This window comes from Salvelinus fontinalis, chromosome 20, assembly GCF_029448725.1.
Source record: "Salvelinus fontinalis isolate EN_2023a chromosome 20, ASM2944872v1, whole genome shotgun sequence".
NCBI lineage: Eukaryota > Metazoa > Chordata > Actinopteri > Salmoniformes > Salmonidae > Salvelinus > Salvelinus fontinalis.
This window is the reverse complement of record NC_074684.1, coordinates 29087975-29376332: the sequence shown is the minus strand read 5'-3', so window position 1 is coordinate 29376332 and position 288358 is coordinate 29087975. Positions and strand designations below refer to the sequence as shown.

Sequence of the window (288358 nt, the reverse complement as noted above, 5' to 3'; positions counted from 1 at the left end):
TATATCCACAGTAAAACGAGTCCTATATCGACATAACCTGAAAGGCCGCTCAGCAAGGAAGAAGCCACTGCTCAAAAACCGCCATACAAAAGCCAGACTACGATTTGCAACTGCACATGGGGGACAAAGATTGTACTTTGGTCTGATGAAACAAAAATAGAACTGTTTGGCCATAATGACCATTATGTTCGGAGGAAAAAGGGGGAAGCTTGCATACCAAAGAACACCATCCCAACCATCACAACAGCATCATGTTGTAGGGGTACTTTGCTGCAGGAGGGACTGGTGCACTTCACAAAATAGATGGCATCATGAGGGGAAATTATGTGGATATATTGAAGCAACATTTCAAGACATCAGTCAGGAAGTTAAAGCTTAGATGCAAATGGGTCTTCTAAATAGACAATGACTCCAAGCATACTTCCAAAATTGTGGAAAAATAGCTTAAGGACAGGTTGTCTTCCCTGTAATGCACAGTGTTGAGATTCCCTGCAATGACAACAAGCTCAGTCCGATGATGCTGTGACACATCGCCCCAGACCATGGCGGACCCTCCACCTCCAAATCGATCCCGCTCCAGAGTACAGGCCTCGACGTAACGCTCATTCCTTCGATGATAAATGCGAATCAAACCAAGAGCACTTTTTGCCAGTCTTTTTGCCAGTCCTGTCTGGTCCAGCGACGGTGGGTTTGTCCCCATAGGCGACATTGTTGCCGGTGATGTCTGGTGAGGACCCGCCTTACAACAGGCCTACAAGCCCTCAGTTCAGCCTCTCAGCCTATTGTGGACAGTCTGAGCACTGATGGAGGGATTGTGCATTCCTGGTGTAACTCGGGCAGTTGTTGTTGCCATCCTGTACCTGTCCCGCAGGTGTGATGTTCAGATGTACCGATCCTGTGCAGGTGTTGTTACACGTGGTCTGCCACTGCGAGGACGATCAGCTGTCCGTCCTGTCTCCCTGTAGTGCTGTCTTAGGCGTCTCACAGTACGGACATTGCAATTTATTGCCCTGGCCACATCTGCAGTCCTCATGCCTCCTTGCAGTATGCCTAACAGGCTGACTACACGCGTCACGTGCGTTGCAAAATACATTTAGAAATGTATGTTATTCAATTATTGCGCCAATGAGCGTCTGCATTGCCACGGGCTAAAATAGAAGTCCGTTCTATTTCTGACGCAGATCGCTCTGCAAGTCCTGCCTCTCCCATCTCCTCATTGGTTTATGGAAGCAGGTACCCACATGCCATCACCTCATTGGTTATACCCACGTGTGACTAAAAGATGAACGAGGTCAGTGGCGGTAATGCACCTAATTTATGAAAGTTGCCAATCGCAATATAAAGTCAAGAGAAGAAAAGGCCTGGAAGGAGGAGAGATGACAAGGAACGATTCGGTTGACCGTTTTATGTGTGGATTAATTGTCGGAGTAGAGGACCTTGTGAATTTCAGGTAAAATAACAACTCAATGTTTGTATCCCAGGACAAATTAGCTAGTAAATCAAGCTAGCTAAATAGGACAAATTAGCTAGCAAGTGCAAGCTAAATTGCCATAAATGTTTAATGCTTTTCGACCTGTTCCCAAATTAATGTCATTGGTTTAGAGTTTGTTTTGATATTTTATTTTGTACTGTTCATTTCTCTAGTTCATTTTTTAAGATGAACTTTTTTGACATAAATAGTATTGAATTGCATGGCCTCTTAAGGCACATGTGACATACAATAAGGAATTAATCTGTTGTACCTATGTAGGAAAGAAAAACAATCTAAATTATTTTGTCTTGGTTATAAAAAAAAAAGTCATCCGGTAGACTCTCATTAAATTTCCAATATTCTCGCCCTGTAAGAGTAATGTGTTTACCAATTATTTGATGGTCTGACCGCATTCTGTCCTCTATCAACACTATTTAAACGTTTGGTGCCAGCGAAGACGACTAGCTTGATTGATCCTCCTCCATGTATATCTCACTAGGTCAAGGTATTTAAGCCTCCATATGTAATGTCCACTAGTTCCAATATATCCATAATATTCGTAATTTCCTTAAGCACGTGAGGATGATAGTTTGTAGTGTGATTTACTTTACGGTCCATTGAGGTACTTGAAACCGTGTTATAATCTCCCACCATAATAATTGAGTCATGTATTGCCTGTAAGCTCGATAAATTATTATATGTATTTCTAAAGAAGCGTGGATCATCATTATTTGGAACATGTAGATAAATGAGCAAAATATCTTTATTGTCCAATAGCATATTTAAAAGGATCCGCCTTCCTTTTGTAACTTTGTCAGGTAACTCATCTATTGACAATTTTGGTAAGAGGGCCTGGGTATGGCTTTGCTTTAGGTGCCTTTGCACCGCGCCTGTAAAATAGAATCGAGTTGAAACACCACTGTTACCATAGAGAGAGACACAGCCCAGTCAGAAACAAAACTTTAGATTCTAGGTTTGAAATGACACTGGGAAGCTAGGAAATAACTTTTTGCTCTCTCTTCCTCTTCCCCCCTCTTCTTTGACCTTGGCAGCTCCTGGAACTGTTTGACAGCGAGGACCCCCGAGAGAGGGACTTCCTGAAGACGGTCCTGCATCGGATCTACGGGAAGTTCCTGGGGTTGCGGGCTTTCATCAGGAAGCAGATCAACAACATCTTCTTGCGGTGAGTGACTAGTGAAGCGGCCCTCTCTCTTGTTCACAGGAGCAAACAGTGGGGCCTCCTTCGAAGACACACAGAACCACACAGGAATCCGTCAAACTGAGTTCAACCCCCCCCCGCAGCTCGGCACCTAAAAAGTCCATGGTCGTATTCATTAGGGCTTATCGTAGCAAAACGTTTTGAACTGGAATAGGAAAGTAGCGTTTCTCGTTGGACGAGATCATGAATACCGCAACCTCCCCTGTGTTCCTGGGAGCCCACTCCTGTCAATTGACTTCCCCTCTTCTTTCTGTCTATGCCCTGGCTGAGAAGGGGAACTGTCCAGCGTTCTGTCTATTCCCTGGTTGAGAAGGGGAACTGTCCAGCTTTCTGTCTATGCCCTGGCTGAGAAGGGGAACTGTCCAGCTTTCTGTCTATGCCCTGGTTGAGAAGGGGAACTGTCCTACTTTCTGTCAATGCCCTGGTTGAGAAGGGAAACTGTCCTGCTGTGATCGTTTCCCTGGCAGGCTTTCCCAACTAGGTTCTTTCAGGCAGCAGCAGCTTGGGGACAACTGGTAGATAGATGGGACATGATCAAGCCTACGTCAGACCCACAGCACAACTGGTGTCAGTGGCTGAGCACATTTCACAGGTTTTACACATGCTATGATTCGACTCTGAACATCGATGTTAGCAGAGGGGGCCATCCTCATGCACTGTCTCTATCCCTCTCTCTCTGCTCCGTTGTGTCCTATCAGAGCCATATGCTCCGCTACTCAGTGTGTAGTCATTTGTAGTTTGATTGTGATGGTGTGTTTGTGTTCTGGTAGGTTCATCTACGAGACTGATCACTTCAACGGAGTGGCCGAACTCCTGGAGATACTGGGGAGGTGAGTCCAGAGGTGGTGTGGTGGGACGCTGGGGAGGTGAGTGCAGAGGTGGTGTGGTGGGACGCTGGGGAGGTGAGTGCAGAGGTGGTGTGGTGGGACGCTGGGGAGGTGAGTGCAGAGGTGTTGTGGTGGGACGCTGGGGAGGTGAGTGCAGAGGTGGTGTGGTGGGACGCTGGGGAGGTGAGTGCAGAGGTGGTGTGGTGGGGCGCTGGGGAGGTGAGTGCAGAGGTGGTGTGGTGGGACACTGGGGAGGTGAGTGCAGAGGTGGTGTGGTGGGACGCTGGGGAGGTGAGTCCAGAGGTGTTGTGGTGGGTGCAGAGGTGTTGTGCCGGGACGCTGGGGAGGTGAGTCCAGAGGTGGTGTGGTGGGACGCTGGGGAGGTGAGTGCAGAGGTGGTGTGGTGGGACGCTGGGGAGGTGAGTGCAGAGGTGGTGTGGTGGGACGCTGGGGAGGTGAGTGCAGAGGGGTTGTGGTGGGACGCTGGGGAGGTGAGTGCAGAGGTGGTGTGGTGGGACGCTGGGGAGGTGAGTGCAGAGGTGGTGTGGTGGGACGCTGGGGAGGTGAGTGCAGAGGTGGTGTGGTGGGGCGCTGGGGAGGTGAGTGCAGAGGTGGTGTGGTGGGACGCTGGGGAGGTGAGTGCAGAGGTGGTGTGGTGGGACGCTGGGGAGGTGAGTGCAGAGGGGTTGTGGTGGGACGCTGGGGAGGTGAGTGCAGAGGTGGTGTGGTGGGACGCTGGGGAGGTGAGTGCAGAGGTGGTGTGGTGGGACGCTGGGGAGGTGAGTGCAGAGGTGGTGTGGTGGGGCGCTGGGGAGGTGAGTGCAGAGGTGGTGTGGTGGGACGCTGGGGAGGTGAGTGCAGAGGTGGTGTGGTGGGACGCTGGGGAGGTGAGTACAGAGGTGGTGGGACGCTGGGGAGGTGAGTGCAGAGGTGGTGGGACGCTGGGGAGGTGAGTGCAGAGGTGGTGGGACGCTGGGGAGGTGAGTCCAGAGGTGGTGGGACGCTGGGGAGGTGAGTGCAGAGGTGGTGTGGTGGGGCGCTGGGGAGGTGAGTGCAGAGGTGGTGTGGTGGGACGCTGGGGAGGTGAGTGCAGAGGTGGTGTGGTGGGACGCTGGGGAGGTGAGTACAGAGGTGGTGGGACGCTGGGGAGGTGAGTGCAGAGGTGGTGGGACGCTGGGGAGGTGAGTGCAGAGGTGGTGGGACGCTGGGGAGGTGAGTCCAGAGGTGGTGTGGTGGGACGCTGGGGAGGTGAGTGCAGAGGTGGTGTGGTGGGACGCTGGGGAGGTGAGTGCAGAGGTGGTGTGGTGGGACGCTGGGGAGGTGAGTGCAGAGGTGGTGTGGTGGGACGCTGGGGAGGTGAGTACAGAGGTGGTGGGACGCTGGGGAGGTGAGTGCAGAGGTGGTGGGACGCTGGGGAGGTGAGTGCAGAGGTGGTGGGACGCTGGGGAGGTGAGTCCAGAGGTGGTGTGGTGGGACGCTGGGGAGGTGAGTGCAGAGGTGGTGTGGTGGGACGCTGGGGAGGTGAGTGCAGAGGTGGTGTGGTGGGGCGCTGGGGAGGTGAGTGCAGAGGTGGTGTGGTGGGGCCCTGGGGAGGTGAGTCCAGAGGTGGTGTGGTGGGGCGCTGGGGAGGTGAGTGCAGAGGTGTTGTGGTGGGACGCTGGGGAGGTGAGTGCAGAGGTGGTGTGGTGGGACGCTGGGGAGGTGAGTGCAGAGGTGGTGTGGTGGGGCGCTGGGGAGGTGAGTCCAGAGGTGGTGTGGTGGGACGCTGGGGAGGTGAGTGCAGAGGTGTTGTGGTGGGACGCTGGGGAGGTGAGTGCAGAGGTGGTGTGGTGGGATGCTGGGGAGGTGAGTGCAGAGGTGGTGTGGTGGGGCGCTGGGGAGGTGAGTCCAGAGGTGGTGTGGTGGGACGCTGGGGAGGTGAGTGCAGAGGTGGTGTGGTGGGACGCTGGGGAGGTGAGTGCAGAGGTGTTGTGGTGGGACGCTGGGGAGGTGAGTACAGAGGTGGTGTGGTGGGACGCTGGGGAGGTGAGTGCAGAGGTGGTGTGGTGGGACGCTGGGGAGGTGAGTGCAGAGGTGGTGTGGTGGGACGCTGGGGAGGTGAGTGCAGAGGTGGTGGGACGCTGGGGAGGTGAGCGCAGAGGTGGTGGGACGCTGGGGAGGTGAGTGCAGAGGTGGTGGGACGCTGGGGAGGTGAGTGCAGAGGTGGTGGGACGCTGGGGAGGTGAGTGCAGAGGTGGTGGGACGCTGGGGAGGTGAGTGCAGAGGTGGTGGGACGCTGGGGAGGTGAGTGCAGAGGTGGTGGGACGCTGGGGAGGTGAGTGCAGAGGTGGTGTGGTGGGAGTTCAAGCATGCATCAACTGCATCAACATATATCAATGTTATCAAGCACCTTTGACTCTAGCAGCAGTGGCACAGCGAGCTCATGGAACTAGGACATGCAACCATTTACACTCGTATGCCAGAATATCTCCATTTGAGCTAATATACTCACCACTACATCAGTAGGTCCCTTTAGTGTTGCTACAGGCTTTTCTGCTGTTAGCTCCCCATCCCCACAGAATTCTGGGAAACCCAGTCACACTGCTGACCTCTGCCTTTTCCACTTTTTGAGCTAAAAGACACTAGTGGCTCTTCCTGTTTAGTTTTATTTGTAGAAAGCGTTCTTTTTTTCCAGCAGTGAAATGTCTCTCTGGCTCTAGCTATGAATAATCTCTGCTTCTCAGACCGCCCACCCTGCTCTCTGTGTCCTCAGCTATTCTGGATATGGGGGGGGGGGGAGTTCTGATGGCTGCATCGTGTGTGTGTCTCATGCATGTGTGTTTGCTAATGCTTGCTTCTCGAGGCGATGATTGATTGAAGTGTTGTTTTTGTCTATCTGCAGCATCATCAATGGCTTTGCACTGCCATTGAAGGCGGAACACAAGCAGTTCCTGATGAAGGTGCTCATCCCCATGCATACCGCCAAAGGACTGGCCCTGTTCCACGCACAGGTAACCAAATGTGTAACTGATGCTCAATTAAGTTATGAATCCATACGTGTTAAGAGAAGAGGTAGAACTAGGATTGGAACTGGAATGAACATCTCCACACTCTTTTTGAAAACTACGTGCCGAATGTCCCCTCCACTTCCAAAATTCTAAATATGCTAAATCGTGATTTGTCCAAAGCACCGGAACTAATGCTATTGGTTCTCACACGGCCCGTCATATCACGACAGATCTACGGTACCATTTATGTTTACGTGGTCTGTGTACGAGAGATGACCAAATTCCTAATACCAGATGAATAAATAACCCATTTTAAAGGGGTTGATTTGAAATACTCACTTTCACTAGACAGCAACTCTTCTCTTTTTAGCAGCTATCTAAATCTGAGAAATGTACCTGGCATAATGTGGGTTTTAAAAGGAATTCTAGGTAGAAGTTCATACAATATTATGATATGGTAATTAGCCTAGCTACCCATTTTGTTCTGTCAGATCAGGCTTTGTGAACAGTAGATGACCTAGATGCCTAGTTAAGCATAGTTCTCATGAGCTGAAGTGAACTGTGCTCTGAAAAAAAGCCTTGGATAACAGTGCCATCTAGTGGCCGTAGAATGAACTTGAAAGCTCTGATAGTATTGTGTACAGAACATACCACATGGGAACGTTTCTGTTAACAGTAAGTAAATAATATCACTACCTGTTCTGTTTCCTTTTAGCTGGCCTACTGTGTCGTCCAGTTCCTGGAGAAGGACCCCACCCTCACAGAGCCGGTACTCTAACCAACTAACATTCGTCACGTTGTTCTACCGTCGGGACACTAGGTTCTGCTCTCCCTTGGAGCTGTAGAAATGTTGTTGTGTGCTAGGAATCTATCTGTGCACCTTTCATGTAGGGGACAAACAATGTTAGCTTTCTCAAACAAGTTTGAGTCCAAAATCATGAATAGTTCATATGGTATCTAGCTAAATGGCATGTAAAATGCTGCAGCACTATCGACCTATGTGTACAGTACTGTAGGTTTGTTGACTAAAGACAGACACAAAAAACTAAAGGTATTTCCTTGGAAATTAGTGTCATTTGTTCAATCCTCAGGTGATTCGGGGGCTGTTGAAGTTTTGGCCCAAAACCTGTAGCCAGAAGGAGGTATGTCTGTCTGTCATGACTGGTAGATGACACCGAACACGCTAACAGATGCTGTACCTTGTATACCATAAGTGTGGTTCTGAACAGTTTACCTGCTTCTCTTGAACATATGACTTCCTCATGTGTCTGTTGTTTCCCCCCTGTCCTAGGTGATGTACCTTGGGGAAATGGAGGAGATCCTGGATGTCATTGAGCCCACCCAGTTCAAGAAGATCCAAGAGCCCCTGTTCAAGCAGATCTCCAGATGTGTGGCCAACCCCCACTTCCAGGTACAGTCTTGATTTCCTTGACCTTCAACTTACTTTTAGCTCCTAGTGGAGCAAATGGCATCAATTAAAGTGCGTCTCCAGCGAACCCTGATCTGGGACGTTTTCTTGAGTTTGTTTCAGGTGGTTCCTCATACAGTACATTAAGGCTATTCCTGCTCCTCCTCCATTTACTGCTACATGTACTTTTTTCCCTTTCATTTTTCATAATGACCTCCTCAAGGAGCTTTCCAGCACTTCTCTAAATGGGTTTTCAATCTGGCAGTGGAGCTGTGAAAATGGCTGTCCTATACGTAACAGGGTTCTTGTCATTTACTGCCAGCCCGTCTCATTTCTTGTTGATTCCTACAGGTAGCGGAGAGAGCCCTCTACTTCTGGAACAACGAGTACATCCTGAGCCTGATTGAGGAGAACATCGACAAGATTCTGCCTATCATGTTTGGTAGCCTGTACAGAATCTCCAAAGAACACTGGAACCCGTACGTATGCCACTCTCCAGTTCTCAACAAATGTTTTATTTGATTTTTTTATTTAACCTTTTATTTAACTTGGCAAGTCAGTTAAGAACAAATGATTTGCCCCTCAGGGTAAAGCATTAACAAGCAACGCCATGCTTAATACTAAACTCTCATACCTATAGTTGGTGTAGAGGTTGGGGTCTTATGTAATCCCTCTCTAACTAACTATGTACGTATGACAAAATGGTCATGTCTCCAGATATCAATGTCATGTTTCCTCCAACATCCTCTCACTGAAATACCAAAGGAATGTATTTCCAGTTATTTAATCTCAGCATTGCTACTGTAGGATTGACTGAGAGACGGTAAATATCCTCTGGATGTATTTAAGTCAGATGCCATTGTCCCCTGTGTGTTTCCAGGACGATTGTAGCTCTGGTCTACAACGTGCTGAAGACCCTGATGGAGATGAACAGCACACTATTTGACGAGCTGACAGCCTCCTACAAATCAGACAGACAGCGGTAAGTGAGCTCCCTCCAGCTCTTATATTCATTCTTGTTCTTCAGTCCAAACAAACAGTGTTCACAAACTATTACAATAACTAGTCAGGTATAATTTATGAAGCGTGGAAACAAAGCTGCATGGTACAACACAACACACTGGATTACATAACCTCTGTTAGCTACCCTTTTTCAAGGACAGTCAGGTCTGACAGCTTCTTGTATGTGTCCGTGCGTGTGTGGTGTCCGTGCGCCCGTAACGTGCTTGTGTCTCTCCAGGGAGAAGAAGAAGGAGCAGGAGAGGGAGGAGCTTTGGAAGAAGCTGGATGAGCTGAAGCTGAGCGACGCAGCGGCTCTGGTGCAGAACAACAGCCACGGGCTCCAGAACGCTGCCCAGAACAACAACAGCAACAACAACAATCACCAAGAAAACCAGGAGAAGGGCACCGCTGTCATCGCAACGGACCATGAAGACCCTGTCGTCGCCATGGATACCGCAGAGAATGTCAAGGGCGTCAAGAGTGCCAAATGACACAGGACTCCCATTTTGTACTCTGTAACGGTTTCCAGGACGTCTGAGAACTGTCAGGGAGGGGCTCGGGGGTGACAGGGAGGAGGGGCTTGAGAAAATAGCCACACAAAAAAAAAAGAGATAAACCTCATCAGTATGTTAAATCTATATACATTAAAACTACTTCAAATGCCAGAAATTCTCCTTTGGCAGAAAACGTATATTTCAACTTAAGACTATTTTGGGATGTTACAGTGTGACCACAGTATATTGGTAAACTTTTTTTTGTCTGATCAAAGAATTTATCCTTTCACATTTAGTTTCTTAACTGAGAAAAGTTTTTTTGGGGGGGGGTGATATTCAATGTATGAAAATATAGGAGGGGGAGAAAATGACTTGAAAATAACCTTTCTGATTGTGCTGCACTTCGAGAAGCTAAATGGCTATTTTAAGATTTGTCTATTTTGTATGTGCTTTCATCACTGCTGCCAACATAGGGGTGCAAACTGTAAGGAAGAGGGGGTCGGGGGCGAGCTTTGGAGGGTGGGTGGGTGGGGGTCTATGGAGGAAGGACTGTGTTAATAGTCTCTACATAGGAGACCTGAGTGAATGTCACTATCATGAGGTCTTGTGTTTTCGGGTGTTTGATATATGTATCTGAATACATGAAGCTTAATGTTATAGGCGTTATTATAGCACATTCAAGACCTGCAGCCATACAACCTATTTACAGTAAGTATTTGAAATGAGTTTAGTTTAGAGAAACGAACGATGAAACGGGCACAGATTTAAGTAAGTATAACATATTTTTCCAGTCTGAATAGAGAATTGATTAATAGATAATGCCGATGTAGAAAAAGGTAATGAAATGAGCCATATATTTTTTTCCAGAGTATTGTTAAAGGCAGAGATGTGGATTTTTGAAGCCAGATGGTGTCAGATTGCCGATAGTCTGGTTTCTGCAGATTTAAACGTGGCTGGATGAAGTGTGTGCGTATGGGGGTCAGGGGTGTTTGCTTTAACGTGTCTGTTCTCTATTGTAGGTCCAGTCTTTTCTGATGCCTTTTCTGTCAGAGTGTACCATTCCAATCTCTGTGACATGCAACTGTGTGGGGAACCTGTTTTGTAATAACTGACCTTATCTAGGTTTTAAATAAAAAATAAAGTCTACCATATGTTTCTACTCTAAAACCACAGGACTATGGCTCTTTCTTTCGTATTGAGTAGCAGCGACACGTTGTCACCAGATGGCGCCAGAATTTAATATTAATCTTCTGTGGGAATTTTAGTACGCTTATTTGAAAACCTATCTATCAAAAGTTAAATATAAGCCTTGATTCAATCAGATCAAGCATTGATCCTCATTGGCAGACATCCACATAGCAGATGTTTTGGAGGTGTAACTGGTATGAGCTGACCAATAGGTGAGTGGCTGCCCTTCCTTATTGGTCCGTGCTATCCGGACCGGGATCCTTGGGACATCCATACCCTAACCTTAACCCCTACCCTAACGATTGTACATTTCAACTTTAATGCGGTAGGGACGTCCCAAGGATTCCAGATAGCATTTCCATATTATCCCTACAGCGTTAGAAGTTCAAAGCGACAATAGAAAGTGTAGGCTAATGCATGTTTTCATGTTAATTTGGATGGGGGATTTATTGCTTCAGTCTAATTGAGGCGTAGACACTACACAAGTATACATTCAAGTGATTGAACTTGTAACATGGCTGAACGGGATTTGTCAGATTATAAAGTCGGGTGGTTTCGTTGTATCCAATGGCAGTGCATAGAGCTAGATAGAGGAATTTGTATCTGTTTCATTACAGCAGTGGTTCCCAACTCCGGGCCTCAAGTACCCCCAACAATACACATTTTTATTGTAGTTCTGGAACAGCACACCTGATTAAACTTGTCAACTAATCATCAGGCCCTCAATGATTCAAATCAGGCACGTTTGTCTGGGGCTACAACAGAAATGTGTGCTGTTGGGGGTACTTGAGGCCCGGAATTTGGAACCACTGCATTATAGCATCTGTGACAGCATGGGCAGCGCCATTTAGGCTATGCCATTTTGAAGTACTACATTTTCTTGACGATTGGCTGATCCATCCTGATGACCCGGTTGGACATGACACCAAAAGGGTCACCAGGAGGGATCAGCCAATGAAGTTGGAAATCTCATCCAGTTGACTACATTAAAATGGTGGAAGCCCTCAATGTTGCTGCCCATGCTAATATAGCTTTTTGTCCAATAGAGGCCTCTATCATTCTCTATGCGTGGATCTGATAGAATCTTGCCATTATTTGTTTTCAAAGTATTCAAACCCAGCACAGGTTTAACATTTTATTGCCTTAAAGTTTCCTTTAAAAATCTATTAACTTTGGATTTTTCCCCACTGATCTTCTACATAACTGCCACATTTAAAATGAAAACATTTTTTAAATGTATTGGGGCATTCAAGTTTTATTTAGGAAAAGTTGAGGCGAGCAAGCAAATATTTTTTTTAAATGTAGTATACCCTCTTATTAAAATACTATTATTAAAATACTATAGCAACCTTAGTTCAACACTCTTTACTGGAAGCTTGAAGGCATTATTTTTGCTATAATTGTGCAATCTGTTGGTACAACATTTACATTTTTAAGATTTATTGTTATTTTTTATGAAACGTGTAAAGGGGAGTTTCCTTAAATGTATACTGTATGGCCTTACAAATTGAAAACGGGGATGTCTTGATGGCAACAGTATCCTCAGTGGTTGGGATGTAATCTATAACAATTCATTTTTTTTTTTGTTTTTAGAGTGAAGATTTAAAGTGGCAATCCAGAGTTTAAACAATAACAAAGCACTCTCCAGCCACTTGTTTTTGGTAAAAAGCAGAGGGTTCAAATCAATATCAAATCAAATTGTATTAGTCACATGTGCTGAATACAGGTGTAGACCTTACAGGGAAATGCTTACTTACGAGCCCCTAGCCAACAATGCAGTAAAAAAAAAAATATATATATATATATATATATATAATAGAATAAGAAATAAAAGTAACAAGTAATTAAAGAGCAGGTTGCGTCTGGAGAAATGTAACCACTCTCAAATTCATAGACGGAGCTATGGATGCAAGAACTGACCATCAAAATTATAGTTTTATCCATGTTTAGAGGCTATACTGTGTTTTATTTACAAACATTGGAGATGAATAAGCTTATATTTTGGGTTCTGATGGGATTCGACACTTGAACTAAGCTCATGAGGCAAAACCTCTTCAGGATTTAACCCTTTTTTTCCCCCATTTTCAGCTAAAATGACACACCTAAATCTAACTGCCTGTAGCTCAGGACCTGAAGCAAGGATATGCATATTCTTGATACCATTTTAAAGGAAACACTTTGATGTTTGTGGAAATGTTACGTTAATGTAGGAGAATATAACACATCAGATCTGGTAAAATATAATACAAAGAAATAACATGTGTTTTCTATTTATTTTTTTGTTCCATCTTTGAAATGCAAGAGAAAGGCCATTATATGACTTAGGAGTCTAGGCGCAATTTAGATTTTGGCCACTACATGGCAACAGTGTATGTGCAACGTTTTAGACTGATCTAATAAACCATTGCATTACTGTTCAAAATGTTCTATCAAGCTTTGCCCGAAATGTGCCTAATTGGTTTATTGGTACATTTAAGTACATAACTGCACTCTCCTCAAACAATAGCATGGTATTATTTCACTGTAATAGCTACTGTAAATTGGAGAGTGCAGTTAGATTAACAAGAATTTAAGCTTTCTGCCCATATATTCCTGGGAAATGTTCTTGTTACTTACAACGTCATGCTAATCACATTAGCGCACTTTAGCTCAATAACATACATTTTATACAGTGCCTTCAAAAAGTATTCACACCCTTTCAATTTGTCCATATCTTTTTGTTACAGCTTGAATGGAAATTTATTAAATTTAGATTTTTTTTGTAACTGGCCTACACACAATACCCCATAATGTCAAAGTGGAATTATGTTTTTCAAAAATTAAATAAAAAATGAACGTTGCCTGTCAGCGCTAGTTGTATAGCTTCACGTTTCGTTTGTTCGTTTTGTTGTTTTTGTTCGGTGTTCATTTATTAAAGTAAAAATGTACGCTACACCATGGGGAAATGGCTACCTAAATATGATCCCCAATCAGAGACAACGATAAACAGCTGCCTCTGATCAGGAACCATATCAGGCCACCATAGACATACAAATTCACCCAGATGACCCACCCAAGTCACTATCACGCCCCAACCAACACAGAGAATAAACAGCTTACACCTTACGATCGTGACAAAGATGTCTGTGGGGTTTGGGGAAATTGGCTGTTTTGTGTTTTGAGTAGGGAAAAACTGTAATCACGTCAGACCAACAAATATTTGTAACATCATCCACAAAAGAGTCACAGCAAAATCTTTTGTATGATCTCTTATCCACTATTTTAGGCCCAGCCGTTGGGACTTTCACTTTCCTGGATATAGACACTATATTGTGATCACTGCATTCAATGGGTACGGATACAACTTTAGAACACAGCTCTACAGTATTAGTCAAAATGTGATCGATACATGTGGATGATCTTGTTCCTGTAGTGTTTGTAAACACCCTGGTAGGTTGATTAATAACCTGAACCAGATTACAGGCATTGGTTACAGTAAGAAGCTTCCTCTTGAGCAGACAGCTTGATGAAAACCAGTCAATATTCAGGTCCCCAAGAAAGTAGTCTGTTAATAAATCGTTTACTGTTGACAGGAGAACAAGAGGAGACAATAGGACGAGGTGGATAATTTTATAATAAGGCCGTTTAATCACATGTAAAGATATCTTAGTAAAATCTTGCAGCAAGGCTCTTTCTGTCTGATTCTTATTGAACCGTCCGGAAAAGAGGTAGTTTCAACAATTGTACAGTATTATATAGACAACAAGCAAAGTAGGTAGATCTGCGAGTCTGGCCTTCCGATTGGTCGATCTGGGTCTTGGGTAGTCCTGAACAGGCCTGGTGTCCACGTTCCATTGGTTCCTGAGATAGTTCTTTGTCTTGAGCTCCAACCATGTGTTGGGTGTGTTCTGTGGTTATTATGGGGGAGGGGAATTATGTGTGTCTGTAGTTGGTGTCTTAATAAGTCCAGCATATGTCCAAGAGAAATGAGGAGTATGTGTATTTTGTATAAAATATGGCTTATGTTAAAATGTAGTTATTACTAGTTTCCAGTCTCTATTACAATTTCTTACAAGACCTATCTGTTAACATCACATACATTATCAAGCATTTCACACATATTATTTAGATACTGACTGTTCGCAGTTGGTGGCCTATCGCAACACCGCAAAAGTCTTTCGATCTCGGGGCGACAGGTAGCCTAGTGGTTAGAGCGTTGGACTAGTTACCGAAAGGTTGCTCGATTGAATCTCCGAGCTGACAAGGTAAAACTATGTTGTTCTGCCCCTGAACAAGGCAGTTAACCCACTGTAATTGTAAATAAGAATTTGTTCTTAACTGACTTGCCTACTTAAATAAAGGTTAAAATAAAATAAAGTTGTGCCAAGTGAACCTGCAACCACAACACTTCAATAACACTTGACATAAGATCTTCTCTAAACATTACAGGGATATGGCATTTCTGTCTTTTCTATAGATGTTATATCCTTGTATTGCTACTGCTGTATCATCAAATTAATTATCTAAGTGAGTCTCATAATAGTTTTAACATGTTTTTATAATGACTATCTCATCTGTGTACCCCACACATACAATTATCTGTAAGGTCCCTCAGTCGATCAGTGAATTTTAAACACAAATTTAACCACAAAGACCAAGGAGGTTTTCCAAAGCCTTACAAAGAAGGGTACCTATTGGTAGGTGGGTTAAACAAAAAAACAGACATTGAATATCCCTTTGAGCATGGTAAAGTTTACAATTACACTCTGGATGATGTATCAATAAACCTAGTCACTACAAAGATACAAGCGTCCTTCCTAACTCAGTTGCCGGAGAGGAAGGAAACCGCTCAGGGATTTCACTGAGGCCAATGGCGACTTTAAAACATTTACAGCGTTTAATGGCTGTGATAGGAAAAAACTGAGGATGGATCAACAACATTGTAGTACCTCCACAATACTAACCTTATTGACAGAGTGAAAAGAAGGAAGCCTGTACAGAATAAAATATTCCAAAACATGCATCCTGTTTTCAACAAGGCACTAAAGTAATACTGCAAAAAATGTGGTAAAGAAATTAACTTTTCATCCTGAATACAAAGCAAATGCAATACAACACATTACTGAGTACCACTCTCCATATTTTCAAGCATAGTGGTGGCTTCATCATGTTATTGGTATGCTTGTAATCATTAAGGACTTGAGGGTTTTTCAGGATAAAAAAAACAAATGGAGCTAAGCACAGGCAAAATCCTAGAGGAAATCCTGGTTCTGCCTGCTATCCATCTGACACTGGGTGATAAATTCACCTTTCAGCAGGACAATACACTGGACTTGCTTACCAAGAAGACAGTGAATGTTCCTACAGTAAGTGGCCAAGTTTCAGTTTTGACTTAAATCTGCTGAAAATCTATGGTAAAACCTGAAAAGGGTTTCTAGCAATGATCAACAACCAATTTGACAGAGCTTGAAGAATTTTGAAAAGAATAGTGGGCAAATGTTGCACAATCCAGGTGTGGAAAGCTCCTAGATTTTCCCAGAAATTAAGCTCCTAGACTTTCCCAGAAATGGAGTGAATCCTTACCATTGCTACACCTGGCTATCAGCAGCACCTTGTCTGGCAGCGAAACAGTTCATTCAACCTCATTTACTGACTTTTAAAAAACATACAGTTGAAGTCGGAAGTTTACATACACTTAGGTCGTTTTCCAACCACTCCACAAATTTATTGTGAACAAATTACAGTTTTGGCAAGTCAATTAGGACATCTACTTTGTGCATGACACAAGTAATTTTTCCAACATTTGTTTACAGACATATTATTTCACTTATAATTCACTGTATCACAATTCCAGTGGGTCAGAAGTTTACATACACTAAGGTGACTGTGCCTTTAAACAGCTTGGAAAATTCCAGAAAATGATCTCATGGCTTTAGAAGATTCTGATAGCCTGTGGATGTATTTCAAGGCCTACCTTCAAACACAGTGCCTCTTTGCTTGAAATCATGGGAAAATCTAAAGAAATCAGCCAAGACCTCCACAACAAAAAAATTGCAGACCTCCACAAGTCTTGTTCATCCTTGGGAGCAATTTCCAAATGCCTGAAGGTACCACATTCTTCTGTACAAACAATAATACACAAGTAAAACACCATGGGACCACGCATACTACTCAGGAAGGAGACGCATTCTGTCTCCTAGAAATGAACCTACTTTGGTGCGAAAAGTGCAAATCAATCTCAGAACAACAGCAAAGGACCTTATGAATATGCTGGAGGAAACAGGTCACAAAAGTATCTATATCCACAGTAAAACGAGTCCTATATCAACATAACTTGAAAGGCCACTCAGCAAGGAAGAAGCCACTGCTCCAAAACCGCCATAAAAAAGCCAGACTACGGTTTGCAACTGCACATGGAGACAAAGATGGTAGTTTTTGGAGAAATGTCCTCTGGTCTGATGAAACTAAAATAGAACTGTAATGACGATAGTTATGTTTGGAGGAAAAAGGGGGAGGCTTGCAAGCCGAAGAACATAATTCCAACCGTGAAGTACAGGGGTGGCAGCATCATGTTGTGGGGGTGCTTTGCTGCAGGAGGGACTGATGCACTTCACAAAATCGATGGCTTCATGAGGATGGAAAATTATGTGGATATATTGAAGCAACATCTCAAGACATCAGTCAGGAAGTTAAAGCTTGGTCTTCCAAATGGACAATGACCCCAAGCATACTTCCAAAGTTGTGGCAAAATGGCTTAAGGACAACAAAGTCAAGTTATTGGAGTGGCCATCACAAAGCCCTGACCTCAATCCTATAGAAAATGTCTGGGCAGAACTGAAAAAAGCGTGTGCGAGCAAGGAGGCCTACCAACCAGACTCATTTACACCAGCTCTGTCAGGAGGAATGGGCCAAAATTCACCCAACTTATTGTGGGAAGCTTGTGGAAGGCTACCCAAAACGTTTGACCCAAGTTTAACAATTTAAAGGCAATACTACCAAATACTAATTGAGTGTATGTAAACGTTTGACCCACTGGGAATGTGATGAAAGAAATAAAAGCTGAAATAAATCATTATCTGTACTATTATTCTGACATTTCACATTCTTAAAATAAAGTGGTGATCCTAACTGACCTAAAACAGGGAATTTTAACTCGGATTAAATATCAGGAATTGGGAAAAACTGAGTTTAAATGTATTTGGCTAAGGTGTATGTAAACTTCCGACTTCAACTGTAGCTGATATGGCTGACTTGCTTAAACAAATACGTTTTCTATTGACATTTGAGATGTACAAAACTATGGCAAAAAGGGACGACGAGCGGATATGAGGCAATCCGTAATTTTAATTAAGACATTAATGAGCGAGCTAGGATGGACATAGTCAATATAACTATTTGTTCAGCACTTTTGAAATGTACTGCAACAGGATTCAGAACATGAGCAGTTCTTACAGTATTCTCCTTGCACACCAAGTCAGAGCCGTAGGATAAATAAAGGGGACATATGAGCAGACAATGAAAGCTCTTTTATTTTAATTTTACAAATGTTAGAATTTGTCTAGATCGTTGACAAAACATTAAAATTAAACCTTCTGAAGGGACTGTATGTCCAAAAATTGATGTCGCAACTCCAGATTTACCCTTTATTACACCCCAAAATGCTTACTATAAAGTGTAAAAGGGGTAAAGGAGCTAATTTATTGTGGTAGAATGCTTATCAATTACATTTCTTACCAAAAAGTGAAATAAAGTAGAGTCTGAATCTGAACATGATTGTTAAGCACACAGCAATTATGTATATACACTGGAAAAGTTTTGAAGTCTTCATATCAAGATAATTGGATAAAGTGCACCTGAGTAATGGGTCTACCATTCCAGTGTTTAATTGCTATATTGTAATTACTTTGCCACCATGGCCTATTTATTGCCTTACCTCCCTTATATTACCTAATTTGCACACACTGTATATAGACATTTTCTACTGTATTACTGACTGTATGTTTGTTTATTCCATGTGTAACTCTGTGTTGTTGTATGTGTCGAACTGCTTTGCTTTATCTTGGCCAGGTCGCAATGAGAGCTTGTTCTCAACTAGCCTAGCTGGATAAATAAAGGTGGGGGAAAAAATAATAATAATAATGAGTCACACACACAAAATAGTCTGTCTTTAGCTAGAAGGTACAGTGTATCTATAGCTGTATGTTTCAACACAGAGAATAAAGGGACCATATAGATCAGTCCAAGGTATATGGTCAGTCTGCTGCAACCTGCTCTCAGCGCATTTTGTATTATTCTGTATGTAAATCCGAGGACCTCCATTTAGTATGATATGTTACATTTCGTATGATATGTATTAATTTGTAGATATCCATCATCCATTCCATATGATATGTTACGAATTACAATTTGTATGATATTTTGCAAAACATACAATATGTAACAATTCCAATTTGTTGTGACTAACGTTAGCTAGGTGGCTAGCTGGTTACGGTTAGGGGAAGGGTTAGCTAAAAGGGTAAGGGTTAGGGGAAGGGTTAGCTAACATGCTAAGTAGTTACAAAGTAGCTACAAAGTAAGTGAAAAATTGCTAATGCGCTAAAATGCTAAAGTTTCACTGATGAGATTCAAACACTTAAGGCTGGGGTGGATGGGTGGGCGTATAACACGAAAGGTTGCGTTTTTGAATCTCATCAGTGACTTTAGCACTTTAGCATTTTAGCTCATTAGCAACTTTTCACTTACTTTATCACACTAATTTGATGGTCCCGGTTTTACATTTACTATGAGACCAGGCTGCAACTCCACAAGCTTCAGAGAAAACATCTGTCTGAGTTTGACCAAATAATCCCATCATTATTGGTCTCTTCAGAGATAGCGACTAGAAGAGAGTACACATGATAATTGATGGCGCGAGCGTAGGACATTTCACTTTATGCTAAACATGAGATGACTGACACGAACATGTGATCCAATGCCACGAATATTTGCTTTTGCTGGCTTTTAAATGTTGAGTCGGATTCAAAAGTGAGGTGATCTACCCTTTCTTGAATTTGTATCCAAAATGATCTCACTGAACTCGTCAGAACGCACAGATGTGTGTGGGAACCGGACTGTCTCTATTTTCTCCTCCAAACTCGCACCTGGTGCTGATATAGGTGTGGGAATTACAATCCTGTCAATCGGTGAGTCGGACTTCGTTATTATCACTTTCATATCTGATCATCTAGAAAATGTATCCTAGAATATAGACACGCTGATGTTGATGCCTAGTTGATTGAGATTTATAGCACATGTTATTATTATTTTTATTTTAGTGGTCAGGTTCTTCCTACAAATTACACTTTAGAATGAACCGTGCGCTATACATGATATTAACGACTTTGTGGGCAATAGTAAATCATACAGATGTATGTGTAAAATATTTGAAATGTTTGTTTCACAGACTTTATTAATATTTTAAAGTATTTCATGTAGCTTATTTGTGGTAAGTTATACACAGTACTATGCATAGCCACCTACATACAGTATACTGCATTCGGGAAGGATTCAGACCCCTTGACTTTTTAAACATTTTGTTACGTTACAGCCTTACTCTAAAATGTATTAAATATTTTTTTTCCTTATCAATCTACACACAATACCCCATAATGACAAAACAAAAACAGGTTGAATTTTTTTGTGCAAATGCATACAAAAAAACTGAAATATCACATTTATTCAGACCCTTTATTCAGTACTTTGTTGAAGTACCTTTGGCAGCGATTACAGCCTTGAGTCGCCTTGGGTATGAAGCTACAACTTGGCACACCTGTATTTGGGGAGTTTCTCCAATTCTTCTCTGCAGATCCTCTCAAGCTCTGTCAGGTTGGATAGGGAGGGTTGCTGCACAGCTATTTTCAGGTCTCTCCAGGGATGTTAGATCGGGTTCAAGTCCGGGCTCTGGCTGGGCCACTCAAGGACATTCAGAGACTTGTCCGGAAGCCATGCCTGTGTTGTCTTGGCTGTGTGCTTAGGCTCGTTGTCCTGTTGGAAGCTAAACCTTCACCCCAGTCTGAAGTCCTGAGTGCTCTGGAGCAGGATCTCATCAAAGATCTTTCTGTACTTTGCTCAGTTCATCATCCCTCGATCCTGATTATTTATGTATTTCTTAATTCAATTATTTCACTTTTAGATTAGTGTGTATTGTGAATTGTTAGATACTACTGCGCTATTGGAGCCCGGAACACAGGCAGTTAGCTACACTCTCAATAGCATCTGCTAAATATGTGTATGTGACCAATAAAATATGATTTGATTTGATTTTGGCTAGACTCCCAGTCCCTGCCGCTGAAAAACATCCCCACAACGTGATGCTGCCACCACCATGTTTCGCCGTAGGGATGGTGCAAGGGTTTCCTCCAGACGTCACGCTTGGCATTCAGGCCAAAGAGTTCAATCTTGGTTTCATTAGACCAGAGAATCTTGTTTCTCATGGTCTGAGAGTCCATTTTCTTAATCTTTTCATCATCCTTTCATTTGTCTCTGTGTCAGGCCAGGAGGTTGGTGGCACCTTATTTGGGGAGGACGGGCTCATGGCAATGGCTGGAGCGGAATAAGTGGTTTCCATGTGTTTGATGCTATTCCATTCGCTCTGTTCCAGCCATTATTATGAGCTGTCCTCCCCTCAGCAGCCTCCACTGGTGTCAGGGGTGTTATTTGTACATCTATTGGAATATCTGACAGTCTTATTGTAGAAACAGAAATCACACACTATCAAAGTCTTCTTCCTTTAGGGTTCAGTAGTTCATGTGTTTGTTGTACGAGCCTACTTCATTTCAGTATTGCGGACACATGTTATTGCAGACATGGGTTATTATTTTGAGTCACCTGAATGCCTTATTGCCTGGAACAGCTACTATTTCAGGAAATCCATCACTCTCTATCCACGGTGACTTATGGCTCAGTGGTTCCTTAGTGGTGTATTCCCTCTGTGTCCAGCAGAGTTATTTCTCACACCTCCTCTGTGATGTTTACATAGTGAGTGAACACACTACAGGGGGTTAGCTGTGATTGCCAGCCAAAAACCTTAACAGTAGAAAGGTCATCCGGTGACTGGTATCTGTCTTACAGGAACATGATACTGTAGGTCTTATATAATGTCAGGTGTAATACATGGAAGCGTTGGTTTAATATTTCAGACAGGTTATATTCAGGATCCATTCTGATCACTGCTTGAGGAAACTTTCTTTCTGAAGATACCTGTGGTTATTGCACCAGATCTTACTGTATATATTCAGACTACCATGAGAAATTACATGTCAGAATGTACGGTGCCCTATATTTTGACATGATCAAACCATATCAATATAACATTTCCAACATCCCATACACTCTTATCCCTAATTGAGAGAAAACTTTTATTTATTTCACCTTTATTTTAGCAGGTCTCATTGAGATTAAGGTATCTTGTTCAAGGGAGCCCTGCATCACACAATTACACAACAAATGACACAATAGGAAATACACAAGAAAATAGAAAAACCATTCATGAAAAACAATCCAACGATAGACCATATCAATCATCACTCTCTTCTCCCATCTCTATAGAGATTCTTTGTATCCCCTTTCTTGTCTCTCTTCCAACCAGTGCTTCTGTCCGTCCTCGGCAACGGCCTGGTGCTGGTCATCTCCTACCGACGGAGGAAGAAGATGGTGGGTTCAGAGCTCCTCTGCGTCAACCTGGCCGTGGTAGATTTCCTATGTTGCATCTGTTTCTACCCGCTGTCCATTCTGTCATCGTTTAACCATGCCTGGCTGGGGCACCACGTCACGTGCGTCTACTACGGTCTGGGCTGCTACATATTCGGCCTGTGCGGCATGTTCACCATCGCCGCCATCAGCGTGACCCGGTATCTGAAAACATTCTATAACCTGGTCTATGGTGAGTAGAGCCTAGTCTATTTGGAGGGGGGGGGGGGGGGGCAGCCTGGTCTATGGTGAGTAGAGCCTAGTCTATTTGGAGGGGGGGGGGCAGCCTGGTCTATGGTGAGTAGAGCCTAGTCTATTTGGAGGGGGGGGGCAGCCTGGTCTATGGTGAGTAGAGCCTAGTCTATTTGGAGGGGGGGCAGCCTGGTCTATGGTGAGTAGAGCCTAGTCTATTTGGGTGGGGGGGGGGGGGGCAGCCTGGTCTATGGTGAGTAGAGCCTAGTCTATTTGGGTGGGTGGGGGGGGGGGTGCAGCCTGGTCTATGGTGAGTAGAGCCTAGTCTATTTGGGTGGGGGGGCAGCCTGGTCTATGGTGAGTAGAGCCTAGTCTATTTGGATGGGGGGGGGGGGCATCCTGGAGTACCAACCAGTTAGTTGGGTTTGCATGTTTGGGACTATTCTATTGGTTTTGTTGTACCAGGCAAGGTCAATATTACATTTACATTTTAGTATTTTAGCAGATGCTCTTATCCAGAGCGACTTATAGGAGTAATTAGGGTCAAGTGCCTTGCACAAGGGCACATCGGCAGATTTTCACTTAGTCCTGTCAGTGTTTTCGAACCAGCGACCAACATATTTCATCCGGCTAAGTGAATGCTAGACTCCCTACAAGCTTACCCAACATAGCTGCTGCACACTACACAAAGTACAGATACCCCCCAAAACGACTTAATAGTACTTTAAAGTATTTTTACTTAAGTCATTTACACAACTGCTCACAGCTGCTGCACAATGCACAAAAAAAGTACAGATACCCCCAAAAATTACTTAAGTAGTACTTTAAAGTATTTTTTACTTAAGTAATTTATAGAACTGCTCCCAGCTGCTGCATACTACACAAACAACCACTGACTCAGTGTGACGTTAAGTGAACAACAACATGAATCGAAATAGCTGATATAAAAATCACACTCAGGACCATGAAGCCAATAGAGAGTGTCTGTGTTGTTCTGTGTTGTTTTATCTGTAAGGGGTGTGTGTGTGTATGGTGTGTGTGTGTGCGCATGGTGTGTGTGTGTGTGTGTGTGCGCATGTGTAGTGTATTTGTGTAGTGTGTATGTGTGTGTGTGTGTATGGTGTGTGTGTAGTGTGTGTGTGCACGTGTGTAGTGTGTGTGTGTGTGTGTGTGTGTGTGTGTGTGTGTGTGTGTGTGTGTGTGTGTGTGTGTGTGTGTGTGTGTGTGTGTGTGTGTGTGTCATCCTGCTCCCGAGTGGCGCAGCGGTCTAAGGCACTGCATCTCAGCGTCACTACAGACCCTGGTTCGATTCCAGGCTGTATCACAACTGGCCGTGATTGGGAGTCCCATAGGGCGGCGCAAAATTGGCCCAGCGTTGTCCGGGTTAGGGTTTGGGGGTAGGCTGTCGTTGTAAATAAGAATTTGTTCTTAACTGACTTGCCTAGTTAAATAAATGTTATGTAAAATATAAATCCTGTTTGTGTTCATTGGGGTCTTTCCAGGAAGTCTCCAGGGACTAATATACAGTACCTTCAGACAGTATCCATACCACTTGACTTTTTCCACATTTTGTTCTGTTACAATGTGGGATTCAAATGGATTTGTCATTTTTTGTCAACCATCTACAAAAAATACTCTGTAATGTCAAAGTGGAAAGAAAAATTTGTTAAACAAAAAATATAAAAAATAAAACACTAATATATCTTAATTTATATTCAACCTCCTGAGTCAATGTTACAGTCACCTTTGACAGTGATTACAGCTGTGTCTTTCTGGGTAAGTCTCTAAGAGCTTTCCACACCTGGATTGTGAAACATTTGCCCATTATTATTTAACAAATTCTTCAAGCTCTGTCAAATTGGTTGTTGATCATTGCTAGAGAACCATTTTCAGGCCTTGCCATAGATTTTCAAGTAGATTTAAGTCAAACTGTAACTCGCCACTCAGGAACATTCACTGTCTTCTTGGTAAGCAAATCCAGTGTAGATTTGGCCTTGTGTTTTAGGTTATTGTCCTGCTGAAAGGTGAATTCATCTTCCAGTGTCTGATGGAAAGCAGACTGAACCAGGTTATGTCAGCTATTATGCCATATTATGACCGTGTCATAACGTGTTATGATGCTGGATGTCAAGTAAAGTGTAACCATATTATAATATATGACAATATGACATGATCATACAAAGCGGGCAACGTCCCGCTTACAGACATCAACAACGACAAACTTCAAATCTGCGAAGACTACCACTACTACCACTACTGTTGTTGATGATGATATCAGTAAACAGGAAATCACCACTCTGTATGATGATGTCATGCCTTCAAAGCTCTAAGGTTTAAGAGCCCAGTTTTTTCTCTGTGGTATATTTATAGGCTGTATTTATAATGTATTGCATACACATTTATAGGTAGTTATACAGGCTTGATCTCTCTTTTGTTGTAGCACCATCCCTAGGGTGGCTATAACAGAATGCTTGCTGGCCTGTTCTGTACCTAGGGTGGCTATAACAGAACGCTTGCTGCCCTGTTCTGTCCCTAGGGTGGCTATAACAGAACGCTTGCTGCCCTGTTCTGTTCCTAGGGTGGCTATAACAGAACGCTTGCTGCCCTGTTCTGTCCCTAGGGTGGCTATAACAGAACGCTTGCTGCCCTGTTCTGTACCTAGGGTGGCTATAACAGAACGCTTGCTGCCCTGTTCTGTACCTAGGGTAGCTATAACAGAACGCTTGCTGCCCTGTTCTGTCCCTAGGGTGGCTATAACAGAACGCTTGCTGCCCTGTTCTGTCCCTAGGGTAGCTATAACAGAACGCTTGCTGCCCTGTTCTGTCCCTAGGGTGGCTATAACAGAACGCTTGCTGCCCTGTTCTGTCCCTAGGGTGGCTATAACAGAACGCTTGCTGCCCTGTTCTGTCCCCAGGGTGGCTATAACAGAACGCTTGCTGCCCTGTTCTGTCCCTAGGGTGGCTATAACAGAACGCTTGCTGCCCTGTTCTGTCCCTAGGGTGGCTATAACAGAACGCTTGCTGCCCTGTTCTGTCCCCAGGGTGGCTATAACAGAACGCTTGCTGCCCTGTTCTGTAACTAGGGTGGCTATAACAGAATGCTTGCTGGCCTGTTCTGTCCCTAGGGTGGCTATAACAGAACGCTTGCTGCCCTGTTCTGTACCTAGGGTGGCTATAACAGAACGCTTGCTGCCCTGTTCTGTACCTAGGGTGGCTATAACAGAACGCTTGCTGCCCTGTTCTGTCCCTAGGGTAGCTATAACAGAACGCTTGCTGCCCTGTTCTGTACCTAGGGTGGCTATAACAGAACGCTTGCTGCCCTGTTCTGTCCCTGGGGTGGCTATAACAGAACGCTTGCTGCCCTGTTCTGTCCCTAGGGTAGCTATAACAGAACGCTTGCTGCCCTGTTCTGTCCCTAGGGTGGGTATAACAGAATGCTTGCTGCCCTGTTCTGTCCCTAGGGTGGCTATAACAGAACGCTTGCTGCCCTGTTCTGTCCCTAGGGTAGCTATAACAGAACGCTTGCTGCCCTGTTCTGTCCCTAGGGTGGCTATAACAGAACGCTTGCTGCCCTGTTCTGTCCCTAGGGTGGCTATAACAGAACGCTTGCTGCCCTGTTCTGTCCCTAGGGTGGCTATAACAGAACGCTTGCTGCCCTGTTCTGTCCCCAGGGTGGCTATAACAGAACGCTTGCTGCCCTGTTCTGTAACTAGGGTGGCTATAACAGAATGCTTGCTGGCCTGTTCTGTCCCTAGGGTGGCTATAACAGAACGCTTGCTGCCCTGTTCTGTACCTAGGGTGGCTATAACAGAACGCTTGCTGCCCTGTTCTGTACCTAGGGTGGCTATAACAGAACGCTTGCTGCCCTGTTCTGTCCCTAGGGTAGCTATAACAGAACGCTTGCTGCCCTGTTCTGTACCTAGGGTGGCTATAACAGAACGCTTGCTGCCCTGTTCTGTCCCTGGGGTGGCTATAACAGAACGCTTGCTGCCCTGTTCTGTCCCTAGGGTGGCTATAACAGAACACTTGCTGCCCTGTTCTGTACCTTGCTCTGATCTGAAAGACATTAAAGACAATATGGGCACAATTCCACCTAGCCTATCACAGGGTAAGGTGGAGGTGCTGTAATACTACAATACCTTGGAAAACTAAATTAAGTGCCTATGAGAGGGGGCTAAGGATCGATTTGGATTTGAGCGTCTCCTGTCTCGCTCTCACTTTGTGTTTCAAAATCAAATCAAATTTTATTTGTCACATACACATGGTTAGCAGATGTTAATGCGAGTGTAGTGAAATACTTGTGCTTCTAGCTCCGACAATGCAGTAATAACCAACGAGTAATCTAACCTAACAATTCCACAACTACTATCTTATACACACAAGTGTAAAGGGATAAAGAATATGTACATAAAGATATATGAATGAGTGATGGTACAGAACGGCATGATGCAGTAGATGGTATGCAGTAGATGGTATCGAGTACAGTATATACATATGAGATGAGTCATGTAGGGTATGTAAACATAAAAGTGCATAGTTTAAAGTGGCTAGTGATACATGTATTACATAAAGATGGCACGATGCAGTAGATGATATAGAGTACAGTATATACATATACATTATATTAAGTGGCATTGTTTAAAGTGGCTAGTGATACATTTTTTATCAATTTCCATAAATTTCCATTATTAAAGTGAGCTTGAGTTGAGTCAGTATGTTGGCAGCAGCCACTCGAGTAGTGGTGGCTGTTTAACAGTCTGATGGCCTTGAGATAGAAGATGTTTTGCAGTCTCTCGGTCCCTGCTTTGATGCACCTGTACTGACCTCGCCTTCTGGATGATAGGACCGTCTGGTCCTCCTTCCCCTTGTTCGGCTGGGGCGAGTACAGGCAGTGGCTCGGGTGGTTAACAGGCAGTGGCTCGGGTGGTTGTTGTCCTTGATGATCTTTATGGCCTTCCTGTGACATCAGGTGGTGTAGGTGTCCTGGAGGGCAGGTAGTTTGCCCCCAGTGATGCGTTGTGCAGACCTCACTATTCTCTGGAGAGCCTTTTGGTTGTGGGCGGAGCAGTTGCCGTACCAGGCGGTGATACAGCCCGACAGGATGTTCTCGATTGTGCATCTGTAGAAGTTTGTGAGTGTATGTGTGCGTGTCTGTCTCTGTCTGTCTGTCTGTCTGTCTGTCTGTCTGTCTGTCTGTCTGTCAGTAGCAGGGCTTTCCGCTGTCCTGTGTTAATTGTAAGAGACGAGTAGGGTGCTCAGCCCTGAGTACTGGGATCAGGTGTGGATTAGGACAGGAGATGAGGGGAATAATACCACGGGACAGGTTAGTCATCAGTCAGTCTTCTTATCTCAGTCGGGAGCCTGTGAGATCGATTGGTGCTCTCTAAATACCATCTATGTGTCAGATCAATGGGGACCACATAGCATTTCTTTTGGAGAAATGGCCTTATTTGCCCATGGACTTTACATTTATGTGCCATAACTGCAATATTTTTAAGCCAATATTTTATAAGACAGGTATTCAAGGTATTCAAGCAGTAGAGAATTTGAGGTGCGGTACTCAGTACTGGTGTGTTCTGGCCCAAATCAAGCACTGATTAATCACTGAATCATCCAAACACAATGACAATCCCAGATGTCACCCTCCCTTTAAGAATATAACCAGGCGATGGATGTCTCTTTCCTTGCAGCAGTCTGGCTGGATGGCGCCAACATCCGGCTGGTGTGCTGTGCCTCGTGGCTAATCGCCGCCGTCTGGTCCTCCTTCCCCTTGTTCGGCTGGGGCGAGTACGTCCCCGAGCCCTACGGCCTGTCCTGTACCATCGCCTGGCACAGCTACCACACCTCCTTTAAAGACGCCTTCTACGTCATCTGTTCCTTCTCTTGTTTCATGCTGGTGCCCGTCCTGCTCATCGTGATGTCCCAGATCCAGATCCTCTATAAAGTCTATCATTTCACCTACGCCTTGTCAGCCCGGGGGATCCGGACCAACCTGCGCCATGCCGAAAAACGTCTCTCCATGGTGAGAAGGGTTTTATGTCCTGCTTAAAGAGGAACCACGGCAATGTGCCTGAACCTCTCTGACTCAGTGGAGTCAGATGTCACAGTGCATGCATCTTTCACTCAGGGAGAGCGGATGTAGAGCTTACTGCAGCGCTAGATACAACTTTTACCTTCTGTCACAGTGAACATAGTATCTTTATATTTGATTACAAGACCAATCGATTGTCAGATATTCCATACAAGGTTTTCACATACAGTACCACCCCAGTCAAAAGTTAGGACACATCTACTCATTCTAAGGGTTTTTCTTTATTTTTACTATTTTCTACATTGTAGAATAATAGTGAAGACATTAAAACTATGAAATAACACATATGGAATCATGTTGAAACCAAAAAAGTGTTAAACAGATCTGTTCATCCTGTCGTATGCTCTGGCATTATACAGTCTGGATGACATCTTATGTCATATGTTATTACATGCTACGTAAGAGTCTACATACCAGATGTTATAACAGGGTGTTATGTCATTTATTAACCTCTGTGTCACATTATTACATTGAATGGAATGATGTGCGTCATAACCATGTAATATGCCCTTATAGAGTGTGCACATACACCTTAAGTAAAGTGACATTCATTTGAGGTGGTATAAAAGTTATGAATGTGCTTATACCACGGAATGAGTTGAAAGTATCACAAAAAAAGGACACGTTATAATAACCAATAACACAAAATAGAAATAGAATTATAAAGGGCTCGATTTTGTCGTTCTAAGCATATGCAATGTGTCTGCTTCTGACATAAAATAAACGTTTGACTTCCACACAAAATTACTTTACTTATTTTAGGTTTAAGGAAGTGTGAAGGCCGCATTCTTTATTGTAGAGTTATGTATTTATATCCGCCTGCTCAAGACAAATTCAGCCATTGCTTTGCCAAATACACGTTCATACGACAGAGGACGTTGACATGGTCCTAGTAAGGTCTGGGTGGCTGTCTTCTGACTTATAAAATGGTGGGAAATCAATAAAATCAGTCATGTAAATATATGCATATTTTTTCAAAGTAATTCTAGTACCCAATTTTGGGGACTGTCAGCTTAAGAGGCTAGTTTGCTAGCTACGGGAGGAATTAGCTGAGGGATGGGGCTGGAGAAATGTAAACACTCCAATGTATAGACAGAGCTATGGATGCAAGGATTGACCATCCATGATATCAAAATTATAGTGGAACAATGTTTTGAGGCTATTTTTTGTGTTTACTTTTATTTTGTTAACAAACTTTTGAGTAAAACAAGCTTATATTTTGGGTTCTGATGGGTTACTACAGTTGAACTAAACTCATGAGGCATTTATTCAGTTATATTCTTCAAGGATTAATGGGTACTTATCATTCATTTATAAAGAGATGTCGGCTCATCATGTGGCAAACCTAGTTACAGTAGCTACAGCAAATAGCATGGATAATAAAAAACAATAGTTAGCTTGAGTTAAATAACGTGTATTATGATGAAAAGGTAATTTTGTTTAAAGTGTACGTGAAAGAGGATGTTAATGTGCAATGTGCTACAGAGTACTTTTTTTCATTCCAAAGGGTGGCTACTTTGAAGAATCATAAATCTAAAATATATTTTGATAGGTTTAACACTTCTTTGGTTACTACATGATTCCACTATTTCATAGTTTTGATGTCTTTTGACTGGTGCTGTATGTTCTTTGAGAAGTTTAAAAGATTTATCAGGCTTGTGACTATTTCTCTACTACGGATGTCCTTTGTCGTTTCCAATCCAATTCAGTCCAATTCTGACATTTTGCCCAATTATTGTCAAAAGAGCAGATAAAAAAAATCTGAATTGGGCTGCCTGTGTCAATGCAGCCCAAGGCACGTATGCCATTTTTGGGCTGCATTTTGCTCAGTAAAGTCACTACAGAAGTCAGTACTAGTGGTGTCATTAGGTAGGCTTGAATTAGCTGCATATACAGAAGCCAACTCTAACGTTGAAAGAGTTGGCTTTAGTACATACTGTATATTTAAATCTACCCAATGATACCAGTTATTGTATGAGAGCTTACGAGATAGAGTTGGATTTAGGCCTCCCGAGTGGCGCAGCGGTGTAAGGTACTGCATCGCAGCGCTAGAGGCGTCACTACAGACCTGGGTTCGATCCCAGGCTGTGTCGTACAATTGGCCCAGTATCGCACAATTGGCCCAGTATCGTCTGGGTTAGGGGAGGGTTTGGCCGGCTGGGATGTCCTTGTCCCATCGTGCTCAAGTGACTCCTTGTGGCAGGCCGGGAGCATGCACACTGACTTTGGTCGCCAGCTGTACAGTGTTTCCTCCAACACATTGGTGCGGCTGGCTTCTGGGTTAAGTGAGCAGTGTGTCAAGAAGCAGTGTTGCTTGGCGAGGTCGTGTTTCGGAGGACGCATGGCTCTCGACCTTCACCTCTCCCAAGTTTGTATGGGAGTTGCAATGATGGGACAAGACTGTAACTACCAATTGGGGGTAAAAAGTTAAATTTAGCAAATAATGTATGGATTTGGGTCTAGATATTGGACACAACATAATGTCTCTGTCGTCCCTCTCAGATGTTCTTCTGCATCAGCCTTGGCTTTGTGACGGCCTGGGCTCCCTACGCCGTTGTCTCCTTCCTCTTCATCTTCCACAAGGACAACAGGTACATGGCTCCTGGGGGCTTCGTGTTCCCCGCACTGTTCGCCAAGAGCTCCCACGTCTACAACCCCTTCATCTACTTCTACTTCAACAAGGCCTTCCGTCAGGAGCTGCGCTGCCTGTTGCGCTCCTTCTGCCCCTGGTTAGCCGGGAACCGTGTGGGGGTCCGCTCTGCCACGGGCCAGGAGGGACTCCCCGGGGGGCCACATCCCATCCAGATCCAGCTCCGGGAGCTGGGGATGTCTGGAGGGGGAGTCCTAGGGGAGGAATAGCAGTAAGGACACGGGGAGCACACTTTGGGGCGATCTCCTGCTGAGTGTCCAAGATCAGAGTGACCCCCTCGGGTGTGGACCATAGACCTGTCCAGTGCTTGACTTGGGCAGGAGCTCACCGGAGCTGAGCACCAGCACCTCAAATGTTCTACTGCTTGAGCTCCTGTTCCTCTTATAGAATATGAACTCAAAAGTATTGTGGAGTTCTTGCACCTAAATATGAACAGTATTGGCACCCAAAATGAGTACCGGCACCTATTTCAATCCAAGTCAAGCACTGGCATCTGTCTAATAGTTCCTTCCCATCCCCACCTGAACACTGATTGGATGATGAGAAAGAGAGGGGAGTGGACTTTGCAATAGGTTTGCTATAAGTTGAAAAGTGAATCGGGGTTGGTGCTCCTGAGACTGAGGCTGAATCACAAATCAGTCCCTTCCCCTCATCCCTCAGCCCTCCATTTGCGTGTTCACACATGCCTCCACAATATGCACAAGTGTCTGACAGCTAAGGGAGTGAAAATGATCGAAGGTGTAAGGGCTTATTAGCCACTTTAACTGAGCCAGCAAGTTACATGTTGCGTTTATGTTTGTTCAGTATATATGCCATGTGCATTTTGTTCGTGTCTGATTTTGAGATTTGACACATGTAACAAATGAAATATCTCCCAAATTAAATGTTTGACTGTTACTGTAAAATGACAAGGGGAATTTGTTCATTTGAATTTCATGCTTGTTTTATTATTTAAATGTGGAACATGAATCACATAATTTAAGTCACGAGTGTGTCCTGAAGTTGATGGGTTTATTTGATCCCCTTGCCACTCTTAAAGTCACCCTCAAAGTTTTGTCAGTAGCACGTGACATTGGAGGCCCTCCCAGTGAGTTGGTAGGGGGGAAGGGGCTTGTTTGGGATTCCCAGTGAGACTTCTGAGAGCAGTACAGGAAGTACACAGGAAGTACATTGATCCTTCTGCAGAAGCAGTGACAGGGTGCTACCATAGGAGGGCCAGTGAGACCAGAGACAAAGAGCTGAGGCCACAGAACCAGGAAGAGGCCAGCAAAGACTCCCAGCCAATAGGAAGAGCTCAGCATAATGGTATGGTAACACACAGACAGCACTGGACTAGAGTACAAGATGAGAACAAGGAGTAAAAACATTATTGTCTTGTAAAAACTAAAATTCGCCAATTATTAATAGCATTTCAGTCCTAAGTGGATTTATAAGAATACCTAAATTGTAATGAAAACAACATGAAATCAGTGGTTTATGTATTAATCTTGTCCACCAACTAGCTCGCTTTCTCTGTCTATATGGGGTAGCAATTGAGTTGGGGGACGAGGTTATGTACTGTTTGTATAGTCAGTCGTGTAATGTAGGGTAAACACAAATAAATGCAGTTTACACACTTTTGGGGGGGTGGACAGTTTACCCACCTTTTGAGAAAAATGCTTTGAAAGTTTAGGGAGCGTAACCTTTTTTCACTGCCACCGGTAATAAAAGCTTACCCACCATTTTGTTTTGACCACTAGGCTACATCACTGGTATAGGTGATGACACTTTTAAATGACTGGGCTAAATTATGCATAAAAAACTCATGTATTTTGTTTTATTGTTACACTAGTGTTCCCCATGGATTTAAATTGTCTGTTAATACCTTCATCTTCTGATTGAGATTCCATAAGATTTGTACCTGTGCTTGAATGCACACAGTACATGGAGCTACAGTGCCTTCAGGAAGTATTCACACCCCTTGACTTTTTCCACATTTTGTTGCTACAGCCTGAATTTAAAATGACTAAAATGTAGATTTTGTGTCACTGGTCTACACATAATACTGCATAATGTCAAAGTGGAATAATGTTTTAGTCATTTTTACAAATTAATAAAACATCTAAAGCTGAAATAATTATTTTGTTATAGCAAGACTAAATAATTTCAGAAGTAAAAATGTGCTAAACAAGTCAGATAATAAGTTGCATGGACTGATAATTTTTGAACGACTACCCAATCTCTGTACTCCATTCAATGATCTGTCAGGTTCCTCACTTGAGTAGTGAATTTCCAGCACAGATTCGACGAGAATGAAGAGGGAGGTTTTCCAATGCCTTGCAAAGAAGGGCACCTATTGGTAGACAAAGAGAGATGGCGTCCTTCCTAACTCAGTTGACGGAGAGAAAGGACACCGCTCAGGGATTTCACCATGAGGCCAATGGTAACTTTAAAACAGTTTTTAGGATAAAAAGAAAAGGAATAGAGCTAAGCACAGGCAAAATCCCAGAGGAAAACCTGGTTCAGTCTGCTTTCGACAGAAACCGGGAGACAAATCCACCTTTTAGCAGGACAATAACCTAAAATGCAAAGCCAATTATACACTGGAGTTACTTACTAAGATGACATTGAGTGGCCTAATATACAGTTTTGACTTAAATCTGCTTGATTTAATCTATGGCAAGACCTGAAAATGGCTGTCTAGCAATGATCAACAAACAACTTGACAGAGCTTGAATAATTTTTAAAATAATAATGGGCAAATATTGTACAATCCAGGTTTGCAAAGCGCTTAGCGCTTATCCAGAAACACTTGCAGCTGTAATTGCTACCGAAGGTGATTCTAACATGTATTGACTCAGGGGGTTGAACACATTACAGAGTATTTTGTGTAGATCGTTGACAGAAAATTAAAACTAAATCCATTTTAATCCCACTTTGTAACAGAACAAAATGTGGAATAAGTCACATTTTGAATACTGTCTGAAGACATTGTACATGTTATGCTTATCTACATGATTGTACCTATCTACATGTTGTACCTATCTACATGTTGTACCTATCTACATGTTGTACCTATCTACATGTTGTACCTATCTACATGATTGTACTGACAGGATCAATTGGAAGGATGATTTTCACACATTGTGGTTATGGGTCAAAATCAATCTTCTCTTCATTTGATTGATTTGACCATCATTTCACCGTATTATCCAGACGAGCGGTGCTTTCAAATCTGTTGCCTTGTTCTATCCGTATCATCTATTGAGTTATCATAGGGGTTTTTACAATGTGATGCTTGACTGCTTTGTCAATTTCTTCAGTTAAAAAAAGCATGGTTTGAAAGCATTGACTGTAGGCATCTTGTTTGGATGTTGACATACATTTATATATATATATAAAAACTTTATAAGGTATGTTTGTGTCACACGTTCTTAGATGTCCAAGCGCTTATATAACATTATTAAAATAGGCTTTTACACATGATTTGCTGTATGTTTCAGTACAATATTCAATAGTTGCTGTTAGTTACTGTTAATGGTCATTTTCAATTGATAATATACAGCTATTGATTGTTAAATTATATAATTTATAAATGCTTTATGAGCTTAGTAGTAGCTTGGTAGAACTGTCCTATCAGAACTCAGAAATCTAAGTTTGTATTACTCTACTGTTTATGTTGTTGTCATTTGAGTGTAAACCTACCATGTAGCCTACAGCTTCCTGTTTGAAACATATCATGTCGATCTCATGGACGGTGTTGTCCTTGGATACATTGCATAAATTAGCGCCAGGTGTCAGATGTTTGTTGTTTGGATGTTTATGTTTCAGAATTTTTATTGGATTCTGGTTTGTTCCGCTACTATGTATGATGTTTCTGAATACATTAGGAAATCTGTCACTCAGTCCACTGATTATTATCATTTGTAATGAATGAAATGATATCATACCAAAGTTGCAGTCTATCTCTTTTAGAATGTGTTCTGCATTAAATGACTTATGACATTATAAATGCTTATACATGATTATCACATGCCATAATGAATGATACCTTTCAGATTTAAGTACAGTGCAACCAATATATATATATATTTAATGTGCTGTGAATGTCCAAAAAAGAACACACTGAATTCACCCTAACAGCAATATTCATAGTTAAAAAATAATAATTAAAGGCAATTAGTTAAGGCAATTTTCTCTCTTAACAGGTATTCTGTAGGTATTCTGATATGACTTCAATGTTTAAATACCATAAATGTTCTCTTCCCTTCTTATTATACAGCCCAAGCGAGGGACTGATTCCATTAGAGATACTGGACCACTAATGGACACTGGAAAAAATGAAAACAATTATGAGATATGGGTAGAATAGTTGCATTTAATCCGTCTTAATAACCCTTCTACTAACCCTCTGAGACTGCCTCATCTCATGGATTTTAATGAACGGGCAAGAGACATACAGTACATACTCTATCTGTGATTATACCCTCCTCAATCAATGCTCTCTCCGACATGGTGCTCTAACATGCAGTGCTCTCCCCGACACGTGCTCTAACATGCATTGCTCTCCCCGACACGTGCTCTAACATGCATTGCTCTCCCCGACACCGTGCTCTAACATGCAGTGCTCTCTCCGACACCGTGCTCTAACATGCAGTGCTCTCTCCGACACCGTGCTCTAACATGCAGTGCTCTCTCCGACACCGTGCTCTAACATACAGTGCTCTCTCCGACACCGTGCTCTAACATGCAGTGCTCTCTCCGACACCGTGCTCTGACATACAGTGCTCTCCCCGACACCGTGCTCTAACATACAGTGCTCTCTCCGACACCGTGCTCTAACATACAGTGCTCTCTCCGACACCGTGTTCTAACATGCAGTGCTCTCCCCGACACTGTGCTCTAACATGCAGTGCTCTCTCCGACACCGTGCTCTAACATACAGTGCTCTCTCCGACACCGTGCTCTAACATGCAGTGCTCTCTCCGACACCGTGCTCTAACATGCAGTGCTCTCTCCGACACCGTGTTCTAACATGCAGTGCTCTCTCCGACACCGTGCTCTAACATGCAGTGCTCTCTCCGACACCGTGCTCTAACATACAGTGCTCTCTCCGACACCGTGCTCTAACATACAGTGCTCTCTCCGACACCGTGTTCTAACATACAGTGCTCTCTCCGACACCGTGTTCTAACATGCAGTGCTCTCTCCGACACCGTGCTCTAACATACAGTGCTCTCTCCGACACCGTGTTCTAACATGCAGTGCTCTCTCCGACACCGTGCTCTAACATGCAGCGCTCTCTCTGACACCGTGCTCTAACATGCAGTGCTCTCTCTGACACTGTGCTCTAACATACAGTGCTCTCTCTGACACCGTGCTCTAACATGCAGCGCTCTCTCCGACACCGTGCTCTAACATGCAGTGCTCTCTCCGACACCGTGCTCTAACATGCAGTGCTTTCTCCGACACCGTGCTCTAACATGCAGTGCTCTCCCCGACACGTGCTCTAACATGCAGTGCTCTCTCCGACACCGTGCTCTAACATACAGTGCTCTCTCCGACACCGTGTTCTAACATACAGTGCTCTCCCCGACACCGTGCTCTGACATGCAGTGCTCTCTCCGACACCGTGCTCTAACATGCAGTGCTCTCTCCGACACCGTGCTCTAACATGCAGTGCTCTCTCCGACACTGTGCTCTAACATGAGTCAGATATATGTGACCAACTGATGAATATTTTTCTGGAGGATGAGATGTCCCACAAACTGGTGTGCACACACACGCACACACACACACACGCACATTATCCCCCCACCCATTTCATCCCATTCACTGTGAAATTGTAATGCATCAAAGACCATTTCTCAGTAGCCACTTAAAACGGATTCAAGTGAACCTGTAGGGTTACTTTTCAGCTTTAAACACATTGATATTGGACAGAGGATGCATTAAAAGCTTCTCATGAAATAATTGTAATAGTCAAGCTGAGAACCACAGGAAGTTTCTCAGGGCATTCTTGTCTTGTTGATTTGAGTGACCTGGGCCAGAAAAGGCTCATGTTGTTTACACAAAACAAGCATTGTCCGAAAAGCAAGTCACATGCCCAACATGCAAATATATATATATGACAAAGAAGTCATATGCACAATGCGCAAAAGACAAGAGGCGGACATTTTAGGGGACACAATGCTCTCAGGACATCGCTGTTCAGGACAGTTAGGGGCCGCTGGAGAAGTTCATTAAGGCAGATGATTGCCTGTGAGTGGACAGTATGGTGTCTCTACTCTGTCACAGACGGACGGTGCTGCTGAAATATGGCCATTCTCTTACGACAATAGAACGACTGTTGGTTTGTTGTTGTTTTCTAATCCCGCCAATGGCCAGTTTTCTGTATTTTTAGGGAAGCTTGTGAGGGGTATTGCCAGAGGCTCAGGATACACTATAAAACACCAAGAAAAATTTGATGAAACCCAATCTCTTCTCTCTTCATATTAATATGATGGCACCTCTTTCGCCGTAGTAAAATGATGGCACCTCTCTCTTCATATTAATATGATGGCACCTCTTTCGCCGTAGTAAAATGATGGCACCTCTCTCTTCATATTAATATGATGGCACCTCTTTCGCCGTAGTAAAATGATGGCACCTCTCTCCTCATATATATATGATGGCACCTCTTTCTCCGTAGTAAAATGATGGCACCTCTCTCCTCATATATATATGATGGCACCTCTTTCTCCGTAGTAAAATGATGGCACCTCTCTCCTCAAATATATATGATGGCACCTCTTTCTCCGTAGTAAAATGATGGCACCTCTCTCCTCATATATATATGATGGCACCTCTTTCTCCGCAGTAAAATGATGGCACCTCTCTTTTCATATATATATGATGGCACCTCTTTCTCTGCAGTAAAAAGATGGCACCTCTCTTTTCATATATATATGATGGCACCTCTTTCTCCGCAGTAAAATGATGGCACCTCTCTTTTCATATATATATGATGGCACCTCTTTCTCCGTAGTAAAATGATGGCACCTCTCTTTTCATATATATATGATGGCACCTCTTTCTCCGTAGTAAAATGATGGCACATCTCTCTTCATATACACTGCTCAAAAAAATTAAGCGAACACTTAAACAACACAATGTAACTCCAAGTCAATCACACTTCTGTGAAATCAAACTGTCCACTTAGGAAGCAACACTGATTGACAATAAATTTCACATGCTGTTGTGCAAATGGAATAGACAAAAGGTGGAAATTATAGGCAATTAGCAAGACACCCCCAAAAAAGTAGTGATTCTGCAGGTGGTGATCACAGACAACTTCTCAGCTCCTATGCTTCTTCCTGGCTGATGTTTTGGTCACTTTTGAATGCTGGCAGTGCTCTCACTCTAGTGGTAGCATGGGACAGAGTCTACAACCCACACAAGTGGCTCAGGTAGTGCAGTTCATCCAGGATGGCACATCAATGCGAGCTGTGGCAAAAAGGTTTGCTGTGTCTATCAGCGTAGTGTCCAGAGCATGGAGGCGCTACCAGGAGACAGGCCAGTACATCAGGAGACGTTGCAGTGATAAAACAGTGCAGTGATAATAATAATAATATAGATAATAATATAATATAAAATATAAAATAAATATAAACACAACACAAATTAGGATGTGAGTTAGAAACACGAGAATGCAAGTATATACAGGTCAGTGCCAGGACCTTATTCAATGTTCAGGTGTACTGGAGTGGTTGAGAGGGACTTATAAGGTGACTGGTAGTAGGATATACACTGAGTGTACAAAACAGTAAGAACACCTTCCTAATATTGAGTTTCAACCCTGCCTTTTGCCCTCAGAACAGCCTCAATCCATTGGGGCATGGACTCTACAAGGTGTTGAAAGCGGTCCACAGGGATATTGGCCCATATTGACTCCAATGCATCCAACAGTTGTATCAAGTTGGCTGGATGTCCTTTGGGTGATGGACCATTCTTGATACACACAGGAAACTGTTGAGCACGAAAAACCCAGCAGCGTTGCAGTTCTTGACACAAACTGGTGCACCTGGCACCTACTACCATATCCCGTTCAAAGGCAGTAAAATATTTTTTCTTGCACATTCACCCTCTGAATGGCAGACATTCACAATACATGTCTTAATTGTCTGAAGGCTTAAAAATCCTTCTTTAACCTGTCTCCTCCTCTTCATCTACACTGATTGACGTGGATTTAACAAGTCACATCAATAAGGGATCACAGCTTGCACCTGGACTCACCTGGTCAGTCTATGTCATGGAAAGAGCAGGATTCCTTACTGTTTTGTACACTCTGTGTACATGTAAACAGAGCTGAAATGTGACTTATTGCAGAATACTTATGGTCGTGTAGACAGACTGCATCTACACAACCCCGGTGAGAGTCAGTGACAGTGGGATAGAGGGAATTGTTTATGACTGTTAATGACTTTCTGTTCTGTGTTCTGCTGGCTGTGCCCCTAATAGGTTTTGATGGCAGAAGGTCATATCCTCCCTGACAGATGCATTCCTATTTCTTGAATGATCTGTTTGCTTCAGTTTGGCAAAGGTGACTTTACTGTGAAAAGACACAGTTCTATGGAGTGAATTGAAACTGATGTGAATAATCATTACCAGTTCTGTTGAGTACAGGCTTAACTGAATGAACAACAGAGACAGAATGCAATATGGAATTTTATTAAATAGTTATGGCCTCATCTCAGAGGAATGTTCCTCAGAGCCAGATGCAGATGATATGTAGCCCTTTGCTGGGCAGCTGGCATCGAAACCAATGACGGGCCTTAAAGTTATTGTAGCTGGTGGTGGTGGAGATGTGGATGGTTGTTGAAAACTGTTGCTGAAACACAGTAAGTGAGAGAACATGGGTAAGTTGAGATAAATATATCCCAAGATTTACGTTGTGGAGCCCCTGGTGGTGTGGCCGGGGAAAGCCACTGTTTGGAGCATCAGTCACAACCAGCATTGTAGGCTACAGCAAGCTAGGCTGCAGGGCTACGCCCACACCTGAGGCCACTCTGCCTCATTAGGCTGCAAAACATCTTGGAAAATTTAAGAGGCGGCTTAAGTTCAGCTCAGGGGAGGTCCTGGCTGGACGCCACAGACATTTGTTTGAAGTCTTGGACATTGTGTTCGCCACAGGAAGAAGTGACCGGCCTACAAGTGAAGTTGGGTAGCAGCCCAGCTAGTTTTCTTTAAAGTTAAGGCTAACTCTAGGTTCAGTTAAGTAGAGTGGGAGAGTGTTTTGTTTTCAGTTCATGTTTGAGAACCAGCTTTGTGAACCTTCTATTTTTAATAAATATGCCAGCCTAGCCTGGTTTAAGCTGTGCCCCTGTGTGTTGGACTTCTGTCATTGTTCCTCCTCGATGCCTTCCTACCAGCCACATCTAGCAAGTTGTTACAATTCCCATTGGTTGAGAGAGAGGTAAGTGATAAATGCAAGTATGAGCCCATATGTTAAATGGCAGACATGCAGAATGTGCATTATTGTGCCGTGTTTATAGGCTAAAGGCAAATAGGTGAATGACATTATGCACATGGCTAATTTGGTATTTTATTAGGATCCCTATTAGCTGTTGCAAAAGCAGCAGCTACTCTTTCTGGGGTCCACACAAACCATGAAACATAATACTGTCACGCCCTGACCATAGAGAGCTTTTATTCTCTATGTTGGTTAAGTCGGGGTGTGATTTAGGGTGGGTCATCTAGGTGTTTATATGTCGATGTTGGCCTGCTATGGTGCCCAATCAGAGGCAGCTGTTTATCGTTGGATCTGATTGGGGATCATATTTAGGCAGCTATTTCCCCTTTGTGCTTTGTGGGATCTTGTGTTTGTGTAGCTGCCTGTGAGTAGTCCAGAACGTCACATTTCGTTTGTGCTTGTTTGTTTTGTTTGGTGAGTTTCTATTTATTAAAATATGTGGAACTCTACGCACACTGTGCCTTGGTTCATTCCTTATGACGAACGTGACAAATACAGAATGATGTAATACAGAACATCAATAGACAAGAACAGCTCAAGGACAGAACTACATACATTTTTTTTAAAGGCACACAAACTATCTAGGTCAAATAGGGGAGAGGCGTTGTGCCGCGAGGTGCTGCTTTATCTATTTTTTGAAACCAGGTTTGCTGTTTATTTGAGCAATATGAGATGGAAGGGAGTTCCATGCAGTAAGGGCTCTATATAATATTGGTGGCTTTCTTGAATTTGGTCTGGATTTGGGAACTGAAAAGACCGCTGGTGGCATGTCTGGTTGGATAAGTGTGTGTGTCAGAGCTGTGTGTAAGTTGACTATGCAAACAATTTGGAATTTTCAACACATTAATGTTTCTTATAAACAGAAGTGATGCAATCAGTCTCTCCTCAACTCTTAGCCAAGAGAGACTGGCATGCATAGTATTTATATCAGCTTTCTGATTACAGTTAAGAGCAAAACGTGCTGCTCTGTTCTGGGCCAGATGCAGCTTAACTAGGTCTCTCCTTGCAGCAATGGACCACACGACTGGACAATAATCAAGATTAGACAAAACTAGAGCCTGCATGACTTGCTTTTTGGAGTGTGGTGTCAAAAAAGCAGAGCACCTCTTTATTACAGCTAGACATCTCCCCATCTTTATGTAACAGTTTAACTTTAGTCCGTCCCCTCGCCCCGACCCGGGCGCGAACCAGGGAACCTCTGCACACATCAACAACAGTCACCCACGAAGCATCGTTACCCATCGCTCCACAAAAGCCACGGCCCTTGCAGAGCAAGGGGAACCACTACTTCAAGGTCTCAAAGCGAGTGACGTCACCGATTGAAGCGCTATTAGCACCACCGGCACCACCGCTACCACCGCTAACTAGCTAGCCATTTCACATTGGTTACACTTACAACCATTGAATCTATATTTTAAAAAATTATTTCACCTTTATTTAACCAGGTATGCAAGTTGAGAACAAGTTCTCATTTACAATTGCGACCTGGCCAAGATGAAGCAAAGCAGTTACACACATACAACAACACAGAGTTACACATGGAATAAACAAACATACAGTCAGTAATACAGTAGAAAAATAAGTCTATATACAATGTGAGCAAATAAGGTGAGATAAGGGTGGTAAGGCAAAAAAAGGCCATAGTGGCGAAGTAAATATGTTTTGACCATGACAGTTTACAATATATGGTAACGCCAAGTAATTTAGTCTCCTTAACTTGTTAAACAGCCACACCATTTATTACCAGATTCAGCTGAGGTCTAGCACTTAAGGAATGATATGTACAAAATGCAATGCTCTTAGTTTTAGAGATGTTCAGGACCAGTTTATTACTGGCCACCCATTCCAAAACAGACTGCAACACTTTAAGGGTTTCAGTGACTTCATTAGCTGTGGTTGCTGATGCGGACATGGTTGAAGCATCAGCATACATGGGGACAGATGCTTTGTTTAATGCCAGTGGCAGGTAATTGGTAAAAATAGAAAAGAGTAGAGAGCCTAGAGAGCTGCCCTACGGTACACCACACTTTACATTTTTGACATTAGAGAAGCTTCCATTCAAAAAAAACCTTTGAGTTCTATTAGATAGATACCTCTGAATCCACGATATGGCAGAAGTTGAAAAGCCATAGCACAAGTTTTTTTAACAACAGGTTATGGTCAATAATATCAAAGGCTGCACTGAAATCTTACAGTCCAGCCCCCACAATCTTCTTATTATCAATTTCTTTCAACCAATCAGTCGTGTGTCAGTGCAGTACATGTTGAGTGCCCTTCTCAATAAGCATGCTGAAAGTCTGTTCATTTGTTTACAGAGAAATAGCATTGTATTTGGTCAAACACCATTTTTTCCCAACAGTTTGCTAAGAATTGGCAGCAAGCTGATCGGTCTGCTGTTAGAACCAGTAAAGGCCGCTTTACCACTCTTGGGTTGCAGAATGACTTTGGCTTCCCTCCAGGCCTGAGGACAAAGACTTTCCTCTAGGCTCAGATTAAAGATATGACAGGAGTGGCTATAGAGTCAGCTACCATCCTCAGTAGCTTTCCATCTAAGTTGTCAATGCCAGGAGGTTTGTCATTATTGATCGATGACAATCATTTTTCCACCTGTCCTACACTAACTTTACAAAATTCAAACTTGCACTGCTTTTATTTCATTATTAGTTGTTTTATCAAAGGGGCCTGAGACCCCAAGGACTGTCATATACTGTAAGAGAAATTAAGAATGTTCTTTGCTGTACAACAAGGTTTTTCAGTATTTCCTTGGGAAAAAAATGTGGCTGTGGCTGTCGCTGGGGCTGTGGCTGTGGCTGGGGCTGTGGCTGGGGATGTGGCTGTGGCTGTCGCTAGAGCTGTCGCTGGGGCTGTCGCTGGGGCTGTCGCTGTGGCTATCGCTGGAGCTGTCGCTGTGGCTATCGCTGGAGCTGTCGCTGGGGCTGCGGCTGGGGCTGTCGCTGCGGCTGGGGCTGTTGCTGGGGCTGTGGCTGTCGCTGGGACTGTCGCTGGGGCTGGGGCTGTGGCTGGGGCTGTCGTTGGGGCTGGGGCTGGGGCTGTCGCTGGGGCTGTGGCTGGGGCTGGGGCTGTCGCTGGGGCTGTGGCTGGGGCTGTCGCTGGGGCTGGGGCTGGGGCTGTCACTGGGGCTGGGGCTGTCGCTGGGGCTGGGGCTCTCGCTGGGGCTGTCGCTGGGGCTGGGGCTGTCACTGGGGCTGGGGCTGTCGCTGGGGCTGGGGCTGTCGCTGTCGCTGGGGCTGTCGCTGGGGCTGGGGCTGTCGCTGGGGCTGGGGCCCTGAATAGGCCTCGTCTCACCGGACTCTCTTTCCTGAAAGCACTCTTTTGGTAGATCTGGGGGTTGAGACAGCCGCGGCACAATGAAATGCTGACTGATTGGCCCCGGGCAGCATTTCAATGGACTATGAAGCCTTCACCACGTCCAACCTGTACATATGACAATAACATTTGTTTGTATTGATTTGGCAGGAACGATAGTCGCTACAATGAAGGCTATATTATATTGACTATGCATTGTGTGCAGAACTGAAGAATGAAGTGACAATGAGTAATATCGTCAGATAAATATAGGCTAATCATGGATTATACTTGTGTCATGACGTCGCCTGCTTGGGTATTGCAAACCTCACCACTCCCTCTCCCTGCCTTTCCCTGCCTCTTCAACCCATGCTGTGGTCACAGAGAGGTCGTAAATTCCTGAGAATCTCCTCATGGCCCAACAGTATTAGACAGAGGGTAAACTTTCAGGACAAAGGAATTCTCTTCCACCTCACTGAACTTGAGGTACGAACATATTTCATATTCCTGCAAAAGTATGAAAGCTCGGTGGAGAGTCCAGCTATGAACCGGTCCATTTGTCACCACGTGGGAAACTCATGTGAGACTGTGGAACTACATACCATACCGCTGTTTATATAATAACCTCAGATATGAGGTTTACATCTGTTTGTTGTATAAAATGAATGAGTGAGTATGATACTGTTTGTATAATTGTGTAATATGATTTTGGACTGTTTAATTAAGAAAAATACAAATACCTTTTTGATTTGAACTAAATCCAAGGACCGCCCTGAGCCCAGTACGGGTCAGAGACCATGGGACAGCCCCTCTCTGCTATCTGAATAAAAGCCAACTCTAAGAAATTACCATTAGACCATGTTTATCTTCCAAGGAGGAGAACGAAGGTTGAGTATAATTGCTGAATCTTTAACCATACCACGTGGTTAAAAATCTTATACCAATAATAACAAGTCTTTGATATTGACTACTAGTCTGCAGCTAGGAATTCGGTATCATTGAACGCGAAGAAAGACAACCGCCGAAACATCCATTCTATAACGAATGTCACTCTGAACTCCCCACAATAACTACGACAGAAGGAACTACAACAAAAACAAACTTCTCTCCAACGATCAAGACGACACACCATGAGCGTAAATATATATATATATATATTTCAATTGTTCCCGAATGAGTGAGCGTTCATGTGTAAGGATTAGCATGTCAATTGTTATAATTATGGACTGTCACGTTCCTGACCTATTTCTGTTAGTTTGTTATATGTGTTAGTTGGTCAGGACGTGAGTTTGGGTGGGCATTCTATGTTTTCTGTTTCTATGTTGGTTTTTGGGTTGCCTGGTATGGCTCTTAATTAGAGGCAGGTGTTTGGCGTTCCTCTAATTAAGAGTCATATTTAGGTAGGCGTTGTCACAGGTTTCTTTGTTCGTGATTGTCTTCCGTGTCTGTGTCTGTACACCACGCGGGACTGTTTACGGTTTGTTCGGTTTGTGTAGCCTATGTTTCCTTTTCGTGCGTTCTTCTTGTTTTATGTAAGTTCGTCTTCTAGGTCTGTCTACACCGTTTGTTGTTTTTGTTAGTTTAGTCAAGTTCGTGTTTTCGTTAATAAAATATGTCATTTCACTACGCTGCGCCTTGGTTCCCTCAATACTCAGGACTGCCGTTACAGAATCACCCACCAATCCAGAACCAAGCAGCGGAATTTCGAGCAACGGGAGAGTATACAGGACTTGTGGAGTTGGGAGCAAATATTTAACGGAGAAGGACCATGGGCTAAAGTGAATCACCGTCCATGGGAACAGCTGGAGGCAGCTCGGAGAGTGGAGGAAAAGAGAGAGAGGAACCGGAGTTATGAGGGAACGCGTCTTGCACGCAAGCCCAAAAAGCCCGTGAGTAACACCCAAAAATTTCTTGGGGGGGGGCTAAGAGGTAGTGGGCCAAGGGCAGGTAGGAGACCTGCGCCCACTTCCCAGGCTTACCGTGGAGAGCGGGAGTACGGGCAGGCGCCGTGTTACGCAGTAGAGCGCACGGTGTCTCCTGTACGAGTGCATAGCCCAGTGCGGGTTATTCCACCTCCCCGCACTGGTAGGGCTAGATTGGGTATTGAGCCAGGTGTCATGAGGCCGGCTCAACGCGTCTGGTCTCCAGTGCGTCTCCTCGGGCCGGCATACATGGCACCTGCCTTACGCATGGTTTCCCCGGTTCGCCTACATAGCCCGGTGCGGGTTATTCCACCTCCCCGCACTGGTCGGGCAACCGGGAGCATTCAACCAGGTAAGGTTGGGCAGGCTCAATGCTCAAGAGAGCCAGTACGCCTGCACGGTCCGGTATTTCCGGCGCCACCTCCCCGCCCCAGCCTAGTACCTACAGTGCCTACACTACGCACTAGGCTACCAGTGCGTCTCCTGAGCCCTGTTCCTCCTCCACGCACTCTCCCTGTAGTGCGTGTATCCAGTTCGGTGCCTCCAGTTCCGGCACCACGCACTAAGCCTCCTGTGCGTCTCCAGAGCCCTGTACACACTGTTTCTTCTCCCCCTACTAATCCTGATGTGCTTGTCCTCAGCCCGGTGCCACCAGTGCCGGTACCACGCACCAGGTATAGAGTAGGCTTTGAGAGTCCAGTGTGCCCTGTCCCTGCTCCCCGCACTAGTATGAAGGTGCGTGTCCTTAGCCCGGTGCCTCCAGTTCCGGCACCACGCACCAGGTCTACAGTGCGCCTTATCCGGCCAGAGCCATCCGTCTCCCCAGCGCCATCTGAGCCATCCGTCTCCCCAGCGCCATCTGAGCCATCCGTCTCCCCAGCGCCATCTGAGCCATCCGTCTCCCCAGCGCCGTCTGAGCCATCCGTCTGCAATGACCCTGCAAAGCCGCCCGTCTGCCATGAGCCTACAGAGCCGCCCGCCAGACAGGAGCCGCTAGAGCCGCCCGCCAGACAGGAGCCGCTAGAGCCGTCCGTCAGACAGGATCTGCCAGAGCCGCCAACCAGACAGGATCTGCCAGAGCCGCCAACCAGACAGGATCTGCCAGAGCCGCCAACCAGACAGGATCTGCCAGAGCCGCCAGCGAGCCATGAGCGGCCAGAGCCGTCAGAGAGCCATGAGCGTCCAGAGCCGTCAGCCTGCCATGAGCGTCGAGAGCCGTCAGCCAGCCATGAGCGTCGAGAGCCGTCAGCCAGCCATGAGCGTCGAGAGCCGTCAGCCAGCCATGAGCGTCGAGAGCCGTCAGCCAGCCATGAGCGTCGAGAGCCGTCAGCCAGCCATGAGCGTCGAGAGCCGTCAGCCAGCCATGAGCGTCGAGAGCCGTCAGCCAGCCATGAGCGTCGAGAGCCGTCAGCCAGCCATGAGCGTCGAGAGCCGTCAGCCAGCCATGAGCGCCGAGAGCCGTCAGCCAGCCATGAGCGTCGAGAGCCGTCAGCCTGCCATGAGCGTCCAGATTCGTCAGTCAGCCATGAGCTGCCCTTCAGCCAGAAACGGCTATATACCCAGAACTGCCCCTCAGTCCAGAGCTGTCTCTCTGTCCCGGAGCTGCCTTTCAGTCCGGAGTTGCCCCTCTATCATGATCTCCCTCTCTATCTTGATCTACCTCTTTATTCTGATCTATCCCTCTGTCTTGTGCTATCCCTCTGTCTTGATCTATCTCTCTGTCCCGGTGCTGTCCCTGTCATTGATGTTACTAAGAGGATTTTGTGGGGGTAAAATGAGGGTGGACATTCTTAGGGGGAGATGGAGGCTAGGATTGATTATGGTGGGGTGGGGACCTCGCCCGGAGCCTGAGCCACCACCGTGGTCAGATGCCCACCCAGACCCTCCCCTAGACTTTGTGCTGGTGCGCCCGGAGTTCGCACCTTATGGGGGGGGTTATGTCACGTTCCTGACCTATTTCTGTTAGTTTGCTATATGTGTTAGTTGGTCAGGACATGAGTTTGGGTGGGCATTCTATGTTTTCTGTTTCTATGTTGGTTTTTGGGTTGCCTGGTATGGCTCTTAATTAGAGGCAGGTGTTTGGCGTTCCTCTAATTAAGAGTCATATTTAGGTAGGCGTTGTCACAGTGTTCGTTGTGGGTGATTGTCTTCTGTGTCTGTACACCACACGGGACTGTTTACGGTTTGTTCGGTTTGTGTAGCCGATGTTTCCTATTCGTGCGTTCTTCTTGTTTTATGTAAGTTCGTCTTCTAGGTCTGTCTACACCGTTTGTTGTTTTTGTTAGTTTAGTCAAGTTCGTGTTTTCGTTAATAAAATATGTCATTTCACTACGCTGCGCCTTGGTTCCCTCAATACTCCTCCTCTTCAGATGAAGAGGAGGAGGACTGCCGTTACATGGACTCTGTAGTGAATTCTTAATCGAACGCCATTTTCCCTTTGTCTAACAGCCACCATGGCGGTTCAGCCCACTAGGGCATATTTTCTCCTATCATTTCATGTAACTATTTTAAGTTTGTTTGTTTGTTTGTTTATGCATTTCTGTGAATTAATTAGTTAGTAATAAATAAATGATTTAAGACAATTAATGTATGGATGACTCATAGTGAAGACTGGGTTCGTGCAGATAATCAACAATTTACGACGTTTGGAATGAGACTAACGTGAGGTAAAAATAAAGAAATCATTAATCAGAAGACTATTGATCAGATATGAAAATATCTGAAAGGTTATATTGGGAAATTATAACTTTGTAATCTAATAACTTTCCCTGGTGCCCTTGAATTCATAGTTAATTAGTTACGTTATTACTCAAGTGATAGCGTAATCCCTAATTACAGGAATCTTTGATAAAAACTATAAGTCTTCAATTTAACGATAGCAAAGACATGACACTTGCGAGCCACCACCAGCTGTATTTATGCGGCCTTGTCCCTGCAGAGCATAGCTAATGTATATTTGCAAATAACTGTGCACTCCCTACAAAATAATGTGTTGTTTAGAAAGCTTATAGGTTGAGTGTTTCCAATGAATAGCCTCGAAAGATTGCGTAAAATGAGCAACAATAAATCCAACCGGATCTGATAGCTGAAGTGAATGATATTATATATCAACGTGGAATGACTGCTAACCACGCCCACAGTTCTTAGAGATGTAATTATCAAGCTCCCTTCTCCTGGGATTAAGCATGGAGCAAAACAACGCAGCGAATTCTGTAAATGCTACCACAAACTCTGCAATGATAAGGAAACACTGTAGCCTGGGATCAGAGGTTTTAAAGACAGCTGGATAGATGCCATCGCCGGGACACTTGGGCCCAGAGAGTGTTCCGGGTGGATGAGGCCGCAACAGCGGCATAGGGAGCGGAGGAAGAAGGATCAGCCTAGTCGGAGACTACCATAACCTCACAACTTGGAATATTCCCCCTTCGCTGGTGAAGCCGTATATATTGGAGCCTGTTCTTCCCTCTCGGAGAAACGACCTCTTTTCCCGAGAAAGGAATACTGTCATCTAGGAGTGCAGAGATGAGCCGAGTACATTCGCAGCCAGGTGTAAATAGCTCATGGCTGGAAATGCCTGGAACCACATTCCCATCTCAACCAGGAATCCCAGAAATTGATTGTCATAAATGGCCCACTTGCCTAATGGTGATTCTTTTACTTCTTCTCGGGAAACCTAGTCATAGAGGAATCACCTGGATCGCCTGGGAGTGGGTGTAGATCGATCGCTGGAACAAGGGACGTATCCTCTTCCTCAGCGGTGTTTTCAGTATCTGACTTAAACATGACTTAAACAGCACAGAAAGCAGACCGTCATTCGGAAACCTTTGCTGAAAAATAGCAAGTGAGAGAACATGGGTAAATTGAAATATAAACACCTCCCAGATCTACGCCTATCGGTTGAGAGAGAGACGGAAGTGATAATTGCAAGACTGAGCCCATAGGTTAAACAGCAAGCGTGTGGAATGTGCGTTATTGTGCCGTGCTTATATGCTAAAGGTAAATAGGTGAATGACATTCCACATGTGGCTAATAGGAAAGAGGAGAGGAACGAGACGCTATGCTGATGATGATATATTTGTAATAATTCCCACAATGCCCGTAGAATAGGAAACGGAGTGAATTATGTTATGTTTATTGGATGAAGTTAAATGAGCATTCAGACCAGCCTTCCTGATTGAACTTTCATAAACAACATTTCTTATCTTGGGGTGTATGACAAAAACAGCAACCATCACAGAAGTATTTTGATCTGTCATGACACTTATAACTTGGCTATTGGTACAGTAATATTATGGCACCAATAATGCCATGATTTAAATCCATACAAATATTTCCTGCCTCTATGAATCCATCCTTATGTAACAGAATGGGTTTAACTTGTCTGAGACCTGAGGACCTGGCGTTGGCTCCCCGACGTAATGCCTAGGCCAGGGATACTCAATTAGATTAGATCTAGGGCCCCTTTAAGACAATAACAAGAGGTTATTCACAGGTGTTCACATGCCACCACTTGAGTTTTCTGGGCTAGCACTGTCCTCTGACAAACAGGATACCCGGGTTCAAACCCCGCTAGTCACACTTACACAATTGACTCACAAGAGCCAAGGACATTCCGCACCCGAGATGTTTTGCTAATACACATCGACTCTCGTGTGCCGACATTGTCTGAGGATGGATACACGAAGCCCGAAAGTATACACATAGATTTGGATAATTGTGTAACAACTGCGACTCGGCCGACACCCCAACCCCAGTCTTTTGAATCGACAGACTAATTGACATACGATATTTTTAGATTCAATGTTCTGTTCTTTCATTTGAAAGACCAAACTGTCTTCTCAAGCTGATCCAGTGAGGGACCGTTGTTGTTAGGCATTGTAAACGTTTGGAAGGGATTCAAGAGAACCAGTGCATCACGGTATTGTTACATAACTCATATATCACTGCCAGTCTCCAAGGCAGATTTGATCCAGCCAGCCATGAAAACTAGTGTGTATAACAATAACTTTTACTTGGTTTAAGTCTGAAATGTGTCAACGGCATTTCACACCCGATCATTGTTTGATATGACGCTGTTGTGTCTGTGGAAACATTTCTTCAGTGAATATCAAAGAGATGAACGAATCTTGTAGATTAAATACATTTTAAATTGAGCCACTTTTCTCCAAAATCTTGATAGCTCGTAACTGAAGGATACACTTCTATGTATTCCATACACCTCCATATTAGAGATATCAGACTCAAGTCGTCCACATGCTTTTAGGTGATTGGTGTTCAGTATTGTATCTCCTCTCATCTTCATATTCTCCTCATTGAATACCTGTTTGTGTAGTGAGTAGACTACACATTCATATTTAAAGGGGAAATCTGCAGTTGCTACATCCATTTTTGGACTTACTCAATTAATAATGTGTGCCCATTGACTCTTGAAGAATATAACTTATAAATGCCTCATGAGTTTAGTTCAACTGTCATACCCCGTTAGAACCCTAATATAAGCTTGTTTTACTCCAATGTTTGTAAACAAAGTAAATGTGAACAAATACTGTAGAGCCTCAAAACCAGTGGCAGTCAGCGCTGTTTAGTGCTTCTTTTATGACCATGGCCTTACTTCTATTACAGCATATTGGATGACTCTCATTCATATTTCATTCGCCCAACTCAATGTAACATCAATAGGTTTAGGCTACTACATGATTCTCACATTTTCCCTATACCCATCATGAGGTTGCTACAACCTAGCCTATGAATGAAAGTTTACAATGTAGGTGCACAGGTCGAGAGACAAATAGAAGTAATCAAGGTGATAGACAGTGACAGATTCAATACCGCCTTACACACTCTTGCCTGCATCTAGCTGATGTAGGGTGTAATCTTTAGTCCAACCGCTGCAAATGAGAATTTCTATTGGACAAATTCAGGTATGTTTATTCCAGTTTCATTCCGTTTGCTTCTGTTTAAGAACCGTTTTTCAACAAAATCGGTGGAATGAACACACCCCTGATCACACGCACACATTGTTCACTTTCATAGCAGCCACATAAAAACAGCATGATTACTTTGATTGTTGTGTAATTCCTTCTCGCATCTACGCTCTCTCCTCCTCTCACCTTTTTCCTTTGCTTGTGGACTTCACTGCACAACACATCAGCTGTCTGTGACCTGGCAAAAAAAGTCAAACCTTCAAACCAAAGCCACTACATACAGCCTACATCGTTTTCACCACATTAGCTAACATCATAGTCAACATACTATAGCTACTAGAACTAACGAGTTAGTAAAACTGCTACAATTGTGCAGTACAGTGTACAGTCAGCAGGCAGTTTAGCAGTTACACTGGTGGGCCCTGGTTGCCGAAATTAATACAACCTAAAGCTTGACTTGGAAGAGTTCCAGTGTTGAATAGCCATAGCCAGCTAGCTAACATAGCATCCCTCTCTGTTTGAGCTGGGTGTTTGAGTAGGCTAAACTAGTTAGCTGCATTTGCTAACTAACAAAGTCAATGCAAAAGTGAAAAAAATACAACGAAACATAGCTAGCTCTCGCTTTCTCTTGCTTCCCCTTCTTTTTTAAAGAAATTAATTTTTTCTAAACGATTCAACTATTGTTTTTCTCTCTCTTTGAGTCAATTACTCACCATGTTTTATGCACTGCATTGCTAGCTAGCTGTAGTTTATGCTTTCAGGACTAGATTAATTCTCTAATCCTTTGATTGGGTGGACAACATGTCAATTCATGCTGCAAGAGCTCTAACAGGTTGGAGGACATCCTCTGGAAGTTGTCATAATTAATGTGTAAGTCTATGGAAGGGGTGAGGACCATGAGCCTCCTGGGTTTGTGTTGAAGTCAATGTACCCAGAGGAGAACGGAAACTACCTGTCCTCCGGCTACACCATGGTGCTACCCTGCAGAGTGCTGTTGAGGCTACAGTATACCTTTATTGCAAAACAGTGTATTTTAATCAATTATTTGGTTACGTTAATATATTTAATATAGTTTTATCTATAAAGGATAACTTTTAAAATATTTCCTCTCTGTCTATGAATTTGAGATTGGTTACATTTCTCCAGCCCCATCCCTCAGCGTTTTAACAGCTGATTGACCCTTTAAATACCTTTTGATATTCTCAACATTATATGCTATTTCCATTGATCACTGGAAGGAAAATTACTTTGGTTGCCTAGCTGGAAATAAATTGTCTGTGCAACCCAAGTCCATCTCCATGGAATCAACCTCAAGACTCTTCAAAACAACAGCCAATATCCTCTTCAAACTGACAATTGAGGTAATGAATGACTAGTCAGACATATTAGATTGAAATCAATCAAGTCAAGAGTATGCAATTTATTATACCCCAGGTCTTGGAATCGGAGTGCAACAAGTCCAGGAACAGAGAATAATGAGATGTAGGTTAGAGGTGAGGATATTTACCTCTTGTTTTACAAACCTAACAATATCCCCATAGTCGGTGTGAGGGCTTGAGAATGATGTGAGGGTGCAGGTGGGAGGATACTTAATTCATACCCCTTCATATACTTTTAAATCACTGTCACACTCCAAACACATCCAGACCTGAGAGAGTTGAGGTGTGCGTGTGCATGCATGTATTTGTTCATGTGTGTGTGTGATCCCCCTCTTTTCTATGGTATTGTTGGGTCTGGTTGTCACGGCGGTGCCCTGCTCGTTAGCCTCAAAACGGGGGAGAGTGCTTTGGTGGGATGCCTGGCGATCTCATTACTGCAGGAAGCCTGTCTGAGTGGAGCCGGAGGGATGGAGAGATGGAGGGATGGAGGAGGGGGACAGTGGGGCAAGCGGGCCCAGATCAAGCAGAACCCCAATTCCTATTTTGTCCAGAGGGCCTCCTTGTTCTAAACCTTCATTAGCACCAGCTGAAGAAGCCGGTCAGAAGGACCTGGCGCCCCATTCTGTTCCTGCACTCCTACTGTGTACTGTAGAGCCTCTGTGGTATGCTCCTGCAAGTCCCTCCACTGTTCGCCTGCACTCCGCTCCACATACAGACCGGACACGGACAGGGATACAGAGAAACGGACAGGGATACAGGGAGACGGACAGGGATACAGGGAGACGGACAGGGATGCAGGGAGACGGACAGGGATGCAGGGAGAAGGACAGGGATACAGGGAGACGGACAGGGATACAGGGAGACGGACAGGGATGCAGGGAGACGGACAGGGATGCAGGGAGAAGGACAGGGATACAGAGACACGGACAGGGATACAGGGAGACGGACAAGGATACAGGGAGACGGACAGGGATGCAGGGAGAAGGACAGGGATACAGGGAGACGGACAGGGATACAGGGAGACGGACAGGGATACAGGGAGACGGACAGGGATGCAGGGAGAAGGACAGGGATACAGGGAGACGGACAGGGATACAGGGAGACGGACAGGGATACAGGGAGACGGACAGGGATACAGGGAGACGGACAGGGATACAGGGAGACGGACAGGGATGCAGGGAGACGGACAGGGATACAGGGAGACGGACAGGGATACAGGGAGATGGACAGGGATACATGGACATGGAAGCTCCAAAAACACGAACGCTGGAAGATCTTGGGATCGCACCAATGAGGAGGGGAAGCTATGATGAAGCTGAGGCTTTAAGACTACGTCCTGTGAGTATTAACCAACTATAGTAAGCCTTTATGGTAACATTTTTGAGTTGTGCAGACTGAGGGTATTGCCATGGCAAGGGTCAAATCATAATGGTTTCAGTGGTGTTGCCATGTGATTAGGTCTGCAAAGCTACCGGTATTTTACCAAAGTTACCTAAATCTTCAGTAATCTATGGCAATCTATGGTAACTTTGATCATTTATACACCAATAACTTGTAAAAAAAATAATACTATATATTAAAATAGATTTTTTATCTTTGTTAATACTGCCCTACCAAGCAAAAAGGCAGTAACTGCTCATTTGGTCAAAAATGAGTTAACCTGTCTAGGATGAGAGTGCCGCTAGCGGCACTCCCCCCCCCACCCCCACTGAAAAGGCAGAGCCGCGAAATTCAAAAAAAAAATATTTTTTTAAATATTTAACTTTCACACATTAAAGTCCAATACAGCTAATGAAAGACACAGATCTTGTGAATCCAGCCAACATGTCCGATTTTTAAAATGTTTTACAGGGAAGACACAATATGTAAAGATGTAAATCTATTAGCTAAAAACACATTAGCATAATCCACCATTTTTCTTTGTCCACCAACAACAGTAGCTATCACTAATTCGGCTAAACTAAGATATTTATAGCCCCTAACCAAGAAAAAAACTCATCAGATGACAGTCTGATAACATATTTATGGTATGGGATAGGTTTTGTTAGAAAAATGTGCATATTTCAGGTAGATGGCATAGGTTACAATTGCACCCACCGTCACAAATGGACTAGAATAACTACATAGAGCAACGTGTTTACCTACTTACTAATCATCAAACATTTCGTAAAAATACACAGCATACACTAATCGAAAGACACAGATCCTGTGAATACAGACAATATTTCAGATTTTCTAAGTGTCTTACAGCGAAAACACAATAAATCGTTATATTAGCATAGCACATGTGCAAACATTACCCCAGCATTAATTCTAGCCAAAGTGAGCGATAACGTAAACATCGCCAAAATATATTATTTTTTTCACTAACCTTCTCAGAATTCTTCAGATGACACCCCTGTAACATCACATTACAACATGCATATACAGTTTGTTCGAAAATGTGCATATTTAGCCACCAAAATCATGGTTAGACAATGGGGAAAGTAGCCCAGCTGGTGAGAAAATGTCCGTGCGCCATATTAGACAGTGATCTACTCGTATACATAAATACTCATAAACGTGACTAAAAAATATAGGGTGGACAGCGATTGATAGACAATTTAATTCTTAATACAATCGCGGAATTACATTTTTTAAATTATCCTTACTTTTCAATACAGTTTGCGCCAAGCGAAGCTACGTCAAAAACATGGCGTCCTAAGCCACTAACATTTTTCGACAGAAACACGATTTATCATAATAAAAATGTCCTACTTTGAGCTGTTCTTCCATCAGTATCTTGGGCAAAGGATCCTTTCTTGGGTCTAATCGTCTTTTGGTGGAAAGCTGTCCTCTTGCCATGTGGAAATGCCAACTGCGTTCAGCATGAACTGGAAGCGTGCCCAGCGATTCACAGCGTTTCAGAAATAAATGTCCCAAAATCGCACTAAACGGATATAAATTGCTATAAAACGCTTTAAATTAACTACCTTATGATGTTTTTAACTCCTATAACGAGTCTTAACATGACCGGAGAAAGATTACTCCCAACACTAATGCTTGGAACAGGTGCGGATCGGTGTCCTCCAGGCGCATGACGCAGCTCCAAAAGAGTGACTAGCTACAGGGTTTTTTAATTTATAGTGCCTGTGAACGCGCAATCGACCCCATTCAAATCGTCATCACGTAAAGGCATCCAGGGGAAGACGTAAGCAGTGTCCGTATACTCATAGAAATAACATTGGCTTTAAAACTGACTCCAGAACAGTGGCCAAAATTTCTGAAATCTGACTCCATGTCAGGGAAATTGCTGTAGAATGGGTTCTGTTCCACTTAGAGACAAAATTTCAACTCCTATAGAAACTATAGACTGTTTTCTATCCAATAATAATAATAATATGCATATTGTACGATCAAGAATTTTGTAGGAAGCCGTTTCAAAAATTGCACGATTACCATAAATAGTGACAACAGCGCCCCCAGCCCCAACAGGTTAATGTCATTTTTGCTACATTAAATACGTGCTTAATCATGTGTGCAGATACAGCATCCTTTTGCATCTGCACACATTGACAACAGACACCCTCGAAGCATCGTTACCTATCGCTCCACAAAAGCTGCAGCCCTTGCAGAGCAACTTCAAGGTGTCGAAGCGAGTGACGTCACTGATTTGAAATACCATTAGCATGCACCGCTAATTAGCCAGACATTTCACACCGGTTACAGGGGCATTACAATGTTTTAGGCAATAAAAACCTGGGTTTTGGACACAAAAAACAAATCAATGTTTCTAATTTAAAAAATTCTAAACCTTTTCTCCTTACTGAACATGACCCTGGACTGAGTTTGGACACATTCCTATCACAAGACCGAGAGAATCCTACACTATAGTTCACTCATACGGACAAACACTTTACATTGGTCATGTAAGAGCTGGAAGGAGATCACATTTGACCTTCAATTAACTTCATTCACAAACCACTGGTTCCTAATTAACTTCCCGATTGAAATATCGTGAAGACAGGATGCACTGAATAAACAGCAGCAATCAGGAGTGGGCAGAATCACAGCACGACTTTGACCTTTGATCCAATCAATATACAGTTGAAATTGGAAGTTTACATACACTTAGGTTGTAGTCATTAAAACTCATTTTTCAACCACTCCACAACTTTCTTGTTAACAAACTATAGTTTTGGGAAGTCGGTTAGGACATCTACTTTGTGCATGACACAAGTAATTTTCCAACAATTGTTTACAGACAGATTATTTCACTTATAATTCATTGTATAACAATTCCAGTGGGTCAGAAGTGTACATACAGTGAGGGAAAAAAGTATTTGATCCCCTGCTGATTTTGTACGTTTGCCCACTGACAAAGAAATGATCAGTCTATAATGTTAATGGTAGGTTTATTTGAACAGTGAGAGACAGAATAACAACAAAAAGAATCCAGAAAAACTTATGTAATTTTTTTTATAAATTGGCCCCTTGCAATTCAGTGTTGTGATGCAAAAATTCTAGCAACATGCATAGCTCACAGAATTATGAAAGTATTGTCAGATATTATTCAACCCTAATCAGACAGGTTTTTTCCATGGACAATGCATTGGAGATAATATAAGACAAGTGATGGAAATATAACACTGAACAATCTGGGAAACCGGGCCTAGTATTCATAGCTGATTTTGAAAGTACGACTAGAATTTATATATAAATGTCTGGATTATTTAAATTTGAGAATCTCTTATAAAATGGGTTAAAGTTATGTATAGCAACCCCAGGTGTAACATAATAAATAATGGCTACTTCTCAGAACGTTTTAAACTGTCAAGAGGAGTAAAACAAGGTTGCCCACTATCGGCGTATCTATTTATTACGTCCATCGAAATGTTAGCTGTTAAAATCAGATCCAACAAAAATATGAAGGGGCTAGAAATCCAGGGCTTAAAAACAAAGAGGTCATTGTACGCTGATGACTCATGTGTTCTTTTAAATCCATCATCTGGATCCCTGCACAGCCTCATAGAGGATCAAGATAATTTATCTAACCTCTCTGGATTACAACCAATCTATGATAAGTGTACCATATTACATATTGGACCACAAAAAAATACTACTTTTACATTACCGTGTAGTTTACCAATAAAATGGTTTGACAGTGAAGTGGACATACTCCTATTCATAACCAAGAAAGAAACGATCTCACTACAATATATTTTAATAAAAAAGTTAGCAAAAATAGATAAGATCTGGCTACCGGTCTATCTGTGGAAAAATCACCCTGATTAATTCATTAGTCATATCCCATTGTATCTAATTACTTATGGCCCTGCCTACACCGAACTAGTTGTTTTATAATTATATGAGCAAAACAAAATCCACTTTATTTGGAATGGCAAGCCAGACAAAATTTAAATGGGCCTATTTATATAATGAATATGAATTCCGAGGGCTAAAATGACTAAATATGAAAGAATTGAACCTCACTTTCATACAAAAGTTTTACTTAAATCCAAACAGTTTTCCCAACAGAATTAGTAAGAATGGCTCACCCCATGTTCAAAAATGATATCTGAGGTCCTGAGTGCTCTGGAGCAGGTTTTCTGAAAAACAGCCCCACAGCATGATGACTGAACTCTTTGGCCTGAATGCCAAGCGTCACGTCTGAATACTTTCCGAATGTACTGTATAATGAATTTCTGAAATCTAATTGAAAATGTCACAGCAATTCAGTTTGTAGTTTACTGTATCTTTGAAAAATATAGCCCAAAAATTACTAGTCATTCTATTTCTATGCCTTTTACCCTGAAGGGATTTATTTGATTCACTTGTAGGGGGGGGGGGGGTGTGTGGTGTGTGGTGTGTGTGGTGTGTGTGTGTGTGTGTGTGTGTGTGTGTGTGTGTGTGTGTGTGTGTGTGTGTGTGTGTGTGTGTGTGTGTGTGTGTGTGTGTGTGTGTGTGTGTGTGTGTGTGTGTGTGTGTGTGTGTGCACCTCTGTAAAACGTTTTTCTGTGTACGTCAGCTTATGTCTTTTACTTAACAATACACTTGCTAACATTAGGCTCAAACCTTCTGTTTCCCTTCAGCACCTTTGGCTCAGAGTTTCAGCACAGTTTGGCTCAGAGGCGACGTTCTGCCCCGTGCCTGGCTTTTGAGAAGGCTCTGGGTAGCATGCCATGGTCTTCCATCAGGTGAGTCTGCTCTGCTCCTCTCCACTCTGTTCTCACTGTAGTACCAACCAGTGGAGGCTGCTGAGGGGAGGACGGCTCATAATAATGGCTGGAATGGAGTCAATTGAATGGTATCAAACACATCAAACACGTGGTTGATACCATTCCATTGACACTTTCCAGACATTATTTTGAGCCGTCCTCCCCTCAGCAGCCTCCACTGGTACAACACTAACAGTCAGTTGCCACTTTGTGAGGTTTTAAAGGATAGAAATTGGACAGCTTTACTTAGCCACTGTGCTTGACGTCTGCATCTGCATTGCTTGCTCTTTTGTGCTTTTAGGCTGGGTATCTGTGAAGCACTTTGTGATAACTGCTGATGTAAAAAGGGCTTTATAAAATACGTTTGATTTCGATTTGATAGAAAGGGGTTTCAATGGAGATAAATATATACTTTTTGACAGTGGTGGAAAAAGTACTCAATTGTCATACTTGAGTAAAAGTAAAGATAGAAAATTAGAAAATGACTCAAGTAAAAGTGAAAGTCACCCAGTAAAATACTACTTGAGTAAAAGTCTAAAAGTATTTGGTTTTAAATATACTTAAGTATCAAAGTAAATGGAATTGCTAAAATGTACTTAAGTATCAAAAGTAACAGTATAAACAATTTCAAATTCCTTATACACTGCTCAAAAAAATAAAGGGAACACTTAAACAACACAATGTAACTCCAAGTCAATCACACTTCTGTGAAATCAAACTGTCCACTTAGGAAGCAACACTGATTGACAATAAATTTCACATGCTGTTGTGCAAATGGAATAGACAAAAGGTGGAAATTATAGGCAATTAGCAAGACACCCCACAAAACAGGAGTGATTCTGCAGGTGGTGACCACAGACCACTTCTCAGTTCCTATGCTTCCTGGCTGATGTTTTGGTCACTTTTGAATGCTGGCGGGGCTCTCACTCTAGTGGTAGCATGAGACGGAGTCTACAACCCACACAAGTGGCTCAGGTAGTGCAGTTCATCCAGGATGGCACATCAATGCGAACTGTGGCAAAAAGGTTTGCTGTGTCTGTCAGCGTAGTGTCCAGAGCATGCAGGCGCTACCAGGAGACAGGCCAGTACATCAGGAGACGTGGAGGAGGCCGTAGGAGGGCAACAACCCAGCAGCAGGACCGGTACCTCCGCCTTAGTGCAAGGAGGTGCACTGCCAGAGCCCTGCAAAATGTCCTCCAGCAGGCCTCCAGCAGGCCTCTTGATAAGTGTGTGAATTGGACCATTTTCCTGTCAAAATGTAACAAGTACTTTTGGGTGTCAGGGAAAATGTATGGAGTAAAAAGTATATATTTTTCTTTAGGAACGTAGTGAAGTAAAAGTAAAAGTTGGCAAAATATAAATTGTAAAGTAAAAAAAAAAGTATTTAAAGTACTTTTACTTAAGTACTTTACACCACTGTTTTTTGGGGTTGTAACGATCCTCTTCCTGTGAATGACTGGACCAAAGCACCGCGTGAGACGTGTTCATGATATTTTATTAAAATCAGAACACTAGAACAAAAAATAACAAAGATGAAAACGAACAGTTCTGTTAGGAAACTAACAATACAGAAAACAACTACCCACAAAACTACCCACAAAACAACTACCCATGTGGGCAAGAGCTACCTAAATATGGTTCTCAATCAGAGACAACGATAGACAGCTGTCCCTGATTGAGAACCGTACCTGGCCAAAAACAAAGAAATACAAAAACATAGAAAAAATAACATAGAATGCCCACCCTAGTCACACCTTGGCCTAACCAAAATAGAGAATAAAAGCCTCTCTATGGCCAGGGCATGACAGGGGTACAATTATTTGACCTTTTGTTTCAGTTTTATCACTTTCAAATTTCAGGATTATGTAATAAACATACGCAACTAAGTCAACCTCATTCACCTGTGAAAAGACACGTTGCTTATTCAATATTGTTATTTCTTCAGAAGCAAACTTTCAGAACTATGTCATAAACATATGCTTCTAAATCACCTCATTGACGTGTGAAAAAACTCATTGCTTATTCTATATTCAATACCATCAAATTATTTCTTCACAAGCAAACAAGCACAAAGCCTAATTCAAAGGGACTTGTCATTTACCCAATAATTGCTCATTTGCAACTGTTCACATCATTTCACAGCCTACATTCAGTACATGACATAAAAATAAACAGAGATCAGCCTTCCCCCTGCTCTGAACACTATGACTCACAATGACACCTCAGTAGCTGTAAAGGGGGCTGCAATGCCCACTCTCTATGGTAACTGTGGACACAGATGTCATGTAGGGGGATTTTCCACAAGCTCTGGCAAACATTTTCTGAACCCACTCAAAACTCCCTCATCAGCCCATCAAAATTAGTGTGACTGGGGACACATAGACAGTGGAGGGGTGATTGACATTTAAACAAGAAAACAGACAAACAAATGGCGAAGATGGTAAATGTGATATTTACTTGATTGATTTTATTTGTTTTAATCAACCACAGTAAATATCAAAAGGACAGAGGGGGATAATCTAACAGATAACCCCAATATTAACTGACTGTCCATCCGGCAACACTCAATATCAAATCCTTGAACAAAATGTTATCTTCCCAGCATGTGGTTCAAGGGATTACTGATAAAAGTCAATATGGCTCCATTTACACAGGCAGTCCAATTCTGATCTTTTTCCACTTATAGGTATTTTGACCAATCAGATCAGCTTTCTACAATAATTGGGGGAAAAGATCAGAATTTGGCTGCCTATGCAAATGCAGCCTGTAGGGTTTATCAGGCTCACATTATTGCAGTACTATTGGGTGAGAACTCATCTATGATGTCTCATATTGAATGATACTGCATGTCTTAGGTGATACTGTATCAGGAACAAATTCAACCAATGTATTTTAAGTCTTTACTACAGATTTTGTGAACATCTTTAAACTAAAAATGATCAGTTTATAAAATACGTATAAACCTTTTTATAAATCATTTAACGAATAGTGTTATGAAGATTTACATGGTTTCATCCAGTGGATTAAATTACGGCATTTTCTATATTGTTGAATGAAGTAGCTGATCCATAGACTTAGATAGACAACCCAACTTTACATCTGTCCCATTATGGAGTCTGTGAGAGTACAGGCAGCACCATTAATTAATTAAGGCTATTTCCATTTGGAAGTAGTACATTTTCTTCTTCTACTTATTTTGAGTTGGTAAACAAACTGAAATGTTGCACTGCCACCTGGAGTGTGTTGTTTGAACAGGTATAAAGCCAAGTTTGGCGATTTACTGCCACATGCAGTTATGGAATGTTCGCTCACGAGTATCCAGTGTATGTAACAAAAAACATATATTTATTTATTTTATTCATTGGCTGATCCCTCCTTATGACCTGGATGGAATTATGTGATAATTCCTTAACCAATACGAAGTCCCACCCAGTTTACTACTTAAAAATTATGAAAGTCCTTAATGGTGCTGCCCATGCTAAAACAGGCTTTTGGGCACTAGAGTTGTCTATCTAAGTCTATGGTCTGATCGTTATTCCAGACTTTGATCAGCCCATGCAGTAGTTGATACACAGACCACCCAGTCACAGACAGAGAGGTGGGGGAGTCCACTCCAACCACACAATATAACTTCCATCAGAGACGTCACACCGCTCACTCCCACACGTTCAACACACAACAAGCAAGCAAACACTGAGCTACAGTGAGGGGGCGGAGGGTTCTAGTTTCACTACAGGGGGTGGGTGTCTTTGAAGTAGAACATTTTATAAATGGCCATTTGATCTTTAAAGTAACTGTCCAGTTAAAATCACCCTTTTAAAAAGTTCATATTCGGTTAACTAATACCCAAATAATGTTGATGGTTCATCCTATACTCTTATTTTTTGGCCAAAGAATAAATTGAAGAAAAAACACTTCAAAAACCCCACCTCAAACTTGTATCTCAAACAGACCTTTTCGAAAATGCTTGATATTTCCTCAGAGGATGATGTCATCCTCCTGAGTAGAATGAGCTGGTCAATCAGCGGTGTACAGAGTATACTCAAGGTGTACTCACATTAATATTTTCAATGACAGGTTCTGCCATTCTGTTATTGGGGTATGCCAACACCATTTCAACTCCCAAAAATTGCTTTTTAACATATTTCTATAAAATAACATTTGGGAAGGAAAACTATTTCACTCGTATTGTAATTATGTATAGGTCATATTTCATTGAAATTTGGAAACACTGGACAGTTACTTTAAGCATATAGTCTACTGATAATGTTGAAATATGAACTGTAGTTAAGTCGTGTAGGCACTGTGTTTAGTGGTAAGGCCAAGTAGGTCAGAGATGATAAGGTAACATGGGAGAGTCCCTCTGTGATATCAATTTGAATAGCAGTCCAAAACACACACGTTGAAAGAGGGAAATAGTCAAATGACATAAGTTCCACATAGAATACAACGTAAAGTCTCATAACTATGTCCCTAATGTTATTTATTTAATGTTTATAAGAATATCACAATAACGAAGTCAGGGCTTAAACAGCCAAAGGTTTGTCTTCATAGACACTCAAAGCATAGGAATGACACAATGAATTGTGAATGTTTCTGTTTATACAGGGAAACATGTACTAAATTAGAAGATATTTTAGGTCTCTAAAAAAGACGAGAAACAAAACAAAACATGAAAATTGCATGTAACATCCTCTTACTTATTCACAACTGTGGGAGGCAAGAAAAAGTCCTGAAGGTCAGAGGGAAACTGAGGGTGTTAGTGTGTGAGAGAGAGCGTGAGAGAGTGAGAGTGAGCGAGCTAGAGTGAGAGTGAGAGTGAGCTAGAGAGAGTGAGCTAGAGAGAGAGTGAGCTAGAGAGAGAGGGAGATAGCGAGAGGGGAGATAGTGGGAGAGGGAGAGATTCAATTCTACAACCACCTAAAAGGAAGCAATTCCCAAGCCATCAAACACAGAGGTATTAACCTAGAGAATAGTCCCCTAAGCAAGCTGGTCCTGGGGCTCTGTTCACAAACACAAACAGGGCCCCAGAACAGCAACACAATTAGACCCAAATCATGAGAAAAAAAAACGTTGGAAAGAATGAACTAAAAACAGAGCAAACTGGAACGCTATATGGCCCTAAACAGAGAGTACACAGTGGCAGAATACCTGACCACTGTGACTGACCCAAAAGCTTTGACTGTGTACAGACTCAGTGAGCATAGCCTTGCTATTGCGAGAGGTTGCCATAGGCAGACCTGGATCTCAAGAGAAGATCTCAAGAGAAGACAGGCTATGTGCACACTGCCAACAAAATATGGTGGAAACTGAGCTGCACTTCCTAACCTTCTGTCAAATGTATGACCATACTAGAGACACATATTTCCCCCAGATTAAACAAACCCACAAAGAATTAGAAAACAAATCCAATTTTGATTAATTCCCATATCTATTGGCTGAAATACCACAGTTTGCCATCACAGCAGCAAGATGTGTGACCTGTTGCCACAAGAAAAGGGCAACCAGTGAAGAACAAACACCACTGTAAATACAACCTATATTTATGTTTATTTATTTTCTCTTTTGTACTTTAACTATTTGCACATCATTACAACACTATATAGACCTGTGACATTTGACATGTCTTTATTCTTTTGGAACTTTTGTGAGTGTATGTTTACTGTTAATTCTCTATTGTTTATTTCACTTTTTTTTTTAATCTATTTCACTTGCTTTGGCAATATAAAGATATTTTCCCCATGCCAATAAAGCCCCTTAAATTGAAATTGAATTGAATTGAGAGAGTTCTAACCTCATGTGTAATATGAAATAGGAGAACAAACTTGTGAAAACTGTCATTCAACAGTCACAAACCACACCATTTCACAGACTCCATAAATGCACTTCAACTCCTTTTCATAGATACATTATGTCCTAGTGAGAGTCATAGCAACTGGCTAGACGCCATTATGTATTTGCTTTGCGTTCTGCATACAGGCTCATCTCATACTGCCTCCCTTTAAAAGTAACCATGCATGATCATTTCATTTGTTGCTGCCCCCAAAACAACTCAATGGTAAAAATTAAGAAAAAGTGGTTGAAGTGACATCATAATTACCAGTTTTGCCCACTGAGAACTATCTGATACATGCTCTGGGTATACACTGAGTGTATAAAATATGAGGAACAGCTTCCTAATATTGAGATGCCCTCAGAACAGCCTCAATTCATCGGGTCATGGACTCTACAAGGTGTCGAAAGCGCTCCACAGGGATGCTGGCCCATGTTGACTCCAATGCTTCCCACAGTTGTGTCCTGTTGGCTGGATGTCCTTTGGGTGGTGAACCATTCTTGATACACACAGGAAACTGTCAAGTGTGAAAAACCCAGCAGCGTTGCAATTCTCGACACACTCAAACCTGCTACCATACACTTAGATCTTTTGTCTTACCCAATCACCCTCTGAATGGCACATACACACAATACATGTCTAAATTGTCTCTAGGCTTGAAAACCTTAACCTGTTTCCTCCCCTTCATCTACACTGATTGAAGTGGATTTAACAAGCGACATCAATAAAGGATCATAGCTTTCACCTGGATTCACTTGGTCAGTCTATGTCATGGAAAGAGCAGGTTTTCCTAATGTTTTGTACAGAGTGTACATTACAAGGCCTCTCAATGAAATGCTGTGCACAGCCCTGTGGTAACATACCATGTGCCTTCCCTTTTCGTCTATAACCCAATCTGTCTAAATAAAGCATTAAAATACTGTCTTTGTACTTTAATAAAAATATAAAATAATAAAACCGTTATGAAAAGCTTATCTAGCATTGATCCAAGGGTAGCGTAGGCCCTGAGTGTTGGAATGACTGACCTTCTACTTTGAAATAAAGGCTTTACTGTAACACCCCCCACAAACTATAATCTCCTACTTTGAAAGTGTAACATGTTCGCTGGGAGTCGGGAAGCAAGTCCAGGGAGTGTATTTAATAAATAAATGAACATAGAACAAGAGACACAGGTAGTGTACAGACCTGAACACTGGAACAGAAACAATAACGCCTGGGGAAAGAACCAAAGGGAGTGACATCAGGCAGGTGATGGAGTCCAGGTGAGTTTGATGAGTGGCCGGTACGCGTAACGATGGGGATAGGTGTGCGTAATAATGAGCAGCCTGGTGACCTCGAGCGCTGGAGAGGGAGTATATGTGACAGAAATTAAGGCTTTACTGTAATACCCCTACAAACCAAACTATGACATTTCATGAAAATATTATGAAGAAAGAATGACAAAATGATTTGAAATGTTCATGAGGCAAGATGTTCATGAGGCAAGATGTTCATGAGGCAAGATGTTCATGAGGCAAGATGTTCATGAGGCAAAATGTTCATGAGGCAAAATGTTCATGAGACAAAGTTGAAAACGGGCCCTCAGTTATGTCCAAGACTGATCTGTGTCTTGATGAATGGGTACACGTGGGATGGAAGGCTGATCACACACACAGGTACGCGCGGTTCCGCCATGGTTTTAACCCCCCACTCTCTCCGCCCTCTTTACCCTAGGGAGGAGACTCAGTGCTTTGTGTCGGTGGAGCAGTGCCCCTTCGTCCTTGGTCTCAGCAGTGAGAATGCAGAGCTGGTCTTGGATGCCTATGTTCAGATCACAGAGGGAATGAAGACCAGAGAGAGACAACTCTTCCTCTTCAGCGACGTGATCGTCATCTCTAAGCTGAAGTAAGATATAGAACATAATAAGCACTCACACACCGACACAGATACACTCACACACACCGACACAGATACACTCACACACACCGACACAGATACACTCACACACACCGACACAGATACACTCACACACACCGACACAGATACACTCAAACACACCGACACAGATGGACCCAGACACACCGACACAGATGGACCCAGACACACCGACACAGATACACACACTAATACGTACACATACAGTCCACAGAGCAGCACACAGACACACACCACATACTATAGATTGTCTTATTCTTTTAGTTTTCTCTTTAAAGTTTTATCTTCAGAGAACAGAACTAATTAACTGCCCAATAACACTCTGTCAATATTGAAATTATGCTCATTCTTGTTGATACAGCACTTCTTCTCTTGTCGGTAAACTTTCCAAATGTTGACAAAACAAAATGTGCTAGACAAGGTGGGATCTTTATGCGTAGATCAAATTAATTATGCGAGAAATGTCATTGGAAAGCTTTTATGTGCAAATATTAATATAATAACCATCACATTGAAGTAAACTTGGAGTCACGTGATGACGTGGTGTGTGGTCCTCCCACTACGACTCGTCAGGAAAGCATGCAGTTTACTAGGCTACAGATGAAATAAGTTATGATGAACTTCACAGAGTGGTGAAAGTGCACGGTGATGAACTTCACAGGGTGGTGAAAGAGCCCGGTGATGAACTTCACAGGGTGGTGAAAGTGCACGGTGATGAACTTTACAGGGTGGTGAAAGTGCACGGTGATGAACTTCACAGGGTGGTGAAAGTGCACGGTGATGAACTTCACAGGGTGGTGAAAGTGCACGGTGATGAACTTCACAGGATGGTGAAAGTGCACGGTGATGAACTTCACAGGGTGGTGAAAGTGCACGGTGATGAACTTCACAGGGTGGTGAAAGTGCACGGTGATGAACTTCACAGGGTGGTGAAAGTGCACGGTGATGAGCTTGATGCTCCTTTCTAATAAATATCCAGGGTCTTATTCTGGTGACATGATGATCGATGCTTGGCTGCTGTTTGACAACTAAAAACAATCTTGCTGTTCTGTCTATAATAGTCGCATCATGTAGGCTATACCAGCACTGTATATGTGAGCTGTTAGCTAGAGCCAACGTGCCAAGACCAGAGTGGGCACACTTACTATATACAGTTTTTTTGTGAGAAAACCATCAGAGTTAAATGTGATGGAAACCCAGTTAACTTGTATTTTTTATTCGGTACATCAGAATTTAACTGGACAAAATGTATTTTTATGTGCACTATTTCTTCACGCACAGCCTTTTACCCGCTGTAAATCTGAGTCCAACTCACACTCCCAAACACTTAGATCCCGGAACGCAGCCCACTTCCCAGCTCACTCCCCAGATCCCAATCACCGGAATTCTAATCACCTGTTCACACACCTGCATGTCATCATCCCACACTATTTAGTTCAGGTCCTTGCACCCCATCACTGTGAGGTATTGTTTGTTTTGAGACACACTTTTTTGGAGCGCTGGTTTCCCCCCCCATCCTTCTCTCCTCCTGTGTATGATAGTTTTTGCCTGCCTCACCCACGACGCCTTTTGCCTATTCCCTGCCTGTACTGTTGCCATTTTTGGACCTACCGTGTATGACCTTCTGCCTGCCCCTGGACCCAGTTACCTGCCTCCTCCTATGGTCCCTTTTATTAAACACCTGCTGCGCTTGAAACCAGCTCTCTGTCTCCCTCGTGTTCATTATACCCGCAACAAGGAAACATCTCTTGTAGGAAAATGCACATATTGTTTTTATGCGGATTTTAGCATATTCGCATGAAAATCTGTCGCCAATTGGATGAAAACATACATAGTGATTTGTATTTTCCTTCACATTTAGAGGCAACGGCAGAAACTGTCTGTGTGTGCTTTGTCTACCACTTTGTGTAGCGTTTAGTGATGATTCTAATGGAATGGTCGATGGAAAGGCTTTCCCAAAAACCTTCTCAATTACATTTTTGAATACAAAGTAGCCTATACCTAAAGTATCTGGCGGAATTATATCACGAATAACTGCAAAAAAATTGGGAAAAACTGAAACCTGGAATAACAGTATTTTGGGAAAAAAACAAAACTGAATCAGGCAAAAAATGGGTCCTGAGTCTGAAAGGTGAAGTTAGTGTAACAGCATAGCAGGACGGTTTACAATAGGGGAGTCTGAAAGGTGAAGTTAGTGTAACAGTGTAGTAGGAGGGCTTACAGTAGGGGAGTCTGAAAGGTGAAGTTAGTGTAACAGTGTAGTAGGAGGGTTTACAGTAGGGGAGTCTGAAAGGTGAAGTTATTGTAACAGCATAGCAGGACGGTTTACAATAGGGGAGTCTGAAAGGTGAAGTTAGTGTAACAGTGTAGTAGGAGGGTTTACAGTAGGGGAGTCTGAAAGGTGAAGTTAGTGTAACAGTGCAGCAGGAGGGTTTACAGTAGGGGAGTCTGAAAGGTGAAGTTAGTGTAACAGTGCAGCAGGAGGGTTTACAGTAGGGGAGTCTGAAAGGTGAAGTTAGTGTAACAGTGCAGCAGGAGGGTTTACAGTAGGGGAGTCTGAAAGGTGAAGTTATTGTAACAGCATAGCAGGAGGGTTTACAGTAGGGGAGTCTGAAAGGTGAAGTTGGTGTAACAGTGCAGCAGGAGGGTTTACAGTAGGGGAGTCTGAAAGGTGAAGTTGGTGTAACAGTGCAGCAGGAGGGTTTACAGTAGGGGAATCTGAAAGGTTAAGTTGGTGTAACAGCGCAGCAGGAGGGTATATGGTCGGGGAGTCCGGGGAATTCTCTTTCCTAGCAGCTTCTCTATTATAGTAAACAGTAAAGTCATTGTTGGCTGTCTAAATACAAAGCAGAAAGCAGGGTGATTTCCTCTAAGAGTGATATTAGCCCAAACAGGAAATGGATATGACTGGAGGAACTTTCATTTTCTCTTCATCTGTCTTCTCCTTTTTCAATGTGATATAAATATCTAAGATAATGTTTGACATCTCTACCTCTGAAGTTTTACCCCACTACATTTAAAGAAAAATAGACAGTGCACATTTAAGTCAGAGTTTCTCTTATAAGATATTGACAGTAGTAAGCTCGTAGGTTAAACAATACATTATGAAAGTAGATGAGTGTAATCTAAATTTAGATTCAGCTAATGTAAAACTTGATGCTAACCAAGATAAAATATTCAGAATGTTCTCTGTTTCAACGGAAAAAGTGAAGGCATTTTTCGGGTCTCAAGTGGGAGTTGAATCAATCGCTCTGGTCCATTGTGTAGGCAGGTCTTCATGTCACTCTACTGTACTTTGCTACCCTCTTTTCCAGCAGAGGCACCACGAGAGGCTCAGTACATTTGTGACTAATGCAGATGTCTTCTTCTGAATACAGTGCCTTCAGAAAGTATTCTGTTACAGCCAGGAATTTAAAATGTATTAAATTGAGATTTTGTGTCACTGATCTACAAACAATAACCCATAATGTCAATGTGGAATTATGTTTTTAGAAAGTGTTACTAGTTAATTAAAATTAAAAGCTGAAATGTCTTCAGTCAAGTATTCAAACCCTTTGTTATGGCAAGCCTAAATAAGTTCAGGAGTAAAAATGTGCTTAAAAAGTCACATAGTAAGTTGCATGGAACTCACTCTGTGTGCAACAATAGCATTGAACATTCTTTTTGAATGACTAGCTCAGCTCTGTACCCCACACATACAATTATCTGCAAGGGCCCTCAGTTGAGCAGTGAATTTCCATGTCACGTTCGTCGTTGGAATGAGGAGACCAAGGTGCAGCGTGGTAGGCGAACATCTTTCTTTTATTCAAATGAACACTGAAAAAACAACAAAATACAACACGAACATAAAGTTCTGCAGGCTACACAGCAACTATACAAAATCAAGATCCCACAAACTAAAGGTGGAAAAAAGTCTGCCTAAGTATGATCCCCAATCAGAGACAACGATAGACAGCTGCCTCTGATTTGGAACCATACCAGGCCAAACAAAGAAATAGGAAAACTAGATTGCCCACCCTAGTCACAACCTGACCTAACCAAAATAGAGAATTAAAAGGATCTCTAAGGTCAGGGCGTGACAATCCAACAGATTCAACCGCAAAGACCATGGAGGTTTTCCAATGCCTTGCAAAGAAGGGCTCTGATTGGTAGAATTTTTTTTTATTTTTAAAACTGACATTGAATGTTGTGTCAATACACCCAGTCACTACAAAGATATAGGCGTCTCTCCTAACTCAGTTGCTGGAGAGGAAGGAAACTGCTCAGGGATTTCACCATGAGGCCAATGGTGACTTTAAAACAGTTAAAGAGTTTAATGGCTGTGATAGGAGAAAACAGAGGATGGATCAACAACATTGTAGTTACTCCACAATACTTATCTAAATGACAAAGTGAAAGCAAGAAGCCAGTTCAGAATAAAAATATTCCAAAACATGCATCCTGTTTGCAATAAGGAACTAAAGTAAAACTGCAAAAAATGTGGCAAAGAAATTACATTTATGGAGGTGTATAGTAGCAGAGTCTGAAAGGTGAAGTTAGTGTAGCAGCATAGCAGGACGGTTTACAGTAGGGGAGTCTGAAAGGTGAAGTTAGTGTAACAGCGTAGCAGGACGGTTTACAGTAGGGGAGTCTGAAAGGTGAAGTTAGTGTAACAGCACAGAAATATTCTAAAACATACGTCTTGTTTGCAACAAGGCACTGAAGTAAAACTGCAAACAATGTGGCAAAGCAATGAACTTTATGTCCTGAAATTTGAAGAAAACATTAAGTATGCGTGCCCTACACAGGGTCAATTCCAATACCATATGTACAATGTGCAGGGATACTGGAGTGATAGAGGTAGATATGTATAGGAGTAAAGTGACTAGGAATCGGGATATGAGATAAACATAGCAGCAGCTTGTATGTAAGTGGGTGTGCGTGGAGTCAGTATAAATGTATGTGCGTGTTAGGTGTGAGTGAGCAGATGATAGTGTGAGTGTGTAGGGCCCTGTGAGTGTGTAGGGCCCTGTGAGTGTGTAGGGCCCTGTGAGTGTGTAGGGCCCTGTGAGTGTGTAGGGCCCTGTGAGTGTGTAGGACCCTGTGAGTGTGTAGGGCCCTGTGAGTGTGTATGGCCCTGGGAGTGTGTAGGGCCCTGTGAGTGTGTAGGGCCCTGTGAGTGTGTAGGGCCCTGTGAGTGTGTAGGACCCTGTGAGTGTGTAGGGCCCTGTGAGTGTGTAGGGCCCTGTGAGTGTGTGGGGCCCTGTGAGTGTGAAAAAATAAAAGGTCAATAAGGATACAAGGTTAACTCGGATAGTCCGTATAGCTATTAAGTCAGCTATTTAGCAGTCTTATTGCTTGGTTTTAGAAGCTGTTCAAAAGCCTGTTGGTGCCAGACTTGATGCACCGGTACCACTTGCCGTTCGGAAGCAGAGAGAAGTCTTTAACAATTTTCCGGGCCTTCCTATCACACCGTCTGATATAGAGGTCCTGGATGGCAGGGAGCTTGGCCCTAGTGATGTACTGGGCTATCCGCACCACCCTCTCTAGCGCCATGCGATTGAGGGCGGTTCTATTGCCATACCAGGCAGTGATGCAGCCAGTCAAAATGCTCTCAATAGTACAGTTGTAGAACTTTTTGTAAGATTTGAGGGCCCATGCCTAACTTTTTCAACCTCTTGAGGGGGAAGAGGCACTGTCGAGCCTTCGGCTGTGCGTGTGTTAGGACCATTTTAAGTCTTTAGTGATTTTGACACTGAGGAACTTGAAGCTGTCTACCTCCTCCGCTGCATCCTGTCAATGTAGATGGAGGTGTGCTCGTCCCCCTGTTTCATCTAGTCCACGATCAGCTCCTTGGTCTTACTGAAGTTGAGGGAGAGGTTGTTGTTCCGGCATCACACTCCAGGTCACTGACCTCCTCCCTGACATCTAATGTTCCTGAGTGGCTACTTACAGTTTTGACTTAAATCAGCTTGAAAATCTATGGCAAGACCTGAAAATGGCTGTCTAGCAATTATCAACAACCAACTTGACAGAGCTTGAAGAATTTTAAAAATAACCATGTGCAAATATTGTAAAATCCAGGTGTGGAAAGCTCTTAGAGACTTACCCAGAAAGACTCACAGCTGTAATTGCTTCCAAAGGTGATTCTAACATGTATTTACTCAGGAGTGTGAATACTTATGTAAATTAGATTTTTCTGCATTTCATTTTCAATACATTTTTCTAAAATGTATAAAAACACATTTTCACTTTGTCATTATGAGGTATTGTGTGTAGATTTCCTCACTAACCAGTATAATTATGCAACCTCAATTTCCTTCCTCTCTTCCTCCCATCTCTCTCTCCCCCTTCCCACCTTCCATCGATTCTGCTTCCCAAATGGCACCTTTTTTCTCTCTATAGTGCACTACAGTACTTTGACCAGAGCTAAGCTCATAGGGAGGAACTAGGGTGCCATTTTGGATGCGGACATTTTTCATTCTATTTCCGTTGCCTGAATGGACCCTGATTACTGGAACACTTTGATTTTAGGCTCTACACGAAATCACAAAATGTTCCCACGACCAGTCTTACAGTAAATGCGTGGGTCTGTGGATCCACACGTGACAAGGTGACAATTTTAATGTCGTAGCAAATAAAACATGGTGACCTAGGCCATGAGAGCGTGCCTTCCTCCTCACGAGCAGACAGACAGACAGACAGACAGACAGACAGACAGACAGACAGACAGACAGACGACTAGATGAAAATAATGAGGTATACATTAGTACCTATAGAAACCATTGGATAGAGAAGTGGAGTTATCTAGTCCTGATGAGCAGAGATGCAGTCCTAGTCAGGCCTACTAGCCTTCATATACCACCATGGCCACCTAAGCTTCCCCTTCTGTCTCTCTCTCTGTCTCTCTCTCTCTCATTTAGATCCAGTGCTAGCTACCGTCTGAAGCACAGGGTGAGTCTGGAGGATCTGTGGCTTTATGGCTTTGAGGACGAGCCCGAGGAGGAAGAGGGAGGACGGGGAGAGATCGACCTCAAGACCTCCCTCGTTTTGGCCTGGACACTCGCTGTTTGTGTGGTGTCCTTCTGGTGAGCAGCAGCCATCCTCCGTGTCCATACATGAGTGCCAACTCATACTCATACATGTGCATACACACACAGACGCATATGCAGACAGGCACACACACACACACACACACACACCACACACACCACACACACCACACACACACACACACACACACGCAGGCACATTCTCAGATGGAAACACGTCTCTTTTAAAAGATTTCTCACTCATCGTTCTCAACATAGACATAACAAATAACAAGTGATGTTTCTCTGTTTTTTCTCACTACTGACATTACATGATGACTAACAATGACTAATTCTCTGAACTCCCAAAGTTTTAAGGTTAGAAAACTACACAATGAGCCACTACTGAGCAGTACATTCAGCTTGATGGCATTTCAAAGTACAACTATTACAATATGAGGATAATGGAATCAACTCTATCATCCATAAGTTCAAATTCAAGAATCATATGAACAGTTCCTTTAAGTTAAGTTTGACCCATTTGGTTTTCCTGGAAGATATACTGTGCACAAACAGCACAAAAATCCAGTATCCTTGGATTGACCTAAAAACATATTGAGTTTCTTCAGAGATGCTTTCCATAAGGTCTGGAATGAAACAGGGAAGTTAGACAAATCTACACCAACACAAGATAATGGCTGGTGAAACAGGAAGTGTGAAGCTGACCATCAGACCTCGGGTCACATGTCAGAGGCTTTACAGCAATGGACTTTATCAGGAAACCTGGGTCTTTCAAATAAACATAGAGCTTGGAAATTGCATAGTCACAAATGGAGACAAACAGACATAACATTGAATGGAACAAAATTGAAGGGGATTGAAAAGTTATTAAATAACAATCAGAGCCTGTTTTGATCAGGAATGATAGCTATCCCTTGTTGGTGTAGATATGGGTAATTTAGTCATGTTATTTTAGTCTGAGTCATACACTCCCACAGTTTCTTGTCATACAAACTAGTCAAATAAGTGTGACCGTTGTTGACTAGAGTCTGGGGTTCACCAGTTCATCAGCCTACTGTTTACCAGTAAGCACCAACTGTACATGAGCTGGTCTTTTGGGAAAGTGTATGTAAAAGCCTCTTTTACAGTAATCCAAAAGTATGGTCCCTACTGTAGCCCTGATGTAGGCCCTAGTGTGGGCCCTAGTGTAGGCCCTGATGTGGGCCCTAGTGTAGGCCCTGATGTAGGCCCTAGTGTGGGCCCTAGTGTGGGCCCTGATGTAGGCCCTAGTGTGGGCCCTAGTGTAGGCCCTAATGTAGGCCCTAATGTAGGCCCTGATGTGAGCCCTGATGTGGGCCCTAGTGTGGGCCCTAGTGTGGGCCCTAGTGTAGGCCCTAATGTGGGCCCTAGTGTGGGCCCTAGTGTGGGCCCTAGTGTAGGCCCTAATGTGGGCCCTAATGTACTCCCTAGTGTAGGCCCTAATGTGGGCCCTAATGTACTCCCTAGTGTAGGCCAAAGGTGAAGGAAAACAAAGACACCAAAAGAAAACAGAACTTCTAAAGGCCTCACTCAGACATCCAGGCTTCCCCAGAGTGAAGTGATCCCCTTTTACAAATAAAGGTATTCCTATCATCTATACAGGTGATTGAGGGTTAGTCTCCACGTGTGTCTCTTTCCACATGGCGATGACAGCAGCAGCCCCAACCCAAGAGGAAGTGGTGTCTTTGGTCGGGGGCCGCCATGACGCTGCTTCCTGTCCCCATGACTGAGTTAGAGTTTCCAACGGGCTGTAGTTAAAAGAGCCAGAGGGCGTGCTGTGTCTCTTCAGTCTGTTAGTCTGTCTGTCCGTGTGTTTGGTTTGTTCCTCTTCCACTGTGGATTAGTAACTCACGCCACGCTGTTATTTTGCCTGCAGCTTGCCTGAGGTGAAAGAACGCTGGTTGGATACTCTTCACAGGTAAGCACTACTAATTTGTTAGTTTTTATTGGACCTTTATTTAAACAGGGAGTCACCATTGAGACCAAGGTCTCTTTCGCAAGGGAGCCCTGCACATACAATTCATAGACAAAAAACACATAAATAATTAAATAACTAACTAAAATACAACACTATTAACTCTATAGATACTGTAAATGTCACTTGATTGTGCCGTAAATGGCTAACCTGGATACTGGGTTATACTATACAATTATTTATAATAACTCTTTTATTTTTTGGGGTCTCTGCTTACGTATTATAGAAAGATTTTGGGATCTATCAATGTATTTGTAGTTACTTGTAGTATCAATGGGACTGTACTGTCTATGTCATTCAATTACAGTATAAGATGTAAAATGTATGCACGCTTGACTGTAAGTCTCTTTAGATAAAAGCGTCTCCTAAATGGCATATATTATTATATTAATTACTATTGGGCTATGTGTAGAATTAATATTGAAAGGTATTATAAAGACATATGTGATGGAGATAGGAACTGTATTTTAGTTAATATTACCATTCTTCATGATATCACAACTTATAGTATATGGTTAAAAATAATCTGTCATCCAATTATTAGTGGTAATCATCCTTTTCACTCATAATCACTCAGAAATGTTTACTCATAAATAATAATAAAGATTTTTATCATATTGACAATATCCATTTGACCATCTTTTTGACCCCCCCCACCCCCCCCCCACCCCTCTAAACAGGGACTAGTCTCTATCCATCTTTCTCCATTATGGCTCACCAGAATAACTAGGGATTTACTTGAGATCAATCAAATATTAATATTTGTATGTATGTCTTTTAATGTGTCCAGGAAAATAAAAGCAGCAACAGAGAGGGCAGGTTCTATCACACCCCTCCCAGGTGTTCTGATGAAGGTGCTGAGCAACAGTATCACAGTAAGTTTCTCACTTAGGGTCCCGTCCCAAATGGAACCCTATTCGGTATACAGTACACTGCAAAAACTATAGGGAACAGGGTGCCCTATATGCCCTATAAGTGGTGAAGCTTTAGCTTACTCTCCAGTGTGCTAAATATACAGCAACAGCAATTAGAACAGCTGAAACAGAGAAGAGCTGTGTGATTTATTACCATAGCACATACTGTGTCGTATGTAGACCTATTCCCTGATACCTTACTCAGATTCTCCTTACTAAAGGGGGTGATGGCAGATACTGTAGAAAAGATGGATCTGCATTTTCCTGTCTGCAGTCGGTCATTGATATCGAGATTCCGTTGTATTGCTCGGCTATTGAGTTCAAGATATCAGTGTGTTGCCAATTCATAATATTCACTCTTATTCCATCTATTGCTCTCATGTTGATGGGCTTTGATGGCTCTGAAGAGGAATATACTGTAACCTCTAGAAAGGGTCATTATCAGTAAGGATATAACCTCTAGAAAGGGCCATTATCAGTAAGGATATAACCTCTAGAAAGGGCCATTATCAGTAAGGATATAACCTCTAGAAATGGCCATTATCAGTAAGGATATAACCTCTAGAAATGGCCATTATCAGTAAGGATATAACCTCTAGAAATGGCCATTATCATTAAGGATATAACCTCTAGAAAGGGCCATTATCATTAAGAATATAACCTCTAGAAATGGCCATTATCATTAAGGACGGAGTATCGGACATTCTTAGAAAGGCACTCAATGCAGACACACATTGCATCACGTCAAAAAATGATCTATGGTCATTCAGACATATATAGGCCTTTGTTTGACACCATGTACATATAGAATTAGAATGAGCATACATTGATCTTTACCGAAATAGTATAATTGCTTCTGGAAGGAGTCGACTTTATCTTCAACAACTTTAATCTGCATTATAGATAATTCTCTCTCTCTCTCTCTCTCTCTCTCTGTGTTTAAGGCTAAAACTCTAACAGGAAGTGGCATGGACCCGTTTATCGAGTTTCCCCTTGATGTAAGTACCGTACAGACCCCACTTCTGCTTCTCATCCATGTGTCAATTGTTCTGGAAACACCTTTGGTTTCCCTAGACCTCAGGGGGAAAATATAAAGTTTATTTTTAGGTTTGATGGGGGAATTTGAACTACTGCAATCTGTAGCTCAGATAATAAGCACTTACATAACACAAGTGTATTCATTGTAACAGTTGATTGATACTGTGATGATGCTTTTTGGAGGGTTTGTGTTGTTTCGTTCAAATGGAGAACCTTGTGTTGATCTTGAGTACATATTGGTGTGAAAGTGGTGGGTGTTTTTGAGGGGGGTTTCTGGGGGGGTAAATTCTGAGGGGTAAATTGTTTGTGATGGAGGGAGTGTGGGCGAGTAACACTCTTACAACCCTGCACCCTCACCTGTAAACGGGCGTGCAGACACAGGGGGTGTGGTTTAGGGGCATAGAGCAGAGGCTCCTCCCCTCCCTCCCCTGCCACACGTTCCTCACACATTCTCATGACAACATCTCCTGTTTTGTGTTTCCAGGGCGGCACAAAGATCCCCACACTGCCCAGGGAGTTGTGTAATGCAAAAGCAACGCAGCCCATTGGTGAGTTTGAACATCGCTGAAAAACAATGTCATGGTATCAGTTAGCATTACTGTATACTGTGCCCAATACTGCACACTACATCTATACCTACTCAAGTTCTCTAATCCTTTGGCTTCTTTCATAACAGAAAAGTGCAGCAACAGTAAGAGAAGCATCAGCATCTTGAGGAAATTGAAGAGGAGTTCCACCCTCAACAGCATGTCCTCCTGTCCAGACACAGACTCCAAGAGCCAACTGTTTGGACAGCCTCTCTCCAAGATCTGCCCAGAGGATGGGATGCTTCCCAAGCCCATCACAGTACGTCACTTTACCATAACTATCTTGGTTCTGTAATATCTTTGTATGTTAGATTGTCATCATTTGGACAAGGTGTGTGGCTCTGGGCATTGAGTGAGAAAGATTTTATTGATTGTGCGATATAACATAACACTTTCAATTCATGAACTGAACTGCCATAATGAACTGCCATAATGAGTTGTAGTGAGAGCAGTTGATTTGACCCGCACCTCATTCTACCAAGTGTCCACTAGGTAGCGTCCGCTAAAATAAATAAATCCTTTTAACTAAACACCTTGGTAGAATGAGGTGCATGTCAATTCAAAAGTTAGGAATCACTAGGAATCATTATGGTAGTTCAGTTTATGAAGTGATTTATTGATTAGGGCACTTGATTAATCGGGTCATTAAATTGTCACTAATAAGTGCAGTTAACAAAGCATTTGATAATGGTTGCTAAGAACCTGCCTGTCTGCAACCCAACCATTGATTTGATTTACATGTGATGTTCCAGCTGATGAACACGCACAATGCACCAACCTCCTGTCTCACTCTGACCCTGCCGTCCCCCCCACAGAACACACACACACACACACACACACACACACACACACACACACACACACACACACACACACACACCAGGTTGTTTGATTTGTTCATGCCTTTTCTCAGCCTGGTCTGACCTCTGCTTGTTCTTCTCTCTCCCCACCAGGAGATATTGGTGCTTCTGTGGAAGAAAGGCCCCTCCACAGAGGGGGTGTTCAGGACGACATGCAACAGTAAGACCCTGAAGGTCATCAGGGAGCAGCTCAACAGTGGGACGGAGGTGGAGATGGATGCCCTGCCCGTGGTTCTCCTGGTGGGTCTACTCAAGGTAAAGAGTCATCCATCTGTTCACTCATCTGTCCCTCCATCCGTCCGTTGGACACTCTCACTACTTATCAGCAGTCTTCCATTGTGTTATAACCTCCAACACCTTCCCTCCTAATTACAGTGTTTTCTGAACGAGCTCCCGGGACGCCTGCTAGTGTCGGAGCTGTTTGAGACCTGGATGAAGACCCTGGAGATTGAGGATGTCCACCAGAGCGGCTTGCGGCTCAAGAGGTAAGCTACCAAACACTAACGAGCTGATGCTAGGCTAAAAGTAGCATTAGCTAGCCACTACTAGGACCAACTTAATTCTATGCTAAATGTGGCATTAGCACTAGCTACTATAGCTACTATACCACCTGTCCAGTCACCCCCATTGGTGACCTACAAAACTGTAAGCTATGCTAATTTAAGACTAATATAGGCGTTCGGTTGAATACAAAAATCCCTGAACTTTTCCATTGCTGCTGTAGGTGTGGCAAAGCATATATTCAGGGGATTTTGAATGGAGTTTTTCAGAGATTCAGATAAAGAGGAAGTAGTGTCTCTCCCCTCAATGTGTATATTTCAGACAAGGCACTTCTCTTTTTTCGTTGAATTCCCCTCTCAAAAAGAGAAGCTTAAAATAATAGTTTTTAAAAAGAGCGGCAAACTGATCTACATTTTCTTCCTGTTCTTTCTCTCCTCCCTTCTCTCTTCCCTCCTCCTCTCAGGGTGGTTGACAAGCTACCAGGGCCTAACATCCTGCTGCTGCGGAACCTTCTGTGTGTGTTCCACCACATCACAAAGAGCAGGCACAACATGATGGACGCCAATAATTTGGCGGTGTGCATCGCTCCCACTCTGCTGCGGAAGGACGACATGTCCTTAGACGTGCAGACCGTGGACAAGGTGAGAATACGGTTCTGACTGGACTCTTGAAGCTGCCAATGTGGTTTTCATGCACTGAAAACCACAGTGTGTGTGTATGTGTTTTGTGTGTCTGTGTATAGGCCTGTGGTTTCGCAAGAACTTTACCCTACAGTAGTCTGCACTGATTAAGGACTGAGTTGTTCAGTGAAAGGAGATGCCAACCCTCTTTCTAAGTAATGTTGACCTTTTATGTTTTTTGTGATGTTTCCTTTAGGTGGTAAAGCTGACAAGGTTCCTGATAGAGCATTGCAGTGAGATCTTTGGACAAGACATCCTGAGCCTTTTGGGGGATCCCGATGAAGATAGCTCAGGTAAGAGAACTGGGCTGCTTTAGGCACCACTCTTTGCAGTGCTACACATTGTTTCACAGAAAATTAGAACATTCTGTGAACACAGATTTCTGGGAACACATTTCAAAGTAGAACAATGGGAATAGGAATCATACACCGCAACTGATCAACGTTCTGCCTCTTTCTCCTCAGAATCTGTGTCTTCACAGCGGCACGACTCTGCGTATGACAGCACCGACCCGGACTCTGAGGGGGACAGCATGGGGTCCATGCAGGGAGAGGGGGAAAGTGGCAGCTCGTCCTCATCTCTCCTCTCCGCGTGCGGGATGGAACGTGGCACTGTCCCCTCCTGCCCTACCAACGCCAGCTTCCACACCTTCACCAACAAGACGCCCTTTAACCGCCGCTGCTCAGAGCCAATCATCTTCCCCTCTAATGAGAAAAGGAACCTGGCCCGTAGCCATGATGACTTCTCCGTGGAGGCCCGGGACTTTGAGGAGCAGCCACTCAAAAAGCAGATCTCTAATGACTCCTTCCTGCTCCCGGGGCATGGTGCCGCTACCAGGCCTGCTGCTACGCTGTCCCTTCTCAAACTCGGTGGCAGCCATCCGTCATGCTCGTCCACCTGTTCCCTGGAGAGCACCACCTCCAACGCATCGGAGGGCTCTGTGTTTACCAGCTCGCCGCTGGCCTCCCCGGGCTGCCCACGCAGGGCCCAGTCAAAACATCCGAGGGCAGACACGGTGGAAGTGGCCAAGCGACGCACCCAGTCCATGAAGATGAACAGCAAAGCCCCGATGACGACCAAGAGCCTGGGAACCTTCGCCCGAATCAGTCTGAAGAAAGGCCACATCCAGAAGGAGAAACCTTTCCCCTGTGGAACCCTCCAGGAGGACTCCCAGAGTGAGGCCGAGGCCCCTCTCAGACAGAAGTATCCCCTGTCTGCCATGGAGCCCTTCCAGCAGGTGGATAGCAGACTCCCATCGCAGCCCCCCTCGTACGAGCAGGCAGTCCAGAGTGTGGCTCAGCTCACCCTGTCACATTACGGCTCCATGACTGTCAAAGCCGCAGCCGCCACTCTTAGCAGGAATTCCCGCCCAGCCTCTATGAACGCAAACTTCATGTACTCCTGTACCGTCAATCAATACACAGACTGCTTCTCTCAGGGGACAGACAGTGATGATGTCACAGCAGTCCAACAACATTCCGGCGGGTTCCGCCAGCGAGCGATGTCTGAGTCTGTGTCGAGAGCACGCCATGAGACCATGTCACACCATGAGGCTGTGTCACGGAGGTGCAGCCAGCCCGTGTTCCAGGAGTATTCTTACGCCAAGGAGTCCTACGTTTAAGGACCTTTTTCTGACATGATATCTCACTTTTCACTTTGAATGTACACAAACTATAATGTACAACTGCTAGGTTGAGTAGTACTGTTTAGAGTACAGAAGGAAAGATATTTTACCTGAAAAGCTATTAATGAAGGTAGATACTCCTCTAGTGTATCTACATAAAAGCTATGTAAATAATCACAATCTGAATCTGCAGGTATTTTGGATATATCTCCTCCAGTTTTACTTTTGTTAATATACTGATATGTACTGTACATAAATGTGTAACTTTGTGAAAATGTGTGTATTTTTGTGTCTTGACTCTACAACATATTTCCTTCCACTACAATAAAGCACCTTTGTTACATTGTGACTTTGTTCTCCAGTTATTAAAGTCTGTACACTTTTGGGGGGATATTTTTTTTGGGGGGGGGGGAGCCCTAGGAGCACTCACGTCCTGTGACTTTGCAGCTGGCTAGAATCGATTGGTCATTGCAACCCCAAGCACGCAGTTCCACTCAAAAACAACCTTGTGCGCATGCAAGTACAAGAGATGAGCTCCCATACATACATAAGCCATACTGCTTTCTCAGTTCATCCCATGGGCTCCACCAACATTAACACAGCCATTTTAGAAGGATTGTAGGCTTGTAGATGTTTGCGTTGTCTTATTGTTTGCGTTGTCTTACCATTGTCACACTAAGAACACACAAACCAATCTGGAACCAGGCTAGGTTAGATGGACTTCCTCTCACCATTCAACTACGCCATTAGCAAATGCTGTCGTGCCCTGACCTTAGAGAGCTTTTTATGTCTCTATTTTGGTTTGGTCAGGGTGTGATTTGGGTGGGCATTCTATAATCCTTTTTCTATGTTTTGTATTTCTTTGTTTTAGCCGGGTATGGTTCTCAATTAGGGACAGCTGTCTATCGTTGTCTCTGATTGGGAGCCATACTTAGGTAGCTTTCCCCACCGATGCTTTGTGGGTAGTTATTTTCTGTTTTGTGTTTCTGCACCTGACAGGACTGTTTCGGTTTCGTTCATTCTCTTTATTATTTCGTTATAGTGTTCAGTTTAAATAAAAGCATGAACACTTACCACGCTGCGCTTTGATCCGATTATTCCTCATCCGACGACAACACCTGTTACAAATGCATTAATGAGGAACTAATATGGGCCATGCAGGGTCAGGGATGTGAGTATTAGACCAGTTAGGCCCGGCTTCTCCTTTTTAGGCCAGTTGTGCAACACAATCTAACAGCCTTCATTAAGAGAACAGCATGTTCTGGCTGGTGGCTCGCAGAAGAGGAAACCAGACGCTGATCACGTGGACGGATTTGGTTTTTCTCTGAATTGCTTGTTGTCGTGGCTGTCTTGATGAGCCAATCCAATGCCATGGCTTCCCTTTCCTCTCAACTTTTTAGTTTGAGGTTTCCTCTCTTAGCGTTGGTCTCTAATTTATTAATGGTGTTCAGTTCTAGTAGGCTTTCATTTCCCTGCAGGGCAAACACCCTTAATGGACTAAAGTATTAATTTAACTGTGATTATTAAGGCCTTACCTACTCATGACTATTCTCACCAAGAAGGATTAATTTCCTAGACTTCCTAGAATCTTTCCTAGATTAACTTACTAGGAGCATGATTAATTTCCTAAAATCCAAGATGCCTGTTAGGCCAGTAGCCGTGATGAGAAAAGAGAGTAACTGACTAAGGGCAATGTGACCGTCCATAAAAATCTGTTGATGTGCCCTTGAGCAATGCACTTAACACTAATTGCGCCAGGGTCATGCGTATTAATACACACTTGTACATGTGTGAAAGAGGACAAATATAAGCACCCACCATATTATTATTATTTTTTGGGCAAATGTCGTTACAATACTTAAGCAATGGGAAAGAGAGAGGTGAAGAGAGCTGGATTAACACACAAAGCATGCTGTTTGTTTTCTGAACACATTCTGGGGACTGTGTGAACAGAATATGAAGCTATAGTCAAAAGGCAATGTGATGTTTTTCAGGTCCTGTAGACCAGGGCTGCCCAACCCTCTTGCTGGAGAGCTACCGTCCTTTTCAGTCCAACCCTAATTCAACACACCTGATTTTACTGATTAGCTGCTCAACAAGACCTTGACTAACTGAATCAGATATGCTCAATTAGGGTTGGACTGAAAACCTACAGGACAGTAGATCTGGGGCTGCCCTGCTCTAACCACTAGCCTAACTGCCGCTATACATCTGCATTTGATAGTTGAGGTACTAGCATCATGCATGCGTGTCACAACCTGACTTTAGAAAAATGTTCTTATGTCCTGTTGTTACCACAAGCCCTACCTCCCCAATTAAGGTGCCACCAACCACCTGTGATTACAGTGCATGCATTTTTAACAGCACATGAAGATCCAATGTTATGTTGAACCTAACCATTATGAGCCTTACTGACCATAGATAACAATGGAATAAAGCATGATGGGGACTGAGGCTGAGATTGAGACTACAGAGAAAGGGGTCAGCCTGGTTACTGTACCTGCACACATTACCTGTAACGGCTCTCTTCCTGGGGTGAAGGAGAGGACCAAAATGCAGTGCTGCTAGTGTTCAAAATGATTTAATAAAGAAGAGACAATAACGTGAACACTATACAAAATAACAAATGTGAAAACCGAGACAGTCCTATCTGGTGCAGAACACAAAGACAGAAGACAACCACCCACAATCCCCAACACAAAACAAGCCACCTATATATGATTCTCAATCAGGGACAACAATTGACAGCTGCCTCTGATTGAGAACCATATTAGGCTGAACACAGAAACAGACAAACTAGACACACAACATAGAATGCCCACCCAGCTCACGTCCTGACCAACACTAAAACAAGCAACACACATAAGAACTATGGTCAGGACGTGACATTACCTCTATACATCCAACTACAAAAGGTAAAAACATTTTGAAAAAGATCTAATGTGAAAAGATCTGATTTTATTGGTCAAAATACCAATTTGTGTTAAAAATATGAAAATTGGTCTGCCTGTGTAAACGCAGCCATTGAGCCTTGTAAAGGGCTAGACTGAGTGATTGACAGAATTAATGGATGTTTCTACGTCAGTATAAGAACATGGTGTCTATAGAAATTACTAATGAGCAGAGGCATACTACAATACCAGGCTGTGCCCTTTTACAACCCTTAATGACCGGTGACAGCAGTAAACAATGTACACCCAGAGAGAGAACAGGGTGAAGGGAGGGTGAGGGAGGAGGTCGACAAACATCAATCCAGCATCACATACTTTTAATGAAAAGGAGACCCTATCCCTCCAGCTATTCAAAGGAGGACGTAAAGGGATAGCCCTTCTGAGATTTTTTATTAAAGTGTGCATTGGGCTATATTGGGCTATATTGGGCTATATTGGGCTCTTGTCAGAAATGGGCTACCTGTGTAAACGCAGCCTAAGGGATGTCTCATGCTTTCCAGTCGAAGAAGTTTGTACATATATTATGATGTTTTTGTTCGTTTTGGTGTTCGGCAGGTTTTCTTTCCCATTAATCATGTAAATGTTGACCCCATGACCCCCACAACTGATGTAGCCTAATTAATTTGCATAGTGTTGTAACACTTTCTGTTACGTATTTAGCTAATAACACACAAAACAAAAAACAAGCAATTATGTTTGCTTTGCCATAGCGTATAAGTTTAACACAGAAGGGATAGTGTGACAAAGCTGGCTGACGTTTTTCACATTAAAAAGGTTTACAATATGACTGGAACAGGATTTACTCAAAAATATTAGTTTTATTTTCCATAAATATAATAAATACACAGATTTAAATAACAAGGATAAAAGTCACATTGAGAGGAGGTGTAAAAGATACAGACACTCATGTCATCCATCCTTGCCTGAACTGAAAACCGTGTGCTTCTCCCATACATAATTACCAGGCCAAATCGGTGGGAGGGCTATTAATTATCAATGAACCAATAACAGTTCAAACATACAAGGACAACAATTACACAATAAAGAATAGAGTGTAACCATAAATATTGCATCATTACTGTTTGTACAAACTTGCATAGTTGCAGCCAATCACTGGCATAGAACAAAGGCATGGAAATGCAATGTTTACTTTTACCACAGTGGTTTCACCTCTGTCACTACATAGATCTAACCTGTGTCTACTTCCTGTGGCATATATTCCTTCTTTCACTTTTGGGGTTATTTAGGCTGCATTTACACTGGCAGCCCAATTCAGATATTTTTTCCACTAATTGGTCTTTTGACCAATCAGATCGTCTCTGAAAATTGGTCAAAAGACCAATTAGTGGAAAAAAAATATCAGAATTGGGCTGCCTGTGTAAACGCAGATTAGGTTTGTCTCATGCTTTCCATTCGAAACAGCTATCTTGAATGGATCGACACAGAAGATAAGAAGTAGGTACAGGGAGTGAAGGTTTAATAACTGACAGACACAAAACAGAACAGGAACAGTGTCTGGACAGGAACACATAACAACAAGGACACAGGGAACACCACCGAGGAACAGACAGAGGAACAGACAGATATAGAGGGGCAATCAACCACGTGAAGAGCGCTGCTGTGCGTAATGATGGTGACAAGTGCGTGTAAAGACGGGTAGGGTGGGGGAGCGGGAGCAGGCGTGACAGCTCATATATTATGAACTTTCTTGACGTTTTTGTTTGTTTTGGTGTTCAGCAGGTATTTTTCGGGGCAAGTCAAAATGCGATAGTCGAAGTCTACGCCCCTTTTTCTGTGATTGGTCAACAGTACTACTAGTAGGAGTGGGAACTATGGACGGATTCTTCAATTAAGTGTTTGTTATTCAATGAGAGACGACTAATACTGTACCAAACATCTTAGATATAAAATTGCGCAACTAAGACCTCTGCAAAAACATTTAAATTAATTACTTTTTTTATCAGATTCATTCAGACTATTTTGAGGTGTTATGGCTATGTTGTTGCTACGGTGGCTGAAGAGGGAATTACAACAGAAATATTGTTTTTTTTCCTCATTTTTCAAGCAAATGTCTTTAGGGAGTATGCGAGCACAGACGTTTCTTTGCTTTGCCGAGTTCTGCTAGGAGCAAGCCAGACCTGTATGCAGACACCTTTAGAGAACTGATAATGCTGTTTGTGGTTGACATGCACATTTTGTTACAGTTTCATATAGTTTTGTTAATAAGCCTTTTTTTTAACGCCATTTAAGCAGAGCAAAATAAGAACATTTCAAATGTGGTTTCATTACACTCATGCATGACTAGTGTTCTCTCTGTTTAGTATGAGACCACAACTGCTTCCTGGTCACAGTGAGAATGTTTAGAATGCTAAACAAAGTGTCAATTCAGGATACAGTATACCACTTATGTACATACAGTGCCATCAGAAAGTTTTCACAACCGTTGAATTTTTCCACATTTTGTTATATAGTGGGATTCAAATAGATTTAAACTTCTTCAGGATCGGTGGGTCCCCTGCAGGACGGTTGGGCTAACGTAGGCTAATGAGATTAGCATGAGGTTGTAAGTAACAAGGATTTCCCAGGACATAGACATATCTGATATTGGCAGAAAACTTAAATTCTTGTTAATCTAGCTGCACTGTCCAATTTACAGTAACTAGTGAAAAACCATGCTATTGTTTGAAGAGAGTGCACAGTTTTGAACATGAAGTTATTAATGAACAAATTAGGCACATCTGAGCAATCTTCATACAACATTTTGAACACAAATGCAATGGCATTGGAAGTCTAAAACTTTGCACATACACTTCTGCCATCTAGTGGTCAAAATCTAAATTGCACTTGGGCTGGAATACATTATGGCCTTTCTCTTGCATTTCAAAGATGGCACACAAAAAAACGTTTTTCTTTCTTTCTTCGTATTATCTTTTACCAGATCTAATGTGTTCTCCTACATTCCTTTCACATTTTCACAAACTTCAAAGTGTTTCCTTTCAAATAGTACCAAGAAAATGCATATCCTTGCTTCAGGGCCTGAGCTACAGGCAGTTAGATCTGGGTATGTTAATTAATTTGGGGGGGTGAAATTTAAAAAAAGGGTCCGATCCTGAAAATCTTAAGTCATTTTTCTCAACAATATACACAATTCTCTAATGCCAAAGTTCAAGAACATTTATAAAACAATTATGAAAAATAAAACAGTGTCTTGATTAGAAAAGTTAAATTCCCTGAGTCAATACATGTTAGAATCACCTGTCACGTTGTATAATGATAGGAGACAGGTGCAGGAATAGCAACGTTTTTTTAAATTTCTCTACCCAAAATAGCGTACGTCATGAACCTGACGGGTCATGAACATGACATGGCTGAAGCTGGGACCCCCCGAGTCTTTGATGCAGATTTGAAAGCCAAATATCAAATCAAATCAAATGTAATTTGTCACATGCACCGAATACAACAAGTGTAGACCTTACTGTAAAATGCTTATTTACAAGCCCTTAACCAACAGTGCAGTTCAAGAAGAGTTAAGACAATATGGCTCCCTCTGCTCTCTTGGCCGCCTTACTAGCAGACTCTGTTGCCCCGGCTGCAGGAGAGCACAGAGGAACTCCTCCGGGAAGCGAGGGAGGTGTCTTGCATGCTTTCCCTGCTCCAGAGGGATGTGGCCTGCACCAACAGACGGGCCATAGCGCAGGTGGTTACCTCCCGGAACTATCCGTGGCTGACCCAATCCCATCTGCCAGCGGCACCATAGAGCACATTTTACACTCTCCCCATTACCCCAGGGCTGACGTTTGGTGCCGGGGTTGATGACATTCTGGAGCAGACCGATAAGGTTTGTAGGGACCTCCGATAAGGTTTGTTTGCTGCCTCCTCAGGTCCCGGGTTCAAGGCAGACGGACTGTTGCCACCCACCTGCACCCGAACTATGGTGGGGTCCCTCTCCTGCCCCATCACCTCGTACTGAGGGACGACAGCGGGGAGGGCACAGCGTGCGGTGGAGCAACAACCTATCAACCATCACTGCCAGAGGGACATGCCTGGGGGACCCAGGAGCTCGGGGCGCCAGAGGAGAGGTGGGCCCCGGCAGGACCCCTCACACACCCTTCCTCGGCCTCAGCCGCTTCTCCCGTTCTCAAAGGGCAAAGTGGGAGAAGGGTGTGGAGTCCCCCTGGGTGTTGTCCACAATGCTCCAAATCCGGTTCCGGCTCCCGTCCTTTCAGTTGCTATGTAGGTAGGTTCTACTACACTTATTTTGTGGTCACAAAAAGAGACAGAGTTTCGACCAATTCTGGACCTCCGCAACCTCAATGGTTACTTGAAGGTTCTGAGGTTCCACATGCTGCCCCCAGCCCGCATGTTGCAGGACGTGTCCAAGGATCAGTGGGCTGTGACACGGGACCTGAGAGATGCGTACTTCCATGTTCCTGTTCACCCAGCTCATTGACAGTACCTCCGTTTCGCTTTCGAAGGAACGAAGAATAGTCATCTGACCCCCACCCAGAGTGTGGCCTTCATTGGCATGGAACTTGACTCAGTCCTAATGAAAGTACACCTGCCCACCAGGAGAGTTCAGGCGATCTTATCTTGCCTCGACCACTTTCGGCAGGGGCCGCCCTGACCTGCCAACGCCAGTTGCTGATTCCCCTGGGCCTGCTCCATCTCCGGCCTCTTCAACGGTGGTTCAACTCCCACTGGCTGCACCCGAAGCGCCACTGTCACCGTGCTGTTGCTCCTTTCTCTCAGGTGGGGTGAAGATGCTGAGGATGTGGCGCCGGGAGCTGGTCAGCACAGACACCTCCCAGCTCGGCTGGGGGGGGGGGGGGGGGCGGGGTGTGACCTAGGGCAGGTTGGTCAGTGGCTGTTGCCTACCCCCTTGGAGCGGCCGGCACATCAATACACGAGAGCTCCGAGCTGTACTGCTGGCCCTTCGGTCTTTTCTTCCACATCTGAAGGGAAGACATGTCCTGGTGAGAACGGACAACACCGCAGTGGTGGCTTACATCAACCATCAGGGTGGACTGAGGTCCCACCTCCTCTATCTTATGGCACGGGGAGCTCCTTCTCTGGGCTCAGGGACGTCTAGCATCTCTATGCGCAGCGCACTTACCTGGCATCCTGAATGTGGCAGCGGATATGCTCTCGAAAGAGGGCCCGCCGCCTTGAAACTGGAGCCTACATCCCCAGGAGGTGCAGCACCTGTTGGAAAAGTTCAGGAGGGCGCAGGTGGACCTGTTTGCCTCCCTGGACAATGCACACTGCCCCCTGTGGTACTCCATGTCGGAGCCACCAAGGCCTCTGGCCTTGGATGCTCTGGCTCATTTGCCAGGGCTGGAGCTTTACGCATTCCCCCCTTTTCCACTGATCAGCCTTTTCCTGTCCTTGTTGTCTGGGACACCTTGGCAACTGCCCCTGAGACCAGACCTGCTGTCTCAGGCCGGGGGAACTCTGTGGCATCCGAGACCGCACCGCCTCAGTCTGTGGGCTTGGTCCCTGAACGGCATCAATGGTCCATGTTAGGACTACAGGAGGGCGTAATGAACATCTGCTTCCGCAAGCTCAAGCTCCCCACGCCCACCTACGGAGACCTCATTACCACCTGGTGTCGGCTACCATGAACAGTTCAACGCCGACCTCCGCAAGCTAGCCATCAACATGGTACCCTTCCCCAGTATGCACTTCATGCCCAACAACGTCAAGACTGCTGCCTGTAACACCACACCCCCTGCACTCAAGATGTCCACCACCTTCATAGGCAACAATACAGCCATCCAAGAGCTGTTTAAGTGTCTCTGAGCAGTTCACTGCCATGTTCCGTCGCAAGGCCTTGCTACTGGTACACCGGGGAGGGCATGGATGAGATGGAGTTCACCGAGGCAGAGAGCAATTTGAATGACCTGGTATTGGAGTACCAGGATGCCATCGCCGAGGGGGAGGTATATGAGGATGAAGAGGAAGAGTCTGAAATCCAGAGCCAAAATGTAACTTTCTTAAACCATCAAATAATGGGCCGTTCCAAAACCAACAAAACCGTAACAAAGAGCAGATGCATCCCATTACATTTACACAACTACGGTACCACTTGAATAACATTTATAAAATAAACATTGTTGCTTTTTCTGTATATAAACTATATAATATAATTTTATAATGAGCTTTTTCTCCTAAATGCATTTTATTAGGCAATATTTTAATTAAAGTAAAGATTTTGTTTTTCCATACTGCAGTGCATAGGATTATATTTATTATTGAACTGTACATAAGGGTCCATAAGAGTGAAGTGGAAGACCATCATATTAAAATGAAATTACTTGAGCTGAATATATGTCAGTCCTGCATAAAATGTAAATGGCTTTCTTTGCTAGCCCCCCCCCCCCCCCCCCCCCCCCCAACCAAAAAAACAAAACTACTAGCTGGCAACCGAGGAAGTGATGTAACAGCAAAGTTACACTTCCTGGAAATCGTTGCTATGACAAACATCAACAACTGGACATTCTTCTTCACTTTCATTTAGCTACCAGTTTTAATGTTTTTATCAAATAATACGGTTTGTTTTTATTAGAATAATTTTGCTAGTTAGAGATTAGTTAATTGCTAACAGTAAGTCAAAGAATGACATCCGTTTTACAGCCTCAAAAGGAGGCTCCAAACGGGACTTACACATTCGCCAGTCGCCCAAGACCTGTTCAAAACCGCACAAAATACAGAGAGCCCGTCGCGGAGCAGTAAGTTTGATAGTCATAACGACATATGCTGTCAGTAACTGACAGTTTAGCCAAAAGCTCACTTCAGCAGCGTAAACAAGTACACTTTTTGCACAATGAAATGGGTAGCTAGCATATTGCCAGCATAGCAGAGTTGGGGTCAGTTCCATTTCGATTCCTGTCAGTTGTTGTACTGTATGTGTTGCAGGGTCAGGCAGCTGAAATAGTGCTTGCAAGTGTTCAGGTTTTCAATAAGTACGCTATCCAGTCTTGATTGATTAAAAAACAGGTGCAAAACCTGGTGCATTTATGTAACTACATTAGTGCACGGCTGTGGATAAGTGTATGCTAATTCGTTTTTAATCAAGATTGTACATAGAATTTTTCTTTTTAGCACCTGTTTCCTTGTCATGCAGAAGTGATGGACAAAGCAATTATGGAAACATCATGTATGACCGACGTGTTGTCAGGGGAAACACATATGCCCAGCACATCCTACCAGTGGTGAGTTTCCAGCTCACCAAGTCAGATATTGAAAGTGATAACCACATTGGTAAAATGTTTCCATTACATCTTGTATCATTATGTATTGGCCAGGCAGCTCAGCCTGACCCTATTGAGGTCCAGAGACAGCAGGATTCCAGAAGGAGATCGGTCGCTCGGAAGCGTGCCATGGAGCAGTTCAGGCCCAGGACTCCAGAGGCTCTGGAGGGAAGGAAGCACATAGATGTACAGACAGGTAAAACCTAAATCTATGGGTAAAACAGAACAACATCTCAGCTGCCTACTGTCATTGTTGATTGATAGGACAACACAGAGGTTGGATTATTTCCAGAGCTGTAAATAATTACTTGGATTATTTCAGAGCTTTATCTTGAGGAGCTGAATGATCGCAGAGAGGACACCAGCGTCGAGTGCCAGACCGATGCCTTCCTGGACAAACCGGCCACCCCCCTCTTCATTCCTGCCAAGTCCGGTAAAGATGTGGCCACACAGATAGAGGAGGGAGAGGTATTACGTCTTTTTATTTTTTCTCTTCATTGCTGTGTAATGAAAACAATTCAACATTTGTGAAGGAGCTTCCTTCAAATGGATTGGCAACAGGTTGAAAACACGTTAGGCATATATTTGTATTTATTATGGATCCCCATACTCTTCCTGGGTTCCAAACAAGATTAAGGCGATTACATCAGAAAAAATATAAACAAAACAGTACATCATTCAACACATTATTACACCACTACATATCTACAATACAACTGTAACGGCTGTCGACGTCGTTCTCCTCCGACGAGGAGGAGCATGGATCGGACCAACACGCAGTGAGGTATGTGGACATGATGATTTTAATAATAATAACGAAGACGAAAATACACTTGAACAAACTACAAAACAACAAATGACGTTAAACAGACCTGAACATGAGAACTTACATAACACGAAGAACGCGCGAACAGGAACAGACTAAACAAACGAAACAGTCCCGTGTGGTGACGAACACAAACACGGAAGACAATCACCCACAAACAAACAGTGAGAACAGCCTACCTTAATATGGTTCTCAGAGGAAACGTCAAACACCTGCCTCTAATTGAGAACCATATCAGGCAACACATTTAACCCAACATAGAAACACATAACATAGAATGCCCACCCCAACTCACGCCCTGACCAACTAAACACATACAAAAACAATGGAAAACAGGTCAGGAACGTGACAACAACATGTATAATATAACAATGTGTGTGTGCCTGTGTGGGTGTGACTCTTCACAGTCCGCATTGTTCTAAAAGGTGTAGTTTCATCTGTTGAAACAGTATATTTGAAAATGTATTCAACACACTTTTAACCCTCTTTTTTTTTTTTTACCCACTTTAACCCCTCCCTGCCCATGTCCCCTGCCTTGCCCTGCAGCTGTTTGACTTTGACATGGAGGTGTGCCCGGTGTTGGAGGTGCTGGTGGGGAAGACTGTGGAGCAGGCCCTGCTGGAGGTCATGGAGGAGGAGGAGTTGGCCAGTCTGCGGGCACAGCAGCGTGCCTTCGAGGAGCTCCGCAACGCCGAGCTGGTGGAGGTGCAGCGGCTGGAGGAGCAAGAGAGACGCCACCGTGAGGAGAAGGTACAGGAACAGGACCACCAGACATGGCTGCTGCCACACGGATACATGTAACCAATTCTCAGGCCAAATATAAATGAAGGGATAGATTATTTAAAAAGAGTTAATATCCATTACTCTCAATAGTGCAACAGAGGTGGTTTGTTAGGGTGCTGAGTGGTTGTCTGCTTGCCTGAGACCTGAAAACATTTGCTTCCTGAGTGAATGCCTAGGCTTTTTATTTATTTTTTATTTTAAATTTTCTCCCCTTTTCCCCCCAATTTTCGTGGTATCCAATCGCTAGTAATTACTATCTTGTCTCATCGCTACAACTCCCGTACGGGCTCGGGAGAGACGAAGGTCGAAAGCCATGCGTCCTCCGAAGCACAACCCAACCAAGCCGCACTGCGCCTCCAACCCGGAAGCCAGCCGCACCAATGTGTCGGAGGAAACACCGTGCACCCGCCCCCCTCGGTTAGCGCGCACTGCGCCCGGCCCGCCACAGGAGTCGCTGGAGCGCGATGAGACAAGGATATCCCTACCGGCCAAACCCTCCCTAACCCGGACGACGCTATGCCAATTGTGCGTCGCCCCACGGACCTCCCGGTCGCGGCCGGCTGCGACAGAGCCTGGGCGCGAACCCAGAGACTCTGGTGGCGCTGCTAGCACTGCGATGCAGTGCCCTAGACCACTGTGCCACCCGGGAGGCCTTAAAGTAGCTATTTTTACAAACACACAGGGGAGGAATCAGAAAGACCAGACTATTGGAATTCTTTGCATTTTGGTTGTTATCAGTCAAGTAAAATAAAACGCCTGACGAATAGAGCAACCTCAGAGCATGCTTAACTTGAGCGACTGCTCAGGGCACTTTCCCCAGGCAATAAGGCAACCCTTAATGTCAATCCCTGACCTGGGTTCGATACCTGCTCAGACACCATAGCATGAGGTTCCAGACAGACTCTTTGGAGGGAAACAGAACCATGACTTTCATTATCTCTCTTCTCTGGTCAGGAGCGTCGGATCACCCAGCAGCGAGAGGTGCTGAAGAAGGAGATGGAGACTGCGGACAAGATTGCGGCGAGAGCGTTTGCCCAGCACTACCTGGCCGACCTGCTCCCCTCGGTCTACACCACGCTGAGGGAACACGGCTACTTCTACGACCCTGTGGAGAGAGGTCAGTCTTCCCCCAGGGCCCTGCGGAGTGTCCCTTGACCCTTTCCTCCAACAACTTCCTTTAGACAGTTACATAAGAGGTGGTGCTACATGAGATGTTCAATGCACAAGAGAGGACTGCCAAGACTGGTATTAGTTTGGTATTTTATTAGAATTCCCATTAGCTTTTATAGAGAAGAAGTAGAGAAAAAGCTTAAGTTCCTGAAACAACGATATTATGAAGCAGGCTCAAAGGAAACCAAATTACTAGCATGGAGACTCAGGAAACAACAAGCACATAATACCATTTTCAAAATAAAAGACTCCAAAACAAAGAAGATCACATGCAAATTAGATGAAATACAGAATGCATTTGAATCATATTACACAAATCTGTACAAGCAACCAGAAAAGGCAGATGCACAGACAATAGAGCACTTTTTGAACTCACTTGATCTCCCCTCAATTGGGACCGAGCAAAATGATAGACTAACTTTAGAAATATCCGACGAAGAAATTAATAAAGCAGTATCTCAACAAAAAGTCAACTTGTCTCCAGGCACTGATGGCTTCCCTTCAGAATGGTTCAAGACCTTCAGAGAGCAATTAGCACCTCTACTTAAGGCCTGTTTTAACTGGACTCTGCGGGGGGGGTCTCCCACCGTCATGGAGAGAGGCCATCATATCTGTAATCCCAAAAGAGGGTAAAGATAAGAAGGAATGCAGTTAATATAGACCTATCGCAATTCTTAACACAGATTATAAACTATATGCATCAATAATAGCCAAAAGAATGGAGAACATAATCCCAGAATTGATTGACGGAGATCAAACTGGTTTCATACAAAATAGGCAGATACAGGACAATATAAGGAGAACACTACATGTCATGGACCACATTACTCAGAATAAGACAAGTGCAATATTAATCAGTCTTGATGCAGCAAAAGCATTTGATTCAGTGGGATGGGATTACCTATTCCAAGTTATGGAAAGATTTGGTTTCAACAAAGAAGTGATACAGTGCATCAAAACACTGTATTCATGTCTGACCGCTAGAATAAAGATAAATGGACAATTGACACGAACGATAAAATTAGAGCGAGGGGCAAGACAAGGCTGTAATCTTTCACCCACGCTCTTCTCCTTGTACCTCGAACCATTAGCACAGGCAATAAGACAGGACCCAACCTTAGAGGGAATAACAATAAGAGGCAGTGAACATAAGAGATGCATGTATGCTGATGACGTTCTGTTATTCCTTAAAGACCCAGGCTCAAGTGTACCTAGATTGATGGATGTTTTACAAACATTTGGAACATATTCAGGCTATGTGCTTAACGTACACAAGACTCAAGCCGTAGTATATAATTATACCCCACAGGAAGAGCTGAAGAGTAGGTATAACTTCACCTGGACCTCTTCATCCATTAAATATCTTAGAGTATATCTACCAAGACCTAGACCGGTGGAATTCACATCCCTTAGATCTTAGTAGTAGAATTGAAACAATCAAAATGAACATCCTGCCAAGGTTACTGTATTTGTTCCAATCACTGACCATAGAAATCCCGCCTAAACAGTTTAGGGAATGGGATAAACGGATATCAAGGTTTATCTGGAACAGTAAGAGACCAAGAACTAGATATACAACATTACAATTACCAAAAAACAGTGGGGGTATGGCCTTACCAAACCTTAAAGATAATTATGTGTCGGCCCAATTGAGACCTCTGGTGTGTTGGTGCAATTCAGAATCGAAATCCAAAAGGAAAGACATGGAGACTACTTTGACAGAGATACCCATACAGTCAGTTTTGGGAAATAAGGACATGGTAAAAGAAATATACAATAGACAAAATCAGTGGATTCATTTCTCTCTGAAGACATGGTTTAGGGTAGTTAAGCAAAATAATTTAGACAGAAAGATCAAACTGCTGAGTTGGCCTGCATACGACCCCAGCTTCATCCCTGCAACTCAGGACAGCAGATTTAAACAATGGACGCAGAAAGGCATCACATCATTCAGTACAATTATAAGGAATGGGGACCTAGATAGGTCCTGGAAGTTAAGTAAAAAACATGGCTTGGATAAACAAGATTTTTACAGACACCTACAAGTTCGACACTATTTCTTAAGGGAGATTGTAACGGTCCTGACCTGTTTTATGTTGTTTTTTGTATGTGTTTAGGTCAGGGCATGTGTTTTGGGTGGGCAGTCTATGTTATCTGTTTCTATGTTGGTTTTGGTTTCCTGGTATGGCTCTTAATTAGAGGCAGGTGTTTTGCGTTCTCCTCTAATTAAGAGTCATATTTAGGTAGGGTGTTCTCACTGTTTGGTTGTGGGTGATTGTCTCCTGTGTCTGTGTCGATGTTACACCATACGGGATTGTTTCGGTTTGTTCGTGCGTTTTTGTAGTAAGTACTTGTTCGTTCGTTCTGCGTGTGTTATGTCAGTTCGTCGTACTAGTCTGTCTATTTTCGTTTTGTTATTTTGTTAGTTTATTCAAGTATAGTTTGTTTCGTTTTGTCTTATAAATAAAACTCATCATGTTTTCACAACCCGCTGCGCCTTGGCTCGATCACTACACCTCCTCTTCTTATGAAGAGAGAGAGGAACGCCGTTACAGAGATAAAAGTGACTGACCCTCGAGCACCTCCAAAATTAATCCAAGTATTCACTAACACATACAACTTGGGGAGTAACAAAAAAACTATTTAAAATCTCTACTTGGGTATTCAATCCTTAAAGATACAATCTACAAACTATATTAAAAAGAAATGGGAGGAGGAACTTAACATTGAAATAACTGATGAAACATAGTTGAACATATTAGAGACTCGCCAAAGCTCCACCAACTCAAGATCATGGAGAGTATTCTGTTGGAAGAATGTTATACGTTTCTTCATAACACCTAAACTGAAATCAAAACCGCCTGGCTCACTACACCCTTGTTGGAGAGAATGCTGTCTATTGAGGGTGGATCACTCTCATATCTTTTGGACTTGCCCCGCAATCGAAACTTACTGGGGAGAAATAAGATCTAACATTGGAAAAATAATGGGATTTGACATAGAACAAACATTAATTTCTTTGTACTTGGGTGAAATACCTGATAACTTACACAATAGAGAAAAGTACCTCTTGAAGGTCCTACTGGCAGCCAGTAAAAAGGCTATCACTAGGAAACGGCTACAAAAAGACCCTCCCACAGTGACACAATGGATAGACATTGTAGAAGAAATACACCACATGGAGCGTATGACCTTTGCTTTAAGAACTCAACAGGAGAGACGTCAAGAATACTGGGAGAAATGGGTTTCATACTTGGAAAATGTCTAATTCAAAGATGCTAATGTAACTGATATGATGATATGATGATGAAGGAATGATGTGCACTGTAACTGATATGATGATGAAGGAATGACGTGCACTGTAACTGATATGATGATGAAGGTATGACGTGCACTGTAACTGATATGATGATGAAGGAATGACGTGCACTGTAACTGATATGACGATGAAGGTATGACGTGCACTGTAACTGATATGATGATGAAGGTATGACGCACTGTAACTGCCAGATCTTTTTTGTTCTTTTATTTTACTTTATTTGTACTTTCTTTGTGTTCCTACAATAAAAACAAAGTCTAAAAATAAAAATAAAATAATTCCCATTAGCTGTTGCGATGGCAGCAGCTGGTCTTCCTCGGGTCCACGTGAAGATCCATGGAAGAATCTCACTGCATAATCCTCGCGTCCTTGCTCCTTGCCTCCTGGAGGTGAAGGTCAGAGGGGAGGGACATCTGGCTTTCTTATCCAATGGGTTTTGAGGAGGCGAGAAGAGAGGACGCAAGGAGTATGCAATTGAGATTCTCCCTATGTATAGTTCGAGTACCAACATATTAAGTATTTGGTTCTAAAGATGCATGCATATTTACAGTGTTTAACATTCAATGTGTTTTTTGTTTTTTTTCACATGTGTGCTCTGGTCTTCTCTAATGTACAGATATTGAGACTGGCTTCCTCCCGTGGCTGATGGCTCATGTCAGTAACACTTTGGAGAAGAGATATGTGGCAAGAGCAGTGCTGGACAGTAAGTGGATGAATGCACTTTTGGGATTTTTTAAATATCAATACTTCAAATCTTAGTATCTGTGCAGTTATCACATTCCCATAAAGCCTACCACAGAAGTGCATTTGCTGTGAGGCCCTTTTGAGATTTAACTGGTGATAAACATTGTTTTGGTTCCATCTAGTGGCTATTGTTTTATACTACAGAGGCTATTGTAATTTAGAGAACCACCTCCCTGGCATTTACAGTGCTGCAGTTCTGAACTCAAATATCCTACAAAGATCATTGATGCAACAACAACCTATAAAATGCCGTTTCAAAGACACGTGTAATGCTTATGTTATATCTGTGTTATGTCCACAAGGGGTACTAGAACCATGAATGTTAAACCCACCAGGGTACTCCGACCCAGACCAAAGAGTTATAGCATACCCTCTCCGTATTTGTTTCAGTGCTTATCCATGATGTCACCCAGAAGAGGCTGGAGCTGTTCCAGCAGATGCAGCCCCACGACCACTCCACCCAATGAGGGCCTGTACCACTATGGGGGGACATACAGGTAACATCAGCCAATTCGAAAGAACCAGCATTTGTTGATGGTATAAACAAATGAATAAACCCACTGCCTGTATGCTTCTTAAGGCTATGTATTTGATATTGGATCCAGAACCATTGATGCTGTGAGTGTGTTAGTTTGAATGAAAGAGACCTCCCCATTCTGTCAGGCCTGAATCCAAAACTTTTGCATTCCGTGTAGAACCCTCTGTCGAAAGGGTTCTATCTGGAACCAAAAGGATTCTTCAAAGGGTTCTCCTATGGGGACAGCCGAAGAACCCTTTAAGCATGTAGCTTGAAATGCATGCCTGCATAACTCAAGTTTTCATACAAATCTTTCATCCGTGTTACACACAACTCTGACTTTTGTCACACCTTAAATGTGTCAGACTTAACATGCATGAATGATTTGTATGAAAACTTGAGTTATGCAGGCATGGATTTCAAGCTACACGCTTAAAGGGTTCTTCGGCTGTCCCCACAGGAGAACCCTTTGAAGAAACCTTTCTGGTTGCAGGTAGAATCCTTTTGGTTCCAGATAGAACCCTTTCAAGTTATGATTCGGTCCTTAGAGAAATGTACTACATGCTGGCCTACACCACTTAACAGCTCCTCCCTTGAGTTACAATCAAAATCAGGATGGTAGAGTGACTGATAAAGCAGGTTGATATTAATGTTTTTAACCACACATCTGTAAGAATAGAAGAAGCTTAGAGCACTGTTTTTACACCTGACGACTCATTGCTATTGCATATACAGTAAATAATCATCGTTGTTCCAAGATGGCGTAGCAGTCGGACGTGTGTTTGTATTGTCCTGTATTGTCCTGTAGCGTGTAAATAGTCTTCGTATTTTTCGTATACATTTCGTATATATTTTAATTTCACTTTCCATCTAGGAACTGAATATACATTCCTACATTCCGCCTCACCCAATGTGGTACGGACCTGCTATTTTTTTTATACTTTAGAACCGTAACCCCAAGCAGAAGCTAGCCAGATAACTAGCTACTAGCTAGTAGTCAGTTAGCCACTGCTGCGGTCTTCACCCTCAACTCGGACACAGCCAGCTTCAATACCGGGCCAACACCTGCCAGTCTGCAAGCGCGATATCAACCGAGAGCATATAGGACTGCTTTTTCTCTACCACATCACCGGATTCCTGACGCAAGCTCTGGACAATTACACCGTATCATCACAGCTAGCTAGCTGCAACCGAGTGGCTACTACTGGCTAACACCTCTGTCCCGAAGCAAGCACCAGTTAGCCTTGAGCTAGCCTCGAGCTAGGCCCATCTGCCGGCTAGCTGCAAGCGCGATATCAACCCAGAGCATATAGGACTGCTTTCTCTCTACCACATCACCGGATTCCTGACGCAAGCTCTGGACAATTACACCGTATCATCACAGCTAGCTAGCTGCAACCGAGTGGCTACTACTGGCTAACACCACTGTCCCGAAGCAAGCACCAGTTAGCCTTGAGCTAGCCTCGAGCTAGGCCCATCTGCCGGCTAGCTGAAGAGCTAGCGCTAGCGCCACTGCGCCAGACCCCCTCCGTCTGAGCAGACCACCCCCCGGGCTACTAACTTTATACGCCGCGTGCTAGCTTAGTGGAGGCCTCCTCTGCTCCATCTACGGCTGCCCCCTGGACACTATGATCACTTGGCTACATAGCTGATGCATGCTTGACTGTCCATTAATTCACGGTACTCCATTCTGTTTATTTGTGTTTTACCTGTCGGCTCTGTGCTTTAACTCAGGATCTGTGTGTAGTTAATCCGACCCTCTCTGCCTAGTCGTCGCCATTTTTACCTGTTGTTGCTCAGCGATCACTGCCTCATTGCCTGTATCCGCCACGGGTCCGCGGTCAAACGACCACCCCTCATCACTGTCAAACGCTCCCTAAAACACTTCTGCGAGCAGGCCTTTCTAATCGACCTGGCCCGGGTACCCTGGAAGGATATTGACCTCATCCCGTCAGTTGAGGATGCCTGGTCATTCTTTAAATGTTACTTCCTCACCATATTAGACAAGCATGCTCCGTTCAAAAAATGCAGAACCAAAAACAGATATAGCCCTTGGTTCACTCCTGACCTGACTGCCCTCGACCAGCACAAAAACATCCTGTGGCGAACTGCAATAGCATCGAAGAGCCCCCGCGATATGCAACTGTTCAGGGAAGTCAGGAACCAATACACGCAGTCAGTCAGGAAAGCAAAGGCCAGCTTTTTCAAGCAGAAATTCGCATCCTGTAGCTCTAACTCCAAAAAGTTCTGGGATACTGTAAAGTCCATGGAGAACAAGAGCACCTCCTCCCAGCTGCCCACTGCACTGAGGCTAGGTAACACGGTCACCACCGATAAATCCGTGATAATCGAAGACTTCAACAAGCATTTCTCAATGGCTGGCCATGCCTTCCTCCTGGCGACTCCAACCTTGGCCAACAGCCCCGCCCCCCCCGCTGCTACTCGCCCAAGCCTCCCCAGCTTCTCCTTTACCCAAATCCAGATAGCAGATGTTCTGAAAGAGCTGGAAAACCTGGACCCATACAAATCAGCTGGGCTTGACAATCTGGACCCCCTATTCCTGAAACTGTCCGCCGCCATTGTCGCACCCCCTATTACCAGCCTGTTCAACCTCTCCTTCGTATCATCTGAGATCCCCAAGGATTGGAAAGCTGCCGCGGTCATCCCCCTCTTCAAAGGGGGAGACACCCTGGACCCAAACTGTTACAGACCTATATCCATCCTGCCCTGCCTATCTAAGGTCTTCGAAAGCCAAGTCAACAAACAGATCACTGACCATCTCGAATCCCACCGTACCTTCTCCGCTGTGCAATCCGGTTTCCGAGCCGGTCACGGGTGCACCTCAGCCACGCTCAAGGTACTAAACGACATCATAACCGCCATCGATAAAAGACATTACTGTGCAGCCGTCTTCATCGACCTGGCCAAGGCTTTCGACTCTGTCAATCACCATATTCTTATCGGCAGACTCGGTAGCCTCGGTTTTTCTAATGACTGCCTTGCCTGGTTCACCAACTACTTTGCAGACAGAGTTCAGTGTGTCAAATCGGAGGGCATGTTGTCCGGTCCTCTGGCAGTCTCTATGGGGGTACCACAGGGTTCAATTCTCGGGCCGACTCTTTTCTCTGTATACATCAATGATGTTGCTCTTGCTGCGGGCGATTCCCTGATCCACCTCTACGCAGACGACACCATTCTATATACTTCCGGCCCTTCCTTGGACACTGTGCTATCTAACCTCCAAACGAGCTTCAATGCCATACAACACTCCTTCCGTGGCCTCCAACTGCTCTTAAACGCTAGTAAAACCAAATGCATGCTTTTCAACCGTTCGCTGCCTGCACCCGCACGCCCGTCTAGCATCACCACCCTGGACGGTTCCGACCTAGAATATGTGGACATCTATAAGTACCTAGGTGTCTGGCTAGACTGCAAACTCTCCTTCCAGACTCATATCAAACATCTCCAATCCAAAATCAAATCAAGAATCGGCTTTCTATTCCGCAACAAAGCCTCCTTCACTCACGCCGCCAAACTTACCCTAGTAAAACTGACTATCCTACCGATCCTCGACTTCGGCGATGTCATCTACAAAATAGCTTCCAACACTCTACTCAGCAAACTGGACGCAGTTTATCACAGTGCCATTCGTTTTGTTACTAAAGCACCTTATACGACCCACCACTGCGACCTGTATGCCCTAGTCGGCTGGCCCTCGCTACATGTTCGTCGTCAGACCCACTGGCTCCAGGTCATCTACAAGGCTATGCTAGGTAAAGTGCCGCCTTATCTCAGTTCACTGGTCACGATGGCTACACCCACCCGCAGCACGCGCTCCAGCAGGTGTATCTCACTGATCATCCCTAAAGCTAAAACCTCATTTGGACGCCTTTCCTTCCAGTTCTCTGCTGCCTGCGACTGGAACGAATTGCAAAAATCTCTGAAGTTGGAGACTTTTATCTCCCTCAACAACTTTAAAAATCTGCTATCCGAGCAGCCAACCGATCGCTGCAGCTGTACATAGTCCATCTGTAAACTACCCACCCAATTTACCTACCTCACCCCCCATACTGCTTTTATTTATTTACTTTTCTGCTCTTTTGCACACCAGTATCTCTTCTTGCACATGTTCATCTGATGATTTATCACTCCAGTGTTAATCTGCTAAATTGTAATTATTCGATTTATTGCCTACCTCATGCCTTTTGCACACATTGTATATAGATTCTCTTTTTTCTACCATGTTATTGACTTGTTTATTGTTTACTCCATGTGTAACTCTGTGTTGTCTGTTCACACTGCTATGCTTTATCTTGGCCAGGTCGCAGTTGCAAATGAGAACTTGTTCTCAACTAGCCTACCTGGTTAAATAAAGGTGAAATAAAAAAAATAAAAATAAAAAAATAGCCCATACTATTATAGCCGGTCTGGTCCCAGATCTGATTGTGCTGTCTAAAGCCACAGTGTTTATAAATACAAATATTTGCATCAGCATGTTGTTGTTAATCCAACGGTCCTGGCTAAATGCAAAAATCCATCAAGATTACGTATTGGGCATTCCTCTCCATTCAGACAGTTCTGTCTTTCTCCAAACAGAATCCAATCACATTATTTGTTGATATTCTGAACGAACACCAATTTGATTATTTTAAAGTGTTTAATCTAACCCAGGCAGCACAGCACCTTTAATCATATGTACTGTACGTAATGTAATCCATTACAAAGTTAATCTCTGTTGCTGCTACTGTGTTCAGAAAGTTAACACAAACCATATTGTTGTTGTTTTTTTTGGTCTGTTTTCTTTACAGGGAATGCATTTCAAATGAAAAGTTGAGGAGCTGAATGGCGAAAGGAAAATCTCTACATATCTGTGCAACACAGTACATTAAATGGTTATTGAAAAAATGATTTACTCTACTTATATTCATGATTTGAAAATATCAAACAACTGTCTACAATAAAGACTATAGATTTAACTCTTAGCATTTTCCACAAATCGCATTAGTCTCTGGTTTCATGGACAGTGCTTTTTATAGCCTATTAGTTTCCTGTCCTTACCCGTAGTGTTGTAGACAGAGTTTACTGACTTTTGATGTGATGTGTTGTAGGCTTGTGTTTCAGTAGCCCATAATCTGCAATTGGTGACTTGTCTTATTTTCCCCACTGGTATAGTCATTTTCCCAAAATTGTATGTCTCTTGAAATTATACTGGTGTTCAATCACTAAATTCCGGTTTACAAAAAGTCACATCCCTCAACAACAATCCTATAGTATTTGTGCTAGTGCCTTAACTTGAAAGTAATCTACTAAAACAAAATATTGCATACTTGAAAATGGTTACCAAACATTAGCTCTTGGTCATACCGTTATACTATTTATTTTATTTATTTTTAAACCAATAAGACAAATGCTGGAAAGTACAGTACATCTGTGTTTCAGGACACATGTACACGATCCTTGTTGTTTATAAATAGATTGTAAACAATTTCCTCTTTACAAGTGGCTGTTTCGGTCCCACAGATGGCATGCGTTCTGGCATTTTAGTGCACGCACTTCAGCGTTTATCTCTGATATATACTGTTCTATTTTGATCCTACTCAACTATTGGTCCGTTTCCATTTATGAAACCTCCCCAACCCGTTCACAGCGTTTCCTAGGTTGAGTTTTACAGGGCGTCTGCTTCTGACGCGCGCTATTACGCAACTATACAAATAGAAACACAAGAATGGCAATCCAAACAAATATACACGTGCATCTAATATCTTGCTTTTGTTTGTTTATGACGCCTTAGTTATTTTGTTAGAATGATTGTGTGGTATTAAATTACCACTTCCCATAATAGCCTATAGACTTAACCTACAGTAGGCCAATTTTATGTAGCAACAGCAATTCGTAAAATTCTCAGATTATGGGGTGTCTTTTATAAAGGACTTTTTAAATGTAATTTTGCACTTTTTTTTCAGTTGTACGCCAAACCCTAAACCCAATGAATCATGTTAAAGCTACTCTGATAATAAACTTATGGCTCACATAATGCTCTCATCTGAATACTCTTATGATGTGGCCTCTTGGTTATCTCAAGGTCTTCCCTTCTGTACAATGACACAACTATTCCATCTGGTCTGTTTTATCCTCTTATCCTCAAGGTCATGGAGTGAAGCCATCGCATTGGCGAAATAAATATGCTGTTTAGTGTCTATCTTTTATAATAGCCAAATATAACAGGCTAATTGTATAATTGTTTGCTAGATCTAGTCAACAATGAGCAGCATGTACTATTAAGAAAATTTGCTTTGACTGTAGCCAAAGTCATATTCGGCCTGGCTGATATAGCGAGACTCAGATTATAAATGCAGGCCTACTGAGTGGTTTCAACGGTGATAAATGACATACTGTAGGTGCCCCATAAAGGGTTGTCAGGGTACCAGAAACAATGTGCCCATAAAGATTTATTGACCACAGAATTGGGTGCCACATTGAATCACTGATCCTTCAATGGTCAACATTTTGCTATGATAATTTTAAAGCTTTGCCATATATTTTCACTCCAAATTAATTTGAATTAGTTATCACAAATTAGGTTACTAATTTAAAATGGTTTCTCCATAATAAACATACCATTTTAATCCTACAGTAGATCAGTTGGAGGGTTTTGCCCTTATTTTGCATTTTTCTACAAGTTTGCTTGAGTTCAACAGTTTTCAATATAATCTACGTGTCATTAATGGGAGTCGCTGTACGAATGACGGTCCCGCTTGCCTGGCACCGGTGACAAACAGGAACTCATGCAAGCAGGCGGCAATAGTCGGAGCGCTGAAGTAGCGGAGGGTCAGCCATATTGCCGCGCTGTTAGTTCTGCAGAGGAGTGTCCGAGGCTGCCCTGCGGTAGAACCATCTTAAATCACACCTGCTCTGGTAAGCCATTGTACCTATTAATGAATAGCGTATCGAATATTTATGTGAACGTGAGACTGTTGAACAGAATAGGGATGCTCACTACTTTGTTTCCGCACTTGTTGCACCACTTCTGCCGCCGCTTCCCACAAAGGGGGGAAATATAACAACAGGTGTCTGGGATTATTGTAGTGGGTTGTGGCTTGGTAAAATGCTAGAAATGGAATGTTATGTAGCTTGCAAGTGTAAAAATGTATCCATAATGCAACGGCTATTTTATTCGAATGTTTGCTCCAAAATGCACAATTAAAGCCTATTCGAGTCGGTCAAATAATTATCTTGGATAATAATATTATGACATTTGACAACAAAGAAGATTCACTGATTAGTAGCCTATGCTAGGTAACTACAGATTTAGGTTGGTAACGTTAGGTGGACTCAACTTGTTTCCTTTGTAGGTCTGTCTACTTCTACACACGCCGTGTAACCTAACAGGTTTTGTTATTTTTGAAATAGCCTAAACAGTGTTGGCCTAATGTGTATTTTCTTCAGAAGTTAATGAAGCTCGTGGCTATTTTGTGATCCCAACTGAGGTCGCGCCCTGTTAAAGGATATAGACAAGTTGTTACATTGTAACAGACGGCAGACCCTAAACGCAACAGTATATTTGATACGCAACAGTATATTTGATGTCCCTGTGATGGATAGGCTACTTTGTATTGGCTTCACATCACCCAGTAGTAGCCAAGATGAATTGATTCTGAAGGAAAATGTATCTGCAGTACACCGTGTATCATATACTGTAGGCTACATCGAACGTCCCCTCATAATTTTATCCAAGCAAGGATCACACCTAGATACCACAGTAGTGGTGCTGAAGTAAGATGTGTACCTATAAGGGTGGAGACTCCTAATTTATTTCGGTGTTCAAGCTGGACTCTCCTTTTTGTGGCTGTTATGGGTGAGGCTCGTTTCATCTGAATTTCCATAGACTATTTATAAAAAATGATTCATACGGCTGTACGAGGGCTGCGTCAACCAATCTCTATTTCGCACCAGCGTTTAAAGAAGGAAGGGTAGTCCCGTTTGACTGGTTATCACCGGAGTGGCTGAAACGCGTTTATCCTCTTTCGCTCTCTGACAGGAAGGCACTGACTGTGGAGACGTCATCTAGTAGGCTATCCGAAGTATTTGGAAACCAACTTCACAGCTCCGCGCACGGACCCAGGAAAAGGACACAAAATGCCTAAAGCTGTAAGTATTGCAGTGATTTTATATATTTCAAAGATGTTAATGTCGTCAGCGTTCTACTGAGTTGTCTAAACATATGCTTGGTAACTAAAAAGGATACGTTGGCAGTCCTGAGTCGAGATCCAAGTAGCCCAGGCTGGCAAGAGACACGATGTCTGCTCATGATAAGAGGAGGTACTATAAGATATTTGTGCTGTATTGACTATCTTACACCAAATATATATTATTTTTCTATGGTTTAATTTGTAGTTTCACTGGTAGATGAAAATACTAACATCCTCACTTATATCAATGCATTCTTTTAAAGATGAGAATAAGAAGTTGGCCTCTTGTAAGTGGTCACACTGTCTGAATATATGTGCTTCCTCACATGAAGTCTCGTCATCTTCATAAGTCTTACTTTCAGAACCTTTTTATTTGACTTAATGTAATATCCTAGCTGAGGCCTACCTGGGTTTACAGCTGGTCATTTTTTTGGTGACATTTGTCTTTGACAGCACTTCCAAAAAAACAATGGACTTTCATTAGCCCCCCCAGTCTCTCATCCGAGACACTAGAAGACTAGGAGTCATAAAGTGTTAAGAGCGTCACTGGAAAGTGACATCATTGTGGTGCTGGCTGCATGACACAGTAGCACTCTCTGGTACTCCACATTTAGGAACACAACTTGAAAAGCTGACCTTTTTGGTAATATAATGGCAGACCGTTTATTTTCTCTCCACGATATCAATGATGAGGCATACGCATTGATTTACTGCCACTGACTGGCTTCTCTCTATATACCGTGAGTTAAGAAAGACATTAAATATTGCCAAGGTTTTTTTGAGGATCTTGCTCCTATTTATAGTGTTGGTTGGTCAACATTTTTTGTTAAGCTGTGGCTGCTACGCTCACTACTGACTAGAAGGGCTTTCTATAACACAAACTGAGTTTCACTGACATGATGATCAGCCCATATTGAGATTCGGTATCGTGAGTTGTGATGCAAGACTATCAACCATAAGCCAAAATCCCATTTACTGTGAAAAACACATCAAACCTGGTAGAATGTATCTATCATATAGAGAAATAGAACTAGAGTAGAGTTCATTGGTTTAGAAGAGAAAGTAATCTGACAAGAGAAAGTTGAGATTTGAGCAGCTGAGATTGAGATCCTGGTTTGGTGTTCTCTCTCTCAACTTACACTTCTCAGAATGACACATTGTCAGCAGGTTGACCTTTAATAGGATAAATCTTGTTCTGGAGGCAGAGCCGAGTGATTTCCACTAGATGGGCCAGCTGCAAAGTCAAAATTGGCTATATATTGTAAGAATTCACAAAAACAAAAATTTGCTTAAATTTGTCTTAAATTAAGGTTAAGCATAAGGTAAACAGTGCGGTAAAGATTAGGGTTCAGATTATATTACTTTGTGGCTATGCTAGCTATTGACTATCCTGCAGAGCTGCCTCCAGTACATGAGTAATCCCAATAAATGCCAACCTGCACATTGTCATCAAGTGAATCATGTTCCCTCCTTGGCTCTCCCTGAATCCTGTTTCACGGCCCCTTGAACATCCATTTGACACACACACACACACACACACACACACACACACACACACACACACACACACACACACACACACACACACACACACACACACACACACACACACACACACACACACACACACACACACACACACACACACACACACACACACACACACACACACACACACACACAGATGTGGGTGTTTCCTTCTCATGTCTGAAACCCATTGTTAATAATTTGTTCTCTTGTATAATTGATAACTCAACAATATGACGATGCCTGCTGTTACGCCCTCTGGGCATGTCACTACGAATAGTCATCATGTTGGGACTTATCACATCATTATATATTTAGACATCATTATATAGTCTTTAGTTAACAAAAGTTAATACACTATGTTCAGTCAACAAGTTGGCCAAGCTGAGGTGCCCCAGTCTGCAAAACTAACCCACTATTAGAGGTCTCAGTCCTAAATACATTATTGAAAGGGACGCAGCAGGGGTGTATTCTACCCCCACTCCAGTCTCCATGGGACCTTCAGCAGGTAGGACCCAGCCCAGTGGTAGTTTATGGCTATATGGTTCTGTGGGGCATTGCATACATGTTCCCATGACAACCCCACATTGCAACAGACTCCTTTAAAGCCATCCAAACCGTTGTTAAATATTGAATGGGAATGCAGCATAAAGGCCATTCTGTTGAGCCACTGTGGTGAGATGATGATCACCATCGGTCAACCAACTCATTAACAAGTGAAGGGTGTTGCATACTAGACCAGAGGTTCTCAACTGGTTTTGCCTCGGGACCCAGAATGAACCAGGTTGTTTCATTCGTGACCCAATATTCATATCTTTAAGGCCGAAATGCAATCTGGAAAACTAGTTTTAATGCTATATTGACTGTAAATATAGGAATTATATTACACAAGTGAACAACATTCCAACCTTTTTCATTGTCAATAATTCCATATGGATCATATTCTTGATGAAGAATGTTGGCAAGCTCACTTGTTTGAGACCACAAAATCTGCTAATTGGCGCTAATAGGTACATATTGAAAATATATTTATTGAAGATTTTTTTTTCTAAGAATACATTTCTACACATTTTCTACCTGGTATGTTGTTTAAATTCAGACTGCAGTATTTTTTCACCCCCCCAAAATGTATTTTTAAAAATATATATATATATTTTTTTACTTAGACACCTACGATCCACTCAACGTCAATTTGGTTACGACTAGGGATGTAATGATTCACAGATACACATCGGTCTCCGGTTCAAATGTTTAATAAGATGTGAGTGCATCGGTCCGCGGGACCCCAAATGATCCAAATGTAGCATGCATCGGTCAGAAAATGTATTCAAGTGTATTTAATCGGCAGTTGACTTTTTTGTATTTTTTATTTACCTTCAGAAAATACCTCTCATCTTTTGTGACAACCGCGTCCTCGCCTTCAGTGTCGAACTAAGCATGTAATTGTGTTGACAGTCATTGATCTACAAGTCATTTTGCATTCCCAACAACCCTAGGCACTATCAGTAGCATAGTCAAACTGCGTGCTATGCAGCTTTGCACAATGACCAACTAGAGCTATTCTGTTCGGTTTCTGTTAGATTATAAAAAATAATAATCTCTGTTTTCTATTATTATTTTAAACATTAAACGCACTATGCATTATGAGGGTTGAATGCCGTAAGAACACAGAATAAAACTATTAATAAAAGTATCATGATGGTAGTGACTGCCCATTTCACTTATTAACCGTCATTTATTCACATCACTTCAATAAAATATTTCAGTTATTGTGTATATTACATTTGTTTTATTTGATTACTTTTTTTCATTCCAAGTCATCATCTCATCTCTATAGAGCTGCTGCCTATGCAGCCTGACAAAATCACTATTTTAGTAGTCTGGATTTGATTTATCTCTAGATAAACTATGCGATGTGCGCATTGAGCTCACACAAAAAAAAACAACACATGAAATGGAATTCAAATTATTGAACCAATGTTGGTCAATTAGTTGTTTAAAAAATGGAAAATAACCAACATTTAGGTTAATCGCTCAGCACTAGTGATCTGGCACATCTGCGCAGATCACCTTCAGCATTCAAATGTTTATAAAATGGCTTGCGCTTTCTAATTTTGGTAGTTTTGCTTGAAACAATCAGTATTATGGTAATTTTTGGATATACAGGTTAAAGTTGATCATTTCATAACGAGGACAGTAATCACTTTTGCTACCCGCACTGCAAAATTGTGCTATATATTCCTTGGCTATGTCATAGCAGATTTTAAAAGATAAATATAGAGCCAGTAATGTATCAAACACTTTTAATCTGCAATAATGACAAATTCATGAGTGGGTGATGGTGATTTCAGATTGAAAGTGTGGGGGGTATTGCCCCCCCCCCCCCTAACTGATATTGGGGCGGTAGATGCCCAGTTTCCCTTATGGTGCCCACTCACTTGTTCCTCTCTCTGTTGGTCTGGGTGTGTTGACTTTTAGTCAATACTCTAGGTATATTATACAACAATGTGGAGGGATAACGTTGTGCACGTTTCCTGTCCTTTCCCTCCATTTAGCTGATCCGGAGTCAGTTTAACTCTGTCGTCACAGGGAAGAGGCCTGTCTGTCTCCCTCACACAGCTGATCTGGAGTCAGTTTGACTGTGTGCAGTCTGGAACCTAAGGTCCGTTTAGAAGGCATAGTGGTATAGGAGAGGAACCACTGGGGAGGCCCAGCTGAAAGGGGATCTTTGTGTTGCTGTTTAATGGAGTTTTCTTCTCTCTCTCTCTTTTTTTTTAACTCTGTTTTGGATGCTGCTTCCCACAGTGTGAGCTAGGAGCCCCTCACCTCCAGGTTTAGTGATGATACTGTCAGTCATGGGTTGTGTTCAATAGAGAGAAAGCATTTTGAATTGGAGTCAAACAAGTAGGTACTTGCTAAATTTGTCCAATAACAACACATATTTTCATTTTTCGGTTGGAAAATGTTTTGCTACGGTGTGCCACGCTGAACTCCTGTTGAACTACCCCTCCTCCTCCAACTGGACTCCCAGACTCGGACTGACCCAGTCACAGCTGCCCAGAACATTCAATATGTCCATTATGAGGCTTTTCCCATGCAAAAAATATACACCCTTTCATGCTACCTTACCTACCTTACCTTTCATCTACCTTACCTTTTCATCTACCTTACCTACCTTACTTTTTATCTATCTATCTTTCCTACCTTACCTTAACTTACCTACCTTACCTTTAATCTACCTTACCTACCTTACCTAAACTTACTTACCTACCTTACCCTTTCATCTACCTTACCTACCTTACTTTTTTATCTACCTTGCCTACCTTTTATTTACATTACCTACCTTACTTTTTTACCTACCTTGCCTACCTTTTATTTACATTACCTACCTTACCTAAACTTACCTACCGTATCTTTTCATCTACCTTACTTACCTTACATTTTCATCTACCTTACCTACCTTTCATCTAAATTACCTACCTTACATTTTCATCTACCTTACCTACCTTTCATCTAAATTACCTACCTTACATTTTCATCTACCTTACCTACCTTTCATCTAAATTACCTACCTTACATTTTCATCTACCTTACCTACCTTTCATCTAAATTACCTACCTTACATTTTCATCTACCTTACCTAACTTTTACCTACCTTTTTTACGTACCTTACCTACATTACCTAATTTACCTAAACTTACCTACCTTACATTTTCATCTACCTTACCTAACTTTTACCTACCTTTTTTACGTACCTTACCTACATTACCTAATTTACCTAAACTTACATACCTTACATTTTCATCTACCTTACCTTTTATCTACCGTAGTTGAATGCGCTGACTGTAAGTCACTCTGGATTAGAGCATCTGTTAAATGACCAAAATGTAAATGCAATTTTCTCTCGTAGTCCATTCACATTCACTTTGTTCTGAAAGGGTTGAATTGTTCTTACTATGGAACAATTGTCTACTGCCATCATCACGTCAGTTATTCTGTGTAGGCTCAGTATGTAGCCTACGAGGCAGCTAGGGAGCATGGCTGTGAGTCAACAGTTAGTCAGTAAGAGCCCAGGCCCCAGCCCAGCAGACGTCCCGTTTGGCCGTTTCCATTAGGCACCATTGAGTTTGCTCACTACAGAGCCTCAATGTCATTCACAATGGCCAGGAGATGACAGATTACACCAAAGGCTCTGCTAACAGCAGGCTTCCGCTCCCTCATCTCTAAGTCCACACACTTCTTTATAGGGTTGTCAGTCAGTGCTAACCAATAACCTGGGTAAATACTGTACTGTAGAACCGAATCATAACTGAAACAACATCTGACCTCGAAGAGAGAGTTGAAGGACTGGTGTGTGTTAGAGAGCTCACAATGCTGACATTGTAATGAATATGATGTATTTTAGCAGGACTTTAGTCACTGAAGTGGTGATATCCTATCACGGGTCTCTATTGTGAAAGCCTTACACAGTTGATGTTATGTCTCATTCATGGAAATCGGGAAGATGCTCTCATTGCAACTCACAAGGCTGTTTTTTTTCTATGTTTTTCTGCTTATTTTCAACGTTTTAGTTGTTTGAATCGTTTTATTACCTCAATGGACCTCCGTAAGCAGGCCAAAACTAGAAGGACTGTTTGTGCAGCATAGGTCAGCCTTATCAATCATTAACCGAAGAATGGAAACGCATGCCTTTTCTCTCAAAACGGCAGTGAATGGACATGGCCTGTATTGACAAAATTCCCTGCCCACCCACGCTATCCTGATAGGCTGGTCTGTGTCAAGGGGTTATGACACTATCGCCCTCACCACCTATGACTATCTCCGACAGGGGCCCCTTCTGAAGTCAACCATGTGCCTTTACTGTAACTAGCTAACTGCAGCTGGTCTGCTACGAAAGGCTGACGTGCTTCACAACCTAACACAATTTACTTTATAGTCAAACAGAGAAGTTTACCAGACTAGCTTAGTATGAAATCTGAAACGAGAGCTCAGGAGTAAATATTTGAGGTAAAACACATCGTGATTTTTCCCACTCAGTTCCCTCCGATCAGTCTTTCTGTCTGTTACAAAGCATAGATAAACAAACACATGCTCTGTTGTGTTTACTCTGTCTTTACATACAGTATCATCCCCTTTGAAGTACACGTCTGTGTGACATGTACATGGCTCCTCAGCTGCTCTGTCACTGTTAGTTCCTATAGTGTTTTAACCCCTCTCTCTCTGACTAGATAGTAAACAGTCATGTTTTTGTGTTACTAATGTCTTTCTGTCATGTCTCTCCCTCCACAGGTCAATGTTCGTGTCACCACCATGGACGCTGAGCTGGAGTTTGCCGTCCAGCCCAGCACCACTGGTAAACAGCTCTTTGACCAGGTCAGTGTTTACAGTATCCTTCTAGCTGTTATATTCATAGGGTTGGTCCTGTTATTACCAGCAACAACAGAGCACCTAGAGTATTTATAATACATTTTTAAAGACATTTTTATTAAATATCTTTTGAAGCCGTGTGTGTGTGTGTTGGTGTGGGTGTGTGTGGTGTGTGTGTGCGCGCTCTAATCAGTTGCCCTGCTCTAGTGACCCAGCCCCAAGCCCCCACCTCTCCATACCTCCAGGCCTGTCCTGTACCCATTCACAGCCATTGATATGTTATCTAAGGCAGGGTTTCAAGAGATTTGAACTGGAATTGTTCTTATCAGACCCTCTCTCCTCACGTACTCTAGCAACCATTTCCAGAAAGGGGTGTTGTGCTTAGAGCCAAGATGTTACTGAAACTGATTACTGGTAGTGTGAGAAGAGAGTCAAGAGGTTACTGAAACTGCTTACTGGTAGTGTGAGGCTACTGAAACTGCTTACTGGTAGTGTGAGGCTACTGAAACTGCTTACTGGTAGTGTGAGGCTACTGAAACTGCTTACTGGTAGTGTGAGGCTACTGAAACTGCTTACTGGTAGTGTGAGGCTACTGAAACTGCTTACTGGTAGTGTGAGGCTACTGAAACTGATTACCGGTAGTGTGAGAAGAGAGAGCATGATAAAAGCCTTTTTCTTTTTATCAGATTACAATATATATAACAATGTAGATGTAAAATTGACATTATTTATGGAATGGACTAGAGGTCGACCGATTCATCGGAACGGCCGATTAATTAGGGCCGATTTCAAGTTCTCATAACAATCGGTAATCTGCATTTTTGGATACCGATCATGGCCGATTACATTGCACTCCACGAGGAGACTACGTGGCAGGCTGACTACCTGTTATGCGAGTGCAGCAAGGAGCCAAGTTAAGGTGCTAGCTAGCATTAAACGTATCTTATTAAAAACAATCAATCTTAACATAATCACTAGTTAACTACACATGGTAGATGATATTACTAGTTTATTTAGCTTGTCCTGCGTTGCATATAATTGATGCGGTGCCTGTTAATTTATCATTGAATCACAGCCTACTTCGCCAAACGGGTGATTTAACAAGCGCATTCACGAAAAAAGCACTGTCGTTGCACCAATGTACCTAACCATAAACATCAATGCCTTTCTTTAAAATCAATACACAAGTATATATTTTTAAACCTGGATATTTAGTTAATATTGCCTGCTAACATGAATTTCTTTTAACTAGGGAAATTGTGTCACTTCTCTTGCGTTCTGTGCAACAGAGTCAGGGTATATGCAGCAGTTTGGGCAGCTTGGCACGTTGCGAACCATGTGAAGACCACAGGGGATCATTTAACAAAAGCGCATTTGCGAAAAAAAAGCACAATCGTTGCACAAATGTACCTAACCATAAACATCAATGCCTTTCTTAAAATCAATACACAGAAGTATATTTTTTTAAACCTGCATATTTAGTTAAAAGAAATTCATGTTAGCAGGCAATATTAAACTAGGGAAATTGTGACACTTCTCTTGCGTTCATTGCACGCAGAGTCAGGGTATATGCAACAGTTTGGGCCGCCTGGCTCGTTGCGAACTAATTTGCCAGAATTTTACGTAATTATGACATAACATTGGCGGTTGTGCAATGTAACAGGAATATTTAGAATTATGGATGCCACCCGTTAGATAAAATACGGAACGGTTTCTGTGTGTTATTATATTATAATTAAGTCTATGATTTGATAGAGCAGTCTATCAAAGGCTCATAAGCATTCATTCAAACAGCACTTTACTGCGTTTGCCAGCAGCTCTTCGCTGTGCTTCAAGCATTCCGCTGTTTACGACTTCAAACCAATCAACTCCCGAAATTAGGCTGGCAATACTAAAGTACCTATTAGAACATCCAATAGTCAAAGGTATATGAAATACAAATGGTATAGAGAGAAATAGTCCTATAATAACTACAACCTAAAACTTCTTACCTGGGAATATTGAAGACTCATGTTGCAAGGAACCACCAGCTTTCATATGTTCTCATGTTCTGAGCAAGGAACTTAAATGTTAGCTTTTTTACATGGCACATATTGCACTTTTACTTTCTTCTTGAACACTTTGTTTTTGCATTATTTAAACCAAATTGAACATGTTTCATTATTTGTTTGAGACTAAATTCATTTTATTGATGTATCATATTAAGTTAAAATAAGTGTTCATTGTTCATTCAGTATTGTTGTAATTGTCATTATTACATATATATATATATATATATATATTTTTTTTTTTTGGGGTCCTCCAATAATCGGTATCGGTATCGGCGTTGAAAAATCCTAATCGGTCGACCTCTAGAAGTGAATCATCCCAACCATTGTCCTTCGCATGGAACCCAGAAATACATGTGTTGGAGCCGGTCCCTGACATCAATGTTTCTGTACAACATCTTTGAATACAGCATGTTTGTATAGTAAGTATAGAGGGACAATAAGATAATATCGTATTGTTCTCAGATTGCTGTACATTGACGAGCTTGTAGTACGTTGCTGCCGTAACCTCTTGTTGGTTGATACTTCAGTGTAATGTACTGGATGTGAGAAGGCGGCAGCTATCTTAGTGGTTCGAGCAAAAGTTGCTGGTTTGAATAGCCAAGGTGAAAAATCTGTCGATGTGCCGTTGAGCAAGGCACTTAGCTTTTATTTGCTCCAGTGGCGCCGTACTACTATGTCTGACCTTGTAAAACAACACATTTCACTGCACCTTTCTGGTGCATTTGACAAATAGAACTTTAGTTTTTTTAATGTGCTTATGTAATGGTTGAGTCCCATGGTGTCACGTCTGTAGCTACAGTGTGGACTGGATTCCAAAGGCATCATGGGATGTACAGATGTAGGATCTTAATTTTCTCACTTTTTTGTTGCTGATCATTTTCCTGCACTGTAGGAAATGCAAACTTGTAGTATATTCAAGGTTTAAAAATGGCTTCTAAATTTTGTAATTCCCACAAAAAAAATGTCAGACTTGATTTGCCAACAAACAATGTATCAACCCCTACAATGTCCAATAATTATGATCCACATAATAACTCACATTTCCTGTTGCTGCAGGATTATTTTCCTGCTGTACAGTAGCAAACTGGCTCAAATTAAGATCCTACATCTGTAGCAGGCCTCTATTCCACGCCATGGGGCCATGGGGAGAGCCATGGGGAGAGGAAAGGCATTGTCTTGGCTTGGCATAGCCCCTTCTTGAATAACGTGTGTGTGTGTGTGTGTGGATACATGTCTAGGGAATTTTACCTTCAGGCTCTCTGCAGAGATATTAGCATTAGATTCAGATGTTCCACTTCAGTGTCACTAAGAATTCCTTCAGCTACGTGTTGAAAGGCCTCAGTGGGGTGTGCCAGACATTGTCGTGCACCAGAATAATTTGTGTTGGAAACAGTTTGTCGACGCTCACAATACAGGTGCACGTAATGGGTTTGTCTTGTGAACTGTCCATCTGATAACCACCAGTAGCCAAAGTTGAAGTCTACTGACGTTGAACTACTGCTTCCTCTGGTTAGAAATGTGTCCGTCCAAAGCCTGTGACCTAATTGAATTAGCAACTTGGCATGAGCGGGTGAAGTCAGTAGCAGAAATATCCTGCAGAGAAGGACACAGACAGTCAGACAGAAGCGTGCATGCGCACAAACACACACACATACACACACACACATTTTGAATCCACCAATCAAATGTACAAACATTTCAAAGGTTCCTGTATGCGTGGCACTCAAGTGTACAGAAAGCACCTCCTTCTCCAAACAGCTAGGCTGCCCACGACAGCTGAAACAGACCAGTACCTAGCCAATTGTTTTTGTCAGGCCCGTAATCTGGAGGCCACACACTCCAAGCCTGTGTACATGGCTGAGACTGCTGAATATCAGAGCTACCAGCTTGCACCTTCATGCGAGGCTATCTCAGCATGCCACGAGGGGCTGTTTAAGCAACTTCTCGGCAAAGGCCTGCTCCATACTGTATAGACGTCAAATGAGCAGCCCACTTCCTCCCCTGCGCCCCCCCCCCCCCCCCCCCCCCACCCCACCACACACACACACACACACACACACACTGGTAATACTCAGCATCAGTGGTGAGCTCATCCCCTTTTAAAGTGGCCTGGAGTGGGCCCCTCTCTGTGGTGGGCCCTGATCTTATCCTCCTCTCTCTGGTGGGCCCTGATCTTATCCTCCTCTCTGTGGTGGGCCCTGATCTTATCCTCTTCTCTGTGGTGGGCCCTGATCATATCCTCCTCTCTGTGGTGGGCCCTGATCATATCCTTCTCTCTGTGGTGGGCCCTGATCATATCCTTCTCTCTGTGGTGGGCCCTGATCATATTCTCCTCTCTCTGGTGGGCCCTGATCATATCCTCCTCTCTGTGGTGGGCCCTGATCATATCCTCCTCTCTGTGGTGGGCCCTGATCATATCCTCCTCTCTGTGGTGGGCCCTGATCATAGGACCATTGACGTGCAGCCCTGCTGCCTCAGCCCTACCTCTTCAACACACTCACTTTGATTCTCCATAGAACTGCTTAAAGCCTTTTTCCCCACAGTTTTTCTTAGATACTGTGAATGTATACGTTCAGGACAGCCCACCTAAACAGATGACTCTCTCTCTGGGCTTTTGCCCTCATAAACACTGCTGAGAGAAATGTTCACTTGGAAGTTTGACTGGAGTGACCGTGCAAGGTGTGGCATTTGTGCCCCTGTCTCACTGTTCAGACTGCATGTGATGCAGAGTGGGGGATTCTCAAAAGTTGTCCAGAGGTGGTTCAAGCTGCTTCTCAATAGTTTTTTCCCCTCCAGTTTTATATACAGGATGTAGATGGTGTATATTATACATCTTTAATCCTTTGAATAATAGTGCATTATTAACAATGATCTGCGCCCCAAAGATAAAGAATGAGAGAATGTTTCGATGTCCTGCATGTCACGATTCTTGGATCCATTGTTGGACTAAACTAGCCTAGGTCTTTTGTGTTGGGTGAGAACAGCTAACATGTAATCTACAGTTTGAGCTTCATTGATTCAACTGCAAATGTTTGTCTTAGAGCTGTTTAATGATTGGCTGATGGAAGTGGCCTGGCAGTGAGTGGCACACCCAGTTTATAACTCTTTGGTCAAGTACTTTGCAGCCTTTTAACTCTTGGAATGTTGATTAGTTCATTCCAGTACTTACGGTGGGGTTTTGTCTTTAATACAGGTACTATTATTATTTGATAAAAATCTGTTTGACCCATCCCTAGACAGACATGTTCTGCTTTTGCAGACAGACAAAGGCCTCTAGTTGTACCAGAACCCCTGTACCTTATCCCCCTGGGGAAAAGGACTCCTTCATTTAGATGACTCATCAATAGCCTCTCTCTCTCTCCCTCCCTCCTCTCTGTGTGGTTCCCGGTCCCAAAGACCTATGAAAGGGGCTGTTTGTCTCCTAAAACCCTCAGGACTTTCATTCCAGGGGAGACAACGCAGTCAGAGGCACTCTCTCATTTCAGGCCTGACCAGTCAGTGCTTGTTGTGCTAAAATACAATTTGGAGAGAAAAAACTTAACCTGAACCAAAGTCCTTCATCTCCTGCAACCCTGGCACGTTAGCCCAGATCCGTATTAGGTGGCAGCTAAGTAAGTGCTGGGCGCTTGATTTTATGTTAACCTTGGCCACTGCTTATCGGATAAGAATGGGTTTGGCCGGAGTGTGGTGTGTGTGTGGTGTTCACTCAAGCTTCTTCACCCAGCCAGCTAAGCACCCCACATGATGATTGGGTGGGGAATCTGGCAGCGGCACAAACAGAACATGGCCTGGCGACTGGTGAGAGTTTCTCATCCTAATTGAAATGTCTGGTCTATAGACTCTCCATAACCCATAATATATAACTTAAAGGTACCGTTTCCCGGACACGGAATAACCCTAGTCCTGAACTAAAAATCATTCTCAATGGAAATTCTTAATTGGAAGCGCTTTTTAGTCTAGGGGTAGACTTATTTTGTGTCTGGGAAAGCTACACATAGGGTTTCTCCCAATTTGACACATTATAAAGTGCACTCTTTTTGACCAGAAGTAATGCACCTTATAGGGAATAGAGTGCCATTTCAGCCTATACATATATCTATGTTGCAGTCATATTGGAAAATCATTTAAAAACCTGGAGGTCAGCGGAAAAGAGCACCTCTCTTTACAGCAACAAGTGATTTCCCAGATCTGTAATTGACGACTCTTCCCTCTCTCTACACTAATCTCTGATTAATGGTAGAATAAAATCGATATAGTTACATATCAGGGTATAATCTTTTACGATATATGTTATCTTATCATTTTGACAAAAGCGTAATATTATTTTTGTGCTAGTTGGCTGTACCTGCACCAAAACTCCCCTATTTTTCCTTCATAGCTTGTCCTCCTTCTTCTTTTTAAATGGTGAGCCAATTCGTTTTTAGCACTTTTATTTCCATGACTGATCAAAACTCGTTTTCTCATTGCTGATCAAAACTATTTTTCTCGTGACTGATCAAAACTCGTTTTCTCATGGCTGATCAAAACTCATTTTCTCATGACTGATCAAAACTCCTTTTCTCGTGACTGATCAAAACTATTTTTCTCGTGACTGATCAAAACTCTTTTTCTCATGGCTGATCAAAACTCTTTTTCTCATGGCTGATCAAAACTAGTTTTCTCATGGCTCTCTCTTGTCCCTCTGCTGCAGCAAACATATGGTGAGCAATATGTTTGTGACACTGAATCGCAATAAAATGATAGTATCGAATTGCAATACATATATAATCGTGAGAATTGCAATACATATCGTATCGGCACCTAAGTATCATAATAATACTGGTTCGTGAGGTCCCTGGCAATTCCCAGCCCATCATTTCCTAATGTTCCAGCGTGTTGTAAAGAAGCCAGTCATACAGACAGTACACACTAGTCATTCACTATTAGGGTTCCTCAGAAGTCAAACAATAGAGGCATAGTGTTGGGGAGTAGAACAGTGTAGTAGACCAGTAGTGAACTATATGTAGTAATTTAATTACATTTTGCTGTAGCTTGGTGGCAGTTGAACTAAATTCAGATCTTGGTGGTGTTTTCAGTAGTTATTTACTTTTTTGACATGTAGTGGTGCAGCTAACTACTGGAACTACACACTAACGTAACTTTTTTTGTTGCAAAAAGAAGATCAAATATTGGTAGGATGCAGTTCAAGAGTATGCAATGCTTGAGACGTCCAGCCCTGAGAGGGTGGAGAGGAGAATCTGATGGTGCGGAAGGCAGCGGATGGATCTAGGTGGATGAGAACAGAGGCGATGAGTCAGCTTTGGCAGTGAGGACAGCCTCCGTGACACAGAGTAGCGCAGTCTCAGTTGAGTGACCCGTCTTGAAGCCTGACTGGTTAGGGTCAAGAAGATCATCCTGAGAGAGATGGCGAGAGAGTTGGTCAAAGACAGTACGCTCAAGTGTTTTGGAAAGATAATAAATAAGGGATACCAGTCAGAGTGAGAGTGTTGGTTTTTGAGGAGGGGAGAGACTCTAGCCATTTTGAAGTCAGAGGGGATGCAGCCAGTGGTCGAGGATGATTTGATGAGGGAAGTGAGGAATGGGAAAAGGTCTCCAGAGCTGGCTGGAGAAGGGAGGGGGGTTTGGAGTCAAGCGGGCAGGTTGTCAGGCGGCCGGACCTCACTTGTCACAGAATTTCAGCTGGAGAGCGAGGGGAGAATGAGGTCAAGGCGTAGGGTAGTTATGTGTGAGTGGGACCAGTGGACTCAATAGGCTAATTGAATGAGGAGCGGATGTCGTCAACCTTTTTTTCAAAGTGGTTAACAAAGTCGTCCTCAGAGAGGAAGGAGGGAGGGGGAGGGGTGGACGATTAAGGAGGGTGGAGAAGGTGGAAAAGAGTTTCCTAGGGTTAGATGCAGAAGCTTGAAATTTAGTGATAAAATGCAAAAGCAGTAGCTACTCTTCCTGGGGTCCACACAAAACATGGCATAATACAGAACATTAATAGACAACAACAGCTCAAGGACAGAACTACATACATTTAAAACATCCGACATAGCCTACATATGAGTATGTACACAAACTATCTAGGTCAAATAGGGGAGAGGTGTTGCTTTATCTGTTTTTTTAAACCAAGTTTGTTGTTCCCTTGAGCAATCTGAGATGGGATGTCCATGCAATCATGGCTCTATATAGTACTGTAAGTTTTCTTGAATTTGTTCTGGATTTGGGGACTGTGAAAATACCCCTGGTGGCATGTCTGCTGGGTTAAGTGTGTGTGTCAGAGCTGTGTGTAAGTTGACTCTACAAACTATTTGGAACACATTGTTTCTTATAAAAACAAGAAGTGATGCAGTCAGTCTCTCCTCTACTTTTAACCAAGAGAAACTGCCATGCATATTATTGATATTAGCCTTCTGATTACAGGGAAGAGCAAGATGTGCCGCTCTGTTCTGGGCCAGCTGCAGTTTTTCTAGGTCCTTCTTTGCAGCACTTAACCATAAGACTGGGCAATAATCAAGATAAGATAAAACTAGAGCATTCAGGACTTGCTTTGTGGAGTGTGGTGTCAAAAAAAGCAGAGCATCTCTATCATGGACAGACCTCCCCCCATCTTTACAACCATTGAAACAATATGTTTTGACCATGACAACTTGCTCAACAGCCACATTATTCATTATCAGATTCAGCTGAGGTCCAGGATTTAGGGAATGATTTGTACCAAATACAATGCTCTTAGTTTTAGAGATGTTCAGGACTAGTTTATTACTGGCCACCCATTCTAAAACTGACTGCAACTCTGTGTTTAGGGTTGCAGTGATTTCACTTGCTGTGGTTGCTGACACATATAGGGTTGAATCATCAGCATACATAGACAGACAGGCTTTGTTTAATGCCAGTGCCAGGTCATTAGTAAAAATAGAACGTAGCTTTAGCAGAGAATACAGAGGAAGAGAAGGTAGGGAGGAGGGAGTGAAAGGATGATAGGTCCTCCGTAAGTTTAGTTCTCCTCCATTTTCGCACAGCTGCCTGTAGCACTGTTCTTTAAGCTTGCAATGAGTCACTCAGCCACGGAGCAGGAGGGAAGGGCTGAGCCAGCCGGGGGGAAAGGGGGCAGTGTGAGTCAAAGGATGTGGAAAGGGAGGAGAGTAAGGTCGAAGAGGCAGAATCAGGAGACAGGATAGAGAAGGATTTAGAGCGAGCTGATTGGATAGAAGAGGAGATGGTAGAGGGAGAGAGAGAATGAATATTGCGATAGCAGGTGACCATCTGGGTAGGGGTATGAGTTGGTAGGGTTGGAGGAGAGGGAAACTGAAAAGGAACAAAGTAGTGATCAAAGACCTGTAAGGGGGTTGCAGTGAGATTAGTAGGGAAACAGCATCTAGTAAAGATGAGGTCAAGCGCATTGCCTGCTTTGTGAGTGGGAGGGGACTGGGAAAGGGTGATGTCAAAAGAGGAAATGAGTGGAAAGAGGTGGAAAGAAATGAATCGGAGGCAGACGCCAGGAGGCTGAAGTCGCCCAGTACAATGAGTGGTGAGCCATTGTCAGGAAATTAGATTATCAAGGTGTCAAGCTCATTGAGGAACTTGATGGTTACCTGGTGGGCAGTAGATGGCAACAATGTTAAGCTTGAGTGGACAAGTGACAGTGACAGCATGTAAAGCAAATGAGGAGATGGACAGGGTGAGTGAGGGAGAAAATCTCCACTTAAGAGAAATGAGTATCCCTGTGCCATCACCGCGACAACCTGATGAACTGCGACCACCAGATGCTCAAGAATCAGCTGCAAGTTATGAGCAGCCAACAGTTCACACCAAGCAGGCTACTGGGTAGACAGACAACATTTAAAGTAGATGGCACTAGCTAGAAAAAAGGCAGCACTAGACAACAGATTAGGATAAAAATGTACTTCTCACTCCTGGAGATATCAGGAGTCCTCTAGCTATAGATTGAAGCACAACAACTGAATATATATGACGTTGTTGTGGCTAGCTACTCGCTGCTTTTAGTCAGTGCAGATTTGATCTGCACTTACTGCTTTTTCCAGTCAAAGGCTCATGTGGAGAAGGAACCTAGCCTGGTCCCAGATCTGTTTGTGCTGTTTTACCAACTCTGGCAAGACAGCACAATCAGATCTGGGACCAATACGAGTTGGCAAAACATAAGAAACAGATCTGGGACCAATAGGAGTTGGCAAGATAGCACAAACGATCTGGAACCAACAGGAGTTGGCAAGACAGCACAAGCGGATCTGGCTCCAGGCTAGAAGGAGCCAACCCGTATGTCCGGGGCTGGGAAAAGTGTAATCCTATGAGGCCTGGTTAGATTAAGCCTGGTACCTGAGTATGTCATTTTAAGGGCAGGCGCTCCGGGCCATGCCAACATAATGCCACAGGGCTCAAAGGCCTGTTTATACAAGACGCTATGCTCTGCTTGTGATCATGCAGCACTGGTGGTACAATCTAGTTTATTTTACACAAATTACTTCATTGTTTTTTGTGGTGTGAATGAATGATGGTTTGAGTGGTTTCGGTTGAATTCTTTCCCAAATGTTACCGCATCTCTGTGAAAAATGAATGTGGTTTGGTGAAAAAAGCAAGTTTTGTATTCCAAGATGTTTTTGGATGTACAGTACCAGTCCCGTTTGGAGACACGTACTAATTCAAGGGTTTTTCTATATTTGTATTATTTTCTACATTGTAGAATAATAGTGAAGACATCAAAACTATGAAATAAAACACAAAGCTTCACCTGGAATGCGTTTCCAACAGTCTTGAAGGAGTTCCCACATATGCTGAGCACTTGTTGGCTGCTTTTCCTTCACTCTGCGGTTCAACTCATCCCTAACCATCTCAATTGGGTTGAGGTCGGGTGATTGTGGAAGCCAGGTCATCTGATGCAGCACTCCATCGCTCTCCTTCTTGGCAAAATAGCCCTTACACAGCCTGGAGGTGTGTTGGGTCATTGTCCTGTTGAAAAACAAATGATAGTCCCACTAAGTGCAAACGAGATGGGAAGGGTGTATCGCTGCAGAATGCTGTGCTAGCCATGCTGGTTAAGTGTGCCTTGAATTCTAAATAAATCACAGACGGTGTCACCAGCGAAGCACCGTCACACCTCCTCCTCCATGCTTTACGATGGGAACCACACGTGGAGATCATCCGTTCACCTACTCTGAGTCTCACAAAGACACGGCGATGGGAACCAAAGGACAGATTTCCACTGGTCTAATGTCCATTGCTCGTGTTTCTTGGCCCAGGCATGTCTCTTCTTCTTATTGGTGTCCTTTAGTAGTGGTTTCTTTGCAGCAATTCGACCATGAAGGCCTGATTTCACACAGTCTCCTCTGAACAGTTGATGTTGAGATGTCTCTGTTACTTGAACTCTGTGAAGCATTTATTTGTACTGCAATCTGAGGTGCAGTTAACTCTAATGAACTTATCCTCTGCAGCAGAGGTAACTCTGGGTATTTCTTTCCTGTGGTGGTCCTCATGAGAGCCAGTTTCATCATAGCCCTTGATGGTTTTTGCGACTGCACTTGAAGAAACTTTCAAAGTTCTTGAAATGTTCTGTATTGACTGACCTTCATGTCTTAAAGTAATGATGGACTGTCATTTCTCTTTGCTTATTTGAAATGTTCTTGCCATAATATGGATTTGGTCTTTTACCATAGAGGGCTATCTTCTGTATACCACCCCTACCTTGTCACAACACAAATTATTTTCTCAAACGCATTAAGAAGGAAAGAAATTCCACAAATTAACTTTTAACAAGGCACACCTGTTAATTTAAATTAATTCCAGGTGACTAACTCATGCAGCTGGTTGAGAGAATGCCAGGAGTGTGCAAAGGATGGCTACTTTGAAGAATCTCAAATGTAAAATATATTTAGATTTAACACTTTTTTGGTTACTACATGATTCCATATGTGTTATTTCATAGTTTTGATGTCTTCACTATTATTGTACAATGTAGAAAATAGTCCAAATAAAGAAAAACCCTTGGAGTAGGTGTGTCCAAACTTTTGACCAGTACTGTATATACTACTGCTGTGTGGCAGTTGTGTAAGCTAGTGGATTTAATATATATAGGTACTATACATTGTTTACTGATATCCATTAATTTAGGCCTGGAGATCTGTGCATGTAACTTGAGTTTTCACTCAAATCTTCCATTGACATCAATGCATGATTTATGCAATTATCAAGAAGTGCTCAGATCTCAAGTCAGGTTCCTGCCTTCACAGTGTATCCTAGTTTTTGTGTTTGGTACAGTTTGTCTCTAGTAACTGTCTTACTGACAGTGTTGATTCATGGTACTGTCTCTTTCTCGTTCACAGGTGGTGAAGACCATCGGCTTGAGGGAAGTCTGGTACTCTGGTCTTCAGTATGTGGACGGTAAAGGATACCTCACCTGGCTGAAGCTTGACAAAAAGGTAAGGTTAATCTAGGACTGACAATGTTACAAGTCCCCTGTATTTTGCCTGATGTAGTACTGTACAAATATTTATTCATATCTGCTCAGGCATTCTCAAACCATTTCCCGCTGTATTCTTAAACCGCTGGACTCCTGCAATTTCTTTGGCATAACCATTCTATGGTAAACAAAATAAAATAGGCCATACAAAAAGAGCACATTGTTTTAAAGGTGGGGTCAAATCACTCCACACTACATTTGCTTACCACTCACTCAATCAATCAGTAGCCACTCACTCATTGCATTATTGAATTCACATAATGCATTGTGGCTGGCCAATGGCCACCCTCTCTCACTCCTGTGCAGGCCGGTGGCTAATTCTTAATCTCTCTTCTTTTATTTTTAACATCCTGTCAGGGACTCTGTCAAATGGCACCCTATTCCCTATTTAGTGCACTACTTTTGACCAGGGCCCATAAGGATCCCCACGGGGCTCTGGTCAAAAGTAGTGCACTCTATAGGGAATAGGGTGCCATTTGTGACGCAAGCAATTTCCAGTGAATCCACTCCAATGAAATTCCTGTGCAGTTGGTAGTGTGAACTCTTAGTGAACTGCTAGAAACTAAAATACTAGTTCTACTTCACTCTTGCTGTTGTTCCTGAGCAAACAGAAATCTCACACTGCTCTGTCTTCATTCATTTGTAGACCATGTAGACTCTGTGCTGACAGTATAGCGACGGTATAGCTACAGTATATCTACAGTATAGTTACATTATAGCTAAAACACCTCCACCTGTGTTTGTGGAATTGAGTTGAGCATGTGTCAATGTGCAGAATTTCCAAATCGGTCAGCTGGTTACCACCAGAGCTGTATATACAGGATATGTACTGTATGTATCAAATGGCTCTGGTTATCACATCAGAGGTCACACAAACCCACTAACCCCACCTTACAGTATCTGGTTTTGGCTGATTTATATTGCACGGATAGTAAACTATTTCCTTTTGCTATATTAGCATTACGGCACAATGTGAGGAGCTAGACTAGACTATTAGCATTAGTGTAAATGTAGTGATGTTATAGGGGTAGTAGAGTAACTTTACTTAGTTTACAGTGAAAGGTGTATAAATGGTTATAGGGGTAGTAGAGTAACTGTACTTAGTTTACAGTGAAAGGTGTATAAATGGTTATAGGGGTAGTATAGTAACTTTACTTTAGTTTACAGTGAAAGGTGTATAAATGGTTATAGGGGTAGTAGAGTAACTTTATTTAGTTTACAGTGAAAGGTGTATAAATGGTTATAGGGGTAGTAGAGTAACTTTACTTAGTTTACAGTGAAAGGTGTATAAATGGTTATAGGGGTAGTAGAGTAACTTTACTTAGTTTACAGTGAAAGGTGTATAAATGTTTATAGGGGTAGTAGAGTAACTTTATTTAGTTTACAGTGTAAAGGTGTATAAATGGTTATAGGGGTAGTAGAGTAACTTTACTTAGTTTACAGTGAAAGGTGTATAAATTGTTATAGGGGTAGTAACTTTACTTAGTTACTTAGGAACATTCCAGTGGTTTCACACAGCCACCCCATTCGCTTCCCATTCGCCTCATCAATACCTTTTGGTTCCTGTTTTGGAGCCAACACAGAAGAAGAGACCAATGCCAGTAAACAAACAACGTTACAGAGGATCATTCAAGTTTATCAGTACCATGCATTTTACACATCCCTTTTTTAAAGAGGAATATAACAGTGCATTTTTTTAATGCAGCACCGTGCGTCCAAGACAATTTAACCCTCCGGGAACAATAAAGTTGATCCAATCCCATCATTCTTTGCTACTCATGAAACGAGTAGACATAGTGCTACATCCCAAATGGCACCCTGTTCCCTTATAGTAGTGCACTACAGGGCTCTGGCCAAAAGTAGTGCACTATATAGAGAACAGGTTGCAATTTGGGACGCAGATAATTCTTGAAGGACATGCATCAATCAATGATCAATCAATCGTCTCTCTCCAACCAGGTGTCTTCCCAGGACGTCAAGAAGGAGAACCCGCTGCAGTTCAAGTTCCGCGCCAAGTTCTTCCCCGAGGATGTGTCTGAGGAGCTCATCCAGGACATCACACAGAAGCTGTTCTTCATGCAGGTAACACACGCAGGCACACACACATACACGCACACACACTGTCATACTATTCTTTGTACCCTCAATGCTTCATTGCTGATACAAACAATGTTTTTAAGCGTGTGTATGTGTGTGTGTGTGTCCAGGTGAAGGATGGCATCCTGAGCGATGAGGTGTACTGTCCCCCGGAGACGGCCGTTTTGCTGGCCTCCTACTCTGTCCAGGCCAAGTTCGGAGACTATACCCAGGACCTCCACCGGCCCGGCTACCTCACCTCAGATCGTCTGCTGCCCCAGCGGTGAGTGTCGATCCACTCCCAGCCCACACTAGGGATGTGTCCCAAATGGCACCCAATTCCCTATCCAGGCCCTGGTCAAAAAAAGTGCACCATAGGACTCTGGTCAAAAGTTGTGCATTACATAGGGAATAGGGTGCCATTTAGGACACATCCGAGAGCTCTTTTCCAATAGCACAGTAGCATGAAGCACACTCCTTGCTTCATTTATATCAATGTATTGGGGGTGCATTCTAAGTGGTATGCTAGTATCGACATTGGAACATAGGAAGCCAGGAGTACAGATACTAGACAATAGCTCAGTGTGCTGCTGTTATAAAATGGAACAGGATGAAGTTTTGTGTTCACATACATACATAGACACAAAGAAATCCATATATTGATCATAACATGAGTACCCTTTATTCAGTGTACTCTCTGTTTACCCCCTCTTCTGAACCTCACCCTTCTTCTTCCCCCTCTTCCTCCTCCGTTTCCTCCTCTTTCTCCTCCTCCTCCTCTGTAGGGTTCTTGAGCAGCATAAGCTGTCCAGGGAGCAGTGGGAGGAGAGGATCCAGGTGTGGCATGAGGAACACCGTGGAATGCTCAAGTGAGTTCCGGTCTGTTTTGGTTTGTATGAGTCTCTATGTTGGTGTCCCTGTCATAAGGAAACAGGTCAATTGCATTATTTGCTGTACCTCAAAAAGCAGAGTGAATAGTTTCTTGTAGAGCAGTTGAATGAATAGTACAGCAGCGTTGTGTGTGTGGAGTCAAATCAATTCCAAACCGTTCCTTCATTTGGTCATGTTTGATTGTGCAGGGAGGATGCCATGCTGGAGTACCTGAAGATTGCCCAGGACCTGGAGATGTACGGAGTCAACTACTTTGACATCAAGAACAAGAAGGGTACCGAGCTGTGGCTGGGAGTAGACGCCCTGGGACTCAACATCTACGAGAAGGAGGACAAGTAAGAAACAACTGCCTCCAGGGTCCTGTTCAGTAGGTCACACCGTAGCAAAATGTTTTGCAAATAAACATTTAAATGTCCAGGTAGTCCCTCCCAGTTTCAGTCTGTTTCAAAACGTTTATTCCCTACTGGACACCACCCATGTTCCCTCTCTGAACTGACCACTAGGGGGTCAATTCATGAAAAACTTGATTAGGGTTTGCTTGATAATGCCTGGTGTGCCAGTTGGGAAAGGTTTACACTTCTGGGTCTATCCCATTGCTTCCATTGAGCCAGACAAACTCAATCAAACACATCTGAAAGATTTCAAATACTATTTGAACCCAGGTCTAAAGTAATGTAGCCTATCTACCCATTCTGGTTCTGCTTGTCAATGATACCGGTGTGTTTTCCGGCCTTAGCCACAGTTCTGTGTCAGACATTGAAGCCTAATTCCAATGGATTTGACTATTGGAGCCGTACAGGTTAACCCACGTCTTTACTTAATCAGTACCAATGAAGATTATTCTCACCAGCCAGTTACCATAACTCGATTCCCTTCCACTCTCTCTATTTTTTGATGAGCTTTTACTGTGTCTTCCTACCCAAGATTGATCTGTGAATCTGCGATCCACCAAACACTTTGTTGAAGCTCAAAAGTACGATATTTTATGAGATTGCTTGAGCGACACATGCGGTAACTGCGTGATTGTTTTAACTACTTGTTCCCGGTGAGGTCACTAAAGGTAATGTTTTAACTACTTGTTCCCGTTTTGGTCACTAAAGGTAATGTTTTAACTACTTGTTCCCGGTGAGGTCACTAAAGGTAATGTTTTAACTACTCGTTCCCGGTGAGGTCACTAAAGGTAATGTGTTAACTACTTGTTCCCGGTGAGGTCACTAAAGGTAATGTTTTAACTACTCGTTCCCGGTGAGGTCACTAAAGGTAATGTTTTAACTACTTGTTCCCGTTGAGGTCACTAAAGGTAATGTTTTAACTACTTGTTCCCGGTGAGGTCACTAAAGGTAATGTGTTAACTACTTGTTCCCGTTGAGGTCACTAAAGGTAATGTTTTAACTACTTGTTCCCGGTGAGGCCACTAAAGATAATGTGTTAACTACTCGTTCCTGTTGAGGTCACTAAAGGTAATGTGTTAACTACTTGTTCCCGTTGAGGTCACTAAAGGTAATGTTTTAACTACTTGTTCCCGGTGAGGCCACTAAAGGTAATGTGTTAACTACTCGTTCCCGGTGAGGTCACTAAAGGTAATGTGTTAAAGTAGATTGTGACATAATATTCCAGATGACAGACATGGCAGCTCTGCTTCTAGCTCCTAAGCAACTTTGCGCTCGTCCTAATTTTTCTATGAATATATATTTTACTTTTAGATTTGTGTGTATTGTTGTGAATTGTTATAACTGCACTATTGGAACTAGGAACACAAGCATTTCGCTACACCCGCAATAACATCTGCGAAATATGTGTGTGACCAATAAAATGTGATTTGATTTCATTTAATGTGTCCCCAGCTTCTCTATACAGCGGATGGCCCTGCAGTCACTGACCCTCTGGCAGAGGGTTCAAATAGTATTTGTTTATTTTCAAATACTTTGAGCGTTTGAGTGAACCTGCCAGAGTGCTAGATGATTGGGGTTTGCACTTTGCACTTTTGGGACCACTGTATCAAGCACAGATAAAAGCACAGAAAAGTATGTTTGGAAGACATGCCAAAGTAGTGTTTTGAGTGCAGTGGACTAACCTCTTGCTGGGTTGTGTTGTTGACAATGGCCGTTACTCCCTCCCTAGAGCTCCATGCACTGTTTAAACCCTCCATGCCAAAGGTCTCTTGAAAGCAGTGTGATCCAAGGGCCCCTAGAAGACTATGTCTGGCCACAGATGGTAACTCTTTAACTTGAGTGGCTACAGATGGTGTGCTGTATCTTTGTAACTTGAGTGGCCACAGATGGTGTGCTGTATCTCTGTAACTTGAGTGGCCACAGATGGCAATCCTGTAACTCTTTAACTTGAGTGGCCACAGATGGTGTGCTGTATATCTATAACTTGAGTGGCCACAGATGGCAATGCTGTAACTCTTTAACTTGAGTGGCCACAGATGGTGTGCTGTATCTCTGTAACTTGAGTGGCCACAGATGGTGTGCTGTATATCTGGCCACAGATGGCAATGCTGTAACTCTTTAACTTGAGTGGCCACAGATGGCAATGCTGTAACTCTTTAACTTGAGTGGCCACAGATGGTGTGCTGTATATCTGTAACTTTAGTTGCCACAGATGGTGTGCTGTAACTCTTTAACTTGAGTGGCCACAGATGGTGTGCTGTATCTCTGTAACTTGAGTGGCCACAGATGGTGTGCTGTATATCTGGCCACAGATGGCAATGCTGTAACTCTGTAACTTGAGTGGCCACATATGGTGTGCTGTAACTTGGATTTTTTTGTCTTACTCTCTACCCACATTATTGTGGCTTGTGTCCAAATTGTCTGGAGGTTTTATGTTTAGCTTTAAATCCACACAAAGCACACATTGATGGGTGTTAGAGTTCCATCAAAGTGTTTATTTACAGAAACTATTGTTCAATAGAATGGCTTTAAAATGAATCTAACGCTCTTATTTTAAGTTAGTAGTCTGATACCTGTAAATCTGGTTAACCAAAAAGAAGAGCGAGACACTCAAACACAGGGCTCTGTGTGTGTATGTAGGGTTCTTAGTGTCCTTGAGTGTGTATGCGTGTATGCGTGTGTGTGTGTGTGTGTGTGTGTGTGTGTGTGTGTGTGTGTGTTTGTGCATTCTGGGGCTCGACTGTAACCATGGCAACGCTGACTGGTTTTTCAAGTTGTGCGCTTAAGAATCCGAAACTAACTTAGAGCGCAGGCCCCGCGACGAGGGTTCCAGGCCATAGACAATATGTAGCACCATTACTGCCAATAACTCTCACACACACACACACACACACACACACACACACACACACACACACACACACACACACACACACACACACACACACACACACACACACACACACACACACACACACACACACACACACACACACACACACACACACACACACTAGCGTGGCATTGCTCCTTTTTGTGTCAGATATGGCCATTCTGCCAAGGTTTTAGTCCTTAGGCCCTTTGTCAAACAAACACACACCCTCATTTAGCAGAAGACATATAGCTAGCTATCAGGGCAGGATTCCATTTGGACCCTATACCACACCACTGGGACCTTTTAGTTTGTAGAAAATAAGGTCTATTTTGTGTTTTTTGTCCTAAATTGTCCCTGATTGCTGTAAAAATCCATCCACATACATGTTCACATTTCTATGAGATTCTATATAACGCAGAACACACCATATCATCTCTAGAATGGGCTAAGAGCCTCTGACCCTGGCAATTTGACTGGTAAACTCATTGTTCTTCTATGGAACACACCTCTGTTCAACCTCTGTGGGTACTGTGGATAACAGTCGTTAGGGGTCATTGGGAGGGGCTACCTTATACAACGTCTAATCTAACACTTAGCCATGCCTCTAGATAAGACCTTGATCAGCGTTATGTCTCAGTCCTCTATGTCTCCAGATAAGACCTTGATCAGCGTTATGTCTCAGTCCTCTATGTCTCCAGATAAAACCTTGATCAGCGTTATGTCTCCGTCATCTATGTCTCCAGATAAGACCTTGATCAGCGTTATGTCTCAGTCCTCTATGTCTCCAGATAAGACCTTGATCAGCGTTATGTCTCAGTCCTCTATGTCTCCAGATAAGACCTTGATCAGCGTTATGTCTCAGTCCTCTATGTCTCCAGATAAGACCTTGATCAGCGTTATGTCTCAGTCTTCCTCTACCTGATCCACATCTACCACAAACAGGATAACCAGGTTCCTAGAGTTAACGCCCAGAGAGACAGACAACTACTGGAGATCCCAAATCAATCTGGAGCATGTCAGCAGTTATGTTTTCAAGATGGAGCACTTTCAGTACAGAGCAAAAAAATGATCTATCCCTTTAACTTAACAATGTTCACTAACATTGATGCTAAAATACCCTGTAGAGTTCAGGTTTGGATCTCCATGTTAAGCTTGTTCAAGAGAAAACTGCTCAGATAACCTCTAGTCTGGTATCAGATCTGTTTGTACAAAAGGTGACAAAACGTGACGTAGGTGTTAACAATACAGCACAAACAGATCTGGGATTCGTTATGTGAATGTCACCCAGGAATTCAAATACCAGTTCAGGCAGCAGCAGGGTTTCACTGTGTCTCACTGTGTGTCACTGTAAGGCGGATCAAACAACTGTGTGTGTGTGTGTGTAAATTACCAAATGAGATTGACTGGATGCCAATGTGTCTCTTTCTAGCACACAATGGACGAGCCCCACCCCAGATTCCTCCCACCTAGCCCTATTGATACAGAGGCCAACATGTACAATACAGTAGTACAACACACAGTCCTGCCTCAGACATGGATGAATCATATCCTATTTGCAATTGTTTCCTACCACATCCCAGGCTGCGTAACCAATGGCACCCTTTTCCATATGTAGTGCATAGCCCTATGGGGCCCTGGTCAAAAGTAGTGCACTATATTTAAGCAATAAGGCCCAAGGAAGTGTGGTATGTGACCAATATATCACTGCTAAGGGCTGTCCCACGCACAACGCAATGTGGAGTGCCTGGATACAGCCATTCATCTTGGTATATTGGCCATATACCACAAACCCCAGGGGGTGGGGCGGGCCCAGCCACCTAGCTCTGTTCCTCCAGCCTAAAATCATTTCAATTGAAAGATTTGTCTACAAAAACCCTGGATTGTGATTTGGGAAATAATCTGGAATAAATCTATGGAAAATGTACACTGTAATGTCCACTATTTAGCCACGTAAAGACGCTTGTCCGGGAGGCAGTGATTTCCACTAGATGGGCCAGCTGTAAAGTCAAAATTGGCTATATTTCGTAAGAATTCATGAAAACAAAAATTTGCTTTTTGGTCTTAGTTTAGGGTTAGGGTTAGGCATAAGGTTAGAAGTGTGGTTAAGTGTTAAGGTGAGGGTTAGGTTTAAAATGTGATTTTATGACTTTGTGGCTGTGTCAGCTAGTGACCACCCTGCAGAGCTGCCTCCAGTACATGAGTCATCCCAATAAATGACAACCTGTTTAAAGCACATGCGGCCTACACAATACTTACACTGGTTTGCCTCCTCCCCCACCAGACTGACCCCAAAGATCGGCTTCCCCTGGAGCGAGATCAGGAACATCTCCTTCAACGACAAGAAGTTCATCATCAAACCCATCGACAAGAAGGCCCCGGTGAGTTACACACTATAAACTGAGTCTACAAACGTTAGGAACACCTGCTTTTTCCATGACACAGACAGACCAGGTGAATCCAGGTTAAAGCTATGATCCCTTATTGATGTCACTTGCTAAATCCACTTCAATCGGTGTAGATGAAGGGGAGGGGACAGGTTATTAAAGGATTTTTAAGCCTTGAGACAACCGAGACATGGATTGTGTATTTGTGCCATTCAGAGATTGACTGGGCAAGACAAAATATTTAAGTGCCTTTGAATGGGGTATGGTATTAGGTGCCAGGCGCAGCAGTTTGAGTGTGTCAAGAAATGCAACGTTGCTGGGTTTTTCATGCTCAACAGTTTCCTGTGTGTATCAAGAATGGTTCACCACACAAAGGACATCCAGCCAACTTGGCACTGGGAAGCATTGGAGTCAACATGGACCAGCATCCCTGTGGAACGTTTTTGAAACATTTTAGAGTCCATGCCTTTACGACTTGAGGCTGTTCTGAGGGAAAAAGGGGGGGAAATTCAATATTAGGAAGGTGTTCCTAATGTTTTGTAAACTCAGTTTAGCTCCACACTACAGGGCCAAACCAAGAAGGCTCCAGTGAGTTCCACTATAGTTCCACACTACAGGGCCAAACCAAGAAGGCTCCAGTGAGTTACACTATAGTTCCACACTACAGGGCCAAACCAAGAAGGCTCCAGTGAGTTACACTATAGTTCCACACTACAGGGCCAAACCAAGAAGGCTCCAGTGAGTTCCACTATAGTTCCACACTACAGGGCCAAACCAAGAAGGCTCCAGTGAGTTACACTATAGTTCCACACTACAGGGCCAAACCAAGTAACGTAACTCACCCCATTCCGTACAAATGTGCGCAATCGCGACATTCAAACGAGGCTGCAAAGAAAACTAATGGGACTGTAGCGACTGTGTTGACTTCAAAATCGGGGGTGTGAACTATGTTTCTATTCAAGCGTTGATCGACATGGTAATGGCTCTATAGTATTGGAGAAAGTTGAAAAAACTGACCCTCCGTTACATCGTGACGTATCATGCCGTAATGTACAGCACGCGTAAAGCAACTATTTCTGTCTTACAATCTCTCTCCACCAGGTGTAGCACTTCTCTCATCGTTTAAAAACAAGAAATGGACAGTGACGGGGGTAAGGGGGGATACCTAGTCATTTTTTGCGTCATCACTGCAGGCGATCATGACTCTCAAAATACAATGTTTACTTCGGAAGATCACTTTAGCACCGCCCTAAAAACCTGATTCAAATTCGACACAAACCTTCAAATAGGTATGTAATGACACATTATATTAACTCTTTATGGTGTTTTATTAACATTTTAGAGGTGATAAGTTGGACAGATCGAGTGGAAAAAAAGCAGTTTTCCAACACGACATCTCTCCTTCTCACTATCACGCATTAGTTTCGCTTCCCCACCCGCCATTTTTAAAAAGACCCGACGGAGCTCATTGCCTACTTGAATCATGCAGAAACAGGCAGCGTGGAGGTCATGTCATTGATTTTGTTGGAAAGGGGAGAAATTGTGCTTTACAATGTTATTGACATTACAGTTGATCTGGAAGTATTACGTTTTTGGGGCGCTAAAATAAGGTCAATTGTACGGACCAAGGCGATGTACAAAAGTGAGTGAGTTTACGTTAGGGTCCAGTGTGTTACACTATAGTTCACACTACAGAGCCAAACCAAGCTGTTCTGGCCTGGTTACGCATCTACCATAGTTGCTGGAACTGTGCTGTATAGGACAATGTGAAAATAAACTTATTAGAGTAACACATTACAGTTTGGGTCAGCCCTACAGTCTGAATCAGGCATCATATGCAGGTTGCCATGATCCTGAATCACAATAACACTGTTTTGATGATGGATGGCATTCACCACATCACACACTGTCTTCACATACCACACTTAACATCACAATGAAACCAATCTGAAAGCATCAGCAAACAGCTGCAGCAGCTGTCCTGATGGACCACTTTAAAACACAGTAAGCCTGGTCCCAGATCTGTTTGTGTTAGGCCAAACAACAACCATAGGAGTTGGCTATACAGTACAAACAAACCAATGCAGTGTAAGTATGAGGTACAGGAAGATGTTTACTGTAAGTACAATTACACTATGTGGGTGTTGGCTCGCTCACCTCCCATATTGCCAGTTCTACCTGCCTGCATGCCTACCTCCGATCTCTTTTCCTCTCCTTCATTAGCCCTATCCTAACCACTCTCATCTCCTTCATTAGCCCTATCCTAACCACTCTCCTCTGTCTCCTTCATTAGCCCTATCCTAACCACTCTCATCTCCTTCATTAGCCCTATCCTAACCACTCTCCTCTGTCTCCTTCATTAGCCCTATCCTAACCACTCTCATCTCCTTTATTAGCCCTATCCTAACCACTCTCCTCTGTCTCCTTCATTAGCCCTATCCTAACCTCTCTCCTCTTCTGTCTCCTTCATTAGCCCTATCCTAACTTCTCTCCTCTTCTGTCTCATTCATTAGCCCTATCCTAACCTCCCTCCTCCTCTGTCTCCTTCATTAGCCCTATCCTAACCTCTCTCCTCCTCTGTCTCCTTCATTAGCCCTATCCTAACCACTCTCATCTCCTTCATTAGCCCTATCCTAACCACTCTCCTCTGTCTCCTTCATTAGCCCTATCCTAACCTCTCTCCTCTTCTGTCTCCTTCATTAGCCCTATCCTAACCTCTCTCCTTCTGTCTCCTTCATTAGCCCTATCCTAACCTCTCTCCTCCTCTGTCTCCTTCATTAGCCCTATCCTAACCACTCTCATCTCCTTCATTAGCCCTATCCTAACCACTCTCCTCTGTCTCCTTCATTAGCCCTATCCCAACCTCTCTCCTCTTCTGTCTCCTTCATTAGCCCTATCCTAACCTCTCTCATCCTCTGTCTCCTTCATTAGCCCTGTCCTAACCTCTCCCCTCCTCTCAATTTCCTTCATTAGCCCTATCCTAACCTCTCTCCTCCTCTGTGTCCTTCATTAGCCCTAACCTAACCTCTCAGCCCTATCCTAACCTCTCTCCTCTCCATCTCCTACATTAGCCCTATCCTAACCTCTCAGCCCTATCCTAACCTCTCTCCTCTCTTCCTCTGTCTCCTTCATTAGCCCTATCCTAACTGCTCAGCCCTATTCTAATCTCTCTCCTCTCCATCATTAGCCCTCTCGTCTCCTCTCCTCCTCTGTCTCCTTGGGAGCAGCAGGTCCATTAGCCCTATCCTCAATCCTCAATCCAATGCATTGTCAACAGAACCCTGGCTCCAGCCCCTGTGGCACAGATAGGGAGCAACACAGACACACATGCACACAAACGTGCATGAGGACACACGTGCACACACACTCATTCATACACACACGTGCACACACCCTGAGTGCTCTTCTAATGTCCATCAAGCCTCTACGCTCAAGACACCTTATCTCTTCTGCTCAAGCCAGTGTTTGTGTGTGTGTGCCAGGGTTTCCGTTAGCCGGTAATTGCCGGCCTTTTGGCAGATATAAACAATTAAAAGCCAATAAATAAAATTGTTGCCAGCCAAATTGACCGGGAGAAAAAACTATCCCAAACCAAGAAGGGCCCACGTTTCCCATGCATACCGTTGCATAGGCAACAGTATGCAGGCAGGTGGAAGCAGTATGCATTTTGAAAACATGTACTTGAAACATGTAGGCAATTATTTTATAAAGACTTCCTCATATGCCATTGAAACCAGTATTTCTCTATTGTTCTATTGGTTTTCATATCAACTTTATTTTGTTGTACAGAAGCCAAAGGCACAATCCTCGTCATAGTAACAACCCGTCATAGTAACAACCTGTCCTAGTCATAGTAACAACCCGTCCTAGTCATAGTAACAACACATCCTAGTCATAGTAACAACCCGTCATAGTAACAACCTGTCCTAGTCATAGTAACAACCCGTCCTAGTCATAGTAACAACACATCCTAGTCATAGTAACAACCCGTCCTAGTAACAACACATCCTAGTCATAGTAACAACCCGTCATAGTAACAACCTGTCCTAGTCATAGTAAAAACCCGTCCTAGTAACAACACATCCTAGTCATAGTAACAACCCGTCATAGTAACAACCTGTCCTAGTCATAGTAACAACCCGTCCTAGTCATAGTAACAACCCGTCCTAGTCATAGTAACAACCCGTCATAGTAACAACCTGTCCTAGTCATAGTAACAACCCGTCCTAGTCATAGTAACAACACATCCTAGTCATAGTAACAACCCGTCCTAGTAACAACACGTCCTAGTCATAGTAACAACCCGTCCTAGTCATAGTAACAACCCATCCTAGTCATAGTAACAACCCGTCCTAGTCATAGTAACAACCCGTCCTAGTCATAGTAACAACACATCCTAGTCATAGTAACAACCCATCCTAGTCATAGTAACAACCCGTCCTAGTCATAGTAACAACCCGTCCTAGTCATATTAACAACCCGTCCTAGTCATAGTAACAACCTGTCCTAGTCATAGTAACAACCCGCCCTAGTCATAGTAACAACCCGTCCTAGTCATAGTAACAACCCATCCTAGTCATAGTAACAACCCGTCCTAGTCCTATTAACAACCCGTCCTAGTCATATTAACAACCCGTCCTAGTCATATTAACAACCCGTCCTAGTCATAGTAACAACCCGTCCTAGTCATATTAATAACCCGTCCTAGTCATATTAACAACCCGTCCTAGTCATATTAATAACCCGTCCTAGTCATATTAACAACCCGTCCTAGTCCTATTAACAACCATTTAGATTGGTATTTTCCAGCCAATTGCATTTTGGCAACTGTTTGAAAATGACGTTTTATTGTCTGCTTCATTACAGGAGTTGTTTGTTCTGTTAAGATGAATTACCATAATCTACAGTTGAAGTCGGAAGTTTACATACACCTTAGCCAAATACATTTAAACTCAGTTTTTCACAATTCCTGACATTTAATCCTAGTAAAAATGCCATGTCTTAGGTCAGTTAGGATCACCACTTTATTTTAAGAATGTGAAATGCCAGAATAATAGTAGAGAGAATGATTTATTTCAGCTTTTATTTCTTTCATCACATTCCCAGTGGGTCAGAAGTTTACATACACTCAATTAGTATTTGGTAGCATTGCCTTTAAATTGTTTAACTTAGGTCAAACATTTCGGGTAGCCTTCCACAAGCTTCCCACAATAAGTTGGGTGAATTTTGGCCCATTTCTCCTGACAGAGCTGGTGTAACTGAGTCAGGTTTGTAGGCCTCCTTGCTCACACACACTTTTTCAGTTCTGCCCACAAATTTTCTATAGGATTGAGGTCAGGGCTTTGTGATGGCCACTCCAATACCTTGACATTGTTGTCCTTAAGACATTTTGCCACAACTTATGCTTGGGGTCATTGTCCATTTGGAAGACCCATTTGCGACCAAGCTTTAACTTCCTGACTGATGTCTTGAGATGTTGCTTCAATATATCCACATAATTTTCCTGCCTCATGATGCCATCTATTTTGTAAAGTGCACCAGTCTCTCCTGCAGCAAAGCACCCCCACAACATGCAGCTGCCACCCCCGTCTTTCACGTTTGGGAGGGTTTTCTTCGGCTTGCAAGCCTCCCCCTTTTTCCTCCAAACATAATGATGGTCATTATGGCCAAACAGTTCTATTTTTGTTTCATCAGATCAGAGGACATTTCTCCAAAAAGTACGATCTTTGTCCCCATGTGTAGTTGCAAACCGTAGTCTGGCTTTTTTATGGTGATTTTGGAACAGTGGCTTCTTCCTTGCTGAGCGGCCTTTCAGGTTATGTCAATATAGGACTTGTTTTACTGTGGATATAGATACTTTTGCACCCGTTTCCTCCAGCATCTTCACAAGGTCCTTTGCTGTTGTTCTGGGATTGATTTGCACTTTTCGCACCAAAGTACGTTCATCTCTAGGAGACAGAACGTGTCTCCTTCCTGAGCGGTATGACAGCTGCGTGGTCCCATGGTGTTTATACTTGCGTACTATTATTTGTAGAGATGAATGTGGTACCTTCGGGCTTTTGGAAATGGCTCCCAACGATGAGACGAGACTGATGAGACTGACTTGTGGAGGTCTACAATTTTTTTCTGAGGTCTTGGCTGAGTTCTTTTGATTTTCCCATGATCTCTAGCAAAGGGCCAATGAGTTTGAAGGTAGGCCTTGAAATACATCCACAGGTACACCTCCAATTAACTCAAATGATGTCAATTAGCCAATCAGAAGCTTCTAAAGCCATGACATCATTTTCTGGAATTTTCCAAGCTGTTTAAAGGCACAGCCAATTTAGTGTATGTAAACTTATAACCCACTGGAATTGTGATAAGTGAAATAATCTTTCTGTAAACAATTGTTGGAAAAATGACTTGTGTCATGCACAAAGTAGATGTCCTAACCGACTTGACAAAACTATAGTTCGTTAACAAGAAATTTGTGGAGTGGTTGAAAAATGAGTTTTAATGACTCCAAGCTAAGTGTATGTAAACTTCCGACTTCAACTGTACATGTGATGTCTGTCATTCTGAGCATCGTGGGTAGATGCCCTAATTGGTTATGCACCCAATGCATACTGTTCCAGTATATTAAAATCTTTCCGGTCACGTTGTCCAGTGCCACATTTTACCTAACGGGAACCCTGGTGTGCGTGTGTGTGTGTGTGTGTGTGGGGGGGTCAGCCTAACTGTGGTCAGTAACCGCAGATTGGAAGTGTCCTAGTCCAGTGCCACATTTTCCTAACGGGAACCCTGGTGTGCGTGTGTGTGTGTGTGTGTGGGGGGGGGGGGGGGGGGGGTCAGCCTAACTGTGGTCAGTAACCGCAGATTGGAAGTGTCCTAGTCCAGTGCCACATTTTCCTAACGGGAACCCTGGTGTGCGTGTGTGTGTGTGTGTGTGTGGGGGGGGGGGGGGTCAGCCTAACTGTGGTCAGTAACCGCAGATGGGAAGTGTCTCCTTCAAATTAAATGTTTGGTTTAGTCATCCCTACTGTTCCTTTCAGCTGCCATTTTAACTTTCCATTCCAAACTAAATGGTCGCTATGGGTGTTGTCGGACTCTGCACCTGCCTACTGTTAGTAGAGCCTTTGTCATTTCAACGTTATGGAATCACTAAAGATGGCTGGCTGCACAACCATTTAGTCTGACCAGAGTTTTGTTCTTTTCTCCACCTTCCTTCACCTTTCTCTCACCCACCACTCTCCCCTGCCCCCTCTCTCTCTCTCTCTCTCTCTCTCTACTCACTCCTCCCCCCTTCTCTCTACCCGTTCTCTCTCTTTTCCTACCCCCCTCTCTTTCTAATCTCTTCCTCTCTCAGGACTTTGTGTTCTTTGCCCCTCGCCTGCGCATCAACAAGCGTATCCTGCAGCTGTGCATGGGCAACCATGAGCTGTACATGCGCCGCCGCAAGCCAGACACCATCGAGGTGCAGCAGATGAAGGCCCAGGCCCGCGAGGAGAAACACCATAAACAGATGGAAAGGTGTGTGTGTGTGTGTGTGTGTGTGTGAGTTTAGAATAGGGGAGGCCAACTCTCCTCCTGGAGAACTACTGGATGTTTGCTTTTGCTCCATCCCTACACAAACACCTAATCAGATTCAGAATATCACTCACGAAAAAGGATATATTGTATCCCATGATCGGAGTTGCCCAAAGTTGCCACAAAAATATGCCATTAATCATATCCTAGCTTGTATTTCTTGCTCCAAAGCATAGCATGCTTTTCATTATAGCAAGACATGCTCAGCACCTTTGCAGGCTTCACAGGTACATGAAGTACTGCAGCGCTAGGTCACTAGCATAACTAGAGTAATCCCAGCAGAGCACTGATGATTCAGTAGCATGACCTCATTCTGGGATTGACACGACCTAAAGACAAGGTTGAGGGAGCTGGCTGCTGTATCTTCTAGTGTTAGCTGGACAGTATGGCCTCCGCACAGCTCTTCAACATAATGTAACACAGTCATGCATAACGTTTTAGATGGCCATGGTCCGTCACAATTACCTGTAGGACTTTCCCTACACTAGAACCTAACCCTAAACCTAACCCTAAACTAGAACCTAACCCTAAACTAGAACCTAACCCTAAACTAGAACCTAACCCTACACTAGGACCTAACCCTACACTAGGACCTAACCCTACACTAAAACCTAAACCTACACTAGAACCTAACCCTAACCCTACACTAGAACCTAACCCTACACTAGGACCTAACCCTACACTAGGACCTAACCCTACACTAAAAGCTAAACCTACACTAGAACCTAACCCTACACTAAAAGCTAAACCTACACTAGAACCTAACCCTACACTAGAACCTAAACCTAACCCTACACTGGAACCTAACCATACACCAGAACCCAACCCCAAACCTAACCCTACACTAGAACCTAAACCTACACTGGAACCTAACCATACTCTGGAACCTATCCCTAACCCTACTCTGGAACCTATCCCTAACCCTACACTGGAAACTAAACCTAACCCTATACTGGAACCTAACCCTAAACCTTACCCTACACTGGAACCTAACCCTACACTGGAACCTAACCCTAACCCTACACTGGAACCTAACCCTAAACCTAACCCTACACTAGAACCTAACCCTAACCCTACACTGGAATCTAAACTTAACCCTACACTAGAAGCTAATCCTACACTGGACCCTAACCCTACACTGGAACCTAACCTTACACTGGAACCTAAACCTAACCCAACACTGGAACCTGAACCTAACCCTACACTGGAACCTAACCCTACACTGGAACCTAACTCTAACCCAACACTGGAACCTGAACCTAACCCTACACTGGAACCTAACCCTACACTGGAACCTAACCCTACACTGGAACCTAACCATACACTGGAACCTAGTGCTGGGCGATAGATCAATAATCAATAACCTTAAACTGGAACCTGAACCTTAAACTGGAACCTTACACAGGAACCTGAACCTTACACTGGAACCTAACCCTACACTGGAACCTAACCCTAAACCTAACCCAACACTGGAACCTGAACCTAACCCTACACTGGAACCTAACCCTACACTGGAACCTAACCCTATACTGGAACCTAACCCTATACTGGAACCTAACCCTACACTGGAACCTAACCCTACACTGGAACCTAACTCTAAACCTAACCCTACACTGAAACCTAACCCTAAACCTAACCCTACACTGGAACCTGTACCTAACCCTACACTGGAACCTGTACCTAACCCTACACTGGAACCTGTACCTAACCCTACACTGGAACCTAACCCTAAACCTAACCCTACACTGGAACCTAACCCTAAACCTAACCCTACACTGGAACCTGTACCTAACCCTACACTGGAACCTGAACCTAACCCTACACTGGAACCTAACCCTAAACCTAACCCTACACTGGAACCTGAACCTAACCCTACACTGGAACCTAACCCTAAACTTGAACCTAACCATACACTGGAACCTAGTGCTGGGCGATAAATAAATATCGATAATTATCGAGGTAATTACTTCCCTCAATAATAAAATGAAAACGTTTGATTAGTTTTCAATAATGTCGATATAGAACAATTGGGTACAGCAGTCCATTTAATCTCTGTGACGCAGCAGGAACGTGCGGAGAAGTGACAATATGCACGTGGAGAGGTATACACCCACTAAAAACCACTTAGCACATCGAGTGATGGAGTAGCCACTATTAACCACGAAAAATGAGTGATGTAGGTGAAAACAGTGGCAGTGATAGCCATGGAGAAGGAACAGATTCCAACTAAGAAATTATTGATTTAAAAGGGTTCAACTGTTTCAGTTATTTGGAAGGGGTTTGGCTTTTTGAAGTCCGACAAAGAGCAGAGCAATGTTCAGTGCAAATTGTGCCGTAGACAGGTGGCTACCAAGTCTGGTAATACGACAAACCTTTTTTCACCATCTGAAGCAAAATCACTCTTTGGAACATGCAGAAAGGTTGAGTTTGCACCACGGTATTGATAAACGCCCCTCAAGCACCTTGTTTGCCCAAAGAGATGTTCGCCCAAAGCAGTCAACACCGACAGCGTTTATGCCCTATGAGCAAACATCGAAAAGACACAAAGACATCACACATGCTATTATGCATTGCATTGCTAAGGACATGCTACCAATTAGCACAGTCGAAAAGGAAGGTTTCAAGAGGCTTATCAATTTAATTGACCCCAGGCACGTGCTCCCTGGTCGCAAACATTTCTCTCACACCACACTGCCTAACCTCTACGTCGAGTGTTGGGGAAAAAGTTGAGGAACAGCTCAAGACAGATTTGACGTATTTTGCTACTACTACTGATCTGTGGTCAAGTTGCACGTCAGAGCCTTATATTAGCCTCACTATCCACTATATTGACAGAGTGGAATCTTCTAAATAAATGCATACAAACATCATATTTTCCCGACGACCACATGGGTGAAGCTATAGCAGAGGGGCCCATTGACGCTCTCGCCTCCTGGGGACTCAGTCAAGACAGACAGGTCTGCATTACAACAGATAGTGGTGCGAACTTGGTGAAGGTCGCTCAAATCAACAAATGGACCTGACTGCAGTGTTTTGGACATTGTCTGCACTTGTCAATTGTGTATATTGAAGTGATTGGTTAGATGAAACTAAATGTGATTTCTTCCCCCATCAACTGATTTGAACAATTAAGAGAAATCAAGAGATTTTAATAAGAGAGAGTGGGTAGAGGCAAACTGGTGGATCGAACAATTGGAGTGTGTAAGAAAGTGGTAGGTGCCTTTTCCTATTGGTGGACAAAGAAGAGAGATCTGGCAGTTGCTAATAAACACAACCTATCCCAGCACAAGTTGGTGACAGAGTCGTCTACCAGGTGGGGATCACGTCAAAAGATGGTGCAAAGAGTACTGGAGCAGGAGAAAGCCATTTCACAGAGCTTGTCCAGTGACAAGAAGATCTGGCACTTAGCTCCCACCTACACAGATATAGATGTTCTTGAGTCCATCAACCAGGCATTGACCCCACTCCTAGAATTCACAGATGCTCTGTCTGGTGAGTCTTATGTCAGTGTGTCTTACCTGAAGCAAGTACTACACCTGTTCAATACAGAGGTCATGAAACCTGATGATGGTGAAACAGAGCTCACCTAAACCATCAAAACGGTAGTCATGGACTATCTGAATGAGAAATATGATGACCTACTGGACATAGCCTCGTTGGTCGACCCTCGGTTTAAAACACATTACATCAAAGAGGAGAAGGTGGGCCACATAAAAGCAAGAGCTGTCTCAGAGATGGTCAACGAGGGACATGAAAACCCAGGCCCAGCACAGGGAGACGTTGCTGCTGCTTCACCACAACTGACAGCTAAAAAGAGAAAGTCACTGGGCAGTTTTTTCAAAAAGCCATGCTCCACCACCACAGGTCTTATTGAAATCCAGCTGGTAGAAAAGGAACTCAGCTGCTACCTTCAGTCTCCTGATGCTGACAGTGAAACCAATCCACTGGACTGGTGGAAGATCCACCAAAAACACTTTCCCAAAGTCAGCCACCTGGCAAAGTGCTGCCTGTGCATTCCTGCGACTAGCTTCCCCTCAAACTACTACAACTACCCCAACTTTTAAATCTCTGAAACTGGAAACTGGAAACACTTATCTCCCTCACTAGCTTTAAGCACCAGCTGTCAGAGCAGCTCATAGATTACTGCACCTGTACATAGCCCATCTATAATTTAGCCCAAACAACTACCTCTTTACCTACTGTATTTATTTATTTATTTATTTATTTTGCTCCTTTGCACCCCATTATTTCTATCTCTACTATCTCTACTTTTTTTCTTTTTTTATACTTGCTATATTGTATTTACTTCGCCAGCATGGCCTTTTTATATTTTTATTTATTTATATATATATTTTGTTTGCCTTCACCTCCCTTATCTCACCTCACTTGCTCATATTGTATATAGACTTATTTTTCACTGTATTATTGACTGTATGTTTGTTTTACTCCATGTGTAACTATGTGTTGTTGTATGTGTCGAACTGCTTTGCTTTATCTTGACCAGGTCGCAATTGTAAATGAGAACGTGTTCTCAATTTGCCTACCTGGTTAAATAAAGGTGAAATAAAAATAAATAAATAAATAAAACTTCAACTGTGATGTACCATTAGGCTAACAGTTATAATGCGTATAGACTTGCACTATTTTATTTCTTTATTTCTTGCTCATGACTTGTAAGGGTTTACAGCTTTAAAAAGTGAAGTTAAAATGTTATTTGTGAGTTCTACTTCAGACAATAACTAAGAAACATTAAAGCCTTTGGTTTGTTCAGACAGGCTTGAGTCTGAAGCAGATATGCACCTTTTTAAACATTATTTGATTAATATCGTGATAATTATCGTTATCGAATGAAAAAATATATATATCGTGATAATTTATTTGCCTTATCGCCCAGCCCTACTGGAACCTAACCCTACATTGGAACCTAACCCTAACCTTAACCTTACACTGGAGCCTAACCCTACACGGGAGCCTAACCCTACACGGGAGCCTAACCCTACACGGGAGCCTAACCCTACACGGGAGCCTAACCCTACACTGAAACCTAACCCTACACTGAAACCTAACCCTGCGCTGCCAACCTTCAACAATAAAGGGGAAAGGGTATTTTTGTGTCATTAGTCTAGATTATCTAACCAGCTTATTTAACATAACTGAACAAACTACAAAGGGTATCTGTAGAATGACAGTTTATGCCTGCTACACTGTGCCCCGAATGTGCTTGCTTGCTTTGTGTGTGTGTGTGTGTGTGTGTGTGTGTGTGTGTGTGTGTGTGTGTGTGCGTGTGTGTGTATACATAGTGTGTCTCTACTCAATGTGTGTAAAATCACACAGCGAGAGGGGCCAATGGCCCCTGAGTGGCTATTACTTAATTAGCCAGCACACGTCAGCCTCTCTTTGTGTCTCACACCGGCCCTCTCTTATCTGCAGGGCCCAGCTGGAGAACGAGAAGAAGAAGAGGGAGGCCATAGAGAACGAGAAGGAGCAGATGGAGAGAGAGAAGCAGGATCTGATGATGAGACTCTACCAGTTTGAGGAGAAGACCAAGAAGGCAGAGAAAGGTATGCCCGGGGAGAACAGGGTCTGACTAGTGAGGACACTAGGGTCAACCAGAGCACATTCATCACCTATATGTAAGGAGATGTGTGAGTAAGAGAGACAGAGAATGTGTGTGTACATGCGTGTGTTGGTGTGTATGCAGCATTTTCATGCCGCATTAAATAGCTTAAAACAGTAATGATATTTGAGAAAATGACTCTGTTGACAACAATTTGCATTTAAGTAGTTTGAAAATGTCTATCTAAGTTCTATTTAACTGGAAGTAGTAGTATACAGCTAGCCTTGTGCTATGTGTGACTTTATGTCCCGGTGGACCTTAGATAGCCCGGCGGTATTGTTTCTGCATGGTTAGATATCAGTTATCAGGTTGATAAGGCATTTACTGACTGTCAATGCTTCCTCATCGACCTTTGTTTGTAACCTTACATATTATTATACTATACATGGGTCGTATTTATTAGGCATCAAACAGAAGAAAAGCTACTAAAACAGGGATGGACTACCTGAGCGTGTCCAATAAGAAATGCTTGTTTTTGTTTTCCGTTGCAAAACATTTCTGCAATGTTTTGCTACGGTGAGCCCTAATGAATATGACCATGGTTTATCTCTATATTCAGTCTAGCAGATAGCGTATACCTTCTCTCGGATTTACTTAACTGGATTATTATTGTATTATTATTTCCACGAATAGCTGTGGAGAGTGTTTAGGATTACATCATGGAAGTAGAACAACCCTGTAACTACAGTAAGTGCCTGGTGGTTCCATACTATCCATAATGCAATCATACATTTGTAAGATTTTGTACTTCGTTTTGAAGGTCTGCTTCAGAGGTCGGTCCTTTGTCCTTACTAACTAACATTTTAAGTGTAATGTTAGAGAGCTGTTAGGGTGGTTCTGATTGTAATGTTAGGTGTTAGTGACCTTATGTTTACTATGTGGTTGTAGTGTTTGTCTAAAACTATGTGTTCCTTAGTGTAGTTCTGTACTATGTCTAGTACTATATGTGTTCCTTAGTGTAGTTCTGTACTATGTCTAATACTATATGTGTTCCTTAGTGTAGTATGTACTATGTCTAATACTATATGTGTTCCTTAGTGTAGTATGTACTATGTCTAGTACTATATGTGTTCCTTAGTGTAGTTCTGTACTATGTCTAGTACTATATGTGTTCCTTAGTGTAGTTCTGTACTATGTCTAATACTATGTGTTCCTTAGTGTAGTTCTGTACTATGTCTAGTACTATATGTGTTCCTTAGTGTAGTTCTGTACTATGTCTAATACTATGTGTTCCTTAGTGTAGTTCTGTACTATGTCTAATACTATATGTGTTCCTTAGTGTAGTTCTGTACTATGTCTAGTACTATATGTGTACATTAGTGTAGTATGTACTATGTCTAGTACTATATGTGTTCCTTAGTGTAGTTCTGTACTATGTGTAGTACTACATGTGTTCCTTAGTGTAGTTCTGTACTATGTCTTGTACTATATGTGTTCCTTAGTGTAGTACTGTAGTATGTCTGGTACTATTTACTATATGTGTTTATGAATATCTCTGTTTTGCAGAGGTATATTTGTCTTTTATCTGTCAGTGTCTCTCTGGGTCTGACCTGCATGAGGAGCATGTGTTTAGATGTTTTAGGTGTTTTCCAGGTCGTCTTTGATGCCTTACTAGTCTAACACGATGCACAGACGATCAGATATGATACCTTAGTCTGTGTATCGTGTTAGGCTACTATCAGATCTCACAACGCCTGAAAAAGTGTTAAACCAACATCTCTGAAACCACATTAGTTTCAAGTTTCACTTTTTATTTGTCACATGCACAAGTGCAGTGGAATGCTTAACTTGCAAGCCCTTCACAACAGTGCAGTATTCAATATTAAATATATATTCTGTATTCTCTCTCTCTCTCTCTCTCTCCATCTCTCTCTCTTTCTCTCTATCTATCTCCACTCCACTCCAGACCTGCAGGAGCAGATGCAACGTGCCATGCAACTGGAGGTGGAGAGGAGGATGGCGGAGGACGAGGCTGCCCGCCTGGAGGCTGAGCGTCAGGCCGCCCTGCTGGCCAAGGAGGAACTGGCCCGCCACGCCCAGGACCAGATGCACAACCAGGAACAGCTGGTGAGAACCACCACACAACCATCATACGACCATGTTACAACATCATATAACAATGTTACAACATGTTACAACCATCTTACAACATGTTACAACCATCTTACTACATGTTACAACCATCTTACAACCATGGTATAACCATCTCACAACACCTTACAACATGGTATAACCATCTCACAACACCTTACAACATGGTATAACCATCTCACAACACCTTACAACATGGTATAACCATCTCACAACACCTTACAACCATGGTATAACCATCTCACAACATCTTACAACATGGTATAACCATCTCACAACATCTTACAACCATGGTATAACTATCTCACAACACCTTACAACATGGTATAACCATGTCACAACACCTTACAACCATGGTATAACCATCTCACAACACCTTACAACCATGGTATAACCATCTCACAACACCTTACAACCATGGTATAACCATCTCACAACATCTTACAACATGGTATAACCATCTCACAACACCTTACAACCATGGTATAACCATCTCACAACATCTTACAACATGGTATAACCATCTCACAACATCTTACAACCATGGTATAACCATCTCACAACATCTTACAACATGGTATAACCATCTCACAACACCTTACAACCATGGTATAACTATCTCACAACACCTTACAACATGGTATAACCATGTCACAACACCTTACAACCATGGTATAACTATCTCACAACACCTTACAACATGGTATAACCATGTCACAACACCTTACAACCATGGTATAACCATCTCACAACACCTTACAACATGGTATAACCATCTCACAACACCTTATAACCATCTCACAACACCTTACAACCATGGTATAACCATCTCACAACACCTTACAACCATGGTATAACCATCTCACAACACCTTACAACATGGTATAACCATGTCACAACATCTTACAACCATGTTATAACATCTTACAACCATGTTACAACCATGTCACAACCCCACTATAACCTTACTGCACTGTACCATAACGCTACCATGTCACAGAAAATTGAAACCCTGCTACAACCCTACTATACTGTACTATACTGTACAATTCTGAAATTGACTTATCTGTGACACGAGACTGTGTTAGCCTGCTGAGCTTAAGCCTAGACACCCCCTCTTCAACATGTAAAACTCCAAACCTCACCTCACTGTAGCGCACTGTGCAGAGCTGAAATGAACTCCTCCATGCAGCACTGAAGACTGTGCCTCTGTACCTTACTGTAATAATGTCCTTCACCACAGTAAAAGTGGTCTACATCCGTTTATGCTAGACAGTGTCCACCCCACCCTGCTCTGCACTCTGCTCTGCACCAGACCACACACAGGGTCACTGTAACAGACCCGACAGTAACCCTGTAGTCTAGGGTGAAGAATATTGACAGTGGAACACTGAGGCTGTTTTTATAGGGACAAGTTAGGACAACAGCCACTCTGAACCAACCCCATAACAGAGCAATGTGTCATGATAAACAGATAAAGACAGCAGACAATAAGCCACTATAAAACACCAAAATGGTCAGTCTCTGCGAAGAAACAGAATGTAGGATACGATACAGGGTTTGCTCTAATGGGGCATTCCTCAAACATGTAATGCCTCGCTATGAACCCATATATACAACAGGCACCACTAGTATGAACATTACAACACAATCTACTGTTTCTCTCAACATCTCCTCAGCTTTAACTAGGTAGACTGGAATCTCCAGTGACTAAGCAGCAGTCTAGCCTAGCAACCTGTTGACTGTTTTCAATAGAGGCTGTGTTGGCCCTTTTTGAGCCAGACACACATTTTCCAGCTGAACACACTTGACAGAGGTGTTTTATGGTCAAGTATCCCCACTGTGTGTGTGTGTGGTGCTTTTGTGCTGGGCTTTGTGTGTGTGTGTGTGTGTGTGTGTGTGTGTGTGTGTGTGTGTGTGTGTGTGTGTGAACAACAAAGCAGTGTACTGAGCCCGACAATAAGCACTGAGCACTGTACTCTACTGCAGGTCTTTCTGGTACAATGGTGTATCTACTATATGGCCCACACCATAGAGTTAGATAGAGGACTCCAGATGAATATAACCAGTTTTAATGGTGCTGCCCATGCTGTCACAGATGCCAGGTTGGCACAGATACAAATATGAGTCCTCTATCTAACTCTATGTCCCACACTGAAGTCATTATACCTTATCACCAGATTATTAGCCCCAGCACATGTTGAGACAGACTGGACTCTGGCCAGTCCCAGCACACGTTGAGACAGACTGGACTCAGGCCAGCCCTAGGACTTGTTGAGACAGACTGGACTCAGGCCAGTCCCAGCACACGTTGAGACAGACTGGACTCTGGCTAGCCCCATCACTTGTTGAGACAGACTGGACTCTGGCCAGCACCAACACTTGTTGAGACAGACTGGACTCTGGCCAGTCCCAGCACACGTTGAGACAGACTGGACTCTGGCTAGCCCCATCACTTGTTGAGACAGACTGGACTCTGGCCAGCACCAACACTTGTTGAGACAGACTGGACTCTGGCCAGTCCCAGCACACGTTGAGACAGACTGGACTCAGGCCAGTCCCAGCACACGTTGAGACAGACTGGACTCAGGCCAGTCCCAGCACACGTTGAGACAGACTGGACTCAGGCCAGTCCCAGCACATGTTGAGACAGACTGGACTCAGGCCAGTCCCAGCACATGTTGAGACAGACTGGACTCTGGCCAGTCCCAGCACACGTTGAGACAGACTGGACTCTGGCCAGTCCCAGCACACGTTGAGACAGACTGGACTCTGGCCAGTCCCAGCACACGTTGAGACAGACTGGACTCTGGCCAGCCCCAACACTTGTTGAGACAGACTGGACTCTGGCCAGCCCCAACACACGTTGAGACAGACTGGACTCTGGCCAGCCCCAGCACACGTTGAGACAGACTGGACTCTGGCCAGTCCCAGCACACGTTGAGACAGACTGGACTCTGGCCAGTCCCAGCACACGTTGAGACAGACTGGACTCAGGCCAGTCCCAGCACACGTTGAGACAGACTGGACTCAGGCCAGTCCCAGCACATGTTGAGACAGACTGGACTCAGGCCAGTCCCAGCACATGTTGAGACAGACTGGACTCTGGCCAGTCCCAGCACACGTTGAGACAGACTGGACTCTGGCCAGTCCCAGCACACGTTGAGACAGACTGGACTCTGGCCAGCCCCAACACTTGTTGAGACAGACTGGACTCTGGCCAGCCCCATCACTTGTTGAGACAGACTGGACTCTGGCCAGTCCCAGCACACGTTGAGACAGACTGGACTCTGGCCAGTCCCAGCACACGTTGAGACAGACTGGACTCTGGCCAGCCCCATCACTTGTTGAGACAGACTGGACTCTGGCCAGTCCCAGCACTTGTTGAGACAGACTGGACTCTGGCCAGTCCCAGCACTTGTTGAGACAGACTGGACTCAGGCCAGCCCCAGCACTTGTTGAGACAGACTGGACTCTGGCCAGCTCCAGCACTTGTTGAGACAGACTGGACTCTGGCCAGCCCCATCACTTGTTGAGACAGACTGGACTCTGGCCAGTCCCAGCACACGTTGAGACAGACTGGACTCTGGCCAGCCCCAACACTTGTTGAGACAGACTGGACTCTGGCTAGCCCCATCACTTGTTGAGACAGACTGGACTCTGGCCAGCCCCAACACTTGTTGAGACAGACTGGACTCTGGCCAGCTCCAGCACTTGTTGTGACAGACTGGATTCTGGCCAGCTCCAGCACATGTTGAGACCACTGGAGGCTGCTGAGGGGAGGACGGCTCATAGTAATGTTTGGAACGGAGCGAATGGAATGGTGTCAAACACATGAAAACCATATGTTTGATGTTTTTGATATCAATCCACTTATTCCGCTCCAGCCATAACCACGAGCCATTCCTCCCCAATTTAAGGTGCCACCAACCTCCTGGGGTTGAGACAGACTGGACTCTAGCATGTCCTAGCACTTGTTTCGACAGACTGGACTCCGGCCAGCTCCAGCACATGTTGAGACAGACTGGACTCTGGCCAGCCCCAGCACTTGTTTCGACAGACTGGACTCTGGCCAGTCCCAGCACATGTTGAGACAGACTGGACTCTGGCCAGTCCCAGCACATGTTGAGACAGACTGGACTCTGGCCAGTCCCAGCACATGTTGAGACAGACTGGACTCTGGCCAGTCCCAGCACATGTTGAGACAGACTGGACTCTGGCCAGCCCCAGCACTTGTTTCGACAGACTGGACTCTGGCCAGTCCCAGCACATGTTGAGACAGACTGGACTCTGGCCAGTCCCAGCACATGTTGAGACAGACTGGACTCTGGCCAGTCCCAGCACATGTTGAGACAGACTGGACTCTGGGCAGCCCCAGCACATGTTGAGACAGACTGGACTCTGGCCAGACCCAGCACATGTTGAGACAGACTGTACTCTGACTAGACCCAGCACATGTTGAGACAGATTGGACTACTCCGCCCTGTACTGCTCTCAGCCCTGAATTAAAATTGTAGGCCTCCACACTATCCCCTCCACCTCTCGCTGTCTCTCCATCCCTTCCCACATATCTATAGTCTTTTGTGTACTGTACCCCAACTGTCTGTTCCCTTTCGCCCTCCTCCTCTGTCCTCCTCCTTGTCTCTCCCAGATGTGTAAGTCCTCACCATTTTCCCTTCTCTCCTCTGTTGTCTCTCTCAGGCCGCGGAGCTGGCACAGCACACAGCTAGGATCGCCCTGCTGGAGGAGGCCAAGAAGCGCAAGGAGGAGGAGGCTGACACATGGCAACACAGGGTGAGTCGCTCACACACAGACATGAACAAATGCATGCACGCATATGTACGCACGCACATGCACGCACAGTTGTATGCACACACGCACACACACGATCAGGGCTCTATTAAATCAGATCCGCTTTAGCCGTTATCCGAGGTGAAACTGCATTAGAGCTGTTAAATCCACAAGCGGCTCCCGGGCACTATACCTAAAGCGGATATTGCCATTTGCTGCATGGAGTCGCATTAACATAAATCCCATGCAGCCTTGTTTACAAGTTTGAACACTGGAATGTGAGATGTAATCTACACCTCCATTAGGCTGATAGAAATCCTAATTACTTTGTTGAATGATTTTTCAATTTGAGCGTGATTATTTCTTGATAGCCTTCACTTTCTCGCTCTGAACTTCTAACGAGGGCGGTACGGCTGTGGCTTCGTGACAATGAACAAGGGCAGCTGCTCAAGGGCAGCTCTCTGATTTGACAGCACCAACGCAGATACACATCCGACAATGCCAATATATCAGTTATGCGGGTGTCGGCTATCGCCGGTTAACGCTTGATCTGATTGAATCTAGGCCTATGTCACACAGTCAAGTAACTGTAGTTACTCTACCATTGATATGGAATCACTTTTTGCTGTGGCTCAAGATGAGAACAGGTTGTATTGTAATGTGGGGCATTCCACAGTGTTCTGTAGTAATAACCCTCTCTCTCTCCCTGTCCTCCCACCCCACCCCCTCAGGCTCAGGAGGCCCAGGACGACCTGCTGAAGACCAAGGAGGAGCTGCAAATGGTGATGACGGCCCCCACTGCGGCGCCCCCTCCCCCCATGTTCGTGGAGGTGCCCATGTTTGTGGACAACCATGACGTTTTGATGGTGGAGGAGCAGAACGACAGCGAGAACAACAGCACGTACAGTGCCGACCTGCAGAACGAGGGCTTCAACGACCACCGCCTGGAGGAGGAGCGCCTCACCGAGGCCGAGAAGAACGAGCGTGTGCAGAGGCAGCTCATGGTAAGAGCAATTAGTTCCCAGCAAGACGTGCGAATTTACAGGGATTGGTTGGTTGCTTAAAACCTCACTAGGGTATGTGGGATGGTAGTGGGATGGTCCCACCTCGTCAACAGCCAGTGAAACTGCAAGGCGCCTTATTCAAAACAATAGAAATCCCATAATAAAAATTCCTCAAACATACATGTATTTTACACCATTTTAAAGATACACTTGTTGTAAATGCAGCCACAGTGTACGATTTCAAAAATGCTTTAGGACGAAAGCAAGTCAAACGATTATGTTAGGTCAGAGCCAAATCACAGAAAAACACAGACATTTTTCCAGCCAAAGAGAGGAGTCACAAAAAGCAGAAATATAGATAAAAGTAATCACTAACCTTTGATGTTCTTCATCAGATGACACTCATAGGACTTCATGTTACACAATGCATGTATATTTTGTTCGGTAAAGTTCATATTTATATCCAAAACTCTGAGTTTACATTGGCGCGTTATGTTCAGTAGTTCCAAAACATCCGGTGATTTTGCAGAGAGCCACATCAATTTACAGAAATACTCATCATAAATGTTGATGAAAATACAAGTGTTATGCATGGAATTAAAGATATACTTCTCCTTAATGCAACCGCTGTGTCAGATTTTAAAAAAACTTTACGGAAAAAGCACACCATGCAATAATCTGAGTACGGCGCGTTACCGATCAGGGCGCATGGCTGATGAATGGACATTTCCACTGGTCACTGATTGAAAGTAGTGTATCTCCCTCATTTTTCAGAGAAAAAGCCTGAAACAATGCCTAAAGACTGGTCACATGTAGAGGAAGGCACAGAGCTCGTGAACTGGGTCCTATAAGTCTTTGTATGGTGGATAGGCTTTCAATGGAAAACAGCCTTTCAAAATAATAGTACTTCCTGGTTGGATTTTCCTCAGGTTTTCGCCTGCCATATCAGTTCTGTTATACTCACAGACATTATTTTAACAGTCTTGGAAACTTTAGAGTGTTTCCTATCCAAATCTACTAATTATATGCATATCCTATATTCTGGGACTGAATAGCAGACAGTTTAATTTGGGCATGCTTTTCATCCAAAATTCAGAATGCTGCCCCCTACCCTAGTGAAGTTAATTGGTTGAGTAATCGATTGATCACTTGATTGATTGTTTAAATCATTAATTCATTAAATCATTCAGTCTTGAATCATATATTACTGGTTGAAAATCAACCTACAGTTGAAGTCGGAAGTTTACATACACCTTAGACAAATACATTTAAACTCAGTTTTTCACAATTTCTGACATTTAATCCAAGTAAAAATTGCCTGTTTTATGTCAGTTAGAATCACCACTTTATTTTAAGAATGTAAAATGTCAGAATAATAGTAGAGAGAATGATTTATTTCAGCTTTTATTTCTTTCATCACATCCCAGTGGGTCAGAAGTTTGCATACACTCAATTAGTATTTGGTAGCCTTTAAATTGTTTAACTTGGGTCAAACGTTTCGGGTAGCCTTCCACAAGCTTCCCACAATAAATTGGGTGAATTTTGGCCCATTCCTTCTGACAGCTGGTGTAACTGAGTCAGGTTTGTAGGCCTCCTTGCTCGTACACGCTTTTTCAGTTCTGCCCACAAATTTTCTATAGGATTGAGGTCAGGGCTTTGTTATGGCCACTCCAATACCTTGACTTTGTTGTCCTTAAGCTATTTTTCCACAACTTTGGAAGTAAGCTTGGGGTCATTGGTCGCAAATGTGTCTTCCAAATGGACAATCTTTAACTTCCTGACTGATGTCTTGAGATGTTGCTTCAATATATCCACATAATTTTCCTACTTCATGATGCAATCTACGTTAATCTCTAGGAGACAGAAGGCGTCTCCATCCTGAGCGGTATGACGAACAGGTCACAAAACTACTACTAACAGGTCGCAAACATCATCATGATGGGACAATTTTAAATTAAACAAATAGCTAATGCAACAGTGATGTAACGTTAGTAGGAGATATGAGTCTTTGAAATGATTTGCCACGGATATAAAGCGCTCCACACGTCATCGTCGTTAAAATGGCAGAGAAAGGCAAGCGACAGCAGCGAACAGCCTACTCTGCCCCTATTGAGTCTGCTGCTGCGCTGTGCTTTTAGCTGACCCAACATTACAACATAGCAATTGGTGCTTTGGAACATGCTGAAGTACAGAATGACTGCTGGGAACATGTCTACAACTTCATCAGCAAGCTGTCAAACTATCGTAATTAAGTGCCAAGCTACACACTGTTTGTCAGTAGTGCCCAACATCTTTAGCTAATGTAAACTCACTCACTTTTGTACATCGCCTTGGTCTGTACAATTTACCTTATTTTAGCGCCCCAAAAACGTAATACTTCCAGATCAACTGTAATGTCAATACCATTGTAAAGCACAATTTCTCCCCTTTCCAACAGAATCAATTACATGACCTAAACGCTGGCCGTTTCTGCATGATTCAAGAAGGCAATGAGCCCCGTCGTGTCTTTTTAAAAATGGCGGGTGGGGAAGCGAAACTAATGCGTGATAGTGAGAAGGAGAGATGTTGTGTGTGAAAATTGCTTTTTTTCACTCGATCTATCCAACTTATCACCTTATTGCCTCTAAAATGTAAATAAAAAACTATAAAGAGTTAATATAATGTGTCATTACATATCTATTTGAAGGTTTGTGTCGAAATTGAATCGGGTTTTTAGGGCGGTGCTAAAGTGATCTTAGAAGTAAACAGCGGCTTTGAGAGTCATGATCGCCTGCAGTGATGACGCAAAAAATGACTAGGTATACCCCTTACCCCCGTCACTGTCCATTTCTTGTTTTTAAACGATGAAAGAAGTGCTACACCTGGTGGAGAGAGATTGTAAGACAGAAATAGTTGCTTTATGCGTGCTGTACGTTACGGCATGATACGTCACAATGTAACGGAGGGTCAGTTTTTTCAACTTTTCTCCAATACTATAGAGCCATTACCATGTTGATCAATGCTTGAATAGAAACGTAGTTCACACCCCAGATTTTAAAGTCAACACAGTCGCTACAGTCCCATTAGTTTTCTTTGCAGCCTCGTTTGAATGTTGCGGTTGCGCACATTTGTACGGAATGGGGTGAGTTTACGTTAGCTAGCTAAAATTCCATCCCTGTGTTTGTCAGTGAAGCTAGTCAGCAGCAGGCAGGCTACAACAAGCTAAATCAGCTGATGATTTCACTGGCGACCGATATACTTGCACATATTTTGTGCAGGAGTAGAGAGATGTAATTTTGTTTTTACAACTTTCTCACTGTCTATCAGAGTATGCACCCGTGTCCATGTTTCATATCGAGTGAGTCATGCACAAGACAGGTCGCGGGAGACAATGCTCGCAAATGGATTTTGAATTTCGGAAAATTGGTAACTGTCAGTTGGGACGTCGAGTGTACATCGTCTCAATGCTCATTTAGCCCAAAACACTTACAAACTTGTGATCACTATCGAACACAACAGCAAGTGACCACGTGATAAAGGGCTTAGGGTTCAAGTGTTTGGTTTGAGGTTCAGCCTATGGCTGAGATAGATAGATAGAACGTCATTGCCCCCTAGCAGTCACATACTCAATAGAACCACCATGCGAAATAGGACCATATTCTGCATTTTTTATTCATGTGGAATTAAATTAATTTGTCTTGTTGTTTTAAGATAAAAATGCTGTTTAAAATGTTTCGAAAATTTTTCCATTTGTCACATCGCTAATTCTGATTGGATGTTACAGAATTATCCATATATTTCATATATTCATATATTTACTCGGTAGTCCACTACAACAGATAATTATAGACTAACAGGTGAAAACTACTTAGCCAAATATGGCATTCAAATGATGTTACCAGGGAGCTAACATGGTAGGTGAAAATATAAGGTTAGCAACTCGAGTTTCCCTTCCAGGAGAATGTGTCATTGTCAGCCTGGAATAAGCAGCTCTAGCAGAGGAATTTCTCTGTCATTGTGGTAGTTTCTCAGAATAGCGCGGCTTCTGAGCAGAAGTGAAGCGTTTAACACAGTGCATACGTACTATTTGTGTCTAAATATAATATATAGAATATTCTAGATATATTTATTGGATTATTATAAAGATCTGGTTCAAATCCAGATCTTCAACAGCTTGTTGTCCTGTTGTTCACTCACGTCCTTGGCATGTTCCTCCCTGGTTGACTTCTTCTTGACTCATCGTGTTCCTCCTTGCAGGCCCTGAGCTCGGAGCTGGCCCAGGCCCGCGACGACACTAAGCATACCCAGAACGATCTGCTCCACACGGAGAATGTGCGCGCCGGCCGGGACAAGTACAAGACCCTTCGGCAGATCCGATCGGGCAACACCAAGCAGAGGATTGACGAGTTTGAGGCCTTATAAGAAGGCCCCTCCCCAGAAGCCATGAGGGCCACACAGCCACGTACCCTTTCTGAATGGTCACTGAACTAATCCCTCCACTGCCACACACAGACACACACAGACACACACAGACACACACAGACACACACACACACACACACACACACACACACACACAGGAGCAGTATAAAGAGAGTGAGTGAGTGATACACACATCTGCCTCACCACTTACCAGTTCCCCCTTAGTGAGAATTTACTCCTGTAAAAAGGCTTTTCAAATTCTTGTAAGAAAACTTACTAGTGCCAAAATATATATTATCTTCTTTTAGCATAACAAATCTTCTTTCTGTTTTGATTGTATGTAATTTGATGCGATCAGACAAAATCACTCACCATTATTTTTAACCAGAGGTGTGATGAGTTGTGGGACTAGACAGTAATTGTACGCCATGATGTGCACCTGATAGACATCAAGTACAGCCAATCAGAGTCTTGCTTTTTGGTGTTTTCTTAAATGTGGTGTCAATGTTGAAAAGGGGTAATATATATTTATTTTTTTCTGACAGGGACCACTCAGAAAGGGGAACATACAGTATATTAACTGTACTATGTTCTGTTTCATTGTGTTTTTCCATAATATTTGAACACTTTCATTTATGTTTAATATTGCTCTACAGTATCTGGGAAATCATGAATAGTTTAATATTTATACGATAAATGGGTCATTTAAAAGGGTTATTTCCTCTTGGTTTGTATATTTCTGCTATTCTACTAATGATCACAAGAACATTTAAAATGTATCAGGTTCTAGATCAACCAAAATAATGATAGTTTTGTGTTCCATGAGGTTTTCTTTTAGATCAGTAAATTAAAGAGATTTATTTGTAAATTATAACTTTTTTTTTTTTTTTACTTTAGAAAATATTCCACAGTCTGTCATCAAATCAACATAAGGAGACCATGCAGTTTACGGTAGCTAGCAGCATTTTGCCATGCAGTTTACGGTAGCTAGCAGCATTTTGCCATGCAGTTTACGGTAGCTAGCTGCATTTTGCCATGCAGTTTACGGTAGCTAGCTGCATTTTGCCATGCAGTTCACGGTAGCTAGCAGCATTTCCAAGGCATACGTGCATCTTCTCCAGGAGAAAAATGCTTATACAAAAACACTTAGGACTCTATTCAGTATGCGTTTTAGAAATGTAAAGGTCATTTCCGATTGAGCCGACACATGCAGTGAATCCACCGTTCCCTCTCTGTGGATGTGTACTAGACTCGGTTATTACTGACACTATAACCAAAACAACACAGTGCTGCCGCTGGCCCGCTGTTCTTTATTTTAACTGGATTTTATAATGAGGTGTTTAGCATATTGGCAATAAAGATCTATGATTACAGCTTCATACTGTGTTTTCACTCTCTGATCTTCTGACTTGAGGGACGTGGTCCCGTGTGGCTCAGTTGGTAGAGCATGGCGCTTGCCACGCCAGGGTTGTGGGTTCAATTCCCACGGGGGGACCAGGGTTCAATTCCCACGGGGGGACCAGGATGAATATGTATGACCTTTCCAATTTGTAAGTCGCTCTGGATAAGAGCGTCTGCTAAATGACTTAAATGTTTAAAAACGTTAGCTAGGGGTTAACTACAGGTTACAGAAACTCATGAATAGAAAGGACAAGAAGAAACTAAGAAAGAATGAGACAACCACATGTTTCCTTATGTTGTAGACAGTCACTCTCAGACATTTAATGACTTTCATTCATTCAATGTTATCAGGTGAGCATGCTTAGCACAAGGAATATTCCCTTCAAAATACAACTTAACCTGATTTTCCACTTTAATACCTCAATTGTAGGCCATTTCCCAAGGAAAGTGGAAAAATAAAGTTGGGTTGTATTTGAGTGGAACGTCCCTTTTAAGTAGAACATCCTTTTAATACATAAAAGGTAATCAATTGAACATAAATAGTTAATAGGAGGGACTTTCACTAAGCAAGGGCCTGGAGGTCAGTGCAAATAGAGGTAAAGGTAGAGTAGGGGCTCTATTCAGTCTGTATTGCTGAAATGTAAAAGTAATTTCATATTGAGCCGACATCCGCAACATTTACCGTAAATGCAGACTCCGCTACTGCGGGAGCATTGTCTTTAAATTTCAATCACGCTGAATTTCTGCGATGCGGATTGAATAGAGCCCTTAATGTGCCAAGGTTTTTCTTGTGGGGAGACCGTGTCCAGTCCAGGTGCTTTTTTCTCTGTTGACTCTGACATCATGTTCTCTTGCTGTTGATGTTGGCTTGCATGGGTAAACTGAAGTCATGCCACATGTTGGGTGTCTGCAGCACCAGTTGCCATGATAACCCTAAGAGACACGTGGTTAACAGAGAGTGCCAGGTCAGTGATATCATCAGTCCTTCCTTGCTTCCTCTCACAAATATTTTTTCAATGTTTTCTGTGAAACCAGAGACTGCACTAAGCTGAGTCCATCACACAGAAAGAGAGAGCACGAGAGAATGAAAAGAGAGAAATTATATATGCTAAGGAGAGAGAGTCCTCAATACCCTGTAAGGTGAAATAGGTGAAACCTGTTTCCTCAGATGGCTCTCTAAATTCCATTAGTGTGAAATAGGACGTCTGGCATTTTAGACAACTGGAGTTGGTATTAGATAAAGTAAACCCAGTTGAAAAACAAATAATGTATCTCACCTCAAGTCCCCTTGGATGGGCCTGGTCAAACTTTTCTATTTACGCCATTTCATTTTCATGCAAACTGATTCAAATCTACTGTATGATTGTAAAGGTATGACAGACAGCCATATTACCGGCTTCCATTCTGACCCAGCCCAGGAGGCGGTCTGAGAAGGTAAAGGGGGCGTGGTCCCAGAGGTCAAGCTCCAGAGTGCAGATCTGGAGGTCATAGGGCGTGACTCTGCTGAAGAACAGCTGGTGAGACCACGCCGGACTGGGCTTCTTCAGGACAGGGGTCCTCTGGACCAGCTCCCTGGGCCCGGGAAGAGTCAAGCACCTAAAATACAAACATGTAAAGATAAACATCTAGTTGATAACACACACACACGTACTGTATGTAAGCATGCATGACACACACATGTACTCATAGATACATAAACACACAACACACCTAGAACAGACAGACGCACAACAATATCACACCCCAGCAAACACCCACACTAATCATACATTTACCCTTTCACATAGGTGTTCTGACTATTGTTTGCTTTAGTGGGCAGATTCCTGGCACCAGTGACGAGAACAGTCAGTTGACCAACATCATGTGGTCCAATATGAACCTCTGTGAGGAGGAACAAAAGAAATCAAGGTCATTTCAAACCAATATAAGGATCTTCTGACCACTAGTGCTGTAAAAACACACTGTAAACTGTTTCAAAATTAGGTCTTATTCATTAGACACCAAACAGGCGAAAACAGAATGAAACAGGGAGGGACTAACTGAGATATAAACATTTGTTTTCTGTAGCAAAACGTTTTGGTGCGTGAATGGTAGAAAGTTAACTTACCATCTGTGCGGCAAACCCAGGACGGCTGGGACAAGGAGGTGAACTTCATTCTGACCATCAGTTCTCCTGCTGTATCCTGCTCTACTGCACTCCCTTCTGGACTCTCAGGCTATTGACCGAGAGAGAAATAAGAGTGAGATAGACAGAGGACAGAGGAGACATACCAGCAAGTTGAACAAAACTTTTCCCCCAAAATATTGTTTTATAAAGATAAAGGGTATTGTGTGAACGTTGCTTCATGGTCAGCAGTTATACCCTACCTTTGGGCACAGGGGGTACCAGTTGGAGCCCTGGGTGGTGCTGTCCTCCAATATACAGCCCTCCAGCGGGACGAGGACCTCTCCCAGAAACACCTTCTTCTTCAGGGTCGCAGAGTGCCACACAGACACCTGCAGAGTACTACTGGACAACAAGGGGCTCTCCATCTGGCACTGTGCATCAGGGAATACAACACATAGGTGGGTGAAAAACAGGAGATTTCATTGCCATGGAGCTTATTTCACTCACTACTTTTAAGCCAGTTCAGGGTATTCTTTAGACACTAAATTGAAGCTTGTTTAGATTTTCAGTTGAAAAAGTTTTTACTACGTTTTGTAGTGTCCAAATGAATATGACCCATAATGTTTGTCTCCTTACCTGTAAAATTTCATTATAAATGGGATCCGTTTTATTCCTCTTGATAGTTGTCTTCAGTTTGCTGCTCTGAGACTTCTCCGGCAGTAGGTAGACTTTGACGTACCTGCCCATGATGTTGACACATACAATACAGCGTGAGGAGATCTAGTTTGCAAATGGATATATCAGTACAACAGAGAATAATAATCTAGTATCAAAGACATGGGCCTCCCCATTCAAGTCAGCATTCAATGATGGGTAGGGCCTATTTCTATAATCTGGTGTATTGAGTATTAATGCATACGGGTGACACTTCTTCCTCTTGATATCTCCATACGCCAGGTTTCTGCAGCCGTTTATTGTGATCTCCAGGCAGGAAGTCATGTGGTTAAAGGCGATGGCGAGCTTTAGCTCCCCTGTCACTCTGTTGATCTCCAAGAGACCACAGTCTGTACCAGTGCTACTAGCACTACTGCCCTGTAATATTAATATATGTTTTATATACAGATCAACATGTCACATTGCCTCTTTAAAAGGATGTTATGACAGCATAATGCAGGTCTATTCCGTAATGTATTCAGATGATTTGGATGCATTCCTTTCTAGCTTCTCCACCAGCTACAAGACTATGCAGCTATGCGAGACATGAAAAAGACACGACAACCACATAACAAACACTAACAACAATCCTTATCTGATAAAATGTCAAATAGATTGTGAAGTTTGGCACGAGCTGCTGTTGCACAAATCCCTGTGTTCTTTATGTCTCTTTTCTTCATCATCAGGGCACTCAACTCACCCTCTTTCCCCATGAGTACTCTGAACCCAGGGAAAGGTCCTCATCCGCCCCTGACGAGGAACTGCTCTGGTCATCATTCCGGCTCTTCTTGAATAGGTTGGTAAGACTGGGGCCTTTGGTAAGCTGTGAGGAGAGAGGTTGTGTCTGTTTAAATATAGTATACTTTTGTTCATTTTCTAGTGAATTTCCAGGGAAGCGCAACTGGTACTTGAATCCGGTTCCCTGCGTCTGTCAGTCCAACATCTTAGCCATTCCACCGAGAGGCTTGAACCTCTTGACAAGATGGAAATGTGTATTATTATTAAAGGTTGTTCCAATAGCTGTTTCTAAAGTCTCCCTCTTTCCTGTCTGAAATAGTTGTCAGTGTCATACGATCAATATGTAGGTGGTGTCTCTGATTTTACCCCAGGGGTTTGACGAAATATATATGATCTGTCTGACTTGATAGTGTGATACTTTGACAAAGTTGAGGGGTTGATATGTATTTGGTTTCTCTTACATTGTTGTATTTGTTGATGTTTGTGTCAGAGAGGCTTTTCCAGCCAGTGCTCTGTCCCCGCCTGTTGTCCACTGTAAGAAGATCCTGTTCCACTCGTACATCCTGTTGCGAGCTGGAGAACCCTGCAACCCGAACGGTAGGGCGCATAACACACAGACCGTCTCCATCCATAACATAGCACTTCTGACGTGCTGCTTGCGAACAAGCTTTAATATAGATATCATATCTTATCTAATTTCCTAGGTGCGGTTTCCTTAACGCCGACGACTGAGCGTAAGGATATCTTATCGACAAATTACATTAAGGTTTGCGATAACGCTCAGAGGAAATGTGTCACTGTTTTGACTTTCTTGGATCCTAGTTCTCATTAAGATGTACATAAAATTACTTCACATTGAAAGATCATAGTTTTTTTTTTTTTACAGAGACCTTGGCTGCGTTTCAAAATCATAAAAGACACACCATAGTCCACTTACCCTCGCCTTATGCCCTTGGGGGAATCCCTGTAGCCATATTTGTCGTCGGTCCAAATGATTAGCCAAGCAAGGGAAGTTTGCAACGTAAACTTCTGCGACAGAAGTTTCCTGGACTCGAACCCAGGATTTCTAGTGGCACAGCTAGCACAGTGATGCAGTGCCTTAGACCACTGCACCACTCGGGAGGCCCAGGGTGTGTCTTTTAAGTGTTTGGAATGCAGCCCTTTTCTTCGTAAATACCAAAATGGCTCAAAAGAGTCACTTACTTCTCATGTGGCTGGTGAAGGAAACCATCAGGTCCTCCATAGACTTGGTGAATGTTTTTTTAAAGGAATTCTTCAGTCCCTAGAGATGATTGACAATACATCTGACAGACCAAGTCACAATTGTGGTTCATGAAACTGTGAAGGAGTGAGCCCTTCACAACCTATTTATTGGATAAAATAAGTTGTATGCAGAATCCCTTTCATTTTAACAATTCATAATTCCAGGCAATACTATAGCTGCAATGTCAATTGCACCTCTTGGATTTTTTGGACATAATGTTAAAATCATCTATAAGTGACTTTGTTAAGCTTCAATCAATTTGAGATACTTTTGGATGATTTGGACATGATGTGTGAAAAATGCTAATATCGGGCTCATGACTTGAGTGGGATTTGTGCCACAAACGCTAAAATGTTAGCATGTGGAAACATAACCAAAGCATGGATTGCTGCCATACCATGTCCATATACTGCTTACAGATTAAGGAAACCAATGCCATTTTGTAATTTGGGTGAACTATCCCTTTAATTGGGTCTGTATCTTGATTAGCTAGTAAATTGAGTGGCTGTTTTAACACAGGTGTGGTCCCTCTGACCTAATTATTGAAGGAACTGCCTTTAACAACGGGTGTGTCATTGTTTGAGAGATTATTGTGTAAGGTGAGACAGTTTTAGCCATACATTGTGTACCTTTTTACTTGGTTTATCCTGCCGTTTTACAATAAATTAAGCATTTTTGCACATGCTACTTCTCATAGTTTTTAAAGCCTTTTAATTGGTAGATCATTTGGATATCTTTATTTCACCTTACCCCTGATCTGCTGAAGGATGGACCATCGTAATAGGGTGGAGGGGTTGGCGGAACGACTGTTATATGACTAGAAAGTGAAACACACACACAGAGAATGCTATTTCCATATTTCTATTAAACATGACCTATAATTCATTACAATATAAGTTAAATACTTTTTCTTCCCCCCCAAAATGTAATTAAGTAGTTTAAAAAGCAGCTTTTCTGTGTATGAAAGGTGTGGGTGTATACTGGTTGCTAAAAATAGTAATAACAAGTAAACAGCTGATTGGCCAGGCCAGCCAATGAGACGTCTCGGCCAAAAACGTGACATCACGTTATATGAGGAAATGCCAAACATTTTTGAAATAGTCAGATAGTTTGAAGTGGGTTTTTTAAAGGTTTTTTTTTCTCACACAAATGTATGCTTTGGCCACACAAGTATAGGATAAGTAAACCATTATTTGGGCATGACTTAACAGAATGAGCTTTTAAAAGTGATATTTCCACTGAACAGTGTTTTGCCCACCAATTTCTGATGAAATTACATGTTTTTAAATATTGATAAAGTACATACCTGCATCTATCTGTGTCTTATATCTCTATCAGACACTATGGTCACATAATACAGTAGTATACAATACATTGATAAATTATGACTGCCCATCGACTCACCTCAACCTCTGGTAAGACTTTAGTAGTTTCTCCCCAACAGTCTCATGCCTTTCTGTAAATGAAAAGAGTATTGCTATAGCTGCCAACACCTGTACACATACACTATTAAATATTACTGTTATGGACTCTATCCCACTCTCCCGGGCAATGGCCTAGCAGACAGCAACAATGCATTACTCAGTCAAAGCAGTTCTCTAAACCATACACACGTCAGAAGATTATGTAGAAGACCACTTTTCAATACCATGCAAACAACTGAAACACATCTGTATGATGTATTACTTGACTAGTCATGTACTGTATAGCTGTGTTTTTAGACATACAAGGCATCTTTACATTTTAGTCATTTCATGCGTGCATACAGGTTCTTACTTTTTCATACTGGCATTTTACTTATGAGAGAATTATACATATGAATTATGAGAGAATAGGGCATGTGAAGGGTAAAGGAAACAAACCTGTGTCAGGTGGAAATTTCTTGGCCCTTTCTTCCAAAAACCACTCCCCGGACCTGATCTTAACCTCCCTAAGAAGTGTGAAGAAATGGATTTTAGATTAATTATCCTTTGTTTACCAGGGCTGTTAAATTCTGGTCCTGGAAGGCCGAAACACTTCTGGTTTTTGTTTCTACCTGCTAGTAAATTACACTCACCTGTTGTCCCAGGTCGGAATTAGTCCCTTATAATATAATAAGAAGGACAGGATGAAGGACAGGATAAGAAGGAAAGGATGAAAACCAGAAGTGTTTTAGCCCTCCAGGACCGATATTGAACAGCCCTGGTTTAGATTACAAAGGAAATACTGTACATTTTGTCAGTTCATTCTCTCAACATGTTAACACGCCTTAAAATATTGAATAAAGGATAGAGGATACCAATAATAAAAAGGTTAGAGCAGACATTCTATGTTACGGCACTGACATGACAGTATGTTATTGCACTAACATAAAAGTATATGTTATAGCAATGACATAACATTCTATGTTACAGTGCTGACATGTGAGTCTATGTTACCGTTCTGGTATTGACATAACTTTCTATGTTACAGTGCTGACATGTCAGTCTATGTTACGGTTCTGACATCTAAGTCTATGTTACGGTACTGACATGCCTCCTACCTGTAGGCGTGGCAGACGGTACACTTCCAGTCCAGGGCGGACACGCCCACGCGACACTTGTTGCAGACGCGGTGGCTGCAACCTCGGCACACGGCGCCCGAGTTCCAGAACATTCCCAGCGGCCTCTGACAGCGGGCGCAAGTCCTTTCGCTGTACTGCCGGGCAAAACTCTTGGCACCTTTCCTTCGGATCTCCTGTAGCTCCATCTTCAGCCTCCTGTAACAGTAGATGGTGGCAGGTGGAGATACAGCGCAGGAGGTTGGTGGCAACTTAATTGGGGAGGACAAGCTCGTGGTAATGGCTGTAGCGGAATTAGTGGAATGGTATTAAACACATGGTTTCTATGTGTCTGATGCCATTCCATTTGCTCCGTTCCGGCCATTATTATGAGCCGTCCTCCCCTCAGCAGCCTGAGGTACAGTAATGATGGCAGTGCTTTAACTGTACTGATCATCTCTTCGCATCCACTTTTACATTTTACACCAACAATTGTAAATACTATTTTAAGGAGTGTCAGTTCAGCGTTGTCATTGTCATTTTCAGTCTCCACAGATCCTGAAGTACCCTCTGAGTGTTGTTGTTATACAGTGTGTCCATGCAGTAAATGTGAAGTAAATTATATTGTCTACCTTATCCTGTCGTCATCCGTGCTGCGTACAAGTTTGTCTCTCTGAAGAACCTCCAGAACCTTCTCTCTCTCCAGAGCCTTGAGCACACCCAGATCCATCTGTAAAAATGTGAGTTTCTTTCTTCTCTCTTCCCCACTTTACCTCTCTAGTCTCTACTTTTCTCTCTCTCTCTTGCTTCTTCTTCTTCTGTCTCCTTCACATCATACCACTGTCTCTCCCTTTCTCTCTCCTCCCTTTGTTCCACCCTCTTTCTCTTTTTATTGGGTGCCGGATGCTGCTACAAGCTGGACAACGTCTTCACTTGTTACCAGACTGAGGGCAGAATGAAAGTCATGTTGATTTCGCTGCACAGTCAGAGACATCCCATGTCCCCGTCACGATATTCACAGAAGCTCTCTCCGCTTCGCATCACAGACCTTGATATGTTTCTGCTCTGGTGACCAGCACTACCTCTTACGCTCTGCTCTCTAACCCATTCATAGTGTTGCATCCAAGAAGCAAACTCTGACCTATAGTCGCAGGGATCCTCTTCACAAAGTCCGATGACTGATGTTCACTAGGACAAGAAAAGAGCAACCAGTCATTCAGTCATTGTAGCCCTCACAGTAATGTCCCACTCACTAAGGCAGAACATGGAAAGACCAACAGAATGACCATGCCGTATGCTGTGCACAGGAGGTTGGTGGCCCCTTAATTGGGGAGGACGGGCTCGTGGTAATGGCTGGAGCGGAATAGGTGGAATGGTATCAAATACATGGTTTCCATGTGTTTGATGCTATTGCGTTAACTCCATTGCAGCCATTATTATGAACTGTCCTCTTCTCAGCAGCCTCCACTGGTGCTGTGTATAATGCTACAGTATCAAAGCCATCTGATAACCCATTGAACGTATCTCGCCCTTCCTCCCAACTCCTGTATTGTACACTTTCCCTTAATGCCACAGTGCTTTGCTCAGAATAGTAAATCCCATTTGGTCCTGCCACAGCGCCCACATGCACCGCTCCTCTCACAGCAAGCTGACTACTCTGCTACGGTAATGTAGTGATGCTCCAGTGAAGGCATCACACACACAGACACACGTTATCCAAATGCCAACCGCTGCATTATTAATGTCTCTGTTTTTCTTTTTTCCCTTTTTTCTCAGAGTGTATTTTAGTTTGGGAGAGGGGATGTGATCTGAAGCATGGTGAGAAAGGGGGAAAGAGCCTCATTAGTGATTGGATGCCACCATGTGTTGTCTCTGCACTTTTCTATGGCAGCAGAGGGCCACTGTAAACAATCAGTGTCAAAATTAATGTGATCAGTCCCCCATGGTGAAGCAGCAGCATCTTTATGTGTCTGTCCCAAATTCCACCCTATTCCCTACAGCCCTATGGGTACTGGTCAAAAGTAGTGCACTAGATAGGGAATAGGGTGTCATTTGGGACGCATTTTCTGCATTTCTTGCTTGCTTGAGGAAGCCAGCAGTAGGATGCAGGGTGGTATGCCACAGGCCTTGTGATATGTCATGCTAATATTTTTCAGTCTACGTTTATTTTCAGGGCTGGGTTTTATTTTAATGTTACCACCCACCAGCATGGCATTTATTAATCAGAAACACTTGCAAAGTTCTTCCTCTTTACGAGTCGTGAGTGAGCTGAGCAATATAATCGATTATCTTTAGCTGAGCCAAACAGCTTTTCGCCTGAGCTATGGAGCAAATTTATTGTTTTGCACCTCCACTTTTCTTTTGCAGCAAATTATCATAATCCATTAGATAATTTGTCAAGTTTCACTTATTTTTGAGCCAGTCTGTATTTTATAAATGGTGAAATTGATTGCATTTTGGAATCCCTCTTCCCCTGTCGCTCCGAGATGAATGGTTTGACCATACTCCACTGCTTTGATAGCCTTATACGAACCATCCTGATCTCGCCAGCTCACATTCTGGCTCCGTTTCAAACTCAAAGTAGACGGCCTTAAACCCTCAGCCCTTGGGGGAATTCACTTGGCCATATTTGTCGTCAGTCCAAATGAATAGCCAAGCAAAGGAAGTTTGCAACGTCAGCCCTCGTTTTTAATTGAGTTTGCGAGTTAACAATTATGTTCACTTCGAAGCCTGAAACGCCCCATAATTCAATTCGCTATGATTGTACATCCGCTAAGAAAAGTTTGTCAAAACGTGGAACCTCATCGTCAATATGGAGTCAACATACAAATGTAAGTAAAAACGAATGTGAATAAGTTAGAAATTGTGCTACTAATGCACAAACACGTCTCATAAAAGTAATTATGTTTTTGTTTGGTTAGCTTTTGGAAATTGTAGAAATAAAAATGTTTTCCTTATTCAGAAGTAGTTAGGCAGGCTAACGTTAGTTAGCTAATTAATTTGCTATCATACAGTAGACGTATATTAATAATAATATAGTTAATATAAGTAGACATGCAATCATAATTGACTAGCGCATATAAAGCACCCACAAGTTACAGGTGGCTGAAAAAAAAACAATACCCGTGGGGTGAACGAGTGACGATATTCCGGGAAAGGGCGGTCCATTTAAAAATCATCCCTTCCTGCCTCCCTCGCCCCTTGCTCTGCAAGGGGAACCGCGTCAAACGTCATGATAAGTCGTCAGAGGTGTCCACTTAATTTGAGGGCTGAGGGGATAGGGTGTGTATTTTAAGTGTTTGGAATGCAGTCTCTGTTTCGTGTAGAGCAGGGGTGTCAAACTAATTTCGCATCGTGGGCCACATACGGCCTAGGGAGATGTCAAGTGGGCCGGACCATTAAAATTATACCATACTCTGCTATAAATAACCAAAATATCATGTCTTTCCTTTGTTTTGGTGTAAAGAAGCACAAGAACATTAGGAAAATATTGAAATTTAATGAACTATCCTTTTACAAAACATTTCATGAAACACCTCATATTTCCTTAGACAAATGTGCAATTTACTTTTATCATTCACAAATATGCATTGCAACTGATCCCACTGATTGTACAAAGGCACAAAACTTTAATTGGTACTGAAAAATATAGTAATGCACTTTAAGATTAAATGAGACTTTTAAAGAAAGGAATTTTTAAACCACTTACACATACGCATATAAAATCTAAATGTAATCCCTGCGTACACCGTACAAACTAAGGAGAGTGATTTTAAATGTGTAATGAAGAAAGTGTTCGCCTGTCCTGTAAATCTGTAAACTTCATACATGAAACATACATACACATACAATACATACTGAAAATTTATGGAGTTGTATGAACAGTAGAATTCCATCGCACAACTTTTGTTTTGAAGCTGCTGACTAACATTAAAGTGCACATTTTTTAAATCACCACAGTAAGGATTCATCTTCACAGAGCTGTATTCTTTCAATGCAAACAGTATCTAAGGCAGCATTTTAAAGGTGTTAGTCTAGTCTGGACTTGTATTTGTTCCTGAAACTTGGCATCTTTTGGCCTGTACAAGTGCATCAACACCAGGTGTCATGTCCTGACTAGCTGTCACTTTCAGAATGTCATTTAAGTGCTTGTTTGTGAGCCTTGAACGCATTTTTGTTTTATTGATATTCATCACTGAGAAAATTTGTTCACAAAGGTAGGTTGTCCCAAACATGCACAAAATTTTAGCAGCCAGGGCTGTTAATTTGGGGTACCCTGGTAGTAGATACTGATAAAAATCTGTCCAGACCTACAGAGGCAAATTTGCCCTTCAAATCTGCATCACACTGCAAATCAATTATCTCTAGCTGAATTTCGACCGGCAGATCAGAAGCTTTAACTGTGAAAGGTGAGCGAAAAACTGAAAATTCTGTCTCAAGTTCACCAAATACCTGAAAACGTTTCTCAAACTCCCGCAGTAGTCCTGCAATTTTGTCTTTGTACCGTTTCATGTCCGCATCAGGTCTGGTCACACACACATCTCTCAGACAGGGGAAATGAGCAGGGTTGCCATTTGCCAGTTGCATCTCCCACAAAGTCAGCTTCAACTTAAATGCATGTATGTTGTCAGAAAACTGTGTGACAACTTTTTTGCGGCCTTGCAACATTTTGTTCAGATTGTTCAAGTGTTCAGTAATATCAACCAAGAATGCAAGGTCCCGTAGCCATTCCTGAGATTGTAATTCCAACACCGGTTTTCCTTTTTTCTCCATGAACTGTCCGATTTCCTCTCGTAGATCAAAGAAATGCCTCAGCACAGCGCCTCGGCTTAACCATCTCACTTCAGTGTGGTATGGCAGGCTGTGGGTAATGTTGCTGTCGCTGAGAAGTTTGTCAAACTGACGATGGTTCAGACCTCTGGACCGGATGAAATTTACAGTGCGAACAACCACCTCCATGACGTGGTCCATTTTCAGCGACTTGCAACACAATGCCTCCTGGTGCAAAATACAGTGAAATGTCCAGAAACGATCTCCTCCATTAAGGGCTTGTACTTTGTCTTTGAACTTTGTCGCGACACCTGCTTTCTTTCCGACCATGGATGGCGCGCCGTCTGTAGCCAGGCTGACAGCGCGGGACCAGTCCACTCCAACTCTGTCCAATGCAGCAACGACAGAGCCGAAAATGTCCTCGGCTGTTGTGGTGTCCATCATTGGCACCAACTCAAGAAACTCTTCAGTAACAGTCAATGTCTCATCAACTCCTCGAATAAATATGGCCAGTTGGGCCACGTCTGTGATGTCAGTGCTCTCGTCAATTGCCACGGAAAATGCAATAAATGACTTGACTCTCTGTTTCAATTGACTGTCTAAATCTGCCGATAGTTCCGAAATCCTCTCTGCTATAGTATTCCTCGTCAGGCTAATATTGGCAAAAGCTTGTCGCTTCTCGGGACATACAAGTTCAGCCGCCTTCATCATGCATCGTTTAACAAAGTCACCGTCGGAATACGGCTTCGATGCTAATGCTATTTCGCTAGCAATTAGGTAGCTGGCTTTTACCGCTGCTTCACTGACTTCTCGGCTCTGGATGAAAGTTGACTGCTGTTTCCTCAGACCCGCCAGCAATTCGTTAATCTTATCTCTTCTCAGTTGTCCTTGCAAGCCGTCATATTTTTCGCTGTGATGAGTCTCGTAGTGGCGTCGAATATTATATTCCTTCAATACCGAAACTTGTTGCAAACACACCAAGCACGAAGGTTTTCCGTGCATCTCTGTAAATAAATAGGACGTGGTCCATTTTTCTTTGAAAATTCTACACTCCTTATCTACTTTTCTCCGTTTGGATAACGACATTTTGGCTAATGAGGGTGTAGCGGAGAGGTAGAGACCAAGGTATTAACAACGTCGTAACAAGCAGCAGATGGCGCATTGATACCGTCTGCTGTTTTCAGTCTGTCTCAGTGATGCGGCTTCTACTCTGATGGAAAGAGTGCGCCCCTTAGCGGATAATCCATGAATTGCAGCGAATTAAAAATATTAATTCCATGTCTTTTATGCATTTTTTCCACTTTCAAATTATCCTGCGGGCCTGATCGAACCTCCTTGGGGGCCGGTTCCGGCCCGCGGGCCGTATGTTTGACACCCCTGGTGTAGAGAAACAGAATGTGAGCTCGCGAGATCAGGATGGTTCGTACGAGGCTAGTGCTTTGATTGGTGCATCTAGAAATCACAAGTGTCTATTCTATAATGAAAAGGCATCCGCACATGTATTTTTTACGGATGTATCGATTTTGTGCTGTTGTAACATTTCTATTGTTGTTTCGTATCCGATGCGTTCAGGTTGTTGATACATACAATATAATTTGCGGGGTGCATCATGATCAAAGTCATTGTAGCCTATCATTTCACTTCCCCTAGTTGTGAGAACCATGTCATGTGTAGTGAACTACATTTAATTCAACTAGAAATTTAATTACATTTTACAGTAGCTTGGTGGTAGTTTAACTAAATTCAAATCTTGGTGGTGTTTTCAGTATTTCATTACTTTGACATGTGATGTAGCTAACTACTGGAACTACACACTACTTTTTTTGCTAAATGAAAACCAAATATGGGTGAAGTTGGCAAGAATTTACTGATAAAAAAACAAAACATAAAACCTGCCTTATTTTTGCTTGAATCACTTTGTGTGCAGGCTAAATTACACATTCTGTTGACATCGGACTCCAGAGTGATATGTTTTTGCAATTTTTGGTCTATGACATTTCAGATGTAGATATGATAATTATCTAGTAGTTTGGATGTAGTTAACTACTTTTCTAACTTTCGCTTTAATGTAGCTGAACTTCTTCCAGTGTGAAGTAATTGGTAGCTAAGTAAACTATATTTTCAGAGTAGCTTTCCCAAGACTGGCACGGGCTGACTTGACATTGCTGTAGCTAAGCCGAATAGCCTACCAGCAGAATACTTAAGGTTGCACCGTGTCCATTATAATGTAGTCCAAACCGTTCAATAGTTAGGCTAGCCATATTACTGGAGCTTCATGTTATTCTTTCTATGGCGGATTCGCTGCCGCAATATATAGAATATGCCGAAACTTTAGAGATAATAATAGATGGCAAAGTCAAAGATACTTCCTATACATCTGTGGCAAAGTTTTCCCTAACTGCTTCGGACAAATCCGGCCCCAGAACCAGCCAAAGCCTAGCCATCTGGCAAATTTTTTGAATACAGTGTAGCAACAACATATAACTTTAGCTATCTAGATAAAGTTAGCATGCTAGCTAGCTACACTGACAGTTTCTTGTTGTTACTTCTCCACTCCACGTGGAAATCACCACAACATTCCCATCCCCAATTAGTGAATGCGCATTATCCGCCTGTGTCATTCTTCAGAGGTGAAACCTAAACGAGAATTTCCGCAATAGGACAGAATTATGGGGGGGCCTTTAAAGCAAAATTCCTAAAATTCTACACAATTTGTCATGACTTATTCCATGTTAATATGATATGAGTGAGAATGGCTAACAAGATCAATGTGACCACATGGTGGTCAGGCCCCCTAGTCATGTGCGCTGTGTGCCTGGTTGGTATTCGGCCATGATTAACACAAGTTTAGATAGCTGACCAACTGTCAGCTAATTGAGTGACTGACATAATAAGAAAGAAACTGCTGATGCACAACCAAGTTTTGAAATTGAATGAAATTGTATTTTACTATTTTCACTCTCAATAGTAAATTGAGACCCTGACTGAGTAAAGAAAAAAGGAAAAAAAGTGGGCCCCATGAGAGTATAGTGCGTTCTCACAGCAGCCTGGGGTCCTAAGTGACCGCTTATGTCGCTTATGCCTGGAGCCGGCCCGGTGTGTGTGTGCGCACGTGTATGTGTGTGGGACCACATACTTGTCTGTCTGCTGTGAGAACTCATGGGGCCCACAGACACGTTACCCAAGCATATAAACGTTTCCTGGAAGAAGGTAGCTCGCTGCTAACCAATACTTACTTACCTTACTCAACTCTTCCGAAGAGATGTACATAACAACAGGAGACTCCACCATTTCTTCAGTGGTGTAAAGTAATTAAGTAAAAATACTTGAAAGACCTACTTTCGTAGTTTTTTTTAGGGTATCTGTATTTTACTTTACTATATTTTTGACAACTTTTACTTCACTGCATTCCTAATAAAAAATTATATTTTTACTCCATACATTTTCCCGACACCCCAAAAAATTACTATTTACATTTTGAATCCTAGCAGGACAAGAAATGGGCTAATTCACACACTTCTCAAGAGAACATCCCAGGTCATCCCTAATAACTCTGATCTGGCGGACTCACCAAACACGTGCTTAATTTGTAAATTATTTCTGAGTGTTGGAACGTGCCCCTGGCTATCCGTTAATAAAAAATAAAAAATGTATGCCATCTGGTTTGCTTAATATAAGTCATTTGAAATTATTTATACTTTTACTTTTGATACTTAAGTATATTTAAAACCCAATACTGTTAAACTTTTACTCAAGTAGTATTTTACTGGGTGACTTTTACTTGAGTCGTTTTCTATTAAGGTATCTTTACTTTTACTCAAGTATGACAATTGGGTACTTTTTCCACCATTGCATTTCTGTATCCTCACAGTTCAACACAGATACCAAATATAGCTCCTCTGAAATAGGTTCAATTTCTCACCAGGGTTGAGATTAATTTAAATTCAGTCAATCTAGGCAATGATAAGCAATGACTTTCTACTTAAATTGTTAAGTTAACTCCCTGAATTGACTCAATTGAAATGAATTGACATGTGGTGACTCCAACAGTGTTTCTCACAGAAGAGATCTAGCGCCCATCGGCTGCCGAGGCTATGGCTATGGCTATGGCTATGCAGACAACTTAAAGAGAGCACAGATGAAACAACCACAGAATAGAAACCTATGAGTTGCTTTGCAGCAGATTCAGAATGAGAGCAATTTCAAACACCTACAGTACCACTCACAGTCATAAAGACAAATCCTAAATTCTTGCTCTGTAGATGCTGTAGATCATTTCTAAAAGTAATTTACCTCCTTAGTATACTGCTGAGCATTGCAGTAACGGAATACGCAATAGTCCTATACTGTGGATGGCAACTGGAAGGACTAAATCCTAATAATCATCCAGCAATGCCAGGGTTAGGTAGAGGCCACCAAGCTGACAAGGCCTTGAGGCATTGACCTCATGGAATAGCTAGTTTCTTATCTTATCCTTAAAGTTGCCTCATGTGCAAACCAATTTAACAAAAAAAAACAATTGTGGCACTTACTGAAGAACAGTTACTGTATCAGCTGCATGAGCCGTTTCCTCTCAAAGCCCCCCCCTCCAAAAAAAGTCAAACAGTCAGATGGAGACAGGATCTTACCCCTTGAGCTGAAGCCTCAGTACAGCGCTGTTTGTATGACTCGTGGTCAACCTGAGAGAGGCAGATTCTTATGTGCAGCCAAAGGTAACAAGGAAAACACTTCACTTTCTGTTTCCTTCCTTCCTGCTGTCACACAACTGCTGCTTGACAGAGCTGAGGTGAATGAGGTTGGTTGAAGTGGCCCCGGGTGCAATTTCTTTTTCCTTTGGTTTTCTTTGTTGAGGGCCCGGTTTAGGGTGTGTGTGGCAGTGGTGGAAATATTTTTGTAAAATTACCCAGTGTTAATGGAACCACATTGTGAGAGATTTTGTTGTTGTCTTGTAGGCTCTGCCTTAATTTGTGCTGTCTGACACCTGGAGTTGCAAGGAAAACGGTCCAGGAACAAAGGACAATTTTTTATTTAACTATGCCCAAGGACTAGTCAGCCCTTTATCTCTCTGATACAGTATCCAGAGCGCTGAATAGTGAATGTGGTAGAATAATACTATAGTATCCATGTCTGGTTTCTGTCTGAAACTTTTTTACTGAGGATAACTCTGATGGTATCTATATGGATGTATGATCTCAGTGGTAACTTGTATCTGTACAGGGTGAACTCTGAATTACTATATGCAAAAAGGTTTTATGGTCCTCTCAGGCAGTGGCGATTTTAGCATGTCAATCTTGGTGTGGAAAACTCTAAGCCACTACACAACACAACACTAAACAATGCATTAATTGCACTATAAAGCTGACAAACGGTCCCCACAAATTGTTAGGGTCTACATAAAGCTGTCCCAACAGCAGAGCTTTCTTTTCAGCACCATGGAGCGAATCTTTAACACTGCTACACCTGGCTATCAGCGAAGCCTTGTCTGGCAGCAAAACAGTTCATTCAGCCTCATTTACTGACTTTAAAAAAACATAGATGATATGGCTGACTTGCTGAAGCAAATGTGGTTTCTACTGACAATTGAGATGTACAAACTATGGCATAAGGGGACGATGAGCAGATAAGAGGCAATCCGTAATTTCGATTAAGACAATGAGCGAGTTAGGATGGATGTAGTCAATATAACTATTTGTTCAGCACTTTTGAACTGTACAGCGACAGAATTCAGAACATGGGCTGTTCTTACAGTATTCTCCCTTTACACTAAGTCAGAACTGTAGGATAAATAAAGGGGGCATATAAGCAGACAATGAAAGCTCTTACAATATTCGATGATGACATTTCTCTAAAACAGGCTATAGGCTACATGTGCACCACCAAGTCAGAACAGTAGGCTAAGTTATGAGGGGGAAAGGTACCAAATTATTAGGGTGAGGCACATGGGCTATTAACAGCTTACTAAACAACATACACTTAGCATTACTTTCTTAGCTACAGTATACATATCTCCCTGGCAAATTATATCATTTATGCAGCAGCATACAATACATTTTTGGACTCACCTTGTTGTGCTGTGCTCACTTGAACAGGAAGGTGGCACAGTGGTCCTTAGTGGGCAAATTTTGACATCAAACTTTGTCATCAAAATCTGGCATTCTCCAGATTTAAGGTGCTTTCAAGACAACTGGGAACTCTGAAAAAAACAAGGTCTAGGCCCAAGTTCCTGACTTGGAATTCCGAGTTGGATGTCCGTTCAAAATGTATTTTCCCAGTCGGGGCTAGTCTTTTTCCAAGTTCCCAGTTGTCTTGAACTCACTGAAGTCAGAGATTTCCCAGTGCCGAGTTTCCAGTTGTTTTGAACGCGGCAGAAGTCCTGCTGGATTGACAGCATGGCCAATGTAGAATGTTTATAATTTTAAGTTTGGAAAAGAAACCCTTAAACCCAGACTTGGACCACATACCCACTCCACTGAATAGCCGGCTAGTGATTGCTTTACAAAGCTTGCAGTTAGCCACTGATCAAATCAAATGTATTTATATAGCCCTTCTTACATCAGCTGATATTTACATTTACATTTTAGTCATTTAGCAGACACTCTTATCCAGAGCGACTTACAGTAGAGTGCATACATTTTATTACATTTTTTACATACTGAGACAAGGATATCCCTACCGGCCAAACCCTCCCTAACCCGGACGACGCTATGCCAATTGTGCGTCGCCCCACGGACCTCCCGGTTGCGGCCGGCTGCGACAGAGCCTGGGCGCGAACCCAGCCCAGCCTGGGCGCGAACCCAGAGACTCTGGTGGCGCAGCTAGCACTGCGATGCAGTGCCCTAGACCACTGCGCCACCCGGGAGGCTATATCTCAAAGTGCTGTACAGAAACTAGCCTAAAACCCCAACCAGCAAGCAATGCAGGTGTAGAAGCACGGTGGCTAGGAAAAACTCCTTAGAAAGGCCAAAACCTAGGAAGAAACCAAGAGAGGAACCAGGCTATGAGGGGTGGCCAGTCCTCTTCTGGCTGTGCCGGGTGGAGATTATAACAGAACATGGCCAAGATCTTCAAATGTTCATAAATGACCAGCATGGTCAAAAAATAATAATCACAGTATTTGTCGAGGGTGCAGCAAGTCAGCACCTCAGGAGTAAATGTCAGTTGGCTTTTCATAGCCGATCATTAAGAGTATCTCTACCGCTCCTGCTGTCTCTAGAGAGTTGAAAACAGCAGGTCTGGGACAGGTAGCACGTCTGGTGAACAGGTCAGGGTTCCATAGCTGCAGGCAGAACAGTTGAAACTGGAGCAGCAGCACGGCCAGGTGGACTGGGGACAGCAAGGAGTCATCATGCCAGGTAGTCCTGAGGCATGGTCCTAGGGCTCAGGTCCTCCGAGAGAGAGAAAGAAAGAGAGAATTAGAGAGAGCATACTTAAATTCACACAGGACACCGGATAAGACAGGAGAAGTACTCCAGATATAACAAACTGACCCTAGCCCCCCGACACATAACTTACTGCAGCATAAATACTGGAGGCTGAGACAGGAGGGGTCAGGAGACACTGTGGCCCCATCTGATGATACCCCCGAACAGGGCCAAACAGGAAGGATATAACCCCACCCACTTTGCCAAAGCACAGCCTCCACACCACTAGAGGGATATCTTCAGCCACCAACTTATCATCCTGAGACAAGGCCGAGTATAGCCCACAAAGATCTCCACCCCGGCACAACCCAAGGGGGGGCACCAACCACCAATTGATCCCTTCCAAACCACTCATTGTTGAATTTGTGATTTCCAACTTATGTAATGTTTATGTCCAATGGCTGATGAGAACCGCTAAGTTTTATCTATAATTTCTCTCCATAATTTCTCTTCATATGACAAAGATTGAAAAGGATTTACCAGTAGATTGTTGACTTGATTCATGATGATGACTGCTAGCTAAGATTTTAAGTCTGATGTTGACATGATCAGTCCAATCAAAGCTAAGCTACAGTAGATATAACTTGATTTGAAGTCATTTTATCTGTGGCCAATGACCTTGAGCCTTCTTGGATGGGCACTTCTAATGTAACTCAATGGCAGCACCAAAGGGCCTTGAATTTTCTAGCTCTCCCCGTATATTTTGCAGTGATGTAGTGTCCCTATGAGTGACAGAACACTGAGCAAATCACAGTGCAACTAGAGAACATTACCATCCCCTAACTATCCTGTATCCAGTCCACTGAGGAAGGTTGTTTGATCAGTTCTTATTTCCTAGACTTCTAGGCCTAGTAAGCATCTCTTTGTTCATGCTTTGTCCTATGAGATAACCTTAGGATCTATATGCTTGGAATAATGCCTTGTAATGCTTGTTATTGCTTTGTAGCTTAAGCTTAATCCCTTTTATGTGAATCCATTCATTGTACAATGTTAATTGTCTGTATCAAAGGAAGATATTTAATTCTCAGACCAATTCTTGTTAGTCAACGTCAACTCATTTCCTAATGCTTGCTTGTAAATTTTTGTTATCTTTATGGAGTCAGATAACCATTTTAATAGGCTAATTGCTAGGTCTTATTACGGGTTGCGTGGAAGGTATTTATAATATCATACATGACAGATATTACTGTCCACTACAGTCTTGCTGTGTTAAACAGGGCTTTATGAGTCCCCAAGGTCGTTCCTGCCCATCCTTTGCAGAGATTGTTGTACACTGTCGCTGTCATTACTTATGGGCAGATGTGTGAGGAAAATGCAAACTTTTAATTGTTTTACTTAATGGGAAAATAATGGAGGTATTCAATGTTTTAGTTTAACCCATGTCAAAATGCTCTTGACTTGTCGGTTGCTTGTTGTGGATAAATTGGTGCACACTGCTGAAAGACTGACAACTTCCATAACGCCAGTAGAAGACCAACTAAAAGTGGGAGCCTCTCACTGAGCCAGTGTTGACCCCCTGTGGCAGTTGTTAATATGTATATTTTTAGTTTTTATTTCACTCAGTGGTCATGCTGCTGCTCGCCCTATGGTCATTCCACCCCACACCCTCAAGCCTTTACTCTGCCTCCACCCCAATGGACATGTATATATTCATCACTGCTACAGTTATGTATATAGTTCTTTTTCGATTATTTTTATTACCACTTTCATTGTTTTATTTCACTAGTCCTGCATGTTGGAGCTCCAAGCTTAAGATGTTCACTGTACCCTGCAATCACACCTGCAACCCTGTACATGTGACTATTAAACAATCTAAATCCCTGAATGTTAGAGATCTACCGGTACTCAGTTTTTCACAATTCTTAGCATTTAATCCTAGTAAAAATTCAATTTTAGGTCAGTTAGGATCACCACTTTATATTAAGAATGTCAGAATAATAGTAGCGAGAATTATTTATTTCAGCTTTCATTTCTTTCATCACATTCCCAGTGGGTCAGAAGATTACATACACTCAATTAGTATTTGGTAGCATTGCCTTTAAATTGGGTTAAATGTTTCAGGTAGCCTTCCACAAGCTTCCGACAATAAGTTGGGTGAATTTTGGCCCATTCCTCCTGACAGAGCTGGTGTAACTGAGTCAGGTTAGTAGGCCTCCTTGCTCGCACACGCTTTTTCAGTTCTGCCCACAATTTCTCTATAGGATTGAGGTCAGGGTTTTGTGATGGCCACTCCAATACCTTGACTTTGTTGTCCTTAAGCCATTTTGCCACAACTTTGGAATTATGCTGGGGTCATTGTCCATTTGGAGACCTATTTGCGACCAAGCTTTAACTTCCTGACTGATGTCTTGAGATGTTGCTTCAATATATCCACATAATTTTTCGACCTCATGATGCCATCGATTTTGTGAAGTGTACCAGTCCCTCCTGCAGCAAAGCACCCCCACAACATGATGCTGCCACCCCTGTGGTTCACGGTTGGGATGGTGTTCTTCGGCTTGCAAGCCTCCCCCTTTTTCCTCCAAACATAACAATGGCCATTATGGCCAAACAATTCTATTTTTGTTTCATCAGACCAGAGGACATTTCTCCAAAAAGTACGATCTTTGTCCCCATGTACAGTTGCAAACCGTAGTCTGGCTTTTTTATTTCGGTTTTGGAGCAGTGGCTTCTTCCTTACTGAGCAGCCTTCCAGGTTATGTCGATATAGGACTCGTTTTACTGTGGATTTAGATACTTTTGTACTTGTTTCCTCCAGCATCTTCACATGGTGCTTTGCTGTTGTTCTGGGATTGATTTTTACTTTTCGCAACGAAGTACGTTCATCTCTAGGAGACAGAACACCGTCTCCTTCCTTAGCGGTACGACGGCTGCGTGGTCCCATGGTGTTTATACTTGCGTACTATTGTTTGTACAGATGAACATGGTACCTTCAGGCGTTTGGAAATTGCTCCCAAGGATGAGACTAGTGGTCTACATTTTTTTTTTTCTGAGGTCTTGGCTGATTTCTTTTGAGTTTCCCATGATGTCAAGCAAAAAGGCACTGAGTTTGAAGGTAGGCCTTGAAATACATCCACAGGTACACCTCCAATTGACTCAAATTATGTCAATTAGCCTATCAGAAGCTTCTAAAGCCATGAAATTTTCTGGAATTTTCTAAGCTGTTTAAAGGCACAGTCAACTTAGTGTATGTAAACTTCTGACCCACTGAATTATAAGTGAAATAATCTGTCTGTAAACAATTGTTGGAAAAATGACTTGTGTCATGCACAAAGTAATGTCCTAACCGACTTGCCAAAACTATAGTTTGTTGACAAAAAATGTGTGGATTGGTTGAAAAACGAGTTTTAATGACTCCAACCTAAGTGTATGTAAACTTCCGACTTCAACTGTGCATTGGATGTCATGTACATCTTGTTTCATACACTGTTTACTGTGTCTTTAGAGTCATGCTAATCTTGGTATTACTTTAAGTTCCTGTCACAACCAAAGTACACACATGTACATGCATTTGCAACCACAACACATGTACGCCACATACTTGTGCACACACCAATAGTCCTGTCAAGAATTTAATCCCAATTCCCCACATCAGCTTCACAACCTTTAATTTACAGAGCAATAAAAATAAACACACTCAATATATAAAAACATTGATATTAACAAAATAAAAACACTATCTAGTGAAACATACAATGACAACATTTGTCAAGTGCAACCATGAACATGTGTGTGGAATGTATGGTTTTCCTGTTATTTGTTCTTGTAGACCAAACACTTTTTTTTGAGCATCCATGCCAATGTTAATAAAAAAAAAAAGGAAATCAGTTACATAAGTATTCAGACCCTTAACTCAGTACTTTGTTGAAGCACCTTTGGCAGCGTTTACAGCCTCGAGTCTTCTTGGGTATGACGCTACAAGCTTGGCACACCCGTATTTGGAGAGTTTCTCCCATTCTTCTCTGCAGATCCTCTCAAACTCTGTCAGGTTGGATGTGGAGCGTCACTGCACAGTTATTTTCAGGTCTCTCCAGATGTTCGGTTGGGTTCAAGTGGGACCTTATATAGACAGGTGTGTGCCTTTCCAAATCATGTCCAATCAATTGAATTACAACAGGTGGACTCCAATCAAGTTGTAGAAACATCTCAAGGATGATCAATGGAAACAGGATGCACCTGACCTCAATTTCAAGTTTCATAACAAAGGGTCTGAGTACTTATGTAAATGTCATATTTCAGATTTTCTGTAACGTTTTTTATTTATTTGTCATTATGGGGTATTGTGTGTAGATTGATGTTTTATTTAATCAATTTTAGAATAAGGCTGTAACAAGAATATTAGGTAAAAGGGAAGGGGTCTGATGACTTCTTTGGTTCAGTGTTCTGGCTCAAGTCCAAACAGACAACGGTCTATTATATTATGTCTCATAACATGGCTTCTTTCAGTGTATGCCTTTCTGGTTTAAATTCTGAGGGATTGAGGTTCAAGCGACTTTCAGGCAGTTTCTCACTTAAACAGAACAGCTTTAAAAAAAATCTTTATGCACTTAAATATAACTGTTACACCTTTTTTTAATTTAATGGGATCCAGGGCTACACATTTAGCCCTGGACTTTTTACTTGCATATGTGTAATAAGACCTTACAGCGATAATAAAATAAAATACGGTACTAAAACCCGCCGGAGGCAACTTATTGGGATCTTAAAAAGTCTGTAAAAATGTCTTGAGCTGTAGCGTTTCCTCCACTGATATCCTGTTGTGGTAGAAGCTGAGTCCAGTCAGGAGCTCTATGTCTCGGACCCGGGAAGCATGGAACTGGGCCCACTCCTGGACCCATTGGAAGTCTGAGCCATTCTGAGGAGACAGGGAGGAGGAAAAGGAGGGCTGAGTCACTAACAATATTCATAGATTATCTTTACTAACAGCAAAACTAGAGAGGATCTCATATGATCTCCAGACCTAGGTCAAATACTCAATCAAATACTTTGAAATTCCTGAAAATAATTAGAGTGCAGCTGATTTAGCTTGAAATGTGCACGTTTGAGACGATTTAATTGGTTGCATTGTACAGGGCTAACTAAACGAAGTGCTGCTTAAGTATTTGACATACAGCATCTATTTAACCCAGGTCTGATTATCTCAGCCATCCTTTGGTCTGTTGACGTGTTACATTTCCTCAACAGGCTTTTCATGTGGCTCTGTAGGAAAGAGTAGGACAGCCAGCCAGAGCGGTGTGACTCACAGCACAGGTCTCAGTGTGGTCTGGTCTATGGGGGAGGGTGAAGGAGGTGGTCTCCAGGGGACCCTGGCAGTCAGCAGGGGAGAAGGAAGAGTTCCCACAGCTGGTCAGGATCACATAGAAGTGAGTGGGGATGGGAGCCTCGTGTCTGCAGGAGAGAAAGATGGAAACATGTTCATGTACAACTGAGAATTCAAAAAAAGCCAGCAGCAACAACACTCATGGATGATGAACTCTTACTGTGGTGCGCTAACTGTAGGAGTGTCAAAGTGTCCGTCGTAGTGCTGGTCAAAGATAGGTCCACTCATAACGTTGACCCCATTCAGCTGCTGGGAATATTTCACCAGGAGGACGTCATGGAAGTACGTCCAAACATCTGCAAACGTACGATCATATACTTATTAAAACGAGAAGTCACTGAACAATGTCTTCAGGGCCCGTATTCACAAAAATGTCTTAGACTGTTGATCTAGAAACAGTTTTGCCCTTTAGATCATAATAAATGTGATTAAATGGACAGTGTTGGGGGCTGATCCTAGAACAGCATTTCTACTCTGTAGACTTTCACCATTTGCCACCAGAGGGCAGTGAGTGTTTGTAAAGTTGTCCACAGAGTGCTTCTGTTCATGGATAAAAAATAAAAAATCCCCTTGCTTGATATGATATCATACTTCATAAACCCCTTTTTATGATGGATTACCAGTGTCCACGGGCATCAACAAAAGTAACAACCATTTTCATCTCACTTTCATCAATATGGAACCCACAAGGTGGCATCATATTGTACCATCCTAACCGCTATCCCATGACTGAGTGCCAAACGGTATCCTACAGCCCAGTGTTTAAAACGCTGTGGTATTATTTTCCATCCGAGTAGACATGACACCACACCACATTAGCAACATTGTCTGTCTGGGAAAGTCAGGAACACACCTTAAGCTCTACTACCAACACATTGACGGTCTATGAGTAACTATGCCACTAGTTGTTATAGGAATGTTGCATCAGGAGTGCTCATGTTCTCACAAATGATATTACGTGCCAAGCACAGAGTACAAAATGGGGTGGGATTTTGAACGTAACAAACTCCCCTTTTTTAGAATAGCATAGCAAGCAATCACTTTTGTCGAGCCAGTTACACAGAATGGAAAGTGAACAATAAAACACTAAAAGAGAGCTTAGGGAGTGGGCTGGGTTTTTACCGTGACCACTGCCTGATAATACGGTAACTCCCTGCGGCACTACTACTGTACACTACTGTCCCCTAGACAAAATGTAACAGAGATCCTATGTCTACTGAATAAATATGGCTCACTATGACCACGGTCAGATTACCATGTTAATTCACAGGGAAGCTTTTATGTTGACAGACCAATCTGAGATATCTCAGTTGGTGTGAAAGAGTTTTAAACCCTGCTCCTAAATCTACAGCTTGTTGTTAAGAGTTAAATATTTACTATGGAGTCAGCTTTTTTCCACTATTCAACTAGAACCTTAGAACCTAGGAAAAATGGTACGATGTAACAGGAAATACCAGGAAAACAAATTGTCCTAGTACATTATCTCAGCCGCTGGATCTTTGGGCTGAAATTTATACCTAATTGGCCAAGGCTAGTTCAAAATAGAATAGAGATGCAGGCTGGGAGTGTTAAATGCTGTAAGAGCAAAAGTAAAACTGACAGAAACTAAACGGAACAAAAATATAAAAACGCAACATGCAACAATTTCAAAGATTTTACTGAGTTACAGTTCATATAAGGAAATCAGTCAATTGAAATAAATTCATTAGGCCCTAAATCTATGGTTTTCACATGACTGGGAATACAGATATACATCTGTTGGTCACAGATACCTTTCAAAAAACAAGTATGGGTGTAGATCAGAAAACCAGTCAGTATCTGATGTGACCACCATTTGCCTCATGCAGCGCGACACATCTCCTTCACATATAGTTAATCAGGCTGCTGTTGATTATGGCCTGAGGAATGTTGTCCCACTCTTCTTCAATGGCTGTGCGAAGTTTCTGGATATTGTCGGGAACTGGAACATGCTGTAGTACACTCCAATCTAGAGCGTTCTTGGTGAGTATGCAGCCATGCAATAACTGGGACATTTTCAACTTCCAGGAATTGTGTGCAGATCCTTGCGACATGGGGCTGTGTATTATCATGCTGAAACGAGTTGATGGATGAATGGCAGGACAATGGGCCTCAGGAACTCATCATGGTATCTCTATGTATTCAAATTTCCATTGATAAAATGCAATTGTGTTCATTGTCCATTTGTGAAGAATGTCCTGGGCTGGTGTGGTTACACGTGGCCTGCGGTTCTGAGGCCGGTTGGATGTACTGCCAAATTCTCTAAAGCGGCTTATGGTAGAGAATTGAATATTACATTCTCTGGCAACAGCTCTGGTGGACATTCCTGGAATCAGCATGTCAATTGCACGCTCCCTCAACATCTGTGGGATTGAGTTGTGTGACAAAACTGCACATTTTAGAGTGGCCTTTTACTGTCACCAGCACAAGGTGCACCTGTGCAATTATGTTGTTTAATCAGCGTCTTGATATGCCACAACTTTCAGGTAGCTTGATTATCTTGGCAAAGGAGGAATGCTCACACAAGGATTTGAATTTGAGATAAATAATATTTGTGCATATGAACAATTTCTGGGAGCTTTAATTTCAGCTCATGAAACATGGAATTAACACTTTACATAGTGTTTTTTATTTTTGATCAGTATAGTACAAACCCATTAGTCCAGTGAGAAAAATCTTACAGTAGGCCTATACATACATCATGCAAAAACACTGTCCTAAGAAGTAATTTCCTGAAGCTGCATCTCCATAAGAAATCACACATACCTTGTTGAGTGTTTGAGCTATTATTGCACAGTACTGGAGATTTTTCTGTCTCTTAGCCAGCTAGCCTGACCTGCTCACCTTTAAAAGCAGGGTACATGGGCGCAATGTTGCTGGTGAGTAGTGACTCTGCCTCTGTTCCATTGGCACCCAGATCTGAAACATCAACATTAATGAATCACTTACACTTACACACACACTAAACACTAAACACTTCAATTCATTTAAATCATCAACTGGTCTTCAAAAGTTGTATGAGAACTATCCTGATTTAGTGTTAGAATCTGATGCACCGCTGGCTATATGCATGTACAGTAATATGGAGTAGGTATTTAACAAAAGGTTTGGGGTGTAACCTCCCATGTACTCACTGGGTGGATGCAGCAGGCCGTAGGACAGCGCAGGGTTGTCCTTGTATCTGACACAGTTCTGGCTGAAGAGCGGCGCCACACGGACGTCTGCACGGACACAGGCCTCCGCTACTGGACTCAGTGGCTGGACATTGTTCTGATGAGAGACGGGGACGAGAGAGATGATTCCAGTTCTTGAGCTCTTGTATTAGTTCTGTGAACCTGGTTTCATTCCTTATTGCAGGGTTGACTCAATATATACATTAGGATAGTGCTTTTCCTGTTACCTTCTCCTCAGATAAAATAAAACCATGACTCATCTACTTTCCTTCCTCTTAATAGCTTTTAGACAGAAAGTAATGGAATAAAAGGAGGATGTTGAGATAGAACGAAAGCCAGGGATAGATATACTGTAGAGACGTCCTGATTTACATTGAGGTTTTCACCACATAATGACAAACACAAGAAGCTGTGAAAGCCAGCACGAGTTAGGAAGATCTACAGCCAGCTAGCAGGGCCTGGGCAGCAGCTCAACTCAGCACTTCACACATCTTTACAACTTATTTCATATCCTAGCCAAAAACACTAACAAGAAAACTAACCAGAGAAACCCTAACCAGTTATTTATTTATTTTTTAAATGTAACCTTTATTTAACCAGATGAAACCTAACCAGATGAAACCTAACCAGATGAAACCTAACCAGATGAAACCTAACCAGATGAAACCCTAACCAGATGAAACCTAACCAGATGAAACCCTAACCAGAGAAACCCCAACCAGAGAAACCCCAACCAGAGAAACCCCAACCAGAGAAACCCCAACCAGAGAAACCCCAACCAGAGAAACCCCAACCAGAGAAACACTAACCAGAGAAACCCTAACCAGATGAAACCTAACCAGAGAAACCCTAACACTAACCAGAGAAACCCTAACACTAACCAGACACCCTAACACTAACCAGAGAAACCCTAACCAGAGAAACCCTAACCAGAGAAACCCTAACCAGAGAAACCCTAACCAGAGAAACCCTAACCAGAGAAACCCTAACACTAACCAGAGAAACCCTAACCAGAGTAACACTAACCAGAGAAACCCCAACACTAACCAGAGAAACCCTAACCAGAGAAACACTAACCAGAGAAACCCTAACACTAACCAGAGAAACCCTAACCAGAGACACCCTAACCAGAGACACCCTAACCAGAGACACCCTAACCAGAGACACCCTAACCAGAGACACTCTAACCAGAGACACCCTAACCAGAGACACCCTAACCAGAGACACCCTAACCAGAGACACCCTAACCAGAGAAACCCTAACCAGAGAAACCCTAACCAGAGAAACCCTAACCAGAGACACCCTAACACTAACCAGAGAAACCCTAACCAGAGAAACCCTAACACTAACCAGAGAAACCCTAACACTAACCAGAGAAACCCTAACCAGAGAAACCCTAACACTAACCAGAGAAACCCTAACCAGAGGAACACTAACCAGAGAAACACTAACACTAACCAGAGAAACACTAACCAGAGAAACACTAACACTTACGAGAGAAACCCTAACCAGAGAAACCCTAACCCTAACCAGAGAAACCCTAACCCTAACCAGAGAAACCATAACCCTAACCAGAGAAACCATAACCCTAACCAGAGAAACCCCAACCAGAGAAACCCCAACCAGAGAAACCCCAACCCTAACCAGAGAAACCCCAACCCTAACCAGAGAAACCCCAACCCTAACCAGAGAAACCCCAACACTAACCAGAGAAACCCCAACAAGAGAAACCCCAACACTAACCAGAGAAACCCCAACCAGAGAAACCCCAACACTAACCAGAGAAACCCCAACACTAACCAGAGACTCTTAACACTAACCAGATGAAACGTAACCAGATGAAACGTAACCAGATGAAACCCTAACCAGAGAAACCCTAACCAGAGAAACCCTAACCAGAGAAACCCTAACCAGAGAAACCCTAACCAGAGAAACCCTAACACTAACCAGAGAAACCCTAACCAGAGAAACCCTAACCAGAGAAACCCTAACACTAACCAGAGAAACCCTAACCAGAGAAACCCTAACCAGAGAAACCCTAACCAGAGAAACCCTAACCAGAACCAGAGAAACCCAAACCAGAGAAACCCAAACCAGAAAACCCAAACCAGAGAAACCCAAACCAGAGAAACCCAAACCAGAGAAACCCAAACCAGAGAAACCCCAACCAGAGAAACCCCAACCAGAGAAACCCCAACCAGAGAAACCCCAACCAGAGAAACCCTAACACTAACCAGAGAAACCCTAACATTAACCAGAGAAACCCTAACCAGAGAAACACTAACCAGAGAAACCCTAACACTAACCAGAGAAACCCTAACCAGATGAAACCTAACCAGAGAAGCCCTAACCAGAGAAGCCCTAACCAGAGAAACCCTAACCAGATGAAACCTAACCAAAGAAACCCTAACACTAACCAGAGAAACCCTAACCAGAGAAACACTAACCAGAGAAACCCTAAGAGCCCTTATTTACAATGACGGCCTACCCCGGCCAAACCCGGAATACGCTGGGCCAATCACAGCCGGATGTGATACAGCCTAGATTCGAACCAGGGACTGTAACAGATGCAGTGCCTTAGACCATTGCACCACTTGGGAGCCCGAGAGAAACTAACTAAAGAAACCCCAACCAGAGAAACCCCAACCAGAGAAACTCCAACCAGAGAAACACTAACACTAACCAGAGAAACCCTAACCAGATAAACACTAACACTAACCAGAGAAACACTAACACTAACCAGAGAAACACTAACACTAACCAGAGAAACCCTAACCAGAGAAACCCTAACCAGAGAAACACTAACCAGAGAAACACTAACACTAACCAGAGAAACCCTAACCAGAGAAACAGTAACCAGAGAAACCCTAAACCAGAGAAACCCTAACACTAACCAGAGAAACCCTAACCAGAGAAACCCTAACCAGAGAAACACTAACACTAACCAGAGAAACCCTAACCAGAGAAACCCTAACACTAACCAGAGAAACACTAACACTAACCAGAGAAACCCTAACCAGAGAAACCCTAACCAGAGAAACCCTAACCAGAGAAACCCTAACCAGAGAAACACTAACACTAACCAGAGAAACCCTAACCAGAGAAACCCTAACCAGAGAAACCCTAACACTAACCAGAGAAACCCTAACACTAACCAGAGAAACCCTAACACTAACCAGAGAAACACTAACACTAACCAGAGAAACCCTAACACTAACCAGAGAAACACTAACACTAACCAGAGAAACCCCAACCAGAGAAACCCCAACCAGAGAAACCCTAACACTAACCAGAGAAACCCTAACCAGAGAAACCCTAACCAGAGAAACCCTAACCATAGAAACCCTAACCATAGAAACCCTAACCATAGAAACCCTAACCAGATAAACCCTAACACTAACCAGAGAAACCTTAACCAGAGAAACCTTAACCAGAGAAACCCTAACCAGAGAAACAATAACAATAGAAACCCTAACACTAACCAGAGAAACCCCAACCAGAGACACCCTAACACTAACCAGAGACACCCTAACACTAACCAGACACCCTAACACTAACCAGAGAAACCCTAACCAGAGAAACCCTAACCAGAGAAACACTAACACTAACCAGAGAAACACTAACCAGAGAAAACCTAACACTAACCAGAGAAACCCTAACCAGAGAAACCCTAACACTAACCAGAGAAACCCCAACACTAACCAGAGAAACCCCAACCAGAGAAACCCTAACCAGAGAAACCCTAACCAGAGAAACCCTAACACTAACCAGAGAAACCCTAACCAGAGAAACCCTAACACTAACCAGAGAAACCCTAACACTAACCAGAGAAACCCTAACCAGAGAAACCCTAACACTAACCAGAGAAACCATAACACTAACCAGAGAAACCCTAACACTAACCAGAGAAACTCTAACCAGAGAAACCCTAACACTAACCAGAGAAACACTAACCAGAGAAACACTAACCAGAGAAACCCTAACCAGAGAAACCCTAACACTAACCAGAGGAACACTAACCAGAGGAACCCTAACCAGAGAAACACTAACACTAACCAGAGAAACCCTAACACTAACCAGAGAAACCCTAACCAGAGAAACCCTAACCAGAGAAACCCTAACCAGAGAAACCCTAACACTAACCAGAGAAACCCTAACCAGAGAAACACTAACCAGAGGAACCCGAACCAGAGAAACACTAAACACTAACCAGAGAAACACTAACCAGAGAAACACTAACACTTACGAGAGAAACCCTAACCAGAGAAACCCTAACCAGAGAAACCATAACCCTAACCAGAGAAACCATAACCCTAACCAGAGAAACCCCAACCCTAACCAGAGAAACCCCAACCCTAACCAGAGAAACCCCAACACTAACCAGAGAAACCCCAACAAGAGAAACCCCAACACTAACCAGAGAAACCCCAAACAGAGAAACCCCAACACTAACCAGAGAAACCCCAACCAGAGAAACCCCAACCAGAGAAACCCCAACCCTAACCAGAGAAACCCCAACCCTAACCAGAGAAACCCCAACACTAACCAGAGAAACCCCAACACTAACCAGAGAAACCCCAACAAGAGAAACCCCAACACTAACCAGAGAAACCCCAACCAGAGAAACCCCAACACTAACCAGAGAAACCCCAACCAGAGAAACCCCAAGACTAACCAGAGAAACCCTAACACTAACCAGAGACTCTTAACACTAACCAGATGAAACCTAACCAGATGAAACGTAACCAGATGAAACCTAACCAGAGAAACCCTAACCAGAGAAACCCTAACCCTAAACAGAGAAACCCTAACCAGAGAAACCCTAACACTAACCAGAGAAACCCTAACCAGAGAAACCCTAACCAGAGAAACCCTAACCAGAGAAACCCTAACCAGAGAAACCCTAACCAGAGAAACCCTAACCAGAGAAACCCTAACCAGAACCAGAGAAACCCAAACCAGAGAAACCCAAACCAGAGAAACCCAAACCAGAGAAACCCCAACCAGAGAAACCCCAACCAGAGAAACACCAACCAGAGAAACCCCAACCAGAGAAACCCTAACACTAACCAGAGAAACCCTAACATTAACCAGAGAAACCCTAACCAGAGAAACACTTACCAGAGAAACCCTAACACTAACCAGAGAAACCCTAACCAGAGAAACCCTAACCAGAGAAGCCCTAACCAGAGAAACCCTAACCAGATGAAACCTAACCAAAGAAACCCTAACACTAACCAGAGAAACACTAACCAGAGAAACCCTAACCAGAGAAACCCTAACCAGAGAAACACTAACCAGAGAAACCCTAAGAGCCCTTATTTACAATGACGGCCTACCCCGGCCAAACCCGGAATACGCTGGGCCAATCACAGCCGGATGTGATACAGCCTAGATTCGAACCAGGGACTGTAACAGATGCAGTGCCTTAGACCATTGCACCACTTGGGAGCCCGAGAGAAACTAACTAAAGAAACCCCAACCAGAGAAACCCCAACCAGAGAAACTCCAACCAGAGAAACACTAACACTAACCAGAGAAACACTAACCAGAGAAACCCTAACCAGATAAACACTAACACTAACCAGAGAAACACTAACACTAACCAGAGAAACCCTAACCAGAGAAACCCTAACCAGAGAAACACTAACCAGAGAAACACTAACACTAACCAGAGAAACCCTAACCAGAGAAACAGTAACCAGAGAAACCCTAAACCAGAGAAACCCTAACACTAACCAGAGAAACCCTAACCAGAGAAACCCTAACCAGAGAAACACTAACACTAACCAGAGAAACCCTAACCAGAGAAACCCTAACACTAACCAGAGAAACCCTAACCAGAGAAACCCTAACACTAACCAGAGAAACACTAACCCTAACCAGAGAAACCCTAACCAGAGAAACCCTAACCAGAGAAAGCCTAACCAGAGAAACCCTAACCAGAGAAACCCTAACCAGAGAAACACTAACCCTAACCAGAGAAACCCTAACCAGAGAAACCCTAACCAGAGAAACCCTAACCAGAGAAACCCTAACACTAACCAGAGAAACCCTAACACTAACCAGAGAAACCCTAACACTAACCAGAGAAACACTAACACTAACCAGAGAAACCCCAACCAGAGAAACCCCAACCAGAGAAACCCTAACACTAACCAGAGAAACCCTAACCAGAGAAACCCTAACCATAGAAACCCTAACCAGAGAAACCCTAACCATAGAAACCCTAACCAGAGAAACACTAACCAGATAAACCCTAACACTAACCAGAGAAACCTTAACCAGAGAAACCTTAACCAGAGAAACCCTAACCAGAGAAACACTAACCAGAGAAACACTAACACTAACCAGAGAAACACTAACCAGAGAAACACTAACACTAACCAGAGAAACACTAACCAGAGAAACCCTAACCAGAGAAACCCTAACCAGAGAAACCCTAACACTAACCAGAGAAACCCTAACCAGAGAAACCCTAACACTAACCAGAGAAACCCTAACACTAACCAGAGAAACCCCAACCAGAGAAACACTAACCAGAGAAACCCTAACCAGAGAAACCCTAACCAGAGAAACCCTAACACTAACCAGAGAAACACTAACCAGAGAAACCCTAACACTAACCAGAGAAACACTAACCCTAACCAGAGAAACCCTAACCAGAGAAACCCTAACCAGAGAAACCCTAACACTAACCAGAGAAACCCTAACACTAACCAGAGAAACCCTAACCAGAGAAACACTGACACTATCCAGAGAAACCCTAACCAGAGAAACCCTAACCAGAGAAACCCTAACCAGAGAAACCCTAACCAGAGAAACACTAACACTAACCAGAGAAACACTAACCAGAGAAACCCTAACACTAACCAGAGAAACCCTAACCAGAGAAACCCTAACACTAACCAGAGAAACCCCAACACTATCCAGAGAAACCCCAACACTAACCAGAGAAACCCCAACACTAACCAGAGAAACCCCAACCAGAGAAACCCCAACCAGAGAAACCCCAACCAGAGAAACCCTAACCAGAGAAACCCTAACCAGAGAAACCCTAACCAGAGAAACCCTAACCAGAGAAACCCTAACACTAACCAGAGAAACCCTAACCAGAGAAACCCTAACACTAACCAGAGAAACCCTAACCAGAGAAACCCTAACACTAACCAGAGAAACCCTAACCAGAGAAACCCTAACACTAACCAGAGAAACCCTAACCAGAGAAACCCTAACACTAACCAGAGAAACCCCAACACTAACCAGAGAAACCCCAACACTAACCAGAGAAACCCCAACACTAACCAGAGAAACCCCAACACTAACCAGAGAAACCCCAACACTAACCAGAGACTCCCCAACACTAACCAGAGAAACCCCAACCAGAGAAACCCTAACCAGAGAAACCCTAACCAGAGAAACCCTAACCAGAGAAACCCTAACACTAACCAGAGAAACCCTAACCAGAGAAACCCTAACACTAACCAGAGAAACCCTAACCAGAGAAACCCTAACACCAACCAGAGAAACACTAACCAGAGAAACCCTAACACTAACCAGAGAAACACTAACCAGAGAAACACTAACCAGAGAAACCCTAACCAGAGAAACCCTAACACTAACCAGAGAAACCCTAACCAGAGAAACCCTAACACTAACCACAGAAACCCAAACACTAACCAGAGACACCCTAACACTAACCAGAGACACCCTAACACTAACCAGAGACACCCTAACCAGAGAAACCCTAACCAGAGAAACCCTAACCAGAGAAACACTAACACTAACCAGAGAAACACTAACCAGAGAAACCCTAACACTAACCAGAGAAACCCTAACCAGAGAAACCCTAACACTAACCAGAGAAACCCCAACACTAACCAGAGAAACCCCAACCAGAGAAACCCTAACCAGAGAAACCCTAACACTAACCAGAGAAACCCTAACCAGAGAAACCCTAACACTAACCAGAGAAACCCTAACCAGAGAAACCCTAACACTAACCAGAGAAACCCTAACCAGAGAAACCCTAACACTAACCAGAGAAACCATAACCAGAGAAACCCTAACACTAACCAGAGAAACCCTAACACTAACCAGAGAAACTCTAACCAGAGAAACCCTAACACTAACCAGAGAAACACTAACCAGAGAAACACTAACCAGAGAAACACTAACCAGAGAAACCCTAACCAGAGAAACCCTAACACTAACCAGAGACACCCTAACACTAACCAGAGACACCCTAACACTAACCAGAGACACCCTAACACTAACCAGAGACACCCTAACATTAACCAGAGAAACCCTAACCAGAGAAACCCTAACACTAACCAGAGAAACACTAACCAGAGAAACCCTAACACTAACCAGAGAAACCCTAACCAGAGAAACCCTAACACTAACCAGAGAAACCCTAACACTAACCAGAGAAACCCTAACCAGAGAAACCCTAACCAGAGACACCCTAACACTAACCAGAGAAACCCTAACCAGAGAAACCCTAACACTAACCAGAGAAACCCTAACACTAACCAGAGAAACCCTAACACTAACCAGAGAAACCCTAACACTAACCAGAGACACCCAAACACTAACCAGAGACACCCAAACACTAACCAGAGACACCCAAACACTAACCAGAGACACCCAAACACTAACCAGAGACACCCTAACACTAACCAGAGAAACACTAACCAGAGAAACACTAACCAGAGAAACACTAACCAGAGAAACACTAAACAGAGAAACCCTAAACAGAGAAACCCTAACCAGAGAAACCCTAACCAGAGAAACCCTAACCAGAGAAACCCTAACCAGAGAAACCCTAACACTAACCAGAGAAACACTAAACAGAGAAACCCTAACCAGAGAAACCCTAACCAGAGAAACCCTAACCAGAGAAACAGTAACCAGAGAAACCCTAAACCAGAGAAACCCTAACACTAACCAGAGAAACCCTAACCAGAGAAACCCTAACCAGAGAAACACTAACACTAACCAGAGAAACCCTAACCAGAGAAACCCTAACACTAACCAGAGAAACCCTAACCAGAGAAACCGTAACACTAACCAGAGAAACCCTAACCAGAGAAACCCTAACACTAACCAGAGAAACACTAACACTAACCAGAGAAACACTAACCAGAGAAACCCTAACCAGAGAAACCCTAACCAGAGAAACCCTAACCAGAGAAACCCTAACCAGAGAAACACTAACCAGAGAAACACTAACCAGAGAAACACTAACACTAACCAGAGAAACCCTAACCAGAGAAACACTAACACTAACCAGAGAAACACTAACACTAACCAGAGAAACACTAACACTAACCAGAGAAACACTAACACTAACCAGAGAAACACTAACACTAACCAGAGAAACCCCAACCAGAGAAACCCCAACCAGAGAAACCCTAACACTAACCAGAGAAACACTAACCAGAGAAACCCTAACCAGAGAAACCCTAACCAGAGAAACACTAACCATAGAAACACTAACCATAGAAACCCTAACACTAACCAGAGAAACCTTAACCAGAGAAACCTTAACCAGAGAAACCTTAACCAGAGAAACCTTAACCAGAGAAACCTTAACCAGAGAAACACTAACCAGAGAAACACTAACACTAACCAGAGAAACACTAACCAGAGAAACCCTAACACTAACCAGAGAAAACCTAACCAGAGAAACCCTAACACTAACCAGAGAAACCCTAACACTAACCAGAGAAACCCCAACCAGAGAAACCCTAACCAGAGAAACCCTAACCAGAGAAACCCTAACCAGAGAAACCCTAACCAGAGAAACACTAACCAGAGAAACACTAACACTAACCAGAGAAACACTAACCCTAACCAGAGAAACCCTAACCAGAGAAACCCTAACACTAACCAGAGAAACCCTAACACTAACCAGAGAAACCCTAACCAGAGAAACCCTAACCAGAGAAACCCTAACCAGAGAAACCCTAACCAGAGAAACACTGACACTAACCAGAGAAACCCTAATCAGAGAAACCCTAACCAGAGAAACCCTAACCAGAGAAACACTAACACTAACCAGAGAAACACTAACCAGAGAAACACTAACCAGAGAAACCCCAACCAGAGAAACCCTAACCAGAGAAACCCTAACCAGAGAAACCCTAACCAGAGAAACACTAACAAGAGAAACCCTAACCAGAGAAACACTAACCAGAGAAACACTAACACTAACCAGAGAAACACTAACACTAACCAGAGAAACACTAACACTAACCAGAGAAACACTAACCCTAACCAGAGAAACCCTAACCAGAGAAACCCTAACACTAACCAGAGAAACCCTAACACTAACCAGAGAAACCCTAACCAGAGAAACCCTAACCAGAGAAACCCTAACCAGAGAAACCCTAACCAGAGAAACACTGACACTAACCAGAGAAACCCTAATCAGAGAAACCCTAACCAGAGAAACCCTAACCAGAGAAACACTAACACTAACCAGAGAAACACTAACCAGAGAAACACTAACCAGAGAAACCCTAACACTAACCAGAGAAACCCCAACACTAACCATAGAAACCCCAACCAGAGAAACCCTAACACTAACCAGAGAAACCCTAACCAGAGAAACCCTAACACTAACCAGAGAAACCCTAACCAGAGAAACCCTAACACTAACCAGAGAAACCCTAACCAGAGAAACCCTAACACTAACCAGAGAAACCCTAACCAGAGAAACCCTAACACTAACCAGAGAAACCCTAACACTAACCAGAGAAACTCTAACCAGAGAAACCCTAACACTAACCAGAGAAACACTAACCAGAGAAACCCTAACCAGAGAAACCCTAACACTAACCAGAGAAACCCTAACACTAACCAGAGAAACCCTAACACTAACCAGAGACACCCTAACACTAACCAGAGACACCCTAACATTAACCAGAGAAACCCTAACCAGAGAAACCCTAACACTAACCAGAGAAACACTAACCAGAGAAACCCTAACACTAACCAGAGAAACCCTAACACTAACCAGAGAAACCCTAACCAGAGAAACCCTAACCAGAGAAACCCTAACCAGAGACACCCTAACACTAACCAGAGAAACCCTAACCAGAGAAACCCTAACACTAACCAGAGAAACCCTAACACTAACCAGAGAAACCCTAACACTAACCAGAGAAAACCTAACACTAACCAGAGACACCCAAACACTAACCAGAGAAACCCTAACACTAACCAGAGAAACACTAACCAGAGAAACCCTAACACTAACCAGAGAAACCCTAACCAGAGAAACCCTAACACTAACCAGAGAAACACTAACCAGAGAAACCCTAACACTAACCAGAGAAACCCTAACACTAACCAGAGAAACCCTAACACTAACCAGAGAAACCCTAACCCTAACCAGAGAAACCCTAACCAGAGACACCCTAACACTAACCAGAGAAACCCTAACCAGAGAAACCCTAACCCTAACCAGAGAAACCCTAACACTAACCAGAGAAACGCTAACCAGAGAAACGCTAACCAGAGAAACGCTAACCAGAGAAACACTAACCAGAGAAACCCTAACACTAACCAGAGAAACCCCAACCAGAGAAACCCTAACCAGAGAAACCCTAACCAGAGAAACCCTAACCAGAGAAACCCTAACCAGAGAAACCCTAACACTAACCAGAGACACCCTAACACTAACCAGAGAAACCCTAACCAGAGAAACCCTAACCCTAACCAGAGAAACCCTAACACTAACCAGAGAAACGCTAACCAGAGAAACGCTAACCAGAGAAACACTAACCAGAGAAACCCTAACCAGAGAAACCCTAACACTAACCAGAGAAACCCCAACCAGAGAAACCCTAACCAGAGAAACCCTAACCAGAGAAACCCTAACCAGAGAAACCCTAACACTAACCAGAGAAACCCTAACACTAACCAGAGAAACCCTAACTAGATGAAACCTAACCAGAGAAACCCTAACCAGAGAAACCCTAACACTAACCAGAGAAACCCCAACCAGAGAAACTCCAACCAGAGAAACATAATACAACAGTGCATCTCCAACATGACATAATATCTATCTGTAGACATTAAAGAGAGCCAGAGTGGAATGGAGGTGGTTTAGAACCACGCTCGCGTGAGGGGTAACATTTCCTAAGATTCTGAAGACTTGCGTTAACTTCCCCAAGCAAATGCCTTGGCTATATCTAAGCAGACTAACACATACCTGGGTATGAATCCTGGTCGTTCACACAAGCACAAAAAGACTCACCAGTGGGTTAATTGTGTAGGCGACCCATAAGGGCATGAGAGTATCTTTGCTGTAACCGTTGATGTAGTCGGCATGGTGCAGGACACAGTACTCTGAATTCTCCTGGAGAACTCGAGGGATTCCATATGGTAGGTGAAGAGCCTTGGTTCCGGAATCTAAGGGAGGGGAGGGTGTGATAAAAAACACAATCAGTGACAAAATAGAGCCATGATTATGCTAACTGGAGTGTTTGGCAAAGCTTTTACTACTAAGCCATTACAAAGAGATCCCATGAAGTGTGTACTCACTGGAAATGTCTTTGATGAGTTGCCTGTTCATAATCTTCTCCTGAAACATATATTTTCAGCATGTTAGTGTGTCTGTCAACTTCTCTCCCTCTAATGAGTGCTTCTGGGTTATCAATCATAAAGTGAGGATAAATATTCATTTCAATGAAGCACCGTTCAAACATTGAGGATTTAGAGTGTTATGGACAGGACAGACCCTCTGTCTACCCCTCCCCTCCCAGTCCTGCTCTCTGGGGATGGATGTGCAAGTTTGAGGATACACCCCCCCTCCCTGATTGTACCCCCTGGTCATACCGCTGCTTTGGTGCGGGTGCTGCAGCTGCAGCCCAGGTGGTCAGAGGGGGCAAGGCCACTGGCCACACAGGTGGAGTTAGAGGAGAGCTCAGCTGGGTACACGGGGCGGTGAGGAGGGTTCTTCAGGAGGTGGTTCAGACTCCCATGGGTCCCGTTGTTAGGAGCAGGGGGAACGTCCAACAAATCTGACAGGCAAAGAGAGAGGGTGATAGAGAGAGAGACGGGGGGGGGGGATAAAGTGATAGTAGAGAGTTGAAAAGGTATTTTCTTTAACTGACTAGATTTGATCTAATGGGCTAACTGTACAGAACAGCTGTGTGACTATGGACTTTGTTTCCAGCGGTGGTGCTGTGGCCTTCTCAACTGGCACATCCTCTTTGAAACTTATCACAATGTTGAGAAATAGTCTCGGGAGTTCTGTATAGAAGTGGTTGAAATGATGCTATAATGAATGTAAAGCCAGTTCGGCCTGCTGAAATAGTTTCACTTTAGAGAAGTAATATGTAGCCTGGGTACCAGTCTGTTTAGATATCATTCCACTCCTTTGGCATGACAATTCCATCAGGAGTTGGCAAGAGAGCAGAAACAGACTGGCACCCAGGCTAATCCTTTCTAGTTATGCAACAGGACATTGTCCCCATGTTAAATGATCCATTGACTAACAGGCGTACCACACAGGAGGTTGTAGACTTCAATGTTTTCAAAAGGTGCAACTTGGGTCTTGTATTTCAGCCCTGGTCCATAACTGATAAAAATGGCCTGAAAAATACAAAAAAAAAAAACTTAATTCACTTTCACTAGAATAAGTGACACATGAATAGATAGAGACATGCTATTCATGACAGTGGAGTAGATATGGAGAGAAGAACAGTGGAGTAGACATGTTAGATATGGAGAGAAGAACAGTGGAGTAGACATGTTAGATATGGAGAGAAGAACAGCGGAGTAGACATGTTAGATATGGAGAGAAGAACAGCGGAGTAGACATGTTAGATATGGAGAGAAGAACAGTGGAGTAGACATGTTAGATATGGAGAGAAGAACAGCGGAGTAGACATGTTAGATATGGAGAGAAGAACAGTGGAGTAGACATGTTAGATATGGAGAGAAGAACAGCGGAGTAGACATGTTAGATATGGAGGGAAGAACAGCGGAGTAGACATGTTAGATATGGAGGGAAGAACAGCGGAGTAGACATGTTAGATATGGAGAGAAGAACAGCGGAGTAGACATGTTAGATATGGAGAGAAGAACAGCGGAGTAGACATGTTAGATATGGAGAGAAGAACAGCGGAGTAGACATGTTAGATATGGAGAGAAGAACAGTGGAGTAGACATGTTAGATATGGAGAGAAGAACAGCGGAGTAGACATGTTAGATATGGAGAGAAGAACAGTGGAGTAGACATGTTAGATATGGAGAGAAGAACAGCGGAGTAGACATGTTAGATATGGAGGGAAGAACAGCGGAGTAGACATGTTAGATATGGAGGGAAGAACAGCGGAGTAGACATGTTAGATATGGAGAGAAGAACAGCGGAGTAGACATGTTAGATATGGAGAGAAGAACAGCGGAGTAGACATGTTAGATATGGAGAGAAGAACAGCGGAGTAGACATGTTAGATATGGAGAGAAGAACAGTGGAGTAGACATGCTAGATGTGGAGAGAAGAACAGCGGAGTAGACATGTTAGATATGGAGAGAAGAACAGCGGAGTAGACATGTTAGATATGGAGAGAAGAACAGCGGAGTAGACATGTTAGATATGGAGAGAAGAACAGCGGAGTAGACATGTTAGATATGGAGAGAAGAACAGTGGAGTAGACATGCTAGATATGGAGAGAAGAACAGTGGAGTTAGATATGTTAGATATGGAGAGAAGAACAGTGGAGTAGACATGCTAGATATGGAGAGAAGAACAGTGGAGTTAGATATGTTAGATATGGAGAGAAGAACAGTGGAGTAGACATGCTAGATATGGAGAGAAGAACAGTGGAGTTAGATATGTTAGATATGGAGAGAAGAACAGTGGAGTAGACATGTTAGATATGGAGAGAAGAACAGTGGAGTAGACATGTTAGATATGGAGAGAAGAACAGTGGAGTAGACATGTTAGATATGGAGAGAAGAACAGTGGAGTAGACATGCTAGATGTGGAGAGAAGAACATTGGAGTAGACATGTTAGATATGGAGAGAAGAACAAAGTAACCACAATTTCACCATCTCATTTAGTTAACATTTCCCTCCACCTATGAAGGAGTCAAAACCACAAATAGGCCATGTGTAAACATCAGAATAGCTAAAAGTAAACCGTGCGGGAGTTTAAGTACTTAAATGACCTTCCAAAAAGGTGGGTTGAAAAGTAATTAACATTTTGAAATAATCATAAGATCAGCCTTAAAGTGGCAATCAGCAGTAGAAACGATAACAAGGGGACTCCCAGCTCTTGTTTAAGTAAAAAGCTGAGAGATGGGGCTGGAGAAATCTACCACTCTCAAATTCAGAGCTATTGATGCAAGGACTAACCATCCATGAAATAATCAAAATGATAGTTTTAACCATGTTGCGGCTGTATAGTGTTTGGTCACATTTACTTTGTTTACAAACATTTAAGTAAAACAATCTTATATTTTGGGTTCTGATGGGGTATGACAGTTGAGGCATTCATAACTTGTATTCTTCATGAGTCAATGGGCACATAATTAATTTATAAGTCCAAAAATGTATGTAGTAACTGCTGATTGCCCCTTTAAAAAGTGGGTGGCTACTAAATGAAATAGGTGATGTCGCTACTTGCTAGCTGTGTCTGCTTTTCTTCCGGTCTGCAGAAAGACACACAGAAGATATTTTCAGCAGACTTTCATTTGACTCATGCACCTGTTTTATTTAGGGTAGCGAGTAAAGTCACAGGGATAATTATACCAACACATTCCAGGTGTGACCACGTCTAGAAAGATACACAGACCTATTATAAACATAAAGACTAACAGGGAGATGCCAGGGAGACGTCTAGTAAACTATAGTAAACATAGCTATGATAAAACACAACACAAATAGGAACAAAGCATACTGTTATAGGGGATGGTATTTCAGCAGGCTTATTGTGGGAGAGATTTTCTAAGGCTGGAAACATACACAGACCGATCATAAAGACTAACATGGAGATCTAGTAAAACCTAGTAAAAATGTACATGGGAAAACAACTCCGAATGGGAGGATATTGTACTGTTATAGGTGATGGTATTGCAGTGGGTTTACTTTGGGAGAGACTTGACTCTCTCGGAGGACACAGCTTGATTTAACCTAAAGAATGTCAGGCATGATTTAACAAACTGGGGCTCCTCTGTAGTGGCCTGCGCCCAGATCTGTTTGGGACATTTGGCCTGAGAATGGCCATACAGGTGTAGGATCTTTAATTTGAGCCAGTTTGCTACAGCAGGAAAATAATCCTGCAGCTACAGGAAATGTAGATTATAATGGACTTTTTTGTAGGGGTTGATACATTTTTCAGCAAATCAAGTCCAAAATTTTAAAGTGAAAATTACAAACGTTAGAAGCCTTTTAAAAACTCAAATACACTATAAGTTTGCTTTTCCTGCCACCCAGGACCTATATACTAGGTGGTGTCACCTAGTAAGATCCCAAAAATGGTCAAAGACTCCAGTCACCCAAGTCATAGACTGTTCTCTCTGCTATCGCACTGCAAGCGGTACCGGAGCGCCAAGTCTAGGTCCTTAACAGCTTCTACCCCCAAGCCATAAGACTGCTGAACAATTAATCAAAAGGCCACCCAACCTATTTACATTGACACCCTCACCCACTTTGTTTTTACAATGCTGCTACTCGCTGTTTATTATCTATGCATGGTCACTTTACCCCTACCTACATGTACAAATTACCTCGACTAACCTGTACCCCCGCACATTGACTTGTTATTGTTATGTAATTTTCTTGTTACTTTTGAGTAGATTTTTTTTTCTTAAGAAAATATTTACTATACAAACAAAACTATTTTTCTTGAACTGCATTGTTGGTTAAGGGCTTGTAAGTAAGCATTTCACGGTAAGGTCTACCTACACCTGTTGTAGTCAGCGCATGTGACAAATCAGCAACAAAAGGGTAATCAAATTGAGATCCTATTTCTGTAGGAGATGGCACAATCAGAAATGGGACTCAGGCTACCTCTCTGTAGTGCTTTCATCATAGAACTTCATCACATCAAAATAAAAAATGAGTGAGTTGTGTTGTTTAGCTAATCTCCATGTGATTCAAGTGTAATGTAGCTATTAGCGTTAGCTGTTTTTTTGTTAGAGACAGTATGTTCGGATGGGTTTCCCTGTGTGTGTACATAACCACGTGTCCATACTGTAATATCACAGAGTATCAACGGAAGTACAGCATCATCCCTCTCACCCTTCCCTGACCTGCATGTTTTTGAAGATGTTATCCGAGCCGTGGAATCCACCAGTGCAGTACTTGACTTCCTCAGGTCGTCTGTGGACGAACAGAGATGAAAAAACATTATTCCATTCCTAGAAAGGACATCACACCTCCAACAGAACACAGAGGGTGTTCTTTAATGGAAGTCTCTCCAAAATAATCAAGGTAGAATCAGGAATTCCTCAGGGCAGGTGTCTAGGCCCCTTACTTTTTTCAATCTTTACTAATGACATGACACTGAGTTACCTGTATTTTATATATATTTATAACAACACTGAAATTGAAGGGTTATCAATTGCACAGCTGTATAAACCAGCCCAACTAAATAATAGCTCACATCCTCAACTGTGGCAACCATAACAACAAGGAACAGCTTTCAGCACCCATTAAAGACATCCGTAAAAAACATGCACAAACATGGGCAAAACAAAATGTCTGTTGGTATGTTAATAGGCTTTCTGTTAACCGGAGACCAACTATCACTTTATGTGTGGCAGCTGTTGAGATTTTCAGCAGGTCAAGTTAGGGCTAGTGAGTCATCTTGTCGAATAATGTCTCATAGCAACAGACAAACATTACGAGAGTTAAACATTTACTTTTGAATCATTTAGCAGACGCTCTCATCCAGAGCGACCCACAGTAGTGAGTGCATACATTTTTGTACTTTTCCGTATAAATATAAAGTGGGATGACCTTTTGAAAGTACCTGTAACTGCTTTCAAAGTGCATGTAGGGAGAAATGCATATAGGGACAAGTGCATGTAGGCACGTTTAAAGTGAATGTCAATGGACAATGTGTAGTTCTAACCGGTGCGGATTTAGTTTTGCCTGGAACTCATGACTTGAAAAAGAAGTGAACCGTGATGAGTAGGCTAACTTAAGTAACTAACAAATATTTTAAACGGTACTTATTTATTTAGGTTATTCCACAACAGATACTTTGGCTTAATGCCAGAGTAAAGCCAAGAGTGCAGCTTAGGTTATGGGGGCATCTGTCACTTGAGACAAAGCAAACAAGAGAGTTGTGTTATGACATACAGAGCTGCTTGCCAGCCAGGCTTCATGTAGAGATGGGCCTTCTCAATGCGCACGTTGTTAGCAAAGTGCATCCGTTTGGGGAGGTGCTCTTTGAGGTAGGGCCTCATGGGCTGGTCAGGGCTCCTGCACTTCAAAACACACAGCAAGAGAAGAGCAGAGAGTCAATGAAGGGACAGAGGGAGAGGCCTGTTTGAGCTAAGGCAAGCAAATCATTTTTCAATTCATCTTATTAACACAGAAGTCAACTGGGCACAAATACTTCACATACCGACAGATTCTTCACCAGGCCTTCATAGTCGACTGGAGGGGAAAAAAACAGACATAGTTGGTAACTCAAGGGTCATGAGTTCCCCTTCCCAAATCACTCTTGACCCCTTGGCCCCAACCGCTTGACCCTTTTCCCCTTCCTCTTGGCCCCAAACGCTTTGCCCCTTCCCCTTGGCCCCAAACGCTTTGCCCCTTCCCCTTGGCCCCAAACGCTTTTCCCCTTCCCCTTGGCCCCAAACGCTTTTCCCCTTCCCCTTGGTCCCAAACGCTTTTCCCCTTCCCCTTGGTCCCAAACGCTTTTCCCCTTCCCCTTGGTCCCAAACGCTTTTCCCCTTCCCCTTGGTCCCAAACGCTTTTCCCCTTCCCCTTGGCCCCAAACGCTTTGCCCCTTCCCCTTGGCCCCAAACGCTTTGCCCCTTCCCCTTGGCCCCAAACGCTTTTCCCCTTCCCCTTGGCCCCAAACGCTTTCCCCTTCCCCTTGGACCCAAACGCTTTGCCCCTTCCCCTTGGCCCCAAACGCTTTGCCCCTTCCCCTTGGCCCCAAACGCTTTTCCCCTTCCCCTTGGCCCCAAACGCTTTCCCCTTCCCCTTGGACCCAAACGCTTTGCCCCTTCCCCTTGGCCCCAAACGCTTTCCCCTTCCCCTTGGACCCAACCGCTTTATTCTTCCCCTTGGACCCAACCGCTTTATTCTTCCCCTTATGTTTGCAGATCTGGATGGTCTGCATAGGTACAGTGCGATTTAAGATTAAAATCACTTTAGTCAATTGTAAACATAGTCCAACCGAATACTTTAACCCAACCCCTGCGAAAGACACACATACACATATATACAGGTTTTTGGAGATGTGCGGGGGGCTGCCACAACCGGGACGCCAGGGGAGCTGTTGTTGTGGGGGTTTAAGTTCCTTGCTCAACGGCACAATGGCAGGCAATGGCATCTAGGATTTGATAGCAGCAACCCTTCAGTTGCCAGCTCACTCTAACCGCTAGGCTACCTGCTGCCCCAGCGAAGTGGTGAAGCTTCTACCTTAATGCTTACACATGATTAAATCTGACAAAAATCTAAAGGTAAGGACCAAGGAGGGAATTGGGACCAGCTTTAACACTGGATGGTATTTCAACGTAAGGCCAGGAAGAGGGAGGAAAACAGCTGGAAGTGACACGTTGTCATCATCAACAGTCATCATCAACAGTTACTCACAGGAGAAGAAGTCTTCTGGGAGGTTCTTAGGTCGGATTCGCGCGGCAGGGCCTTGGATGACAGTGAAGTCGTCAATGTTGTCCTGGTACGAGTTTACAAATGCAGCCTTTTTGCAGGAAGCTTCCTCCATTCCTGCAATTACAGTAAACACACACACAAGGTCACCATTTAAAAAAACAATTGCCATTGTTTTTGTATTGTGTTTCCTGGCAACTGGGCAGTCAGAGAAGTTAGAGCAGAGAAATGGAGGATGAGAAAAACAGTAAAAGACTTCAACAGCACCATAATTAGGCGGTCTAATCTGTACCAGATTTCAGAGAGAATCTTTTTTTTTTTACTGAACAAACTGTTAATTTGAAATTATAACCAGATTATTGTTACTTGGATTATATCCTCCATTTCTCAATCAATCAAAACGTCAAATGTGAAATCAATCACAATCACATCAATCACATTGACAAAAAATAACCCAAGAGCAACGCAATGATTGGTATAGGCTAAATAAAAAAGATTCCCATATGATATTTGTTATATTAAAAACCTGACATCAAATTATTATTACAAGGCCAGTTGAGCAGCCATCGGTCGGTGCCACCAAATTAATTTAATTTTGTTAATCCTTTACACCCATAATGACATAATTACAAGACTAGACACATGTCAAATGCTATGCAGATGTTGCGAGCATCTCTCCTCTGTAAACCTCCCTGGCTCCCTCATCCTCGTTTAGCTAAATCATTCACAGCTGTTTCAGCATTCACTCTGACCTTGTTTTACAAAAGTTTTCACTCTGCCTTGGATTCCCCCACAACAGGTGCTAGGGCAGCGTCCCTAATGGAACCCTATTTCTTATATAGTGCACTACTTCTGAACCAGCCTTATGGGACCTGGTCAAAAGTATTGAACTAAATAGGGAATAGGGAGCCATTTTGGACCCATCCATTGTCTCAGCCAAAACAAACAGTACGTGTAGCTGACAGTAAGCATTCAAATGCCCCCACAATGGAGGACACCAGAGTACAGGCCAGAGGCTGGAAGACAATCGAAAAGTTACTCAATAGAGGAACTATAACATTTAAACAAAACTATGTTGTGGTAATATACATTATGGCTACATTGTTAATGGTTATGTTTTATTTCTGAATTGCTACTTGTACAATAAAATCTGTGGACAACAACTTAATGATTGAGTTTGATAGTGGATTGTGTGTTATAAGGCAGGAGCTATGCAGCCGTTATACAACAGCTAAGGGACGTTAGCCAGGAGCTATGCAGCCTTTATACAACAGCTAAGGGACGTTAGCCAGGAGCTATGCAGCCATTATACAACAGCTAAGGGACGTTAGCCAGGAGCTATGCAGCCATTATACAACAGCTAAGGGACGTTAGCCAGGAGCTATGCAGCCATTATACAACGTTAGCCAGAAGCTATGCAGCCATTATACAACGTTAGCCAGAAGCTATGCAGCCGTTATACAAAGTTAGCCAGGAGCTATGCAGCCGTTATACAACGTTAGCCAGGAGCTATGCAGCCGTTATACAAAGTTAGCCAGGAGCTATGCAGCCGTTATACAACGTTAGCCAGGAGCTATGCAGCCGTTATACAACGTTAGCCAGGAGCTATGCAGCCTTTATACAAAGTTAGCCAGGAGCTATGCAGCCGTTATACAACGTTAGCCAGGAGCTATGCAATCGTTATACAACGTTAGCCAGGAGCTATGCAGCCGTTACACAACAGCTAAGGGAAGTTAGGCAGAAGCTATGCAGCCTTTATACAACAGCTAAGGGACGTTAGCCAGGAGCTATGCAGCCGTTATACAACAGCTAAGGGAAGTTAGGCAGGAGCTATGCAGCCTTTATACAACAGCTAAGGGACGTTAGCCAGGAGCTATGCAGCCATTATACAACAGCTAAGGGAAGTTAGGCAGGAGCTATGCAGCCATTATACAACAGCTAAGGGACGTTAGGCAGGAGCTATGCAGCCGTTATACAACAGCTAAGGGACGTTAGCCAGGAGCTATGCAGCCGTTATACAACAGCTAAGGGACGTTAGCCAGGAGCTATGCAGTCGTTATACAACAGCTAAGGGACGTTAGCCAGGAGCTATGCAGCCATTATACAACAGCTAAGGGACGTTAGCCAGGAGCTATGCAGCCATTATACAACAGCTAAGGGACGTTAGCCAGGAGATATGCAGCCATTATACAACAGCTAAGGGACGTTAGCCAGGAGCTATGCAGCCATTATACAACAGCTAAGGGACGTTAGCCAGGAGCTATGCAGCCATTATACAACAGCTAAGGGACGTTAGCCAGGAGCTATGCAGCCATTATACAACAGCTAAGGGACGTTAGCCAGGAGCTATGCAGCCATTATACAACAGCTAAGGGACGTTAGCCAGGAGCTATGCAGCCATTATACAACAGCTAAGGGACGTTAGCCAGGAGCTATGCAGCCATTATACAACAGCTAAGGGACGTTAGCCAGGAGCTATGCAGCCATTATACAACAGCTAAGGGACGTTAGCCAGGAGCTATGCAGCCATTATACAACAGCTAAGGGACGTTAGCCAGGAGCTATGCAGCCATTATACAACAGCTAAGGGACGTTAGCCAGGAGCTATGCAGCCATTATACAACAGCTAAGGGACGTTAGCCATCATTTAGCTGCCAGATACTGACTCGATATGAGCTCTTTTTTTTTTGATGAGTCACTAATATTTAGGGTTGTAGGAAAATCAGCTACTTCCTCTTTTTATTTTCAGCCCTTTTCCCCCCTAGACCAACTCCTCTTTCATGTTGAGTAGTAGTGGATGCTCACTATCGCATCACCTTATGATTTACAGCAGACCCATAAAGTAAACCACTTGTCTTTTTTCATTTGCCAAAAAACACTAAATGGGTTACCTCCGCCTCCCCTGCTTTCACATTGACTTTCTTAGTGCTTATCTCTGAGAAACATTGTTTCTCTTGTACTGTACGTTTCCCCTCGAGGCTCCAGTAGGAGCTAAAACAACAAGTCACTTTCCAATCTACTGTTTCATCCGAATGCTGTGTATAAAACAAGGCTACTGATTCCTCTGTTGATCGCAGAGACCACTGTGTGTACAGGACAATCCAGCTGTGTGTTGTGGCAACATGCTGCTCACCGTGGTCAGACAGAAGCACCAGGTTGACACAGCGGTGAAGGTTCTTCTGTTTCAAGCCGTCCATTAGAAGTCCTAACAACCTGTCCACGTTTAGCAGGGCCTCAATCACCTGCAAATACAGTATATAGTCATTCATAACATCACATGTTATTCAAGGCCCAGGAGTTCTGCCTGACTACTTTGTGGCCTTTGCTGGGCCTGCTTTGATTGGTTATAAATGACCCTCCACCTGATTGGTGGGTTGAATGAATAGAGAGGGATCTGACCTGGCTGCTCATTGGTCCGTATCGGTGGCCGGCAGCGTCTGGTTCCTCCATGTACAGAGTGTAAAAATCTGGCCTACATGAAAACAAAATGAAAGGACTCTGATTACATAGTGAGGTCCGATCAAATGAAAGAGATGTACGTAAGTGTTTGGTCTGTCCTTCAAAATGATGCTCATTTAATGGTTATAAGAAGCATATTTCCATACCTTTCCCCTTGAGGCAAGTTCAGCCATTGAAATATGGTTGTGATTCTCTCCTCAAATTGGATGTTCCTTAGACAAAGATACCGCTTTATTTCTTACTTTAGAAGGCATCACTATGGATAGCTTAAACACTGCTACAGTACACTACAGCAAATGCGGGTCACCTCCAAATAACACATTAATACTTTATATCCTACAAAACAAATAAATGGGGTATTCACTATAGGATAATTACCTACTCCTCTTTATTATGACAAACAAACATGGATAAGAAAGACCATTACGCAAGTCTCTTACCTGTCATACTTCTTATAGAAGTCAGGTAATCTTCCATTGACTGCCACATCAGAGCCCGGCCAGAAGAATGTGGCTGACTTCAGGTTATTGTCCATGGCAGTGAACCAAACCTAGAGAGAGAGACAGTGGAGGTGCTCTGATCGTCAAAACAACCACAGACCACGAGAAAGAGCTACCCTAATAACTCATTCATTCAGGTACACCAGAATAAGCAGTACTTTATCATTAGATCTAAAGATTTTCCCAATAAACTCATCAAAACTGAATCTATACGCTGTTTGCCTTTCACTCCAGCCACCCGGGTTTGCTTCCTGCTCCCTACGTTCGCTACATTGGTTGTCAGAAGTGAGATGGTGCCTGATAGGCCATTGGAGAGGCATGTACATGTGAGGGACACGCTCTCCCGAAGGAAGGGGGTAATGTAGCGACATTAACACCTAGAAACCTCATCAAGAGGTTCAGACCTCTTGGTGTAATGGTTAAGGTGTTGGCTCGACAGTCGTTGGACCCAGGTCTGAGTCGCGTTGGGGCTACCCTCCCAAATTGGTGTCAGAAGTGGGATGGCGGCCGTGAGGCCACCAGAAACCCTGGCGGACGTGTAAAGAGGCTTGAAAGAAAGTTGATGCACGGGGACGTGCCTTCCCGTTTGGAGGGCCCAGTATAGTGATCCTCAGCTCCTCACTATATGAGCCACATTACAATTCCCTCCCAATGGGTTAACCCTAACAGGCTCAGGAGAGGCGAAGGTCGAATCATGTGTCCTCCTAAACATGACCCGCCAAACCGCGCTCCTTAACACCCGCCTGCTTAACCCGGAAGCCATCTGCACCAATGTGTTGGAGGAAACACCGTTCAACTGACGACCGAAGTCAGCCTGCAGGCGCCCGGCCAGCCACAAGGAGTCGCTAGAGCGCGATGAGTCAAGTAAAGCCCCCCGGCCAAACCCTCCCCTAACCCGGACGACGCTGTGCGACGCCCTATGGAACTCCCGGTCACGGACGGTTATGAAACAGCCTGGGAGCGAACCCGGTCTTTAGTGACGCCTCAAGCTGTGCCACTCAGGAGGCCCAGGGTTGTTTTAGTAAACATAGTTCTGTAATGCCATTATGTCTCATAGTTAGGGTTGTTTTAGTAAACACAGTTCAAATGAATTTCCTCAACAACATTCATGTTATTAATCCTCATGCATTTTCCCAGCTAAATGTTTCAGGAGGAAATCTTCTCGAATTGCCATCTGTGACTTGTTCTAACAACAACAGGGCCCCTTATGTCTTCCGAAGCTCCACTTTTCTAGCCTGGGTGCCAGTCTGTTTGAGTTATCATTCCACTCCTTGTCATTCTTAACATGACACAAGGAGTGGAATGTTAGCCTGAAAGTGAGAACCTGTTTTGCTACCAGTCAAGTTACATTTCTCCTAACACTAGGGCCACATTATCCTAAAACCAATAAGCTCTAGCAGTAAACTAACATTGAATGAAGGTGCGGTATTTGCACTGTTGTGTATTCCAATGTATCCACTCACTGGTTCTCCTTGGTACCATTTGGCATTGTATTTTTCGGGAATTTTCAAACTGAAGGATGCGTTGCGGGTCACGTCATACATCTTGTTGTCCACGATCCCATGGGACTCTGGATAGAGGCCCTGTGGGAGAAACACACACCAGTGAGGCCCTGTGAGGGTAACACACACCAGTGAGGCCCTGTGAGAGTAACACACACCAGTGAGGCCCTGTGAGAGTAACACACACCAGTGAGGCCCTGTGAGAGTAACACACACCAGTGAGGCCCTGTGAGAGTAACACACACCAGTGAGGCCCTGTGAGAGTAACACACACCAGTGAGGCCCTGTGAGAGTAACACACACCAGTGAGGCCCCGTGAGAGTAACACACACCAGTGAGGCCCCGTGAGAGTAACACACACCAGTGAGGCCCCGTGAGAGTAACACACACCAGTGAGGCACTGTGAGAGTAACACACACCAGTGAGACCCTGTGAGAGTAACACACACCAGTGAGGCCCTGTGAGAATAACACACACTAGTGAGGCCCTGTGAGAGTAACACACACCAGTGAGACCCTGTGAGAGTAACACACACTAGTGAGGCCCTGTGAGAGTAACACACACTAGTGAGGCCCTGTGAGTAACACACACCAGTGCTTTGACAGCTGCAGGGCTAAGTAAGTGGACATATCATCTGTAACTTTACATCTAAACCACTTCATCACAGAGAGCCACTGGTTAACCCACTGGAGCCACCGGTTAACCCACTGGAGCCACCGGTTAACCCACTGGAGCCACCGGTTAACCCACTGGAGCCACCGGTTAACCCACTGGAGCCACCGGTTACCCCACTGTGTTGAAAGAAGTCTGGAGGTTAAATGGAAGGTGTGGGATAGTCCAGTAGATCTGAAATCACCGCCCACGGTTGCAAACCTCCAACACAGTTTCTCCTGAGATGCAGCATGTCCTAGCCATCCAGCCACAACAGGAGGTCCTTTGTTATCATTAGTCGTAAGTGACAATTTGATGGATAAGGTGATTTAAAGAGTCATCTTTCTTTTAAGTGAATTCCATTTTCAAATAAACAAATAGGCCAGTTGTGTATACAATTCTGCAGAGTAACCGACGCCTGACTGGTTCCATATTAGATCAACTAAGACGAGCATCACACTTACAGTCACAATGGTGTAGTGGTTGGGGAAGGTCTTGGTAGGGTAGACAGGTCTCATGTACGAGGTAGAAGTGCCACAGTTGCCTGAAATAGATGGAGACAAAAAATAGTTAAAAGCTGCCAAAGTAAATGGATCATTTCACCATGTGGATAATGGTTTTAAAAAGAGGTCAGACTGATGGCGCGGAAATAAGTGGCCAAATAAACAATAGTTTCCTGAAACAGGATAATTTCCCCCACGACGTCCTAACTTGATTGTAATCTGACGTCGTTTCAACCAGAAACCAAATTTCAACCAGATAACTTCTTTACAACGTTTCATGCCAAATGTTGCCCTACGCACCAGAAAACAATGGTGTGCTTACGTAATTTGCTGATGACTGGAAGAAGACTGCCATAGGCCTTTAAATAACCTGCCCGGAAGCCATCCATAGACACCAGGATCAGAGGGGGTTTGGAAAAACTGGGGATACAAACAGAGAATGAGCCCTATTGAGGTTAAAATGGAACATACATTTTTTCCTGGAAAGCATGAATCTAAAACTGTCTGAGTCTGGCACAGTGTGGATGGTACAGTTCCACCGTTACAGTAGTTGTGCTGTGGGTTTATGTGGAGGAACACAAAGCAGCCCTTTGACTGTGGGGAACTGACATGAACTGACTAGATGAGAAGGATAGGCAGGATGGATTCAGCCCACACACACACAGAGAGAGGAGGGGGAGAGCAGGATGGATTCAGCCCACACACACACACAGAGAGAAGGGGGCAGGATGGATTCAGCCCACACAGACACACAGAGAGAGGAGGGGAAGAGCAGGATGGATTCAGCCCACACACACACACAGAGAGAAGGGGGCAGGATGGATTCAGCCCACACAGACACACAGAGAGAGGAGGGGAAGAGCAGGATGGATTCAGCCCACACACACACACAGAGAGAAGGGGGCAGGATGGATTCAGCCCACACAGACACACAGAGAGAGGAGGGGAAGAGCAGGATGGATTCAGCCCACACACACACACACAGAGAGAGGAGGGGGCAGGATGGATTCAGCCCACACAGACACACAGAGAGAGGAGGGGAAGAGCAGGATGGATTCAGCCCACACAGAGAGAGGAGGGGAAGAGCAGGATGGATTCAGCCCACACAGAGAGAGGGGGCAGGATGGATTCAGCCCACACAGACACACAGAGAGGAGGGGGCAGGATGGATTCAGCCCACACAGACACACAGAGAGAGGAGGGGAAGAGCAGGATGGATTCAGCCCACACAGAGAGAGGAGGGGAAGAGCAGGATGGATTCAGCCCACACAGAGAGAGGGGCAGGATGGATTCAGCCCACACAGACACAGAGAGAGGAGGGGGCAGGATGGATTCAGCCCACACAGACACACAGAGAGAGGAGGGGAAGAGCAGGATGGATTCAGCCCACACAGACACAGAGAGAAGAGGGGGCAGGATGGATTCAGCCCACACAGACACACAGAGAGAGGAGGGGAAGAGCAGGATGGATTCAGCCCACACAGACACACAGAGAGAGGAGGGGGCAGGATGGATTCAGCCCACACAGACACACAGAGAGAGGAGGGGAAGAGCAGGATGGATTCAGCCCACACAGAGAGAGGAGGGGAAGGGCAGGATGGATTCAGCCCACACAGACACACAGAGAGAGGAGGGGAAGAGCAGGATGGATTCAGCCCACACAGACACACAGAGAGAGGAGGGGAAGGGCAGGATGGATTCAGCCCACACAGACACACAGAGAGAGGAGGGGAAGAGCAGGATGGATTCAGCCCACACAGACACACAGAGAGAGGAGGGGAAGAGCAGGATGGATTCAGCCCACACAGACACACAGAGAGAGGAGGGGAAGGGCAGGATGGATTCAGCCCACACAGACACACAGAGAGAGGAGGGGAAGAGCAGGATGGATTCAGCCCACACAGACACACAGAGAGAGGAGGGGAAGAGCAGGATGGATTCAGCCCACACAGACACACAGAGAGAGGAGGGGAAGAGCAGGAAGAGGTCTGGGGCTGGATGGCTGCATCCAAGATGAGTCAGATGTATCTAAGGCCTGTGGCTTAAAAATGTTCACATTTCCCTGAGAATTTAAAAACTTTCCCCTTCCCCTTTTCAACTGAAATGCAACGCAGGGTAAAGCCATATTTCAGTTGCACACAACGGTTTCTTTTTTCTCTCTCCTTCCTTTCACTCCTTCTTCCGCTCTGCTCTCCCTCTCTTTTCTCCAACATGAGGGATAACAGAGGTAAGTGCTGTTATGTTAAAGTTATTTAAGGCTCTCTGTGGTTCAGTAATAGGCGTTTTAAACTTATCTATTCATCATGACAGAGAGGGCCGTACCAGAGGAGATTTCTGTGTTTTCCTGTAAAGGCTAACAACTCATAAAATAAACCCTTATTTGAAGTTATAGGCAATAGAAATCCCTCCCTTCCCCAAAAGAGAAAACACAAGAATGAGTGACGTCAGTCATTAAGAAGAAGAAAAAACATTCAAAAGAAAAACAACGTTAATTAGTTCAAAGCCCTTTGGGAAGGTCTTTCAGACTAAAAATGTCTTCAAGACATCCAGCTGTTTACGTTTCCATAGTCTAACAAGTCTGTGGTCCCACCCTTATCGCACAACATGCCACACACAATACACAGCCCCATTAGCTAAGTTTCCATATAGACACTGAACATCTTCACTCCAACTTCTCCATCATGAAAGCCAGGAATAACGTATCTGGGTTAATCCTGTTTTAGTCTCACAAGTAGAGCAAATGGCCTCAACTTGTACACAATGCATTTGCGTCATAATGTGCTCTGTTTTTGTCTGTAGTACGCACAGATTGTAGTGTGACTAAGTAACAACACTGTGTGTATACACTATCAAGCTGTTTAAATCAAGGACTGTGCTGTCCCTTATAGCACAGTGGGACCTCCAAATTCAACAGTAGATACTATCTTCAGACTGTGGTGTATGAAAGTGTTTCTCACAGAGAAAGTACTGTAATTGTGGAAAATTACTTACCCGGCAGGACATTGTGGTGTTTGAATGTCCTCACACTCCTCTTCTATCCAAGACTTCACTCCCACTGAAAAATATTATTATAAATCAACCATACTATCGTCACTAATTTGTGGCGACCTACCAAACACATCGACAGGACATCTATCTACTAGACTAAAATCACATTACACTTACACCTAATCTAATACATCTAATATTTAAAAAAATGTATGAGTGAACAGTGTGCTTGGATCGCTTAGGCTAAAGCAAGCCAAGTAATGGTGAATACTAGCTAAAATGACCATGAGTTAAAGCTTTATTAGGGTAGTTAAGAGTGATAAGTATGAAGCCAACTGGATGACTCTAAAACAGCTCTAAAATGTAGATGTGAGATTCTGTATAGTCTAAGCCAGTGTTTCTCAACCTCTAGTTCCTGGACCGGCACCTCAGATGGTCAATTCTCTGGCAACCATTTATTCAGTTCTAGAAGTGCTAGTGTAAGTGGGTGTCCAAATAGGAAGGCCCTAGCTTGCTGGTCCCTGGTACAAATAAGGTTGAGAAACACTGGTCTAAGCATTTATAATATGGTCAGGGATAGTGAAAGATTGAGAGGGCCTTATGTTGGGGTATTCATTCCACCACACTGGAAGAGCTAGAAAAGAGAGAGACCAACATCAATCAGAAATCAACACGCACAAGTCTATCTATGGGACTGAGTGCATTGGAACTATAGGGAGAGGATGATTTTTACAATCAGAGGTGGAATTCAGTTTATATTCAGCTGCAAATGTGTTAAATCCTAAAATCCCTTGACACAATGTCCTAATATCTGGTGAGCCTTACTTTCATTTGGAAAACAATTCTACCAACCAACTGTAAACAACTTTACTGTCAACCAGCCACTCTAACTGTCAACAACCAACTGTAAACTGTCTGAGTATAGGCCTTTATGTAACATACCTGGGCAAAATACTTGAAAGTATTTGAGGTGCACTTGATATAGCCTTAAAACAAGCATATCTAAAATATTTGAATCTATATGATAAATGTATTTGACCAAGGTAGGTTGCTAACACAGATGTTGTTTGGGACTGCAATCCATGCAGGGTCAGTTTAGTCTATGGTTTTACCTTTGCAGGAGCTGTAGTAATTTGCACAGCAGTCCCCTGAGTTCACACAGTCATCTGAGCAGGAGCACAGGCCATTGGCCAACCTCTCCTCACCACAGCGGAATATGGAACAGGTCCAGCGCTGACCTGAGAGGAGAGAGAGCGAAAGTCAGTGAGAAAAAGAGTTTATGACAGGAAAATATTTAAGTATGGGGGAGAGAGAGAAACAGATTTTATGACAGAAAAAGAGGGAGAATGTGAGTGTGAGAGAAGGACAGAGGGGAGAGCGCGAGAGAGAGAGGAGGAAAGAGAGGAAGAGGAATAGAGAGGAGGAAAGAGAGGAAGAGGAATAAAGAGAGGAAGCGAGCGGAAGAGAGGGAGTACATGTGTGTGAGTTTGTTTGTAGGAGAGCAACTTAAGGACAAACTCAGAGAGCAGCAGTTGAGGAATCTGTCATCTCTCCTACCACTGTCTGCTTCTCACAAAGCACTACAGTAAAGCAAGTGAGTTTTACCCATTAGAACAGACAGAGACAGAGCACTACCTGTTTTGAACCCATATTATTAGCAACACACAGGCTTGTGTTTTGCATGTTATTCTTGTATTAATACGTGTCACATATCAGTTTACAAACAAATATATATATATATCATTGAGTTAATAAAGCAGTATACAAACATGGTGTCTTTTTTGTTTTCTTGAGAAAGGCAGCTCCGAAATGCAGGCGTTTCGGCCTAGCTCAGTGCTTTCTGTGGTGGTGTGGCAAGCCAGCAGAAAATACGGAGCGTTATGCCATGATTGACTCAGTGTTCTGTCACTCATGGGGACACTACGTCACCACCAAGTCTAAAGGTAGAGCTCTAAAATTCTGTCCCCTTGGGTGCTTCCATAGAGATACATTAGAAGTGCCCATCCAAGAAGGCTCAAGATTATTGGCCACAGATAAAATGACGTGAAATCACTACAGTAGCTTTGATTGGACTGACCATGTCAACATCATACTTTCAAAATCTTAGCTAGCGGTCATCATCATGAATCAAGTCGACAATCTACTGGCAAATCCTTGTCATATGAAGAGAAATAATGAAGAGAAATTATAGATAAAACGTATCGGCTCATCGGCCATTGGACATAAACATTACAAGTTGGAAATCACAAATTCAACAATGAGTGGTTTGGAAGGAATCAGTGGCTAACTGCAAGCATTGTAAAAATGAGCTACGACTGAGAAAATACGCTTTGAACTGATCCAACAAATTGTAAAAATCGTGAACTCTGGCCTCTTTCTAGAGCCACACTTTGATGACACAATTTGCCCACGAAGGACTGTCGCGCCACCTTCCTGTTCAAGTGAGCACAGCACAACAAGGTGAGTCCAAACATGTATTGTATGCTGCTGCATAAATGATGTAATATGCCTGGGAGATATGCATACTGTAGCTAAGAAATGTATACTGTAGCTAAGAAAGTAATACTAAGTGTATGTTGTATAGTAAGCTGTTAGTAGCCCATTTTGGCTACTGTTCTGACTTGGTGGTGCACACGTAGCCTATTACCTGTTTTAGAGAAATGTAATCATAAAATATTTTAAGAGCTTTCATTGTCTGCTTATATGCCCACTTTATTTATCCTACGGTTCTGACTTGGTGTACAGGGAGAACACTAATGTACACCGACAGAATTCTGTCACTGTACATTTCAAAAGTGCTGTACAAATAGTTATATTGACTACGTCTGTCCCAGCTCACTCAATGTCTTAATCAAAATTACAGATTGCCTCTTATCCGCTTGTCGTCCCCTTACATGCTGACCAGACCGGACACGTCGCTTGCGCGAGCGTCGCAAAATAAATGTAGAAATCCATGTTATTCAATTATTACACCCACACTGCTCGCGAGCGTCTGCGATGCCAAGGGCTAAAATAGAACTCCTTTCTATTTCTGACGCAGACCGCGCTGAAAGTCCTGCCTCTCCCATCTCCTCATTGGTTTATAGAAGCAGGTACCCACGTGCCATCCCCTCATTGGTTATACCCACGTGGGTGATTGAAAGACGAACTGTTGCCGGTTGTCGTGGTAAAACTATGGAAGTCTAGATGCCAATCGCCATTTAAGTTAAATCATGAAAAAGCCTGGAAGGAGGAGAGATGACTAAAAACGATTCGGTTGGCCGTTTTGTGTGTGGATTAATTGTCGGAGTAGAGGACCTTGTGGCAGGTAAAACAACTCAATGTTTATATCCCAGGACAAATTAGCTAGCAACAGCAAGCTAGCTAAATAGGACAAATTAGCTAGCAAGAGCAAGCTAACTAGCTAAATTGCCATACATGTTTAATGCTTGTCGACCTGTCCCCAAATTAACGTGATTTGTTCAGAGTTTGTTTTGATATTTTAACCTGCGTGTTGTGATCGCGTTTGGTGTAGGGGGACAAAATAAATTTATGCACGGTAGTGCACGAGCACAGCCGGTTTGGGTTCGGTGTTATGCCATAGTTTGTACATCTCAATTGTCAGTAGCAACCACATTAGTTTAAGCAAGTCAGCCATATCAGCTATGTTTTTTTTTTAAAGACAGTAACTGCCAGACAGGTGTAGCAGTGGTATAGTGCAATTAATGTATTGTTTAGCGTTGTGTTGTGTAGTGGCTTTGCTAGCATGCATCCTACGCAAACTGGCTATTGTATATCTTTGTTGGTGGTGTGGCTTTCATATAAGCCCTTGGGCAGCCAACCCACACACCATTTGTTTTGTATCACTTGTTTTCTTTGGTGCAAAGATATTAAACTAAGAGCCATGTTCCTGTGTGGCTCAATTGGTAGAGCATGTCATTTGCAACGCCAGGGTTGTGGGTTCGATTCCCACAGAGGACAAGTACGTAAAATGTATGCGCTCACTACTGTAAGTCACTCTGGATAAGAGCATCTGCTGAATGACTAAAATGTAATGTAAAATATAAAACCACGTGTGGGGAAACCACACTGCCAAGAATACCACATGGAAGCTAGGGGACCGCTGGCCACAGTGACCAGTGTAACCGGTGTGAAATGGCTAGCTAGTTAGTGTTGACGTCACTAGCTCTGAGACATCGATGAAGTTGTTACCAATGCTCTGCAAGGGCTGCAACTTTTGTGGAGTGATAGGTAACGATGCATCGTGGGAGGCAGTTGTTGACTTGTTCAGAGTGTCCCTGGTTCGAGGTGAGGAGAGTGCTGGAAGCAGTACTGTTACACCAGAAAGGACCCTAAAAGGGAAGACTTGGCACTGTGGGTTTCAGACAGACTCGCTTTGAGGACAATACAGTGCCACGGCCCGCTACCAAAACCTGCGGGCTCTCCTTCACTGTAGCCAACGTGAGTAAAACATTTAAATGTGTTAACCCTCGCAAGGCTGCAGGCCCAGACGGCATCCCCGGCCGCATCCTCAGAGCATGCGCAGACCAGCTGGCTGGTGTGTTTACGGACATATTCAATCAATCCTTATCCAAGTCTGCTGTCAACCACATGCTTCAAGATGGCCACCATTGTTCCTGTTCCCCAAAAAGCTAAGGTAACTGAGCTAAATGACTACCGCCCTGTAGCACTCACTTCCGTCATCATGAAGTGCTTTGAGAGACTAGTCAAGGACCATATCACCTCCACCCTACCTGACACCATAGACCCACTACAATTTGCTTACCGTCCCAATAGGTCCACAGACAATGCAATCACCATCACACTGCCCTAACCCATCTGGACAAGAGGAATACCTATGTAAGAATGCTGTTCATTGATTACAGGTCAGCATTTAACACCATAGTACCCTCCAAACTCGTCATCAAGCTCGAGACCCTGGGTCTCGACCCCGCCCTGTGCAACTGGGTACTGGACTTCCTGACGGGCCGCCCCAGGTGGTGAGGGTAGGTAACAACATCTCCACCCCACTGATCCTCAACATTGGTCCCCACAAGGGTGCGTTCTGAGCCCTCTCCTGTACTCCCTGTTCACCCATGACCGCGTGGCCATGCACGCCTTCAACTCAATCATCAAGTTTGCAGACGACACTACAGTGGTAGGCTTGATTACCAACAACGACTAGACGGCCTACAGGGAGGAAGCGAGGGCCCTCGGAGTGTGGTGTCAGGAAAATAACCTCACACTCAATGTCAACAAAACAAAGGAGATGATCGTGGACTTCAGTAAACAGCAGAGGGAGCAGCCCCCTATCTACACTGCTCAAAAAAATAAAGGGAACACTTAAATAACACAATGTAACTCCAAGTCAATCACACTTCTGTGAAATCAAACTTTCAACTTAGGAAGCAACACTGATTGACAATAAATTTCACATGCTGTTGTGCAAATGGAATAGACAAAAGGTGGAAATTATAGGCAATTAGCAAGACACCCCCCAAAACAGGAGTGATTCTGCAGGTGGTGACCACAGACCACTTCTCAGTTCCTATGCTTCCTGGCTGATGTTGTGGTCACTTTTGAATGCTGGCGGTGCTCTCACTCTAGTGGTAGCATGAGACGGAGTCTACAACCCACACAAGTGGCTCAGGTAGTGCAGTTCATCCAGGATGGCACATCAATGCGAACTGGGGCAAAAAGGTTTGCTGTGTCTGTCAGCGTAGTGTCCAGAGCATGCAGGCGCTACCAGGAGACAGGCCAGTACATCAGGAGACGTGGAGGAGGCCGTAGGAGGGCAACAACCCAGCAGCAGGACCGCTACCTCCGCCTTTGTGCAAGGAGGTGCACTGCCAGCGCCCTGCAAAATGACCTCCAGCAGGCCACAAATGTGCAGTACAGGTTAAAGGTCGACCGAATAGGATTTTTCAACGCTGATACCGATACCGATTATTGGAGGCCCAAAAAAGCCGATGCCGATTAAATAGGCTGATTTTCTTACATTTATTTGTAATAATGACAATTAACAACAATACTGAATGAACACTTTTCTTTTACCTTGATATATAACATCAATAAAATCAATTTAGCCTCAAATAAATAATTAAATATGTTCAATTTGGTTAAAATAATGCAAAAACAAAGTTTTGGAGAAGAAAGTAAAAGTGCAATATGTGCCATGTAAAAAAGCTAACGTTTAAGTTCCTTGCTCAAAACATGAGAACATATTAAAGCTGGTGGTTCCTTTTAACATAAGCCTTCAATATTCCCAGGTAAGAAGTTTTAGGTTGTAGTTATTATAGGAAGATTTCTCTCCATACCATTTGTATTTCATATACCTTTGACTATTGGATGATCTTATAGGCACTTTAGTATTGCCAGGATGGCACATCAATGCGAGCTGTGGCAAAAAGGTTTGCTGTGTCTGTCAGCGTAGTGTCCAGAGCATGGAGGCGCTACCAGGAGACAGGCCAGTACATCAGGAGACGTGGAGGAGGCCGTAGGAGGGCAACAACCCAGCAGCAGGACCGCTACCTCCGCCTTTGTGCAAGGAGGTGCACAGCCAGAGCCCTGCAAAATGACCTCCAGCAGGCCACAAATGTGCATGTGTCAGCATATGGTCTCACAAGGGGTCTGAGGATCTCATCTCGGTACCTAATGGCAGTCAGGCTACCTCTGGCGAGCACATGGAGGGCTGTGCGGCCCCACAAAGAAATGCCACCCCACACCATGACTGACCCATCGCCAAACCGGTCATGCTGGAGGATGTTGCAGGCAGCAGAACGTTCTCCACGGCGTCTCCAGACTCTGCCACGTCTGTTACATGTGCTCAGTGTGAACCTGCTTTCATCTGTGAAGAGCACAGGGCGCCAGTGGCGAATTTGCCAATCTTGGTGTTCTCTGGCAAATGCCAAACGTCCTGCACGGTGTTGGGCTGTAAGCACAACCCCCACCTGTGGACGTCGGGCCCTCATACCACCCTCATGGAGTCTGTTTCTGACCGTTTGAGCAGACACATGCACATTTGTGGCCTGCTGGAGGTCATTTTGCAGGGCGCTGGCAGTGCACCTCCTTGCACAAAGGCGGAGGTAGCGGTCCTGCTGCTGGGTTGTTGCCCTCCTACGGCCTCCTCCACGTCTCCTGATGTACTGGCCTGTCTCCTGGTAGCGCCTCCATGCTCTGGACACTACGCTGACAGACACAGCAAACCTTTTTGCCACAGCTCGCATTGATGTGCCATCCTGGATGAGCTGCACTACCTGAGCCACTTGTGTGGGTTGTAGACTCCGTCTAATGCTACCACTAGAGTGAGAGCACCGCCAGCATTCAAAAGTGACCAAAACATCACCCAGGAAGCATAGGAACTGAGAAGTGGTCTGTGGTCACCACCTGCAGAATCACTCCTTTTTTGGGAGTGTCTTGCTAATTGCCTATAATTTCCACCTTTTGTCTATTCCATTTGCACAACAGCATGTGAAATTTATTGTCAATCATTGTTGCTTCCTAAGTGGACAGTTTGATTTCACAGAAGTGTGATTGACTTGGAGTTACATTGTGTTGTTTAAGTGTTCCCTTTATTTTTTTGAGCAGTGTATATTTTTATGTACATATTCGTATTCATTCCTTTACGCTTGTGTGAATAAGGTAGTTGTTGTGAAATAATTAGGTTATATTACTTGTTAGATATTACTGCATGGTCGGAACTAGAAGCACAAGCATTTCGCTACACTTGCATTAACACCTGCTAACCATGTGTATGTGACAGATAAATTTGATATGGGATGATTTTGCACATGATTGACCACATGGGTGCTGTCATGCTCTGCCTTATCTCAGAGTCAGCATGCCTGCCATCTGCAGTGAACATTCCAGTTCACCTAAAAAAACGGGTTTTATAATAGTGTTAATAATTTATTCTGTACAGGAGAAAGCATTCATCTTTAAGTCCACGCACACAAACAAACATGTACACACACACAGTGTATTCGGAAAGTATTCAGACCCTTTGACTTTTTCCACATTTTGTTACATTACAGCCTTATTCTAAAATGGATTACATTTATAATCTACACACAATACCCTATAATGACAAAGCGAAAACAGATTTTTTTACATTTAAAAAAATGTATTAAAAATAAAAAAAACTTATTTACATAAGTATTCAGACCTTTTGCTATGAGACTCGAAATTGAGCTCAGGTGCATCCTGTTTCAATTGATCATCCTTGAGATGTTTCTACAACTTGATTGGAGTCCACCTGTGGGAAATTGCATTGATTGGACATGATTTGGAAAGGCACACCTGTCTATATAAGGTCACACAGTTGAATGTGCATGTGAGAGAAACAAATCAAGCCACGAGGTCAAAGGAATTGTCCGTAGAGCTCTGAGACAGGATTGTCAAGGCACACATCTGGGGAAGGGTACCAAAAAATGTCTGCAGCATTGAAGGTCCCTAAAAACACAGTGGCCTCCATCATTCTTAAATGGAAAAAGTTTGAAACCACCAAGAATCTTCCTTGAGCTGGCCGCCCGGCCAAACTGAGCAATCGGGGGAGAAGGGCCTTGGTCAGGGAGGTGACCAAGAACCCGATGGTCACTCTGACAGAGCTCCAGAATTCCTCTGTGGAGATGGGAGAACGTTCTAGAAGGCCTGCTTGCAGCACTCCGCCAATCAGGCTTTTAAGATAGAGTGGCCGACGGAAGCCACTCCTCAGTAAAAGGCACATGACAGCCCGTTTGGAGTTTGCCAAAAGGCACCTAAAGAACTCTCAGACCATGAGAAACAAGATTCTCTGGTCTGATGAAAACAAGATTGAACTCTTTGGCCTGAATGCCAAGCATCGCATCGAGGAAACCTGGCACCATCCCTACAGTGAAGCATGGTGGTGGTAGCATCATGCTGTGGGGATGTTCTTCAGTGGTAGGGACTGGGAGACTAGTCAGGATTGAGAGAAAGATGAACGGAGCAAAGTAGAGAGAGATCCTTGATAAAAACCTGCTCCAGAGCGCTCAGGACCTCAGACTGGGGGCGAAGGTTCACCTTCCAACAGGACAGCAACCCTAAGCACACAGCCAAGACAATGCAGGATTGGCTTCGGGACAAGTCTCTGAACGTCCTTCAGTGTCCAAGCCAGAGCCCAGGCTTGAACCCGATCGAGCATCTCTGGAGAGACCCCAAAATAGCTGTGTAGTGACACTCCCCATCCAACCTGACAGAGCTTGAGAGGATCAGCAGAGAAGAATGGGATAAACTCCCCAAATACTGGTGTGTCGAGCTTGTAGCGTCATATAGAAGAAGACTCAAGGCTGTAGTTGCTGCCAAAGGTGCTTCAACAAAGTACTGAGCAAAGTGTCTGAATACTTATGTTGAATGCAATATTTCTGTTTTTTCCTTTGTCATTATGGTGTACTGTGTGTAAACAAGGCTGATAGATGGTGGGTAGCTGGTGGGTAACCTGACCCGTTCTCTCCTGCTCTACATACCTCTGGTAGTATAGTGTTGCAGTAACACTTGAGGTAGTCTAGGGACTTACCAGGCTCCACGCACACCTCAGTGTAATCCAGACAGCAGTTTCCCTCTTTCTCACAGGACAGGTCACAGTGGCACGATGCAGACTTGTCCCTGCTGCCCGTCACACACCTGTTTTTACAGCTCGTCACTACAGGGGATGAGGAAAATATGTCATTGTGTTACTCAGGATGTCAACTACGCTAATCAGAATGTAATTTGTTATTCAGAATGCGACTTGTTACACAGAATTACATTTATATTACTCAGAATGTCAAATACGTTACTCAGAATGTTATTTACATTCCTCAGAATAATTGGGAACATTTGACAGATTACAAAAAGCAGGAAAAAGTACATATGATTGGTTAATTATGGCTGAAAACACATTGAATGCTGTGATTAACATGGATGTTAATGCTAACCCTTAGCTGTTTTTTCCCCTTTTCTCAAAAGAGAATATTGAACCATTTAAACTGGACATTCAATGCATTGAATTAGACTAGAACAGGATTTCTATTTTTACTGAAAAGCGTCTATTCAGTGGGCGAGCTCATTAAGACAATGGCGGGTTTTGTTTCTGTGTTTACAAATGGTCAGTTTTGCACAGCTGCCAAGCACAAGGGCTAAAAGGGCCGTAGACAGAGAAGGCTCGTTGTTAACTAAACCGTACCTTTAACGTCGCAGCGCTGCTTCAAGGCAAATACGACCACGATGACAGTGATCATCAGCAAGCAGAGCAACAGTACCTGAGACGAGATAAAAAGATGAGAAAATTCCCCTTGTGTAGGAGGCAAATCAATCATATTTATTTCTAAAGTCCTTTTATATCAGCAGTTATCACAAAGTGCTTCACAGTAACCCGGGCCTACAACTCAGAGGAAGAAACGCAGAAGCAGTGGCAGGAAAAGATCCCTACAAGTAAAACATCTAGAAAGGAAAAGAGATACATTTAGCATCTTGTATAGTCCACTATTACCATTTTCACAGTATTCTGCCGACTCAAACCATACAGTGCTGGCTTGGATATTTTATTTTCACATTCTTTCCAGCACGGTTCCAGTACCTACAGTGTATTCGGAAAGTATTCAGACCCTTTGACCTTTTCCATATTTTGTTACATTACAACCTTTTCTAAAATGGATTAAATTGTTTTTCCCCCCATCAATCTACACACAATACCCCATGATGACAAAGCAAAAACCGGTTATAATTTCTTGCTAAATTGTGTGTGTATATATATCCATCTATCTTCCAAGACGGCGTAGCAGTGTAGACGTCTTTGTCCTGTCGTGTCCCTTGTATATATCTTTTTACATCTTTTTCTTCGCATATCTTTTAAAAATACTTTCTTAAACCTCAACTTCTAAATATTCTCCTGCAACCCGCCTCACCCAATGTGGCGTGGATCTGCTTTTTTCTAAAGTATTTCTATTTACTTCTGATCTGGAATCCATCTACTGAAGATAGCCAGCTAACTGCCTACCAGCTATCAGTTAGCAAACCATTGCTAGCGGTCATCAGCTAACCTTTAGCTCGGAAAGCTCTCGCTAGTTCGAACAACGTGACTAAAACCAGAGCATAACGGACCTATTTCTCTCCATATCCCCGGATTCCTACCGCACTCTGAACATTTTCATCTGGATCTTCGCAACTAGCTAACCACAATCCCGGGTGACCACTCCTGGCTAGCGTTTCCATCCCGGAGCAGGCACCGGAGCAGGCACCAATTAGCCTGAAGCTAATTGGCTAGGGCTCCTGTGCTACCACTGAAGCCCACTCCTGGGCTACAAGACCCGGACCCATTTACTGCCGGTACGGAGCACGGAACCCCGCCTATCCTCTACGACTGGAATACCGACATAATCTGCCCAGGGACTCCAACAGGCCCCTCAGGCGTGACGCCCGCTGAAGGCCCATTCTGCTAACCTACTAGGCCTGTTAGCTACCTAGAGCTACCTGGAACCCTACTAATTCCACGACTGGTCTATCGACGTCACCGCACGAAGAGGCAAAAACAGACTTCCCCCCCATCGCGACGTCCCCCAAAGGCTAACTTGCCTGCCCCGGTCTGCTAACTGCTAGCTTATCTTGCAGCTAGCGCAGCTAGGAAGCTAGCACCAGTTAGCAAACACAATTCTACAATTCACAACCTCTCTTTCGCCATCGCTATCCGGCTTGGATTCTCTGTCGACACGACCACGTCTGGTTTGCAGACCTGCCCTCAACCGGTGCCCTCAACCGGCCTCCGTCTGAGCAGACCCCCTCCGTCTGAGCAGACCACCCCCCCGGGCTACTAACTTTAAACGCGTGCTAGCTTAGCGGAGGCCTCACTACTCCATCTACGGCTGCCCCCTGGACACTATGATCACTTGGCTACATAGCTGATGCCTGCTTGACTGTCCATTAATTCACGGTACTCCATTCTGTTTATTTGTGTTTTATCTGTCGGCTCTGTGCCTTAACTCAGGATCTGTGTGTAGTTAATCCGACCCTCTCTGCCCAGTCGTCGCCATTTTTACCTTCTGTTGCTGTGTTAGCTGACTAGCTGCTGTTATTTCACCTGCTGTTTTAGCTAGCTCTCCCAATCATGACCTGCAATCACTTTATGCCTTATTGTATGTCTCTCTCTAATATCAATATGCCTTACATACTGTTGTTCAGGCTAGTTATCATTGTTTTGGTTTGCAATGGACCCCGTAGTTCCACTCTCCGTACCTCTGATACCTCCTTTGTCCCACCCCCCACACATGCGGTGACCTCACCCATTGAGACCAGCATGTCCAGAGATACAACCTCTCTTATCATCACCCAGTGCCTGGGCTTGCCTCCGCTGTACCCGTGCCCCACCATACCCTGGTCTGCACATTATGCCCAGAATCTATTCTACCACGCCGATAAACCTGCTCCTTTTATTCCTTGTCCCCAACGCTCTAGGCGACCAGTTTTGATAGCCTTTAGCCGCACCCTCATTCTACTACTCCTCTGTTCCTCGGGTGATGTGGAGATAAACCCAGGCCCTGCATGTCCCCAGTCACCCTCATTTGTTGACTTCTGTGATCGAAAAAGCCTTGGCCTCATGCATGTCAACATCAGAAGCCTCCTCCCCAAGTTTGCCATACTCACCGCTTTAGCACACTCTGCCAACCCTGATGTCCTTGCCGTGTCTGAATCCTGGCTTAGGAAGGCCACCAAAAACTCTGAGATTTCCATACCCAACTATAACACTTTCCGTCAAGATAGAACTGCCAAAGGGGGAGGAGTTGCAATCTACTGCAGAGATAGCCTGCAAAGTTCTGTCTTACTTTCCAAGTCTATGCCCAAACAGTTCGAACTTCTAATTTAAAAAATTAATCTCTCCAGAAATAAGTCTCTCACTGTTGCCGCCTGCTACCGACCCCCCTCAGCTCCCAGCTGTGCCCTGGACACCATCTGTGAATTGATCGCTCCCCATCTAGCTTCAGAGTTTGTTCTGTTAGGTGACCTAAACTGGGATATGCTTAACACCCCGGCAGTCCTACAATCTAAGCTTGATGCCCTCAATCTCACACAAATCATCAAGGAACCCACCAGGTACAACCCTAAATCCGTAAACATGGGCACCCTAATAGACATTATCCTGACCAACTTGCCCTCCAAATACACCTCTGCTGTCTTCAATCAAGATCTCAGCGATCACTGCCTCATTGCCTGTATCCGCCACGGGTCCACGGGTCCACGGTCAAACGACCACCCCTCATCACTGTCAAACGCTCCCTGAAACACTTCTGCGAGCAGGCCTTTCTAATCGACCTGGCCCGGGTACCCTGGAAGGATATTGACCTCATCCCGTCAGTTGAGGATGCCTGGTCATTCTTTAAAAGTTACTTCCTCACCAGATTAGACAAGCATGCTCCGTTCAAAAAATGCAGAACCAAGAACAGATATAGCCCTTGGTTCACTCCAGACCTGACTGCCCTCGACCAGCACAAAAACATCCTGTGGCGAACTGCAATAGCATCGAAGAGCCCCCGTGATATGCAACTGTTCAGGGAAGTCAGGAACCACTACACGCAGTCAGTCAGGAAAGCAAAGGCCAGCTTTTTCAAAAAGAAATTTGCATCCTGTAGCTCTAACTCCAAAAAGTTCTGGGATACTGTAAAGTCCATGGAAAACAAGAGCACCTCCTCCCAGCTGCCCACTGCACTGAGGCTAGATATCAGTGGTGACCGTGTTAAGTCCGTGATAATCGAAAACTTCAACAAACATTTCTCAATGGCTGGCCATGCCTTCCACCTGGCGACTCCAACCTTGGCCAACAGCCCCCCCGCTGCTACTCGCCCAAGCCTCCCCAGCTTCTCCTTTACCCATATCCAGATAGCAGATGTTCTGAAAGAGCTGGAAAACCTGGACCCATACAAATCAGCTGGGCTTGACAATCTGGGCCCCCTATTTCTGAAACTGTCCGCTGCCATTGTCGCACCCCCTATTACCAGCCTGTTCAACCTCTCCTTCGTATCATCTGAGATCCCCAAGGATTGGAAAGCTGCCGCTGTCATCCCCCTCTTCAAAGGGGGAGACACCCTGGACCCAAACTGTTACAGACCTATATCCATCCTGCCCTGCCTAGCTAAGGTCTTCGAAAGCCAAGTCAACAAACAGATCACTGACCATCTCGAATCCCACCGTACCTTCTCCGCTGTGCAATCCGGTTTCCGAGCCGGTCACGGGTGCACCTCAGCCACGCTCAAGGTACTAAACGATATCATAACCGCCATCGATAAAAGACATTACTGTGCAGCCGTCTTCATCAACCTGGCCAAGGCTTTCGACTCTGTCAATCACCATATTCTTATCGGCAGACTCAATAGCCTCGGTTTTTCTAATGACTGCCTTGCCTGGTTCACCAACTACTTTGCAGACAGAGTTCAGTGTGTCAAATCGGAGGGCATGTTGTCCGGTCCTCTGGCAGTCTCTATGGGGGTACCACAGGGTTCAATTCTCGGGCCGACTCTTTTCTCTGTATACATCAATGATGTTGCTCTTGCTGCGGGCGATTCCCTGATCCACCTCTACGCAGACGACACCATTCTGTATACTTCCGGCCCTTCCCTGGACACTGTGCTATCTAACCTCCAAACGAGCTTCAATGCCATACAACACTCCTTCCGTGGCCTCCAACTGCTCTTAAACGCTAGTAAAACCAAATGCATGCTTTTCAACCGTTCGATGCCTGCACCCGCACGCCCGACTAGCATCACCACCCTGGACGGTTCCGACCTAGAATATGTGGACATCTATAAGTACCTAGGTGTCTGGCTAGACTGCAAACTCTCCTTCCAGACTCATATCAAACATCTCCAATCCAAAATCAAATCTAGAGTCGGCTTTCTATTCCGGAACAAAGCCTCCTTCACTCACGCCGCCAAACTTACCCTAGTAAAACTGACTATCCTACCGATCCTCGACTTCGGCGATGTCATCTACAAAATAGCCTCCAATACTCTACTCAGCAAACTGGATGCAGTTTATCACAGTGCCATCCGTTTTGTTACTAAAGCACCTTATACGACCCACCACTGCGACCTGTATTCCCTAGTCGGCTGGCCCTCCTACATGTTCGTCGTCAGACCCACTGGCTCCAGGTCATCTACAAGGCTATGCTAGGCAAAGTGCCGCATTATCTCAGTTCACTGGTCACGATGGCTACACCCACCCGTAGCACGCGCTCCAGCAGGTGTATCTCACTGATCATCCCTAAAGCCAAAACCTCATTTGGACGCCTTTCCTTCCAGTTCTCTGCTGCCTGCGACTGGAACGAATTGCAAAAATCTCTGAAGTTGGAGACTTTTATCTCCCTCAACAACTTTAAAAATCTGCTATCCGAGCAGCTAACCGATCGCTGCAGCTGTACATAGTCCATCTGTAAACTACCCACCCAATTTACCTACCTCACCCCCATACTGCTTTTATTTATTTTACTTTTCTGCACTTTTGCACACCAGTATCTCTTCTTGCACATGATCATCTGATGATTTATCACTCCAGTGTTAATCTGCTAAATTGTAATTATTCGATTTATTGCCTACCTCATGCCTTTTGCACACATTGTATATAGATTCTCTTTTTTCTACCATGTTATTGACTTGTCTATTGTTTACTCCATGTGTAACTCTGTGTTGTTGTCTGTTCACACTGCTATGCTTTATCTTGGCCAGGTCGCAGTTGCAAATGAGAACTTGTTCTCAACTAGCCTACCTGGTTAAATAAAGGTGAAATAAAAAAATAAAAAAAATAAAAAAATATATACACTGCTCAAAAAAATAAAGGGAACACTTAAACAACACAATGTAACTCCAAGTCAATCACACTTCTATGAAATCAAACTGTCCACTTAGGAAGCAACACTGATTGACAATAAATTTCACATGCTGTTGTGCAAATGGAATAGACAAAAGGTGGAAATTATAGGCAATTAGCAAGACACCCCCAAAAAAGGAGTGATTCTGCAGGTGGTGACCCCAGACCACTTCTCAGTTCCTATGCTTCCTGGCTGATGTTTTGGTCACTTTTGAATGCTGGCGGTGCTCTCACTCTAGTGGTAGCATGAGACGGAGTCTACAACCCACACAAGTGGCTCAGGTAGTGCAGTTCATCCAGGATGGCACATCGATGCGAGCTGTGGCAAAAAGGTTTGCTGTGTCTGTCAGCGTAGTGTCCAGAGCATGGAGGCGCTACCAGGAGACAGGCCAGTACATCAGGAGACGTGGAGGAGGCCGTAGGAGGGCAACAACCCAGCAGCAGGACCGCTACCTCCGCCTTTGTGCAAGGAGGTGCACTGCCAGAGCCCTGCAAAATGACCTCCAGCAGGCCACAAATGTGCATGTGTCAGTATATGGTCTCACAAGGGGTCTGAGGATCTCATCTCAGTACCTAATGGCAGTCAGGCTACCTCTGGCGAGCACATGGAGGGCTGTGCGGCCCCACAAAGAAATGCCACCACACACCATGACTGACCCACCACCAAACCGGTCATGCTGGAGGATGTTGCAGGCAGCAGAATGTTCTCCACGGCGTCTCCAGACTCTGTCACGTCTGTCACATGTGCTCAGTGTGAACCTGCTTTCATCTGTGAAGAGCACAGGGCGCCAGTGGCGAATTTGCCAATCTTGGTGTTCTCTGGCAAATGCCAAACGTCCTGCACGGTGCTGGGCTGTAAGCACAACCCCCACCTGTGGACGTCGGGCCCTCATACCACCCTCATGGAGTCTGTTTCTGACCGTTTGAGCAGACACATGCACATTTGTGGCCTGCTGGAGGTCATTTTGCAGGGCTGTGGCAGTGCACCTCCTTGCACAAAGGCGGAGGTAGCGTTCCTGCTGCTGGGTTGTTGCCCTCCTACGGCCTCCTCCACGTCTCCTGATGTACTGGCCTGTCTCCTGGTAGTGCCTCCATGCTCTGGACACTACGCTGACAGACACAGCAAACCTTTTTGCCACAGCTCGCATTGATGTGCCATCCTGGATGAACTGCACTACCTGAGCCACTTGTGTGGGTTGTAGACTCCGTCTCATGCTACCACTAGAGTGAGAGTACCGCCAACATTCAAAAGTGACCAAAACATCAGCCAGGAAGCATTGGAACTGAGAAGTGGTCTGTGGTCACCACCTGCAGAATCACTCCTTTTTTGGGGGTGTCTTGCTAATTGCCTATACTTTCCACCTTTTGTCTATTCCATTTGCACAACAGCATGTGAAATTTATTGTCAATCAGTGTTGCTTCCTAATTGGACAGTTTGATTTCACAGAAGTGTGATTGACTTGGAGTTACATTGTGTTGTTTAAGTGTTCCCTTTATTTTTTTGAGCAGTGTATATATGATTGGTTAATTATGGCTATATATATATATATATATATACATACATATATATATATATACATATATATATATATATATATATATATACATATATATATATATATATATATACATATATACACATATACATATATACACATATACATATATACACATATACATACATACATACATACATACATACATACATACATACATACATACATACACACACACAGTTGAAGTCGGAAGTTTACATACACTTAGGTTGTAGTAATTAACTCGTTTTTCAACCACTCCACAAATTTCTTAAAATAAAGTGGTGATCCTAACTGACCTAAAAAGGGCATTTTACTAGGAATAAATGTCAGGAATTGTGAAAAACTGAGTTTAAATGTATTTAGCTAAGGTGTATGTAAACGTCCGACTTCAACTGTACATATATTGTAATGAAACAGGCAGGGAGCAGGCCTCGAACCCTCGACCTTCTAGCGCGCCATCGACTGTGCCGCAAAAGCATGCTCGTGCTGCAGAGTCGATTTTAACCCAGGGTCGTTACACTACTCCCTCCTTTCAAAAAGCGCGTCCTCGCGCTAGCTTGCGACTCTATGTCTTATAGGAACGCACTCACTGGCCAAGCACACGCACTGTCGTGGATGCAAGATCCGATCACTTCTGACACCAATGTACAGAAACAGGCAGGGAGCAGGTCTCGAACCCTCAACCTTCTAGCCTGAAGTCCAGCGCGCTATCGACTGTGCCCTAAAAGCATGCTCCAGCGGCAGAGTCGATATCCGCGCTTATAAACCCAGGGTCGTTACAATATATAGAAATATGAAATATCACATTTACATAAGTATTCAGACCCTTCACTCAGTACTTTGTTGAAGCACGTTTGGCAGCGATTACAGCCTCAAGTTTTCTTATGTATGACACTACAAGCTTGGCACACCTATATTTGGGCAGTTTCTCCCATTCTTCTCTGCAGATCCTCTGTGGAAATTAAATATTAATACATACTATGCTGTTTTTAATTAAGAGAACTGTCTATTGTTTTATGTTAATATTTTTACTGATACAGGCTTGTCGTGTGACTTAGTCAACTCTGTTCGTTGGGCCTTAACTATGCACTTTTGAAGTGCAAGGTTAACTGCTCCATTTTTGCAAATCTTACAATAAAATTGTTGTTTCTGCAGTCTCTCTTCCTATAGAATTTCTCTGACAATTTGGCGATGAGGATGGGATGGCTAACTCCGCTTGCTGATTGCTCCCGGGGAGACCGAGGTCGCGTTAGAACCACACTGACAAAGTGGAGCAGTAAAGGGACCTGCTCGGACCGGCAGGGAGCGTCAGTGAGTGTATACACCATTCAGAACAGACACAATAAATTAAGAGTGAGACTGATTTTCTTTTAAACATCATAGAAAACCCTGTTCTGGGACAGGTTGTGCACATTCCTAGTTAGACTCTATGTTGTGGCAGAGTTATTTCTGAATTGGGGGAAATTCTAGAAGTAATTCTAGGACAAACACCCCGTTGAAGCAGGGTGACCCTGTAGGAGCAGGGGACATCTCCGATTGGGATCTTTTTGTTTTTTTAATAGCATCATTTTTACATTTAGGTGTAATAATGACAATTACAACAATACTAAATGAACAATGAACACTTATTTTAACTTAATATAATACATCAATAAAATTAATTTAGTCTCAAATAAATAATGAAACATGTTTAATTTGGTTTAAATAATGCAAAAACAAAGTGTTGGAGAAGAAAGTAAAAGTGCAATATGTGCCATGTAAAAAAGCTAACATTTAAGTTCCTTGCTCAGAACATGAGAACATATGAAAGCTGGTGGTTCCTTGTAACATGAGTCTTCAATATTTCCAGGTAAGACGTTTTAGGTTGTAGTTATTACAGGACTATTTCTCTCTATACCATTTGTATTTCATATACCTTTGACTATTGGATGTTCTAATAGGTACTTTAGTATTGCCAGCCTAATCTCGGGAGTTGATTGGTTTGAAGTCGCAAACAGCGCAATGCTTGAAGCATTGGGAAGAGCTGCTGGCAAACGCAGTAAAGTGCTGTTTGAATGAATGCTTACGAGCCTGCTGGTGCCTACCATTGCTCAGTCAGACTGCTCTATCAAATATCAAATGATAGACTCAATTCTAACATAATAACACACAGAAATACGAGCCATAGGTCATTAATATGGTAAAATCCGGAAACTATCATCTCGAAAACAAAACGTTTATTCTTTCAGTGAAATACGGAACCGTTCTGTATTTAATCTAACGGGTTGCATCCATAATTCTAAATATTGCTGTTACATTGCACAACCTTCAATGTTATGTCATAATTACGTACAATTCTGGCAAATTAGTTCGCAACGAGCCAGGTGGCCCAAACTGTTGAATGAACGCAAGAGAAGTGACACAATTACCCTAGTTTAATATTGCCTGCTAACCTGCATTTCTTTTAACTAAATAGGCAGGTTTAAAAATATATACTTCTGTGTATTGATTTTAAGAAAGGCATTGATGTCTATGGTTAGGTACATTCGTGCAACAATTGTGCTTTTTTCGCAAACACGCTTTTGCTAAATCATCCCCCGTTTGGAGAAGTTGGCTGTCTTTGTTAGGAAGAAATAGTCTTCACACAGTTCGCAACGAGTCAGGCGGCCCAAAATGCTGTATATACCCTGACTCTGTTGCACAGAACGCAAGAGAAGTGACACCATTTCCCTAGTTAATATTGCCTGCTAACATGAATTTCTTATCTAAATATGCAGGTTTAAAAATATATACTTGTGTATTGATTTTAAGAAAGGCGTTGATGTTTATGGTTAGGTACACATTGGTGCAACGACAGTGCTTTTTTCGCGAATGCACTTGTTAAATCACCCGTTTGGCGAAGTAGGCTGTGATTCAATGATAAATTAACAGGCACCACATCGATTATATGCAATGAAGGACAAGCTAGATAAACTAATAATATCATCAACCATGTGTAGTTAACTAGTGATTGTGTTAAGATTGATTTTTTTAATAAGATACGTTTAATGCTAGCTAGCACCTTACCTTGGCTCCTTGCTGCACTCGCATAACAGGTAGTCAGCCTGCCACGCTGTCTCCTCGTGGAGTGCAATGTAATCGGCCATGATCGGTGTCCAAAAATACCGATTAACGATTGTTATGAAAACTTGAAAATCGGCCAACCTCTAGTCAAGAGTTACAATCTAATTTGTTTTTTTTGTTTTTTTTTGTATTTTTCGTCCCTTTTTCGTGGTATCCAATTGGGAGTAGTTACAGTCTTGTCTCATCGCTGCAAGTGCCGTACGGACTCGGGAGAGGCGAAGGTCGAGAGCCATGTGTCCTCCGAAACAAAACGCAACCAAGCTGCACTGCTTCTTGACAATACCCATCCATCGGCTGGAAGCCAGCCGCACCAATGTGTCGGAGGAAACACCGTACACCTGGCGACCGTGTCAGCGTGCACTGCGCCCGGCCCGCCACAAGAGTTCCTAGTGCGCAATGAGACAAGGATATCTCTGCCGGCCAAACCCTCCCTAACCCAGACGACTCTGGGCCAATTGTGCGCCGCCCCATGGGCCTCCAGGTCGCGGCCAGCTGCAACAGAGCCTGGACTCGAACCTGGAATCTCTAGTGGCACAGCGATGCAGTGCCTTAGACCACTGCGCCACTCGGGAGGCCTAATTTGTTTATTTTTTATTTAACAGGCAGTGTTGTTTTTAATTACCGGTCCCCTGGGGCCCTTCTGTAAATATGCACATGTATTTCCTCACGTGTATTCTTATTCTCTTTGACATTTGTTTTAGAAATTTGTATTCAGAATATTGCTAGTAGTAATCATTTGTCATACAGTAAATAATGTCTGGATTTCCTGAATCAGAAATGCCATAAACTAAACTGTTGTTCTGGTCAAGCCTCTCTTGAGTTTATGGCGAAGGTGACTACAGATGGTATCTAGATACATGAAAGGGTTATATAATTTGACCAAGAACAGTCGGAACCTCAACCCCCCCTAACTGTCTGAAGCAATGGCAACAATGGCGTACAGTATGGTCCTGCACCACTTCTACCGTGAGACCTGAGTCTGAGCCAGCAACCTGTACACAGTCAAAGCCATCAACTGCCTTGTCCTCTCAGGTTGTGCGACATGAGTCCACGTGGAGTGAGCATGGAGAGAGATCCTATCAACTTCTTTCATGCTGCTGGTGTACTGGTAGGAAAATGGACAATAAATACATAACGGACTGTAAAGGACATTGAACATGTGCCATTCGGGAGGACGAACTGAAACACTATCTGAAGAAGAACATGAAGACACTCCAGAAGGATGAGTGCCGGGAAACGGGGTGGTCAACCATGCCCGTAATTGATTTAGCCTTATCCAAAATTATAGGTGACCATTGCTGTACATTCATACCCTGGGTGAGGATAACTTGACTATTGTAGTGGAACATCTGAAAGAGCTCAGCAGTGATCTCGCAAATTCACACCAACCAGACAACGATTGGAATCCGTTTTGAAGGGTTCAGTTATTATTTGGTGTTATGGGAGCTACAATATTTAATTGATTGATTTATGACTTGGAAATGTGTTTTTTCAATAAATACTTATTATAACGGTCTAAGGCACTGCATCTCAGGGCAAGAGGCATTACTACAGTCCCTGGTTCGAATCCAGGCTGTATCACATCCGGACGTGATTGGGAGTCCCATAGGGCGGCGCACAATTGGCCCAGCGTCGTCCGGGTTTGGCCGGGGTAGGCCGCCATTGTAAATAAGAATTTGTTCTTAACTGACTTGCCTAGTTAAATAAAGGTCTAAAAAAATCTATATAAAAATAAATAAATAAGTGTCCAAAAATACCGATTTCCGATTGTTATGAAAACTTGAAAATCGGCCCTAATTAAATCGGCCATTCCGATTAATCGGTCGACCTCTAGACCATACCCAAATGAATCTTCTTGAAAATGTGTCGTATGACACTTTAATCGTTCCCATTCAAATGTATAACTCTCTTCTGGGTACAAATAAAAAGTCAGTAATTCTCCACATCTGGGTGTTGGCCCTTACTGGTCCTTACTGAGAAGTAAATGCTGGTCGTAAGACAACTCCCCTCCTCCTGGCTGCCTGGTGGTCTGCTCTGCCTGGCTCCTCTGGCCATGGAAGGGTGCACGGCTGGCCACATGTTTGTAATTAGTGGGCGGTTCAAAGACTGTGGATCTCAGTGGTTTAAAGTTTCAACTGAGTCAGCCATGTTAAAAGGGAGGGATATACAGCAGTTTAATAATCAAGGCTTGAGGAGTCAAGAGTCTCAAAAGAGGCTAGCAGGACCTGTCAGGATTAGAACTGGGCTCTAATCAGTATGGCGTGTTCTCATTGTGGGTTAAAACCAAGAACCTGTAGTAAAGAGCTTGACGTAAAGAAGACTCAGGTCCTAATCTTGAAGTGCTTTGAAACTCTGAGGACTGTGTTTCATGAATCATATGCTGTACATGTGTGATGTCGTAAGTCCTCATGAACTTACTGGAAAAGCCATATTAGAATGAAATATTGTGCAAGTATGTATGTGTGTGTGTGTACATGTGTTTATGTTTGCAAGAGTGTGTGTACGTGCGCAATAGTGTGTGTGGTGTTTGAGAAACCTGGCTGGTGTCCTGGGAAAGCCAAGGCTAAAGTACCGAGGTCCAGTGTAAGTACACACTGTACTTTGTAAAATGTCAATTTGCTTCACGTAATCATGAAGGATTCCTGTTATTGGTTGACTTTTTGTATTATTATTCTGTATGTAAATCCAAGACATTCAAGGGTTTTTCTTTCAAAAAAAGTATTTTCTGCATTGTAGAATAATAGTGATGACATCAAAACTGTGAAATAAAATGGGATTGTGTAATAAGAAAAAAAAGTGTTAAACAAATAAAAATATATATTTTAGATTCTTCAAAGTAGCCACCCTTTGCCTTGACAGCTTTGCACACTCTTAGCATTATCTCAACCAGTTTCATGAGTTAGTCACCTGGAATGCATTTCAATTAACAGGTGTGTCTTGTTAAAAGTAAATTGATAGAATTTCTTTCCTTCTTAATGCATTTGAGCCAATCAGTTGTGTTGTGACAAGGTAAGAGTGGTGTACAGAAGATAGCCCTATTTCGGTAAAAGACCAAGTCTTCAGACCAAGAGAACAGCTCAAATAAGCAAAGAGAAGCGACAGTCCATCATTATTTTAAGACATGAAGGTCATTCAATCCGGAAAGTTTCTTCAAGTGCAGTCGCAAAAACCATCAAGTGCTATAATGAAACTGGCTCTCATGAGGACTGCAACAGAAAAGGATAACACAGAGTTACCTCTGCTGCAGAGGATAAGTTCATTAGAGTTATCAACCCAAATAAATGCTTCACAGAGTTCAAGTAACATCAAAAGTTCAGAGGAGACTGCGTTATATTCATGGTCAAATTGCTGAAAAGAAACCACTATTAAAATGACACCAATGAGAAGAGACTTGCTTGGGCCAAGAAACATGAGCAATGGACATTACACTGGTGGAAATATGTCCTTTGGTCTGATAAAATCTCAAATTTGGACTTTGGTTCCAAACGCTGTGTCTTTGTGAGATGCAGAGTAGTTGAACGGATGATCACTGCATGTGTGGTTTCCACCGTGAAGCATGGAGGAGGTGTGATAGTGTGGGGGTGCTTTGCTGGTGACACTGTCAGTTGTTTATTTAGAATTCAAGGCATACTTAATCAGCATGGCTACCACACCATTCTGCAGCGATACGCCATCCCATCTGGTTTGCACTTAATGGGACTACAATTAGATTTTCAACAGGACAATAACCCAACACTGATGCGCCGATATTACATTTTTGGCCGATACCGATATCCGTTATTTTCCCTTGCCAAAAAAAACGATACTGATAACCAATATTTTAAAATAATTTGCGGCTCTTTAACTATTTAACTGTACTAGAATGCTTAACACACACAAGGACGCAGCGATCTAAGGCACTGCATCTCAGTGCAAGAGGCGTCACTAGTCCCTGGTTCGAATCCAGGCTCTATCACATCCGGCCGTGATTGGGAGTCCCATAGGGCGCCGCACAATTAGCCCAGCGTTGTCCGGGTTTGGCCGGGGAAGTCGTCATTGTAAATAAGAATTTGTTCTTAACTAACTTGCCTATTTTTTTTTTTTTTTAAGTTACACACACACACACACACACACACACTCCACACTGACCCAAAAATAATTTTGTTGGCATTTACGCATGTCCCCATTACCAGTGAAACATAATCCAAAACTATTTCTTTCACTTACTTGCTGCGCTGTTTCATTGTTCATTTCTTCAGTCATTTCATTCTCAACCAGGATTTCTATGGAACAGCGTTTGGGTCCTTGTGTGTCAAATAACACTATTTGACGTGTCATAAGCTTGTTGACCAATCAGGATCTGAATATGACTGTACGTCACAATAATTTAACGCGTTCATACATTTTTTAATGTAGTTATTACACATAGATTACAATATCACTCGTATTTCTTCATCGATACTTATGCTATGATGCAGGTAAAGTTGTCTCGCACACCTACAGTGTTGGTCATTAAAAAAAGCTATCTAGCTCATGGATGCAAACAATGTTCTTTCCCAAAAATATAGCAAAACGACAATCTGTTTCAGTAACTACAGTTAGCTAGCTAACTATATAGCTAGGTGTCATCTAAAATAACCATCATTTATAAGAGTTCTATTTTGTTTAATGGTGGTCGGACCATCTATGTGAAGCTAGCCACAATAAGGATTAGCCACAATCGTGGAATTTGCGTTTAGCCTTCAAAATAAAAGTATGGAATAATTCTACTAGGTATTCATTTGCGTCACTGTCAAACTTTTATTTTTAAGGCAAACCGCAAATTCCACTACTGTGCCTAATTATTTTTGTGGCTAGCTTCACAACACATAACCCGGTCTGGTCGAGCATCACTAGCCAGATGAAGCTAGCTGGCTGCTTATAACGTTGGCTTTGGGAAAGAGGGTTAAGTAGGTGGCTAGCTATTTAAACTCAACAAAAAAAGAAACATCCCTTTTTCAGGACCCTGTCTTTCAAAGATAATTAGTAAAAATCCAAATATCTTCATTGTAAAGGGTATAAATACGGCTTCCCATGCTTGTTCAATGAACCATAAACAATTAATGAACATGCACCTGTGGAACGGTCGTTAAGACACAAAGTTTGCAGTTGACAGTGAGAGGACATTTCTTATTTTGCTGAGTTTATTTTTATGAACTGAAGTTTAATTTCAATAGGCGAACAACAATACTTACAAGGATTCCTAAGTCATTGCTAAGAATAATGAAAATGACTTCAGTTTCTACTGGTCATTGTTTTCACGCTGGTTGTATTGGTGCTAGCTTGGTACCAAGCTAACGCTAGCTACCCCAGAAGTTGCGGTCAAACAAATTATGCTTTATTACCAACGCGGTATTGTAAACACATCGTTCGTGGCTGGTGTTTGCAGACTTTTGTGTACAGTTTTGACAGTGCTACTATATATTTTTTGACACGCAAAGACCCAAACGGCATTCCATAGTATGTATGTTGTGAAGCAAATAGCAGTGACGCTATTACGACACGCAAAGACCTAAACGGCGTTCCATAGTATGTATGTCGTGAAGCTAATAGCAGTAACGCTATTACTGTGTAACTCCAGTAGGGTAACATCTGAAAAATAGCGCACTTGATAGTGTGTACCGGTGCTCGACCAGTCGGCGAAAGCCAACATCACCCACGACAGAGAACGGTTGATTGTCAAGGGCAATGAATTCCATTATCTTGACTTTAATGGATTTAGCTTTTGAGTTGTCTTGCTGAAATGTTATTACTCTTTCATATGACTGCTCGACTCCACACACCAGACATTGTTGGCTAGGTTAGGGATGCTGTGTTTCACGTGTAGTGCAAAATTTTACGCGCCGTCATTACGTCATGTACCTACGTTATATAGGTATGCACGGCAGCTTTGACATCAGTATTTTAACATCGGCGTTAAACTAGACATCGGGCCGATACTGATGTTGCCATTTTTAGCTAATATTGGCCGATATGTTCACCGATATATCGTACATCCCTACCCAACACACCTCCAGGCTGTGTAAGGGCCATTTGACCAAAAAGGAGAGTGATGAGTGCTGCATCAGATGACCGGGCCTCCACAATCACATGACCTCAACCCAATTGAGATGGTTTGGGATGAGTTGGACCGCAGAGTGAAATAAAAGCAGCCAACAAGTACTCAGCATATGTGGAAACTCCTTCAAGACGGTTGGAAAAGCATGAAGCTGGTTGAGAGAATGCCAAGTGTGCAAAGCTGTCATCAAGGCAAAGAGTGGCTACTTTGAAGAATCTCAAACATAAAACATATTTTGATTTGTTAACACTTTTTTTGGTTACTACATGACTCCATATGTGTTATTTAACAGTTGTGATGTCTTCACTATTATTCTACAACGTAGAAAATAGTACAAATAAAGAAAAACCCTGGAATGACCAAACCTTTGCCTGGTATCGTATGATATGTATTCATTTGCGGATGTCGATCATCCCTTTGCAAATATGTTACGAATTTGCAAAATGTACAATATGTTCAAAATTTGCAAAACGTACGTTACATATTTGCAAAATGTATGATACAGTATGTTAGGAATTCCAATTTGTTGTGGCTAACGCTAGCTAGGTGGCTAACGTTAGCTTGCTCTAGGGGTTAAGAATTAGATTAAAGGGTTAGCTAAAAGGGTTAAGGTTAGGGGAAGGGTTAGCTAACATGCTAAGTTGTTGCAAAGTAACTAAACAGTAGTAAGTAGTTGCAAAGTTAATTAGCTAAAGTTCCCGTGATGAGTTTCAAACAAGCAATCTTTGGGTTGCTAGGCGTTCATGTTATACACCTACCCATCCACTCAGACCACCCACCCCTCCTTTTGTTTTTGCCTTAAGTAATCTTATGCAACCATACCAAAAGTAACATATAACACTAAGTTAATAACACTAAAATATATAATAACACTAAGTTGAGTGTCCCGGCATTACGTTTACTATGTTATGTCTAGTCTATGAGAAAAGTCTGCATGGCAACAAGCTCTAATATTGCCATCTGTTGTAATATTTCACAACTCTAAACCGATGTTTGCAGAATGATCCTGAAGAGAGTTGACTCATGTCTGACGAGACATATTGCCCAAGTGTACGCAAGCTGATTGTTGAGACATTGCACTGTAAGTAGCGCACGTAGGCTACTGAGACGTTCTTGAACGTAAGGATATAGTAATTGCAGGTTCAGACAACCACAAAGTCAATGGCTGGCACAGGCAAGTAGGGAAGTGAACTGGCAAGGCAAGTAGGGAAGTTGCTGGCAAACACCCTACCCGTCACACCAAAGAGGTTAACTGGCTTGATGGGAATTGGTGAGGATCGCTAAACGGCCCCTCCAAATGGGAAGGCAGCTCCTTGTTCTTTGACCTATCATGGCCCCCTCACATGTCCCGTTGTGCCTTCTGATGGCCTCATGGCCGCCATCTCACTTCTGACACCAATGTAGTAAAACAGCAGGGCAGGGAAGTAAACCCAGGTCCCTAGTGTGAAATGCAAACACCCTACAAATTGTGCCAATAGGATTAATCCGCTAGGTGAGAATTGTAACGTGGCTCATATATGGAGGATCGCTACTATATCGCCATTAATGATTGAACATCATTGCCATTAGGAGGCACTCTTTCCTCTGGTCTAAAAAAAGTATCCCAATGCCCCAGGGCAGTGATATGGGACATTGCCCTGTGTAGGGTGCCGTCTTTTGGATGGGACGTTAAACGGGTGTCCTGACTCTCTGTGTCACTTAAGATTCCATGGCACTTATCATAAGAGTAGGGGTGTTAACCCTGGTGTCCTGTCCCTTATACCATCATGGCCACCTAATAATTTACAGCTTACAGTTGGCTCATTCACCCCCTCTCCCCTGTAACGATTCCCTAGGTTGTTGCTGTCAATAAGAACATGTTCTCAGTCAACTTACCTGGTAAAATAACGTTAACAAGAAATACAATGTAAAAATACCTCATCAGCTTAGTTTAACTGTCTTACCCAATCAGAACCCAAAATATAAGATCGTTAGCCTACTCAAATGTTTGTAAACAATGTTATTGCTCCTTTATGTAATTCAATAGCCTTTCATATTCGATAACATAAACACCTGCACGCTTGCAATAGCCTATGAACGAATCATTGAATGTGTGCCATCCAAAAGATAACATGCCAACAAATGAATTGAAATGTAGGCTATGGATGTTGGTATTTGGCTTTAAAGTTTGGCTAGGTTACATTGTATCATCATGCGATATAACATCACCAAGAGTGCAGACTGCGCAGGTACACTTGATCCTAGTTTTACCATAGCCTACCCAGACCGAAAAGTTACAGTAATTCCACTCACCGCAACGATGACCATGCGGTTCTTTGACCTCTTTTTATGGACCTGTCCACTCTGTCTCATCTGATTGTCTCGACCAGGTGAACCTAGTAAATTGGCAGCCTGCTCAGTCGAAAGGTCATCTGCTTTGGATATTTCCATTCTGCATAAAGTTTTTCCCTGGAGTTTGTAACAGAAAGGTTTTGCAGACTTGAGAGAAAATAGTCTGGTCTCTTTTGCCTTTGGATTTTGTAGGGCTCAATGAAGAACCGCCTTCTTTTTGTGTTGATGTCTCGAAGTTAGCGTTGTAGCCTAATCCTTATACAACATGTGCAGCCAGATGAGTCAGGGTGAAGTATAGTATTGGAGTAGTACCATTAAAAAGTAAATTACAAGACTACCGCGGCCAAGTCCTGCCACACCACCCTCACGCATGGCAGAGGAAACATCGAAAATAGACGCCACAATAGGTATGGAGAGCTAGAGTTGGACGTTTGTAATTATGTTGAGAGGACATTTGTAATTAGCCAACATTCGCTTTATGTACAATAATTACTCACTGTAATTATTACAATAGACTACCTCAGACATGTATAAAGACAGCTAAACTTCAGTTTGAAGGTGGTGTACAGTTTAGGCTACACAACTCAACATCGCTCAAGGAAAAATTCTACAAGTTCAGATAATGCATCACTGCCGCCTCCTTTTGGTGATCATGAAGCTTGCAACCGTCAACCTCCTAACCTTCAAGACTATGGCTACTACCAGTGCTTAATTTGTAGATTGGGAGGTGCCGGAACAAAAAGTGAGCGCGAGAGTTGGCTGACCTGGGGAGTTCTGAGGTACCAGAAAGCATTGCATGCATATCATCGCATTTGCGTTGTGGCATAGAGCAGTAGAATAAAATCACTTACAGAAGTTGCACACGGAAAAACATTGTTGTAGTCTATTATCCGGGAAAATGTTTGCTTTTTATAAACACATTTCGTGCAATTCTACGTCATTTTACATGACTGGAGACTTTGGCAGCATCTTTTTAAAATACCGCACAAAACGACCAACTGAGAATCTGAGATCAATCTGAATCCATCTATAGCCTAGGCCTAGGTGGAGACATATTGTAGGCTACATAATCAGGAGGAAATTATAGTCCTAAAAATGCTTTCCAGTTTCACTGATTCACACACTGTAGCGCAGCTCACTCCCTGGCTGGCAGATGCGCTCATGCCAAAGCCTATTGCTCTCTCTATTGCTCTCTCTCTCTTGTAAAACAATTAATGGCGATATTAGCATGTAAATCTTAGTGGGACAAACTCAACAGTTTTTTAAGCTTGTTAGCAAAGCCACTACACTACACAACACGACACTAAACAATACATTAATTGCACTATAACGGTCCCCACAAACTGTTAGGGCCTACATAAAGCTGTCCCAACAGCAGAGCTTTCTTTTCAGCACCATGGAGTGAATCCTTACCACCACTACACCTGGTTATCAGCGGAGCCTTGTCTGGCAGCAAAACAGTTCATTCAGCCTCATTTTCTGCCTTTTGAAAAAACATAGCTGATATGGCTGACTTGCTTAGAGAAAATTTATGTGGTTTCTACTGACAATTGAGATGTACAAACTATAGCATAAAGGAACGATGACTGGATAAGAGGTAATCCGTAATTTTTATTAAGACATTAATGAGCGAGCTAAGGCGGACATACTCAATATAACTATTTGTTCAGCACTTTTTAAAAGTATAGCGACAGAATTCAGAACATGGGCTGTTCTAACAGCAGACAATGAAAGCTCTTGCAATATTCAATTATGACATTCCTCTAAAACAGGCTATAGGCTACATGTGCACCACCAAGTCAGAACAGTAGGCTTAGTTATGAGGGGGAAAGGGACCCAATTATTAGGGTGAGGCACATGGGCTATTAACAGCTTACTACACAACATACACTTAGTATTACTTTCTTAGCTACGATATACATATCTCCCAGGCATATTAAATAATTTATGTAGCAGCATATAAGAAATTGCTGGACTCAACTTGTTGTGCTGTGCTCACTTGAACAGGAAGGTGGCATGGCGATCCTTCTTGTGGGCAAACTTTGTAATCAAACTTAGTCATCAAAGTCTGGCATTCTCTGGATGTATCGTGCTTTCGATAAAACTGGGAACTCTGAAAAAAACAAGGTCAAATCACGACGTCAGTGATCTTCAGGTTGGAGCTCTAGAAAGAGGCCCAAGTTCCCGACTTGGAATTCCGAGTTGGATGAGGATTTTCCCAGTTGGAGCTAGTTTTTTTCCGAGTTCCCAGTTGTCTTGAATGTGGAAGAAGTCATGCTGGATTGACAGTATGGCCAATGTATTCAACCTTTTCTGGCCCATGGTGTTGCATGTGAATATTTTTCCATTTAAGCTTGGAAAAGAGACCCTTAAACCCAGACTTGGCCCACACACCATCTCCATTGAATAGCAGGCTAGTGATTGCTTTGCGATGCTTGCAGTTAGCCACTGATTCCTTCCAAACCACTCATTGTTGAATTTGAGATTTCCAACTTGTTGTGTAATGTTTGTCCAATGGCCGATGAGCACCGATACATTTCATCTATAATTTCTCTTTATAAGACAAGGTTTGAAAAGAATTTGCCAGTAGATTGTCGACTTGATTCACAATGATGAATGCTTGTCTAGCTAGCTAAGATTTTGACAGTATGATGTTGACATGATCAGTCCAATCAAAGCTACAGTAGATATAACGTGATTTGACATTTTATCTGTGGCCAATTACCTTGAGCCTTCTTAGATGGGCACTTCTAATGTAAATCTATGGCATCACCCAAGGGGCTTGAATTTTTGAGCTCTCCCCTGTAAATTTTGTACTGACGTAGTGTGCCCATGAGTGACAGAACACTGAGCCAATCACGGCGCAACTAGAGAACATCACCAACCCCTACGCTCTGTATTTTCTGCTGGCTGCCCCACCACCGACAGAAAGCACTGAGCTAGGCTGAAACACCTGCATTTTGGAGCTGCCTTACTCAAGAAAGCTAAAAAGAGACTATGTTTGTATGCGGCTTTATTAACTCAACAATTTTTTTAACATTGTTTGCAAACTGATATGTGACATGTATTAATGCCAAAATAACATGCAAAACAGGCAACAACTGTAATGTGTGCACTGGGAGTCGGGAAGCAATTTCAGGGAGTGAATCATTTAATAAATAAATTAAAACATAATACAAAACAACAAACACAGACATGAAACTGACACAGAAACATTGACGCCTGGGGAAGGAACCAAAGGGAGTGACATATATGGCAGGTAATCAAGGAGGTGATGGAGTCCTGGTGAGTGTCATTATGCGCTGATGTGCGTAACGATGGTGACAGGTGTCTACCATATTGAGCAGCCTGGTGACCTAGAGGCCAGAGAGGAAGTACATGTGACAACAACATAAAATGCATACAGTACCAGTCAAAAGTTTGGACAGACCTACTCATTCAAGTGTTTTTCTTAATTTGTACTATTTTCACGTAGTCTCCTCTGAACAGTTGATGTTGAGATGTGTCTGTTACTTGAACTCTGTGAAACATTTATTTTGGCTGCAATTTCTGAGGCTGGTAACTCTAATGAACTTATCCTCTGCAGCAGAGGTAACTCTGGGTCTTCCTTTCCTGTGGCAATCCTCATGAGAGCCAGTTTCATCAAAGCACTTGATGGTTTTTGCGACTGCACTTGAAGAAACTTTCAAAGTTCTTGAAATTTTCCGGATTGACTGACCTTCATGTTTTAAAATAATGGTGGACTGTCGTTTCTCTTTACTTATTTGAGCTGTTCTTGCCATAATATGGACTTGGTCGTTTACCAAATAGGGCTATCTTCTGTATACCAACCCTACCTTGTCACAACACAACTGATTGGCCCAAATGCATTAAGAAGGAAAGAATCCACAAATTAACTTTTAATAAGGCACACGTGTATATTCAAATGCATTTCAGGTGACTAACTCACGAAGCTGGTTGAGAGAATGCCAAGAGTGTGCAAAGCTGTCATCAAGGAAAGGGTGGCTACTTTGAAGAATCTCAAATATAATATATATTTTTTATTTGTTTAACACTTTTTTGGTTACTACATGATTCCATAGGTTATTTCATAGTTTTGATGTCTTCACTATTATTCTAAAATGTAGAAAATTGTGAGAAAAAAACTTGAGTAGGTGTGTCCAAATGTTCGACTGGTACTGTAAATATATATATATATTTGGCTAAACAGGTGGGGCTCAACACAATACCTCAGTTTTCCGTGACGTATTTGCCGACTGTAGGCTATTCTTTTGTTATTGTGCTACATTCCACAGCTAGGCTATTTATTTAAAAAAATAAGCTTTTGATCCTCTGTGGCTAAATTGTAGGCCTTTTCATGGTGTAGTAGGCTATTCTGAATGATTTAATTTATTTCTTAAGAGACAGCAGTCATACTATAACTTTGACAAATGTATTTCAATTTAGCCCCTGGCTGAAAATCTACTTTGTCACATTACATTTTTATTGTGGAGTCAGGATAATTAATGAATGGGCAACTCGAATGAACTTTGATCGATTTTATTAGAATTGTTACATTGCAAAAACATTATTTTTCATGCCATGAGAGTTACTGGATCCGGCCAAATAGGTTCGGAACAAAACAGTCCAAAACGGAGAGGTGCCAGGATCCGGCTCAAATGAAGCACTGGCTACTACTATGTCATCATAGTTCATGGCCATACCATCGAGGTATACGTTGTAAATTCTAAAGTGAGATGAGGCCTCACTTCACCACCTACTCAGTGAATGACTGTCATATGTACTACCCCTCAATAAAGGTAGCTACCAAAACATTCAACGTTTTTTACCACCATGAACGAATCTAGGCCATGAAACCATCTTCTCTTACAGTGTAGCCATATGCAAAGCAAATATAGTGAGTTGAGTCTTCGTTAATTATGTCTAGGAAATGCATCACGGTCTCCAGGGCTAGGCCCATTTACTGTATTCACGTGGAAGCCGTTCAAATACACAGTGTTAACTTCCATCTACACCCACAAGGTGGTAGTGTTGTAACTGTCATTACTAGAGCCATAATGGCTGAGGCTTGACTATGACAATGGACAGCACCTATTTTTACAGACATTTTTCTCACGGCGCATATTTATTTATTTCCAACACGTTTTCCACAACATTGTACATTGTATGTTTTTACAGCATTTGGGGTTGAGGTTAGGGTGTTCCACTGTCCCTCTGAGAAACATAGTGCTCATGATGTCATGATGGTGATCACATTGCCAGCACTGGGGCAGGAACACGCGACCTCTGACCTCTCCCTTGTGTGACACTCAGGATTTACAACATGCCTGGGACTTACTGTTTCTAGTGCTGCGTGTTTATCTTTCTTTCCGTGTGTGTTTATTTACTGTGAGTGAGTGATGTGCAGTGTCCTATGCTCAGTGAACTAGTTTTGCCGCAGCAGTGTGTCTCAGCAGAGAGCCTACAGCTGTCCTCAACCCAGCTGGCCATTAGAATATGACCTTATGTGACCCTCACATTCAGCACTTATTGTCTCCGTTGCACATTCTCCCTTGTTCTTAGAATCTTCTCTCACATTTTGCTCTTGAAAAGGCCTATATTGTCAATTTGATGGTGATGGGTAAGGTCTATAAGTACAACTAAATTGCTATCTGGGTTCAATGGCTATGCCCCAAATGGCACCCTATTCCCTACAGTATATACTGTATTAATATACAGTATGAATCTACCATGTGTTCTCTCTCTGCTTCTCTCCCTCTCTTTCTCTCAGGGGTCAAGGCATACTTAAGAGTTTTTTATTTGATAGGGTTGCACGATTTAGAAAAATAAAATAAAATTGCAGTATTTTCACCATTAATTGCGATCTTTACTTACCATATGATTTCTTATCAGATCTTTTCACGTCAGATTTTCTTCAGGGCTGATCTGATTGGTCAAAAATCCAATTAGTGAAACAAATTTCAGAATTGGGCTGCCTTTCTATCAAGTAGATGTGTTTTTTAATGTCCTTGAGTCACGGAAAGTATGCCCGGTCTAGTTCCCTGGAGGCCTCTGTGTTTTAGATAGTTGTTTTGACATAATGGCTCAATGGCTGTGTCTATACTTGACAGTTAATGCATTGTTTGTATTCTGATCATGGAGTTCTGATAATGGAATTCCGAACACATCATGCATTTACACCTGGATTTAAATGTGTTTACCATGCCCATATTGTGTGTAGTGCACTACTTTTGACCAGGGCCCTATGGAATAGGGTGCCATTTGGGACGTATATTGACTAAGGCCGAAATATACCAGTTAGATCCATCAGGCATTTATGCCCAGGAGCAAAATTAGATGTCCAACAAGTGACAGCATAACTTTCCCTGGTCTCTTACGGCTAATCACACAGGGATTCGTGGGTAATGCTAATAACGTCAGAATGCCCTAACTTTTCCAAAGGCTGTTGCTGTTGAGGCTTTGGGGTTTATTAGCTTAGCTGCACCGCGTGTCATCACCGTGTTTAAAAAATCAAACCGCCTCAGTGGTACTTGAGGGGACGTCGAGTGGCTCCTCCAGCTCCGTCCCAGGCGAACAATGACACTTGAATAATGTAATACGAAGTGGTGGGAGTCGTTCTTTAGTTTAAGAATTCATCAGCTGACAGTTATGAGAGCGCCTCTCGTCTTCCCTTGGAGAGAACGTATGCCACTTATAAAAACGAGGTAAAAATGTAATGCTCGGGTGAATTATTCATTGGATGTGCGACATGCTCCTCAAAACGTTGCCATATTGAAATCGTCCTTCGTCTCAGCAATATCCGTCCCAGACGTCATGTACTGTACATCAGCCATCAAGACTATCTGAACAGATGAGTGGTTGACTGACAAGCTAAGCCTACCTGGTTGCTCACAGTATTTATGTCCTTGAGGAGGACAGCCATAGATAACTAGAAACTTGAATGGCTCCATTTGTGTGTATGAAAGAGACCGCTGGTAGCATTGTTCTTGTTAACAATATTGTGAACATACAGAGTGGGCCCTCCAACTGTCACTACACAAACATAGCACAATGCTGGAGGGCCTTGTTTGAAGCTGCTCCTCCACAGTGGCTGTGCCAGGGTTTTTTAAGTTGTGGAGGCAGCTAGGCTGGGGCTGAAAAAGGAGAAGGGAGAGAGCTCACTTCTATTTTTCTGCTCTGGGTTTGGTTGGATTTGATCATATAGCCCACACCAACCCCTCCTCTCTCACTATGAGTAATGTGTTCCCCCCCGGTTATCCCCCCCCTCTCTCCCTCCTCTCCCTCTCTCTGTGTCGCTCTGTCTTTCTCTATCTCTCTCATCCTCTCGGGATTCTCACAATCATGGAGCACAGTCTGCATGTTTTCTGCAGATCACTCCATTCCAATCAGTGCATTTGTTAAGGGTCATAAAACAAAAAAATCTGTTATTCGCTTCATTTAAGCATTGTGGTGTGTTCTGTGTACAGGTCTGCCTGACAGAGCCATAAGGATACACCATACAGTATATAAGTGTAATTGTTTTGGACATATGTGTTATGTCACTGCTTTTTTGCTTTCACTTGTGTAAGATTTTGTGTAACTCAGTGGCTTTTTTCAAGGATACGGCTCACGTCTTCACTGTAGTCAAAATGATTAGGAAACAAAGAACAACAGATACAAATTCAACAGAAGCATTTTCTTCTCTTTCAATTTGCTTATGAAAGTAAGATGAGTCTTTGGGGTTTAGGAGCATATTACAAAAGCTTTTAATACAACTGTGTTTGATATAGACAACGGCCAAGAACCTTGCTGGCTAACCTCAACCAAATATATACTGTATCCTGCAAGGACCATTGGTAAACCTCGACTGAAAACTCCCGGTGGAGAATAACCTTGAATTGTTAAGTGAAGGATATTGGCCGTAAAGGCACAGACAGACAGACAAACTGACAAACAAACAGGCCTATGTTCAGACAGACAGACATGACACACACACAGACAGGGTAAACTGTGAGACAGACATACTGACAGACAACAGTCAGACACCAGACAGACGAACAGACAGATAGACAGGCAAACAGACAGGGGGTTAAACTGTGTGAGACACAGCTGTAGTGCTGAAGATGTGTGGAGTGCTTCATCAATGTGTGTCAGACATGTCAAAGCGGGATACCTTTACTAAAGCTGGCGCAGCTGTTCTGAGCGTACTCTAGCTGTCCAGTCACTAATAACCATCAATATTACAATAAAGTCAAGTATATCACAGATTGAAATGGCCATTGAACAGCAGGACATCTTGCAGATTGTGCCTTTACAAGGTGTGCTTTAAATTGACAGTTATATTCAACGACCTTGTACGGAACCTGCTTTTCCTCCATCCAAATGTGATGAATGAAGGCTATGATTTTTCCACGTTGTGTTCACCATTTAAAAAGCATAAAGGCCTTCCCACAGCATGTCCATGGTAGTGTGCCTGGTTTAACCTCTGAATATGACCTTTGACCTCTCACACATTGAAAAGCCTTAGTGTCACGGCTGTGGAAAGGAGAGGACCAATACACAGTGTGGTGAGCGTACATTTTCTTTTATTAATCAAAATGACGCCGAACAAAACAATAAACACTACAAAAACAAACCGTGAAGCTCAAGGGCTATGTGCCCTACACAAAGTCAACTTCCCAAAAAGACAGGTGGAAAAAAGGGATACCTAAGTATGGTTCTCAATCAGAGACAACGCTAGACAGCTGCCTCTGATTGAGAACCACACCCGGCCAAACACAAAGAAATACACAACATAGAACATAGAATACCCAACCCAACTCACGCCCTGACCAAACCAAAATAGAGACATAAAAAGGATCTCTAAGGTCAGGGCGTGACACTTATCACCTTGTAGCATGAGAGATGTGGCATAAATATCCAACATTAGAGCGATTCCACAAGAGATTGGTCCAAAGATATTTATGGTGCTTTGGATTTTCCTGAAATGAAATCCATAGGAAGGTCTTTTTCGGGGAAGGATGTTTGTCTTGTATACAAAATAAGAGCATCCTCACAAGTTGCATCCCAGTCTGGTATGGCAACTGCTCGGCATCCGACCATAAGGTGCTACAGAGGGTAGTGCGTATGGCCCAGTACATCACCGGGGCCAAGCTTCCTGCCATCCAGAACCTCTATATTAGGCGGTGTCAGAGGAAGGCCCAAAGAAATGTAAAAAACTCCAGTCACCCAAGTCATAGACTGTTCTCTGTGCTACTGCAAGGAAAGCAGTACCGGCGCTCCAAGTTTAGGTCCAAAAAGCTCCTTAACAGCTTCTACCCCTCCCCTTTGTTTTTACACTGCTGCTACTCACTGTTTATTATCTATGAATAGTAATTTTACCCCTACCTGTACAAACTTTTACTTTAATTTAGTAAATATATTAGTAAATAATATATAGTAAATAAGAGAAATGCTTCTATGAAAGCATTTCATGGTAAGGTCTATCCACACCTGTTGTATTCGGCACAAATACAATTTGATTTGATTTGATTATTGAGAAATAATTGATTAAAGTTGAGAAATGTGTGACATTTTGGCATTAAACACGTCTTCTTTTGGACAGTAAAATGATTATCCTGTAGATGCTACAAAGCTAGTCCTGGTGTCATTTGAACCCATACCCTGTGTTCTGTTTTGGGAGCTAACTTGCTTACCACTTTGCATGTGGTTTCTTCCTTCACAGACTCCATGAAATGATGACCTCTTCCTAAATATTTGGTCAAATTATACATTTTGTGTATGGTTTCCTAGACACAAGGGCCGCTCAACTTACCCCTTCGGCTCAACTTACCCCACTCTCCCCTACTCAAACTTTGACCGCACAACACAGAAAAACTCTGAGAACAGCTAAACTATCAATCAAATGTATTCATAAAGCCCTTTTTACATCAGCTGTCATGTCTAACCTTTAGTAGTTGGGTACACATAACAGTATATGACTTGCATTCATGGATACGGTTCGGTTGCTGCTTTTGTCCATTTTCCTCTCTACAAAAGGCCTTATGTACGAAATGTGCAGGGCTGAAAATAAAATGTGTCCATGTTTTCCAGGATTTGGCCAATATCCTTATTCAGACTAACTTGTTTTGTGAGTTTTTTCAACAACTGCCATGTTTCCCAGTCCCACTCTATTTTGCTTTCATTATTCATACATTTCTCTTTACATATGGCTTTCTTATTACAGATAAATCAATCTAAGCAAACAACGATCTGCTGTCTAAAGCCACAGGACAAATTAGCTAACCTTTCCACCAAACAGACTAATTAACTTCCTGCTGTCCATGCTTATTTGAATGATTTGTCATGCATGGAAAGTACCGGATAAATAAAAGATAGAGATGTGGAGAAACAATTCACATAGGCAGATGGCATAGGCTAATATAGAATTAAAATGTAACATGATATGGTGCGAATGTTTTTTCATTCATTTAGGGTTGTGGCATACAGGTGAATCTACAAAATAGATGGCCTGAGACATGGATTTATCTCAACATGAGACCGCAGTAGCTAGGTTTCCATCCAATTGGCGACAGATTTTATTGCGAATATCCTAAAATCTGCATAAAACAAAATGCACATTTTCTCACCAGAGATGTGTCTGTCTGTGTTTCCATCAAACATACTTATTGCAGATAAAAGGATGTACGTGATGACGTAGTGCACCTAAAAATTACTTTTGCGGTTAAATTCCCATGTATCGAATAAAAAATACAGGTTACAGTGCCTTCAGAAAGTATTCACACCTCTTGGCTTTTTCCACAATGTGTTGTGTTACAGCCTGAATTTAAAATGTATTAAATAGAGATTTTGTGTTACTGATCTACAGACAATACCACATAATGTCAAAGTGGACTTATGTTTTTATACATTTTTCAAAATTAATAAACAATAAAAAGCTACATGTATTAAGTCAATATTGTCACGCCCTGGCCTTAGTATTCTTTGTTTTCTTTATTATTTTAGTTAGGTCAGGGTGTGACATGGGGAATGTTTGTGTTTTGTTGGTTTTGGGTGTTTCTATGGTAAAGGGGTTGTTGGGTGTAGTATATGGGTTTGTGTTGAGTACATGTGTCTAGCGTTGTCTATGTATGTTTAGTTGTCTAGGAGAGTCTATGGTTACCTGAATGAGTTCCCAATTAGAGACAGCTGATTTCGGTTGTCTCTGATTGGGAGCCTTATTTAGGGTAGCCATAGGCTTTCATTTGTTGTGAGTAGTTGTCTATGTGATACGTTTGTAGCCAGTGTGTGCACATCGTTGTTTAGCTTCACGATCGTTTTGTTTAGTGTTTTTGTTTCGTTTGCCTTCTTCGTTAATAAAAAGGAGATGGCTTATTTTCCTAAAGCTGCGTTTTGGTCCGTCAATCCTCCACACGATCGTGACAAATATGTATCAACCTCTTTGTTATGGCACCCCTAAATAAGTTCAGGAGTAAAAATGTCATTAAAAAGTGTCATAATAAGTTGCATGGACTCACTCTGTGTGCAATAATAGTGATTAATATGATTTTTTAATGACTACCTCATCTCTGTAATCCCCACGTATACAATTATCTGTAAGGTCCCTTAGTCGAGCAGTTAATTTTATATAATCAGATTCAACCACAAAGACCAAGGCACCTACCCTTTGAGGATGGTGAAGTTATTAATTACACTTTGGATGGTGTATCAGTATACCCAGTCACTACAAAGGTACAGGTGTCCTTCCCGACTCTGTTTGCCTAAAAGGAAGGAAACCGCTGAGGGATTTCATCATGAAAACAGTTACAGAGTTTAATGGCTATGCTATGAGATAACTGAGAATGGATCAACACAATTGTAGTTACTCCACAATACTAACCTAAATGACAGAGTGAAAATAAGCATGCCTGTGCAGAATAAAAATATTCAAAATAATGTTTGCATTAAGGCACTAAAGTAAAACTGCAAAATACAAAGCATTGTTAGTGGCAAAATCGAACACATCACTGAGTACCACTGTTTATATTTTCAAGCATGGTTGTGGCTGCATCATTTATGGCTATGGTTGTCATCGGCAAGGACTAGGGAGTTTTTTAGGATAAAAATAAATGGAATAGAGCCAAACACAGGCAAAATCCTAGAGGAAAACCTGGTTCAGTCTTTTTTCCAACAGACACAGCGAGACAAATTCACTATTCAGCAGGACAATAACCTAAAACACAAGGCCAAATATACTCTGAAGTTGCTTACCAAGATGCCATTGAATGTTCCTGAGTGGCCTAGTTACAGTTTTGACTTAAATTGGCTTGAAAATCAATGGCAAAATTTGAAAATGGCTGTTTAGCAATGATCCACAACCAATTTGACAGAGCTGGAAGAATTTAAAAATAACAATGGTGTCACGCCCTGACCTTAGAGAGCCTTTTTATGTCTCTATTTGGTTTGGTCAGGGTGTGATTTGGGGTGGGCATTCTATGTTTTGTTTTCTATGTTTCTTTATTTCTATGTTTTGGCCGGGTATGGTTCTCAATCAGGGAGAGCTGTCTATTGTTGTCTCTGATTGGGAACCATACTTAGGTAGCCATTTTTCCCTCCTTTCAGTGTGGGTAGTTATCTTTGTAAGTGGCACTTTGCCCTGTAAGCTTCACGGTTGATTTTCGTTTGTTGTTTTGTTGACGACATTTTGAATAAAAAGAGAAATGTACGCTCACCACGCTGCACCTTGGTCCACTTCTTTCAACGGCCGTGACAAATGGGCAAATATTGTACAATCCAGGTGTGCAAAGCTCTTAGAGACTTACCCAGAAAGACTCACAGCTGTAACCACTTTCAAAGGTGATTCTAACATGTATTGACTCAGGAGTGAGAAAAACGTACGTAAATTTATATTTTTGTATTTCATTTCTTACATTTCTCAAAACATGTTTTCACTTTGTCATTGTGTGTTGATAGTTGAGATGTTTTGGTTTTAATTCAGCCTCTAACACAACAACATTTGTTTTAATTCAGCCTCTAACACAACAACATTTGTTTTAATTCAGCCTCTAACACAACAACATTTGGAGTAATATGTCAAATGGTATGAACAATTTCTGAAGGCACTGTCAATGGGTTTCCATCGCATTTTCAACTCTGCTGATGATTTTGTCACAAAAACTTGCGTTGTATAGCGAATGTGCCCAAATAATCAATCAATCAAATGTGTATACAGTTGAAGTAAGAAGTTTACATACACCTTAGCCAAATACATTTAAACTCTGTTTTTCACAATTCCTTACATTTAATCTTAGTAAAAATTCCCCGTCTTAGGTCAGTTAGGATCACCACTTTATTTTAAGAATCTGAAATGTCAGAATAATAGTAGAGAGAATGATTTATTTCAGCTTTTATTTCTTTCATCACATTCCCAGTGGGTCAGAAGTTTAAATACACTAAATTAGTATTTGGTAGCATTGCCTTTAAATTGTTTAACTTGGGTCAAACGTTTCGGGTAGCCTTCCACAAGCTTCCCACAATAAGTTAGGTGAATTTTAGCCCATTCCTCCTGACAGAGCTGGTGTAACTGAGTCAGGTTTGTAGGCTTCCTTGCTCGCACACGCTTTTTCAGTTCTGCCCACAAATTTTCTATTGGATTGAGGTCAGGATTTTGTGATGGCCATTCCAACACCTTGACTTTGCTGTCCTTAAGCCATTTTGCCACAACTTTGGAAGTATGCTTGGTCATTGTCCATTTGGAAGACCCATTTGCGACCAAGCTTTAACTTCCTGACTGATGTCTTGAGATGTTGCTTCAATATAGCCAAATAATTTTCCTACCTCATGATGCCATCTATTTTGTGAAGTGCACCAGTCCCTCCTGCAGCAAAGCACCCCCACATGATGCTGCCACCCCCCTGCTTCACGGTTGGGATGGTGTTCTTCGGCTTGCAAGCCTCCCCCTTTTTCCTCCAAACACAACGATGGTTATTATGGCCAAACAGTTCTATTTTTGTTTCATCAGACCAGAGGACATTTCTCCAAAAAGTACGATCTTTGTCCCCATGTGCAGATGCAAACCATAGTCTGCTATTTTATGGCGATTTTGGAGCAGTGGCTTTTTCCTTGCTGAGCAGCCTTTCAGGTTATGTCGATATAGGACTCGTTTTACTGTGGATATAGATACTTTTGTGACCTGTTTCCTCCAGCATATTCATAAGGTCCTTTGCTGTTGTTCTGAGATTGATTTGCACTTTTCGCACCAAAGTACGTTCATCTCTATGACGACTGCGTGGTCCCATGGTGTTTATACTTTGTACTATTGTCCAAGCTGTTTAAAGGCACAGTCAACTTAGTGTATGTAAACTTCTGACCCACTGGAATTGTGATACAGTGAATTATAAGTGAAATATTCTGTCTGTAAACAATTGTTGGAAAAAGGACTTGTGTCATGCACAAAGTAGATGTCCTAACCGACTTGCCAAAACTATAGTTTGTTAACAAGAAATTTGTGGAGCGGTTGAAAAACTAGTTTTAATGACTCCAACCTAAGTGTATGTAAACTTATGAATTCAACTGTATATAAAGCCCTTTTTACATCAGCCGATGTCACAAAGTGCTGTACAGAAACCCAGCCTAAAACCCCAAAAAGCAAGCAATGCAGATGTAGAAGCACTGTGGTTAGGGAAAAACTCCCTAGAAAGGCAGGAACCTGGCTCTGAGGGGGGGCTGTGCCAGGTGGAGATTATAACAGAACATGGCCAAGATGTTCGAACCTTCATAGATGACCAGCAGGGTCAAATAATAATAATCACAGTGGTTGTAGAGGGTGCAACTGGTCAGCACCTCAGGAGTAAATGTCAGTTGGCTTTTCATAGCCGAGCATTCAGAGTTTGAGACAGCAGGTGCGGTCAAGAGAGAGAGAGTCAAAAACAGCAGGTCCGGGACAGGTAGCACGTCCAGGGAACAGGTCAGGGTTCATAGCCGCAGGCAGAACAGTTGAAACTGGAGCAGCAGCACGATCAGGTGGACTGGGGTCAGCAAGGAGTCATCAGGCCAGGTAGTCCTGAGGCATGGTCCCAGGGCTCAGGTCCTCCAGGAGGAGAGGGAGAGAGAGAAAATTAGAGGGAGCATACTTAAATTCACACAGGACACCAGATAAGATAGGAGAATTACACCAGATATAACAGACTGACCCTAGCCCCCGGTGTCACGACTTCCGCCAAAGTTGGTCCCTCTCCTTGTTCGGGCGGCGTTCGGCGGTCGAAGTCACCGGCCTTCTAGCCATCGCTGATCCTCTTTTCATTTTCCTTTGGTTTTGTCTTGCATCACACCTGGATCCCATCAATTACATGTTGTGTATTTAACCCTCTGTTCCCCTTCATGTCCTTGTCGTGATGGTTTGTTGTAGTGCTTGTGCACGTCTGTCCTGGTGTGCATTGGGTTATGTACCCATTTATTTTATTATTCTTTCCTGTGGGTTTTGTAAATAAACTGCATCATTATAAACAGTTATTTCTCTCCTGCGTCTGACTTCTCTGCCGCCAGTTCACACCCCGTACACCCCGACACATAAACTATTGCAGCATAAATACTGGAGGCTGAGACAGGAGGGATCGGGAGACACTGTGGCCGCGTCAAACGATGCCCCTGGACAGGGCCAACCAGGTAGGATATAACCCCACCCACTTTGCCAAAGCACAGCTCCCACACCACTAGAGGGATATCTTCAACCACCAATTTACTACCCTGAGAAATGGCTGAGTTTAGCTCACAAAGATCTCCCCCAGGGCACAAACCTGAGGGGGGCGCCAACCCGGACAGGAAGATCACGTCAGTGACTCAGCCCGCTCAAGTGACGCACCCCTCCTAGGGACGGCATGGAAGAGCACCAGTAAGCCAGTGACTCAGGCCCCGTAATAGGGTTAGAGGCAGAGAATCACAGTGGAGAGAGGGGAACCGGCCAGGCAGAGACAGCAAGGGCGGTTTGCAGCCAAGCATCGATCATCATGTCAACAGAATAAGACAGAGCATCAAGCTCATCACCGTGCACTTTCACCACCCTGTGAAGTTCATCACCGTGCACTTTCACCACCCTGTGAAGTTCATCACCGTGCACTTTCACCACCCTGTGAAGTTCATCATAACTTATTTCATCTGTAGACTAACAAACTGCATGGTTTCCAGACGAGTCATAGTGGGAGGACCACACACCACATGATTCCAAATGTACTTTGATAGGATGGTTATGATAGAAATATTTGCACATGAAGGATTTTCCACTGACGTTTCTTGCATAATTGTTTTTACAGACACAACATGTTTTCGACATTTATAAAATTGTACCGGAATTTCCTGTTTCCATCAGCCCGGTCTTGACTTTTTTCATGTTTCAGGTAATTCATCCGCATGAAATGGTTGGGTGGAAACCTGGTTATTGAGGTCTGAAAACATCTGACAAACTTTGATTTTGGAGTGTAATGTCTCTTTAAGTATTTAACGGCAAGTGCATGTTAATTTGGATTTGCATTTACATGGTGTTGGAAAGGGTCAGTTGGATGTACCAGGCTTTTGGAAAATGCATGCTTGTTGTTATGACTGCAACATAAACACACAGACATACTCCTTTGATTATGTGTAATTTGTGTCACCCTAAATATAAAGGTGACAACAGTTTCCAACAGTATTTATTCCAAAGTGAAATCTATTTCAAGGATACATTTTATGGATAAAGTGTGATAAATCATTCAATAAAGTACTTAATTAGAAATCAAATGCCTGCTAGCCCCTAGAATGAGCTAATCAGTTTCAATAATTGACACATTTCACGGGGGAATAGGGAGGGGGGGGGGGGGGTATCAGAGATGTAGGTGTTTTGCCTGAATGGACACAAAATCAAAATGCATTATCGCTTCAGGAGACGATATGGATTTGTGCCCTCTGGCCTTGTTCATTTGAACATAACTAAATCAATAGCCCAATACCCTTTTCCGACTCAACTAGGTTGTGTGAATGGGACATTGAGGATCGTTTAGTTATGTTTTACATTGCGCACAATATATGAAAAGATATGTATTCAATCAAATGTATGCATATGAAGGAAAATAAAAGATTTAAAGGGAAAAAAGGCATTGCCATTGAGTTGCCAGGTTGATTGACTTCCCCCACACAGCTTTAGTATGTCAAGATGAGAGTTAAAAGGAGCTTAGAATCTAGGATGTTTATTGGTTCTCTTAGATCTGCTGTCTGTGGGCATCAGAGAGACTGATCTGCTGTATGTGGGCATCAGAGAGACTGGTCTGCTGTCTGTGGGCATCAGAGAGACTGATCTGCTGTCTGTGGGCATCAACGAGACTGATCTGCTGTCTGTGGGCATCAACGAGACTGATCTGCTGTCTGTGGGCATCAGAGAGACTGATCTGCTGTCTGTGGGCATCAGAGAGACTGATCTGCTGTCTGTGGGCATCAACGAGACTGATCTGCTGTCTGTGGGCATCAGAGAAACTGATCGTGGACTGTGAGCATCAAAGAGACTGATCTGCTGTCTGTGGGCACCAAAGAGACTGATCTGCGGTCGGTCAGTGGGCATCAACGAGACTGATCTGCTGTCTGTGGGCATCAACGAGACTGATCTGCTTTCTGTGGACATCAGAGAGACTGATCTGTTGTCTGTGGGCATCAGAGAGACTTTTCGTGGACTGTGAGCATCAAAGAAACTGATCTGCTGTCTGTGGGCATCAAAGAGACTGATTGTGGGCTGTGAGCATCAAATAGATTGATCATGAGCTGTGAACATCAAAGAGACTGTATTGCTGTCTGTGGGCATCAAAGAGACTAATCATGGGCTGTGTGCATCAAATATACTAATTGTGGGCTGTGGGCATCAAAGAGACTAATCATGGGCTGTGTGCATCAAATATACTAATTGTGGGCTGTGGGCATCAAAGAGACTAATCATGGGCTGTGTGCATCAAATATACTAATTGTGGGCTGTGGGCATCAAAGAGACTAATCATGGGCTGTGAGCATCAAAGATACAAATCGTGGGCTCTGGGCATCAAAGAGACTAATCATGGGCTGTGAGCATGTCACTGCAACTCGCAAAACTGACTGGGTTGAGTGTTTTTACAACCCATGGGACACACTAAAGACGGTTTGACTAGACAGAACCACATCTCAAAGTGCAGGTTGTTGTTGTTGCTTCCAGGATATGAACCACAAGAGAGACGAAACATAGTGTATATACGCTTAGGAAAACATAGGTAATGGGCTGAACACTGGGTATGAATACCCTCTTCATAATGCAATAGTTACTTTTATAATGCTTCGTTAGCACATTTATAATGCCTTATGAGCTATGCCAAATGCATTATAATGCATGACATAGGTGCTAGTAATTCTCTGTAAATGTAGTCATAGTTGTTTATAGGCAATTACTAGCACCTATGTCATGCATTATAATGCATTTTCTGACCAAGCCGTTTATGAAGCACTTACAACTTTGTTGTGTGGTCACAACCCTCACAAACACAAACTTCACATGGGGTCACATGCGGAGGCTGGCTACCTGCCCCTAGCTCTTTTTTCTGTTCCTTAAACTCACCTGCCAGTGGCTGAGGCGCTTTTACATGTCTCAAACGATATGCTTCAAAGTGTGTGCCATCAAACTGAAGGCCTGCTCGTGTGAAAGGGAAATGAATGGACAAATTTGTTTTGCATGGCCCATTGGTCAAATCTCCACCCACCCGCAGCACTGTGCCATGCAAATCAAACTTGCCCAATCACTCCATAGTAAATCACAGGAACACACAACACTACAAATACAGTGTGACACTAATTATGTCGGGTGAGCTCGCCGCTTTTCCCCTTGGTATGTCTCCTTAGTGCTTAAGATCCCACAGTCTTAAAGGTCCACTTCTAAATTCTGAAAAACAACAAAACGGCAGCCCAGCTACTGGGGAAATGTAACCACTCTAAAATTTGTAAATGGGTCTATGGATGCAAGGACTGAGAAATGGGCTCAAATGAAAGGGCCAATCGGCAGTTGAAACACTGACAACCCTGTGGGTTAACTGCCTTGCTCAGGGGCAGAACGACAGCTTGGGGATTTGATCCAGCAGCCTTTCAGTTACTGGCCCAACACTCCTACCCACCAGGCTACCTGCCACCTCTAGGCTATACAGTGTTTGTTTACATTTATTTGTTTACAAAAATGTGTCCAAAAACCCCAGTATGTTTTGGGTTCTGATGGAGTACGACATTTGAACTAAGCTCATGGGGCATTTATATTCTTCAAGAATCAATGGGTACATATCAATAAGTCCAAAAATGGATGTAGCAACTGCAGATTTCCCCTTTAAGGAGGCACCAAGGCTTGAGAGGATGGCTAGAATGGAGGATAGTGTGCTTTGTTTTTTAAATGAGTGTAGGCTCATCTATGTGGCTATAAGGTTTCACAGCCTTTATCCTGTTCTATTACTTTTGCGTCTGCTGCTTTGAGATAGCGGAGCTCCTTTTGATTTCTTGACTGAAAATCTGAGCTAGCTTTGTAACATCGATCTTGCAGAAATATAGATAAGAACAGAGCAATAAGATGGTATCTTATAAATAAATAACGCTATTTGGGGCTGGCTATTTCCTCCTTTCCCACAAATGGGTTCCTGCTGACCTCATCAGTGCATAGTTTCTACTGTATCTACTGTACATATCAGATAGTGGTGTATCATAATAGAAACCTGTGACACAACACATCACTTTTCCATTTTAATGGCAGTCTGATATGTTGTGGCCGAAATAAAACATTTTTCCAATAATATATGTCATTTAGCAGATGTTTTTACCTATAGCGACTTACGGTCTTATGTGGATACATATTTTATGTATGGGTGGTCCCTGGAATCGAACCTACTAACCTGGCTTTACAAGTGCTGTGCTCCAACTACTGATCTATAGAGAATCACCAATAAAACAAAAAATATTTTGTTGTACAACATTGGTAAGCTCAGGACATCGTTTTTAGAGCTTGACAAGTTGACACTTCAGTGGGCCTTTAAACATGACTTAACATGGACTGAAATGAGCTGCAAGCAAATTTGACTTGATTTGATGTAACTAATGCTAGCTCAGCTTACCATGTTCGTCTTACCGCTTCCAAAGAGCACTGTACTGTACAGTACATTTGGGAGGTATTGTATGCATAATGAAATCTTTCATTCTTGTTTTCCTATTAAAGTCATTGAGGTAACAGGGGAGTGTTTGTGTTCAGAGTCCAATCCCCAAAATTACAAAGTTACACTTTCTTAATTATACCAATGCACATGATGAGTGTGACTCTAATGTACTGTAAACGTTTATCTACAGTAATACACTCCCGAGAGTGATGTCCCTGGGCCCCCTGGCTCTCCCTGCCCCACTTCCTCTACTTCCTGTTCCCTGACCAAATTGTAGTAATAAAAGGCCCCGGTCAACCCCTATCGCCCCCAGTCAGGAGTCAAGCCTGGGAACCAACTGGACCGCTGATCCGTACGGCCACAGCCCAGGACATGTCCGGGATTATGCCTGTGTCTTGCTGACTGTGGGGGAAAATGGCATTGGACCCCCCCATCCGCATTGCCTGGAGCCTAGGGCCTGGGGCCTGAAGAATGGAGCTTGGTGTTTGAAGTGTTCACATTGCTTCTCACAGAAGCTTGGGCAAGTTGCTTGTTGATCACTGCTAGGCACCCGTTTTTAAGTCTTGCCATAGATTTTCATGCCGATTGAAGTCAAAATTGTAACAAGGCCACTCAGAAACATTCAATGGGATCTTGGTATGCAACTCCAGTTTATATTTGGCCTTAATTTTTGGGTTATTGTCCTGCCGAAAGGTGAATTTGTCTCTGTTTTGCAAAGCAGGCTAAACTAGGTTTTCTAGGATTTTGCCTGTGCATAGCTCTATTCTGTTTATTTTTATCCCCCCCAAAAAACTCCTTAATCCTTGCCGATGACAAGTATACCCATAACATGATGCAGCCACCACTATGCTTGGAAATATGAGTGGTACTCAGTGATGTGTTGTGTTGGATTTGCCCCAAACATAATGTTTTGTATTCAGGACAAAAAGTTAATTTCTTTGCCAAATTTTTTGCAGTATTACTTTAGTGCCTTATTGCAAACAGGATGCATGTTTTGGAATATGTTTTATTCTGTACAGGCTTCCTTTTCACTCTGTCATTTAGGTTAGTATTGTGGAGTAACTACAATGTTGTTGATCCATCCTCAGTTTTTTCCTATTACAGCCATTAAACTCTGTAACTGTTTTAAAGTCACCATTGGCCTCATGGTGAAATCCCTGAGTGGTTTCCTTCCTCTCTGGAAACTGAGTTAGGAAGGACGCCTGTATCTTTGTAGTGATTGGGTGTATTGATACACAATCCAAAGCGGCTATGGAACCCTGACCTGTTCACTGGACGTGCTACCTTGTCCCGGACTTGCTGTTTTGGGCTCTCTCTCTACCGCACCTGTGAGGGTGTTGGTGAATGGGAAAAATGCAGAGTCAGGCGCAGGACACAGATATGAGTAATAGTCCAAATTTACTCAAAATAAAAGTAAAGTTCCAAACAAGGAACAAACACAATATTCCAGAGCACTATACACAAACCCACATGACAAACAATAACGCACAAAACAGAGAGGGAAGTCAGAGGGTTAAATAAGGAACATAATTAAAGGAATGGAAACCAGGTGTGTATGATCAAGACAAAACCAAACGAAAATTAAACATGGATCGGTGGTGACTAGAAAGCCGGTGACGTCGACCGCCGAACGCCGCCCGAACAAAGAGAGGGACCAACTTCGGCCGAAGTCGTGACAGCACCTGCTGTCTCTAACTCTGAATGCTCGGCTGTGAAAAGCCAACTGACATTTACTCCTGAGGTGCTGACCTGTTGCACGCTCTACAACCACTGTGATTATTAATATCTTACCCTGTTGGTCATCTATGAACGTTTGAACATCTTGGCCATGTTCTGTTATAATCTCCACCTGGCACAGCCAGAAGAGGACTGGCCACCACTCAGAGCCTGGTTCCTCTCTAGGTTTCTTCCTAGGTTCCTGCCTTTCTAGGGAGTTTTTCCTAGCCACTGTGCTTCTACACCTGCATTGCTTGCTGGTTGGGGCTTTAGGCTGGGTTTCTGTACAGCACTTTGTGAAATTGGCTGATGTAAAAAGGCTTTTATAAATACATTTGATTGACTGATTGATTAATAACTTCACCATGCTCCATGGATATTCGGTGTCCTGATATAGGTGCCATTCTTTGCGAGGCATTGGAAAACCTCTGGTCTTTGTGGTTGAATCAGTGCTCACTCGACTGAGAGACCTTACAGATGTATGTGTGGGGTACAGAGATGATGTAATCGTTAAAAAAATTATGTTAACCACTATTTTTGCACACAGAGTTAGTCCATGCAACTTATTATGTGACTTATACTTTATACTTTCTATAACAAAGGGGTTGAATAATTATTGACTCTAGACATTTCAGCGTTAAATGTATTTTTAAAATGAATAAAACTCTAAAAAGAAAATTCCATTTGACATTGTGGGGTATTCTGTGTAGATCAATGACACAAACTCTAAATTTAATCAATTTTAAATTCAGGCTGTAACACAACAAAATGTGGAAAAAGTCAAGGGGTGTAAATGCTTTCGTAAGGCACTGTAAGTTCACGTAACCCAATATTGCAAACTCTGATATTGCTAAAATGTAGATTACAGGTAGTCAGTTGTCTGCCCTAAATACACAAACAAACAGCATTAATTAGTCTTGGAAATATAGACCTATAAACACAGAGATACAATAGGCAGAAATATCAACTATTAACATTTGATGCATGTAAGCATTACATTTTGGTTGCTGAATAATAGACAACTTTAAATCAAATCAAATCGAATTGTATTCGTCACATACAGCCCCTACTCTTGCAATTTAGTAAGGGGGCCACGACAGATTATCTTTGTGATGACCCCAGATTTAGCCTCAAATCCAAAAAGGTGTCCAAAATCTAAATGGCTACCAAAATACCATTTGATGGTAATCACGTGTAAATATGAATTTTGTAGATGACAGGCTTTTTTCCCCAGAATTGTGTACAACACTCATGTCCATAAAGACTGTTTTGGTGTAAATCCATTTTATTCTGAATCCAATATGGCCAACAATTACACTCAAATGCCTTCACCTGCATATAAATTGCCCTGGTGTTATTCTGTCTTTAAAAGGGTTTCATAAGACTCTTTCATGACACAAGCACATAGTAGCGTAACTAAGTTACAAGAAAACAACCTGTAATACAACAGTCAGTCACTCTAGCAGCTCTACATTTCCCCTCTTTTTCCCACTAAAACGACATGTGCAAGGTTGATTCAGTCTGAGGTGACAGGTCATGACTTTGTCCTATCAGGGTGAGAAGACAAAGTAGCCAGTAGTGGTTGTAGTTCTGGAGCCTGACCAGGTTACACAGCTAACATTGGTGGTTGTAGTTCTGGAGCCTGACCAGGTTGTACAGCTAACAGTAGTGGTTGTAGTTCTGGAGCCTGACCAGGTTACACAGCTAACAGTAGTGGTTGTAGCTCTGGAGCCTGACCAGGTTACACAGCTAACAGTAGTGGTTGTAGTTCTGGAGTCTGACCAGGTTGCACAGCTAACAGTAGTGGTTGTAGCTCTGGAGCCTGACCAGGTTACACAGCTAACAGTAGTGGTTGTAGTTCTGAAGCCTGACCAGGTTACACAGCTAACAGTAGGGGTTGTAGTTCTGGAGCCTGACCAGGTTGCACAGCTAACAGTGGTGGTTGTAGTTCTGGAGCCTGACCAGGTTACACAGCTAACAGTAGTGGTTGTAGTTCTGGAGCCTGACCAGGTTACACAGCTAACAGTGGTGGTTGTAGTTCTGGAGCCTGACCAGGTTACACAGCTAACAGTGGTGGTTGTAGTTCTGGAGCCTGACCAGGTTACACAGCTAACAGTAGTGGTTGTAGTTCTGGAGCCTGACCAGGTTACACAGCTAACAGTAGTGGTTGTAGTTCTGTAGCCTGACCAGGTTACACAGCTAACAGTGGTGGTTGTAGTTCTGGAGCCTGACCAGGTTACACAGCTAACAGTGGTGGTTGTAGTTCTGGAGCCTGACCAGGTTGTACAGCTAACAGTGGTGGTTGTAGTTCTGGAGCCTGACCAGGTTACACAGCTAACAGTAGTGGTTGTAGTTCTGGAGCCTGACCAGGTTACACAGCTAACAGTGGTGGTTGTAGTTCTGGAGCCTGACCAGGTTACACAGCTAACAGTAGTGGTTGTAGTTCTGGAGCCTGACCAGGTTACACAGCTAACAGTAGTGGTTGTAGTTCTGTAGCCTGACCAGCTTACATAGCTAACAGTAGTGGTTGTAGTTCTGTAGCCTGACCAGGTTACACAGCTAACAGTAGTGGTTGTAGTTCTGGAGCCTGACCAGGTTACACAACTAACAGTAGGGGTTGTAGTTCTGTAGCCTGACCAGGTTACACAGCTAACAGTAGTGGTTGTAGTTCTGGAGTCTGACCAGGTTACACAGCTAACAGTAGTGGTTGTAGTTCTGGAGCCTGACCAGGTTGCACAGCTAACAGTAGTGGTTGTAGTTCTGGAGCCTGACCAGGTTGCACAGCTAACAGTAGTGGTTGTAGTTCTGGAGCCTGACCAGGTTGTACAGCTAACAGTAGTGGTTGTAGTTCTGGAGCCTGACCAGGTTACACAGCTAACAGTAGTGGTTGTAGTTCTGGAGTCTGACCAGGTTACACAGCTAACAGTAGTGGTTGTAGTTCTGGAGCCTGACCAGGTTGTACAGCTAACAGTAGTGGTTGTAGTTCTGGAGCCTGACCAGGTTGCACAGCTAACTGGTCATTCTGCGCAAGCTGCAGCAACAAGAGCAGTATCATTCCTGTATGTTTGACAGGGTATTCAGGGCTGTGTGGTGATCAATTTCCATTTCTACAACAGTTGGTTGCAGGCATTCAACAGATGCATCTTGCATGCCAACGAGACCCATTGACTAACCAGAAAGTTATCTCCGCCTGAATGATGCTGAGGATACTCCAGTAGTGGAATGGTTGGATGTCTGGTTGTGAAGGAGTCTGTGAAAGGGCTGTCACAGTCAGATCTCCGCTTAGATCTTTCCAACACCTAATTGACCTGTGGTTGGGATTATATACAGTTGAATTCATAAGTTTACATACACTTAGGTTGGAGTCATTAAAACTCGTTTTTCAACCGCTCCACAAATTTCTTGTTAACAAAGTATAGTTTTGGCAAGTCGGTTAGGACATCTACTTTGTGCATGACACAAGGCATTTTTCCAACAATTGTTTTCAGACAGATTATTTCACTTATAATTTACTGTATCACAATTCCAGCGGGTCAGAAGTTTACATACACTGCCTTTAAACAGCTTGGAAAAATCCAGGAAATGATGTCATGGCTTTAGAAGCTTCTGATAAGCTAACTGACATCACTTGAGTCAATTGGAGGTTTACCTGTGGATGTATTTCAAGGCCTACCTTCAAACTCAGTGCCTCTTTGCTTGATATCATGGGAAAATCAAAAGAAATCGGCCAAGAACTCAGCAAAAAATTATAGACCTCCACAAGTCTGGTTCATCCTTGGGAGCAATTTCCAAACCCCTGAAGGTACCACGTTCATCTGTACAAACAATAGTACGCAAGTATAAACGCCATGGGACCACGCAGCCGTCATACCGCTCAGGAAGGAGACACGTTCTGTCTCCTAGAGATGAACGTACTTTGGTGCAAAAAGTGCAAATCAATCCCAGGACAACAGCAAAGGACCTTGTGAAGATGCTGGAGGAAAAAGGTACAAAAGTATCTATATCCACAGTAAAACGAGTCCTATATCGACATAACCTGAAAGGCTGCTCAGCAAGGAATAAGCCACTGCTCCAAAACTGCCATAAAAAAGCTAGACTACGGTTTGCAACTGTACATGGGGACAAAGATTGTACTTTTTGGAGAAATGTCCTCTGGTCTGATGAAACAAAAATAGAACTGTTTGGCCATAATAACCATCATTATGTATGGAGGAAAAAGGGGGATGCTTGCAAGCCGAAGAACACCATCCCAACCGTGAAGCACGGGGGTGGCAGCATCATGTGGTGGGGGTGCTTTGCTGCAGGAGGGACTGGTGCACTCCACAAAATAGATGGCATCATGAGGTAGGAAAATTATGTGGATATATTGAAGCAACATCTCCAGACATCAGTCAGGAAGTTAAAGCTTGGTCGCAAATGGGTCTTCCAAATGGACAGTGACTAAGCATACTTCCAAAGTTGTGGCAAAATGGCCTAAGGACAACAAAGGAGTGGTCATCACAAAGCCCTGACCTCAATCCTATAGAAAATCTGTGGGCAGAACTGAAAAAACATGTGTGAGCAAGGAGGCCTACAAACCTGACTCAGATACACCAGCTCTGTCAGGAGGAATGGGCTAAAATTCATCCAACTTATTGTGGGAAGCTTGTGGAAGTCTACCTGAAACCTTTGACCCAAATTAAACAATTTAAAGGCAATGCTACCAAATACTAATTGAGTGTATGTAAACTTCTGACCCACTGGGTATGTGATGAAAGAAATAAAAGCTGAAATAAATCATTCTCTCCACTATTATTCTGACATTTCACATTCTTAAAATACAGTCGTGATCCTAACTGACCTAAAACAGGGAATTTTTACTAAGATTAAATGTCAGGAATTGTGAAAAACTGAGTTTAAATGTATTTGGCTAAGGTGTATGTCAACTTCCGACTTCAACTGCATGTTAAATGTGACAAAAGTAATACAGATGACGTCATACCTGTTCAGCAGGAGATAATGAGAATGACAGAACCTCTGAGGGTGATCTCAGGTTACCCAGAGTGTAGGTCATAGACTATAAAGCGTTGGTTATGAGGGGCGTTGTAACGATTGTCGTACTCTTCCTCCTCGGAGGAGGAGAAGAGGAGAGAGGGATCGGAAGACCAATGCGCAGCAAGGTATGTAGACATAATGAATTTATTTACAGACGAAGATGAAACGAAATACACTTGGATAATTACAAAACAAATAAACGATGTAGACAGACCTGGACGACGAACTTACATGAAACACGAAGAACGCACGAACAGGGAAAAAACAGACTACACAAAAAACGAACATACAAACAAACCAAAAACAGTCTCTGGCGCAACGACATACACAGACACAGGAGACAACCACCCACAACAAACAATGTGAAACAACCTACCTTAATATGACTCTCAATTAGAGAAACGCCAAACACCTGCCTCTAATTGAGAGCCATACCAGGCAACCCTTAAACAAACATAGAAACAGAAAACATAGACCGCCCACCCAAACTCACGTCCTGACCTACTAACACATACAAAACTAACAGAAAACAGGTCAGGAACGTGACAGGCGTAGCACAAATCCACAAACATATAAAGGAAACTCCAACATAATGTGTATTAATAGGCTGTTGGGCCACGATAACAACTTAAATGCACCTTGGCATAGATTCTACAAGTCTCTGGAACTCTGTGGGAGGGATGCGAGACCATTCTTCCACGAGAAATTCAACCATTTGGTGTTTTGTTTGTGGTGGAAAAAGTTTTCAATTGGGTTAAGATCTGGTGACTAAGACACACACGTGCACACGCACGCACGCACGCACGCACGCACACACACACACACACACACACACGCACACACCCTTTAAACCCCCTATTCTCATTTGAGTCCCCTCTTTCAAAGTCACTGAGATCGCTTCTTCTAGACTAGGCAGCCCAAATAACCATGCTGGGATGTTAATTGCTTAAATAACTCAGGAACTATACCTGTGTGGAAGCACCTGCTTTCAATATACTTTGTATCCCTCATTTACTCTAGTGTTTCCTTTACTTTGGCAGTGACCAGTACATTTGTAAAGGGGTTTCAGAGGAGGTCAAACTGATCAAGCATGGTGCACAAAGACCACTATATCCCAGTCAATCCCCAGCCACCATAAACAATCACATATAGCATCTTTGTAGAAGTTTGACCATCCTAAGCGGCCTCTTGTTTGCCATAGATGCCTTTATGTCCTTATAGGGATGTTGGGATTGCTGAACAGTTTCCCAGACCAATGCATGAGTCACCACCGCATGAGAGCTCATTCTTCACATGCTAGTCCAGTTCAGGTGTCACATGGACTGGTCAGCAATGGGTGGTAGCAAAATAGGTACATATGAGGGCAATGCACACAAGCACTTTCCAGATGGCATTTTGGCTGTTGAATGGCCTCTTGACAAGTGGCAGTCCAGTTCCATGGTGTCTGTGTCTTTATGAACTGCCAAAGGGGGGACTGATTTTGGAGTGGGCTTATGGAGGACAGTTCTGGGAGATTCAGGATGGCATTGACATTGGAGAGGTGTGTTGGTTCCTTGTAGTGAACACCACGGTTGTGTTTTGTTCTACCTGGGTAGGGATATCTCAAAATCGAAAGCCCTTTTTGAGGATTGGCCACAAGCCTATAAGGACTTCCTATCATCACCAATGAGTAGTGAGCATATCAGATTGATGTTTCCTTTGTTGATTGATTCTGCTGCATTTCAATTGAACTGAAATTTTGGATTTAAATTACTGCTTAGCTTTTTTCTGTGTTTACTGTCTACATACAGTACTGCTTGCTATACTGCGGAAAGGTCAAGGGGTGAAATTATATCCTATATGGTACCCAATCCTGCTTTAATTTAGCACATCTTTTCACGAAACAATGGGTCCTTTTGTTGTTCTACTTGTGGAGTGCTTAAAGGATCCCCACAAGAGCTTGGCCTAAGTTACACTTTATCTTTGCCAAAATACAGCCCGTAAATGTCTTGTCCTGGTTTGCACGACAGCACTCTCACTAATGTGAAAGTATTTACTGCGATGTGGACATTTTCGTGGTTTAAATTTATCACAATCGTCAGGGCTACGTGGAAAAACAATTTTTAAGAGGCACCTTTTTGGAATTAAATGTCATTGATTCATTGATCGTATCGACCGTTTCAGAGCCTGTGGTCTTTGGACCACAATGGCAGGATTTAGGAAAGGGCTCAGTCTCGGTTCAATACACTGAGCTGAATATTGAAGATAAAGCTATTTTTAACATGCCCCATATGTGCAATAAAACACTGACTGCGCCAGGAACTGCCACAATGTTACAAAGACCATAGAGAATCAGTGTTTAGATATGTTCTAATATTCTCTTCCATTTTTATGAATTCATGTGTATTCCTGTTGCATTCCCAACGTGCTGTGCGTGCGTCATTCATGATTGTTCATGAAATGCCTTGAGACACTAGCTAGATTCTAGGCGATGACACAGCAGGGGAAAAAAGTGTTTGTAAGCTATTATTCACTCCCAAAACGTATCGGTGCACACATCGAAATCGCCAACGTCACAGCACGAGATAAATACCGTGACATAGTGAAACAAAGGGGCAGGGGAGTGCACATCCTTATCGTAGCAGGGACAACATTACATTAAAATGAGGACCAACAGGAAATAATAAAAGCTTATAAAGATTGCCTTCAGTTTCTATCTGAGCCCTCAGTCAGCACTCCCTTGCAGACCTGGGTTCAAAATGCATTTGAAATCATTACAGATACTTTAGCTTTGCTTATTTGAGCTTGCCTGTTGCAATACAACCAATAAAAATGTATCTAAAAAGCAAATCCTGCCCATCAGGCACCACAGACAGGTTAAAGCAAACACTTAAAGTATATTTGAATGATTTCCAATGGCTCCCTTGGCAGTTGATTGAGCATCATACTCATCATCTATTGGTCCCCGGCTCCCATTGACGTATCACAGACCAGATTCTAGGATATGACTGTGATATTTGATTGAACATTGTAATTATTCAATTTTCTCCAGCTCCCACTGACAAAGCCTATCAGAGAGCGAGAGATCCTAGGTTGTTATGACACAGTTTCTACTGGAATGTTGCAACCCTAGCTTGCCATGCTTACCTCAAACTGAACCTTCATAAGCATGACTGATGATCTTATTAACTTAGGAGCGGACTCTTAAATTGTTGGCTGATGCTTGTAGATGTACCTTTATTTGGTTTATAGACAACCTGCCAAGTACACATCTTCAACTTCCATGAATTACAAATGAAAACAGAGTGGGCCAACCATTCACATATGACACTCCATGACCATCACTGTAAGTATAAAATAAAAGAGTATGCATGTCAAACAATGGTTAGTCGTGTCTCTCACGCAGTGTACTGTATAGAGTTGCAAAGTGAGGCTCTTCTACGAAATGTCTTTTGGATTAAATAATAGTTGACTGACATTTAGGCAGGTGTGAAATAGCCTTGAGCAAAAGCCAAGCCGAGCAGCAGGCATAAGAGATAAGAAATTACAGATTGCTTGTCAATAGGGACATGCCAGTACTGTTAGCCTAGCTTGTTGTGTCTGTAGCTCTGCATGTTATGGAAGCTCATTCCTGACACCAAACAAAAAGGACAATGTCAAATCAACTCAAAATTGTATTAGTCACATGCGCCGAATACAACAGGTGTAGACCTTACAGTGAAATGCTTACTTACGAGTCCCTAATCAACAATGCAGTTAAAAAAATATGGAAAAGAATAAGAAATAAAAGTGACAAGTAATTAAAGAGCAGCAGTAAAATAACAATAGCGAGCCTACAGTGGGGCAAAAAAGTATTTAGTCAGCCACCAATTGTGCAAGTTCTCCCACTTAAAAAGATGAGAGGCCTGTAATTTTCATCATAGGTACACTTCAACTATGACAGACAAAATGAGAAAAAAAATCCAGAAAATCACATTGTAGGATTTTTAATTTATTCATTTGCAAATTATGGTGGAAAATAAGTATTTGGTCAATAACAAAAGTTTATCTCAATACTTTGTTATATACCCTTTGTTGGCAATGACAGAGGTCAAACGTTTTCTGTAAGTCTTCACAAGGTTCACACACACACTGTTACTGGTATTTTGGCCCATTCCTCTATGCAGATCTCCTCTAGAGCAGTGATGTTTTGGGGCTGTTGCTGGGCAACACGGACTTTCAACTCCCTCCAAAGATTTTCTATGGGGTTGAGATCTGGAGACTGGCTAGGCCACTCCAGGGCCTTGAAATGCTTCTTACGAAGCCACTCCTTCGTTGCCCGGGCGGTGTGTTTGGGATCATTGTCATGCTGAAAGACCCAGCCACGTTTCATCTTCAATGCCCTTGCTGATGGAAGGTTTTCACTCAAAATCTCACGATACATGGCCCCATTCATTCTTTCCTCTACACGGATCAGTCGTCCTGGTCCCTTTGCAGAAAAACAGCCCCAAAGCATGATTGCGTGGAGCCCCAGATCGAGGGAGATTATCAGTGGTCTTGTATGTTTTCCATTTCCTAATAATTGCTCTCACAGTTGATTTCTTCAAACCAAGCTGCTTACCTATTGCAGATTCAGTCTTCCCAGCCTGGTGCTAGTCTACAATTTTGTTTCTGGTGTCCTTTGACTGCTCTTTGGTCTTGGCCATAGTGGAGTTTGGAGTGTGACTGTTTGAGGTTGTGGACAGGTGTCTTTTATACTGATAACAAGTTCAAACAGGTGCCATTAATACAGGTAACGAGTGGAGGACAGAGGAGCCTCTTAAAGAAGAAGTTACAGGTCTGTGAGAGCCAGAAATCTTGCTTGTTTGTAGGTGACAAAATACTTATTTTCCAACATAATTTGCAAATAAATTCATAAAAAATGTGATTTTCTGGAGAAAAAAAATCTAATTTTGTCTGTCATAGTTGAAGTGTACCTATGATGAGAATTACAGGCCTCTCTCATCGTTTTAAGTGGGAGAACTTGCACAATTGGTGGCTGACTAAATTTTTTTTTGCCCCACTGTATATACAGGGGGGTATCGGTACAGAGTCAATGTGTGGGGACACCGGTTATTTGAGGTAATATGTACATTTAGGTAGAGTTATTATAGTGACTATGCATAGATGGTAACAACAGAGAGTGGCAGCGGTGTCAAAGAGTGGGGGGGAATGGAAATAGTCTGGGTAGCCATTTGATTGAATGTTCAGGAGTCTTATGGCTTGGGGGTAGAAGCTGTTTAGAAGCCTCTTGGACCTAGACTTGGCACTCCGGTACCGCTTACCGTGTAGTAGCAGAGAGAACAGTATGACTAGGGTGGCTGGAGTCTTAGACAATTTTTAGGGCCTTCCTCTGACACCGCCTAGTATAGAGGTCCTGGATGGCAGGAAGCTTGGCCCCAGTGATGTACTGGGTCATTTGCGGTCAGAGGCCAAGCAGTTGCCATACCAGGCAGTGATGAAACCAGTCAGGATGCTCTCGATGGTGCAGCTGTAGAACCTTTTGAGGATCTGAGGACCCATGCCACATCTTTTCAGTCTCCTGAGGGTAATAGGTTTTGTCGTGCCTTCTTCACGACTGTCTTGGTGTGCTTGGACCATGTTAGTTTGTTTGTGATGTGGACACCAAGGAACTTGAAGCTATCAACCTGCTCCACTGCAGCCCCGTTGATGAGAATGGGGGAGTGCTTGGTCCTCTTTTTCCTGTAGTCCACAATCATCTCCTTTATCTTGATCACGTTGAGGGAGAGATTGTTGTCCTGGCACCACACGGCCAGGTCTCTGACCTCCTCCCTACAGATTGTCTTGTCGTTGTCAGTGATCAGGCCTACCACTGTTGTGTCATCAGCAAACTTAATGATGGTGTTGGAGTCGTGCCTGGCCGTGCAGTCATGAGTGAACAGGGAGTACAGGAGGGGACTGAGCACACACCCCTGACGAGCCCCTTGTGTTGAGGATCAGCATGACGGGTGTGTTGTACCTACCCTTACCACCTGGGGGCAGCTCGTCAGAAAGTCTAGGATCCAGTTGCAGAGGGAGATGTTTAGTCCCAGGGTCCTTAGCTTATTGATGGGCTTTGAGGGCACTATAGTGTTGAACGCTGAGCTGTAGTCAATGAATAGCATTCTCACATAGGGGTTCCTTTTGTCCAGGTGGGAAAGGGCAGTGTGGAGTGCAATAGAGATAGCATTGTCTCTGGATCTGTTGGTGCTGTATGCAAATTGGAGTGGGTCTAGGGTTTCTGGGATAATGGTGTTGATGTGAGCCATGACCAGCCTTTCAAAGCACTTCATGGCTAAAGACGTGAGTGCTATGGGTCAGTAGTCATTTAGGCAGTTTACCTTAGTGTTCTTGGGCTCAGGCACTATGGTGGTCTGCTTAAAACATGTTGGTATTACAGACTCGGACAGGGAGAGGTTGAAAATTTCAGTGAAGACACTTGCCAGTTGGTAAGTGCATGCTCACAGTACACGTCCTGGTAATCCGTCTGGCACCGCGGCCTTGTGAATGTTGACCTGTTTAAAGTTCTAACTCACATCGGCTGTGGAAAGCTTGATCACACAGTCTTCCGGAACAGCTGGTGCTCTCATGCATGTTTCAGTGTTATTTGCCTCGAAGTAAGCATAGAAGTAGTTTAGCTCGTCTGGTAGGCTCGTGTCACTGGGCAGCTCTCGGCTGTGCTTCCCTTTGTAGTCTGTAATAGTTTGCAAGCCCCTGCCACATCCGACGAGTGTCAAAGCCGGTGTAGTACGATTCGATCTTAGTCCTGTATTGACGCTTTGCCTGTTTGATGGTTCGTCGGAGGGCATAATGTGATTTCTTATAAGCGTCCGGGTTAGAGTCCCGCTCCTTGAAAGCGGCAGCTCTAGCCTTTAGCTCAGTGTGGTTGTTGCCTGTAATCCATGGCTTCTGGTTGGGGCATGTACATACAGTCACTGTGGGGACGACGTCATCGATGCACTTATTGATGAAGCCAATAACTGATGTGGTGTACCACACAGTACCATCGGAGGAATCCCGGAAACATATTCCAGTCTGTGCTAGCAAAACAGTCCTGTAGCTTAGCATCTGCTTTATCTGACCACTTTTTTATTGATCTTGTCACTGGTGCTTCCTGCTTTAATTTTTGCTTGTAAGCATGATTCAGGAGGATTGAATTATGGCCAGACTTGCCAAATGGAGGGTGAGGGAGAGCTTTGTATGCGTCTCGGTGTGTGGAGTAAAGGTGGTCCAGAGTTTTTCCCCCTCTGTTTGCACATTTAACATGCTAATAGAAATTTGGTAAAACAGATTTAAGTTTCCATGCATTAAAGTCCCCGGCTACTAGGAGCGCCGCTTCTGGGTGAGCGTTTTCTTGTTTGCTTATGGCGGAATACATCTCATTCAATGCTGTCTTAGTGCCAGCCTCAGTCTGTGGTGGGATGTAAACAGCTTCGAAAAATACAGTTGAAAACTCTCTAGGTAGGTAGAGTGGTGGTAGATAGTGTGGTCTACAGCTTATCATGAGATACTCTACCTCAGGCGAGCAATAGCTCAAGACTTCCTTAGATATCGTGCACCAGCTGTTATTTACAAAAATACATAGTCCGCCGCCCCTTGTCTTACCAGACTCCACTATTCTATCCTGCTGGTACAGTGTATAACCAGCCAGCTGTATGTCGATAGTGTCGTCGTTCAGCCACGACTCCGTGAAGCATAAGATATTACAGTTTTGAATGTCCTGTTGGTAGTTTTATCTTCCGCGTAAGTCGTCTATTTTATTCTCCAAAGATTGCACGTTTGCTAGCAGAATGTAAGGAAGTGGAGGTTTATTCGAACGCCTACGAATTCTCAGAAGGCAGTCCGCCTTCTGGCCCCTTTTTCTCTGCCTCCTCTTCACGCAAATCACGGGGATCTGGGCCTGTTCCCGAGAAAGCAGTATATCATTCGCGTAAGGCTCCACAGACTCATTAAAGGGAAAAAAGGATTCTGCCAGTCCGTGGTGAGTAATCGCAGTCCTGATGTCCAGAAGTTATTTTCAGTCATAAGAGACGGTAGCGGCAACATTTTGTACAAAATAAGTAAAAAAACAAGTTACCAACAATGCAAATAAATAAACAAACAAAAAAACACAATTGGTTGGGGACACGTAAAACGTCAGCCTTCTTCTCCGGTGCCATTGTTACTTGTCAATACTATCTCGACATTTCGAGATAGGTAAGGCCAAACATTTCGAGACACTTTCTCAAAAGTGGTGATGGTAGATCATACAGGATGTGTTGTTTTCATTTGTAGCATTGTGTGGGGATTTACATCTGTCCATGTTTCAGAGATCCTCACAGCAAGGCCAAAGGCAAAACATGTGGCGAGCTGGCATTTGTCCCAGCACTCTTGATTTGGTTTAATAAAGTATTGACAGAAAGAAAGAGGTTGTTAAGACTGATTTGCCTCATGATTTGTCATCTTGTACACAATTAATATGTGGTTCTGTCTGATCAACTGTAACCTACTGATAACAACCACAGCTAACAACCACAGCTAACAACCACAGCACAAATTTGGTATACAGTGCATTCTGAAAGTATTTAGACCCCTTGACTTCCATATTTTGTTAAATTAGAGCTTTATTCTAAAATTGATTAAATAAATGTTTTTCCTCATCAATCTACACACAATACCCCATAGTGACAAAGCAAAAACAGGTTTTTAGACATTTTTGCAAATGAATAAAAAATAAAAAAACGAAATATCTTATATACATAAGTAATCAGACCCTTTGCTATGAGACTCAAAATTGAGCTCAGGTGGATCCTGTTTCCATTGATCATCCTTGATTAGAGTCCACCTGTGGTATATTTTATTGATTGGAAATTATTTGGAAAGCCACACACCTGTCTATATAAGGTCCCACAGTTGACAGTGCATGTCAGAGCAAAAACCAAGCCATGAGGTCGAAGGAATTGTCCGTAGAGCTCTGAGACAGGATTGGGTCGAGGCACAGATCTGGGGAAGGGTACCAAAAAATGTCTGCAGCATTGAAGGTCCCCAAGAACACAGTGGCCTCCATCATTCCTACTGTAAATGGAAGAAGTGTGGAACCACCAAGACTCTTCCTAGAGCTGGCCGCCTGGGCAAACTGAGCTATCGGGGGAGAAGGGCCTTGTTCAGGGAGGTGACCAGGAACCCGATGGTCACTTTGACACAGCTCCAGAGTTCCTCTGTGGAGTTGAAAGAACCTTCCAGAAGGACAACCATCTCTACAGCACCACCAAGGCCTTTATGACTGAATGACCAGACAGAAGCCACTCCTCAGTAAAAGGAACATGAGAGCCCGCTTGGAGTTTGCCAAAAGGCACCTAAAGGACTCTCAGACCATGAGACACAAGATTCTCTGGTCTGATGAAAGCAAGATTGAACTCTTTGGCCTGAATGCCAAGCGTCACGTCTGGAGGAATCCTGGCACCATCCCTACAGTGAAGCATGGTGGTGGCAACATCATGCTGTGGGGATGTTTTTCAGTGGCAGGGACTGGGAGACTAGTCAAGATCGAGCGAAAGATGAACGGTGCAAAGTAAAGAGAGATCCTTGATGAAAACCTGCTCCAGAGCACTCAGGACTTCAGACTGGGTCGAAGGTTCAACTTCCAACAGGACAACGACCCTAAGCACACAGCCAAGACTACTTCGGGACAAGTATCTGAATGTCCTTGAGTGGCCCAGCCAGAGCCCGGACTTAAACCCGATCGAACATCTCTGTGCAGCGACGCTCCCCATTCAACCTGACAGAGCTTGAGAGGATCTGCAGAGAAGAATGGGAGAAACTCCCCAAGTAAGGTGTGCCAAGCTTGTAGCGTCATACCCAAGAAGACTTGAGGCTGTAATCGCTCCCGAAGGTGCTTCAACAAAGTACTGAGTAAAGGGTCTGAATACCTTTTTTTTCATATAAATTTGCAAACATTTCTAAAAAACAATTTTTGCTTTGTCATTTTGAGGTATTATATGGCTGTAACTTAACAAAATGTAGAAAAAGTCAAGGGATCTGAATACTTCCCGAATACCTGTATATTGAAACTTTGGCTGATGTCATACCCTACAACTAGGGCCCAGAATCTTACCTTGTTAGGTTAGCCTACCAGATCAGGAAAAACTCTGGGTACCAGGAAAACAAATCCCCCCCCACCACTCTGGGATGTCACCTCTGTAATCACCACACAATGGAACAAATAAAGAAAGTAAGGTCTAATATCTTGTAATTTCCAGTCAGTATTATTAAATTTTGAGATAGGATCTCACAATTTTGACTTACTTATCTCCAATTATTTTGATATCTTGCAATTTGGACTTACCTATCTCGAAATGTTGAGATAGTATCTCACAATTTTGACTTACCATACCTATCTAGAAATGTTTTGATAAGTAAGTTAAACTTTTGAGCTAATATCTACAAATGTAGAGATACATAAGTCAACATTTTGAGTATCAATATTTGGGGTGGCGGGAATTGGCTTCAGTAGCATGTAGCTAGCTGTCTGTTCTGCATTCATTTGTTGCATGTGAGAGGGTTGCCTTATTGCTTAGCCTAAATTATAAAACGAATAATTGTGACATATACACTGCTCAAAAAAATAAAGGGAACACTTAAACAACACAATGTAACTCCAAGTCAATCACACTTCTGTGAAATCAAACTGTCCACTTAGGAAGCAACACTGATTGACAATAAATGTCACATGCTGTTGTGCAAATGGAATAGACAAAAGGTGGAAATTATAGGCAATTAGCAAGACACCCCCCAAAACAGGAGTGATTCTGCAGGTGGTGACCACAGACCAATTCTCAGTTCCTATGCTTCCTGGCTGATGTTTTGGTCACTTTTGAATGCTGGCGGTGCTCTCACTCTAGTGGTAGCATGAGACGGAGTCTACAACCCACACAAGTGGCTCAGGTAGTGCAGTTCATCCAGGATGGCACATCAATGTGAACTGTGGCAAAAAGGTTTGCTGTGTCTGTCAGCGTAGTGCCCAGAGCATGCAGGCGCTACCAGGAGACAGGCCAGTACATCAGGAGACGTGGAGGAGGCCGTAGGAGGGCAACAACCCAGCAGCAGGACCGCTACCTCCGCCTTTGTGCAAGGAGGTGCACTGCCAGCGCCCTGCAAAATGACCTCCAGCAGGCCACAAATGTGCATGTGTCAGCATATGGTCTCACAAGGGGTCTGAGGATCTCATCTCGGTACCTAATGGCAGTCAGGCTACCTCTGGCGAGCACATGGAGGGCTGTGCGGCCCCACAAAGAAATGCCACCCCACACCATGACTGACCCATCGCCAAACCGGTCATGCTGGAGGATGTTGCAGGCAGCAGAACGTTCTCCACGGCGTCTCCAGACTCTGTCACGTCTGTCACATGTGCTCATGTGCTCAGTGTGAACCTGCTTTCATCTGTGAAGAGCACAGGGCGCCAGTGGCGAATTTGCCAATCTTGGTGTTCTCTGGCAAATGCCAAACGTCCTGCACGGTGTTGGGCTGAAAGCACAACCCCCACCTGTGGACGTCGGGCCCTCATACCACCCTCATGGAGTCTGTTTCTGACCGTTTGAGCAGACACATGCACATTTGTGGCCTGCTGGAGGTCATTTTGCAGGGCGCTGGCAGTGCACCTCCTTGCACAAAGGCGGAGGTAGCGGTCCTGCTGCTGGGTTGTTGCCCTCCTACGGCCTCCTCCACGTCTCCTGATGTACTGGCCTGTCTCCTGGTAGCGCCTGCATGCTCTGGACACTACGCTGACAGACACAGCAAACCTTTTTGCCACAGTTCACACTGATGTGCCATCCTGGATGAGCTGCACTACCTGAGCCACTTGTGTGGGTTGTAGACTCCGTCTCATGCTACCACTAGAGTGAAAGCACCGCCAGCATTCAAAAGTGACCAAAACATCAGCCAGGAAGCATAGGAACTGAGAATTGGTCTGTGGTCACCACCTGCAGAATCACTCCTGTTTTGGGGGGTGTCTTGCTAATTGCCTATAATTTCCACCTTTTGTCTATTCCATTTGCACAACAGCATGTGACATTTATTGTCAATCAGTGTTGCTTCCTAAGTGGACAGTTTGATT

At 43.2% G+C, this 288358-nt stretch overlaps 7 protein-coding genes and 1 long non-coding RNA gene across 8 annotated transcripts in view; 6 read left to right on the top strand and 2 right to left on the bottom strand.

Moving 5' to 3' along the window:
• Positions 1 to 9920, top strand: part of ppp2r5a (protein phosphatase 2, regulatory subunit B', alpha isoform) — a 76778-nt gene extending 66858 nt beyond the window's left edge. The window contains exons 5-13 of the mRNA XM_055873134.1: positions 2524 to 2654; positions 3461 to 3520; positions 6399 to 6507; positions 7220 to 7273; positions 7596 to 7646; positions 7796 to 7915; positions 8264 to 8391; positions 8793 to 8894; positions 9153 to 9920. Coding sequence (XP_055729109.1) covers positions 2524 to 2654; positions 3461 to 3520; positions 6399 to 6507; positions 7220 to 7273; positions 7596 to 7646; positions 7796 to 7915; positions 8264 to 8391; positions 8793 to 8894; positions 9153 to 9405 — 1008 coding nt within the window. The 3' untranslated portion in view covers positions 9406 to 9920. The remainder of the gene's footprint in view (positions 1 to 2523; positions 2655 to 3460; positions 3521 to 6398; positions 6508 to 7219; positions 7274 to 7595; positions 7647 to 7795; positions 7916 to 8263; positions 8392 to 8792; positions 8895 to 9152) is intronic.
• A 9716-nt stretch (positions 9921 to 19636) lies between these two features.
• Positions 19637 to 35114, top strand: opn8c (opsin 8, group member c). The gene is made up of 4 exons (XM_055873539.1): positions 19637 to 19757; positions 22202 to 22495; positions 28184 to 28515; positions 31087 to 35114. The coding sequence occupies exons 1-4, from the start codon at positions 19637 to 19639 to the stop codon at positions 31441 to 31443; spliced, it is 1104 nt and encodes a 367-aa protein (XP_055729514.1). The 3' UTR covers positions 31444 to 35114.
• Positions 35115 to 76021: 40907 nt separating this feature from the next.
• tagapb (T cell activation RhoGTPase activating protein b) lies at positions 76022 to 82776 on the top strand. The gene is made up of 10 exons (XM_055873131.1): positions 76022 to 76166; positions 77014 to 77098; positions 78082 to 78135; positions 78660 to 78723; positions 78852 to 79021; positions 79716 to 79877; positions 79998 to 80107; positions 80587 to 80764; positions 81000 to 81096; positions 81268 to 82776. The coding sequence occupies exons 2-10, from the start codon at positions 77072 to 77074 to the stop codon at positions 82422 to 82424; spliced, it is 2019 nt and encodes a 672-aa protein (XP_055729106.1). The 5' UTR covers positions 76022 to 76166; positions 77014 to 77071; the 3' UTR covers positions 82425 to 82776.
• Positions 82777 to 91819: 9043 nt separating this feature from the next.
• On the top strand, positions 91820 to 104969 carry rsph3 (radial spoke head 3). The gene is made up of 9 exons (XM_055873130.1): positions 91820 to 92106; positions 92502 to 92589; positions 92683 to 92824; positions 92951 to 93096; positions 94001 to 94204; positions 95192 to 95354; positions 99343 to 99429; positions 99861 to 99967; positions 104796 to 104969. Exons 1-8 carry the CDS (start codon positions 91994 to 91996, stop codon positions 99935 to 99937), a joined length of 1020 nt encoding a protein of 339 aa, XP_055729105.1. The 5' UTR covers positions 91820 to 91993; the 3' UTR covers positions 99938 to 99967; positions 104796 to 104969.
• A 1754-nt stretch (positions 104970 to 106723) lies between these two features.
• On the top strand, positions 106724 to 163044 carry ezrb (ezrin b). The gene is made up of 15 exons (XM_055873128.1): positions 106724 to 106902; positions 108026 to 108135; positions 114993 to 115076; positions 127441 to 127536; positions 129537 to 129659; positions 129785 to 129936; positions 130439 to 130522; positions 130733 to 130879; positions 136093 to 136189; positions 143541 to 143704; positions 149192 to 149322; positions 151285 to 151445; positions 156171 to 156263; positions 156992 to 157264; positions 161501 to 163044. The coding sequence occupies exons 2-15, from the start codon at positions 108124 to 108126 to the stop codon at positions 161663 to 161665; spliced, it is 1782 nt and encodes a 593-aa protein (XP_055729103.1). The 5' UTR covers positions 106724 to 106902; positions 108026 to 108123; the 3' UTR covers positions 161666 to 163044.
• Positions 163045 to 163358: 314 nt separating this feature from the next.
• sytl3 (synaptotagmin-like 3) lies at positions 163359 to 173278 on the bottom strand. Its single transcript, XM_055873129.1, has 15 exons — positions 171040 to 173278; positions 170411 to 170626; positions 169752 to 169819; positions 169294 to 169345; positions 168640 to 168706; positions 167829 to 167907; positions 167087 to 167208; positions 166588 to 166710; positions 166093 to 166265; positions 165810 to 165912; positions 165434 to 165604; positions 165174 to 165282; positions 164842 to 164947; positions 164460 to 164662; positions 163359 to 163999 (listed from the first exon to the last, which is right to left on the bottom strand). Exons 1-15 carry the CDS (start codon positions 171135 to 171137, stop codon positions 163908 to 163910), a joined length of 1782 nt encoding a protein of 593 aa, XP_055729104.1. The 5' UTR covers positions 171138 to 173278; the 3' UTR covers positions 163359 to 163907.
• LOC129817665 (uncharacterized) lies at positions 165546 to 166844 on the top strand. Its single transcript, XR_008753750.1, has 3 exons — positions 165546 to 165631; positions 166574 to 166683; positions 166768 to 166844. It is a non-coding gene; the product is annotated as an uncharacterized LOC129817665 (long non-coding RNA).
• Positions 173279 to 186157: 12879 nt separating the features above from the next.
• enpp1 (ectonucleotide pyrophosphatase/phosphodiesterase 1) lies at positions 186158 to 249823 on the bottom strand. Its single transcript, XM_055873127.1, has 25 exons — positions 249359 to 249823; positions 230685 to 230760; positions 230037 to 230162; positions 221638 to 221763; positions 220529 to 220592; positions 217860 to 217957; positions 217499 to 217578; positions 216345 to 216464; positions 214822 to 214931; positions 214528 to 214593; positions 214322 to 214394; positions 214056 to 214164; positions 210908 to 211039; positions 209706 to 209737; positions 209438 to 209565; positions 208384 to 208453; positions 204630 to 204717; positions 203959 to 204143; positions 203665 to 203704; positions 203378 to 203532; positions 191071 to 191206; positions 190781 to 190855; positions 188079 to 188214; positions 187842 to 187986; positions 186158 to 187453 (listed from the first exon to the last, which is right to left on the bottom strand). The coding sequence occupies exons 1-25, from the start codon at positions 249494 to 249496 to the stop codon at positions 187301 to 187303; spliced, it is 2661 nt and encodes an 886-aa protein (XP_055729102.1). The 5' UTR covers positions 249497 to 249823; the 3' UTR covers positions 186158 to 187300.
• Between the last annotated feature and the right edge of the window lie 38535 nt (positions 249824 to 288358).

Coding starts and splice junctions, on each gene's coding strand:
- sytl3 (XM_055873129.1), bottom strand. CDS start 171,137: ATGGATCTGGGTGTGCTCAAGGCTCTGGAGAGAGAGAAGGTTCTGGAG. Junction 168,707..169,293: donor AAGTCTTACCAGAGGTTGAG/GTGAGTCGATGG, acceptor TTCACTTTCTAG/TCATATAACAGTCGTTCCGC. Junction 164,000..164,459: donor CTGGGTCAGAATGGAAGCCG/GTAATATGGCTG, acceptor CGTGTCTCTTAG/GGTTATCATGGCAACTGGTG.
- opn8c (XM_055873539.1), top strand. CDS start 19,637: ATGATCTCACTGAACTCGTCAGAACGCACAGATGTGTGTGGGAACCGG. Junction 19,758..22,201: donor AATTACAATCCTGTCAATCG/GTGAGTCGGACT, acceptor TCTTCCAACCAG/TGCTTCTGTCCGTCCTCGGC. Junction 28,516..31,086: donor CCGAAAAACGTCTCTCCATG/GTGAGAAGGGTT, acceptor CGTCCCTCTCAG/ATGTTCTTCTGCATCAGCCT.
- ezrb (XM_055873128.1), top strand. Junction 129,937..130,438: donor GATCGTCTGCTGCCCCAGCG/GTGAGTGTCGAT, acceptor CCTCCTCTGTAG/GGTTCTTGAGCAGCATAAGC. Junction 156,264..156,991: donor CTGACACATGGCAACACAGG/GTGAGTCGCTCA, acceptor CCACCCCCTCAG/GCTCAGGAGGCCCAGGACGA.
- rsph3 (XM_055873130.1), top strand. CDS start 91,994: ATGACATCCGTTTTACAGCCTCAAAAGGAGGCTCCAAACGGGACTTAC. Junction 92,825..92,950: donor GCACATAGATGTACAGACAG/GTAAAACCTAAA, acceptor GGATTATTTCAG/AGCTTTATCTTGAGGAGCTG. Junction 93,097..94,000: donor CACAGATAGAGGAGGGAGAG/GTATTACGTCTT, acceptor CTTGCCCTGCAG/CTGTTTGACTTTGACATGGA.
- enpp1 (XM_055873127.1), bottom strand. CDS start 249,496: ATGGAAATATCCAAAGCAGATGACCTTTCGACTGAGCAGGCTGCCAAT. Junction 216,465..217,498: donor ACCACTACACCATTGTGACT/GTAAGTGTGATG, acceptor TTTCTCCCACAG/GGCCTCTATCCAGAGTCCCA. Junction 214,165..214,321: donor ACGGACCAATGAGCAGCCAG/GTCAGATCCCTC, acceptor CTGTATTTGCAG/GTGATTGAGGCCCTGCTAAA.
- tagapb (XM_055873131.1), top strand. CDS start 77,072: ATGAAGGTGCTGAGCAACAGTATCACA. Junction 79,022..79,715: donor TGCTTCCCAAGCCCATCACA/GTACGTCACTTT, acceptor TCTCCCCACCAG/GAGATATTGGTGCTTCTGTG. Junction 81,097..81,267: donor TCCCGATGAAGATAGCTCAG/GTAAGAGAACTG, acceptor CTTTCTCCTCAG/AATCTGTGTCTTCACAGCGG.